The sequence below is a fragment of the Acartia tonsa genome, chromosome 14 (assembly GCF_053477335.1).
Source record: "Acartia tonsa isolate MP-2025a chromosome 14, ASM5347733v1, whole genome shotgun sequence".
Lineage (NCBI taxonomy): Eukaryota > Metazoa > Arthropoda > Copepoda > Calanoida > Acartiidae > Acartia > Acartia tonsa.
In genome coordinates, this window is record NC_137273.1 from 6,166,784 (window position 1) to 6,455,141 (window position 288,358).

At 32.0% G+C, this 288,358-nt stretch overlaps 8 protein-coding genes and 2 long non-coding RNA genes across 19 annotated transcripts; 6 read left to right on the forward strand and 4 right to left on the reverse strand.

Annotated features, from left to right (window-relative positions):
• Window positions 1-4,876: 4,876 nt before the first annotated feature.
• On the forward strand, window positions 4,877-34,227 carry LOC145305617 (uncharacterized). 4 transcript variants are annotated; one of them, XM_080147300.1, is made up of 12 exons: window positions 4,877-4,964; window positions 5,525-5,636; window positions 9,829-9,888; window positions 11,094-11,185; window positions 11,514-11,596; window positions 19,067-19,151; window positions 19,779-19,880; window positions 21,059-21,144; window positions 21,467-21,540; window positions 21,925-21,984; window positions 24,949-25,018; window positions 31,182-34,227. In XM_080147300.1, the coding sequence occupies exons 1-12, from the start codon at window positions 4,880-4,882 to the stop codon at window positions 31,257-31,259; spliced, it is 987 nt and encodes a 328-aa protein (XP_080003426.1). In that variant the 5' UTR covers window positions 4,877-4,879; the 3' UTR covers window positions 31,260-34,227. The 4 variants fall into 4 exon arrangements, with proteins under 4 accessions (XP_080003426.1, XP_080003427.1, XP_080003428.1 ...); XM_080147301.1 differs by having other exon boundaries at window positions 5,534-5,636; XM_080147302.1 differs by lacking the exon at window positions 9,829-9,888.
• An 881-nt stretch (window positions 34,228-35,108) lies between these two features.
• Clbn (Nuclear export mediator factor NEMF homolog Clbn) lies at window positions 35,109-66,212 on the reverse strand. Its single transcript, XM_080148182.1, has 35 exons — window positions 66,149-66,212; window positions 65,150-65,228; window positions 64,494-64,592; window positions 64,036-64,115; window positions 63,315-63,400; window positions 63,087-63,124; window positions 61,981-62,082; window positions 61,634-61,713; window positions 61,104-61,223; window positions 60,469-60,539; window positions 58,805-58,936; window positions 57,622-57,699; window positions 56,963-57,076; window positions 48,454-48,568; window positions 48,032-48,100; window positions 47,485-47,618; window positions 47,004-47,100; window positions 46,177-46,230; window positions 45,738-45,800; window positions 44,420-44,496; window positions 43,621-43,712; window positions 42,984-43,093; window positions 42,476-42,553; window positions 42,205-42,290; window positions 41,762-41,807; window positions 41,340-41,411; window positions 40,744-40,822; window positions 40,156-40,277; window positions 39,653-39,699; window positions 38,583-38,678; window positions 37,943-38,013; window positions 37,434-37,582; window positions 36,631-36,714; window positions 36,119-36,203; window positions 35,109-35,659 (listed from the first exon to the last, which is right to left on the reverse strand). Exons 1-35 carry the CDS (start codon window positions 66,183-66,185, stop codon window positions 35,548-35,550), a joined length of 3,054 nt encoding a protein of 1,017 aa, XP_080004308.1. The 5' UTR covers window positions 66,186-66,212; the 3' UTR covers window positions 35,109-35,547.
• An 8,611-nt stretch (window positions 66,213-74,823) lies between these two features.
• Window positions 74,824-122,206, forward strand: Pi4KIIIalpha (phosphatidylinositol 4-kinase III alpha). Its single transcript, XM_080148485.1, has 69 exons — window positions 74,824-74,950; window positions 75,298-75,431; window positions 75,788-75,876; window positions 76,342-76,457; window positions 76,893-76,969; window positions 77,280-77,382; window positions 77,707-77,771; window positions 78,169-78,298; window positions 78,558-78,671; window positions 79,590-79,682; window positions 80,289-80,399; window positions 80,503-80,608; window positions 80,769-80,843; window positions 82,793-82,913; window positions 83,185-83,276; window positions 84,448-84,545; window positions 84,970-85,043; window positions 85,347-85,438; window positions 85,848-85,963; window positions 86,319-86,431; window positions 87,076-87,130; window positions 87,552-87,661; window positions 88,211-88,298; window positions 89,640-89,738; window positions 94,786-94,903; window positions 95,189-95,285; window positions 95,582-95,774; window positions 96,237-96,311; window positions 97,388-97,461; window positions 98,077-98,201; window positions 98,550-98,664; window positions 99,903-100,050; window positions 100,510-100,588; window positions 100,927-101,040; window positions 101,765-101,852; window positions 102,338-102,410; window positions 102,770-102,849; window positions 103,525-103,684; window positions 104,164-104,248; window positions 104,737-104,795; window positions 104,917-104,986; window positions 105,269-105,357; window positions 106,126-106,209; window positions 106,661-106,719; window positions 107,207-107,333; window positions 107,677-107,779; window positions 108,360-108,460; window positions 109,218-109,278; window positions 110,962-111,068; window positions 111,250-111,351; window positions 111,676-111,813; window positions 111,948-112,105; window positions 112,962-113,027; window positions 113,456-113,535; window positions 113,877-113,951; window positions 114,303-114,379; window positions 114,760-114,844; window positions 114,972-115,101; window positions 115,349-115,406; window positions 115,724-115,876; window positions 116,060-116,116; window positions 116,501-116,623; window positions 117,001-117,077; window positions 118,039-118,154; window positions 118,512-118,629; window positions 119,022-119,094; window positions 119,752-119,827; window positions 120,192-120,264; window positions 120,818-122,206. Exons 1-69 carry the CDS (start codon window positions 74,846-74,848, stop codon window positions 120,861-120,863), a joined length of 6,741 nt encoding a protein of 2,246 aa, XP_080004611.1. The 5' UTR covers window positions 74,824-74,845; the 3' UTR covers window positions 120,864-122,206.
• A 781-nt stretch (window positions 122,207-122,987) lies between these two features.
• On the reverse strand, window positions 122,988-167,832 carry LOC145305521 (tektin-3-like). 7 transcript variants are annotated; one of them, XM_080147156.1, is made up of 17 exons: window positions 167,678-167,832; window positions 166,035-166,097; window positions 165,710-165,819; window positions 164,043-164,150; window positions 163,254-163,325; window positions 161,501-161,572; window positions 159,896-159,959; window positions 156,062-156,136; window positions 153,421-153,549; window positions 150,019-150,109; window positions 149,573-149,669; window positions 149,083-149,158; window positions 131,307-131,363; window positions 130,894-130,941; window positions 124,902-124,955; window positions 124,512-124,580; window positions 122,988-124,008 (listed from the first exon to the last, which is right to left on the reverse strand). In XM_080147156.1, the coding sequence occupies exons 3-17, from the start codon at window positions 165,760-165,762 to the stop codon at window positions 123,874-123,876; spliced, it is 1,200 nt and encodes a 399-aa protein (XP_080003282.1). In that variant the 5' UTR covers window positions 165,763-165,819; window positions 166,035-166,097; window positions 167,678-167,832; the 3' UTR covers window positions 122,988-123,873. The 7 variants fall into 7 exon arrangements, with proteins under 7 accessions (XP_080003282.1, XP_080003280.1, XP_080003281.1 ...); XM_080147154.1 differs by having other exon boundaries at window positions 149,573-149,672; XM_080147155.1 differs by lacking the exons at window positions 122,988-124,008; window positions 124,512-124,580; window positions 124,902-124,955; window positions 130,894-130,941; window positions 131,307-131,363 and adding an exon at window positions 141,920-144,076.
• LOC145306082 (uncharacterized) lies at window positions 134,661-138,551 on the forward strand. Its single transcript, XR_013874883.1, has 4 exons — window positions 134,661-134,790; window positions 137,116-137,146; window positions 137,736-137,817; window positions 138,287-138,551. It is a non-coding gene; the product is annotated as an uncharacterized LOC145306082 (long non-coding RNA).
• Window positions 139,254-141,326, forward strand: LOC145306083 (uncharacterized). Its single transcript, XR_013874884.1, has 2 exons — window positions 139,254-139,307; window positions 141,082-141,326. It is a non-coding gene; the product is annotated as an uncharacterized LOC145306083 (long non-coding RNA).
• An 11,222-nt stretch (window positions 167,833-179,054) lies between the features above and the next one.
• On the reverse strand, window positions 179,055-184,920 carry LOC145305587 (uncharacterized). Its single transcript, XM_080147276.1, has 14 exons — window positions 184,859-184,920; window positions 183,803-183,841; window positions 183,638-183,724; window positions 183,153-183,224; window positions 182,988-183,077; window positions 182,508-182,594; window positions 182,249-182,378; window positions 181,852-181,905; window positions 181,293-181,352; window positions 181,084-181,218; window positions 180,138-180,227; window positions 179,813-179,883; window positions 179,581-179,656; window positions 179,055-179,210 (listed from the first exon to the last, which is right to left on the reverse strand). Exons 1-14 carry the CDS (start codon window positions 184,880-184,882, stop codon window positions 179,188-179,190), a joined length of 1,038 nt encoding a protein of 345 aa, XP_080003402.1. The 5' UTR covers window positions 184,883-184,920; the 3' UTR covers window positions 179,055-179,187.
• A 22,288-nt stretch (window positions 184,921-207,208) lies between these two features.
• Window positions 207,209-209,441, forward strand: LOC145306395 (uncharacterized). Its single transcript, XM_080148486.1, has 4 exons — window positions 207,209-207,859; window positions 208,241-208,423; window positions 208,717-208,866; window positions 209,148-209,441. Exons 1-4 carry the CDS (start codon window positions 207,209-207,211, stop codon window positions 209,439-209,441), a joined length of 1,278 nt encoding a protein of 425 aa, XP_080004612.1.
• A 38,189-nt stretch (window positions 209,442-247,630) lies between these two features.
• LOC145305315 (uncharacterized) lies at window positions 247,631-252,321 on the forward strand. Its single transcript, XM_080146925.1, has 9 exons — window positions 247,631-247,727; window positions 248,851-248,903; window positions 249,180-249,267; window positions 249,745-249,809; window positions 250,237-250,371; window positions 250,696-250,751; window positions 251,351-251,382; window positions 251,534-251,609; window positions 252,139-252,321. The coding sequence occupies exons 1-9, from the start codon at window positions 247,634-247,636 to the stop codon at window positions 252,215-252,217; spliced, it is 678 nt and encodes a 225-aa protein (XP_080003051.1). The 5' UTR covers window positions 247,631-247,633; the 3' UTR covers window positions 252,218-252,321.
• An 18,824-nt stretch (window positions 252,322-271,145) lies between these two features.
• Window positions 271,146-275,011, reverse strand: LOC145306397 (uncharacterized). The gene is made up of 3 exons (XM_080148488.1): window positions 274,944-275,011; window positions 274,310-274,374; window positions 271,146-273,838 (listed from the first exon to the last, which is right to left on the reverse strand). The coding sequence occupies exons 1-3, from the start codon at window positions 275,009-275,011 to the stop codon at window positions 271,146-271,148; spliced, it is 2,826 nt and encodes a 941-aa protein (XP_080004614.1).
• Window positions 275,012-288,358: the final 13,347 nt, after the last annotated feature.

A 288,358-nucleotide genomic window follows, 5' to 3' on the forward strand; every position in this document is an offset into this window, starting at 1 on the left:
AGTTGTTGACTGCAATTTTTTATAAAAAATAAATATTTTGTTCTCAAAAAAAATTTCCAAAGCTTTTTGTCCAAATTAATCATTAGATCTATGTTTATTTAATACAATATAAACATATATTTATTTCATATTTACATCTAAATGCCAAAAATTAACATCCAATTATAAAAAAAAAACTGAAAAGAATCAGTTAATTTAAATATTAAGAGTAAAACAAAATTAATTTCAATATGTAATTTTGTGTACAAAAGTGGTAGTTTGAAATAAAAACTTTTTTAGGCACCCTTAATGTGCTAGAAGCAAAAATGGGGTTTTTGACAACATAACACACACATGCACACACACATACATACACAAAAAAAAAGTAGAATATTTTGCTACTCACATACACATACAAGCATACAAGACAAATGGATATAGAATAACTGGATATTGCGAGATAATTTCGCATACCCTGATAAATTGTGTCTACCAGCTCTTTACTTGACCCCATCCTCTACCCTGACAATGGTGGAACATATTGACCAATATCTTATGACAACATAAATTAGCAACATTAATTGATACAAAAATTCAAAATTCTCCTGTCACAATATCCACTTATTATATCCAATCAAGTAATCATATCGTCAAATAGAAACACAGCCTTCTTAATGACAGACACCCAGTAGACCGAGAATGTAAGAAATGTGTAAAAGTACAATTGGGCAAATAACCACAAATATACTGATTCTCAAAGTTGTATCAATGTTAGGTTGTAAATTTTAGTAATTCTAAAGAATATGTGTAAAACTCGAGAAAATCCAAAGTACAGAATATGTTCTGTACATTAATAATGAACCCTGAATCGCCTGTTATTTTGTATAAAATGTACATTATAGTTCAGTCAATACCTTTATAAAGTCAGGTAAAAATCAGAAAGGCCTTTTGTACTTTCTTCAGATAAAGAAAATATTTATCTTAAAAATAGCTTTCCTTAAGTGCATATTTCAAATAGAACCCTAAAACTAAGGCACATTAGATAACAAAAATCAGGAGGGATAAGACAATGAACTATAAATTGATGTACATCTCCAATCATGATAAATAAAATAATATCTTCTGTATATTAAGATAATTTGTTAAATTATCAGGATTCTTTAAAAGTACCTAAAGTATTCGGATATAGTCCCTTTCGTAACATCGCACCTTATGGGGCGATTCTTCGTATTTTTCACAGTAGCTTTTCTCCAATTTCTAGCCCCAATTACCTAACTCTGTGGGGCAATCACCTAACTTAACCTAAAAAAACTTTAAAAAGCCATTTTAAAAATTAATAATTATTTAAAAATTAATAATATCTACCCTTATGGGGCGATGTTACGAAAGGGACTATTCCCAGGTTTTCAAGTCTATGGATGAGAGGACGTGTTTATATATACTCCAATGTCTCCTCCCTCCCTGTTAGATTAGTAAAATCCCTTCCCAAACTCTATAATATACATTAGAATGACAGCACAATAGAAGTCTTCTTAACTTTATCAATACCGTCTTACTATTGTAATATAAAACTTTAGAAACAGCTGTGGTTTGTTTTTCAGGGTCATTTTAGAAATCCTTAACCTCGAGAAGTGGGGAGAGATATCTTGAAAATAATTTTTTGTTCATTCTAAAAAGTTTTAATAATGTTTATTTTCATATTTATTGAATTTATTTGATAGAAACTGATGTAAATTTACCAAATACTATGTACTTTCGCCTGTATTTCAGTATTTCCCTAAGATAGAACACAGTAATAGTGTCTGACTGATTATGACGTAACAAAAAAATTAGCCAATGAGAGGCCGTTATTGACCACTATTACTGTGTTCCCTAAGATACTCTCAAAATTTGCTTGACTTTCAAACATAGAAATATAAATTGCTTGGATAAATCAAATCAATTTTATATATTTATTGAAAATAAATATTTTTTTTCAAAATTTACTTATTTTTCATTATTGTTGTGCTTCTAAAGGATATTATATAGTCAAGTCTTAGTAAAATCATGAATTACTTATTCCTTTCCCTGTCTTATAATATAGATTATAATAGACAGAATAGCCCTGCAGCTATCAAACCTAATATTAATAATTAATGGTAGGAAAGAGAAACGGGGATATTGCAACTTAGGAAAATTCAAAATGCTTTAAAATTTCAGAAAAATAAATCAAAATATAGATAAAACATATATTGTTTATTTGCCTGCTATAATTGTAATAAAAACAGAAAAGCAAAAATGGATGCAAAAAAAAATTTTTTTTTTTTTAAATCAAATAATATTGGGGGAATAAAAACATTAATTTTGATATAATTCCCTTCCACACAACTTATTTTCTGTTAAACCCAGAAGAAATGTTGACAAACAAATTTTAAAGTTGACTACATGACATACTAAACAAAAGTGGTTATAACTGATATATTATCGACATGACATTATTATTATAATATTCAAAATATCTAATGAATATTTTTTTTATAAAGTCTACATTTCCAATAATTTATCGACATTAAGTTGCATATTAAGTTTTTATCTAATAAAAGTGCCAATAGTTGACATAAAAGGAATAACATTTATGTATGACGTTTTTAAAGGCTTAGCTTATTTCACAGAAATGATTCAAGTAACTTCCTAACTTTGTAAATCTGTTTTCAAGTTGTAAAGGTTTTTATTTTAGTTTTGACATAAGTGCCGGGTTAATAGCTTCTTGATACCATAGTGTCACAACAGAATTTCTACTTGGTTGTAACTGATACTGTTATGTTATCCTACTGTGATTGAATCACTTTTTGGAAGCTGACACGGTGACTAAAAAGCGCAGAAAATTTGGTGCTGCGAAAATAATTGACAAGGATAATATGTGTTTTTTCCAACTTTTGTGTGTCTGTCTGTCTGTCTGTCTGTCTGTCAGTCGCTTTTCTGGATTTTCTTTTAACGGATTGCTCTAAAAAATTAGATATGAAAGAAACTTCATGTAAATTTCAAACCCTTTGTTAAGGTTTCTATGAAAATAAGGAATAAGATTCGTATTCGTAACAACTCTATAATTATTATTACAGGGTCCAAACGTCAATTTAAATACTTGTTTCCTTTTAAATGTGATTAAAAGATTCTATTTATTTTAGATATTAAATTTTTTAATAGACCTTCCTCATAATATTAACTATAATATTAACTATAGATGCCTTCAAGATTAAATTCATGAATATTTGATTTGAAAGATTTGAAGTCGATAGGACGATTCTAAAATGCCTATCCAAAGCTTCACCTAACGGACAGACATACGAAAAAAAACCTAGTGTAGAAATCCTTCATTTTTTTTAAAACCACAAAAGACCATAACTATAATCATTAACAAATTTACAATTTATCTAATGATCTTTAAATTGTTAAAAAATGGGGGGAATTTGTTTTTTTAACAAATTTTTATTATCCGCCGGTTTGCTGGATTATAGGGTTAGGTAATTGAAAGGAATATTTTCTTTGTTAATATAATACATCACTCTCTTGAAATTAGTTTATTATTTTTATTTCTTTAGTAGCGAAGATGCTATATCGATATATATTTATCTTTTTTTCTCTTTCTCTCTATATATCTATATTTCTTTCTTTCTTTTTCTATCTATCCCTCCCTTTCTTCCTCTTTCTAAGTCTTTCTCTCTATCTTTATTATAATTTTATATCTATTTATCTCTCCATACAATACATCTATCTACCTCTCTCTTAATTTTTCCATCTCTATCAATTTCTCTCTAAATCTATCTTTCTGTCTATTTTTTCTCTCTTCCACTCTCTCTCTCTCTCTCTCTCTCTCTCTTTCTCTCTCTCTCTCTACTACTTATGGACGTTATTGTCCTTGTTGGTTCTTTTGTATGAAGTAAATGAAATCCTATTTTTCTCCTCACTAATAACAAGATGAGATCCTTTTAATAGATCAAGGACAAATATTTAATACATTTAACAAAATAACAAGGACATTAATGTTTAGATAAAGCGCAGCAATTTCAAATAAAAATCATATAGTTGTAACTACATGAGCTAACTATATCTTTCACTAGAGGCTGCGCAACTAGCATCTATGGGCTCTTTGTGATACTGGGTAGGAAAGAACTAATAATTATTTGAATTTATGTAACCCCTTGTTTTAGTTTGTTAAATTTAGCCTTTGATAGCTTTTATATGAAGGAAAAAAAGAAATTAAGGTACATTTATTTAACTGACATTATTTTTAGACATGATTTTTTCAAACTCCAAAAACTTTTAAAGCTTCCCTTAAATAGATTTTTATCCCTTTTTAAAGGCAGACAATGTGATGTTCCTAAGATATATTTTTATACTAGTTTAACAGTAGAGTATTAGGGTATTTAAGCTGTAATAGTACAGTCATAATATAGCACTGAATAGCTAAAGAAACCGGAAACATTGTATTTCTATTTTTTGACGTTTATATCTTCATTTTTGACATAAAGTTTGACCTTAGATATCATAGATGTACATCTTTAAATTCATATTTTTAGTAGTGTAGAAACTCTATATAGAATTGGTCTGTCATGAAGAATTCGTAGAAACAGTGAAATGCTTGTATAGGCCTGAAATTATTCCAGAAAAAAATTAACTATAAAGGAGAATCATATTGGTCCAGCGGTTGACAAGATCTTATGTTGCAGATGACACATAGACATCCTACTGTTTACTGTTTAGTATCATTTTGCTTCCTTTAAATTATCAGTTGGAAAATTACCAATATATGTTACCTACATTTCTAATAGTAGCTCTGATATTTTGAAGCTTAGTTATCTGATTAATATGTTTCCCATTGTCCTATCTCTATATATTTTAAATATTCTTTTTCAGATTAAAAATGCGTTCGTGGCAATTATGTGTTTTGTTTTGTGTCATTGGACTGGCAATGGCAGATAAACCTGTTTCATCCTATTCCAATCCAGGTGAGAGAACCGAGTAGAGGACAGCATTTTGGACAGACAGATAGACATAGAAAAGGGACGACAGGCATAATAATTTACAGAGTAGCTTTAACTATTTTTTCTATATCTATTTATCAATTGTAAAGTGCATAATAATGAGTTGCGCCTGTTTTGGCCAAGGCAATTCCCTATCCGAACTATTTTTATAGCGAAAATGACATAGCAGCCGTATGAGTCGTTTTTAAAGTTTTTAGTTATGACGCGGTGTCGGGTCAAAAATCGAATCGATCACCTTCCCAATAACGAGCGGATGCACTACGTGTTGTGCTATCACATAACTTACTTTGTCCATTCTTGTATATTCCATCCGTTTCTTCGGAGAAAATTAGAATTACTCGGCTGCTATCATAGATAGACGACTACATATATGAGAATAGCATTAATAGAGGAAATAATATCTTCAGTTCTATTTACATTGTCTCAAATATTAAACTTCAAAATTTGAGAAAATATTTATTAATCATTCTCTCTCTCTCTCCTTTTCTCTCCCTTTATCTATTTTCTAGAAAATGTAATCTTAGTTGTTTCAGTTGGATCTTCCTACGAGGTGCCCCTCACCCTGGAGGACAGTTATCGAGCCCCGGCCCCTAAAGATTCAGTTTCTTACAGCGTCTCTGCGGACGATCTTGAAAGGTAATAAATTAGATAGATAAATGGTTAGCTTGATAGTTAGTAATTAAAAGATTTAATTATAGAATGCTACATCAAATTTGAAGAAAAATAGATTCATAAATTTATATTGATACTGATAGACTGATATTGATAGATTGCAAGATTAATAGATTTATTGATTGTTTTATTGATAGATTCAGAAAGATAGATTCAGATTTTTAGGTTGATAGATTTGTTAATTCATATATTGATAAATTTATAAATTGAGTGATAACAAATTGAATAGATAGATAGCTTGATAGATTAAAGGATTGCAATTTTTCTAAATTAAAAAATAGATGGATAAATTTTCAGATTGTAAGGTAGAGAAAAAGATAGATAAATAAACAATTATATATTATGAGATAAAAACATCTATAATATTTCAATTAATAAAATAATCTAACTCGACGGAGCGAAAAATAATCAATTTATAATCTAAACTATTTATAAAAGGTTGACCAAAACCATACAATTTTATATGTTTTCATAAAACAGTAAAATATTTTAATTCTCAATAGTGAATTTACTCTATAAGTGTCTCTCCTTTGTAATGGTACTCTCTGTTTGGTTCTCTCTTTTCTCTCCTTCTTTTATCTCCTTATCTCTTCTCGGTCGATGACAAATTAATGCCACGCTGTATCATGGGATGGGGGCGTGATTGAAATGTGTAGTATACTCCTTTGATTAAACTCAATTTACGGGTTTTTATATAATTGCAACGTAGTTATAAGACTTTTGGTAGCAATAAATTGAGACGTTGGGTATCCCTCTAACTGAACCGATTTTTGATTAGTCAACGGTCTAAATTTGTCTCGGCCAGGATATGATTAAAAGCCTAAATCGGCCAAGGAATAGCCGAGAACAATATTTTTAAACTTAAAAAATTAAAAATAAAGAGCTAAATGATTTATTGCGTCTTTCTCTTTTTATCGACAGACGCACTTGGATATATTATTTTCATAATTAATTATATGTATTTCCCATGTTAACGTCACCTTATGTGTAAATTTGGTGAGCTACATTATTGAATAGCGTTGTTAAGTTAGGATGGAAGAATTTTGTAATGAAAGCAAAAGTGGGGTAGAGGATAAGGGATGGGGTAAAACGGGTTATCATAATGTTTTATTTTCTTGACTTTAAGTTAAACTCTATCCCTCCCATACTAGCACTAAAGGGTGGGGGATGGAATTTGGGTCGATGACAAATTAATGCCACGCTGTATCATGGGATGGGGGCGTGATTGAAATGTGTAGTATACTCCTTTGATTAAACTCAATTTACGGGTTTTTATATAATTGCAACGTAGTTATAAGGCTTTTGGTAGCAATAAATTGAGACGTTGGGTATCCCTCTAACTGAACCGATTTTTGATTAGTCAACGGTCTAAATTTGTCTCGGCCAGGATATGATTAAAAGCCTAAATCGGCCAAGGAATAGCCGAGTACAATATTTTTAAACTTAAAAAATTAAAAATAAAGAGCTAAATGATTTATTGCGTCGTTCTCTTTTTATCGACAGACGCACTTGGATATATTATTTTCATAATTAATTATATGTATTTCCCATGTTAACGTCACCTTATGTGTAAATTTGGTGAGCTACATTATTGAATAGCGTTGTTAAGTTAGGATGGAAGAATTTTGTAATGAAAGCAAAAGTGGGGTAGAGGATAAGGGATGGGGTAAAATGGGTTATCATAATGTTTTATTTTCTTGACTTTAAGTTAAACTCTATCCTCTTCTCTCCCTGTAATTTTTTTTACCCTTCGCTTATTTTTCTATCTTTTCCTTCTTTATCTCTTCTCCCCATTTATTCCCCTCCCCTTCTCTTGTTTCCATCTCTTCTTTCCCTTTTTTCTCCTCTTTCTTTTCTTATCTCCCCTTCTTTTTCTTCTCTTCTCTTTTTTCTTTTTCCTTTCTCTACTTCCTTCGCCTTTCCTTTCCTTCTGATATTTGCCTACAAATATCCTCTTTTCATGTCTTTAAATTTAGTCAAAAATTCAAATAATAATGTCTTATATGGTAAAAACATAAGCGCGCCAAATTTTTCAGTGGTCTTTATATAGGTTAATTTGCGGAAAAATAATTGCAATATTTTGGCATGTATTTTAGCATCAGTTTTTGCGATGGAATTTGCATTTGCTATGAAATAAAAGTATACCAAAGACATTAAAAAAAGATATGTACTGGTGCTTTGTCTAGTGCATGACACAACTAATTACTAAGCACAATTAGGACTATCCGACAAGTTTGTTTGAGTTTGTTGTCTGTAGTTTGTAAAATGTAGCGTATCCGTTTGCTAAAAAGCAGCTGTTGTCGGTTGCTGCTACTGAAAACTCGATAATTTCCATTTTTCAGATTGATATCTACCCCTTTTTTCCAATTCTACGAAATCACTTAAATGTACTGTCTTGACTTTGAATTTTTTCGGGGTGTGACCTTTTTCGTAGATTCCTATAGTGATCTAGCAAAATAGGGATAGATGTCACTGCTTTTGGCCTACCTATTCTACCTTTCTAATAGGTTTCTTCCCCTCCCCCCTTCCATTTCTCTTTCCCTCTACTTTGACGTCAATAGAATAGGTAGGCCAAAAGCGGTAACATCTATCCCCATATTCCTAGGACATTAAACACAGTTACCCTTCTCTTTTAACACCCCTCCTCTTGGCTGTGGTAGAGGTATAACAGAGGATATAAATCCTTGTGAAGAGTGGTGTAGATGAGTGGACATTTGAGGAGGTTATCCACCCAATTGATTTTGCCAGGGGACACCAACCTTTCTGCCTCTTAATACAACGTTTGATATTTATTTTAGATTAAATAGAATGGACCTAAAAAAAACAAAAAAAATACCTTGAAAGTTCAGAATAAAGATTTTCCTTTTAATTTGAATTGCAATGAAATATTCAGATTGCATTTGTTGTCGAGGTCAACTAATATATAGATAGATAGTTAAGTATGTACACAGATATAAAGTTAAATAGATAGATAGTTAGACAGATTGATGGGTATATAGATCAATTGATAGAAAGATTAATAGATTACTTAAATAATAGAATGATAAATTGTTAGATAGATAGATAGATAGATAGCTGGCTTGGTCATGCAAATTTAAATTGCAGTTTACAAAGCGTTGTCAAAATTATAAATTATTCAAATTCCAATAAAATAAGACTTACTATTCGATCATAATCCATACTTTCTGAAAAAATCAAAATATAAACATTTAAGGGTTTTCATCCCTGAAATGGAGAACTCAATCGGATCAAAAGTTAGGGAGATCTTAACGGACTGATTATAAAATATGCCCCTTGCATGTAGAAGCTCTGTATTTGAAAATAGTTTAAAACCATCCTAAAACTTTATTTTAAAATAGCCTAAAACCATGTCACGCCTCTATAAATTTTAGAAGTCGATTGGTTCAGTAGTTCTTAAAATCTTAAGCTACAGACATAACAATCTTACTGCTTTATGATATAGGATGATGATTACGACAAAAGGTGTAGTCACTTATGCAACACATACACACCTAAAATTCAAAGTGGTAGCAAATGAAGTAAATCAACTTGTCAACCATGATTGTTCGACCCTGATTTTTTTTGTGAATTGGTTCCTATAAAAAATTAGTTTTACAAGTATAACACATTAGTTACTCGTTATATTAGGCAGATTTTATACAGTTATACTAAATTTTAAATAACTAAGGAAACAATATTTAATTCTGAAAATCATCAAAATTATCAACATATGCATTTTTTCCATTGATAGATGAATAGATAGATACTAGATTGATAGAAAGAAAAATAGATAGCAAGGGCTATAAATAGATATAACCTCTATTGAATAGATAGAATTATTTTGATAGTCAGATAAATTAAAATTAGATTAAACAGAAAACATAAAATCATAAAGAACACAGGAATAGTGTCTGACTGATTATGACGTAACAAAAAAAATAGCCAATGAGAGGCCACTATAAATTTTACCATTGGTCAATAACGGCCTCTCATTGGCTAATAATTTTTTTTGTTACGTCATAATCAGTCAGACACTATTACTGTGTTCATCATAAAGCTCAAAAAATAAAACAATGCCTGTATTTACAAAATATTACCCTATAATTTAACTTGATTATCATATTACAGCCAAATTTAACTTTAAACTTATTTCTAGGGCCGATTCCGAGTCTAATATTTCTCCTGTCTATAGTTCAAGCTACACCTCAAGCTATAGGTATGCATTTTTAAACTCTTTTTCTCTTTTATAGCTTTTTACCATTAAATATTATCATTTTTAACAGTTCCTACTTAACTAAAAGAATTTCTGGGTATAGTCCTTTCCACGACATCCCTCCATAAGGAGCGATTAGTCGTATTTTTAAAATGGCTTTTAATAGGTTATTTTAGGTTAGGTTAGGTTATATTGTGTTAGGTGATTGCCCCACAGGGTTAGGTAATTGGCCCCGCAGGGTTAGAGCCCCCCGCAGGGGCTAGAAATAGGAGAAAAGCTACTGTGAAAAAATACGAAGAATCGCTCCTTATGGAGGGATGTCGTGGAAAGGACTATACCCGAATTTCTTTTTTTGGATGGGAGGATTTCCTTATCAAAATTATGAAAACAATTGGTCCTACAGTCTAAGAGATCTTTTGCAACAGACACAATCACTAATATAACTTATTAATATTTTCGTCTCTTTTTGAAGATCAATAAAAACTACACCACCCAATAAGTAATTATACACTTTTTAAAAAATTATAACTATTTCTAAGTATAATTTCGAGGGTTCACAGTAGATAATCGCTGAAACTCTTTTAACCTAAACCCTAAAATGAAAACTAAGTATACATATTTATTTACAGAATTTTAGATAGAAGATTAGTTTTAAGTATTCAGATACAATACCTAGCATATAAATTTTAAACTAATCTACATGTCTACATGTGAAATATTTCAAATGTTTAAACCTCCCCTCTAAATAAAATTATAAACTAAATTAATATCCTGAGAAATGGATTATTTAAGTGTTTGAATATAAGGTTAACCGAATATTTGTAATATTAAAGAGATGTAAATAATTTGTAATGTTGAAGAACACCACCTAGTGTTTAAACATGAGACTAAAATTTATTTCAGTGCAGCTTATTGGAATGGATTGATACAACTATGTTACAAAGTGTTCTTTCAATATTTTAAACTATTTGAAAACACCACCTAGCAACTAAAATTTCCCCTGAAATCTCATTTCAATGTGAACGGAGGATCTCTCGGAGTGTTTTCAAGATTTTTAAAACTATTTGAAAACGCCACCTAGCGACTAAAATTTCCCCTAAAATCTCATTTCAGTGTGAACAGAGGATCTCTCGGAGTGTTTTCAAGATTTTAAAAATATTTGAAAACACCACCTAGCGACTAAAATTTCAACTAAAATCTAATTTCAGTGTGAATGGAGGATCTCTCGGAGTGAATGGCAACAATGATGCTACAACTGTTGTCAGAGGAGAAACTGTTCCCGCCAATTCTGAAGTTGACAAGGAATGTTTATTTTTAACAAAGAAAAAAAAGCAAAGTATTACAAAGATTTTTTGAAATCTTCATTTGAGACTTCTACACGTAAGCATATTCAAAATCACTATAAAATCCTTTTTTAGACTTATCTATGACCCACTGTTCATTGTTTAGCTAAGCTACTTTATATTTCACTTTGTCAGTATGTCTACTAACCAATCAAAATTCAATTAAATGTCCCATAAGTTGTTAAGCCAACATATAAAAAAACTTTATTATAAAACTTTGGGGACTATCATAATATACAGGCCAATGTCCTATTCCTCCCTGCTTAAAATATAAACACTATAATCAGTTGGAGGAGAGAGACGGAGCCGGAGGACACCATCACGACCACGGACATGATCATGGACATGGACATGATAGCGCCACACAGGTAAAAGTAGTTTTACACCATGTAGTTTTCAAAATATGATTGATTAAACTTTTTTTGGAATAAGGGCAAAAAAAAATTTTAAAAATTCTTTTATAATAAAAATATACTTTAATTCAACTTGATACTATTGTGCTTTTAGTGTTTTTTTTGTTATGATGGTAACTTGAACAGTCACAAACAAGGTGTCTAGTGTATTTTTTCTTGTGAACTTCTTTGACTTTCATTTGTCTATCTAGTTACATTACTGTATGACTCGAAGCTTACTTAAAGGGAGTGTGAACGTAAAAATTTCTCATCTGATTATCAAATCTTAACATTTTCTTAGCACATTTCACTACACTGAATAACCAAAAACGTCCTATTAACAAAAATATCCAGGAATAATGCCTTAATTTTATGGTATTTAGAGAGGGAAAAAGGAAAAAACAGGGAAAATCTGAACGTTTTTGTTTCCTATAATGTTTGTAGGGATATTTAACTTGTCAAATGTCTGTGAGATATTATGAATGAGATAATGTTAATATTTGATATTAAGATGAGAACAATTTACGTTCACAGTCCCTTTAAACATAACCAATTGAACAAATTATAACTGAGATTTTTTGTTACAGAAAAAAATAAACTAGTGAATACGCCCCTACGATAAAATGAAGCATCTCTAAAAAAAACTCAACTCAATCAGTTAAAAAAAATAATTAGTTACAATCTTTTTCAACAAAATGCATTCAATCATTTTAGTCATTTTATTGGTCTTTTAGTAGATACTTAAAACTGAAAATGCAAACTTTATATTAAAGGATATTGTTTACGCTACCTTTCTTTACACTTTGTTTTGTTTGAAGTCAGAGAGAGAGTGGTTTTTACACAAGTCCCCAAAGTTTTATAATAACGTTTTCTTATTCGTTACCTTAATAACTTCGGGAACTTTTAATACATTTTTATTGGTTGGTTTATCAAATTGAGTGTCCATTCGTTTCAACCCCTAATTGTAATCTACAGAAGGGATGATTTGTGTATGAACATTGGGGATGTACATCAATTAGTCGGCTATTGTCTTATCCCTTTAGATCTAGAAGTCCATGATTTTTAAATTTATTGAACACTTGAAACAAATTTCACTTTGAAATAAAAATATTAACAAACCTTTATTTGGTGTCCTCTGGAGACAGCAAAAAAGTATTTCTCCTAAACGCCATAGCACAATTTCTGTTGTCTATATTAATATATTATTTATGTCGGCATTGCATATCAAATGGGCCAAATCTCATACTTTTGAATTAGAAATTAATACCTAACTTGGGTAAAACAGCCATAATTATTTTAAACTGTTTTATGAGTTAACCCCCTCCATTTGTCTTGAAAATTATGAAATAATTTTCATTGTTTTCATACCCTTCAGGCCAAAATTTAACTTAATAGTGTACCATTGTTAGTAGCGCAGCTACTTTATAACTAGGGTATGTTAAATATGTTAGTACGTACGTCCGTACGTTCTATCTCTAATTACTCACTCATTTCAATAAGGTTGAAACTAGCAAGTCAAATTTTTACGTCAGTTGGGACATTTTAACACGTAGCTCCCTAACTATACGTAGCAGAGGAATCGGTCTTATATTTTTAAAAAATAGACTTCTAAGTGGTTCTAACGGTATGCGTAACATTTTTCTACTTTTAACACAAGCCGCGCAATTTGAATTTTAAAAAGGTACGCATTTCTTTTGCACACCCTTTGGGTCCTGTGCTGGTTTTAGACTTTCAAATTTAAGCATTTCAATGGTTTTAAGCTGTTTCTAAGCTATTTTATAGCCTGAGATGCTAGAAAAGTTAGATAAAAAACCATTTTTTGATAGAACAAGAGTTTCCCACCAATGCAAAATAATCCGTTTGTGTATCTTTCTATAATTATGTTACCTCTTTCAAAACATTATAATTCATTCGCTTATCTTACTATCCTAGTTGAATGAAAATTAAAATTTGAAATAAGAGCCCCTTTGTTACAATGTGCCACGACTTATATTATTTACTAAGAGTAAAGGACAAGGATGGTGCACCTCAAAATATTATATTTTGTCTCTACATTTTCAGTCAGTTTATATGTTTTATCATATAAATCACTATCTAATATTATTAATTTCCGTTTAAGTTGGGAAGGTATTGTATATTATTAAGTCAATAATAGTTTTGCAAGAGTGACGGTGTGACTTAATGACGTACAATCATTAAGTAGCTTTGCTACGAAATAAACTTCTATCTATTTCGCAATTCTTATATAATAGTCTCTTTGTAAATAAATATAATAAGAATCATCTATAATACAAAGTAGAATGATGTCTGTCCGTCCGTCTTTCCGTCCGTCCGTCTGAAGCTTAAGATCTCGGTAACCAATGAACCGATCGGATTCTACTCTTCAGGGTATATACCTATTGGTCCTGTGGTGGTTTTAAGCTATTTTCTCGGGGGGTGGGACACCCCCCATCCCCCCATAAAACAAAAAAATCCTCCCCCCCCATTTTTTTTTTTTTTTTTTTTTGTATAAGAATTCTTTTGTAGAAATTTTCTTTTGTAGAAGAATTCTTTTGTAGAAGATTTCTTTTGTAGAAGATTTCTTTTGTAGAAGATTTCTTTAGTTCTTCTTATTTTTTTTTGAATTTTTTTTGTTGTCATCTCTTGGGGCAAAGCCCTCAGAGGCTAGGGGCGAAGCCGCTAGTATTGTATAAAGTAATAAGCTTTTTTTCCTGTCTGTAGAGAAAGGATCTCGCTAACCAACGAACAGATATGGTTCTTCTTTAGGGTGAAGCTTCTTAAAGGTCCTAAGGTGGTTTTAGGCTATTTTTGCCCATCCATACCCCTTTGATTATAGAGCCCTTAGATGCTAGGGGCGCAGCCACTAGTCTTAGATAAAGTAAATAAAGCATTGTTGATTTTTCAAATTTAGCATTACTTACTATCTGTGTGCCTGTTTTTCTGTAACGCTGTCGCTATGGGTATATATTTACTGTATATACTTGTATATCTCTCTATCTATCACCTTTTCATCTATCTATATGTCTTTCTTTTTTTACATCAATCTTCGCTTTTATGTATTTTTTTTTATTCTTGTAATATTGATACATATATTCACACTAGTAGTGCTTGTCATTTAGGTTTAAACAGGGTTACCTTGTTGTAGTGTCTATATAAATGTTGTTTTGATCTAAATGATTTTCTGAGCTGGATCTTTAAATAATTTAGTGCTGCCTTCTGCCACTGTCAATGCCACTGCCAGTGCTGCCAATAAAATATGAATCTTTAAACCAAAATGGCAGTGGTGAGCCGAGAGAAACACATCGGAAACTCCCACTTGATCAGTGGCAGAAATCATTTTGTGAAGACCATGAGCCGGTGGGTGTTTCCAAAGTGTTTCCCGGCTTACCACTGCAATAAATTAAAAGATCACTATTAGGTGAGCCGCTTTCAAAATCGGCCCACTAAGAGGCATCAGCAGTCGGATCGCTGTGATTGAAAGATCCTGTTCTGATGTCGTAGTAATAACGTTATATCGACAAAATATTAACCATAAACATTTTCATTTAACGTCATATTGTCAACATAAACTTAAGATTGCTTGTCCACTGCATAGACGTCCAAAGGGGGGGGGGGTAATGGGGCGATTACCCCCCCCAAATTTTTTTTCATTTTACCCCCCCCCCCCCATTTAAAATTTACCCCTACCCTGGGGGTGCCGTAGGCACCCCCAACCATTTAGGAGGGGGTATTTACCCCCCAAAATAAAAAATCTCTAATAAAAAAAAAATTTTGCGCGCTTTTTTAATACTATGTATTTAATAAAATTTAAATTACCCCCTCAAAAAAATTTTACCCCGGGGGTAAATTTGGGGGGGGGGGATAAACTAAATTTACCCCTGCCAACAGATTTCAGGGGGGGTAATTACCCCCCCCAAGCAAATTTTACCCGCGGGGTAAAATTTTTTTTTGGGGGGGGAAATTTGCGGCGCGCTTCGCGCGCCATTTTACCCCCCCCCCAAAAAACGAATTACCCCCCCCCTTCAAAAATGTTTACCCCCCCCCAAAATAAAAAGCTTGGACGCCCCTGGTCCACGAGATTATACTTTTTTGCAGACTTTGGTAGCCCTGATTTTGACACAAGCACGTTTTCAATGACTTAACGTCTTTCTATACAAGAATAGATCAAGTAGCTTAACTAATTTGTATTTTATATCTTATTTTCTGTATATCTATCTATCTAAATGTCTTATTTGCTTTCCATCAATTTTCTATCTTGTTTTAAATCTAAATTCGTTACCAGAAAGTCCGTACGTCCATTTAAAACAATTTGAGTTTTACTTAAGGCACAATGTTATAAGCAAAGCATCTCTAAAACCAAGTCCTTAGAAATGTAAGTATGTCCTAAAACAGTGTCATATATTTAGGCAGTTTTGGAACATATTTACTTACAACTTTCTATGATATTCTGCTTATTCAGTTGTGACACTCTACAAGTGTTAATGTTCGTTTATCCTTCCATTTCAAATCTTCGCTTTTATGGATGTTGATATTCTTGTTCTTCTTATGAATGACTATGTTGTATCAATATATGAATAGAAGAAATATAACTAATTAAATGCACTTTTAATGCTAAACTTTCTATCTATCTATCTATCTAGTTATTTATCTTTAGCTAGGTACAATTAAAGTACAATAATAAATGATAAAGGTGTCTTTTCTTGCTACGCTACTAACTTGAAAGATAAACACGGGAGTTTCCCCCCTTAAAGCTTATGGACCACAATATTTTAGTTTTAAAAATGTATTTTATGTATGTAAAATAGGTTTAAAAGGGCCTCGCAGAGTTAGACCCCCTGAATTTCATGTAATGGAGATGGGGCTTATTGGTCTAATTAAAGGGAAAGCACAATATATCTCCTATTTATTTTGTTTATTGTTTTATCTTATCGGTACATCATTAAAACAAGAATCATAACATCCATTATAATGATTCGGATATCCCAAAATAATTAATCAATGATGGCCAAACGAACATTTACAGAAATTGCAGACTGTCTACATTATTATAAGTCTTAACAATTATAGTTTTCATTCAAACAACCCTTGATTGCATGACCTTTGTCTGAAAGATCCAACTTAATTGTAATGAATTGGGAATAAGTACTGGTAATTGAATTCCCCCTACTGTTACAACTAATGTTTCAAACCTTTTTTTAACGGCTTTAGAATGCTGCTGTCAACCTACTGTGAATTACTGTCCTTAGAAACTTGGTACACAGTGACATTTAAGATTTGTTCTAGTGTAAATAAGTAAATAAAAATATTTCATTATCTATTTTCCCTTATTTTTAGTATATTTTGAAAACAGCAAAAATTATAAAAGTTTTAGCCATTAATAATTATCATAATGTTTGTAATTTCAATATTACATTAGTTTTATACGGTATGAGAGGAAGGGAGGGATCATTAGACTGTAAATTATACAGGTAACAAAAGTTTTATAAACACATTATCTCATTTGTTGGCTTAAAAACTTTGGGTTCTTTTATTACATATTAATCAGTTGTTTTAAACTAACCTTGTCTAAACTTTTAAAGCAATAATCTAACTAGAGAGGGGTCAATTTTGAGATCTATGAAAAGCAAAACTTACAAAACTTTCTTGGATAAAGCGGTACTGAATACTGATATCTTTTGTTACATAAGGACAGACAAACAAACATTAAATAACTATATTTAGCTATTTGCATATAAATCTATCCTCAGAAAACACTTTTCTTTATTTAGCTCGGTTTACTCCAAAAATTTTGAATTGATAACACGATGATATCGCAGTTTTCATATACGATGCAACTATAAAAGTGTTCGTTTCCTTCAATGCATTTTCAATCATTACAGGGATAAGGCAATAAACAATAAATTGTTTTACACCAGATAATGAAAAACCAAATATCCTAAAATGTAAAGCTTGTACACTGTTAATTTGTACAACACAATCTATATTTGAATTAAAATAGCCTAAAACCATACGCAGACTTATTCATGATAATAAGATAGCCTAAAACCATCCCGGGATCTTTAAGAAGCTTATCTATAATGAGAATCATATCTGTTCAGTGGTTAGCGAGATGCTTTGTACAGCCAAAAAAAGCTTACTACTTTATATAATAGGATACTAGCTGCAATACTGTTAACAAATTTATCCTCGTCTTTTCTTTACTTACAAAAATGTGGGAAAACCACAGCAGGGTTCAATTAAGCAATTTATTTACTTCAACTAAGCAAGGACAATCATTCTTATAGTAAATATCTGGTCCTTGTTGTCCTAGGAATCATTATTCCAAATATCAGATAAATAGGATAATTATATCATACAAAAATTAGTTATATGAACTAAGAACAGATTGTTTAAAATGGACGTACAAACTTTCTGGTAACGATTATAGAGATGCTACGATTTATAAAACGTACCTAATTGTTAATGGAATTTCCATGCAAGGTTTGAAAGCTATAGAACAATTATAACAAGCCTAAAATTAATGATAAGAGCTAACACTTACAGACAAAAACCAATTATAAAACGCTTCACAATGGAATAAAAAAAGTATTTGGATTAGGATTTCAATTTTCATCAAAACTAAGAAGTAATACGATAGCGTTCTATTCGTTAGTTAAGATCAGAGAAACAGTTAAAGTCATAAAGATTCTTTATTAAAGAAAGTCTTAGTCCTAAACTAATATTAGAAACTTTTGGTTCTTTTTTCCCCGTAAAAAAATACATCATATCCGTTTTAGAAATTTTTTTAACTGAGTCATTTTTGTCAATTGTAACTAATATCTTAGTGTTTTATTTTTAAGTAAGGCTTTTCTATATTAAGATAGATCGTTCCATATCAGAAATTCTGATTGCTTATGTAGACATGTTAGAATTGACCAATCGATTTCAAACCTTGAATGATAATTTTTTAATAATTAAGAAAGAGTGGCAATTCTAAAATTATAACCAGAAATGCAGTCCACTAAAAGCATGTCATTTTTTTGCTATAACAATAACATTTCTTGAAATAATTAGTAATTATCCTAATATCTTATTTTTTTTAATAAAGATTCTTAGGACGATCAGACACAATATTATCATAATGATCATATCAAATTTTTTTGCTTCATTTTTCTGGTTGTTTTCAATGGTCATCCTTGTTTATGTTTGTTTTAAAAAAGACTCGCCAAAGTGTCCGAAAAAATGAGCCGTGTAACGTATATAGATCCCTCTCATTTGAAAGGGTTTCCTTTCCCACTTCTCCTTTCATCTCTCCCTCTTTTATGACGTCACACGGCTAATTTTTTCGGACACTTTGTAGAGTTATATTTTTGGCATAACTTGAAAATCCTACTAGGTTTCTATTTAGAAGAATATTTAGTTTTCTGGGCCTAAAAAACATAATCGAATATAAAATTTTAATTTCAGGCTGCTGCTCCTGCCCAATCCTACCAGCCAGTCTCCACCGGTCATCTCTACTACTATTATTATCCTGTGGCCGCCCAACCTATAGGTAGATATAGATAGATAGATAGATAGTATAATGGATAGATAGATATACAGTTACAAAGATACATGTCTTACTAAATAGAAAAACTGCATTAAAAATTATTTTCATTCGTTCTATGCAGTAATTGGATGTCTTTCTGACAAAGTAGTATGATGTACATTTGTTGACTTATTTAAAATTGTGATCATATTTGCCATTTTTTTCCCTGAAAGTATCCAAAAATAATTTCCAGATGTACTGTTCAATTGGGTTTGTATGTCTGTAGAAAAAAGGACAGTAATCTTTACTAAAAATCTATATATTAGACTAGTTGCCTCGCCCCAAGATTCTAGGGGAGTGCAAAGGCGATCAGGAAAATAGCCTAAAACCACCCAAACAAAAATTATTAAGCTTCCCTGAAAATTACAATTAATACGAACTACCAGTTTCCGAGATCTTTAGCTTCAGACAAAAAACTTTACTACTTTATAGTATAAAAGATATCAAGAGTCTATCTTAAAAAGTAACTGAGAAAGCCACAGTTTAGGTTTATGTAAGGATTGTTAAAAAAACGAACTGACGGACAATTTGATTTAAAGAATAGCATTTTAAGTTTAACTGATAAAAATCAATATAATGTAATTATTTTAGTTGAAAAGGCCGATCAATCTACAACTGAAGTTGATCCTTTGGTGGCTGTTCTCTTGCCAATCACCATACTTGTTGGAATTCTGGCTATCATTTCTATTATCAGTAAGTATCTTTTTATCTTTTCTGTCTTTCTTGCTATCTTTCTGGATGTCTAGCTTGTAGTTATTTGTTGGCCGTTCTTTTGCCACTCACCATCCTTGTTGGAATTCTGGCTATCATTTCTATAATCAGTAAGTATCTTTCTATCTTTCTTGCTATCCTTTTGCTATCTTTCTGGCTTTCAATTTTGTATATCTATATATGATTAAAATGTATCTACCATCCGTTTAGCTTTTTTTATAAGATGTAATTTATTGCATTCTTTTTTTCTTGCTCTCTTAAACTTTAGAACAATTTGCTGAACCCCTTTTTTATTCTTATTCTTACTTTTACTCTTTCTTTTTTCTCTTTTCTATATTTCTTTTAATAAACATAATTTTTTTCGTATTATATGAAATGAACTAAAAAGTAGTGTTTCTTAACTTAAAGTAATACAATAAATTATAAAAATAAAGAGTATCTTTATTATGAAATTTAGCCTTAGGGCTCGCTTTAGGTATATAAAGATGTTTTTGGAAAACTGTTTAATAAATAAATGTTAAAAGCATAAAATTTATATTATTGTTATTTGTTAAATATTATTGTATACAAATTTATAAAAAGAATCATCTTTCTGAAACATAGAGTTTTACAAAATAGAACAATATATGTAAGCACAATGTCCACTCTTAAAATTGGCTTTCAAATCTTTGCTAATTTAGAAAATTTATTGTTATGTATAAACACAAGTAGGGCTATGTGGTTTAAAAATAGATATTAAGTACATAGTGATTTATTTTAGCAGAATTTCATATTATTACATACATTCATCTATCTATCTATCTATGTATCTATCTTTCTCTCTCTTTATTTATCTCTATCTATCTCGCTCTCTATTTATCCCTATCAATCTATCTATCTATGCATCTACCTATCTGTCAATTTTTCTATATATCTATCTATCCATCTATTTATGTATCTATCTATCTTTTTAACTATCTAGCTATCTTATTATCTATATATCTATCTATTTATCTATCTATCTATCTTTATATCTATCTATCTATCTATCTTATTATCTATATATCTTTCTATTTAGAATTTAGGTAGGTTTATCATCTATCTATATATTTATGTAAATCTCTCTATTTATGTGTGTCTTACTATGTATCTATCTATAATATATGTCTCTATCTTTTTAGACGGTCTAGCCGGAGCCGGACGGTCACTGTATGCCCGTTCATTTGGCGGTCCCGCCCCTATGGAATCAACATTCGGCACTTTCCAGGTAAAGAATCCCCTCTCCTATATTACACATTCTATTATGTAAAGTAGTAAGATTTTTGTTTATCTATTAAGATCTTGTTAAAACAAAAAAAAATTAATTCTCCACTTTAGAAAAGCATAATATAGGTCCCAGTATAGTTTTAGTCCATTTTTAAAGATTATTTTAAAGTATTGATATGGTTTTAGATTTGTTTCTCTTCATTAAAATACAGAGCCTCTTGATGCTACGGGGCAATCGCTTTTAAATTAATAATGTAAATAAATTTTGACAGGTAAATATTCCCTGGATAATCTAAGAGGTTTTATTTAACTTTTTTTTTCAGGAGCTGCAAGAGGAGATCGACACAATGCTGGTGAAATATTACCAAGTTCTGGAGGATGATAGTTGCATGGACAGGTATAAACACTTCTGTTAGGTGTCTGGCAGGATATTGGTGCAAGGCTTTGTCTAAGCTGTGTCATACCTCAAAGATGTGAAAAATTGTATATTATGTATCAGACACTTGAAATAATCAGTCTTGGCCCATGAATAGGCGTATTCCATTACAATTCACTGGAAAGACTTCTCGACAAAAGTTGATCCATCAAAGGACTTTCTTAGACAAAATTTTTATTTATTGTGTATGTGTACGTACAGAAAACCCCCAAAAAACTCCTAAAAAATATTTATTAGTTTAAGTTGGGTAAGGGTTAGAAGAGCCCCTTTTTTCCTAAATTGAAATAAGGATTTCATTTTTTTGTTGTTATTTACTTTTAAAGTTAATCCTTAATATTTTTTTAGACTGTTATGTGAGCTTGGAGCCAAGGCACAGAATCTTTCTGGAAAGGAGTATTTGGTCACGTAAGTATCTATATATTCACCTATTTGTTTAAATATCTACCTATTTTTTACATTCATATCTATCGATCTAACCAACCATCTATTTTCTATCTATCTATAATCTTTAAAAAAAAGTCTTTCTGGATCAAAGGATTATTGTCTATTTATCTGTCTGTATATCTTTTATCTCTCTTTATATAACAGCTTTTGAGAATAAGAATTATTGGATGTTCTTTTTTCCATTTTAAAATCCTTGATATAAGATAATGACTAAAAAATTCCAAAGACAATTATAATACCTTAATTATCTTCTTTATTTGACCTTTAGATTAACATTTTCATAGATTTTTAAACAAGGATATTGATATCCTAAATTGCACACAGAAAAATGATAAGAAAGACATATAGAAAAGTAAAGTATATATATTGACTATTAATCTTGTCGAAAATGTGGCATTAAATTAACATGGTCATCATTGCTTACAAATTATCATGATGGCGATAATTTTATGAATCAATTGTCAATAAATTAATGTACATCACCCAGGGGCGTCCAAGCTTTTTATTTTGGGGGGGTAAATTTTTTTTAAGGGTAGGGGTAAATTTTAAATGGGGGGGGGGTAAAATGAAAAAAAATTTGGGGGTGTCTACGGCACCCCCAAATTCGTTTGGGGGGGGGTAATCGCCCCATTACCCCCCCCCCCCTTGGACGCCTATGACATCACCAATGATAATAAACAATATAACACCTTCTGTAGATTACAATGAGTGGTCTCCAAAGTTGTTAAGCCAACGAATAAGAAAACCTTATCATAATAAATAGCTTAATGTCCCCTTCCTTCCAACATACAGACAGACAAGAACAGATTAATTGATGAGTAGCTTCGCTACTAAAAAAATGTTAATTTATGACATAAGGCTTGCAGTGGGAACTAGTTGAACTATTTTCTCATTAAAAATTATTAGGACATTAGAACATTTCGGCGATTTACCTCAAAGTCCATAGTCGAGCTCAGAAATCTCCTTATTTTGAAATAAAATTAATATAAAGGAAAAGTCCCTCTATTTTAGTGTTATATTTTAGGGTAGCCTTGCAGGATTAGGAGATAATTATCTCGAACACAGTAATAGTGTCTGACTGATTATGACGTAACAAAAAAAAATTAGCCAATGAGATGCCGTTGTTGACCAATGGTAAAATTTATAGTGGCCTCTCATTGGCTAATTTTTTTGTTACGTCATAATCAGTCAGACACTATTACTGTGTTCGAGATAATTATCTCCTAATCCTGCAAGGCTACCCTAAAATATAACACTAAAATAGAGGGACTTTTCCTTTATATTAATTTTATTTCAAAATAAGGAGATTTCTGAGCTCATTTTCAATTTATGTCTAAAATAATAGGTTGGGGTTTCTGTGCAAGCTAAGCACTTTTAGAGAAAGCAGTATTACATCACTTATTAATTCAAAAGACCTCTAAAATATTTTAATTTGAAAGATCTAGGCATCTAACAATAAAAATAATCTATGAATTTTTTAATCTAGTACTTTAAATTTCTAATATATAGATATTTATTAATCCATTTATTTTTCAATTTGTCTATAAATTTAACTATCTATTTATCGGTTCATCCGTTGAATGTTATTTGTCCATTTGCAATATTCATATGTGACTGACTATCCATCTATTTATGTTAAGCATCTATTTATCAATCAATTTGCTCAGCAAAATGCCTGTCTATCTATCTAAAAAACTTCATAACTGTCTATTTATATATGTATCTTAATTTATAGGGAGGGAGGGGACATTAGGCTGTTTATTTACACTAGTTTCCAAAGTTTTTCTTATTCGTTGACTTAACGGGACTTATTCGGGACTTTTATTGGCTGTTGATTGGTTGATTCATTTAGTTGAGTGCCCCACCGTTTCAACCAATAATTGTAAACATAAGATTAGGTAATTTTGTGTGTAATCATTGGGGATGTACATCAATTGTTTTATCCCTTTAGATCCCTGCTTAGTTCCTAATAACTTTACCGGGCCGGGCTTCCATTTAAAAAACTGTACAACAATCAATATCATATCTATCCATCAATCTATTTAGCTTAATCATCTGTTTATCCATATGTTTGTCAATCCATCCATCAATCTATCTATCTATTTGCGTGTGAAAAATGTTAAGAATATTCCCACAAAGTTATGCAAAGTCGATGGATAGATCCGTTTTTGAATGTCCACGCAAACTCACCAAAAAAATGTTTTCCAATTAAAAAATATATATATTCTCAAATGAAAGTGACATGGTGTCTGTTTTTATGTGTCTGTCTGTCCTAAAATGTCATATTTAGTTCACCTAAAATTGAAACTCTATTGGTTTCTGAAAAGTTTCGATAAAACATAAAAATTTGTGTAAATGTATGCACACTCCGAGGCGTTATAAAAATAGCCCTGAATTTTAATTGGTGGCATATGGAAGGTGTACATTAACTTCCACTTATGTATGACGTTATCAAATTGTCAAAAATGCATATTATTACAATAGCACAAACTGCCTCTTACTCTTTATTTAAATCTTACTACTAAACAAACCCTCTGGTTTATTGTCTATTTTGTCTTTTTGCGAAAAATTAAGAACTATGCGAAAGTGCATGCATACCATTATATTTCGTTTGAACATCGTTTAGGTCTAGTTTAAGTTTTTGGAATTAATGCTTAATATTTATTGTTGAAATAACTTGTATCCATCTATCTATTTTTCCTTAAATCCATTTATTTATTGTTATATCTATTAAAGGTTAACTCACAAACAAAATATGAATTTTACAAATTCATTCAGACATTATAATTGTTTTAAGTATGTTTGCTTCCATTAGATGACAATTTTAAATTAAAGTTTTTAAAGCAAATTTAATTTAGAGGAATTTTTACAACTATTTTGGAAGATTTTTTATGTAAATAATATCTTTATATTAATCTATTTTAGTGCTCTGGATTGGTTAACCCCTAAGACCATGGAGAAGAGAATCTATACATTCAGAACCGCCATTAAAAAGGTATCAATCAATCAATCTTACTATTTCTGTCAGAATCATTGCTTAGGTATAGAATAGGCACATCTTATTGCGATGTAAAGCTAATAAAGGTCATACAATCAAATGGTTACATTTTGCGGGCATCATTAATTATGGTTCCTAAAACTCCTTTTAGGTCTAGGTAAGCTTTACAACACCAAAATTAAAAACAAAACCAAATCGAAAGTGGACTTATCCCCATTTACCTTAGTGCACCTAGAGACCTCTAGTTGCGCAGCCACTAATATTAGTTAAGGTATTAGAAGTTACATATCATTTTTCATATTTACGACATCGATTCATAATCAAATACTTATCTATAATCTAATGGACATACTATAACCTATTAGTTTAATTTAGAGTAGCTGCGCTACTTAAAACAGCTAAATTGACCAAAACCACAAGAAATCTGTTGTTAAAAATATTAAGAAAAACCTTTTAAAGTTATGTTCTTACATTCCAGCTAAAATGATATATTTTCAGCCATTTTGCTTCATGTTTGTCTGTACCGAAAGATCTTGCTAACCGCTAAACTTAACAGTATAGCTTTTTATAGGTCAATGCAATATTTTGTATCTAATACTTGGAGGGTACCTCAAACCTCCCAAGAGAAAATTACCCATTGGAAATAAGCCACCCCCCCCCCCCCCAACACTGATAAGTGAATTAAGTAGCCTCTAGAGATGCTGTTTATAGATTTAAATGGCTTGAGCTTTTAAGATATGTTTTTCATTTATTGGGGAGGTCAAAAGAATATTTCGTATTAAACTTTTTTCTCTTTAATTTTAAAACTGTTTGGGGGCAAACAATTGATTTCGCCTTAAAAATTATTAGTTTTTTCTGTTGTTTTCAATAATTTCCTATAAATTGTCAGTTTTTGTGAACGTTTAAATAAATAATTCACGTTTCAATGCCAATTGGTTTAAAAAAAGGAGGCGGTTCCTTCTATAAACTGCCACGATACTATCACAGCAGATATAGAATCACATAGGCATGTAATTCCACAGTGACAACCCATTCTTGGGACCCTCCTAAAGTTTTTTCATGTGAAGAAACCTTGAATTTTAATGAGAAATTTTGGAAAGAAAAAAATGTGTTTATATATCAGTTGTAATTGCAGTTATTTATTGAACAAGGAAAGTTTTATCCATTAAAAAAGTATTTTATACAGTAAGATTAGTCGAAATGTAATTTAAAAAGTAAAAGCCGTTTTCAAAAGAATATCTATGAAACATTTTCAAGAATGGTTCTCAGCCATACTGAAAAATCATGTATACATTGCATGGTATTACAGACAATTTTTTAAGAATATCGAAATTAAATATTGTAAATAAAAATCCGTTAGTTAGTCTGGCCTTCGGCCCCTCAGGCCTAACAAAACTGGTTTAATAAAATTTTTCAATTTAATATCCGTGGAAAGCTGTCAATACTACGATAACTATTACTGTGCTCAACTTTTATTTGTTAACAGGGCCGGGTTTATATGATTTTAAACATTTTACTAGATTATTTAAATTTTTTTCATGCTTTCCCATTTCTTTTTTAAAAAATAATTTCCTATAAGAAATGCCCTTATCCCTGCGGTATCATGACCCAACCCTGGTTAGGTTAATCTAAGCTTCATGCTAAAGATAAAGGGGTTGGGTTCTATGGTTGTTTAATAATACAGTATAACATCAGAATATAATAAGCTATGCTAGACTGCTACTATGTTGTTATACTACTGTCACTAATTGAGTTTGGAAACAATCAAAGATAAAGTAGGTTTTCTTTTGGGAGCTTTGCAGGGATATTAAGGGATAAGACACTAAAAGATAAATTTGTGTATATTCAAGTTTGACCAGCTTTAACCTTATTTGAGGGGACTAATATCAAAACCAATCAAATTTACTATTTACTCTATAGTTGCGGGTCTTATAACCCCAGTGGCGAGCACAGAAATTTGTTTTAAATGGATTCTGCCATCACTCACACGTCCCTTTATCTCCTGTCCCTAGATCTCTGGCTGGAGATGGATGTTCTCCATGGGGTATCTGGCATACCCAAAGCAACATCAGGTGTCCACACTTTTCAACAAGCTTTGTACATTAGCACACTGGAAATGACATACAACTTTTTTCTTAAAAAATACCCCCAAAATTTCTTTAAATTGTTACAACTAAACGGCTAGGAAATTTTACATAATATCTTAAAAACTTCTTAGAAAAGTAAAGAGATATGTTTGTGTTATTGAGGAAACACTAAATAACAATCCTTTGTTTCATCACAATTCCTGTCAAAATCTCACTTTTGGGGCAACAACCCCCTCCCCCAATTTTTGTATAGCTTTTTAATAATTGGTTTATTAAGGTTTGGTAAAGCTTAAAGCACTGTTAAAACCCAGCAGGGACAAAACTCTATTAATTTTCCAACAAGTTTTAGGCTGAAAATAAGGAAAAGGGGGGGGGGGCAGTGTTGCAGCAAGCTGACCCTTTCTCGAGTTAGGGGATTCTTCCGTATTCTCTTAACAATGGAAAAGGCTTCTAGATGGCCTTTTTTAGGAGCGAAGATACTGGTATAGTAATCTAACAAATGTAGATGTATGACACTTGAACATCTGACTAAAAAACAGTAGATGTTAAAAATAAAATAGTTTTGTCAATTATACTCTACATAAGTTCTAGATTATCAAATATTGCCCTGTAAGAATATTTAATGTAAAATATTTTTATATCATTTTTAAAAGCTATTGATCTATCTCAACCAAAGGCTACTTTATCAAACTAACATCTAAGTTTTATTATTTTTTACTTAGACATAATGCTGAAACAGGACTACGTTTTTTTAATTTATACCAAAGTATATTATTTAGAAGTAAAAGGCTAAATATATAAGAGAGCCTTTGATTAATTCACAGAAATGATATAGGAAGGAGCTTTTTGTATTTAAATTCTTATTAGCTGTTTGCAAACCTAGATCTTCTGTATTAAACATTTAAATAGTATTTCAAGTAGTTCAATCTTATTTTTTTCTTTACATGCCCATGCCCAACAATTCATCAATTGGTGAAAGCATAAATTATCTTTCAGGTGCAATGTCCATGTATCTTTTATGTCTCTTGTTGTATGAAGGTATTCAGTAATAAGGATGTTAATATTTGAATACCACTAGTCATACAGGGATAGGACAATTTTAACAAAAAATAAATCTTCTCCCATAATATTATTTGTGTGTTTCTGGGAGCAAGGGTTGTAAATTATTTATGGCACATTTAATTGGTAATTATGTTGGTGCAAAGCTTCAATCAAAGGTTTTGCAATCGTAACTTAACGCTTTCACGCAAAGAACCTTGTTGAGCATTCCCCCCCCCCCCCCCCTCCAGTCCAACTGGTCATTCCCTTAATTTGAAAATTTGGTCTATTACTTTAGATAAGGTTATGTTATTATATAATTGGTACTTTGTAGTCCCGCAGGGTTGGAGGAGGGGTTAGGAACGGAGAAAACTAACCCCTCTTTATTAATTTTTTTAGAATATGGGGGGGGGGGTATTAATGCTCAACAGGCACTTTGTGTTAAATGACCTTCAACTTAAATGCTTTAATTGTTTGTTTTACAGAATACTTGTGACTGTTGCATTTATCATGTTATGTACTCATAAGTTTTGGGGGGATTTTCTACCCCATCCCAAAACAATAAAAAATTTGGTTAGGGATCTGGAAACGATTTAGGATAAACAAATCTTAACCAACAGATAAAACAAATACACATTTGCAATGTCAATAAAAGTTCTTTCAAACTTCATTACAGTCAACTTTTAATTTCAATTACAATCATTAATTTACAGTCATTTTCTTCCTGTTGTCAAACTGTTCACTGTCAACTGTTGACATTCTATTATTATTTTATAGTAACCAAAGTCATTATTATCATGAAACGTAAGGAAAAAATTGTCTTTTTTGCTGAGTGCCTGGTTTTATAGTTGAAAACATTTTCTTTGATTTATAGGGATAAGCAATTGACGTCTGTTAAATTAATATACTCCAATATGTGATACACAAAATAACCCCTTCTGTAGATTTAAAAGTTTAGACACTTCTAGTTTGCAACTAACCAATCGAAATCAATAAAAGTACCCAAAGTTTTAAACCATTAATAATACAGTTATGTATTGAAACTTAGGGTAACAGATAATTTTAGTCCAAAATCCCCTCTCTTCATGGAAAAATCTAACCTAAACTTAAAATATTTAGATACCCAACTTATTTACCTGTACTGTGTGTGACACATATGTAAAATTTTTGGGCGGTTTCTAAAGTAAATTATTAACAGTAATTTAACAACATAGTACCAGACTAGCCCTGATTGTTATTCTACTGTTATATTGCTATATCAATATTTCTAGAAACCTTATTTTAAACTAACAGGAAATGTAACATCATGTAAAGAGGAGAAAATGTTTCTATATTACAAATGCTTTGCTCCAAACATTTCAGCAAAACCATAATATTGATGTTATAAAATACTTACTTATTCTCAATAAATAGATGGCTTAAATTATTTTCCTTTAAGTGTATATCGAGTACTGAACCCCCCATCCTTAATATTTTTGAAAAATTAGGGGAGTTATAGTTTTTTTCCATATGCCAAACCTAAGCAGTGGGCCCTAACTTTATGGGACCAAACAGTACCCAAAATAACCTTATTTAACCTGCCCTAAAAAAGTAAAAAAAACATAAGAAAAAACTACCCTTCTCATCCTTTTTTTAAAAAAATAAGAGATGGAGAGGGGGGGGGTGGTTGGGTTTGGTCCATAACAATATGAAAAATAGAAACTAGATTTTAATTCTCGTGTGTCCAACAAGATCTTGGTAACAACTGTAAATAGTAATAGTTCAGTCTTGCTTTGGGTAAATTTGCAGGGGATATTTTACCTTTATCTCACAAAATAAAAGAAGCACAAATTTGAACGTGGGTTTTATCCGGTCACCCCTCCAATGAAAAAAAATATTTTAACTGTTTTGTGTGAATGCCATTAAATGGGATGTGACCCCATGGTTAAAACTTCATAAAATATTTTTTGATAAGTTACTACCATACAAATTAACCTTGTCTGTCTGTACATGAGTTAGTCAGTAATGCTTATTAGTTATTCTGTTCTGTAGTACAATCTCCTTAAACCATTACCTTACCCGTTTTTATCATTATTTCTATACCTTACTTTTTTACCCTAATTTTCATATTTTTCCTTTTAAACATGGGAAGAAAAAAGTTTGTAAATCAATAAACTTATCCTTGATTTAATTTTTGATAAAGCTTCGCTTTCTTGCTTGTTTTTTTTTTACTCGTGTAACATATTGAGATTTGAAGTAGGCTGACAGCTTCTATAAAGTTATTCTAGTTGCTTAGCCCCTAGCTTCCAGCAGAAGGTTTGGGAGGTCAGAAAAATAAACTAAAATCGCCCCAAGATATTTATAAGGCTTCCCTGAAAAGAACAACCAAAAAGGCCTAAAACTTTACTTTTAGTTTTAAATCTTACTACTTTATATAATAAAACAGTCTAGTTTTCTTATATTTCATATATATTTAGTCTCTTCAATTAAAGCCTCTCAGTTGTAAAATACAATTTAAATGTATTATTTTTTAATTGAAAGGTTTCGTGGTTTCTCTATTGATGACGATGTATAATGTTTATAATGTGTGAAGTCCTACAGAATTCTTAGGCTAGCTTTCCTAAGTCTTTTGAATTCATTTCTATCTATGTTAGGCTAATGAAACCCTAACTCCTAGACTATCACCCAAAAGATTCTAGGATTTAGCCCAATATGGCGTTAAAGAAAAGTTGTCGTAGCTGATATACTTTCGACATGTTTTTTTTATATGTCTGTATAATCATAATGAAGTTATGATAATAGACAAAGGCTTGATTGAGTGATAAGCTGTTAACTCTCAGACATACTAAAAAACTATGTATAGCATCTTTTTCAACAAATGTTACACAAATATTGAAATGGAAATCAAAAAATTAATACCAGTTATTTATCATATCTTATCTTAGACAGCTTATTGCGGATATCAAAATAAAAAGCTGTCTATTATACGACAAATAACTATCATTGGATTTGGATCCTTTTTTGACAAATCAATAATATATTTCTTTTATTTTCAGAACTTTACCCAGAAGCAGTGTATGAAGAAATACTCTTGCAAGAGTCCTCATGTCATGGATCTGGCCGCTAGAAAGTAAATGCTACGCCACCGTAACCGCCAGAAAAAGCCGCTAATTCATCACCAGCAGCTAATTTTAAATGGCGGATAACATCATATTCAGAACACTTTCAGCTCTCTTGTAAGAAATAAAATAGTTAGAACACTTTACCTACAATAAGCTGCTAAAAAAGGCGGCCCAAAAGTAGTTTAATCCTCATACAAAATGAACAAAAAAGCAGCTAAACGCAATCAGTGACATCAAAATATAAAATAAGCCGCTAATCAAGTTGCTAAAAAAGCAGATAAACAAACAGTCAACAAAATAAATATGACCGCTTTTTAAAAAGTGAAAAACCTCATAAAATAGACTTGATATTACATTTTTAAATTTCCTTAAATATTTTAAGAAATTATGATGAAATTACTGAATATAAGTGTATGTAATAGCCGTACGAACGCCCTCAGGGTGTAGAGTAGCTACGCTCCTACTGAAAATATTAGGACTACTTAAGTGGTTAAGCAATATAGGCCTGATTTCATGCCTATGTGTGTGTGTGTGTGTGTGTGTGTTATAAGTGCTTTAAGGACAAAAATTGCTTAAGCTTAACAATAACTACCATATTGCACACAGACACACTAAATCCCACATACACAAACTCTTTTTCCCACACATAAATATTTGCACATACACACACAAAAACCAGAACATGTATTCCGAAAGATAATAAAAGTGGAAAGGAATTAGGTAAAAAATGTTTCCATCTTATTTTTGTTTTTAGGCAAAATTCTTGTTGGATAAAAAAAAACAGTCTTAGTACTGCTAAAGGTGATCATGACTTACATATTATCGACATGCTATAATATGTCATTAAATAAATATGGTTATGACTGACAAAACATCGCCAAAAAACGACGTTATGACTTCATTCTTATATTGCACTGATAACTACACAATATTATAACACAATTGTCAACTTTTGATTAATTAAATCTTTGTCTGCTTTGTTTTTTTTTGTAAAACTTGTCATTGTTTACATTTCTTTGCACGCATTTAAAGGAATTTGCAAAAAAATCGGGGAAATTTTCTTGGCGGGAACGGGAGAGGTAAGGGGGTGTTTGCCAATCAAATTAGAGCGTGCACAAACATGCGGCGAATTTGCCGCATGCCGCGGGCACTATTGAGACAATGTGGGGCGGTAGGTTACAAAATTTCTTGCGGTGCTCACACCTTCCCGCATTTTTTTGTGTGCAAATAATATCAACATAAGGATGGATTCTTTATGTTATACGAATGTCCTTGTGTCTATAAAGTGACAGCCATGACTTCTTTAATTCATTGCAATAGTACAGCAAAACCAACTCAGGCTAAGTAATAATTTTGCTGACTTGTAAGAACGTTTTTTTTTAAAGAAAAGGTTTCTCGCGAGCTTGCAATACTTATTACATTTTTCTATTGTTCTGTTTCTTCTCATTCAAAACGACTAAAAATTACTAGCCAATGCAATGTCTGAAATTGTAATGGTGTTGATAATCTAACTTAAACTTTTAATCGTAGGATTATAATTTAATTTCTACCATTATACTAATTTTAATTTTTATTTATTTTTCAAACACCATGTAAAAATTGTGCGTTTTTGTGTGTTTATGTTTCAAATGATTAATTAAAAGAATTCAAGTGAGTTAGTGTGTGGGGGGGTGATTGTGTGTGTATACGCGTGTCTTTAAAACAAATGTGAGAATATAAAGAGTGCCCTTGCCACCAACATGTAAGTGTCCACAAGATACTGTTTAAATAGCATTACAGACAAACACACGGACGGTCATACTTGTATGGCCGTGGTGGATTAGAAAATCTAATCTTTATATGACATAAAAGAGTTTCTTTTGTTAAAAAAAAAACAGTGGCGTGCCCAGAAATTTACCTATGGCATGTGAGAAAGGACGTGGTCTCTTAACACCCCCTCCAAATAACAATAAATAAATTTCTGAGCTTGGGACAGATGTGTTTGGTTAGACCCCACAAGTAGGGTTAACATGGACGTGCTAAAATTTTAAAGGTCATAATTTCTTAATTTTTGAAACACACCTCTACACATACAGACGAACATAGTAATACTTTAAACACATTTGTTAATTGAAGCAAACATATTTTTTTCTGAAACTTAATGTGTGGTTCCTACGGTTGGTTTAGCATAGTAATATAACACCACACTAAATTGCTTGCTAAGGCTGTAAATATACTTAAATACTATACAAATTAACAGCTGAAAAAACTTATGGTTATATTTTAAGTGAAACTTTTTCAAAAATTTCACATAAACCAATGCTATATCTATTACTTAATCAACCTTCTTATTACACACACACACAAACACACATTCATGTATTCCCATAAACTTGATCTTGAAATATTTTAATTGGTAAAAATATTTTCTTTAATTTTGTAATTTTCTTCTTAAATTTTCATTTTAAAAATTCTGTTTCTGAATCTCAAACTAACTGTAGAATTACAGTTAAGATCAAAATAAATATCTTATTTAATTTAATTAAATTCTAGCGAGTTTAAACTAGTCAACCATTTTTTTTTCTGTAGAATATATTTTCAATTGACTTTATATTGAGTTGACCGCGGATACAGATTATTCCCTTTTTTGGTTTGTTTATGGTATACATCTTTCTACAAAATTAAACATTTATTTTTAACTTAATCTCATAATCTTGTATTTCTTCTCATTTAATTCAATTATTAACTAAAAAACCTCATTGAAAAATATAATAAATTAATAAGGAATAATTTATTCTTAAAGAACAAGTCTGTTGAACTAAATGCAAAGTTAATTTTAAAATTTTTTCTTTTTCTTTACATAAAAACCTCTTAATACATTTATGTGTTACGAATCTCTTTTGTTTAACTATATATTATTATCTAAATTATCTATAATATTAATTTTTTGTTCTGTATTTATTGTAAATTATTGTACGAAAATAATAAATTATTAAAAATATTTTTTGTTGCTCAGTTTTATTTTTTAACAAACTATTAATATTAAATAATAGAGGTTTATAACCAGTGTAATATTGACGCTTGTTGGTTATACCTTATTCCTGGTGTAGAATTCAAATTTGCTATGGAGATTCCTGTAGTAGTCAGGTTCTATAATCGTTATCAGAATGTCCTTGCATTCATTTAAAACATATAGACAAAATTTTTCGATGTGATATAATTATCCCATTTATCTGAATACTAATTTCTATTACAACAAAGTACAATGTTGTTAGTGAGGCATCTCTAAATCAAGTACTTACAATGTAAGTATGTCCTTTTGCTGCATCATGTATTTATGCAATTTGTTTATTTAGACTTACAAGTAAAATTTTGCTTATTAAGTTCTGACACTCTACAAGAGTTATTGTCCCTCCTTCTGATTTTAGAGCTTCGCTTTTTTAAATGTTCTCATTCTTGTTCAAGAGCACCTAAGCGAGATTGGGTTTAAAATAATGCCACGGTCGTAGCGGTCATGCGTTATATTGTATGGGTGACTCAAATTTCAGATCTCAGTTTTCGCCGTTTGATTTACTATTTTGCCCTTAAAGATAAAAGTGATGCTTGCTAGATTATCTAATTATAATATAAAGATAAATTTTTCTCGCATCGCCAAATCTAGGGTCTGTTTGCGTCACCCTTTCAATCTGAAAGTGGGGAAGAGAATAAGGGATGGGGTAGAACCGGTTATCATAATGTTTTATCTTCTCGACTTTAAGTTAAACTCTAATCCTGAGTGATTATTACGCCAGAACTAATACTCTTTAATTAGGACATAATCTTCTGTTCTTTGTGGGCGACACTAACATAAAATAAATCAATATTGATTTAACAAAAAAGACATTTTGCAATAGTAGTAAGAAAATATATTCTAAGACATCAATTAAATACATAAAAAAATCACAATTTTAAAACTGTTTAAAAGTAAATTACAATATAGTTAACAATAGTATTTTTCACAGAAAACGCATTTATAATCGAGGACATGGTTTAGAAGAAACTATTAAGGGTAACATGATAATGGTTAAGATGGAATAAAAGCTTTCAAAGGATCATAGAATTAGGAGTATTCCCTCGAAGGGCATATCAATCACTAAAACCCATCTCCCGTATTTATAATCCATTGAGGTGAACAAAGCCAGAACTAATCTTTTAATTTTTAATTTTACTATCCTTTCCACGGAAAGCTGCGTATAACGCGATGCAATGATGTGTACAACTTATAGTTTCCAGCTTCTTTATCACTGTTTCCAAGATGTTGAATGTTGATTGCTAGATCTTCTTATTTCTTTCCTTTAATTCTCTGCAGATTGGGAGCAGACAGCTTAACTTTGCCTGGCAGGTTTCTGGCTAGATCCTGGTCTTTCACACTTTTAAATAAATCTTTCTCCCTACAATTATTGATTACAGTTATAGGATTGTTTAACCGCTGGACCAATTGGGTTCTCCTTAAAGTTTAAAATATGCCAATTAAAAGTTTTTGGAAAATTGTGGAAGGGTATGCAAAAGAAATTTCCTTGAAAAAATGATAATTCAATTGAATGCATCGATTTAACCGTTTCAGAGATCTCGAGTTAAAAAACAGACAATCTTAGAATTATAAGATGTAATAGTTATTTCTCGTATCGTATTATAAACGGCTTTCCGCGGATATAGCGACTAAAAAAACTAGTTTTAATCTTATGATTGTACATTAATATATTCGTAGAAAACTGGATATAATACGATGCTAGACATAGTTTTTTCGTATGGATGAGAACCGGTTCCTATCCACCGGATTCGAATGAATACGAGAAAATATTTTATTAAGGGTGGGGAGGGGTGAGGATTTAAGTGGACTGTAACAATTCCTAGAGCTGGCCGACTTGTCTGCAATAAACATTGCCAGTGCTGTCTTGCAGGATTTGCCTCGTTTTCCAGTACCAGGTGTTAGTTTTACTAGAATATCAAAGCAATTAGAAGATTTAAAAACAAGATCAGAGGATTACAAAGAAAGGATAAACACTAGGTATAGATAACAATGTTTGTAAAATTATTAAGAAACAACAAATTAATGATAACCGTAAGTGCCAAAAATACGTTATTTGTTAATTTTGTGTTTGTATCATTGTATAAAAGTAACAGGATGTCTTTCTGCTGTGTTTAGCAAATGATATATCTAACCGCTGAACCTAAAGTGATTATTCTTATCCCGTTCAATTTATTACTATTTAATTTTAGGAGAGTGTTCCTCCTCGTGACTTATAAGAAATTGCCCCCCCCCCCTTCTTTCCTTCCTTTCCTCTCCTACAGGCCTCTACTAGGGGCGTATCCGCTTGTACATAAAAGAACAATAACAAACATATAGAATAGGTATACAGCATACCTTTGAATTTATAATTGGCCATTGTATTATATGGAGCACAAACAGGAACTGCAAACAGTAACTCATCCTCTTGCACCGGAATACCTGGAAAATTATCAGGGATAAGACAATGGGTTATATATATATTAATACCTCCCAAATAATCATAAACAAAATTACCTTCCTCTTCGGAAAATTAATATTGGTAAATTGGTCACTACTAGTTTTTAACCAACAAATCAAATTTCAATAAAAATTACCTAAAGCTTTTAAGCCAACTATAAATACAAAATATAAAATGATCTCCCTTAACATTTTTTAGAAGGTAACCTTAAACATTCAAGTAAAGAATATTGAAATCACACACTTATCACTAGAGTATCTTTGTTTATATACAGATTACAATGCAGAATACTCTTTTATTGAAAATTCCCTTCTAGAACTAAGGTATTATTCGTCATGCTGGTAGGTATAAAAAAAATGATTAATTTGGTTTATTAAGAACACAGCGATAAAATCAGTTAATGGTACCTATGTCATACCTTAACGAAGTGTAAGTTCATGAGAACAAACATACCAGGAAGGAAGGAAGGGGACAATAGGCAATTAATTCAATTTAAGAGTTTTCGCTGAAAGGCCATGAAAGCAAGATTTATCCAGAAAAGTTAAAGAAAATTGTAAAGTTTTAATCACAGCGATGAAACACTATCAGTTAATGGTACATACCTATGTTATTCCTTATAACATTATCGAAGTATAAGTTTACAAAGACAAACAAACTATAGTTGTAGAGTAGATGCTCTGCTATAATAAAAATATCATACCTGTCAGCGAATCAAGCATGTCTGTTTCATCATTGACAACTCTTTCTTCCTCCATATCACCAGCTGCTGCCCCTTCTCCTTGAGGTTTCCCAGATCCCCCTCCGGGACCTGCCGCTTCCCTGGGCTTCCTTGGTTGGGCAGATTTTTTACCCTTCAATTTAGTTTTTATACAAAAATATTGCCAATATTTACCTACCGAAATTGTAAATAAATAGCAGAAACACAGGGGACATGACAATAGATGATAAATTCAAGGTAAAAGGTTTTACTATAGGGATCTTAAGGGATAAGACAATACCTATTCGTTAAATTGGTGTAATTTCTCAATAATTAATAATTATGAAAAAATTACCTACCCTTTCTTAAAATTAAAAATAGAAAAGTTTGGACACTTCTAAAAAATGAATCAATTAATTGAAATATAATAAAAAAACGAGGTTAAGGCAGATTCGAACCCGTCATTTAGCGGACTTATTTTACACTAGTACTACAGTTTTGTATATAGACATCCCTGTTGGGGGGCGAGCGGACTTCCTTTCTGTTTTCCTTTCTTTTTCTTCTCTCTCTCTTTTCCATCACTCTTAAACAGATTTTGTTAAGTTTTATTAAATAAATATACATTCACTCGTTTCGTAGTCAATGCCTCCAGGCCAAAAAGAAATGTAGCAGAATAGGTATTTCGATAAAAAAATATTTCTTAAAAATATTTTTTTATTTCTGTCTTAATTCTCTCTCAAGCATTAATTTTGTTTGTCTATCAATCTACCTGTTGTTAATTAATTTATTTTGTCTATGTATAAAAATACTGCTATTAGTTTGTCAGTCCAACATAAAGTGTATGTTTGCCATTGGTTTTAGTTGATTGTCCTAGATGATTATTTGCAAGTCTGTCTGTCTATTTATCAATCTGTCCGTATATTCATCAATCTGTCTCTAAGTATAAATAAATCTTGAATATACATATAGCATTATGTCTGTCATTTTTTATGTCTAATAGTACCCATCCATCTTTATCTGTCTAACTTCCTTAAAATAATGTATCTTGTATATATATATGTCTTTCAGCTCTCAATCTGTCTGTTTGAATGCAGGTCTGTTTGTTTATCAGTTTAGCTGTCTGTCTGAATGTCTGTAGGTCTTATTATCTACCTGTAGGATTGCCATTGCTAGTTGTCTATCTTCCTCATCTTGATCTTTGTATTTGTCTTTCATCTTTTTCAGTTTTCCCTTCTTTCCTCTCACAGGCTGATAATAGAAAAGCTGTGTTAATGAATCGGAAGAATTTTGTTTTAATCTTAATGAAATAGGGCGACATATATATCACGTTAGGCTACAATTGAATCAAGACAAAAGTAAGTGCCGAGCTCTGGGACCTAAGTTTGGTGAAATTAGACATAAAACCATGATGATTCCAGGTAAAACCAAATATTTCAACGGAGTCTTTTTGAGAAATTAAATTAGATTTAAAAATTTCAAATTCAATTTTCACCCTCTAGGAGTTGCCGCACAATCATGACAAGAAAAGCAAAGATTATTTATTTAAAATTTTGAACAACTTTGCTTTTACAAAGTTCTTCATAAAACCACTCCTGAAGGAATTTAATTAATGGTCATTTTTATCAGTTGCTTTGCTAAGGTCACGGAAATTCAGACTTAAATAAATCATATATAGAGAGGTTTTATGAAGAACTTTATAAAAGCAAAGTTGTTAAAATTTTAAATAAATAATCTCTGTTTTTCTTGTCATGATTATGCGGCAACTCCTAGGGGGTGATAATTGAACTTGAAATTTTTAAATCTAATTTTCTCAAAAAGACCCCGCAGAAATATTTTCGTTTTACCTGGAATCATCATGGTTTTATGTCTAATTTCACCATTAATAGGTCCCAGAGCTCGGCACTTACTTTTGTCATGATTCAATTGTAGCCTGGCGTGATATAATATATTCATGAAAAGCTTTCATTAAAGATTTAAAACATTAATAAAGTCTATTAGACAAATTGAATTTAAGAAAAGCTGCAGCAGCTAAGAATACAACAACGCTAGTTATTACGTTAAAGCTTATTATTAGGAGAATCTTCGCAAAAAACAGCCATCTAAACTATATTGCCTTAAAAAAACTACGGACACTCACACACAAAATGAGTTATGTTGTCTATCTTTACAAATATTTTGAATATAATTTTGTTGTTAATTATAAAAAGAAAAAGAAAAATAACCTGATTCTGTTTTTCTTTCTGGTCCTTTTCAGAAGCTTTGCCTTTTTCTAAAAAAATTATATCATGTTTTAATTAGTTATACAAAAAGGAAATTATAAAGCAAAAGCAGTTTACCCAAAATTGCATCTGGAGTCTGGACCACAAACGCTCTTCATGTAACAAAACTATTTTGTTGTTTAAATAAAGCTTCAAGGTGAGACCGACCTTAACGCATGGACTTGTACATATTTTTCTTCAAAAATAAGTTTAAGGTTCGGCTATTTAATATTAGGTAATATTAGTTATTTGTCATAAACTGCAATCCGTGGATATAAAAATGTACAATTATAAGTTTAAAACCAGTTTTATTAGCCTCGAGATGCCGGAGGAACAAGCTAAAAAAATTGTTTTAATCTTAAGATTATACATTTTTATATTCGTAGAAAACTGGATATAATACGACGCTATACATAATTTTTCAGTTTGACTGAGAACCGGTTCTAATCCACCGGAAATAAATTTACCTTTTTCCTGTGTTGGCGTCTGTTTCTTATTTCCTTTTTTATTTTGTTCTTTATTCTGATTAGCCTGGGGAGTTGGGGCTGATGACGTCAATGTTTTCGTTTTTACTTCAACACTTCCAGATCTATACAAACAAAACATGACCGATTATGTTAATGTTCATAATAGAAAACAGTAGAAAGGAGTTAAATAACTGTATGTCCCCACAACGTGGATCCTGTACCGACTTTCAATTGGGTATTTGTATAATATATCTGCCAATAGCGTCAGAAATATTAACACAGCCAAGTCGCTACTAAAGAGCACAAGGCAATTTGTTAGCAGACAAAATAGGTCCCAAACACTGAAACTATGTAGTTGTCTGGGTTATACAGCTATAACGCAGTCATAACAAGCTATCATCCTTTTGATTGTCAATAAATAATTCTAAATCTTTCCTGGATCTATAAAAAGCCCTACTGCCAAAGAGAGAGTCATATCGGCCCAGCGGTTGACGAGATTTTAAGTTACAGACACACGACCTTATAAAAATAACAGTCTTTATGTGATTACTTTAGTCGTTCTTAAGAAAGCAATGAACAAAATGTAACCTGTTAAATTCAATTTTAACATCAGTATCAGGAAACTCTTCCTCCATCTCTCCTTCACTCTCACACTCTTCTTTCACATCTAGTATTATAAGGAGAGACTATTTTGCTGCTTTATTAGAATTACTAGCAAGAATGTCGCCCCCCCCCCCAAAAAAAAAAAACATGGCAGCTTTATTAACTATTTATATCTACTTATTATGGTGCGCGAAAAGAAAAAAACTATTGCTCTTGGGTAAAAAACTGAACTTATTCTAACTAATAATATGACCGGATTGTTCCTCCAATTAGGTCAATTTCCTAGATTTCTATACGTATCGCTTATTTAAACATGAATTTAACGAACACTCTTATAAGCAAAGAATAAAATTATTTTAACAAATCAAGCGTGATTGTCTTCTATCCGTATATAAAAGTAACAGGATATCTGTCTGTCTATTTGTACTTGAGGATCTCGCTAACTGCTGAACCAATATGGCTTTCCTCTACAATAGTAGCTTTTCATAGTAGCTGGGGATTGGGGGAGGGTACCACCACCCTCCCAAGAGAAGTCACCCCTATAAAAATGACCCTCCTTAAAGTAGTAATATTAGCAATACCTTCTGCTTCCTCCTTTTCATTAGTTTCTTCATTATCTTCTTTGTCCTCTGATTCATTATCAGCAACCTTTTCTACAATTTAAATTAAATTTAAGACCTTGTTTTTTCCAAACTTTTCCTTCCTGCCAACGGCAGTTTTGCCGGGAACGGCGGATTTGCCGCTGTTTCTGTAAAATAACTTCTTTAATAGAGGTAGGTAAATACTATCTCTTCATAAAATATTTGGCTTTGATTTTTTTGGTGGCAGCCGTTTTTAATAAAATAATCGTCTATATGGGGTAATAGCAGACTTATTAAAAAAGCTTTCCCTAAATTATATATAAAACTAAGAGAAAAGCAACAACAACAAAAAACTGCTTATACCTCTGGTATACGGCGAATAATAGAAAATCGTCCCACTCTCCCTATTTAGTAATATTCACCTTCTTTTTCTTCACTTTTTTCTATCACAGTTTGGTTTTCATCGTCCTATGTAAAATAAAGAGTTAAATTTATCAAATCTCTTACCTATTTAATACCTAAGAAAATAGGTGCAGTTTTGAAATAATTACAGACAAGGAATTATTTTGTAAAAAAACAAATAATGTTTTCAATGTTTTCCTTTCATCTTTATGTATAAGCTTGGCCTGGATAATCAAGGTCTCTTTTTTTTGTCAAGAAAACCAGGACTCGGCTGCCGCGCGTCAGCCTGAAAGCTTGAAGTCAAAACAGTATGCTCAAATGAAAAAATCTGAGCACAGTGAGTCAAAATCTGATCCAAAATATGACAATCCGTTTGAAAATAAAATAAAAGCATCTAAACAGGTTTAAATTTGAGGCGTAGTCGCGGCATTCAAGCGGCTGCCAAGCTCTGATGAAAACTTGCCTCTGGAATAATTTGAAGCTTGTTCTCTTTCTCCTCATCTTCAGAACTATCTCCGTCTTCTACATCAATCTCTACTTCTTCAACACCTTCAAATTGACCGACAATTAGAAGACATGTAATATTTCTAACAACTTATATCTAGGTAATTCAATTGTATTTGGATGTGTTTAAGCTTATCTGTGAATGAACAATTTTGCGTTAAAACATTATGTTAATACCTACTCAAAATTCAATAATATTGACAATCATATCTAACAATTTCTTAAATTACCTTCAGTAACACTTTCAAGATCAGCTTCTGTGCCCAGATCTGTTGATTGGCTCAGGTGTGACAAAGTGTCATCAAGACCTTAATTATAAATGTTTGTATGTCTTTTTTCTTACACTTATACCAGTTTATTTTTATCCCATTCCTCTCTATAACTTTAAATATTTGTCTGAAGCGAAGCTACTCTATAATTGTATGGGATTTTTTCAGCTGTTTAATTCTTGTGTATTCGAATCTTCTATCCTCCTTCCTCTTTTCTTTCTTTCTTTTTTTTATGACCATTACACATCTGCTCTATATATTACTTTGTCTGTAAGTCCATGGGGTGTTTTTGTGCTTCACTAGCTATAAATATTGTCAACTATACAAATAATTGAGATCTTCATATCGTCTGTAGCTCATTCACAGAGAAGATATTCAGGTTCGTACCAACCCGAGATTGTATTAAAGGTTTGTTCACAAAATATGAGAAACTTCCCTTTGAAGAGCAGACGCGCCAAAAAAAACCTACCTCTAATCTTTCTTTCATCCTTGTGTCTTTCGATGGAAGAGTCCTCCAATTTGAAAAGGAACCCAAATCCCATGATTAAATGGGATGGGGGCATATAGTTCTTCTTACCCCTAAACAATATAAAATATTAAGTAAACTAAGGGATTCAAGGAGATAAAACAATGGACTATGAATCATAGTGTAGTAGAACCCCAATTGTGAAACCAAACATAAAGCCTAGAAGTTAGAACCCCCAAGTTTTAAGTCAACGAATGTACGAACTTGTTGAACCTTGGCGGTCAGTTAGTATAGTTTACCAGCCGCTGCCACCATATACTGAAACTGAAACTAAATACAGCCGCAAAGATTTTGAAGCGACTACTGCAGCCGTCTTTTAATTTGCGATTCGAAGCTCTTCAATATCCCCCCCCCCCCCGCCCCCAAGGATTCAAATTCAGCAACTATGAAATTAATTAGAGAAAAATCACGAAACCTATAATACGTGATTTTCAGCTGTCGTTGGGGGGCAACACTTGAAGAATTGCCCCACAAATATTATTTTTGATTTATTTCGCTTGTTGGCTATCTTAAAAATCAACATCCGATCCACCATAAAAAAAAGGTGGCTGCCGGCCGAGTCTTGATAAAATAATCCTACCTAATCATAAAGCTACCCAGTGTCAAATATTCACCCGAAGGAGCTGTCTTGCTGACTTGTTCAGGGTTTACCCAGTATGCTGATGTTATGACCTGAATAAATTATATAAATTTAAGAACAAAGGTACCTAGTTTTTGGAGTAGTTCTCATAACAAACCAGAGGTGGATTCTTAAAAAAAATCCATCAAAATCACATTAAAAATCTACAAAAATTAAACAAAATCATAGATGGGTTATAAACATAAAATTTTATTTAATTTTTGTAGATTTTTTATGTGATTTTGGAGGATTTTCCACGAAAACAATTTTGCCCCATTAAGCGATTAGTGGGGCAAATTTTTTTTAAGAATCCACCTCAGTTTTTCGTCTTTGCTCAAAAGAAACCAAGAGACGTTTATTTTCAGTCAATCGTACATGTTTTTCGCTTGCTAAGAACTCTTTTTGGCTTGGAAAAAGAATTGAGACAGAAAAATAAACCCATCCCTAAGGCTAAAAGGCAACCACTATCACAGTATATAAAGTAATAAGGCTTTTACTTTGATCAGTATGATCTTTTTAACCACTATAGGTACTAAATCCGATAAAAGATCTACATTTTAGAATGGCTTCACATCGGTCGTATAAACTAGTTTATTTGTCCCTCCATCCTTACTTTTTTTTGTTTTTAAGCATCTAGATGCAAGGGATACAGCCACTAGTAAGAAGTTCAATAATCCAACAATTAGGGGTTCTGTCTTAACTATTAAAAAGCTTTTGATTTCAAACTACTTGGATGTATAGGATTATATATAAACTTCACCTTACTGTCCCAAGCAGCAGAAAAGCAGACAGAAAATTGAGCAGCTTCATTTAGTGTTTTCGGAGGCACAGGATTCCCTAAAAAATAAATTCTTGAAAATTTGTGTTCCATGCCTTATACCAACCTTCTAAAAAATTGTAACTTCTTATTTTCAGAATTATTATATTCTTCACAAATTCAAAGAGGGGGAGGAGGGGGTGGGGGGAGAGCTGTGTCACTTATAAAAAAAACTCAAAGAAATTCTCCCAAAAATATTTAGGTACCTAATGTACTTTGATTTGGCTAAGCAGCTCATTTAATGACGTTTCGCCTCCGTCCTTCTCTATTTTTATTAAAATTTATGTAAGCCGCTCAGGACTTAGTTACAACACATTTCAAGATATTTTTTGTCCTCATGTCATAGGTTTAAAATTGATGAGCATATTAAGAATCACTTAGAAAAGAAAGAAGATTTTATCAGTGCAGCGTTTCGGAGCCGTTTGATTTTGGTGCAGTTCCGGCTCCGCGGAGCCGTATCTGGAAATACGGCTACGGATCCAGCTCCGGCTCTGACCTAAAATCAAACCTATTTTTTATTTTTGACTTTTGAAGGTTTTAAAAGTTCAATCTTTGATAAAAATGGACTTGAAAAACTTAAAAAGGGCTTTTGCACATGACAAAACAGAGTTACCAAATTAAAATTTGTAAAAAATCTCTTTATTTATCTATTCCGGAGCCGGAGCCGTTTTTAACGAAAATTACAGCTCCGACTCCAGCAAAATATGGCGGCTCCACGGCTCCCAGCTGCCACGGCTCCCACTGGATTTTATACTAGGGAATACAATGGTTTGTAAATGGAAAAAGAAAAAAGAGGCTTCACTACTTTACTTTGAATGTTCGGATCTACTGCAGTTCACGGTGAAATATTGCTGGTGACGAATATTGCCAGAAATCTATGAGTTTTAAATGCTGCTAGCTGCCAAACGGCTGAACCTATAGATCATGCCCGCACACTGTTTTAAGCGGCATAAGAAGGCCTACAAATAATCTGAAATAGCCATAAATCAATAATGCATAATTATCTCGCAGTGCATAGAAATGCGCGAAAAAGACCTATTTTACGCGGATTTTCTTCAGTGAAGCTTACCATGTGCATCATTGGATCTTGGCTATTCCAGATTATTTGTAGGCCTTCTTATGCCGCTAAAAATGGTGTGCGGGTATGATATGTACGTTCACACGTTTGGCAGCCAGCAACCTTTAAAATTCATAGATTTTTGGCAATATTCGTTACCAGCAATATTTTACCGTGAACTGCAGTAGATCCGAATGTTCTTACCTGTAGGATTTTTGATGACACAGCTGGAAGCACCATGAAGATCTGCATGAACATATACGTCAACTATTAACCATATTTATATTTGTTAAAGTATATGAAAATATAATGCATGCAAATTTTATTTTTCTTGCAATAATGCAATGGAAAAGTAGTAATCCTTTTATGTTGAAATATTCAGAGATTCTAAAGGGATAGACAATAGACAACAAATTGATGTATATCCCCTGTATTGGCTTATAATACATAACACTAATGGTTGGTAACTTAAGATTTAATATAAGTCTTATGTTTATAAACTATGGTTACCAGTATAAGGTCCCCTCCCTTCTTGGTAATATATATGTAACAAGTAACCTAAAGATCAGCTTTGCTACTAAAAATATTTTGAAAGGGAAAAAGATATTGAAAATATTTTTTTTAATATCAACTTTAAACAATCCTGATTTCATGTATCTTTTAACAATTAATTCGTTTTGCTGTGCATCTCTACCACCTTTAAACAGAAAATAAAATAGTTAGGTATATTTTTTATATGCTTGAATGTACAATTTTTCTATGCATCCGTCTGTATCAGAAAATGTATATTTTAAGTTTAGCATGGCAAAATCATATTATTCATTTCAAAACTTAACAAAATTTTATTTTTACGAAGGACGATTTATACCTGTAATAACTTATAAGTTTATTTCAAGTAGGGTTGGCAATCCGTATCCGAATCCGGGATCTGGAACCCGCCCAATTTTTGGTCAATTTTGGAATCCGAATCCGTTTTTTAATAGCGGATTCGGATTCTTAATTGGTAGGCTAAAATTAGCGTCTTGAGTTTTTTCTTTCAACTCCCCCTTTTTGAAGGCAAAGATTATCATCATCTATATAAAATCTTTTAAAATCTGGTTCGATTCTCGGAAGTGAATTATAGAGAACACCAAGAACATTATTTTTTAGGACATATGTAACACTCATTTTTTTAAAAAGCCTTTTAAAATATTGCTAGAATCCGGAATCCGCCATTTTTTGAACGGATTCTTGTAAGAATCCGAATCCGGTCCAAAAATTCGACGGATTGCCATTTTGCTATCCCTAATTTCAGGTTTAAAACGTCTATATTTGGTGATTGTTCAAATGGTAATTCCTAAAGCGAGAGTACAGGCATATTTTTCAATTCAGTTCTTTAAAAGATTCAGTGACCGGTAAACTACCTAAGAACTACACTTTTATGGCTGTTGTCATCCTTGTTACAGGTAGTAAATAAGATGCAAAACTTACCTATAACCAGAAAGTTTTCACTTGAAATGAACCAAAAGAATTTTTCAAACCAATAGACCTTCCTTGCTTTGTTTATGTTTGTAATTGTAGCTATTTCCTAAATATAAAAATAACATTTTAAAAAAAATTTCAAAACAATCTGAATAAATCTTTTTTTAAAGACTAAGAAAAAAACGTTTGTGATCTTAATGGATAAGACAATTAAAGGCAAATTGATGTACATCCCAATGATGAATAACAAAATTAACCCTTCTGTAGATTTAAAAATTAGGTTTTTGGATACTGTTTGCTGGAACCGACAAATCCAGATTTATTTAAAGTACCCAAAGTTTTAAAGCCAAAGAATAAGAGATCTAATAAAACTTTAAGAACCAGTGTAATTTACAATCCAATGTCCAACCCCTCCCTTGGTTAGCAACAAAACATACCTACTAAAACTCGCCCAGCGACGCAGCATTAATTCGCATTAATAATGAAATACCTTCAGAGACTGTTTTGTTTTCTTTTCCGCGCTCTTAAGAGCCACAGTGCCGCTCTGAATGGTTTTGATCTCTTTGCTGGCAGCCTGCTTCTTCTGGCTAAAATACTTTCTTGCATTGGCCTGTGCACTGAAATCTGTAAATAATAGTAAATTAACACCAAAATTGCATAACATAACATACAAAACTAAGTAGGCATCTTTATCCTTTAAATCGGAAAATAGATAAAAAAAAAAACACGTAAAGCTTCAGAAATGGTCCAATAGTGATAAGAAATTATTATTAAAAAATGTCTTTTCTACTTTAATTAAAAACTAGGGGCTACGACCTTGGATGCGTCCGGACACACTTGAGGAGTGCAATAAGCTGATTCTTATTTTTTTTCATTTTAGTATTTGAAAAGATAAAGGAAAACAAAATTTGGTGGATTTCTCTTGGTATTGAGGGGGGGATACTCCCTCCTTAAAGGAAGCTTAACTCGCAAGGAGATTTTAAGGTCCTGACCCACACAGAAACAGACACCCTGTTACTTTGATAAGAAATACTTGCCTAAGTCAATTTCTACAAGCATCTCTGAAGGTTCTTTTTCCGTTTCATTTTCCTCGTCAAATGATTCATCTAAATTAGTTTAACGATTAAAGTTGCTATGCTTTCTAAATTGTACATAATGATATGTATTAAAGAAATCATTCTGCCATATTTGAAATCAATAATTGAAAAATTCTGACATGCTTAAATTAACAGTAAAAAAATCAACAACCGACATGTTTTATGTAAATTTACCTACAGACTTAATGGTAAAAATTATAGAGCTGCTTCGCTTTCTAAACTGTTACAGACATCGTCATGCAAAGATAAAAATCGATAAGACAATTCTAATTTAACAATAAGGAGTTACCGTTACAGAAGGAAGTACCCTTCTTTTAAAAATGAAGTAGTAAATCTTTTACACATCAACATATAGATATTACCTAAATTAGCATAAGGATCGGTGAGAAGGAGGACAATATGGTTGACTTCAAACTTGAGTTGTTTAATTCTGGACGCCACAGGGTCCCCATTTTCTGTTGCCTCTTTGATTATCTCCTGAAATATTTTATAATTTAGAAAAGAACTTTTCAACAATTAATTAACATAAATGACAAACCAGTATATAGTACACAGTTTGAACTTAGCAGGGTTCTTAAAAATCAGAGTCGTTTTAAAAACTAAAATTACTTTTATTTTTGTGGGAAGTTGGTTGGTATTTTTCAGGGGAGATTTCTCTTAAGAGGTTAAGGTACCGATCCCAAAATAGTACTAAACCTTTACTTGACCTAAAAAAAAGCTTCACTGCAAAAGGAGAACCATGTCAGTACATCGGGTAGCGAGATCTTTAGGTATAAACACACACAAACATCCTGTTACTTTTACACAAAGTGACGTGAATTGTTGGTAGCTTTTCAATGCTGTGCCAGGTATTAAAATAAATATTCTTGTTTGATGCACTACCATGCAAAAATTGCAACTGTATATATAATAAGCAAATTTCCAGACTGCAAATACTAATGTGAAACTAAGTTCTGATATCCCAGTATTTTGTGTACTTTGCTGATACTATTTTTTTTGTACTTAGATAGAAATATGATTTTTATAAACTACGTATATTATTAAAAGCGAAGCTTTTCTATAATTAGGGTCGGTCCGTCCGTACGTCCGTCCGTCCGAGATAGTTAGCTTTTATTCGTTAATTTAGGCATGTTAGAATTGTCCTATCGATTTCAAATTTTGCATGGTGATTCCTGTAGTAGTTAGGTACGATTTAGAAAGCGTAGCAACTCTATAATCGTTACCAGAATGTCCGTACGTCCATTTTAAACATGTTGATTTTTTTACTTTTTTAATAACAATTTTTTATGTGATAAAATCATCTGATTGATCTGATTTTTTGATTACTGATTCCTATTACAATAAGGTACAATATTATGAGCGAAGCATCTCTATAATCAAGTATTAAAATGTCAGTATGTCCTTAAGCAGAATTCTGCATTTAATAAGTTTTGCAACAAATTTACGTCAAACCTTATATTTTCATATTTTGTATATTCAGTTCTGACACTCAACAATAGTTAATGTTCGTGTGTCATATCGTTTCAGAGCTTCGCTTTTAAGAATGTTGTCATCCTTGTTTTTGTATAAACTACATGAAAACTGTAGGTAATATGCCCTTTAAAGTTTGATGTTAGCTCCTTCCTTAAAAGGGGAACTCAGTTCAGTGGTTAGCGGGATTTTATTGGACACACTAAAACCTTACTACTTTATATAATCGTAGTGACTTTGACCCTAGCCTATCGGGCTTAGACCCGAATGGTGGTAATTCTCCCCTCCAAAACTTGAGTTGTTTGAAAAGAAGGGAGAACAAACATTTTTTTGGAATGTGGGGGCAATCTCCCCCCCCCCCCCACCCTATTAGATTAAAAAAGCTCATGGACAATACTTATTTTTTCTACCAATTGCTTAAAACCGTTTAAGATATCTTAACAAACTCACACACTTATGGGATAGGTACATAAAAAAAAATTGTGAACCCCAAAATATACAGTTTTATACCTTAAGAAATATACCTACTCTTAATAGAAGAAAACTAATCGGTCCAGTGGTTGATTAGATCTTTTGCTACAGATGGAGAGACATACATCATTTTACTTTGTGTGAAAAGAATTACAAACAGTATTATTATCTATCTATCAACTATGTAGAAAAATCCTCCAATAAATATTCTAAGTACATAGAGAATGAATAAGAGTGAGGTGCAACAACAATGTTCTGATATCCCAGCAGCCATTGTATTATGTAGGGAATGATGATGGAAATATGGCAGAAGTAACAGGTACATATGCATCTAACTCCATCAATAAGTGTGTCACTAGTAGAGATATATTAGAGGACTGGTGGACAAATGACATTTTTATGGCATAAACTTCATATTAATCCAACATAGTTTTACTTTCTAAAATGAAAAACGTTGAAAAAGCACACAAAATAATGACACTAAAAAAGATTTTTTTTTTATTTATTTGACACTCTAAATAAATTGAAATAGTGTCAAAAGCACTTGCTGTTGCAATGTGATTTGCTCCCCTCTTTCTCTGCAGCAATATATTGCGAGCATGAGCAGTTTAGTCAATTCTCTCATTTCTGCTTCCCTCCTCTGACTTAATACATTCAAGGAAAATATGTCAAGCACCCTTAGCCTGTTCTGATACCCGACACAAATTAAATTTTATTTCTTGGAATTCGGGTACTAAGGCCTCAGAAAAGGACAACCATGACAAACATTCAAGACACACCTATTTATCAGCGCAACAGGCGGCAATAATAATATATACGTGTTCTTCCTACCAAAGTTCTGACATCCAGACAAAAATCTTTCAAAGACTGACATTTTGAAAATGTTGCAAACCTATCCCAACTATTATTATTTGGAAATATATAATACAAAGAAAGATATCTTGTAACGAACTACATGGCCCCCCTGTTCTGATATCCGAGTCTAAATTGTTCCAGAAATGCTGGCATATTGAAAATAAACACACTCAAAACTTTTAGTGTTTGTTTGTATTGTCTAAGTTGTGTTGTTATTTCTTATGTCTTGGGATATGTTTAACAGTGTTGAAGTTTGTTTATTTGGTTTTACATTGTGTGACTGTGGCTCTTTCTTGTAACAATTGTTGTTGAGTCTTTGTGTGTTGTTTGAGTAACTTTCTGTTTGAGACATGTTGGGTTGTATTGATCTATACATTTAGAGAAACAGTTGTTCTGACGCAAGTTGTATTAGCCTTTTGATTTTACACTTTGTACGATGCTTAATTTGTTTGTCTATCTGTTGTGTGTACTGAAAGATCTCGCTAACCTCTGAACTGGTATAGTTCTCATTGACAATGAAACTTATCATAGGTCAAGGGAAGGTTTATAAATATTTTGGGGGAGGATACCGCCAGCAAAAGAGAAATCAATCCCCAAACAATTTCACTGAAACCCAATCAAATCAACAATTAAAAACTTTTTTAGTTTAGAACAATAATCCTAATCTTAGATCACCCTAAGAATTTTAATTCTAAAAAGTTAGGTATGTGCTTTTTATTTTCCCGTCTGTTTTATGAGCTTTAATTAAATAAGATATGATTTTTAAAAGCGAAGCTTCTACAATTAGGGTCGGTCCGTACGTCCGTCCGTCCGAGATAGATAGCTTTTATTCGTTAATTTAGGCATGTTAGTATTGTCCTATCGATTTCAAACTTTGCATGATGATTCCTGTAGTAGTTAGATACGATTTAGAAAGCGTAGCAATTCTATAATCATTACCAGAATGTCCGTATGTCCATTTTAAACATGTTGATTTTTCTACTTTTTTAACAACAAATTTTTATGTGATCTAATTATCAGTTTGATCTGATTTTTGGTATATTGATTCCTGGGACAACAAAGAACAATAGTATAAGCAAAGCAACTCTATAATCAAGTCCTAAAAATGTAAGTATGTCCAAAACATTATCCTGTATCAAGCAGTTTTTCAACAAATTTACTTACAATTTTGATTCGACCCTTTTCGATACTTTTATATTCTGATTATTCAGTTCAGACACTAGACAAGTGTTAATGTACGTTTGTCCTACCGTTTCAGTGCTTCGCTTTTATGGATGTTGTCATCCTTGTTTAACCCATATTTGCTTAACTATAGTAATGTATTGCTATAAAGAAATGCTCTGTTTGTGTTCAAAATTGTCCAATATTTGCAATTGTCTGTTTGTTATTTTGTGTTATATTTGTCGTATGTTTGATTCTGATTGTTATAACTTTTAGTGTGTGTTTGTTTGATTAAACATGCTCTGCGTTGTGCAATTTTTTTATTACCCTATTTTTCATCTGCCCGTTAAGGCCTTTAGCTAACCACTGAACCGATTGGGATTTAAACTTCTCCATTTTTAAAAGCTCTACAGATAGTTATATAATTAGTCCAGCGGTTACTTTTACAGAATGATAACACTACAAAATAAATTTTAGAGGATTTTTGCTTCAGGAATGAATAAAAAATAGTATAAAACCATCCCTAAACCAAAGTTAAGAAAAACTACTCATAAGAATGTTTTAAAATTGTAATGGCACCATCAGTGTAAGTCCGTCTGTCCGACTAAATTAGAATGTAAGCAAAATTTAGAATTGTTCAGCTGCTATATAAAAATATGTATGTATATTTTTGTAATGATACTTATAACCAGGGATAAGGGATGGGAAACGTAAGAAAATATTATTCCAGGCCTATTTTCCAACTAGGCCTAAAAAACTAGTTTCGGGATGACGCAGTAGTTAGATTTGAAAACTATGAACAATGATGAAATAGCTATTATATGAATGCAAAGAAAAAAAGTATAGAATAGAATTCAGGTAGTTGATTTCACCTATCATAAAATATAATAAAAACTTTTCAAAGAACCAATATGTTAGTGGCTTTAAGTAGAATCCCGTTATTACTTCGCCAAACCCCCCCCCCCCCATTTAAAAAAAAGTTTTTTTTGAGATGGTTAAATCTGATTTATTTTCAAACATTTTAAGGGGGGATCTACTTCACCCCAAAATTTGTATATAGAAATAAACACCGCTTTAGCTCCCCAGCTTTAATAAATAAATTAAGTAGAATTGAATAAGTACATGGGTAACATTCTATCAACTAATTGTTCCATAGCAAACATATAAATTAAGAATTTAAAAAAAAATTATTTTACGTTAAATATTAACAGAAAAGTTAAATTAAGTGTGCAATAATTTTTACCAAAATTAATGAAATTTTTTTTTTAACAAAACACAGTACACTTTTATTTACATATTGAACTAGTTTTGTATTTGTGATCATTTAGATGGGTTATCAATTCCACATGAAATGTAACTTTCAAATTGTCTAAAGACATGAGTTTTTCACATTGTTCTAAAGTATAAAATGTTGAATCCTACTCAGTCTTCATAAAACGATCTCTCAATTTATGTTTTGCTATATGGACATTTATTAATGTGTAAATTTAATAATAAGTTGATGTGATTGAACGTCATATATATTGTTGTCATTCTAATAGCAAAAAGTTTCCATTGTTGTCTTTCTAATAGCAGAAATTTATGTTTGCTTGAATTAATTTAGCCAATAATGAACTGGGGGACGCGTTTGTTATTAATTAATTGGTTAATGCTAAAAGCAAGTTTCAGGCTATTGGATATTGGCCTTCAGCCAATGAGGAACTGGGGGAAATGAGTTGATTTTATAGGCAAAAAAGAAAAGTTGCCCCATCACTTTTAAAAGGAGGCTGAGACCTAATTTTCGGTCAGGTTTCCCATCCCTTATCCCTGCTTATAACTATGCTTAATTAAATTATTTTTCAATGTTGACATTACTTAAGATAATTGCCAGTTTTTAATAGAAATCTAACAAAAGAGAAATTATATAACTATTCAAATCTTTACACCAAACCTCTCATGATTCATGAACTAAAATTCTGTGAAAAACTAATATTGTATAATACAGATTCCTAGTTCACGAAACCTCCGCTAGAGTAAAGAGAAGACCCACAGCAAGTGTTCTGATATCCCAGCTGTGTTTGTACTATACAGAGAATGCGAGAATGGTTGATAAAAGATTATAATATGCCATAAGTGCACAAATAGAGAGTGTGTTTGCACTATCAATGTACTAGAGAGGCGGACAATGTATAAATTCAATAGTATTAACACCGACTGTTATATATGTTTCTGTATTATGCAAAATGCCATGATACATAAGAATCGAGTTTTGTGTGAGTATCTGTCATACGACCCAGGAAAATTTTGTGCGTGTGTGTGTGCTTGTACTAACCTAAGTCTTCACTTTGGTCTAAAACTATAAAGACAAAATTTCCCGTGATAAATCATTCAATTTCACCAGGGGCGTCCAAGCTTTTTTTTTTGGGGGGGGTAAAAATTTTTAGGGGGGGGGGGGTAATTCGTGTTTGGGGGGGGTAAAATGGCGCGCGAAGCGCGCCAAAATTTTTTTTTACCCCCCCCAAAATTTTTACCCCGGGGGTAAAATTTGATTGGGGGGGGTAATTACCCCCCCTAAAGTCTGTTGGGGGGGGTAAATACTCCCCCCAAATCTGTTGGGGGGGGTAATTACCCCCCCCAAACTAATTTACCCCGGGGGTAAAATTTTTGGGGGGGGTAATTTAATTATGTAAAAAAAGCACCTACCTAATCTATTAAGTTAATAAGTACTATCTTATAACATAAAGTAGTAAGTAAGGTTTATTTGACTATAGCTTCAGATTTCATTACTTTTAATACTGAGTTCTCCTTTTTAGGAAAGCTTCACATAGATCCCATGATGGTTCCACACTATTATAGGTCAATCCTTTGAGTGGTTTTAGGAAATTTTTCTCCTCCCTTTTTACCCTTTAGAAAACACGAGTTCTTAGATGCTAAGGGCGCCACTACTATTCAAATATATAGTAGTATCTCATTCTTTAGAACATAAAAATACAATAATTAACTCACTAACCAATGAACCAATATGATTTTACTTTAAAGTGAAGCGTCTTATAGGTCCTGGTAAGTTTTATAACTAGTTTTGAGACACCCTGACATCCTCCCAAAAGAAATCGCCTATAGAAATTCTTTTTCATTATTTAATGAAATATTTAATTTAGTTAGGTATCTATTTTATGGAATCTTCAGTGCTTTACAATTACATCATAGATCCCCGGGATGGTTTTAGCCCTTATAAAGGCCCAAGCAAATAAAACATGATCAAACTATTAAATTTTTTGTTATCATGGTTAAGAACTGTTTTAACTGGTTGGACAGTAAATTTTTTTTTTAAAGAACATTTATTTTGGGGGGGGTAATTACCCCCCCCCAAAATCGTTGGGGGTGCCTACGGCACCCCCAAGGTAGGGGTAATTTTTTTTTGGGGGGGGTATTGTTCACAAAATTTTGGGGGTGCCTACGGCACCCCCAAAATCGTTTGGGGGTGCCAAATGGCCCATTACCCCCCCCCTTGGACGCCTATGAATTTCACGGAGGAAATTGCGAGAAAAGTATTCATAAGACAAAATGAACTGTTGAAATTTAATGTTTAGAATATAAACGGCATTTACTAAGAAATATTAAATTATTATTAAAATTTAATTGACGAACTAAAATTGAATTTTAAACAGGAGAAAAATAGACCTACTGCATGAAGCTCCGTTTGTGTTTTGATATGCTTGCATTAAATGTACTATTGGGAGAATAGCGGGATAATAGTACTTTTATGTTCGGCCACCTTTTGTAAGTAAAGCAATGTACTTTTTTCTAAATCAATGAGGAGACATTATATAAACAAAGATGCTTATATTATTTACATTGTCTTTATGTAAATACACTTACTAGAATAAGTAACTTTGTACATAAAATACTAGGGGAAAATGTTGAGGAAAAATAAATAAATTTTATTTTCCAGGAAAATGGTTCGGACATTTTCCTTAAAACTTTTTCCTTCACAGCCCAATCAATGTAAAATGGAACAAAGTCGCAACGAGAAAATCAATATTATGCAAAGTTGTCCAGTCCACAGACATGAAAATAATAGCCAGGCCCTTAACCATTAGGTGTAGGCAAGAGCAAACAATTTAGATTTAACATAGTTTTAGTTTTTATCTACATATCAGTGGACAACAGTAAATATAACCAATCATAAAATTTATATGTCCAAGATAATTCAAGATAAGCAAAAGTATCTAAAAACTACGAAGGGGGGAGGGTAGGGTAGGGGTGGGGATCGGCTGGAGGGCACAACCCTATTTAAAAAAGTATATAAAAAAACAACGAAAAGGGGGAGAAGGGAGAGGTCACATCAGATGGAGGGCACAACCCTACTTAAAAAAAGATTGATCCCCTCCAACATTGGAAGTTTCCATCTATGGGTTTGTTGGATACAATTCAATTTCTGCACCATTAACATCTCCTTAACAACATAAACACACAAACTTTTTCCTTTGACAATTTTGTGTAAGATATTTGGTGTTTCTGTGTGCTAGTGAACTTATGTGCGTGTGTGTGTGTGTTGGTGTGTGTGAGTGTGTCGTGTGACGACTGATGTGTGTGCTATTAGGCCACGATAGTCTCATGTTGGCACAGATAACACTGGGAGATCAGAACTCAAATAATGCATATTAGTATAACAAATGTATTCATTTGGAGACGTTTCAGCAGAGAGACCGTAAATTACACTAGTGCCTAAAGTTTTATATATTACCACATTGTACTATAATTCGTTGGCTTTAAAAATTTGGAAATTAAAATGGATTTTCGTTGGTTACTTCAAAATTAGAGTTTTTAAACTGGAAGTTTGAAACAAAAAAATCAAGAATTAATAAGAAAAACTTTGGGTACCACAATAATTTACAGTCTATTGTCCCGTCCCTCCTTTAAAAAGCTGCCTACCTTAATCTGGTCCCAGGGGATTTGGTTGGCCAGGGCAGAAACAATAACTTTGATAGCATTGTCCACAAGGTTACTGTTCATCTCTATCAACTCTCCCTTCCTTCTATCCAAAGCCTGAAATGAATACAAATGTTAACAAGATTGAAAACATCCATAACAGCGAAGCTTAACAAATCAAAAAGTCAGATAACGAACATTATCAAATATCAATAGATTCCCAATATATCAGAATAATCTTTGTTAAATGGATGAATAATGCATGGAAATCGTGACAGGGGAATTTTTGTCGTTAATTTAGGTTGCTAATATAATCATCAGCTGTTGGTCAATCCGCTCTTCCAAGGCCAGGGTAGGGGAGGGGAAGGGGGACCAGAGGTATCATTTTATTAGTTAGCTGGAAGTATCATTTTATTAAAGTAGGCGGAAATCTGGTAATAATATAAAAACATTTTGTCCTAGGAAACAATAATTCAATTTGGTGACAAATAGAAGCGATGCATCTCTATAATTACATCTCAGCAAATAGTGATGTAGATTTCTTTAGAATATTCTGTTTTCTAGATATTACAAGCAAAGCTTAAATGAACAATGTTCGTTTATCAAAAAATTAGGTCATAAGTAGCGCAGCATCTCAATACCCATGGTGGTTAGTAAGTTACCTGTAAGTCTTGCAATCCTTTAATCCTAGCCTCGTGATCTTTCTTTACATTCTCCAACTTTTTCATTGCAGATTTTTCCTAGATAGTAGGTAAGTCATATTGAAACAAGGATGACAACATCCATAAGTAGCGCAACTCAAAAACTATAAATAGACAACTGGAAATGATCTATAGAGTATGTAATAAAAAACTTCAAGAACAAAAATCACGAAACCTTTTAAAATGTATATTGTATAATGTTTTTTTTTTGAAGCATTAAGCTAATAAAAAAAAACGTTAAAATCTAAAATTCGAAAAAATAGTAAGTCTTTAAAAAAATTGGTCAAAATATGAAAAATGTTGACTTAATTAATCACTAAAAAATCCAACCCTAACCAATAAAGGTATCTTAATAAAAATAGGTGGAATTATGTATAAAGTAAACTTGTTCAATCCCTGAAAATTTCAACTGTCTATCTTGTATAGGGATTGAAAAAATCATGGAAACTTAAAAATCTAGGAATCGATCTAGCACCCCAACCAATAAAGGCATCTAAATAAAACTTAATCGAAATATGTAAAATCTAAATTTATTCAATCCCGGAAAATTCCAGCCATTTATCTTGAACAGGAATCGATAAATTTACAAAAACGTAAAAATCTAGGAATCGATCTAGCACCCCAATTAACAGACAGACGGACAAAACAATGTATAGATTAGATGGGCATATGTCATAGGAATCTTCACTAAAAATTTCAGCTGTCTATCTTGAATAGGAGCCGAGAAAATCACATTTCCCCCATAGCGTTACGGACTGACTGACTGACTGACTGACGGACGGACATAGTGAATTATAGAGTAGCTTCGCTACTAAAAAAAACATTTGATATGAAGATCTTCATTTTTATAATTGTAAAACTTTTTGAGGGGGGGGGGATTAGTACTAAGGACATTTCACTTAGGTTGGGATCCTGTCTACCCAAAAAATAGACAAAAAATTGTTAATAATGCAAAGATAAACGAGAACTATTTTAGTATAAATATACAGGTGTTAGGCGCTAATTAAAAGTCAAATCGGGTGTGATTGCCGATTAATGAAATGAATTCTTAATAACATACCCAAAAGTGAATCTAAAACAGAAAAATCCGTTACTGCAGTCTAAAAGTGAGCAACTTTACTATGCAACTTTAAAACATATATACCTGTTGTACAGTTTTTAGTTCAATTTTCTGAGCTTCAATTTGTGAGAAGAATGTATCGCAGGCATGGTTGAAACTTGAAAAACTTTTCACCCTGGATTCATCATACTGTTTGTAATGATAAGGATGGAACTCCTAAAAAATTATGATTAAAAACAGGAAGCTTTTCTAAATTAGGGTGGTTCCGTCAGTAAGTCCATACGTAACGGAAAGCTCTTATCGTTAACCAAAGCAAATAGTTGGGTAAAATATAGAAAGCTTAGTCTATAATAATTTTGAACATGTTATTTAAATAATATTTTTACAGAATATAATCATCCTTTAGGGTAAAGCGGGGCGAACTCGGTCTTTTTTTCGGTTTTTTGAACCTGCAAATCGTAAAAATTTTTTTTTTTAAATGGGACCAAGACCAGTAGAAAGATCTCGGAAAAGTCGATCAGGTCCTAAAGGGACGTAAACCTAGGACATTGGGAAGTTTGTCAAAATTGATCTCTAAAACGGCACCGACTTCGCCCCGCCTTAAGGCGAAGTCGGTAGGGCATTTTCAAGCTTCAAAAAATCGATGACGTATTGATTTTATTACAGCATGCCCAAAAGGTAAAAGTTGCTAAATGTAATAAAGAGTATGCACAAAATTTTTTATTAAGATAGGTCAATTTTTTCTACCAAAAAAATAATTTTTCCGAAGTAGGCGAAATTTGACTTTTTTTTCGAAAATTTTTTTGATAAAAAACATAAAAATACTACTAGAAAAAATAACTTTTTATGACTTTAAAGGCCTGATCCTTAAAATTCAGGCAATTTTGAATAGATTTGGCCAAAAAAATTAGTTCTATTAGCAAAATTTCCTAAAAAAATCAAGTTGAAAAAAAGAGAAAAGTTTGGCAAAATCTGTGGTCGATTTTCCAGCTTCAAAAAACCTATGACATAGTGATTTAATTACAGCATGTCCTAAAGGTTAAAGTTGCTAAATGTAATAAAGAGCATTCACAAAAAAATTATGAAGATCGGAAAATTTTTTCTACAAAAAAAAAAAATTTCTAAGTACGAGAAATTTGACTTTTTTTCTCGAAAATTTCACTTTTTTATATAAAATTGAAAAAGTTAGTATAAAAAGTGAAAAAACCGAATTCGCCCCGCTTCACTTTTAGTCGGTTTAAGAAAAAACTATAAAAGCTTTTTTAAAGTTTTAAACGGAAATGGATAGCCTATTAGATTCTTAATAAGTCCCCTGAAGACGTCTAAGCTCTAGCTCTTACCAGTTTTTGTCCAATGTACCGTTTTTCCGACCGAAGCAAAAAAATCGAAAAAAAAATTTTTGTCGTCTGACTTTAAGACCCAAAAAGTACCCTAAAAATTTCATTTTATACTTTTTTGTAGGCAATTTATTAAGGAACAAGTTTGATTTAATGTTTTTTTCTGTCAGTCGATTAGAACATGGAGAAAAATGTCATTTAATGAAGGTGGTCAAAAAAAATACCGACTTCACCTCAAAACCGAGATCGCCCCGCTTTACCCTACACTTTTTGGATTTCGGATATTACTAAAAAAATTAAGTATTATAATATAAGCGTAATCTCCATTATGATCAAGTTAATGGATAGCTATTTCACATTGCTGAGAAAGAAAGGGTTGTAAATTTATTTGATCAGGATGATTTACTATACCTGGAAGGTAAGGAATTCCTCAGTGCCACCGTCTGGTTTTATTCGTGTCTCACTTTTTTCAACAATAATACCTAGGTAAAATAATTATAAGGATGAGCAATAGCATTATATTTGGAACCAAGATTGAACTCTTTGAAAATAAATTAAGAAGCTTAGTACAATTTATGATATAACATAAGCCCTTGTCATAAATAAACAAATACAATAAGGCATAATTAAATTGATTCTCCTACGGTTTTTTGTTAAATTAAGAAGCGCATCGCCGTTGCATACAGCACAAGAGAATGATTTTTAAGTCTTAATATTCCAAAACATCTTGGCAAGAAAAAGAAGTTTTTACAGATGCCTTACCTATTATTATAGGTTGAAATAAATACCTAATAGTACTTACCTACTAACTTTTACTATCCTTTCTCCAAAAACATTTATAATTCCAAATGTTTAGCTACTTCCTTTAATTTCATAAAAACAATAAGATGAAGTCCCCATTTTTCCACTCGCAGTTTGGTCTTTCGTTAATTTTTTTTTTGCAAATATCATCAGCGTTAGTAGTACTACTGACTATTATTACTACTAACTAGACAGACAAGTAATAACATTTAGAGTAGGTTTGCCAAAAAAAATCTATTGTATACCAGATTTGGGTGTGTTGGTGAAGAACTGCTGAACCCCATCAGTCAAAGCTTGAAAGAGGGTGGTAAATGACTCCTCCATATTGAAATCCTTCAACTTTACACTAATCTGTATTCCAGCCACTGAAACAAGATTTAGGTTTAACAGAAATAAATGCATTTACTCGTATTATAACACACATTTATATTTTAAAAGGCTCTCGTTGTTTCTTTTTTGGTCCTAAAGTGTATTTTTTACTTTAAAAACGGTTATTTAATATTAATAAATGGATAAAAAATTGCGATATTTTAACAGTCATTGTTAAAACTTAAATATTCTTAAGTTCAAATTAAGCTTCCTAATACATGGTAATTGGAAGCTTCCTAATACATGGTAATTGGAAGCTTTATTCATAATTTTTTTAGCTCTCTAGGATTTACTAGTCTTGTTTATACAGTATCATGTCATAAATCGTCTTCCAACTTCCCCTTATTAAAGTGCCCCTAGAAGCCTCTGTAGGGGCACAGCTACTAATAATATATTATCATCTTACCTAAACAAACATGCTCTAAAACACTGGGTCCATAGTCGAAGTGTGGCATCAGAATTTTTTTTAATGTATCTGTTGGCTTCCCTGAAAAGTTGGCTATATTTTTTAACAAGGACAATTACGTACATAAAGGAAGAGAAGATGAATACCTATGCATAAAATTTAGTCATTTATTATAACATAGGTACCCTATAGGCTTTAAACTTGGCTCTTTTTCATATCCTTCTGTCCATTTTAATTATATCTTTCATAGGTAACTATGTTGATCAAAAGCCATTACAATTATATTTGTCAAGCTACTATTGGACATAATTGTCTTAGTTTAATTCTTAAATGTGAAAATTGCCATTCCTGATTTGATAAGATTTTTTATGTTATTCTCATCAATAGTTGAATACTCCTGTTTAGCTAGTTCTACTGGATAGGTTTCTCTAACAAGAAACTTTTCTTCGCCTGTCAGTAGAAGACTATTCTTGTTTTTGTTCTTCTAATGGTGCTTTCACCCAAACCTATTTTCACCCCCCCCCCTCCATTTTAGAAAAAAATGAGAATGAGGGGAGGGGAGGAGAATATTACCCTTCTGGGCCATATCCCTACTGGTACTAACTTTGCTGGACTCCTAACTTTACTTAAGACCGTTAAAATACTGCTAGAATCCGCAATCCGCAGAATAATCAGCTTTTTTAAACGGATTTTTGCAAGAATCCGAAACCTTCCCAAAAATTGTGCGGATTGCCGTCCCTTGTTCTTATATTATCAACAGTAAAAGAAAGCTATAGTAATTACTAAGGGGGGGGGGGGGGGGGGTTAATGCAATCATCTCGTAATCAGTGAGCAAATGGCACTTAGAATACGAATTTCGATCTGAACTTTTGCATGAGTAAACCTTGGTAGGTCTATTATCCCTAAATCGAACAAAAAGTTGGAAAAGTAACGGCTGGCGGCTCAGCCGTTTAGCCGTTTTTTTTCCTATTTTCAGGGTAAATCCATCATCAATTACATAGGAATCAACTTTTTAAAACATATTTTTGGTTTAATTCATGTTTTTTGATAGCAATAACCATTTTAAACCTTCTAGTACCAACAGCTACCGTCTAGAACCGTTTGATAGCGTTTTGGAGTGGAAAAGAGTATTATGTGGAGATAGGTTTCGTAACTAATTTGCAATATAAATATCCAAAAAATAGCAAAATGGCAAAACGGCTGTGCCGCCAGCCGTTAGCCGTTACTTTTCCAACTTTTTGTTCGATTTAGGGAAAATAGACCTACCAAGGATTACTTATGCAAAATTTAAGATGGAAATTCGAATTCTAAGTGCCATTTGCTTACTGATTACGATATGGTTGCATTATTCCCCCCCCCCCCCCTTTTACTCTCATTTTTTTACGGTCAGTCTGTGAGCTATACCATTGTTATAGATAAGCTACACTTAAATAAAAACAAGAATAGTTTCAATCCTGCAACTCTTGGCCTCAGAATGTTCAGGATTTTATACTAAACACAAATGTGTACAATTATTTTTAATTTTCATAATCTTCAGTCAAACGTTAATTAGGGTTATAAAAATTAGCAAGAAAAACGCTTTAGGTTCGCTAAATTTTGTACACGTTAAGGTAATAAATATTCGCTATAGCCCTACAAGATACAGCACAATGACACCTCATTCCCAAATAATTGTAAATTCCTCATGGTCTGTAAGAACAAGGTTTCCCCTGTCATACATCTCCAGAATTAGATGGTAAGCTGCCTCATCGCTGCCAAACTGCATATCTAGACAAATTAATAAAAATTAGATTTTTGCAATGAATATTAGTCAGAACTCGGCCTAATTCGAAAAAATGGCAAATAAATATTCTATAATTAATAAAAACTGCAAACTCCCATGGATTTTCTTTTGCTATTTCTCGCCAAATTGGACAATTTTTAATGTTGAAGAAAAACTATTTTTTCTAAATTCTCGGTTTATTTGTATTTGAAAAGTGATTTTTATTTTTTAGTGTACCTAGTGTAAACGTTAGGTATGTTACAAATATATGGGAAATTAAAGAGTTTGATTTACGGAATTTTAGCATTTGGCCGAACGCCATACTCCCTATCTTTATAATTAAGTATCAGGATCTATGTGTCTGTGTACCGAAGGGTCTCGCTAACCACAGAACCGATAAGGTTCTCCTTTACAGGGTAGCTTCTCATTTGGCTTTGAAGGTTTATAACTATTTTGGGGAGGGTCCACATTGAAAAAATGACCCCACCCCCACCAAATCTCTTACTTTCGTATGAAAACTTCAATTGAGAGTGGGGACTGGGTGGGTCGAGTCCCCTCCTCAACTTCAATAGGCCCCAAGCGGCCTCTAGGGGCGTAACCGCTAGTAAACATATAAAGGCAAAGAGAAAGCAAAATATACCAACAACTCTGTCAACTCCCATCTGTTCAATTTTCTCCAATCTCTTATTGTTTATGTGCTTTCTTAGCTTCATTGAAAATCTAAAAACATAGGTATTTAATTTTTTAATCTAAGTAAAAGTTTAATTTTTTAAAGTGTCATTTATGAAAAATTTGGGGATTATCTTGTTCAGAAATACAATAAAAGGAAGTATTATTGCAGTGGAGTCCAAATTTTCAGGGATCCATAGGAAAAAGTCAATGGACGATAAATTGATGTTTATTGCACATCCCCAATGATACAAAATTACCCATTATGTAGATCAAAAATATTGGTGTGTGTGTGTGTATTTTTAAACCAGCTTATCAAGTACAATAAAAGTACCCCATGATTTCGAGCCAACGATCTATAAAATAACAATTAAAAACATTTGGTAGGTACTTGGGTAATGTAAAGTCTTGTGTCATCTGAATTCTTACCCGCTGGGAGCTGCATTCTTCGGCCAGTCAAACTCAGTGAAATGCAGCCGTGTTCCAGATTCTATCATCAGCGTCACCTTGGATTCAGGTTTCTGCAGTCTGCTTGTACAGTTTTAATGTTAAAGTTTCTTTGTCCCAATGAAGAGAATGGGGAAGGGGACTATGCACGAACGAGAGCAAGTGAATTTAAGAACCTTCCAGCAGCGAACCAGAGTATTTTATTGTTAAATATACTAGGTTAATGCTTAATATAGTTATATCAATATTATAAGCATTTTTGGATTAAATGTCATAAAATGTTTTGTTGAGTTCCAAGTGCTGTTTCAACAAAAGTATATATATAAAAAATATATATTTAGAAAAAGAGTTGGTAACTTGTAATATTGTAAACAGTTTAGTTAATGTACTTTTGCAATTTACGGCATTTGATTACGTTGCATCAAAGTATTTTTCATATAAAATTATGGTGAAACCTAATTTCATTACCTAGTCGATATAACTACATAAACATAAACCTAATATATTCACTAAAAAATACTCGGGTTCACTGGTGGAAGGTACTTAGATTCACTTGTTCTTGTTCGTGCATAGTATTCTTTTGTTGTACAAAAATATTTACCCTGTTAGAATAAAATAGTCTGTTAACATTAACAGTCCTGATAAGATATGTTTTGTTGTCGACATCATAGACCTGGTTGACACGGTGCCCAACATAAGCTTGCAGCTCCTCAAGCACTACAGTACAGCAAGAATTGTTTGGCCAATACAAAGTACTTGCAAAGACAATTAAGTAGTTGCAAAAGGAAGTGTTTTATTAAAAAGATTACTTTCTTTGATAAAGTTAAGAAAATTGAATTTACCTTAATCAAGTTTAATCAAATTAAAGCTAGAGGAATATTTGTTAAATATAATATCTTATGGGGTCAAACTGCCTTAGATGTGTACACATGTCAGTTAGTCATAATTGTCTTGATATTTATAAAACTACGTGCTAGAAAATTAAATGCTTTCGCAATTCGCACAAGTGTCAAAATATTGTACTACATATACATTATGTACAGAGGAACACCCATGAGAAGCAAAGTAAGCTTACTTAAATTGTTTTATTCCTAAGCAAATCGTCCCCCCTAAATGTTCTCAATTACTAAAAATCTAGTACTTTAAGATAATAGTATAATAACAGATTCTTAAAGCTCAGGATTGTAACAGTTTTTTTTATATCATTTTCCCCTTGGTCATTTTCTACTACTAATTAAGATAAAAATGAAGTAGTATGTTGCGAAGCTACCTTACAAGAGCTGAAAGACTGTCAGACGATTTCTCTAGCTGTTTAATGAATATTTAAACATGGCAATTTTATGTGATGTATTGTTCAGGATGAACATCAAGTTTAGGTTATAATGCTTTATATTGAACTTATGCTATAAATAGATGAAATTTCTGATTATGATTAAGTAAGTACCTAGTTGATTTTACTTTATAATTATTCCATTTTGTTACAAAAATCCTCACTCGATCAGAGTAAATAAATATGCCTAAATTAAGGGTTAACAATAAGAGTTGCCTTTACCCGTTATGGACGTGATGACAAACCCTAACTGTATATGAGTTTCGCTTGAAAATAATGAAATGGCCACAACAATTCAGTTTTTTCCCTGTGATAATATCTATTGTTGTAAATCTTGTCTTCATTTTTTATATCTACAACATTTAGCTTCTGAAAAAAAATAAAAGTACATATTAAGGGAGAATAATATTTTATACGTAGCTAAAGGGACTTTCCAATTATAGAGTAGCTATCACTACTAAATTACAAGTATCGAAAAACTTAAACAACCCAAGAATAAGGTATAACCAACAAGCGCGAAAAAAATCTAAAAAATATTTGGGGGGCAAATGGAGAGGTCGTCAATTTTACGATGTGTTGCCCCCCAACGACAGCTGAAAAAGACGTATAAGTTTCGTGATTTTTATTGGTATAAGCTGTAAACAACCGTTTTCTTTCTTTCAAATTGAAACCAACCAATCATTTTAAAAATTGTGTAGTGTTGTGTATTTTATATTTTTTGTCTGCTTCTAGTTAAATGTGGAGGTGGGAAAGGAGAATCTAGGGAAAAAGGGAGGAGCAAAATTGGACTAAAGTTATATAGACAAATATTCCTCCATAATATTTGAATATATTTAATCTAATAAATATCTTTGGTCAAATTCTCATGATATGTATTATTTTTATATCTTTATTTAAAAATAATAAATACCCTAGATTTGAAAAGGCTTGTTTTATCGAATACACAAAAAAGAATGAAATAAACAGGGGTAATATTGGTAAAATTTCAAGTATTTGTAACAAATTTTCTCTGCAAAAATTTTCCTTATTGTATCAAATATTTCAACTGTTTTTATAATACTTCTTTTTATACACCCAAACTAAAAAATGTGTAGAATTTTTTGTTGTTGATATGTTACTTTAATGGTTTTACATGTAACCTTTTTTATGTAGAAAGTATCTGTTTACCAAAATAAATATGTGATAAATTTAAGCACTAGAGAAATTGTCCAACAGTTATTTTAGATTAGATTTACTATTTTAGACAGTCAATCAAATACTCGGCAAGTTCCCAGTTGAGGAGTGAGATTCTACCCCATCTGAAAAAATAAACCCCCCCCCCCCGCCATCTATCAAATTAAACCCCCCCCCCCCCCGGCATCATGAAATTTTTACCCCATCTTATGATTTTGTCCCCATCATGTTAATTTATCCTGTTATAAAAATTAATCCACCCCTACCCCACAAAAATTTGCCTCCCCCTATTTGCAGGGCTAAAATGGCAGGTGGGTAACTTAGGGGGGTTTTGTTGGTCCCTAGATAGGGCCTAGCTATAATTCTAATTGCTATAAGGGCTAATTTCTTCTATACAGCCCTCCCTGTACTCTGTACAGGTCAACACAACCAGAAGTCATGGAGGCAACTCTATGTGCAATGAGTTGCTTAGAATTATAGCTAATACTAAATAAAATCTTATGGGGCAATGATATGTCTAAATATAGCAATAATTATCTAATCAACTCTTATGCTGAATAGATGGCAAAGACAATAATGACAGGTAAATATCTAATCAACTCTTTTGTTGAATAGATGGCAATGACAATAATAACAGGTGGATATCTAATCAACTATTTTGTTGAATAGATGGCAATGACAATAATAACAGGTGGATATCTAATCAACTATTTTGTTGAATAGATGGCAATGACAATAATAACAGGTGGATATCTAATCAACTATTTTGTTGAATAGATGGCAATGACAATAATAACAGGTGGATATCTAATCAACTATTTTGTTGAATAGATGGCAATGACAATAATAACAGGTGGATATCTAATCAACTATTTTGTTGAATAGATGGCAATGACAATAATAACAGGTGGATATCTAATCAACTATTTTGTTGAATAGATGGCAATTACAATAATAACAGGTGGATATCTAATCAACTATTTTGTTGAATAGATGGCAATGATAATGTTTAATAAAGTCAACTATTTGTTATCCTATCCACAATGGAAAAACAAGGACCTTATGAATATTATTCTCAATTTTATTTTTATCACTAAGGCAATTTCTTTAGACAGTGTTGTAATCTTGAAAGCTGCTGGCTGACTGTGTAGATTCCATCTAGGCAACCATTGGTGTTTAGTGCCCATTTCTCCCTCTCTCTTAGCCTTGTCTTTACCTTCCATCACACCCTCTCTTTTTGGTCCACCAATGTTTTCCCCAAGTAGAATCTCACAATGTACCACAGCTTGTACAATTTATAAAATTTTATACATATATAAAGGTAATTATAATCATAATAAATTAACAATTACTTTTTTCATACATATATAACATTTCACATATACATATTATATCATATTATTTTAGATGTTAATTTTTTAATAAATGTTTTATACCATGGTGTTTTTTCCATGTCTAAGATGTTCCTAATATGTAGCATATCTTTTCTGTAAAGAATTTATGTGTCTTGGACCATAAAACTTTTTGTTACAATCCCCATCTTCATATTTTGTACCTCTCCAAGAGAAACAAAATAATGTCAGAGAAGGGATAAATTATTGAACAGGGGACAAAAATGAAGGATGGGGTCTAAATAGGAACATGGGGCCAGGATTGAAAGGTGGGGTCTGATTTGACAGATGGGGGAATGATTGGCAGAAGGGGAAATAAAATCTGGGTAGGGGGAGGGGAGAGTCTGGAGGGGTTTGCGAGGTGAGCCTCGCGCGAAAGAATTTATATTAGGGTAGCATAAGCTACCATGCTCCACTGTAGTGAAGCTATGCCTTTCACTCTTCTATATTTTCCTATATTTTGAATAAAATTTGAAAATGCCTCTATTTATTTTTTTTATTTCTATTTTAAGACTTTTTTTATACTAAATCACCAACATAGTCTAATACTTTACTTTACCTAATATTTTAAGATAAAAATTTGGCTCCATTGAAGAAAAAAAACAATAGTTTGTTTGAAATAGGAACATCTAGTGGCAGATTATTGAACTACATAATATACATTTTTCTGGATGTCAACAAACATGATTATTGATTGAAAAAACACAGATGGGGTAGCAAACAATGCTATGATATTAAAATTGAAGCAAGGGGTTAAAACTCACACATAGTGGTCAAAAAATTAATATGGGGTCATTTTTTCATGATGGGGTAGCTTCAAGTGCTTATATCTGGAGAACCATAAGAGATAGAGGCCTAGTTGCTTGACTGTGGTAACTCAGATTTAGACAAGGAAGCCATTTATGCACATGGGGTGTCAAAATTTGATATGGGGTATTTTTTTTCATGATGGGGTGTCAAAACTTGATATGGGGTATTTTTTTTCATGATGGGGTAGGTTTAAGTGCTTATATCTGGTGAACCGTAAGAGATAGAGGCCTGGTTGCTTGACTGTGGTAACTCAGATTTACATAAGGAAGCTATTTATAAACATGGGGGACCAAAATATGATATGGGGTATTTTTTTCATGATGGGGGTAATTTCAAGTGCTTATATCTGGAGAACCGTAAGAGATAGAGGCCTAGTTGCTTGACTGTGGTAACTCAGATTTACATAAGGAAGCTATTTATAAACATGGGGGACCAAAATATGATATGGGGTATTTTTTTCATGATGGGGGTAATTTCAAGTGCTTATATCTGGAGAACCATAAGAGATAGAGGCCTAGTTGCTTGACTGTGGTAACTCAGATTTACACAAGGAAGCTATTTATAAACATGGGGGACCAAAATATGATATGGGGTATTTTTTTCATGATGGGGGTAATTTCAAGTGCTTATATCTGGAGAACCGTAAGAGATAGAGGCCTAGTTGCTTGACTGTGGTAACTCAGATTTACATAAGGAAGCTATTTATAAACATGGGGGACCAAAATATGATATGGGGTATTTTTTTCATGATGGGGGTAATTTCAAGTGCTTATATCTGGAGAACCGTAAGAGATAGAGGCCTAGTTGCTTGACTGTGGTAACTCAGATTTACATAAGGAAGCCATTTATGCACATGGGGGACCAAAATATGGTATGGGGTATTTTTTTCATGATGGGGGTAGTTTCAAGTGCTTATATCTGGAGAACCGTAAGAGATAGAGGCCTAGTTGCTTGACTGTGGTAACTCAGATTTACATAAGGAAGCCATTTATGTACATGGGGGACCAAAATTTGATATAGGGTGTTTTTTCATGATGGGTGTAGTTTCAAGTTCTTATATCTGGAGAACCGTAAGAGATAAAGGCCTAGTTGCTTGACTGTGATAACTCAGATTTAAGCCATTTATGAACATAGGGTACCAAAATTTGATAGGGGGTAATTTTTTCATGATGGTGGGTGCAGGAGACCCTAACTCTGCAAGGCTACTCAATATTTCCTAAAAATTTAATATAGGGGCCATTTGTTATGGTGGAGAGGGAATTAGGTTAAGTTAGGTTAGGTAATATTGAGGAGCCCTGCAAGGTTAGGGCCCCCACGGGGGCCCTAACCTTGCAGGGCTCCTCAATATTACCTAACCTATGCAGGAGACCCTAACTCTGCAAGGCTACTCAATATTTCCTAATCCCTTTAGGGGAGGAACTAGGTTAGGTTAGGTAATATTGAGTAGCCCTGCAGGGCTACTCATCTTAAACTAACCTAACTTAACCTAACCTAACCTAACCCATTTTAAACTAACATGAACCAATTAAACCTAACCTAACCTAACCTAACCCATTTTAATCTAACCTAACCCATCTTAACCTAACCTAACCTAACTTAACCTAACCTAACCCATTTTAACCTAACCTAACCCATCTTAACCTAACCTAACCTAACCTAACCTAAATTTTAACCTTACCTAACTTAACCTAACCTAACCTAACCTAACTTAACCTAACCTAACCTAACTTAACTTAATCTAACTTAACCTAACCTAACTTAACCTTACCTAACCCATCTTAACCTAACCTAACCTAACTTCACCTAACCTAACCTAATTTCAACCCCAACCCCATCATGAAAAATTGGCCCCTATATTCAATTTTTACCCACCATCATAGAAAAATGACCCTCATATTAATTTATGTACCCCCATGTGCATAAATGGCTTCCTTGTGTAAATCTGAGTTACCACAGTCAAGCAACTAGGCCTCTATCTCTTACGGTTCTCCAGATATAAGCACTTGAAACTACCCCCATCATGAAAAAAATACCCCATAGCAAATTTTGGTCCCCCATGTGCATAAATGGCTTCCTTGTGTAAATCTGAGTTACCACAGTCAAGCAACTAGGCCTCTATCTCTTACGGTTCTCCAGATATAAGCACTTGAAACTACCCTATATGAAATTTTGACACACCATCATGAAAAAAATACCCCATATCTAATTTTGGTCCCCCATGTGCATAAATGGCTTCCTTATGTAAATCTGAGTTACCACAGTCAAGCAACTAGGCCTCTATCTCTTACGGTTCTCCAGATATAAGCACTTGAAACTACCCCCATCATGAAAAAAATACCCCATGTCAAATTTTGGTCCCCCATGTGCACAAATGGCTTCCTTGTGTAAATCTGAGTTACCACAGTCAAGCAACTAGGCCTCTATCTCTTACGGTTCTCAAGATATAAGCACTTGAAACTACCCCCATCATGAAAAAAATACCCCATAGCAAATTTTGGTCCCCCATGTGCATAAATGGCTTCCTTGTGTAAATATGAGTTACCACAGTCAAGCAACTAGGCCTCTATCTCTTACGGTTCTCCAGATATAAGCACTTGAAACTACCCCCATCATGAAAAAAATACCCCATAGCAAATTTTGGTCCCCCATGTGCATAAATGGCTTCCTTGTGTAAATCTGAGTTACCACAGTCAAGCAACTAGGCCTCTATCTCTTACGGTTCTCCAGATATAAGCACTTGAAACTACCCCATATGAAATTTTGACACCCCATCATGAAAAAAATACCCCATATCAAATTTTGACACCCCATGTGCATAAATGGCTTCCTTGTGTAAATCTGAGTTACCACAGTCAAGCAACTAGGCCTCTATCTCTTACGGTTCTCCAGATATAAGCACTTGAAGCTACCCCATCATGAAAAAATGACCCCATATTAATTTTTGGACCTCCATGTGTGATTTTTGTTCCCCATATTTTATATACTTACCCCATATGTAATATTTTACCCCTATAACTCATAGTTTATTACCACCAAGCTTTGTTTTATACATTGAAAATTAAAGGGACCAAAATTTAAGATGGGGTACAAATCACATGATGCCGGGGGGGGGGTTTATTTTGACAGATGGCGGGGGGGGGGGGTTTATTTTTTCACATGGGGTAGAATCTCACTCCTCAACTGGGATGGTGCCCAAGAGACTTATTTTTTATTTAAATTAGTACACTTTGTAACCAAGGACGTAATCGTATTGTTCCTAAACAGTGATATAATTGGTCAAAATTACGAGATTGTTTATCTAAACATTCTATATCTATTCCTTTAAAGGGCGAATATAGGTTTGATATAATATGAGCTTATTTCAAAGGTGCAATTATATAGATTATAAATAACTTAAAGATATTGACATATCTAATTGTATAAGTCTGTTTATAGCTTAAAACCTGTCTTACTCAAGATAATATTATGTAATTAGTGTGGTTCTCTAAGAACTCAAACACCCTAGCATCACACAAGGCTTCGTAGCAAGGTTGAATTAAAAAGCTTTCGTTAAAGGATAGTCGTAATAACGTGGAAACCAATTAATCAGGGGTAAATATACCCATCTTCTACCTTCATACAAATTATATAATGTAAAATATTTAAAAGTTTAAAAAAACATCAAATAATGTAAAAAGTAAAAAAAAATAATCGATAAAATTTTCTTGGAGGAAGAATGATTTCAAATCCCTGTTATTTTAAGGTTCGTGTGTGTGTGTGTTAAAATGGCGTACTTGGGGGTTTATATATTTTCCAGAATTAACCAATGATCTTTGTACAGAAAATAAACTTTAAGACGTATTATTTACCCTAGTCAAAACTATTTGCGTACTTTTACGCAAATTAATTTTACTTTTTTAAAAAATTGAATTAAAGAGTATATAATCTAAAATAATAAACATTTAAATTATCATTTAAGATGCGTGCCATTGTAATAGTCAATCAAACTTAAGCAAAATAGTAAAAAAAAAGTCTTGTAAAGGGCTAAAATAAACCGTTTGTCGTCAATCTCATTTATCATATGTTCAATTGAAACAGAAAATTGCAAAATCTACTTAAGGATTTTTTTGAATTTTTAAATTTGGCATAGATATTCTAAAAGTATGAAATGGCACCTTTCATATAAGCTCATATCATATCGAACCTATATTCGCCCTTTAAGAGAAGCTCAGCTGATCAAATTTGACAACAACAACATAACAACTTGTGATGAATAATTTTCAAAGAGGAAATTCTATTCAGTCAAATTTTAACGTTTATTTCAATAGAAAAATTGAAAAAAATCAGAAAATTTCAGTTAATCTAGTATAATTTTATTAGGTAAGTATCAAAATTCATATACCACATAATGAAATCTTTTTAAAGAAGCCTTTGAAGATTTTTCTGTCTGGCTCGATCTCTAATTTTAAAATATTTAAAATCTCTAGCGTTCCTACTAGGTAATACAAAATATTTATAGAAACCTAAGTAATAATAAATATATAATTAAACATATTGGCGGAGCCTTGCCGGGATTCTTCTTGTCAATTAATAGATAATGTTAATAAGTGTTTCACGTATATATATTGCAGTACTCTAGCTATACTTTTGTATAATGTTTAAAACTGTTTGAGTATAGGATCGACATCTACCCTATTATAATTATTGAGCCTATTTGCGGCTCTAACCGTATTAAAAAATCTTTTTCAAATTTTATATTGTCTCGAACGTCATACAAAGTAAAAAGATTTCATTAATTGGAATTATAAAAGAAAACATATCAACAAGAAATTTGTAAAAAGTTTTTAGGACAACCGGGTATAAAACTGATTAAATTGATTATCGATCCGGCTCAGACTAGAGGAGTAAATACGCATAGATCAAATGAAAGAATATGAGACTGATGACACCATGCTTGAAATTTAAAAGATGAAGAAGGAACTTGCCGAACTAGTGCATGACCGACCAATTCAATATAGATATAAATGGACTCATTATTGGAGATGTTATGAGAAAAAATAAAGGTGGCAATCAAGATCGACGGTACATCTTTATTTCCAGCAGTGCATAAAGAATGGTTGTCAATGAATGAAAAAGAATGAAGTGATGTTCATAAAATGTTTGATGAATCACGGCAATATTTGGAAAAATGGAAACAAAAAGTAAATGAAGATGGTAGAGCAAAACGTATTAAAAATCTAGAATCTAGTATAAATAAAAGATTAAAAATATTACAACATGATAAACCTAAATGTATGAGACCTTTTGTTTGTTTTTTGCAACAACATTACAAAAGTGAAAACAGGGAAAAGTGCATGGAGAAATGGAATTCTTTAAGTTCAGCTGCAAAATAACCTTACTATGAACCTACGAATAGATATAAACAGGACATTGTTGTATAGAAGGAGAAAACGAGACTAGATGGAAGAAAGATGGTTATTACAATACTAAAGAAGTTAAGATTACAACTGAAATTGTAATTTTACTTGTATTGAATACTATATTTGTGCATTAAGAAACTTTTTTTATGAGACAAAAAATGTTTATCTGCATTTTAAGTTTGTTGCTCTGAATAATCCTATTCCAATACTTTTCAGATTGATGTGGAATAAATGGTTGTAGAAAGTATGCATTCCTTTAACAAGGTGCAGACCCTGCCTATCAGGCAGAAGGTGGCCAGGAATCTGGCAAAAATACCTGACATTCCTTGGAACAAGGTAAGTTTTTTGAGGTTGTTTGTAGCGAAGCTTCTCTATAATTCATTTAAAAAATTATCTGTTAAAAGTATGTATGCATTAAAATAATATTATATCGATCTATGCTATCTGCCAAGAGTAGTAGGGTGCATGTTGTCTGTCTATATGAAATTTTGCTTAACTTAGCTATTTTATTTATGTCTTTTTCTTGTTAAAACTAAATTTTAATTTGATTGGTTAGCCATTGGCCACCACTCTCCTTCCTCTTTAAAGTGCCTTAAGTGTCCTTCTAGGGGCATATTATCCGCTAGTAATATTTTGTTATTTTATGAACATCATGGAACTAATAGAGAAATGATCTATGACAGGTTGAACACCAGCTCTTATCTGCATGTCCTCAGCCTTCGGAGCAACGGGAGGGCAGCTACACATTGACTTCGGATGGCCAGGCAGCCGTCATTTCTCTTGGCATCTTTTTGCTGGAGTCCAATTTTCAACACAGGTACCTACCTATATTTTTTTAAATGTGGTAAAAGAATATTTCATCATGTATTGTATGATTTTTGAAAAAAAAAGTTATTTTGTTGACTTTATTAAAATATGTCTGCCGTTTTAACTTAAAGTGCCTTGGTGAGAACAGAACCTCCCCTCCTTATTTTTAAAAATGAATTGAAAATAATTGAAGAGTTTATTGCTTAGGCCAGGTTAAGTTAGGTTATATTGGGAACAGAGAAACCCCGCAGGGTTGGGGTTCCTACTGCTTAAATACCTATTCACTTTATTTTCAATTTTTAAAAAATATCGTTGGAATGGTTCATTGCTTTTAGAGAAACTAACAGTAACATATGACTTTTTTAGGGACCGTATTTTGGACTACTTACTGAAGCTAGAACTTGGCCTAGCAACAGCCCTATTTCCTGATGAAAACTCGGTTTTTAAATCACATAGTAAGTACTTCAGTAGCGCAGCTATTCTATAACTATATTGGTATACCTATCTGTTAAATTAATATAAAAATAGAATATTACTTTTAATGGTTAAAGCAGAAATTTTGAAAATATTACAATTCTTAGCCAATCAATAACTACCTATACAAAAAGTATTTCCGTATGGGATCCCGTACAACTTGTTAAATAACATATCCAATTATTTATGCATTTACTGTACGTGCAATAGATTTTCAATTTTTTTTTAATTAGGTCCTTGAGTTGATTTTTCTACATACGACCTTTAGTCACTAGTTCGGGTGTATTTAAACAGACAATTTTACTTTAAATATTAATAAAGTGAATATATTAAAGTGTTTTCTCTTCTTTTACTATGATTAAGTTTACTACACTGTTAAATCCCAAATATTGTTTGTACCTAGCGAATGCTTTAAATTAATCGGAATAAAAATGTCTCTGCTTTAGAATTAAACAGCCAGCTACCACAGGCAGAAACTTTTTCCTTTTGTTTGAATACAATTTTGAATGATGTGGCCGCCTCGTCCACTGACTCCATTGCTGAGAGGATCATTGAAAGCCAGGTATGTCAAAATTATTCGGCAAGGAGATGGGTTCGAATCTCGGCCAACACTGCGTCATAATTAAAGACTTTAAAAATGGTAACATCTGCCGCTATTTCAGATGCGCGACAAAAATTGTAAGAGTAGGGGGGAATGCTTTGATCCAAAATAGGAGCAACTCATTACCATGTGCAGTACAGTTAGGACTTTCAGACAAATCGTGCAATCAAAGGGTTAGCTGACTTAAGAGCGTTTTGCTATATATAATATAAATCATAAAAATCATCAATCAATATTGAGCGGTTACCGTGATTATAAGATTTAGACAGAAAGACAGACATTTTTGTACTGTGTAAAATAGATTAAAGTTTGTTATGTAAAAGCATAAGTTTTAAAAATCTTGTTTATTGTTAATTTAAATTAAAACACTACCTATTTACTTTATACCGTTTTTAGGTTACTCTGCTTAATAACATTGTTGGAATGTTACAAGAAATGAAATCTAGAGATAATCCTTATCCATTCAATACAAGGTAGTTTGTGTTTTTAGAACAAATGTAACAAAAAAAGCTTAATACACCCAAATAACAAATAAACATAAATAACAAAAAAGAGCGACAGCGCTTTTGATTTACTGCACAGGATAAAAGTATAGTTTGGGGGTCCTAAAAGTCCTTGTATTCGTCATTTTAAAAATCAAGGCTTTAGAAATGCTATTTTTGTAGGCACCGAATGATTTTTTCTCGTTTAAAACTTCAACTTTACTAATATCTGAGGACTATGTTAGCGACAAAAATCACAATATTCAAGTATTCAATATCCATTAGATATCCAATTATTTAGACGGTCAACTTGTAAATGTGTGGTTCCAGTATTGATTGGTCTAGTCAGAGCACTGGCTAGGTACGGGCCTCTAGGAGACTTTCTCACTAATAAAATATTTGAGGTATGTAACTAACTAAACAAAGTTTGTAAAAATAATCATGTGCTTTCTCGTAATGTGTCCATTAAGCACCAAAACCTCCAACCCATCCACCATCCCTTTATTTTTAGATTAATCGAATTGGATTTGGAGATTTTTTTTTGTGATTTTAGGTAGCACCGCTACTCTATTATAAGGCAATATTTGTCACTCACTCTCTGTCTACTCTCTGTTTACTTTTATCTCTTTCTCTTAACTTCTAAACCTATGCTAGTTATTATGTATGGTTCTATGTTAAATCAATTTCTCTCTTACAGTAAGGTACCTATGATATTTTTTTCCATTTAGAATCTAAAATTTGAATCAGTGGCTGCCCAAGACAAAAAGCTGAAGAAAACATTTTCAAACTTTAGGTCAGTGTATTATTATTGCATATTTGGGAACTTAACTTTTAATTTCATTGTCTTATCCTTTGTTATCTCTCTGAGATTAATAACCTATTTATGTTCAAGTGATTAAATATTATTACTTCGCTCTCTATTACACCCACTACCCTACCACTGGATCTTAAAACAGAATATCCCATGCTAAAGATTAAAAGCATTTGTTAAAATGTTGAATACTGAAGATTTATAAAACCTAAAAAAACCGCATTCCAAAAACCCTCAATCCGCAAAAAAAAAACAAAGAATTCGCAATTCGCTTTTTTTGGTGGATTTTTGTAAGAATCCGATCCGACCCAAAAATTCGGCGGATTGCCATTGGTAATAACTTAATAGGTATACCTATACTAAATAATTTATTTTTCAGATCAATCATTCCCCGGTCCCTGTCCTCAACTTTCCAGCCGCAGAATGAGTTGATCGAGTCCCACTCCTCAGAATCTGTTGTGGACCTCAGTTTCAGACCCAACCTAAGATCAGATCTAATGTGCTATCAGGTTTCATTATTATTTTTTCCTTTACGCCCCTTACGCATCTTATTGAGTTGCGGCTGTTTTGGGCCAAGGTATTTTCCCTACTCTGACTTTTTATGTCGAGCACCTGGCATAGCAGCAGTACTAACCACTTTTAAAATCTTTGGTTATGAAATTGTGTTGGGTCGAGATTCAAACCTATCACCTTCCTGAAAACGAGCGTATGCGCTACGTGTTACGCCACAGTCTTGTGTCAGCTATTTTGTAACTGATATAATTTCAGACCGAGAAGCAAAGAGAACAGGACAAGATGATCTCATTCCAAAGCCAGGCATCTGTACAGCCATATGATCCTTCCACTTATTTCTTCCATAAAGTTGGATCTTCATTTAATCAGGTAATCTCATCCTAGAAATTTAGTATTTTTTACGTTCATTTACCCAGAGTCTTGGAAATGTGATTCAGTCAAACAATTCTAAGTAAAAATTTCCCTATAACCCTCTTCCCTTATTCCTCCCCTTATTTCCCACTTCACTTTAGCTACATCAAAAAACAAGTTTTACGCCAACACTCCGCCAACAAAATATCTAATTTCAAATAATATCAACTGGAATAAATTGGGTAAATCAAAGCCTCTGCATTTAACCTTTAATTCTTATACCTATAGGTACCTTTTTTAAAAGCGAAGCTTTTCTATAATTAGGATAGGTCCGTACGTCCGTCCGTCACAAACGGATAGCTTTTTAAGTTAATTTAGGCATGTTAGAATTGTCCTATCGATTTTAAACTTTGTATGGTGATTCCTTTAGTAGATAGGTACGATTTAGAAAACATAGCAACTCTATAATCATAACAAGAATGTCCGTACGTCCATTTTAAACATGTTGATTTTTTACTTTTTTAACAACAAATTTTTAAGTGATCTAATCATCCGATTGATCTTATTTTTGGTATGTTGATTCCTGGGACAACAAAGTATAATGTTATAAGCAAAGCCACTCTATAATCAAGTCCTAAAAATGTAAGTATGTCCATAAACATTATCCTGTATCAAGCAGTTTTTCAACAAATTTACTTACAATTTTGCTCCGATTCTTATACATTTATATTCTGATTATTCAGTTCTGACACTATATAAGTGTTAATGTCCGTTTGTCCTACCATTTCAGTGCTTTGTTTTTATGGATGTTGTCATCCTTGTTTACTTTTGTTTAGACCTAATTTTATTTTTGATACTTACCTAATGTAAGTAGATAATATATATAAATTAATACAAAGAGTACCTACCTATGATGATTTATTTTGTATTATTAAGTTACAAGCTCCTTTAACAAGAGTGTACAAGATGCACAGAGACTCGGATGGAATTATCAGATTTAAAGAAGCAACACTGAGAAACATTTTTCAGGTTTGTCTTTTTTTTTCTGTAGCGAAGCCACTCAAATCTATCTTTTAATAAATTGTGTGATTTGACGTGACTGATATATTACAGCCACTTTTCTAAAATTAAAATTGTAATTTTGATGGTCTTATAAAGTGTTTGGTATTAAAGACATATAAAACAGTGTTTTGTCGGTTTCGTGATATCGCCTCTTAAGGGGCGTTTCGTCGTATTTTCACAGTAGCTTTTCATAGGTTGTTTTAGGTCAGGTGAATATTAATGATTGCCCGACAGGGTTAGGCAATTAGCCCCACAGGGTTAGAGCCCCACGCAGTGGCTAGAAATAGGAGAAAGCTACTGTGAAAATACGACGAAACGCCCATTAAGAGGCGATGTCACGAAATTGACAATACCCAAAGATTGTACCTAATTTTTATGTGATTACCGTCCCTTTTGATTTTTAAAACTTATATTTTTGTCATTTTCTATCTGTGTACTTATTACATATTTTATTAGGAGGTATATTTTTTTGCTTTTTAATGTCTAAATTTTCCACAGGCTTTGTTTGTTTATCTTTTTAATAGTTGTTAGTTTACGTAAGCTTTCATAAAAACCGATTTTTTTTCATCTTAGATAATTTTGAAAGTGCTGGCAAAAGATATGTTGGAGTTCCTTGATGGTTTATCCCACGATATTTACAGTTCTGGTTCCATCAAAATATTTCCCTATAAATCACTCAGGAACGTATCTATTTTAACACATAATACCTAGTACCTCGTACGGGCGAGGCTGCAGTCAATGACAATTTAACGTCAGGTCCAACAACCAAGTATAACTAATTTCTTAGTTTCTGTCCAATTACTCGGAGTATTTAGTAAAGTATCAAACAACAGACAAACACCTCTTTGATTGCACGACCCTTGTCTGGAAGTCCTTCAACACAGATAAACAATGTGTGATCGATGTCTTGATACTTAAAATATTTTTAGTTTTAAAATATGGTGAGGTTTTTTTTCACATTTCAAAGTTTTCTTTGTTTCTCGAGATCTTACAGTACACACGCACATCTGGCAGATTTAAAATGTAAGAATGTTTGTTCAAGTATATAATAAGATACGTTATCGGTCAGTGAGACTTTGAGTCTGGTTTTTATTTCACTGCTGAGAGAAATGCTACAGCCGCAGCCAGGTTAGTTTTTTCAAAGATATTGTCTATAATAAATAATGATTAAGTAAATTATACTGGTATCCAAAGTTAAAGTTTCATAACTATATTGGTTGAAAAACTTTGGGTAGGTTGATATTTTTTATTAAAGGGGGGGGGGAAATGTGGTGACTCGTGCCACGACATACCAGCAATTTTATTTTGGGTGCTACTCCCTTAGTTTTAGAGATAATTGGGTGAAATCTTTTGGGCTGGGTCACTAATTACCCCAACTAGAGGTAACTTTCAAAAAAACGGCGGCGGGTCCGCCGCTCCCGCCGTTCGCCGCCATTTTCCGCCGCCGCCAAAAAAAATTTTTTTATTGCATTTCTCGCCGAATTAGGCAATTTGGAATCATTTGAGACCATGTTATTTTTTTCAAAAATTTTTCCCCTTATAACCAACCCTGCAGGGGGACTTAGTCATTTTTTTCAAATTCTCGTTTATTAAGGTATATCTTAAATTCAGTGCCTCTCCTAAGCTTTTAAAGATATTGAGACAAAACTTTTTGAGGTAAATCAGTAAAAAATATTTGAATAAAAAATGGCGGCGGTACCGCCGCTCCCGCCGTTCGCCGCCATTTTCCGCCGCCGCCAAAAAAAAATTTTTTATTGCATTTCTCGCCGAATTAGGCAATTTGGAATCATTTGAGACCATGTTATTTTTTTCAAAAATTTTTCCCCTTATAACCAACCCTGCAGGGGGACAGTCATTTTTTTCAAACTCTCGTTTATTAAGGTATATCTTAAATTCAGTGCCTCTCCTAAGCTTTTAAAGATATTGAAACAAAATCTTTTGAGGTAGATCAGCAAAAAAATATTTGAATAAAAAATGGCGGCGATACCGCCGCTCCCGCCATCCACCGCCATTTTCCGCCGCCCACAGGACGGCTTGTAAGGGGAAAAATTTTTGAAAAAAATAATATGGTCTCAAATGATTCCAAATTGCCTAATTCGGCGAGAAATGCAATAAAAAAAATTTTGGCGGCGGCGGAAAATGGCGGTGGACGGCGGGAGCGGCGGTACCGCCGCCATTTTTTATTCAAATATTTTTTACTGATCTACCTCAAAAGGTTTTGTCTCAATATCTTTAAAAGCTTAGGAGAGGCACTGAATTTAAGATATACCTTGATAAACGAGAATTTGAAAAAAATGACTAAGTCCCCCTGCAGGGTTGGTTATAAGGGGAAAAATTTTTGAAAAAAATAACATGGTCTCAAATGATTCCAAATTGCCTAATTCGGCGAGAAATGCAATAAAAAAATTTTTTTTGGCGGCGGCGGAAAATGGCGGCGAACGGCGGGAGCGGCGGACCCGCCGCCGTTTTTTTTGAAAGTTACCTCTAGTTGGGGTAATTAGTGACCCAGCCCAAAAGATTTCACCCAATTATCTCTAAAACTAAGGGAGTAGCACCCAAAATAAAATTGCTGGTATGTCGTGGCACGAGTCACCACATTTCCCCCCCCCCCCTTTAAAAAAAAACTTTCGAAAATAGTTGTTTCCAAACTTTTTAACTAATAAGATTAATATATAAAAGGAGTAACTTTGCTTTTAACCTCCATTATCTTATCCAGGGTTTCGGATCCGCATTGATTTTTTGCGGATCCGGATCCGGATCCTCCAAATTGGGTCAGTGCGGATCCGGATCCTTGACAATAAAAATAAAATCACCAAATTTTTCAAAAATATTTATTCTTTAATTCGAAGTCAAAATTACTTTTAATTTTCAAGTCTGACCCTAAACCTTAAAGATTGGCTCTCATCAAGAGAATGTCTGAGATTTTATATAAATTTAGGTAGATTTTTCCATTTTTTCCGCATTTTTTTGAGTCCAAGGATCCAAAAATATGCGGATCCTTGCGGATCCGGATCCGGATCCAGATCCGGATCCGAAACCCTGATCTTATCTATACTGTAATTGATTATTTGTATCAGGTTTGGCGACCTGTTTTCTGAAAGACATCCAGGAATATATAAAGCAAGTGTTCCAGTCTGGAACTCTGGACCTCAACACAAAGCAGATGTCAAACCTGGACAGGGAAGATATTGCCAATGGGTAAGGCTATATCCATTCTAAATAAAATCAATGCTACTCTACAATTTCTCTTGTCTGTCTGTCAATCATTCAGTCCGTCAATTAATCCGCTATTATGTAAATTACATAAACTCAGATCCCCATATAACCTAAAATAACCTGACCTACAGAAATAAACAAAAAATGAAAAACTTCCCCCCCCCTTTTTTTCAATTCATTGAAAAATAAGGGGGGATGGGGTTTTTACTGCTCAAGAGTTTACTTTGTGTGAAAGGGAAATTATTTGTTTTAGTGAGAAGCCAAAGATCAACAGATTTAAGCTGAATGTCCAAACCAACGCGGCGTGTGTGGATATCCTTGTTTGGGCGGCTAGAGACGAAAATGGTAAGAATTTTTATATTTACCCCTATCATACTATCAAAGCATTTTTTGGGGACTAGTTATTCTACAATTGCATGTCTTCTTTTGATAAGCGCAGCTACTTAGCAACTGAGTTTGACTGTCCTACTGAGTCATTTACCCTAGAGGGAGAAAGGGCTAAATAACTGTATTTCCCTATAGCCATGACCTTGTGCTGATTCTAAATTGTGTCTTTGAAAATTAACCAATCGAAACAGGAAATTTAAACACAGTCAAGTTTCTGAAAACAATTTGCTAGCAGACGAAAAAGGTCATTGAAAAATGAGGGAAGGTAGTTATCTGTATATACTACTAGCGGCTTCGCCCCTAGCCTCTAGGGGCTTTGCCCCAAGAGGTGATAAAAAAAAAATTTGGCGAAAATCATAAAGGACCATGAAAATCTCCTTCAAAAAAAAAAAAAAAAAAAAAAAAAAATGGGGGGGGATTTTTTGGTTTTTGGGGGGGTTGGTTGGGGGTGTCCCACCCCCCAAGAAAATAGCTTAAAACCACCACAGGACCAATAGGTAGATACCCTGAAGAGTAGAATCCGATCGGTTCAGTGGTTACCGAGATCTTAAGGGACAGACAGACAGACGGACAGACAGACATCGTTCTACTTTGTATTATAGACTAGCGGCTTCGCCCCTAGCCTCTAGGGGCTTACCCCAAGAGGTTTGATCAACCTAATTTTTCGTATTTTAGATTTAAAAAGAAAAAGTATAAAAAAAAAAATTTGGGGGGGGGGTATTTTTAATTTTTTGGGGGGGTTGGGGGTGTCCCACCCCCCAAGAAAATAGCTTAAAACCATCACAGGACCAGTAGGTATATTCCCTGAAGAGAAGAGCCTAATCGGTTCAGTGGTTACTAAGATCTTAAGCTTCAGACGGACAGACAGACATCGTTCTACTTTGTATTATAGATGAATCTGTTCATTACACTAACTAACTCTCACAAAGTTTTGTAACATCCTTTGTAAAATGAGTACATTTCTTTGTGTTCTATTCTATTTCTATATGTTATATTATGCACATGAATTTTCATTGCCTATGTTAAATTAATTGATAATTTTTAAATAGTATTCTTATTATCTACATTAATTCTGTATAACAGTTTATTGTTCCAAATTTTGTTGCCAAAAAATTTAAATTGTTTTTAGTTGCTGATAGTTTGATGAACAAGCTGACAGACAGGATTCTGTATCCAAGACATGGTACTGGAACCAAGGCCATCCTGGCCCATCTACCTTTACTAATGGTAACATTTATACACGCAATATGTGTTCTAATTTTATTTGTAGAACCCATAGCTGGATCTTTATATCATTTAAGTGGTAAGCCAGATCGGGGTGAGCCAACTTTCCACCAATGAGAGCACAGCATTTTATAAAATGCCGCGCTGTGAATGGCTGAAATTCGGCTCACCCCGATCTGGCTCAACACTAAAATGATTTAAAAATCCAGGTCTGATCATATTTAAAAGTGTGTAGTTGTGAGGATTTTCTGTTTGTCTTGATGCTGAATTGAATCGCTAGCCCTCTAGGGGCTATTGACGGAATGGGGTGGGGAATAAGTCGCCTCTCCACAATTCATTTTAATTTTAAAAAGTATATGTTAAGGAAATATTTGATTATTTAACCTGTTTTATGGCTACGTTTCTTAATAACATAATTTTTATTAAGGTCTGTTTGGACGGATTGGGAAACCTGTCCTCAAAACATCCTGTCCTCTCCTCTTCTGCTATAGCTTGTCTTAGGTATATATTTATTTCTTTGAATCTCTGGCTGTTCTGATCTATCTTCTAATTTAATTCTTTTAAAGGGATAGTTACGAGTTGAACTTAATAAGTGCATTACTTTCACCAGTTCAGCAAGACTTCTGTTTTATTAGACCATGGTGCCTATTTTATTCTCATATATTATGTAACTATCCCTTTGCATTGACTTGAGCAATGTATTTGCTAAGAGGAGTTTTTAAAGAATCCATTTATTGCGCTAAAATCAAAAGCTATTAGGTAGTCATTTAAAATGTGGGTAGCAAATACAATTATAAATTTTAGGGATTTTCTGGTGAATCCAAGTGAGCTATTATCACAGCTGAACAGTAGTGCAAGAACAGCCGAGATGTCTAAACCTGCTATCATTTTAACAGGTAATATTAATATGAGGGAACATTGGTCTGTAAATTGTACTGGATCTAAAGTTTTATAAACTTGCTCTTTAATTTGTTGGCCGGAGAGCTTTGGAAACTTTATTTAAGTACCTAGCTAGTTCAAAAAAATCAGGGTTAATTTTGTTAATTATCGTCTATTATCTTATCCCCTAAGATCCCTGGTTACCATGAATAAAAAGAGGAAAAGTCTGTGAGTCTTCTGTCTGTGTTAAAAGATCTCGCCTTTTCAGTAAAGTTATATGTTGGAAAATCAATCCTAATAACTATCAAACTCCGTTAAAAAGTCAAAAACACGCCAAATGCAAGAATTTAAAAATCAAACTTGTCTCTGTTATAAACGTTTTCCGTCTACCTTCTAATATTTTGTTAACAATTTTTCTCTTTTTAGGAACGACCAGTGAAAATGATTTCAATGAGCCTCGTCACCGAGAGATTAGGAGGACAAATGCGCATTCAATCGCATTTCAGAAACTAAGAGATTGCGGCATTGAGAATATTTGCAAGGTAAAGTTTTGTAACATATCATTTAAAGTTGTGTAAATTAATGTAAAACCCCAGTTAGATACAAAACAAAAATACTCCTTCTGTCGATTAAACTAATCAAGATTTTATGAAAATTACCCAAAGATTTAAAAGCTGTGAATGCTAGATGATCGTATTTGTAAAACCTTGGGTACTAGTATAATTTACTGCAGTCAAAATACCTTCTCCCATTTTGAATTAAATGGCTACAAATATAAGTCTTGCTTTAAACAGATTATTTTTTAAAGCTATCTCTTAATAGGAAGACAAAGTCAATTTTCCACCTTTTTGAAAATAGATTTAAATAACTTTGCTTGGTTTTCATGATTTTATTCAGGCTCTGAAAGCTGGAATAAAAACAGACCAGGATTGTGTGAAAGCATTTATAGCCTCTGTGTCCAACAGAATGTACACTGCGGATAAAAGCAAGGATCATACACTCATGTGCAGGTATACTAGAGATCTTAATAGACGATAAATTGGTATACATCCCCAATGATGATAAGCAAAATTTCGTCCTAAAATCCTCAGTTGCAAAATTTGAACACAAATAGGCAGTCTAGCAAAGCTAATCTATGACACCCATTGTCTGTCATAACTACTCTAAAGTTAAAATGGAATTTACTCAACTACTATTTAAGATAGACAGCTGTTTTTTGTTAAGATTCATCTGACCAGAGAAGAGAGGATTTACTCATATACTCATTTGAAGTCCGTTTTTCCTTTATTTAAGAATTAGAGTAAAACACTAGTGGGAGAAAGGGTTAAATAACTGTATCTCCCCATCGCAACCACCTTGCGCAACCTTTCTATTGGGTCATTGAAAATCTGCCAATGGTGTCGCTTATATTAACACAGCCAAGTAGCAGAAAATAATTTAGAAGCAGACGAAAGAGGTCTTTAAGAAATGAAGGGAGGTAGTTGTCTGTATATACATATATACTAGGTATAGATCTGTTATTTAAGATATTTTATTTGATATGAAATCACATTAGTGTAAGGCATCCCAAACATACAAAAGTCCTAATTCAAGGCTGAAGTTTAATAAAAACATACGATTATTTGATCCTACTAATATTAAATTTTAATTTTAGAAATACGATCCTGACCCTTGGACACATCGCTGTTGCATTGAGACACGAAGAAAAGGTAAACTAAGTTATTAATAGGGAAATTGCAGATAATTTGAAAAATATAGATGATCAATCCCTTGATAGGACCAATAGGAACCTAGTGTAGAAACAATCCTACCACAAAGTGTACATTCGATACATAAGGGCAGGTTTTTATTTCTATCATAGAATAAGCCAGCTATACATAGCTTGATTCCTTTGGATAAAGATTTATTTGGAGAATATAAATCGCTTGTGTTATTGGGTTAAATCATAAGTGATGAAATATGAACAAAACCTTGGTCTGCTAAAAATCTCTTTTTTTTAATTGGACGGGTTATTGTGTCTGATTGACCATCCAGGGCAATAAATCTATTGAAGTTATTCTATAATTCACTCCATCTGTCGCAATACAGACATTCTTCCTTTTTTTCATATTATGATCATTTATTTTACAGGTGACCGAATCCATCGTGATATTCTTTCTGCAAAAGTTTTGTGGGTCGCACAGCAATCCTGAGATGGACAAACTAATTGTGGATCAGCTTGGCTGCATTGCTATTGCAAGGTTGGTGTAACTTAGTCTTATCCTATTATATAAAGTAGTAAGGTTTTTTTTGTCTGAAGCGTAAGATGACAATAACTACTGAACCGATTGGTTCTCTGCATTAGGTAAGCTTAACATAGGTCCTGTGATGGTTTTAGGCTATTTTATGAATTTTAGAAGTTAGCCAAAGGGAAAAAGAAGCCAAACAAAAGGGGAGGAAAGACCCGGGACCTTATGACGTCATTTCGAGCGCTTGAATCGTTCATAGATCAAGAATGATTAAAGAGGGATGGAGGAGACAATGGACTGTAAATTACACTTGTACATAAAGTTCTTTAACTATTTTATATTATAAAAAATTTTGGATACTTTTATTGAAATTTGATTGGCTTGTTCTAAACAAGTAGGTAGTGTAGTGTCCAAACTTTACATACAAAAATTTTAATCCGGCCACAGAAGGAGTAATTTTGTAAATCACCATTGTAGAATTTAGATGTATATCAATTTATCGTCCATCGTCTTATCCCTTATTATTCCTGGAACCTACCTAATATATCTATCATGATATAGGACAGAAAACGAAGATAAAGTGTATGAAGATATAATGAAGCTCTTCAGTGACACCACCATCAAGGCATCTCAAGCTGTTTATGGACAGGTGACAATACATATTCTAGGTTTTTTTTATACAGAGTTATCCGCATTTACGGAAAAAAACAGGATTATCCCTTTTTTCATAAGTCATAGGGGCCAGGGACGAAATGACCTAGAAAATACATTAAGGTTATAATTTCTATTTACGTTTAGGTGGGCCGTTTTTCTCACTCACACCAAACATATTTTTTTCTTCAATCAGTTTTGTAAGGTTCATAGATAAGACATAATAATCATAAGGGTAATTTTTCGCGTATTTTCGGTAAAGTTAGATGTTGGGTTGAAGTCAAATACTCTTATTGGGTCATAATTAAGAACAGTTTTACTTAATAACAGCATTTGACTACAGCCCATAACCTAACTTTACAGAATTCAGCGAAAATAACCGTCTGTACACTCTTCCCATTCTTTGCTAGTTTCTCTTTCTCCTGTTTTGTAAAAAAACTTGTTAGTGCTTCTTAACTGTATATTGAATTACATTGTTAAGAATAGCATTGTTTTAGTTGATTCTTATATATTATTCTTGCATCATTTTTTCATTTTGTACAACAAAAAAAAATTGGAAGATATTATATTCAACAGTTAATTTAATGTTTGTTTGTTCGTTAGGCCCAAGTTTACATAATTTAGAACTCGTAGCAACTCCATTTACCAGAAAGTCCGGTTATTTGTAATTTGGTAATTTTTGGAATTTGAATTTCTTTAGCCATTTATTTTTGAAAATATTATAAGCGTAGCATCTCTATAAACAATAAGCTATTTAAGTTGGAAAGAATTTTAATGTATATAATAGTTTAAAATCTGCATAAAATTTTAAGGATTTTTTTTATAAAATTCGTTTTTTGTATAATTCTTTATTTAAAAGCGCAAATACAATTTATGTTAATTAATTTTGACCAATAGGATAAGTGGATTGGAAACTACCTGAGCTCTAATTGGTTGAATGATGTACAACACTTAAGCTTCTCCAATCAGAGCGCAGATTGTTTTCAACCCACCAATCACATATGTCAAAATTAATTAACTTAAATTGTATTTGCGCTTTTAGATAAAGAATTATACCTACATAACACGAATTTTATTTAAAAAATCCTTAAAATTTTATGCAGATTTCAAATCTATTTTATACATTAAAATTCTTTCCAACTTATATAGGTAGCTTAATAAACAAGTCTTTAAATATAAGATTAAGTATGTCCATATTAAGTATCCTGTATTTTAGTGCTTTGTGGATAGATTTGTACGTATTGTTTTCCAACTTGTAATTTTCAATATTAGATACGTCATAACATTAACGTTCGTTTGTCTGACTGTTAAGGATACTTAATCCTTTGTTTTTGTCTAGACTGAAGTAAAAAGAATGGAATACAGTCATGTTTCTGGTTCTATTATCAATGCTCTGGCCAACATTGCTGCTAATATCATTGACAACACGGAGACTGAGGTAATTTTACTTAGTAGTGCTGCTACTCTATAACAATAGTTTTGTTCTAACATTCACCTTTCAGATTGTCCTACTCTGAAACACTTTAACATGAAGATAAAACTTCCCCCAAGTGACTTGTTCATATTAGTTTTAAAACAATATTTTATTTTATACTTACGAAAATAATTGTCCTTTTTTATACAGGGTCTTTTAAATACATTTTACCCCTAAATAAAACATTCGGTGCTTTCTTGCTTCAATAACACAAGGTCTACATATAATTGATGAATTTTTAAACAACTACAAAAATTGGTATTAAATGCTTTTTACGGTGCAAATAAAAAATGAAGCAAATATTTGCTTTTATTAATCATTAATTTTATTTCACTGGAAGGATATTTTTTAGGAATTTCTTTATGTATTGATAGTGGTTTTGACCCTAGCATTAAGGGTCTTTGTATTTGAATGGGGAGGGATTGGGTTGAAAAATAACGGTGGACAAAATAATGTCATTTCTGCTGGTCATACGCCGTGTCATGCTTCATTTTGAAAGAGTAATGCAAATTTCATATCCCAGATTTCGCAATCTGAGAAAAATTTATCTTTATAATATATAGCGAATTGAATGATCTTGCAAGCATCGCTTTTATCTTATAGAGAAAAATAGTAAATCAAATAAAGCGAAAACTGAGATCTGAAATTTGCGATCTTTCCAACTTACGCATGACGGCGTATGACCGGGAGAAATGACATTATTTTGTCCACTATCTGAAAAATAGTCTATAAACTTTAGAACTCAAAATGTGGTTAGCAAGAAGTTGATTGACAGACAAAATCAACACCAGTTTTTTAAATGAAAAAGCAAAAAAAGTTGTTAAGCAATATTTTTTTTTGATACTGTTCCTGCTGTGCTTGCTAATAATGGAATTTATTACCCTTGTTTAAAAGCGATTATGGAAATTACCATCTAATGTTATTATACGTTTGAATATATGTTTACTTATTACCATTTAATATATTTGTGTTCAACAAAGAACCGCTATCCTCATTATTTATATATTATAAATTGACTAGGTAAAATAGGTTAGGTATATGATCAAATTAGTATACCTACTGTAAAAAAGACAATTTTTAGAATATACACAAAATATGACATTTGTATACCTGTAATTCTGAAAAGAATAATTAAAGAGATATGCCAAATTTATTACTTAAAAACTAGGGTTGGGCCGGATACCGGATAACTGGGTATTGAAGTAAAAAAAAATGTCATCATAAAAATCAACTGGCGGCTGGCAGCTGCCAAGTACAGCTGCCGTAAAAAAATTTATGTTTACCTAGAGATTTATAATAAAAAAAATTCATAAAGATAAACATTTTATGAAGAAAAAAAATTTCATCTATCATCAAAAACAAGAAAATTACAGCCATTTAAAATATAAAAGTAGGGATTTTTGTAGTATAATATAAAAGATTACATTGCCAGATACCCAGCCAAATAGTTCACAATCCAGTATCCGGCCAAACCCTATTAAAAACTCTTAACATAAGCTTGAAAAGCTTTCATTATTTATTATTACTAATATAAATTGTGTTTTATGTTGTTTTTATTGTCAGTTTTTGACATGATATCATAAACATTAGGTTGCTGGCGAACTATTCAGTGCTCTATTAAAGAATAATTTGTAAATTATTTGTTTGCTCAACCATAAGTTATTAATCAGAAGAAAGCAGTAACTAAATTAGAAGAAATCCTTATTACATTAGAAAATTACCCAGAAACTACTTTGGGCCTCTAAAGTAAACAAATGCTCACCAAACAATGTAACCTTTCAAATAAAGGAAAATTCTTCGCTTTCTTTTTCAGTTTTAAATAACAAGTCCATGATGCAGCTTCAAAAGTTTGTAGAAATTATGATAAAGACCAAACTATGGCCTGTAAAGTTTGACTCAGATGGTACCTACAAACAAGATCTGATGCATGCAGCAGTGCTGGTACCATTTATCTTGGCACTAGCAGCTGTGTGTGTGGTCTTGTACTTCACCTATCCTGGTCTGATATACAGAGATTGGACTAAAATGTCAATGATTATTGATTTTATCATGGTGTGCACACTAGTGCTAACCATACCTTCAATGGTTACGACATCATCTTCAATACAGACTTTAGGTTCTTTGATTTGTAACACTGATGCAACTCTAACCACAAGATTTTTTGTTAATTTTCTAGCATGGTTTGTTCTGTATGCTGCTCATATTATTTCTATTGAAATCATGGTGTTTCCTCAACCCTTATGTTCAAGTTCTATGGATCATCTCATGTACTGGATATCCTTATTGTACTTAAATTTGTACTTGATCTTGATTGCAATAGGAACAAGTGGTTTAGAACTATCCACCTTATTTTCCTACATGGATGCCATGACAGCTGCAAGCTTAAAGATCCAACCATCAACAGAAGATATTAAATGCATTAAAGATTATGCTCTAAAATTGAGTTTATTTTTTGATTCATTGATGCCCTCTGCTTTTTTGTTTGTTCAGATTTCCTTTATTTTTGCTGGCTACTTGATTGTGATCCAGAAAATGTTTCCTTGGCATGCTTTCATTCAATTTCTGTATAACCTCTATGCAATGGTAACCATGCTAAATCTCATAGAAGAATGTTATTCACTTGCCCATGATCTGGCCTGTAAAACAAGAGAAAATGCAGCTAATAGTAAAACAATTTCTGAAATGACCAGGATTCAGGCAGCTGTAATAGAAATGGAATCATGTTTCCCATTTAAACCTAAGGGCTACTTTACTATGGAAAAAAGTACTCTCACAGCATTGGCAGCCAACACACTGACATACCTCATTGTACTTCTACAATTTAACTGGGGTTAGTCGTGTTCTAGAATTAGTGCTATACTATCATTTCTTATTAGATGTTTATTATTCTCATAATCTTGATGTCTTGTATAATACATGTCTGTAATTTCATTCATATCTTTTATAAAGACTTGATTGTTTATTATTAGCTTTACATTAAATAAAATCAACTAAACATCAGGCTGTATTAATTCTGTTTAACTTTTATTTCAATAATGTTCTGTATCCCTAATGGCTAATAAATGTGTTTGCTTATATCTCTTGATTTATATTCAATATAAGATGGTATGACAACAAAACAAATTTTAAGTTAAATACCTTTATAATAAAAATGCAGTCATTTGACTATCAATGTCAATGTCAACATCAATAGATGAAAAAAATAACACAAACAATAATTTATGGTATACAAATCAAAGTTTCCAAAAGCTCATGTGTTTTATACCTACCACAATATAAAATATGCTAATGTAATCTATAATGCAATAATAGATTGATGTCTGTCCGTCTGTCTTAAGATCTCGGTAACCACTGAACCGATTGGATTCTACTCTTCAGGGAATATTTATACCTACTGGTCCTGTGGTGGTTTTAGGCTATTTTCTTGGGGGGTTGGAGCTGTCCCAAAAAAAACAAAAAAACACCATTTAAAAAAAATATATTTTTCATATATTTTGCGAATTCGCCATTTATTTACAAAAATCGGTGACTTATTCAAAAATTTTTCAGCTGGGTATAATATTTTAAGATGTAATGTATGTATGTATGTAGCCTTGATTCTCTGAAGTTAGGATTCAGATGCACGAGGAGATTGGAGGTGAGAATCCTTTGACCAATTCTAGATTGTTAAGCTTCGCGCACAGCTGAGTGTATTCTATGTTGCATTACATGCTGACCCGCAATTCTCGTGGAAGCTACTCAATTATTACATCACCCTGGCCTAGAGTTTTGGCAGGTGTTCCATATTAAGCCACCCTAATTAATGGCACTCTCATATGAATGAGGAGCATGGACGAGGGAAAGCACGATTACAGTTGCTTGAAAGGTAGGATCCTAACTTCCTACAAATCTACCTCCTTACAACCTAAGGGCATCACAGGGAAGGTTGCGTGATTATATTCTGAAAAATTGCAACAGCATTTGTCATCCAAGTGCAATAGGTATCTATGAGGGGACTTGAACTCGGATTTTCCCAACCACAGCGTAGTGCGCTAACCACTACTCTATGGGACACCCATAGATGTAATTATTCCCATAATCACATCATATTTTTTTTAGGCACGTACCTAATACCTCTTGGGGCAAAACCCCTAGAGGCGAAGCCGCTAGTATAAATATAATGTATTTTTAAAAGATACTGAGGTGGTATTACAAGAATGTAAATATAAAAAGCAGCGTTTCGGAGCAGTTTTAAAAGTTCAATTTTTGATAAAAATGGACTTGAAAAACTTGAAAGGGGCATTTGCTCATGAAAAAACAGAGTAACAGAATTATAATTTATAAAAAATCTCTTTATTTATCTAGTCCGGAGCCGGAGCCGTTTTTTAACGAAAATACGGCTCCGGCTCCAGCAAAATATGGTGGCTCCACGGCTTCCGGCTCCGGCTCCGAAACACTGATAAAAAATGTGATAAGAATGATAACATTTTATAATTGAAACTAATGGTCAAGGGCTTGAAATTTCTAAAACTATACAAGAGTTTAGACTACAATTAAACTTTATTACTTTAGTGACATTTAAGGAATAGCCATGAAAAAAAAACTCTAAAATGAAAGTAAGATTTTACTGTTGTTTCTATTTTATGGGGAGATAATTGGTTCGAATCTTGGCCTAAACCGCGTCATAACATTAGATTATATATTAAAAGTTAACTACTGCTGCCGTCGATCTTAGATTCTTATTTTGATAAATTTTTAGTACTTTAGGTACTGAAAATTGTTAAAAACTAGTAAATAAAAAAATGTTGTTTTTTTATAAGAATATTATTGTTGGTTCTATAAATGTCTTTTTTCATCCTCATAACAGACAAGCTTAGAAACTCTACTGATTAATAAATTGTCTTTAAAATATTAAGCTTATTAAGTACAATTATAGCTGATTTTTTTTTTAATGTACACAAGAATAATTTAACCACTATTCTTGAATTTTGATGAATAAAAAACTTATTTTGTTTATTGTTTTTTGTTTCAGTCACGTAAATCAGATTTGCTGGTGAAACTACTGGAATTGTTTGTAAATCTTGGCCTGGAGGGTAAACGTGGCAGTATGGATACTAATCAGTCAAATATGAGAGATAAAAGCTGCGCAGGTACATCATCCTTAATTTCCTTATATTTAAAGAAACATACTGTAAGTCTATTTTCCTCCTGTTCAGAGCAAAAACTATTGTTTAGAATATAAGAGAAGCTTTCCATTCATTTATTATTTTTTTTAATCGTGCTAATCTTTTCCCCCTCTTGAAAATCACCAATTTGATATATCACAAATTTTATTTATATACTTCACTAACACTTTAAAATCTATAATCCTTTAAAAGGACATAACAAATACTTTAGAAAATGATATACTTTCCCTTATGATCCATGAATTTTAGGAAGCCTTGGTGTTCTGATTCCAGTGATTGCCATCCTTGTCCGAAGAATGAATCCAATGAATGGGGCAGATTTCAAGGAGAAATCTTGCGCTTCAAGGTAATAACATTTGTAGCTAGCTCTTTGTGTACTTTAGGTAAGTCAACCTTTAACATTACACTAATTTATTTTCAAAGGGATAAAAAATTGGTTTGGGATATTTTTCCAAGGGCGAGTTTTCTTGGGAGATTTGAGGTTGCCTTTTCCAAAATAGTTATAAACCTGTCCTTGGCTTATAAGAATCACCACTGAATCATAAAGAAGATCCATATCGTTTTAGTGGTTAAAGAGATCCATCGTTACAGACAGATGGGACAGACATCGTGTTACTTTTATATGAGGATAAAATATTGCAGGTTGAAGAAACTGTTTAGCGACTTCTGGCAGTACAGTGTGGTCATGGGCTTCACGAACGAAGAGAAGGGTGTGTGGCCGCAGGACTGGTACGATGGAGTCAAGGAGATTGCCATCAAGTCACCAAAGTTGACCTTCAACTCGTCACAGCGCAGTGACTTGAGATTGGTCGCGTTTACGTCACCGATTGCCAAGGTATCAGACAGTTTTTTAGTAGCATAGCTACTTCATTATTAGGGTATTTAAATGACCGTTCGACTGTCACTAAAATTTGTTCAAAATTTTAGTAGTTAGGATAAAACAGCTTATACCAACAACAATTTAATTTAGAAAAAAATCACGAAAACTATAACTGATTTTCAGCTGTCGATGGGGGTCACGCATAGTAGAATTGACGACCTTTATATTTGCACACCAAATAATATTTTAGATTTATTTTGCTTGTTGGTTATGCCTTATTTCTGTGTATAAAGCTTAAAATGTGGATATCATACATATCAAAAACTTTCGTTCCTAAATTATTAGGTGATTGAATAATAAGTGACAAAAATCTTCAAATGCAAAAACATTCCTTTAAGATTGACGCATTATTGTGTCTGATTGACCATCTTACTATGGCTAAAAATCTACTTAATATTGACATTTTTTAAAATATAGGATGGAGTTAGCTTGAATGAGTTAGCAGATATGAAGAGTCAGCTGTTGACACAATTAGAAGCCCTGCCAGCTATTCAGGAACATATTATATCCATTTCATTTTACACGTTTATCCTATTATGTAAAGTACCTAGTAAGATTTTTTTCCTGAAGCATCAGATCTCATCAACTACTGAACCGATTGGTTGCTCTACAGTCTACATAGCTTCACATAGGTCAAGTTATGGTTTTAGACTATTACGTCTAGATTTGAGTCTAGGGTTGCTTTTAAGCTTTTTCTATCCCCTTCGAATACAGAGCCCTTAGATCTGGTGGCTAAGCCGCTAGTAGTATAATTAGTCAGGGACACAGGGATAGGACATTGGACAATAAATTATCTTTCCCTTTATTTTAATTATATTGATAGATTACTTTGCATTCAATTGTTTTTTTTTCAATCATCTCACATACAAGTTCAGGCTTCTAAGACAAAAATTTGTTATAAAGGAACTTTCTATTTTTCCCAAATAAGTGCTCAAAGCTTTGCTAATGTCTAAAGTACTCAAATTAAAAAATATTTTGTAAATGTCATCCGACATCAAACATTAACTTAGGTAAAGCCGTTTATGTGTTGATGGGAAAAAGTGGTTGTAGATTAATTTAAGCAGAAGAAGGGTAAAGTAAAATGTATTCACCCTTCTAACATATCTAAGGGAGTCCATCCCCTGATACAACCCCATAAAACAGCCAAAGGGGCAGGGTTTCGGATCCGCATTGATTGTATGCGGATCCGGATCCTCAAAATCTGGTCAGTGCGGACCCGGATCCTACCGGATCCGGTTCCGGATCCTTGACAATAAAAATAAAATCACCAAATTTTATTCTTTAATTCGAAGTCAAAAATACTTTTAATTTTCAAGTCTGAACCTAAACCTTAAAGATTGGCTCTCATCAAGAGAATGTCTGAGATTTTATTTAAATTTAGGTAGATTTTTCCATTTTTTCCGCATTTTTTTGAGTCCTTGGATCCGGATCCTTGGACTCAAAAATATGCGGATCCGGATCCGAAACCCTGCAAAGGGGATGTCAAGTTAAAAGAATTAATACATACCTGTACGTACACCCAACTATTTAAACACAATGAAATCTTTCTGTAATATGTGTAATGGTTGCAGACTTTGATCAAGGGGTATCAGTTTCCTATACTGGTGTATCTCAAGTCTGTCTACTGGCTGGAGTTACTTAGGTTAGTCTCAACAAGGACAATTATGCCCATAAAAAAGCGCAGCAATAACAAACAAAACATTAACTGGGTCTTTTGCCCATCCATATTAGTGAACCACCGAAACAAACCCTTTTTTTTAAATTGATAGAAAATAAATGCTTGCTTCTAGGTGCTGCAAATAGCTCTAACCCAACGTGGTTCCTTTTACCCTTGACAAACTTATCCTAACCTGAAATAAGCATCTAAAGTTCTTTTAGTTCATATATGATTTGAGGTAAACCACCAATTACCAGGGTGGGCATACAAAAAACCCACCCAAAAAAAAACCATCCAGGGTTTTTTTTTAAAAACCCAAAAAAAAAACCTTAAAACCCTGGGTTTTTAAGGGTTTTTGGGTTGGGTTGGGCTTGGCTTTTTAAAAAAACCCTGGGTTTTTCCCCACCCTGCCAATTACCCTTTCATAGATAAAAAAAACACATCTCACACTTGAAGTGCAATTAAAGAACACCTTAGGGCAAACAAGAACAGACGGTTTAGACAGACAAATCCTGAGTTTAGATCTTAGTTAAAGCTCAAATATTAAAAAAAAACTTTATGTCATTGTTAATGGATTTTTTTCCATGAATCTTATTTTAGAATCCAGAGTAGCCCCAAAGCCACGTTCCACATCCTGTTTGATTATCTGGAGGACAAGGCTATTCAGAAGGATAAAACAGGAGTGTATGACTGCATTTGTGCAATTGTGGAAAAACTTTTTAAAGGTATCGTTTGTTTAGTAATTAAATTAATTTGGTTAAAGTTTTTGATCCTCTATCCCTGATTATAGAATATTATTTTTAAAATTAAATCCAGTGGTGAAAGGGACATTTGTGGGAAATTTAAACTTGCCCGGTCCACTAAATTCATAGACACGATCTCCTATTCGCTAGCTTAAAACTTTGTGACTTAATAACATTAAATATTGATTTCGTACACACCTTCAATGTCAAAACTTTACCACCAATAGGTAATATTTAACCTACATAAAGGGCGTAACTGTTGGGGCCGTATATCAATTTATATTCTTTTGTCTTATCCGTTAAGATTTACATATATCTATTTTTGTTCAGAGTTTCTGGCGGTGATAGCAGCCCTGCCAAAGTCCCACCAACGAGAGGTTGACTTAGAGAATCATGCGGAAATTCTACTAATTCACTTCAATAATCCTAATAAATCAATTCAAAGGTATTTAAAATTACATTGATTCATAATGTTAAGAAATTTAAGCTAAGATCTTCTTCTTTTATTGTGCAATATGATAAAAAAAGGTTGGGGTATAGTCCCTTTCAAACAGTGCACCTGATGGGGCGATTCTTTCACAGTAGCTTTTCTCAGGGAGTAAGGGAGGGGACAATGGGCAATTAATTCAATATAAAAGTTATCAAAGAAAGGGCATGAAATCCAGTTAAATCCAATAAATTTGTAGGAAATTATAAAGTGATTGTTAATTGAATAATAGATTTCCATAGCGTCATGTAAAGTGAAATCACAACTTGTTTTTGATGAAATATATTGAGGTTTTTTGTCGTGATTTTTATATTAAAAGATTATTGGACCCGGCCAGCTGCTAGCAAAAATATGACTGCCCCTTTTTATTCTGTTTATTTTCCTTGCCCCTTTCCCCCAACTCCCTTTTCCCTTCTCCCCGTCTGCTACATTCCAAACTAACACAACGAGTGTTTATTTCCCTTCCCCCCACTTCCCTTATCCCTTCTCCCCGTCTGCAATATTCAAAACATACATAACGAGTAGCGGCATTCTATGCGCAAGTCCCCAAACTCAGTCAGAAACTGCTAAATTCTTGCACATTCCCTTTATGCCAGTCCCCAAAGTCTGAGACTCCTAAAAATTGAATATTCGATCCATTGTCCCCTCCCTTACTCCCTGAGCTTTTCTCCTATTTTAATCAACTGCGGGGGGCTCTAACCCTGCGGGGCCAATTACCTAACCCTGTGGGGCAATCACCTAACCCAATATAACCTAACCTAAAATAACCTATAAAAAGCCATTTTAAAATAAGACGAATCGCCCCTTATGGGGCGATGTTACGAAAGGGACTATTCCCATAGGTTGTTTTATTGTTGAACGAACAATGTACAGGACCTTTGAAATAAAAGCGGTGGCAGTATAATTTCTGTGAGAGCTAACATTAATCAGCATAACGGTTTAGGGCGGCAGCGACAGTCACCTCGCCGTATTGCACAGTTCCTCAATATATTAATTTCATACAACACCAAGCAAAGCCTCAACATTGTTGTATCCCTATTTTAGGGTGAGTTTCTATGTGTTGTGTTCAAACTAGGCACATCCACCAAAAAGAGTCAATCACCTTATTTCATTTCTTATTTTTCTCGTGTAAATTATATTGTTCTGTATGTTTAAAAACCCGCGAAATTTTTTGAAAAATCTACGAACTTTTGCAGATTGGCGGATAAATTCCTATCAAGCATGGTGGACCAATTTCCGCACATCCTGTGGTCCAAGCGGGTACTGTACACCATGTTGGATAAAGTATCATTGTTGGCCAACCATCTCAACCTTAATGCCAACATTGAGAGTCCAGCAATTGAGGTAAGATTTTGTTTTTCTTTGTTAATTTGATTATCCTGGAAGGAATACTTTTAAATTAATGTTTGAATGGGCTGTACTTTTAAATTACAATTGTCATGTGGAAGTTTTAGGCTGTTTATTTTTATTTTAAAGTAATGGGATAATTTGGTGCTATTTTTGGCCCTTCCTTAACCCTTAGAATACAGAGCCCCTAGATGTTAGGGGCCTGTCTGCTAACACATGAAATAGCAGCTGAAAAGATCACATGTTTAAATCGACCCTCTCATACTGAAGAAAGTTATATCGGGTACTGTACAGCCCCAGGTTTTGGGCACCGTAGTTCCAACATGATATGGCATCACAAGGGTTAGGCATAGGACCTTATTTTCAATTTATTTTGAAAATAAGGCAGGGGGAGGATATTTCAGTGATCGACAGGCACTTAGAGGGAAAGCACCCTAAACTCTAATATGTGTTCAGGTCGGACATAACACAGGACAGAGTATCATGTTGAAAGATACACAGTCAGAAAGAGAACAGATTGTCAGAGATTTTGCTAACAGGAATTTAAATATCATTGTTTTTAAGATTGATTTAATCAGGGAGGAAGGGACATTAACGGTAGATTTTACTGTTATCTAATTCTAGAGTTATATAAACCCAGTCTCATTTGTTAACTTAAAGAACTTTGTATCTTTTTTTCAAATCTTGATTGGCTGTTTAAACTTTTCAACCAAGAATTTGGTTGATCGTCATTGGGGATTTCTATTGTCTTATCCCTTAAGATCCACCGGTTTAAAAAAAATTTCCAAATACCCAAATAGGATTACCTTTTTTTCCTGATTATTTACCTAGTTATCATGATAAAAGATAAAAATATTGAAATTTATGCTTGCCACAGATGTAAGAACATTATTGAGGTTGCCATGCAGTGGGCCCCTGACACTATGCGCTCTCATCTCAAGGAGTATATCAATAACAAGGGAGAAGAGGGAACCTCTACACATGCAGGTTTGCAGTCAGTGATAGGATAATTGATATTTGATCGTTGTTGTTTACCTTTGATTGGCTGTTCCATAAAGGTTAATGTTATTGAAAAGAACAGCCAACTTGAAACTTCACTTTGTACATGTTGTTCAGTAAATAGCAGACCATCGATCTTTTGATTATGATTACACGACCTTTGTCTTAACCAGTGGTGCGGTTCCACATTGATTGTATGCGGATCCGGATCCTCCAAATTTGGTCAGTGCGGATCCGGATCCGACCAGATCCGGATCCGGATCCTTGACAATAAAAATAAAATCACCAAATTTTTCAAGAAATATTTATTCTTTAATCTCGAAGTCCCGTCCAGGGGTATTCCAAAAGGGAAGGGGAGGTTATATACAATGTGAGAGAGAAGAGTGTGGGAGTGAATCAGCTGATCTTAACAAGTTTACCAGATATTTCAAAATTTGTAAGTGACTATTTTATATAAATTTAGGTAGATTTTCCCATAAATTTATACCCCAGGATCCGGATCCGCAACACTGGTCTTAACATGAATATACAACAACAAAAATAGATTTTTTTCATTCAATTGTCAAAGGATTAATATTATAAGAAATCATTTAGAAATTCCCAACCATGGCTTAAATATCACGCCTAGTAGATAATGATAACATACAATTAGAATAGCTTCACTAAAAGAAAGATGTATTTTGAATGAATAATAATTTTTGTTTAATTTTAGGTCTTTCTTTGGCTACAGAATGTGTCCATACATTTGCTTCTTATAATTCAGTTTCTGATGCTTTACCCAGCAATCTAAGTCAGGGAAGGTAGGTTCATTTTTTATTTTTTTAGTAGCAATGCAACTTTACAAGCTTAATCTACCAAAGAAGGGTGGGATAGGTTAGTCGACCCTGCTCATTACATTAGATTTTTATGAAGAAAAGGTAAAAAACAAGAATGACATCTCTAAGTAGCGAAGCTCAAAAATTATAAATGGATATCGGAAAAAAATTTACTATAGAGCAATGTCATACAATAAACATTAAACTTGATAAAATAGGGAAATCACGGACGAACGGACTAAAGGACAGATAAAGTAAATTATAGAGTAGCCTCGCTACTAAAAATTGGGAGTGGGTTTTTAGATTTTTTTTTCCAGGGACGATTTCTTTTGGTACCCTCTCCTAAAAGAATCCTTCCTAGGACATATTAGAAGCTTCACTTTTACTTTTTTTAAGGGAAAATTTATCAATGTTTACACATTATGGACGTATGTGGCATTGTTTTACATTAATATTACTTACTGTTTTAGGCCAGCCTGTGTGAAATATAACACAAGCAGTTTCTTTGCCTATCTTTCACAACGTAAAGACTTCAGTGGAAGGGTAAGTTCTTTGAAGATTATTTCTTATAGCATAATCTGTTACTAATAGATGATAAAACATTTTCCCACATTTATTACGTGTAAAATTGGGCTTTAGTTGCTTGTATAAGATAGGGGAAGTAATTTAAACACAAAAAGTATCGATTATTGCATCCCTCCTTTGTTATCTTAAATAAAAAAAACATATTTTTAGCCGTTTATTTTGTTCTGAGACAGACAACAGTTATTTTTACCTACTTTTGAATGAAAGAAAGTGATGTCCTTTCTATTTAATCTCTTTTGAACCCTAACTGGTAAAAAGTGCATGTTTTTTTTACAAAAATAAAATACACCAGTTGGATATCTTTTTAACTATTTCAGGTAAAAGGAATGTTGGATCTGGCAGAGGATTCAGAGGACGAACCAGACGGATGGCAGAAACTTATGTCAAAACTTATCAAGTAAGTCATTAGTTGAAACTAGGGTTGGGCCGGATATCCGGTCTGGCCGGATATCCGGTCATTTTCAATATCAGGCCGGATACCGGATATTAAAACTATCCGGTTACATGATATCCGGCTTATTTTTGACGCCGGATATCCGGTAAATTGCCGGATATCGAACGTTTGCCAGATATCCGGCCGGAACCGGATATCCGGTATCCGGCCAAAAAAGTATCCGGCTCAACCCTAGTTGAAACCAAATAAAATTGTTTAAGTTACTAATTTTTACACCGAGTACTAGAAAGATTAGGTAGCGTTAACATTTTTCATTGGAGGATTTAAAAAATATTGAAACGCATTTGATAAAATTCGAAGATGTTTTAAAAACATTAAAATCATAAAACATTTAAAAGCATTGACAACCCATTCATCATAAAAATCTCCTAAATTTTCCAATCGAATAAAAAATCGGCAACTGCTACTCTCCACAGCTGCTAATTTTTAACTGGTTTGTTTGATATTATCAAAGTCTTTTTTATAGAAGTGAAATATTACCTCAATGTCTTACCTAGAGATTTTTTGATTGCTTTAAGGATTAAACTATTACAACATTTTTTCTTCCCAATTTTCATCCGGAACCAATAGTGTATCACCATTTCTTAAATCTGTGTCATTATCGTTCTTGTTTTATAGGAAAGTTGATAAGCTTGCCAAGGACGTGCACATCCAGCTGAACAGCACGGAGATAACCACAGGTCCCAGTCACGACGTCGCCCAGAGACAGGTCATAGACAAGTTTCTAGATGCTATCTGGACAATTGCAGCTCTTATTGTTGTTCTGGAGACTGATAAACAGGAATGGTCAATGTGTTGATATTTCTACATCTTCAATTTGTAGGGATCTTAATAAGACAATTGTCGATAAACTTATGACGTCCAAAAGGATGAGAATCAAATAAAAGGTGCCCCACAGGGTTAGATCCCACCGCATGGGCTAGAAATAGGAGAAAAGCTACTGTGAAAAATACGAAAAATCGCCCCTTAAGATGCGTTGCAACGAAAGGGACTATACCAAAATAAAAATTACCCATTCTCAAGTTTAAAATTATTTGTTGAAAGTTTGAACAATACTAGTTTTTAACCAACCAATCAAAATTCACTAAAAGTACCCAAAGTTTTAAAACTAAAGAGTAATATAACAAGGCAAAAACGTTGGGTATTACCAAGAAAGATAGGTACCTTTATTTCAATTAAAACAAAAGAAATAAGTTAAAATTGTTTAAACGATTGACTAATCAACATAAAAACTTAACAAACATTGAACCATGTTATCAGTCCAAAGCACCAAGAACTCTTTTATTTACTCTGGCCTACGCGCCGGTCAAAGTATTCCGGGCCGATGTTATGGCCAATATAGGTGTCCTGTCCATACAAAATTTATTATATCCTTGTATCTCATTCCTTTACATGAGAATCTCAATGTTTATCAAACTGGAATTGGTTATTCTATGGAAGGTTATCATACGCAATGAATTAAGCTTTAAGAGAAATAATACTACTTTTTGGCCTTATTTGAATATAAAATGTATGAAAATAAAAATAATATTATATCAAACGTCTTTCGTAAGTCTAAAGAATGCAAATGAAATTTCATCATAGAGAATTTACATCTATAACCTAAGACTTTAACATATGTTTTTGCTCTATGAGTAGCAAAATGTACAGTGTGCTAAAATCTGTCAAAGGGCAATGTATTATTTCCCCCCACACAAAGAAAACAAATATTTTCCTTTGCGTCCTTGTAGCGTAAAAACAAAACAGAAAAACCAAAAAGTGGCTGTATTTTTGTTAGTGGTAAAAGTGGCAGCACCCCGTTGGATATTTTGTATGGACTTTCTTGTATAGTCGAATGTTGGCTGTGGGTCCTATCTGCTTGTCCACAACAAGAACTGGTTTTTCTTGAGGTAATAAACCGGTTTTTCTTGTTAAAATCAATTTATTTACCTACAAATGACAATTGAGAAAATTAAAATGAAACTGGGATGCTATTGCTATCAGACGTAATCTTTCTTGTTTTGTTTCTAGGAAATTATATCCGCCTGGCACTACACAAGATCAGCAAAGCTTGGTCTCTTCGAATTAGATGAGGAAGCAGGTAGAATTAGATTAAACTATTTATTAGGGAGCTACTTTAGAGCATTTAATATGACTGGGAACTTCTTGCTTAGGCACTCAGGAGTTCTAGCTTAAGTAACACCCTATAGATAACCAACTATTTGATTGTATTTCCTTTGTTTGGAAGTTCTGAGTGTATAGGAAAACATTTGATAAGTCACGTGCCTGACATAGAAGTAGTATCGAAAACAATGATATGTATTTTTTTAAATTGTCTGAATAGCAACTTCTCTTGTTTTAAATTATTATTATTTTAATTTAGGAAACCCTCTGGCTCCAACAGAGGGTGTAAAATTGGCCCCGAGGCCACCGTGTACAGAACCACATGATATCTGGATCAAGTTTCTTCAGGTTAATTCTATAATACAAAGTAGAACGATGTGTACCTGTACGTCTGTAGCTTAAGAACTTGGTAACCACTGAACCGATAAGGCTGGCTTCTGAGATATTAAACTGACTTGATCTTTGATGATTTAAAGTTATTTGCCCAAGAGTTTGGACAACCCCCGCCAGAAATGAGGAGATTTAGTTAAAAATGCGTTTTCCTTTAGCGAACTTATAGTGTATGACTTACTATGAATTTCAGTGCGGCTTGGGTGTAGTGGTTTACCCTAACCCTGCTTAGCTAAAGCTTTAACGGTTTAAGAGGCTAACTCTATTTAAATTTTATTGTCGGTCGCTATATAGGATTTACACTCGTCTGTACATCTACTGGCAATTAGCTTTTTTATCCTAAGATGTAGGTTACCAAAAAAAAAACAGTGTTTCGGAGCCGGGAGCCGTCATATTTTGCTGGAGCCGGAGCCGTAATTTTCGTTAAAAACGGCTCCGGCTCCGGCTCCGGACTATAGGTATAAATAAAGAGATTTTTTTTACAAATTATAATTTGGTAACTCTGTTTTGTCATGTGCAAATGCCCTTTTTAAGTTTTTCAAGTCCATTTTTATCAAAAATTGAACTTTTAAAACCTTCAAAAGTCAAAAATAAAAAATATTTTTTTTATGGGGAAAAAATATGTCGAGTTTTTCTTGATTTTAGGTCGGAGCCGGATCTGGAGCCGCACCAAAATCAAACGGCTCCGAAACGATGAAAAAAACCTAATCTTGTTATGTTTTTTAGGAAAGGATAGAGATAGCAAAATACTGCAGTCAAGATCAGATTGATATGTACTGTGACCTTCTACAGAGAACTTTTGATATCAAGGTACACAATTGCTTTTTAATGTTTGATTATCTTTTTTGTTGCGCAGCTATTCTATATTGGGGTATGTATGTACGTCATTTCATTATTCAAAGTCATTGTGTGAGTCAGTGAAAGTGGCAATATTTATAAAAAAAATAATATAACGCTTAATTTACCTAACGATCTTTCAAATGAACATAATTTTGTGTTATGTATTTATTTCTTTGAATATTTTGTCATTTTTATATCTTAAAAACTTAAAAATAATTACCTAAATTAATACCTAGAATTTAATCTTACTGACAAACTATACCTACTTCAGTTATAAATTATGTCTATACTGGTAGTTTTTGCTGTATTAACTAGGGATCTTAAAGGGTAAGACAATAAAACAATGTTATTAAGTAAGATTCACAGTACAATGCCCCTTCCTCCCACCCAGGTTACAGGTTAAACTGAAATATACTCTTAGGTTGGAAGCAGGAAGGGTTCCATGTCCAGACACGTTTCTGCTGCAGCCACTAGATTTAGGTACCATAATGCTTTTCTTATTCTTTTACAAGCTTTGGTTTCTAGCTTTTTAAAATTAGTGATTGAAATCCGAGGTATATTTTACAAAAATGTATTGAGATCTAGAAATAGGTGAATCGTCAAAAAAATCGTAAAATTTAAATTTTTACGGATTACAGATTTTAATTAAGATGATCAATAAGACAAAATAATCTTACCAATTTAATAGGGAATTCCTAGTAAAAGACGATTTTTTGTTCAAGAATAGTCGCTTATGATTCAAGTCCACAGTACGAGCAATAATTTTCACAAGCAATGCTATATCCTAAACAAATTCAAATTTTTATAGCTTTGTAATACGGATGAGTTTCCTTGAGGAAGTACCAAAATGTGTACATTTTCTAACCAAAATTGTGGTCAGACTGTTCCTTAACTGTGTTTCTATTGGTCCAATTAAAGTGATTAATCTACTAGACTTTCTATATTCATTCTTATGTGTTGTTTTTAGGTTGTTAAATTGTGGTATGTCTCTGCTGCAAGGGGAGGTGATGTCAGCAACTTTATCTAAACATGTTCTAAGACAGAAGATCTATTCTTGTTCCTTGGACTTTTTCTGCGCAGATAAACAATATCCAGTAAGTTTTTTCCCCGTGGATTTCAGGCGCTTAAACAGAAAGTAACATAATTAAATTAATTTTAAAAATTAAAGGGGGGCTCATACTTTACAAGGTACTTTGTGTGAATTTATTTTCGCTTGTTTGTTTGTTACCTACAGGTAAGGTTATATAAAGTATACTGGGTATCCCAGCATAGTTAGAGCCTCCCGCCGGTGTTTGGCCCCACTTATTTTGTTATTTTTAATTAACCTCCCTAATAAACGTTTCTAGCTATCTAGGACAATACTAAATGTTCCAAGCAGTTAGATTTCCGTGATCTATGAATAATTCTTTGTAGGATTATTATACACTTACTTTTAAGGTAAAGTCTGGATCAGTTCTGAATGAGGATATCCATGTCCTGTTGAAATTCTGGAGTCTAATGCTTTCTGATAAAAAGTACCTCAGAAATCAAGTGGCAGGAGGTAAATTACTATTCAAATAACTATTAACTTTGCTCCTAGAGGCATATAAGGGCAATTGAGTGTAGGGGTGTAGGGGGGAGGGAAGTAAATTGACCTTTACTTTCAATTTTACTCTTGAAAAGGTAAAAAAATTGAGGGGCGGTATTTTTTTCTTCGATTTCTCTTGAGCGGATGGAGGTACCATAAGCCTTCTTTGGGCCTATAACAAGCTTCACTGTAAGGAGAACCATCTATGCCCGGTCCAGTGAATAGTTAGATCTTAAGCTAAAGACAGCCTTAGAGACACTGCTAGACATCCTGTTACTTTTACAATAAAATAAGGTGGGCTTCGTTTGCATTAAGATTCATTAAAACAAAGTAGATTAAAACTATTAGTAGAAAGATTGGACACTACAGGTCTGAAAAACTTTGGTGAAAAGGACAATTTACTATCTTGCACCATGCTTCCTCTATAATCGCAAACAAGTATAAATATAACAAAAGTCATAATAACATTGATATTTTGTTAAGAAAGTTTTAAAAGATTGATCCATCTCAACACAAGACTACTTTTTCAAACTAACATCTTTGTACTGTTTAGAAATAGACAGTATGGTCGGAGTCCAACCTGGTACAGGTGGAACATCTGGGTATAACACTGTGGGTCCTGCAGACTTGAGAAGCATTTCAAGTGAATTCACCAGGAATTTACGCTTAAATATTGTTATTTACTAAGTGTATTTGCGATAACTTTTATTTAATAGATTCTACCAATTTTTAACATTTACAAAACAGCCTACTTTATTACATCAAGATCCATGACAGATCTATATAGGAAATAAATGTCTATATATGAGCTCAAATTTTCCAAGCGATAAATGTGTAAAACTCATAGTGCTCCAATAATCTGTAATAAACTCTCATTGACCAGAACGATAAGACCCATTATTTTACTGTATTAACAATAAATTCATTTTTTTATTTCATGTTGCTATTTGAATTATATTGAAGTATTAAATTTCTATCCAAAAAACAGAAAATTTAAATTTATAATATAGTAAATAAAAGAAAACTTAGTTTTAAAATAATTTGATACTAGCGATACGTGCGTAATGTGGTCAGATATTAAACTAAAATTTAACAGTTAACTAAATATTTTAACCCAAAGAGGACGATAATTTAAAATGAAAAATATTAAGATCCTAAAATAGTTTAAATAAAGAAATCGTCAGGGAGAAGATAATGAAAGAATAGGGTTAATAGTCAGAATTCAGATAACCAAAAGAAAGTAAATAAAACATTGAATATAAACCTAGCCAATAGCGAGATAATTATATCGAGCCCAACTCTAGTTTTAAATATATTGAGGTATTAAGAAGGTGGTATTCTACCTTGTTTGTTTTTACAGGTTTTGTACTTTGAAAATTTTGCTTTTGAAATTATTTAAGCGTTAAATTATAGAGCATCCTACAATCCAAACAATACCTGGGGAACTTCAAGTAATCCATTATATAATTCTGGTAAGTTTTTATTTTTATACTTTTGTATTTTATTAGCGAAGCTACTCTATAATTCACTTTGTCTGTCCGTCAGTCCGTAACTCCTTAAGGTAAACGTGATTTTCTCTGCTCCTATTCAAGATAGAAAGCTGAAATATTTAGTGAAGATTTCTATGATATATGCCCATCTAATCTATAGGTACTTTGTTTTATCCATCTGTCTGTTATTTGTGGTGCTAGATCGATTCCTAGATTTTCAAGTTTTCGTGATTTTCTCAACTTCTTTTCAAGATAGAGGGCTGAAATTTTCAGGGATTAATTAATTTTACAGTCTACATTATATATTTTTAACAAGTTTTATCAAAATTTGTTCATTAATTGGGGTGCTAGATCGATTCCTAGAATTTTAGGTTTGCGTGATTTTCTTCTATTCCTATTTTTTTTGTCAATATTCTCAATTGGAAGATTTATTCTTGGGTTTTGTATTATAATTTTTTTTGGAATCAGTGGAAACATTCCCTCAGTTTTGGCTTTAATGGCTACGGGGGGGGGGGGTCGCAACCGTAATAAGGTTTTCTGCTGTAGATAACAAGTTTTGCTTATTAGTGCTAATATAATAATTAAGATACTCAAAAAACATGCAATGGTTCACAAAAAATAATTTACAAATTAATTCAACAGATTACTGTATCTATACAGTATGACCCTCGAAAAAGTATTTTTTAGCAACTGCAGCCCATATTTCTCAATGGATTATTAAAAAATGTATGTGTCCTTGTTCTCTATAGATTTCAACATAAGTAGATATAAAAATATTTTTTTACCTCCATTAACACTGGAGATTTTTAGAGCTAAAGTTTTGAAAAAGTGACTGAGGAAAAAGTAACTTTTAACATGAAACAACTTTTTTAGCAAAATTAAAGTAGAAGTCCTTTCATTTTTGTTACTAGCAGAAACTTTATACAAAAAATTAAGGTTTTGAGTAAAAAGCATTTTTTCATACATATTTTTTGAGTCTTTTTAGTTTAATGATATTTTGAAAAACTTACTTATTAGGCAAAATTGTTTTAGATTAAAAAACCAAATAAATCTTTATGAATATAGAAGGAAAATTGTTTTTGTTTCATAATCCTAACTTTAATAACAAAAAAGTTATAAAGAAAATAAAATTAAAACATAATGATTTTTTAGTCTAAAAAACTTAATTAACCCCCTATTAAATGATTGAGATGTCAGAAAAGGGGGCGGAGCAACTGTCATAATTAATCCTTTTCATAAATAAGGGTAAATAAATAACCTAAAATTTACAAATAATCAATTCATTCAGTAGTATTTTTTGCCATTAAAAATTGATATTTTTTGGTGGAATAAAAAAGAAATAATTAGTTAACTTGTTTTTCTTTGTGTATCATTATTCAGTTGCCAGAAAAACATAATATAACCATCCAAAAATTATGAGAAACTAAAAAAAATATTTTTCTCAGTCACTTTTTCAAAACTTTAGCTCTAAAAATCTCCGGTGTTAATGGAGGTAAAATAAAAATTTTTATATATGCTTGTGTGGAAATGTACAGAGAACACATTATATACATTTTTTAATAATTCATTGAGAAATAAGGGCTGCAGATGCTAAAAAATACTTTTTCGAGGGTCAATCTGTAGATAATGCATATAAGTTGCAATAAACAGTAAATTTATCTTCAGGTACATTAAACAAGCGGTCAGCCAGTAGAAATCAGAAGGTGACTGGCAACCATGACAACATTGTTAAAGACTACAGCAAGAAAAGATGGCTAATTTTATCCTTATTGGTAAGATTTTTTTTTTAGTAGTACAGCTACTCAATAATTTGCTATAATATCCATTATCCATTTGTCTTGTTAAGACGTGTGTAAAATGAGTTATTTATTTCAAAACAGCATTAAGAAATAACTAAAGTGACAAACGGCTAACAGATATCGTTCTAATTTCTATAGAAAATTAATTTTGTAGGCTGTAGAAATTGACATGATGTTAACCTGGAGTAGTCCTTTGGAACAGTTTGATGCAGTTACAGCCGCCACAACTGCTCATGGCAAAGAGGAACTCAAACAGGTATTCATAATTTGTAAATCTTACCTAAAGGGGAGTATGCACAATTAAAACAGTTAAATCAATATACATACAGCAGTGTTAAAAAGATTAGATAAATTTGTTGATAATAGATGTTTAAAAAACTGATTCTGCAGTATTTTACTGTTGAGAAAACTTTCCTTTTTTATATAAATTAATAAGATTTAAGAGATTTGATGTTAGACATTTAATGACACTTTAATATCAACAAAGCATTTGATTATTTTTTTTGTAACTTGTTAGAGGAGGCTACTAGTGTTGTTTCTTAGTTTGATTATCTTATAGAATATACCTATGCTATATTAGTTGGCGGATGTTGCAAAATGGCGGGAGGATATTCACACTCGGACAGGAGACAAACAGTGGCGGGAAAATGCGAACCATGCCTGGCATATTTCTCCCACGTTGGCTGTGTTCCTACCAATATGGTTGAATAATTCACCGGTAGGTGGCATTACTTTCCTATTATGTATCTTTATTCTATGTAACTTTTAGACAAAAAAAACCAATGCAATTCAAGTAATGAATCCATCAATGTTTCAGTTTTCTATAACTTGATCAACCATTCGTATTTCTAGGTTTTAGTATCAGAGGTTTGTAAGCTGACCAGCTCGCAGCCGACTAAGGTGACCCACATCCCGCAGGCCCTGGACTTCTTCCTGTCAGACGAGATGTTGGAGAAGGATGATGAGAAGTTGCCACATCTGCTCACTTGGGCCCGCTGCTCCCCATTACGGTAGGTTTCTTTCTGTGTTGATTTTTACCATGCGAATGAAAATATCTAGGTAGCAACAGTTTAATTTCTAGTAATCATAAAACATTTTAATTTCATAAAACTTTGCAGTTGTACCTAGTAATTCCAAATATCTTGTGGCTGAGTTGCGGGACCAGGGACCCAAAATAACATAAACTATCCAGACCTAAAAAAATCAAAATAAGTGAAATTTTCATGGTTTCTTAGGGTTACTTGTGAAAAAGTGCCATTTATCTAGTTCTTATTTAACAAAGATAATGAGGAAAAATGTGAAAAATATAAAAATAGCCAACACCTGCAAAAAGGCAGTCTGACCGCCATTGATGTTTTCTTGAAACTACAGGAAATTTAATTTTGATATCTATAACTGAAAAACGTTGGAAATCGGACCATAAACATCAAATGTATGGAGAAAAATGTGAAAAATACAAAAATAGCCTAAAACCTGCTTAAAGGCAGTCTGACCATCATAGTTGTTTTCTTGAAACGGCAGAAAATTTAATTCTGATACTATAACTGAAAAAATTTTGAAAATCGGACCATAAACACCAAAGATATGGAGAAAAATGTGAATAATACAAAAATAGCCTAAAACCTGCTAAAAAGCGGTCCTACCGACATTGATGTTTTATAGTTAATTGTGCTCCTTAATAATGGGAATGTTGTCAAAAAAATTCAGCCTTTTATCGCCGAGAAAATCACGTTTCCCCCAAACTAAGACATACGGACAGACGGACATTTCAAATTATAGAGTAGCTTCGCTACTAAAAACATCTTATGGATTCAAAATTGGACTATACTATCAATAATGTTACTAAATATATATATTTTTTTTCAGGGCCTTATCGTTGTTCTGTAAGAGGACTCTTCCTATCCATCCTTTAACAGCCCAGTATGCTACAAGGTATAACATTTGTAATATTTCTAGCCTTAGAACAGATTTAATACAGGGATCTAAATAATTAACAAAAAATTAACCCTAATGTAGATTACAATGCAGAATTTGGACGTTCAACTTTATGGACCAACCCACCAATATGACTTTGGGGACTAGTGTAATAACCAGCTAAATGTCCTCTCCCTCCCTGTATAACATTTGTCATATTTAAAGCCTTAGAACAGATTTAATATGCTGTAGACGGAATAAGATATCAGTCAATGCCAGTCGGAAACCGGAATCATAAACCTCTTACAGATATAATATTTCATAAAGAAATATATTTTGAAATATTTACAAATATAATTTTTTTAATGTCTTATTTACATACCTTAATACATAGTAAAACTTTTGCTCTGTACATGCTTTGGTTATTAAGATATATTTTATTTCAGGGTGTTGAATTCCTACCCAGAAGACGCAGTTTTGTTTTACATTCCACAGTTGGTTCAGGCCGTCAGATATGATGAATTAGGTGACATTTTATGCCATTTTTTTTATAAAAAAAAAGCATATATTTAGGTAGTTTTCGTGAGTTTTTGAAAAAATATTACCTAAACGCTTTTTTTGCATTCTTTTGTCCCTAAGGACCTATAAAACAATGGTTTCCTATGGTTTATATGCGCTCTTAATATTTGCCTTGGTTCAAAATAATTTTTAAAATCCAGTCTTTTAGTGATGTTATCTAAACATAAATGGTTGTGTTTCTGCCTTATTTTTTTTAAGTGACATTTTTTTACATAGTACCTACTATTTTAAGATTAATTAAAAAAAAAATTTCATGAAAAGATAAGTTTTGTGATCCTTTCTATTTAGGTTATGTGCAAGAGTTTATAAAGTCAATCTCACAGAGATCCAACTTAGTGGCGCATCAAATCATTTGGAATATAGGTTATTTATACAAATACAAAGCTACAGTGGATTTTAATATTTATTTAAAAGTTGGCTAATGAGTATTTTATTTGGGAAGTTATTTTAATTATCTCATCGTATTATAGACAGCTTTCCGCCGAAAGTAGGTCTATACCAGCAAAACTGGTATTAATTTTCTATAATACGATACAACACATGATTTTTCATTAGGGCTGCAAAAGAAGTAGCTTTGTTTATACCATTGGGATGTACAATGGTACACTGTACTATTATTAAATATTCAAATTTCAGTGTCTTTTCCTAAAAATTTCTGCTCTTTCCCTTAATTTTCCTTTTTTTGGCTACTTTGTATAAACCACATGACCTCAGAGGCAAACATGTACTGTGATGAGGAGGGAGAAGAGAGGGATCCTGTCATGTATGATAAACTTCTACCTGTCAGACAGGTACAGTTCACAGATAGATAGATAAATAGGAGTATAGACAGGGAGAGGAGAGAGATCCTGTCATGTATGATAAACTTCTACCTGTCAGACAGGTACAGTACACAGATAGATAGATACATAGGAGTATAGACAGGGAGAGGAGAGAGATCCTGTCATGTATGATAAACTTCTACCTGTCAGACAGGTACAGTACACAGATAGATAGATACATAGGAGTATAGACAGGGAGAGGAGAGAGATCCTGTCTTGTATGATAAACTTCTACCTGTCAGACAGGTACAGTAGATAGATAATAAACAGAATAACAGAGAATTACAAAAAATCCTTACCTAATAGAAAATTTTTCCTTAAACTTAGTATGAACATTGAACAATATTTAGGCAATTGAAGAACTTTTTACACCAGCAGCCAAAAATTTCTACACAAGAGAGTTTAAATTCTTCAAAGAAATTACTGACATTTCAGGTAAAATAAATTCATAGATTGATTTTTAAAAGAGGGTCTATGCTCTTGTGTGCTTTTAAACTAATATGAAACTGTATTTAGGATCAATAAAATGAATATGATAGGTAAAAATTATTCAAATTTTCAGGCATAATAAAACCAGTGGAGAAGGGACCTAAAAGAAAGGAAGCCTGTCTGCAGGCCCTGGCAAAAGTGAAGCTTGAGCATGGGTGTTATCTACCCAGCAATCCAGAGGCTCTGGTTCTGGACATTGACAGGTAAAAAGATTCAATTGTACATGTTCTTTTAATCTATGGAAACAAGTGATCTGATTTTTCTTTACAGTCGTTTAACCCTGATATTTCCTACTTAATTCTTGTTTGTTGGCTTTAGGAGAATTAATAAGCTTTTATTTACTATCTAATATTATTCACTACAACAAGGAAGAAACTTACCCTCGAATTACTACCTAGGTAAGTTCTAAAAATTTTAATAAATAATGTTATTAAGAAATATTTTTTATAGATTTAGTGGAACCCCGTTGCAGAGCGCAGCCAAGGCCCCTTATCTTGCTAGATTTAAGGTAGAACATGTTTTGAATACACTCTAAAGAGAGAAAAATCGTAAAACAAGTATCTCGGACAAATAGAAAAATCACAGATATTATAGAAAATGTTATTACGAAGCACAATCAAATAAATATTCTATAGTCCCTGTCGAGGTTTGGAAAAAAACGCTATTTCTTGTTTTAATCTTTTTTGTTCTATTTAATGTCATTTAATGTATTGCTGCTGATTCCGAAAATGGTCTTATTATCATCTAGGTCCCCATATTAAAAACCTATAGAGTTATATTAAAGTTACAAAATTAAATTATTATAACATTCAAAATATTTTTTAGGTCAAACATTGCGGCATCTCTGATCTCGAGAAGTATGGGCTGAGAAATTCCGGAACCGGTTCTGGAAGCACAGCTGTTTCACCAGTTTCCGCGGGAAATAAGAGCAGTGTGGATGAAGATAACAATACCTACTGGCAAGCCGCCATTTTTAAGGTATTTTAAGCTTATTTTGTGGCAATTACCAAAACACTTTTTCAAACAAATGTTAAATAAGAACAGTAAAGTAATATTATAAATTATGAGATTGAAATGAAGGTTATTAGGTTTGATAGACTTACCCTTATAAAGATTAGCTCAGCTGTGTTTCAAAAGTTGTTTAATGTCTTTTTTTAATAGGTGGGAGATGATTGTAGACAAGATATCCTTGCTCTGCAAGTTATCACACTTTTTAAGGTAACTAATATTCACAATTATTAGGAATGGAGGGTACATTGGACTGTACATTATACTGGTTTACAAAGTTCTATGGATATGTTTTCTTATTCGTTAACTTCAAAACTTGAAAGATTTTTTAAAATCTCTGTACAAAGTAGCAGTGTTTCAACTTTTAACCAAAATTTTTTATTCTACCGTAGTAATTTTGTACATTTATTTATTGTCAATTTTCTTATCCCTTGAGATTCCTGTAACAAAAACGCATTGAAAGTTCTAAGGTTCCTGAAAAACAAGATCCAATCGGTTCAGCGGTAGGACGTAATGACAGACAAACAATTATGGTTTTACTTTATTTTTATAAAATATAGATAAAAATCAAGTTACTATGCTTCAAAATTTCAGCATGTGTTTGAGCAGAACGGCCTGGACCTGTACCTCTTCCCCTACAAGGTGGTGGCCACTAAGTCGGGCTGTGGCGTCATTGAGTGTGTCCCTGATGCTAAGTCACGTGACCAACTTGGCCGCAGGAGAGTGTGCAGTTGACTTCATTTTATGCGAATTTATTGAATTATTACTTACATATTTTTGAACCTTTTTTTTGGTCCTTTAGACCTCCAAAACTGTGGTCTCCAAAAACAACGTCGGTCTGCATTGTCGAGTAGATTTTTTTTTGAGAGGGGGGGGGGTGGGCGGTAATGCAGGTTGGTTTTTATCCAACGACTTTCTCATTTGCGTGATTGGGGAGGGGGTATTACACACCCCTCGCTAAATACCAAATAGAACACGGCCAAAATTATGGAGTGATTGGTTATACTGTTTACGTGATCTTACTGGACTTACAATTACACAATTTACTACTTTTATTTTGTAAAAAGTTTGAGTTAAACTGCCATTCCTCCTTTAGAACCGACACTGATCTTTTTAACTATTTCAAGAAGAAATATGGTGATGAAACAAGCACTACTTTCAAAACAGCAAGGTCAGTTTCAAAGCTTTAACTGATTTTATTTGTGTATTTTAGACTTAATAAAAGCATTTGATGCTATACTTGTCGAATTTCATTATCGCATCAAACCAAAGAATACAGGGATATCCAATATCCATAATAATACAAAATCGACTTATCTCCATTTCTCTTTAATAAGAGCATTAATAGAAGAGTGCACAGAATGGTGACATAATAAAACAAAATCATTTATTGGTTCCTAATTAATTCGACCTTTTCATATTAAGTGTGTTATGAAAAACAAGGATCTATAAAAGCGAAGCACAGAAACGGTAGGACAAACGGACATTAATACTTGTATATTGTCTAAACTGATTAATCAAAATATAAAGTATAAGAGTCGATGCAAAATTGTTAGTAAATTTGTTGAAAAACTGTTTGATACAGGACAATGTTTATGGACATACTTATGTTTTTAGGACTTGATTATAGAGTTGCTTCTCTTCTAATATTGTTCTTTGTTGTCCCAGAAATCAATATACAAAAAATCAGATCAAACGGATAATTATTAGATCACATAAAAATTTGTTGTTAAAAAAGTAGAAAAATCAACATGTTTAAAATGGACGTACGGACATTCTGGCAATGATATAAAGTTGCTACGCTTTCTAAATCGTACCTAACTACTACAGGAATCACCAAGTTTGAAATCGATAGGACAATTCTAACATGCCTAAATTAACGAATAAAAGCTATCTGTCTCGGACGGACCGACCCTAATTATAGAAAAGCTTCGCTTTAAAAAAAAACATACCATTTGTGCATGTCAAGATGCAGTAGTTAGCTAGATTATTATTGATTGACTAAATGAAAGTCAATATTTACGCGGCATAATTATGAATTATTTCTATTTGATTGATTGTTAGGTTTTACAGCACGATTATTATTCATTGGTTTAGCTTTCTCCTCAAAGATTGAAAAAAATCTTTTTCAGGCGAAACTTCATAACCTCAATGGCAGCATACTCTGTGATTGGTTTCCTTCTGCAGATAAAAGACAGGCATAATGGCAACATCATGATTGATGAAGAAGGTCATATTGTACATATAGGTAATATTTCAGTTTATACTCATGATCATTGTAATAATTGGCTGGAAGATCCAAAAGTTAAGAAACTATGGAAAGCTGTACCTAAAATTTCCAAAGAAACTCACTTAATTGTTAGCTTAAAAACTTTTTTACTCATATTAATTCTTGATTTGTAGGTTTAAACTAGCTTTATAAAACTTGTTGACCATTTGATTTATGATACAAGTGGGTTAATTTGTTTATCATCAAGGGGATTGTATACCAAATATCATAGATTACCACCGAAGATATGAAAATATTAAAGCGATTTAATGTTTGTTTGTCTGACCATATTAATCTTCGATTTGAATGTTAATGTTATCACCCTTGTTATTCTAGATTTTGGATTTATGTTTGAGAGTTCTCCTGGAGGCAACATGGCGTTTGAACCTGATATGAAGCTTACCACAGAGTTTGTCGAAATCATGGGTGGCAAGATGGAAGCAGAGCCTTTCAGGTAGATTATTAATGTAATCAAGGATGAATACATCCCTAATTAACGTAGCACATAACAATAAAAACGAAAAATATTTTCATATTATGAACGGAAGGAACTAAAAGTATATGACAAATCCTTTTGTTATTGTTATTCCCAATTGAAATAGCATTTCTCTATAGTGAGATAGAAGAAAAAATAGTCCAAAAGAGTACGGATTTATTGAGTATATTGCTTCTTAGTGCAAGTATCCAAAAGCATTAAGTTTTTTTTCTGTATGCTAATTGGTATAAAGAATTAAATTCATATGTTTATCTTGAATAGCTGCCGAGAAAATCCACCTTCCCTTGACGTTTCTTTGCATTATGTTTTTATATTTCTAAGATTATTTTACCTAAACATTTTAATTTTAGATGGTTTATGGAGCTGTGTGTGAAGGCGTATCTTGCTATCAGACCCTACACCAACTCTCTTATCTATCTTATTCAGGAAAATATTATTCAATAAAAAGCCATAGAAACTAACATTTATTGTGATTACCTATATCAGGGAAGAGAGGGGACTTAGTACATTGGTACTGGTCCCTAAAGTTAATAAATTCAATTATCATTTGTTGGTTAAAAGTCATAGGGGATTTAATCTTGATTTAGTATTATGAACAAACAGTTCACCTTGAACAGATAACACTCCAAGCTTAATGATTGAAAAGGTTGGTTGTCTATAATGCTAAACTTAGATGATGCATTATTGGATCAAGATGTGTTGTATAGTTGCTGGCTTAAAAAAAATATTACTTAAAGAGTTTGACATTCTGCCATTCATGGTAATAAGCAGCATAAATGGACATAGACATTGTAGAATGTAGATGTACAATTCCTTAGTTGCTTACCAATACCAATAGGCCTAGAGTTTAGGAACAATCCAATCACTTTACTAGAAAAGGGCAGTTATTTCTTAAAAGTTGGATCTCTTTGAATTATTTTCTTCAAAAACCTTATTGCTCTTATTATGAATTGTATCAGAAGTGTCAAACATTAACAACAACCTTCGTCTGCTATGAATTCTTTTTTAAGTTTTACAGATTATTGTGTCCGATTGACCATCTAATATTATAAACCTATGTATGTAAATAATATTTTGATGCAGTTAATGTTGGATACTGGTCTGCCATGTTTCCGTGGACAAACTATTGAACTTCTTCGTCAAAGACTTCAACCACAGGGACGTGATGGTCATTTTGGTTCTTTTTTTCTTCATATTTTTTATTAAAATCAATATGGTGACTAATAGACTATTATAGTTGTGCCTACTAGTGGGTATGGAGGGAGGTAGGGGACATTGAACTGTAAATTATACAGGTCACCAAAGTTTCGTTAAAATGATATTTTTTGTTGATTTTGGGTACTACTACTTATATTAGATCTTGATTGGGTAGGTGATGTAAACTTTTTAACCAATAATTTTGTTTATCATAATTGAGGGTGGGTGTAACTATACAGTATATTAATTATCGTCTATCTTCTTATCCCTTGATATCCCTGAAAATATAAAAAAAAATCAAGATCATCAATGTTTGTGACACTAGGCATCAGAAAGAGAGGCAGCCATGTACATGGTCAGTATTATTCAGGGAAGCTTCCTCAACTTTAGAGCCAGGTATAACTATATTTTATATTAACAAATCCGATTAATTTCCGCTGGATCAAAACCGGTTATGACCCAAATTGAAATGTCATTGTTTTAGAAAAAGAAAAAAGTCATATAATCGATTCTCGATTTGGTGGCCCGTGCTATTGGTCCTTTGGGGCCAACAAAACAGTAATTGATCCAATCATTTTACTTTTATCCTTTTGCAGCTTGTCTTAAATAGATAACTAAATCGGTCCTGGCTTGTAATTTTTCAGTACAGACAGACAAACATAGTTGGGATAGTTTCTTAAAAGTTAACTTAAATTTGTTCGTAAGATCTTAAAGGACATATGGACGAATATTGTTCTCCTTTGCGCTATACTAGTTGCTTTGCTCTTAGACTCTAGGGTAGAATATGATAAATAGCATAAAACCAACTTAAGATTTTTATAAAGCTTGCCTGAAAAGAACGACCTATTCGAACAAATTATTTCCGAGATCTTAAGCTCATAACAACAACAAAAAAAACTTATTAATTTAAATTCTAGAATATAATTATAATTATATTTTGTATTTTCAGAGCGTACGATATGATACAGTATGCTCAGAACAAGATACCATACTAGTCATCTATATGAGAAAAAAATCTTCTAAAAGAAATAATTATACTACATCACATAATTCAAGATGAAAGAAAAGAGAAACATTTGATTGATTGATTTATTTATCTACTTAGTAGAATATTTATTGTAGTTCGAAAGTTATCTAAATTTAAACTTTATTGATTAAAAACTGTTTATTAGAATTGTTTATATTTAAACTTATAGATGGGGTTGGGTGGGGGTTTGCATTGGACTGTAAAAGGACTCCATGTATAATCACCATTAAAAACTTTGGGTACTTTTATTAAATTAGTTAGCTCAAATTTGCAGTTTCCAAACTTTCCAACAAATAATTTTAAATCATGTTGTGGGTTATTTTGTTTATCATCAATAGGGTTGTTGATCGTTCATTGTCTTATCCCCTAAGATCCCTGATGTAAACCTAATACATATAATTGTACCATGTTATCTCTACTTACACTTCGTGTTAAACGTTTTAAATCTAATGTTAAAAGGAGAGGTAGGTTTCGGGTAAAATCCGTAAAGGTTATGTGTTTTAAGTTAAAAACAGTAGTAGAACGATAAATATTTATGTTAACTTTTTTAAAAAATTTGTCTAAAGTTCTTTTCAATAAGAAATACACATATTTATTGAATATTATCGTTCTAGTACTATTTTTAAGCCTTAAAACACACACCTTTACGGATTTTACCCGAAACCCACCTCTCTCCCTTGTTAATTATTCTTTATGTATTGTTAGTTGTATTTTAAACTACGTTTTACATTTTAAACTTAGCTTTAATTTTACAGATATGTTTTTATCTTTGAGAAAATGTAATATTTTTGCATTTTTATTTAGCTAAGTATAAAGGGCATTTGGCTATTTATTTATTAATATTTTTGAAAAATCTTTTCTAGGTGTTATATGTTTTATTAATTGCATTTTCTAAAAAAAAAAGATTTTTATGTTTTATTGGATACCAATAGTTTTATTTTAGAGCTTTATTTTTATGTAAAGGGTTAATTTATGTAATCTTTAGTTGTTTAAAGCGCAGCTACTCTATAACTATGGTATATTAATACGTTACTATAACAAATTTAAAAATGTAAAGTTAATTGCTTTGTAGTGAGCTATTTTAGTGATTTATTAACAAAATTTGGTGGTTTTATCGTCTAAACTGATGTTTGTATGTTGTTATTGCTTCGCTACTTATTGATAAAATTGTTCTTGTTTAGTTTAGTTTAATTTAGGTATAGTTTTAGTGATATTTTCAATTTTCTTGTAAGGTACCTTTATAGTAGCTTATTATTCATACATTTATTGTTTAATTATAAAAGTTATATTTGAAATAAATTTAGAATTCTACTCAGAATTTTTATATTTTCTATGTATAGTTATATATGAATGCTTTTCTGTATTAATACATACAGTGTATCTGCTCTATAATAAAGCACTGTCTGGTTTCACGTCCGTCGTCTGTATGACAGATTAACCTAAAAGTGTTTGTCTTCAAGTAAAATTTAGGTCATAGGAGCAGTTGAAAATTTTCTGGAGACCTGGAGGGATAGGATATATGATGTATTATCCCCGAAACACTTCCACTTTAAATTTTACTATTATATAGGATATTGCACATTCGATCGTCGTTGGGGATTTGATGAGTTCCATTCTAAGCCTTAACCATGCCCTAACTAAAGACGTTAAAATTTTATCTGGTGCTGTCAGATGCGCTGCATTTATAGTTAGAGTAGGGGGAATTCCTCAGCCCAAAACTACCACGTCCAGTTAAGACTTCCAGACAAAGGTTTGGAGAACCAGTGCACTGGGACATATTTAAAGATTAGCTTACCCCATGTTTTGATCAGCGTTCCAGTTGTACTAAACAGGTATTGTGGAATATTGTAGTTTTTGTCAGCTTTAATATATTGGAAGGTTTTAATTTTGCTCTGTACCTGAATGTATAACAGGTTAGCAGGCAGCCTGTGACCGCCAGAATGGTGATTTTCTAAACAATAAAATTCCCAGTTTTTAAAAGTCAGTTAGTTAAAGCATCCGTTAATAAAAACATGGGTCGCCAAGACCAATAAGTGTTAACCAACAGGAGTAAAGTTTATAGTAGCTTCTCGGTAAAATAAAAATACAATAAGGTGCATTCTTTATTTTCTAACATAATGTACAATTCTACAGTAAAATGACAAGAATATATGATGGTAAATTTTAAAAGCCTTTGGAGACCAACCAAGTGATTTAAACTATGTATTTTTATTTACGTTTCCATGGACAATGAAGTAGATCAGTATGAAGGAATGAATGTTAGAAATTTATTTTCTACAGTTATTATTTTTGTGCTTTTCGGTGATATGATATCTAAAATAAACTACTTTATCTAAATCTAAAATATATATCTATATGTACAATTTAACTCTATAACTATAACACATTTTTTAATATACTTTACAATTTCTTAAACTATCTAAGAATTACTACTAAGTGTTTAATTTCTAAATTTGCCGCTGAAATAAACCAATCCTGCCGTCCTTGTCGAAATACAAACTTCTAATTGGATATAATTTGACATAGAAGACATCTGAGTGGTTCGTTTAAGCGGCAAATTATAATTTGGAAAATTTAAGTTGTGTTATCTATCTACGGATTAAAGAATAATATGTTAAATAGTTTTCAATGATAGGAAATTGGTAGATAAACTTAACTTCCCTTAAAACTGCGGTTTTGAGAATTTGCCGCTAAAATCATCCAATTGCGGGTCTTCTTGTTAAAATACTGTCCTTTAGCGGCAAATCATAAGAACAAACATTTATTATTAAATTAATTGCAAGTCTTTTGTTTTCATTTTTGATTTTTAATGTTCGTATTCTAAATACAATTTATGATTTTTACTTTAATATACATGGAAAATTGTCTGTAATGCGATGCTTTACATGGTTTTCAGCATGGCTGAGAACCGATTATAATTCAGCGGATATTAATCGGTTTTGAAGCCACACTGGAAAATTTGTCAGTCAATTAAAAGATTAATAGTATCTATTTGGAAGAATGTTATAAGGAAAATTTCTTCTGTTGGAGAGACATTTCTGTTGATCAATTAGCAAGCTGTTTTTCTTTACTTTTATCTCACTCTCAAGCTTCTGTTTTACTCCAACAAGCTCCTGAAAAAAGGATTTACCTGATTACACGAACTTTGTCCTGGAAATTGTTTTAATGAGTAGCGCCTGTTTTGGTCCATGGCATTCCCCTAACTCTTACACTATTAATGCCATAGCAGCAGAATGTTCAACTTTTAACGATTTTAGTTATGACGCAGTTTAGACTGAGATCCGAACCCATCACATGATAACATCTCCGATGACGAGCGGATGCTACAGTCGCTGGTAAAAACAAGTTGTGAAGCCGACATACAGACCCGAACACATATAGAGTAGCTTCTCTACTAAAATATATATTATCATTATCATTCTATTGATTAGGATGAGTAACAAGAGTGAATTATAAAAAGTAAATTACATACTTGACGCTTATTGATATAGTAAATCTTCACAAAAAATTAGCTATCTTGAATAGCAGCTGAGAAAACCACATAGCGTTATGGACGGATAGAATGATAGACAGACAAGGCGAATTAAGAAGTAGCGTTGCTTCTAACAAGTTGAACCTGATGTGCAGTTTCGCTGTCCGACAACTTTTGTTGCAGATTCTTTATACTTTCTTTCAGCTCTCGAACCTTAATGTAACAATATTAGAAGCACAGCAACTTGGCAAAATTCTGATTGATTTGGTTTGTCTGTCTGTTTGTAATGTAAGTATTTATTATGCTTAAAAAAAAAACTCTTTTTAAACTTTTTTGACAGAGTTATGGTCAAATACACAAGTTTTCGTTGTATTATTCAAGTGCAAGAACATGTTATCTGGTAATAATTGTTTCTAAACTTGAACATTACTATTAGAAACCTATACCTACCAAACAATCATAGTAATGATTTTATGACTATACTAATTTTACATATGATAATAGAAGCCTTAAAGGTTAACAGGATGAACTCACCTCTTCGACAAGTTTAGAATGTGGTTGGTCATTGCACGCCTCCACCTCTGGTCTCTATAAAACAAATACAAGTTTGACAACATTCATAAAAGCATAGCATAACAGATGAACAAACGGAAAAATGCGTATGTAAAAGGTAATGCTACTTTTTTGATATTATACCAAATTTATACAGGAATCCAAGTGCTTGGTCTAAAGTCAATAGGCTGTTTTAAGCATGTATGTTCGGTAAGGAGGGGAGATCAAAGTGTAATTTATACTGTCCCAAAGTTTTGTAAATACTATCACTATTTTGGGTACTTATGTTGTCCAGGCAAGAAGTTTCCAAAAAGTCCAACAATAATGTAAATCTACATATCTCTATATACCATCAAGAATAGTCTTTTAGTTAAATTAAAGAATTTATGTGCGCCCTTTTTGTGAAGCGCAATTTCCCGCGTCGCCTATTTTGAGACTATCTAATCAGCTCATACCAATAACGAAATTAATTCGGAAGAAAATCACCAAACCTATACGTCTTTTTCAGCTGTCGTTGGGGGGCAACACATCGTAAAATTGACGACCTCTCCATTTGCCCCCCAGATATTATTTTAGATTTATTTTGCTTGTTGGTTATACCTTATTCCTGCTATCTATTATCTACAAAAGTTTATTATTGTTCAATTTACTATCAATACTGGCCTTGTAAGTAAATAAGGGAATTTTTCTCTCAGTTTCCAATATTCTTCAGCTATACCCGCCTTTAATAAGATTTAGCCTCATACAAATCCAACATCAAAAAAATATTTGCAGAAAGATTTTACCCCCCAATAGCAGATTTACTAGAGTGCAAAGCCCCTAGTTAATAGTACAAATCAGGCGATTTTTAAAAATTTCTATGCCATAATGTGTGGATGAGGACTTACTCTTCCTCCACCCCCCCCCCCTCCCCGCCTCAAACAAAAAAAACATTACCTCCAGTAGATTTGAACAAACCGGTAATTTTTTATTGTGGGTTTTAAAAATTTGGGGGGCTTTAATCACCTTTTTAGTTACTGGACATCATTAAGTTTGTGTGTAGAAATTTTCTTTTTTGTTGACTGTATTTTTGTTACAATCTTTTAATCATAATATGCGCATTTTCGGTTATATAAAAACTGAACTTATCAAGAGATTGGAGGGGGTGGGGGGTCGTGTTAATAATCTCGAGACAAATAACTAGGATATTACTGAACACAGAAAAACCTGTAACCACTAGCACTCTATGCTTGTATCAGATGGTTATATGTAGACTTTACTATTTTTTGATGTTTTTTTTCAAGGGAGAGGATTAAGGGACATTGGACTATTATACACTAGTACCCAAAGTTTTATAACCTCGTCATCTCCAAAACTGTGATTACTTTTGTTGAGTATTGATTAGTTGGTTCAAATCTAGTATTGCCAAAACATTTCAACCAACCTACAAAAAGGATAATTATGTTTGTCATCATCGGGGATGTTTGACAATTAAAAGTCCACTGTCTTAACCCTTAGGATCCCTGCAGTTTTTGGAAACATTTTGCTATCTTCTCATAATACTTCCATTTTAATGAAAGCCTGCGCAAAAATGCCAGATCTTTTGATGGCAGTCTATTCAAAGAAAAACAATTATTCAATATTTGCTGAAGGCTTCCTTTAAGTGATTTGGCCAAATAGTATATAAAAGCAAAGTTGTATTTAGCTGTTGATATTTTATTACATAAAGTAGTTATTTTTTAATGTTTTTCCGTTAAGATTTGATTTGACTAATCTCTGATTTATTTGAGAGTTTTTTTTATGGAAGCTTTACATAGGTCCCATAATTAGTTTAGACAAAATTAGAAAAAATAATTATTGGAATGGCTCTTGGCTAATGTTCTACTCTCTCTCTAGTCACTATAACTAGTCTATTATAGTAAATATTTTGTATGTCAACCATGTTTATAAAAGCAAGGTTGTATGTAATATAAATTAGGCCTGTCCAATACTTGGACTTTAAAAATACTAATACTAAGAACGTCCATATCCTTATGCTATTTAGGGGAGGAAGGAGAGTCGACTCTTTAAGAATCTTTTTCCTTGCTCTAAAATAGATAAATATAAATTGATGCACAACTTCAAACACTACATGGCCCCTTTTATAGTATAGGGACCAATATATTTTAATGATATATTCCAGTGTCCCCTTCCTTTGGTTAGTAAAAAAGAAAAAGTTGAAATAATAAACAGTCCTAATATAGATATATTTATTGTTAGATCAATGAAAATTAATTTATTGTTTGTTGTGTACTTTTACAAACATCCAAGGACATTGATTGGGAAAAATTAAATAATTAATTCCCCCAAAGTTTATTCAGTTTCTTATTCACTATATTTATGTATCGAGAAGATATCTCAAACGGATGGGTAATAATTAATTAGCAGGAAAAATATTTTCCTCAAAATGCCTGAACCCCTGCTTCTTATTTAATCAAATAAAAATTCATAACCCCTGCGGGCCCCTAAGCCTGTGGAGCCTTAATTAATAAAACCTAACCTAATTAATAATCAAACGAAAAACTACCCATTCCTCCATTTTTCGAATTTATTTTTAGAATAAGGGATAAAATGAGGGGGGGTGACGAAGCCCATTTTGTTCCGAATTTGTATCACTTTTGAAAAGTGCGACTCCAGTTACGTCATATTTTTCTTTCCCGAAAAAGGGAAGGGGGGAAGAAAATCTCTTCAAAAGAGATGGGGAAACCCCCTTTTCTCTCATCTCTTTTTTCTTCCCCCCTTCCCTTTTTTTCTTTCCCCCTTCCCTTTTTCGGGAAAGAAAAATATGACGTAACTGGAGTCGCACTTTTCAAAAGTGATACAAATTCGGAACAAAATGGGCTTCGTCAGGGGGGGTCTCTATGCTTAACAAAGCACTTTGAGGGAAGACGCCGCAGGAATATAAATTTTGATTTAATAAAATTTGAAGAATGTTATACTGTATTTGCATTATAAATATCTATAAATATTTATTTAATGTTTTTCTACTGAAATAAATTATTTAAAAATCAATCAATGTGTAACCTTTTATAATAATCAGGGATCTAAAGGGAGTCGATAATGGACAGTATCACCCCTTTTGCAGATTAAGACTGAAAAAAAGATTAAGAATAAAGGACAATTTGACTTTACCAAAAGGGTAAATCACAATTATCAATTTTGAAATTTATTAGGGCATAGTATAGTACCTATAGTTTTTGATTTTACGTTAAGATCTCGCTTGCCGCTTAATCGAATGAGTTTTGGATCACAAAGGCTTCGCATTAAAGTTATGTTTAAGGTTAAGTGTTACATAATAATTAGATACTAGGGGCGCTTCCTCTATTCATCCATTTATTTGCCCCTTCTAATTCCCTCTTGTATAAAAGTAATATTAAGCAATGTAATGTGGTGTCTCTTCATAACTGCTTATAAGTAATTTTTGACTTAGCAAAATTGTGTTTGTTATAAAAGGTGTTTCTTATTGCCAGGAAGGGAGGGTACATTTGCTGTAAATCGTATTGGTACCCATAGTTTTATTAACACGTTATCTAATTCGTTAGATTAAATCTTGATTTGTTGGCACTAACCAACAGTGTTCAAACTTTGCTACCATAAATTTTATTTTTGTTTAGAGATACAGCAGGCTGTATATCTAGGAAATGTTAATTAGGATTACCAGAGCAATTTTCTTCTTTATATAGTTTTATTTAAGTTGAAGGTGGACAAAAAAGGGTTGAAAAGAGGTTTATTGGAACGGAGGGGAAATTAATTATCTGCCCTTTAGACCGCCCTAGCATTACCGACAGAAGAACGTACAAAAGGATAGAAATAAGAAAAGACAGACACACTAAAAAGAACACTAGAGTTGTTTGGCAAAAAGTTTGAACACCTTTCTAATGTCAATTTATTAAGTGCATTCTTTGATTAGTTTTGCTATACTTACAAACTTTAGTTCAGAGGAAACAACGCTTCTCTTTTACTTAGTTGTGAAACTAGTCAAAAACTAGGATACATCCGTCAAAACGAAACCAATTCATGTATCCAAATTTATGTTTCAATTTTATGAGCGCGATTTTCATTGTTAACATTTTTAAAGACTATTTATTTTGATTGATTTAATCGTGCCTTATAATTTTGGCTGGCGTAGTTGTATCCTACAGAATCTTAGTAAAAGGTCACTGCTAACCACTAATCCAACGTGGTTCTCTTTTATTCTGAAGCTTCTTATAGATCCAGGGACGGTTTATACATATTTTTGATAGGGTGTTTTCAACCTCTCAGAAGAAATCGCGCAATAATCCTCTCATTTATTTTACTTTTTATATTCGAAACTAAAAGTGGATGATCAAATCCTCACCCCTCCCCCTCATTCAATTGTCCCTTGAGGTTTTTAGGGGCGTAGCCAAAAGCATACAATAACATGAGTAAAATTGATGACATGACTAAATTGAATTACTTTCAGTCTTTGTGTCTGCTTAAAAATGGGATAGGATAATAGAAAAATAAGCAAACAGTTTCGTAACCTTATATAAAACTAACAGTATCTGTGTCTCTGTGTGTACCAAAAGATCTTGCTAACTGCTCAACAAATCTGATTCTCCTTTGCAGTGTAGCTATTAATATGCTCTGGAAGGGTTTATAACTATTTTAGGATAGGGTACCAACACCATTCGAAGAGAAATCACCTTCCCCCCCCCCCCTCATAAAAAATGGTCTACTTTTTCTTTTGAAAACTAAAATTTGAAGTGGGGTGGTAAATTTTACGTAGTCCATTTTTAAATTTAAATTATTTGTCATATTAATAGTCTTGATTTCTGTATGTTGTCTGGACTGTGAACTGTTAACTAATCAAAAGTTTTATTTAATCAAATCATACTTTTTAGTTGAGTATTGTCTTTTTAAAAATTTTCTACTAGATATAAAAAAATAGAGTCTCAATCTCTTATTTATGTTTTTAAAGACCGTTTTATTGGTCCATATTTATATTGAAAACTAATTAACATGCGCAGGATTAGAACTGGTTCTCAGTCATACTGACAAATCCTGTATCATATCATTTTAAAGATAATTTTCTATGTAGAATGTAGACTTACAAGTGGCTACATTTGTGACAGCTTGCTGATTAATACTTTACTGCTGACTTTACCTAGGGATCTAAAGGGATGAGACAATAGTCAATAAATTGATGTACTGTACATCACCAATGATGATACACAAAATTACCCCTTCTTTAGAATAAACAGCCCATTGTCCCCTCTCTTTCGGAGCTTAACCCTATGTTTCTAGACTAAAATATCTATTGTTTAAATGAATTCTAAAAATAACAATACATAATAAAACTTTTTTCCAACTCATCAGTTACTTTTCTTTCAAGGTTTTTATTGATTACAAGTTTATTTTTGAATAAGTACAGTTTCTAATAGAGGAGCTAAACTTATTTTTTAAAAGCAAAGCTTTCATACTTATTTAGTTTATCTGTAATGTAATATCAAAATAAATATGATTTGATATTCAATCTACTGATTACTATGACAATGTGTCATGATGTTATGTGTTTTAAATCACCATGTCCAACAAACCAAGCATTGAAAGTTTAAGATAATTAATATAGAAATCTTAGCAAACCCCTGTGAACACCAGTGCTAAAATCTTTATCTTCTATCTGGATTCTTATCTATACTTATTTTCTTTGTTAAATATAAGAATAAAATAATTATTAAGATTTCAAGAACTGAGCCTTGAGTGCGGGTCTGACTAAAAAGTTGACGTCTCGACGGCAGTACATTAGAATTATAGAAAGCAACCACAAAAATTTAAAAATAAATAATAACTTTTGTTATAAAATCTGATTGGATATATAACCTTTTTCTAAATTCATAACTCAAACGATCAAATAATGACTAACTAAAGTTAAAAGTTATGGTTCAACTCCCCACTCTCTCTTCCCTGGGTACTTCTAGAGGCTTTTAAATACCTGTGTACGCTTTTTGAGTCTTGTCTCCGCAACTTTTAGTGGCGGCTCCTAAACATAAATAATAAGGGTTTAATAACCATTTATAAATTAGTTTTAATTAATGGCAAATACTTTTTTTCAAATAAAAAATCCTCATCTCAGGGTTTATATATGACTGTCTGTGCCTAAAGACCTTGCTAAACCATTATGATTCTTATTTTCTTTTTTACAGTAAAAGTTCCTGTAGATCCTATAAATTTTTAAAGAATTGAAGAAGGGGCCTGACCCTTTCTAGAGGATTAATTTGTAATCCCAAAAATTAGATAAATGTCGGCTTCCGATAATGGCCTCTATGAGCCAACAATTCAAATAGAGCAACAAACGCATTAGAATTATAGAGTTGATACGCTACAAAATGAGAAAAGTGTTCCTACCTTGTCGCTAAGAGCTTTCTTGAGACGTTCAATATACTTTTCCATGTCATTAATTTCCTGCACAAACAAAATAAATAAAGGGAAAGGTAGGTTGCAGGTAAAAATCCGTAAAGGTTGTGTGTTTTAAGTTAAAACAGTAGTAGAACGATAAAAATTTATGTTAACTTTTAAACAAAATTTGTTGTCTATAGTTCTTTTCAATAAGAAATACATATATTTAGTGAATATTATCGTTATACTACTATTTTTAAGCCTTAAAACACACACGTTTACGGATTTTACCCGCAACCTACCTTTCCCTGTATGCATAATTCGCAAAATTAGAATTTAAAAAAAGCTTACGTTTTTCCAGAATCAATCAAAATATTATTATTTTATGATTTGTTTATTTTAAATTCCAATGTGTACTTATTTTTGTTATGGAATAATTTCATTGGGGTGTAGGTGTACTAATACAATTCCCAAAATTAGTTTGAGGGGTTAGACACGCTTTAACCCACCATGTCTTAGACGTTCCATATTGTCATATCCTTATATCCCTGACATATACTTAAAATTGTCATAGGCTATCAAAACTGAAAAAAATAGAAAGATAGAAAAAAAAAATTTTGCAACAACAAATATAAAGAAATTCTTAAACCAAACAACTTCTTATTAATTGAATCAAGTTTAAACAAGAATATAAGAATAAGATAGTGTATGAAAAACCCGTTTAACCCCAGATAAGTAAAGCCTAATCTGTATTGCAGAAGGTAGGGAGAAACTATCGCATATATTGTTATATTTCAATTTCGACGCCAATACCCTTTCTATCCCTAAATTTAAACGATTTTTCATTTACTACTTTCGCGGATTTTTTCTACATTTCTAAAGTTGCATCAATACACATTCGTTGCGCCCACACCTTTCATAAACAACAATGCAACAATTGATTAATTAACACTTCGATTGACGTCAATTCTAGGAAGACCCCCAATCCTTTTCCAACTCACCAAAAAATAATAAAGAAATGGCCACCTTAAAAACAAGGATAACAACATCCATAAAAAATTATTAATAAAACAAATGTTCCGCAGTCATAAGAAAATTTAAAGAGCGAATAATGTAATTTTTAAACTGTATAAAATCATGAAAATCTCAAAAACAAATATTTACATATTTCTCTTTTGTACCATGATCGACAGACAGACGGACCAAGTGAATTGTATACTAGATGGTCTGTGGTAAGTGGAATCTTCAAATAAACAAATTAGCAGTTACGGACAATCTGACAGCCAGACAAAGTTAATTTTAGATGAGCTTCACTACTAAAAAGTGTACAATAAATGAGAAAGCACCATAAGTTACAAAAGAAATTAAATAAATTTTATGACTAACACCAGGAAGGAAGGGGACACTAGTCCCCAAAGGTGTATAATAACGTTTTCTTAATTGTTGGCTTAATAACTTTGGGGACTTTTAATAGATTTTTATTATTTGGTTCTTAAAGTTGAGTGTCCAATTGTTCAACCACTAATTGTGATCAACAGCAGGGGTAATTTTGTTATTTTTCATTGGGGATGTACAAAAATGTATCAGCCATTGTATTATCCCATTATTTCCCTGCTTTACCACTTTAATATTTTGGATTTATGTCATTAAAGTAAACACTCAGCATATACACTCAGAGAGAAAGGGGACATTAGGTTTATTATTTTGTGTATCATCATTGGAAAATAACATCAAATTATCGGCCAATTTCTTATCCCTTTAGATCCCTGATATACACTATGTTTTCTTAAATGAAAAAAGTTGAATTTAAGCAAAGAATACTTGTTCCGTCTCGTCGGTTTGGCTGTAATGCTATGGAGATTGGAGGCTGGAATTTCGTTAGAAGATTCTTTTGCTCAATTGAACATCTCTTTTAAAGAGAACTTTAACTATTGGTATGTCTGTAAAGCTATGAGGAACATGGATTTATTTTGTAAAAATGTATTTTACTAACCTACAATATAAGATAAATTCTTGATGTTTTAGAATCGAAGGTATTCTATAATTCACCTTGCCTGTCCGTCAGTTCGTAGGACATGTGATTTGCCCAGCTGCTTTAAATTTAAAAAAAGGTATATCCATTTTCTCTCTTCTTTTTATGACAATTGAATTTGAACATCTGATCTGTAACTCACCTTGTCCAATTGTACATCCATGATTTTTTTTGCTTTGCTACTTACGGATGTTGTCATCCTTGTTTTTAGAAAATTTAAATAAATAATGTGTCTTTACACTTTAATACAAGTTATAGTTCTGACTGTTTAGCTGTACTAGATATTTCATTTCATGAGCTCCACCTCTTATGGATTATACCATCCTAGTTAATTTTGGATGACTCTCAACTTTATTTGTTTATGAGATTACAGTGCTTTAAAATTCAACTCTATTTTAATACAGTAATTTGTTCATTAATATCTTAGGTGCAAATGAAAGGTTATCGGTAATTAATTATCAGAGAGTAGCTTCTACAGGTTTTACCTATATGTGTATAGAGTATTACTTTTGTCCCCAAAGTCTTATAATCGTTGGTTTACCAACATTGTGGACTTTTATTGGTGGGTTCATTTATTGAGTGTCCAAACGGTTCAACTACTAATTGTAATCTACAGAAGGAGTTTTATTGTGCATTGTCATTGGGTATGTGCATCAATTTATCGGCCAGTGTCTTATCCCTTTAGATCCCTGAAATGAAACCTTTAAAATAATACTAGTTTCTTCATAAATTTGGAAAATTTTAAAATAAACTAAATGCATTTAGTAGTTTTTATTTCAATATTTATTAGACATGTCCTTTTTTGAGATTTTTTTTGGTAATTCACCAACAAAAAGGCTCTTAACAAAATCCAAACAAAATTTGGTTTAGTCATTTGTGACAACTTCTACAAGATAGAATTTTGGTTAACTTACGGTTACGCGGTTTATAATAGCGAAGCTACTCTAGATTCTAAAATACAGTCTGTCCGAGTCCGTCCGTTAGTCTATCAACTACATTTTATGTGACAGTAATTTTCAGCACTGAGCATCTACTCCATAACTTACTCAAACCGTCCGTCTGTCTGTAATGCTCTCGAGTGTATAAAATTTTAGGGGAAATGATTTTTTTCTCTTCTGCTAATAAAGTTAAATGCCTTATTTTTGTTATTGTTGAAGATTTAAATTGTACATCTACGATTTAAATCCCTTTGTCCGCCGATTTATAGGTTCTGTTTGAGGAAATATGTGTTTTTCCTTGTCGTTATCAAAGAAAAACTGCTGAAATATCATGTGAAGATTATGTAACCACCAATTAGTTATAAACCTGATATTGTTTTAAATAAATGTTCCAGAATTATCCATTCTTAAAAATGTGATTATAACCATGTTGATAATGTTTAGGAACAGGCAAATTTTGCTAATTCTTCTAATTATCATCTGTGGCTGGAATACATCTTCTGGTAGCATGTCTGATCCAAGGGTAAAAAATTGGTCAAAAAATAATGCCAAACAAAATGCATTATTAGATAAAAATTTATATACATAGATATTAGTACTTATCCTTATATAAAAGTAACAGGATGTCAATGTGTATATTTGTCTGTAGCGAAAGATTTCGCTATCTGCTGGACCAATATGGTGCTCCATTTCAGTGAAGCTTTTCAACAATCCAAGGAATGTTTTAAAAATATTTTAGAAGAAGGTACATCTACCTTTCCAAGAGAATTTGTTCGTAAAGTCTAAATTGTTTTTACTTAAGAAGTGAAGGGTTGACTGCCCTCTACCCTATTTTCTCATGAGTTTCCTTAAAAGCCAGTAGGACCATAGCCTCTGAAATTCTAGCGTTATATTAACAAAGAGAAAGGTGCAAAAATTAATTTACGCAGTTGCCATTCTAAAATTTCCTGAGAAGATGACCAAAAAAAATCATATCTCAGTGTCTTTGTAGTAGCGAAGCTACTCTATAATTTGAAATGTCAGTCTGTATGTCTGTCTGTATTTATGTCTGAAACGTTTTGGGGGAAACATAAATTTCCCAGCTCCTACAAAAGATAGAAAGCTGAAATTTTGTTTATAACATTTCCATCATTATGGAGCATAATTAAATATAAAACATCGTTAGCGGTCGGACTGCTTTTAAGCAGCTTTTTAGCCGCTTTTAATTTTTAAAACTGATTTTCTTGGCTCCTGTAAATGAGAGAAGGCTGAAACTTCTAGTCAACATTTCCATCAATATGGAGCATAATTATGTGTAAAACATCAATGGCGGTTGGACTGCTTTTAAGCAGCTTTTTGGCCGCTTTTATTTTTTAAAACTGATTTGGTCGGCACCTGTAAAAGAGAGAATGCTGAAACTTCTTGTCAACAGTCTTATTGATATTTAGCATTATTAAGTATAAAACATCAATAGCAACCAGACTGCTTTTAAGCAGCTTTTTAGCCGCTTTTATTTTTCAAAACTGATTTGCTCGGCTCCTGTAAAAGATATAAGGCTGAAACTTCTTGTCAACGTTCCTATCATTATGGAGCATAATTAAGTATGAAATATTAATAGCGGTCGGGCTGCTTTTAAGCAGCTTTGAGCCGCTTTTATGCTTTAAAACTTATTTTCTCGGCTCCTGTAAAAGATAGAAGGCTGAAACTTGCTGTCAACATTCCCAACAATATGAAGCACTAGAATTGGCTCAATATAACTATCTCGCTATTAACTAGTTTTCTATAAGTACATATAAATTTGTCTATTTCTCAATAAATCAATTCTCCTCCCCCGCCATTACTATCTAAAAGAAAGAAGTAAATATTTATTAATTTAGATGATTTTAAAAAGATTTTTTCAATTATCATTTTTCACATTACCATCACCAAAGGGTTAACATAATTAAAATTTTAGTTTTAATATTTTAACACAAAGGAAGTGTTGCCACATTTAAATTCTTTAAAAATAGAGTTTTCTTAGATTTACTCTATTATGAACGTATATTTTTTATTTATGAAATAAGGATTATATACTTCAATGTAATTCAAATATCAACATGAAGTGAAAAACCTAATTCATTCCATAAACAAATAGAATAAAGGTCTTATCGCTTTGGTCAATGAGAGTTTAATGAAGATTATTGGAGCACTATGAGTTTTAAACACTCTACCATTGGAAGACTCGAGCTCATTTATAGACGTTTATTTCCTATATAGATCTGTCACGGATCTTGATGCAGTAAAGCAGGCCGTTTTGTAAATGTTAAAAATTGGAAGATTTCATTAAATAAAAGTAATCGCAAGTATACTTAGTAAATAATTAAGTATTCATCATAAATAGCGGCCGGACTGCTTCTAAACAGGTCTTTGACCGCTTTTACGTTTTGCAACAGATTTTCTCGGCTCCTACAAAAAATACACTACTGAAACTTGCCAATATTACTGACTTTATGCCCCATACTTAGGTATGAAAAATCTTTGGTAGTCTGATTGCCTTTAAGCTGCTTTTCTTTTTAAAACTTTCAGATATAAACCTTAATTTTTCAAAGTTTCATGATTTAAAGTTTTTGCATATTTATTTGCATATATATTCTTTTCTTTGTTATGAAAACAGTTAATCAGCTCTATAAATTACTTTGTCTGTTTGTCTATTTCATTATAGATTTTGTGCTTCGCTACTTATGGATGTTGTCATCCTTGTTTACCATCCATCTCACTTTTTTGTCTTATATGTATAAATTGTTATTGATTAGCCGTTTACGAAATTTTATTATTTACCTTTTTATTATGGTTGTTTTAATTATTGAAGTAATTTTATCATTTTTTTCAGCACACCGTTGTTACTGGTATGTGCGCTCCAGGTAAAGAGCTTTAGTCAATAGTTAAACTTCATAGGATAAAGATTTGTTGTCCAAAAAAATCGTGGCTCGTATAAGGAGTTGAATCATGTGACTAAATATACACAAAAAGCTTTTCGAATTTTTTTTTTTAATTTGACGGATTAGTCATTCTGATTAACTGTCTAAAGTAATATACTAACTCCTTTTTATCTCCCAATAGTATTGTTATTCTATGAACATGATAAAACTACTTACATTTTTTAACAGCAAAACTTTTATATAATTTGGGTTTGTGAGACGTACGTCCGTATGTAACGGTTAGCTCTTTTCGTTAGTTTAATTTGTAAATTTTCGATAACAAATTTTTGAATGACATAATAAACTCTAATCTGATTTTTTGTAAAAATGTTTCCTAGGACATAAAGTTACAGTTTTTGTAAGTAAAGCACCTCTATAATCAAGTTTATATACAATTTTGATTAGGTATACTTTTGAATTAATATTGTACTTATTAAGTTCAGACACTCTACAAGCGTTCATATGCGTTTGTTCTACCGTTTTATTTAAGAGCTTTGCTTTTATGAATGTTTTCATCCTTGTTTTGTTTAAGGTTCTGTGGTAAGATATGTATGTACCTCGAACATATGCTCCAGAAAATGTGTATTCATCACATATGCACGGTTGTCTCCAAGGTATCCTGTTATCGGACAACGGAAAGTGTCATGTGTGACATCATAAAAATAGTATATTATCCATCTCTATTTTTAGGGGTTTCCTTTCCCACATCTCACCTAATCATTCCATTTTAGACGTATTTTTATGGCGCCACACATGACACTTTTCGCTGTCCCTCTGTTATTGTTTATATTTTTAGACAACATACAACAATTGATTTAATAAAACGTAGAATTGATGTTTGATATATTACTTCAGCATAATTTGTATATTTTAATTTAGTAATTAAAAATTGTAGAGTTTAAATTAAGAATTTGGGAAAGTAAATAAAAACTGAAGAAAATCCTACAATTAAAATTGAATTTAGGCTCCGGCCCTATCAGTACCGACGGCATATAGAGAGAAGGAAATACATACACGAACATTTATAGAGTAGCTTCGCCAATAAAAAAACATTTTGTTGTTGTTAATTTTCTTCTTCTTTAGAATACTGGGCCTATTGCCAAGAGCTTGGAGTTAACAGTTGAGCAGATTATTGTTACAATAGTTATTTCTTTCATCGTATTATAGACCGCTTTCCGCGGATATAGAATGTACAATTATAAGATTAAAACTAGTTTTTTTTAGCCCGTGCCTTCGGCAACTTAATCTTATGATTGTACATTTCTATAATCATAGAAAGCTGGATATAATACGATGATAGACATAGTTTTTTTTCGTATGGATGAGAACCGGTTCCTATCCACCGGATTCGAATGAATACGAGAATAGTTATTTCTCGTATCGTATTATAAACAACTTTCCGCGGATATAGAATGTACAATAATAAGATTAAAACTAGTTTTTTTAGCCCCGTGGTGCCGAAGGCACCGGCTAAAAAAACTAGTTTTAATCTTATGATTGTACATTTCTATATTCGTAGAAAACTGGATATAATACGATGCTAGACATAGTTTTTTCGTAGATTTATTGTTACAATAGTTATTTCTTTCATCGTATTATAGACCGCTTTCCGCGGATATAGAATGTACAATTATAAGATTAAAACTAGTTTTTTTAGCCCCGTGGTGCCGAAGGCACCGGCTAAAAAAACTAGTTTTAATCTTATGATTGTACATTTCTATATTCGTAGAAAACTGGATATAATACGATGCTAGACATAGTTTTTTCGTATTCATGAGAACCGGTTCCTATCCACCGGATTCAAATGAATACGAGAAATATAATTAAATCCTCTAACAATGTTGATTATCTCCAAAGGTATCTTCTCGATATAAGTTAATCCTGACACAAATTTGTTGTATCGCTAATTGCATCTTTTATTACCTACTAGTGGCCACGCCCCCTGGGCCCTAGATGCCACTAGGGGCAATTAAGATTGGGGGGATGGAGTCAACCCTCTCACTTTTCAACTTCAGCTTTAAAAATAAAAGAAAATTCTATGTGGTGGGGGGGGGGGGGGGTTAATTTTTCTAGAGGTGTTTTCTCATTGAAGGATAGTTATACCGTCCACTATGTTCCACGAGTGACAAAAAATCGTTTTTTACATTTTGGAAAATACACTTTTAAACAATTGTTTAGTAATATACACAAGTTTTGGGAAATAAAGCCGAAAGAATTAGCTCTTTACTATGAAAAATAAGAATTTTACGTGTAATTATACCAGAGGTATGGAATTAAGTTCCTTTTCATCATTGTAAACAACTATTTTTAAGGTCAACTAAACTACATTTCAAATCAATGTGGACCCCTTATTTTTAAAGCTATTTTTGAGTATTATATATTTTTGGAATCAGTATGTAATAATTTATACGTTTAGCCTTTAAAAGAAGTCAAATCTCTATTTTTTGTTGTAATTGTAGATGGTTTTCTTAGCATACTCGATTTCTGTAAAATAGAAAATTTTCTTCTAATGAAAATTTTACGTTTGGTTCCAGATCTTTTAAGACCAAAAGAGTCCAAGCAAATCCTCTTACATGGTGATATTAGATGTATGTACAATATCAGAGAACTTTACCCTGTGTATGCGAAGCTATGCGAAGTTTGTTTTTTTAAGCCCTAAAGATACTGGGTTTATACAAAAATAACAATTTTTTAAGATATAAAAGTAATTTATTTTTTTACTTATTTCCAACACATAATCAATTAAACTAAAAGTAAAGAAAAGTTTTAAATAAAGATTATCCCTAAATGTCTAGGCTCTTATTTGAACTATTTTACCTTTTTATTTGGGGGGGGGGGGGGGGGTAATGCCCAACCTATATCCACATCTAAACCCATTAAAGCTAGAAGTTTTAAAAAAATTATGTGGTTTCCTAGTTCAAATATATATTCTTATTTAATTAGCATTATTTACTCCCTTCACACTTATATTAAGCAACCTTTTTCCAAAGGTGCTTTCAAAAAGACAAGTAGAATTTGTATTGTTTAAGATAGAAAATGCTTCCTTTCAAGTAAATTGAAAATAAAATGAAAGGCTTATATCAGAGATTTATAGGGATTATACAATGGCCGAGAAATTAATGTACATTTCCAATGCTAATACACAAAATTGGCCCTTCTTTAAATTACAATTAGTGATTGAAACGTTTGGACACTCAACTAATAAACCAACCAATCAAAATTCAATAAAAGTCCCACAAATTGTTATGCCTACAAATAAGAAAACGCTATTTTGTGAATTTGGGGACTATTATAATAAACAGCCCATTGTCCCCTCCCTCCGTACATTTACACACAGAAAATAAATAAGAAATAGGCTCATCTGTATGTAAACTTGAGATTGGAAATCTCAAAAAATAAATTTCGGCGGCGGCGATCGGCGGTAAAACGGCGGCAGATTTTCATATAGTTTCAGTAGGTCATACATACTTGTTAGAAAAGCTTATGTTTAAAATTTGAAGTCTATAGGTAAAAAAATTGCGGTCTCAAGAGCTGTTTTAAGATTTCTGAGGGATCAGGACCTGCAGGATCATACCTGGACCCTGAAATTGACTTAAACACTTAAATTTCATATTGGTATGTACTAGTATAGGATATTTTAGTATTTGGTAACTTAAAATGCTTAGTTTAAGGCAAACAAAATATTTTTGCTCTTTACCTGTATGACCCTGCCAGGTCTGCTGGCATCCTGTGCCAACCAGGATGGAGATATTCAAAATTTCGTCATTACATTGAAAGATATATGGATACTTATTGCTACTTAAATAAAATTTCGTCAAAATTTTAAAATATACACTCGCTATGATTTTTTGTCATTTTTTGGCTTTTCTGGAACACAGGTCCTCCAAAATAGTTTTAAGACTTTAAAGGACCACTGAGAAATTACATTGTAAAGAACCATATTGGTTTAGGAGTTAGAGAGATCCTTTGGTACACACAGAATACATCCTGTTACTTTATAGAAGGGTTTTCATTTAAATTCCGAACTTAATGTTATTCTGTATTTTATTTTTATCGAATTTAATTGTTTGTACTGTATGTTTAGTTTTATTTTTTTTTTAATAAATGATGTATTTGTTATAGATCAGAGCAGTTTTTTACTTTTATTATTTTGTCATTATTTTCAAAATACTTCATTTTTTTCTTATTTTTTTAGTTTGGAATACGACTTTTACTAACTTATGTGAGAATGTATTTCATGAAATGATTACTCAAATTTGTTTTTTATGTTATTCACAAGATAATATGTTTTAAGACAATTAATTTAAAAGTTAAATAATGACAGACGGACAGATCATATTACTTTAAATTACAGTGTTTTTTTTCCTTATAAAATGATTTTTTTTCTAATTCAACCCATTTAACCTTAACAAGACTCAAAATAAAGAACTAAAAGAAAAGTATTCTATCAATGTTGGGGAATGTAAATACTTAAAAACTTATATAAATTTTAAGTATATTTGATTTAGGGAAATTTACTTCTTAAAGCTTGTTTTGAAAATAACATCATTACCTTTTTACTCATGAAAACCATTAAACAAACAAAGATATTGATTTTAGTTTAATTTAATTTAGCTTAAGTAGCAGATTGAATTATAAAAGACTTCTTTTTACCAAAAAAAACACATTGTACAAAAGTATATAAATATTATCCTAGAACAAAAAAAAGAAAAAAGCTTAAGAAAAAAAGAATTTATTCCCAACACTTGCATCTTACACGGATAACATAATGGTATACATAACTCAGTTATTATCAAAAAAAACTAATTAAATAACAATGTACAATATTAATTACAAATAAACTATAAACAATCATAAACAACAAAATTTTCATTACAAAATTTTTTTCCTAAAAGGAGTACGTGTATTTTAGTGAAATTAATCATTTAATAATATACAATATTAATATGTACACAATAAACAATGAGATTAATGGTATATAATAGTCTTTAAAAAATCTTTTTTTTTAATATCATTCAGTAGACCAAAGACTATGATTTGAAAAACTGTTTTTTTAAAGTTTCAACATAAAAAACCAAAGAAGGATTTGAGAAAATTTAATTAGTATCTGCCAAGCTTTACTACACCATTCCTATTACTTAATTAAACGTAAAAATAAACATATACATAATTTGTTTATATAAGAGCTGTCCTTCTCTGTATAGGGTCAACAATTTGAAGACAACCTTGTAAAAAGTTATGACAGACTAAAAAGTCAATATTCTTGTTTCAAATTCTGCGTATTTTTCAATCTCAAGGATTTTTGTATTTTCAAAACTAAACATTTCACCTTAATTTACTGCAGTTTTATAAGTTAAAATATCAAAATAAAATTCCGCAACTAAAAGGAGTAAATCATTATAAATAGCTTGCACAATAATTTGACAAAAGTAGACAAAATACAATACTATCAAATGCCTTTGTTAAGTTAAAAATACATTAAATTATTTTAAAAATCAGAATGCAGAGTAAAAATCATGTAATCTTAATACTTCTATTTTGTAAAAAAGTTTTATTTTAATAATTTCTTAAAGTAGAGGTAGTTTATTTGAAAGAAGTTTGTAAATGCTAAGTATTATAATATTATTTGCTTTTTGTTCAGCTTATTTACTCAAACATGAAATGTTTGTTACATCCCAAGGGCATACACTCAGGATTCAGAGGGGGGGGGGGAGGGGGAGGTTATTGAAAATATAGAAAAAGCACAATACAAGAAAGAGAAAGAAATGTATAGCTACATAAAAGAAAAGAATCAGAAATAGAAAAATATTCTTGAAATAGAAAAGGGAATATATTTTTAGATCCCCCTGAAGAGAAATTGACCCACCCCTTGAATTCCTATTCTGTGCACGCCTTTCTCATTGCATGACTAGAGAAATCTATTTTCACACACTCACACACACACACACTGAATTCTACACTAAATATAAATTACAACAGGTTATGTTAAGAAAGAATTTAACCTATAAAATAAATCAAATAGTTCAGCTGAAAGCAAACTACTTTATACTTAGCTTTTTTTGTAGGCAGTGTTTTTGAATCATGTTGATAAAATTTATGATGGAAATACAATGGATACAAGAAAAATTAATGATGGTGACTTAATAAACAAGCACAAAGATTAAAGAGAGATTTAAGTAAACAATAATTTTTTAGAAATTTATTTACAAATGGAAAGGACCACATAAAAGTTAGGTATACCTTTCTGCTTAAATATGTCATATGATACACCCAAGTGGTACACCTACACGTTTTATGTGATTTCAGATAATATTCTAAAAAACAAACTGTTAAAAAGAATTGAATTAAAATTATCTAAAGGAGGGTAAAAAAGGTTATTATGAAAATGTTATTACTATTTGTTTTTTAGAATAATAATATTTTCTACAATAACAATAATAACACAATAAATATTACAGCCAACCTTAAAAAGTAGCAAAAATAACTTTTAAAAGTCAGCTTGATTAGAATTTAATAATATCTAGTAGCTACAACATTATAAGGAAAACTTCTTCTCATAGACATACATTTCTGTTGGTCAATAAGCAGAGTGTTCTTTTTAACTTTTATGTCCTTCTCCAGTCTCTGCTTGTTTCTTAGAAGATCTTGGAGAGCATCATTCCCCTCACATAGTTTATCCTCGAGTAGCTTGATACTCTGAGCAATTTCAGCCACCTCCTCAATCAACTTCTGGTGCGGTTGATCATTGCAGGCTTCAACGTCTGGGCGGCGGGTACGTTTTTTGAGGCGGGATTGAGCTACGCGCAACGGTGGGTCCTTGGCGGCAATATTGCTCTTGAGGCGTTCTAAATATTTCTCTTGCTCCGAAATTTCCTACATAAAAATTGGTTTAATCATTATTATTAGTGTTACAAAAATCATTATAAAAGTCCTGAAAATTAGAGAGGCTAACTTTTGAAATGTTTTTTAAAAATATTTTAGAAATAATGTTCTCATTCATGTTTCCATTTAAAAATACAAAAATAAGAAGGGGGGAGGAGAATACCATACAGTGAACAAGTTCTTAAAGTCAATCGTCCTTCCAATCCTGCTTGCCTAACCAAACTTTTATTTGTTATTGATTAAACAAGAATAGATTGTCTCTTTCAGACTTTTGTATTCCAATGGTTTATAGTAATTTCACTATGGAATAGATGAGGATAAAAAAAAATTTCATAAAAAATGCAAAAAAATTCTTCATAATTTTTTGCTAAATTTTGAGTTATGTGAAAAAAGTAATGTTGATTTTATGAGTTCAGGATTTAATTTTTTTATTGAGCTGGACCACTGTAAGAGTATCCCTCAAATCTATTATTACAATAATCTCCCTTTACCATTTGTGTTTTACAAAACAGAATTTAGAAAAAGAATAACAATAATAATACTAAAGCAGGAGGCAGGCAGAACTAGGTCAAATTTACCAAGTGGAATAAAACTTAATATTATCATTAGATTTATATTGTTAATATCATGATATGAATACCAGTATGCTATCAATGTAAGATTAATAAGAGTTGGAGTTTTTACATTATAATAATTATCATTATCATAGGGTTTTGTGTGTTTTTAATATACTAAGTGTAACATTAGATAACAGAGTGCAAAGGAATTTAACATGTTATATAACATTAGGAACTTATTAATTGTACTTTTTAAAAGAGGGGGGAGGGTAGTATCTTAATTCAATAGTTTAGGACACCATATTAAGCTTATTTCAAGGAAAAAAAACAAAGGTTATAATTAAGATAGTTTTAAGACTACATTCAGCCTAATTTGATAGCTTTCTATAAATCATAGAAAACATTATATAATTAATGACTCACCCCCTCTTTTTACAAAAAAAAAAAATAAGTTCCTGTTTTAATAAATTCGCCACCACCATTTTACAAGCAAATTTAGTTTTACTAGACAAAAAATTAAAACAACATTTTCTTTAATTTTCTAAAATTATTTGGTTGAATGAGAATATATGATTTTAAAAATGATAAAATAAATGGGTTTAAAAAAAGGTATAGAAACCAAATAAAATGTTTAAAGAAAATGTTGTTGTAATAAGGTGGAAAAAAATACTTTTTATACAGTTTTTCTTGTAGAGGTATTGTTGAGTAACTTTTAATTTTGATTAATAAAAATATAATTTTAAAGTTGTTAATAGCTTTTGATAGAAGAGATTTTAAAATTTGAAGCTAATTTTTACTAGGATTAATAAAAACATGGTAATTTGAGATTATAATGAATCTAATTTGCTTTGAAAAATCTATGTAAATGAATTAACTAGAAAAAAGGTTCTCTAATAGTTGAAATGACCATAAAAGGAAAATGTCGCCTCATTGTAATACATTTTTGTTGATCAATCAACAGCGAGTTCTTTTTAACTCTAATATTCTGCTCCAGCCGTTCTTTGTTCTTCATAAGATCCGCGAGGGCGTTATTGGACTCTGCCAGCTTATTTTCCAGCAGCCGGATGCTTTCCTGCAGCTCTTTAACCTCCATGGTAAGGTGGCGGTGCGGCTCGTCGTTGCACAGCTCCACGTCGGGACGGCGAAGCCGTTTTTTCAGCCGGGACTGCGCCACTTTCAACGGCGGATGGATGCTGCCAACAGAGATCTTTAACCGATCGATGCACTTTTCCAAGTCGTTGATTTCCTGAAATCGAAATAGACATATGGGTGTCTGACAGTTAGTTAATTTATTAAATTGTCTTTATGTATATTGTATTTCTTTTTTTTGGGACAGGGTTAAACATTATAAAAATAAACAAATAATAGAACTAAACTGATAAGAAATGTTTAAATAAAAAAAAGATTTGTTCTACTTATTGTTTATTAACAGAATATCTATCCCTATCTAATATTTCATAACCTAATCCTTAATATGAATAAATTAAAACTATAAAATTGTAGTTTGGTGCATAAAACACATAAATGTAAATTGAATAGATAAGATATTTCATAATTCATTAATCACAATTAATAACTCTTACTCTTTTTTTGCATTATAAGCTTTATCTAGCAATTGAAAACCAAACAAATATTGACTTATTTAATATTTGAATGTAAAGCATTAATTATTTCTTAAGAACATGATCATGCATTTTGATTTTGTTTAGACAAACCTCTGTTACGTTAAGAGTTTTAAAAAATAGCTTTATAAAGCCTACTAACTTAATATTAACATATTACATAAAGAATAAAATTGACTTAAATTTTAATCTACAAGAAAACTAAATTTACAATTAATTTATGATTTTTGACAATAGGAATGAATGCTGACAATAATTATGTACATTTAAAATATTAAATTATCTTCAAATTAAAATTAATTAAAATTAACTTCAAGGACATGGGATAAGATTTAAAATAAGTTGATCAACTCCTGTTTTAAACTACATTTAATTTAATATAAGTCTTTAAAATGTTTCCTTGTTCATGAAACTCTTCCCTTATATTCAAGTGAAATTAAAGTAACACTGCGTGACTTAATTCAAAACTAACCTAACAAAAACTATATTTTTGTGCTCTTAGAAACTGAATTAAAAAGATTCACTTAAAAATCAGGGATTAAAAATAATGTTTTAAGGTTAGCATTGACACCTTGAAACATGAACATTAAACGGAAAATTTTTGCGCATGGACATATTTTTCTGTCTATCAATAAAAATTGTATTTGTCTTGACTTTTATGTTGGCCTCCAGCCTCTCTTTATTCTTCTTAAGTTCACACAACGAGCAGTTCGCCTCTTGCAGTTTGTCCTCCAAGTGTTTAATACAGTTGTGGAGCTCACTAACTTCAGCGGTTAGCTGAGAGTGGGCAAGGTCGTTGCAGTTCTCAACGTCAGGCCGACGCAACCGTTTCTTGAGGCGGGACTGGGCAACTCTTAGTGGCGGGTCTTTGCTGGCTATGTTTTGCTTTATGCGTTCGATGTACCGTTCCATTTCAGCAATTTCCTGAAAATGTGTGCTTAATTTTTGTGGACCACTAGGAGACATTGGTTATATGTTCATATACATAGTTATACAAATGGATTAGGGATAAGAAGAGAGAGAAATAAACAGTAGAACAGCAAGGACAAATTTAATCAGTAAAACTAAAATCTGAGTAGTAATAATCCAAACCAGCAAGTTATATAAATATAATTTGTACTACTTTTATTACACTAATTTTTGATGATTGCATCATTATTCACCCTAAAATAACAATTTTTATGTCAAAACTATAAATATTGCATTTACTAAGATTTAAATTTTCTGCATGTTCTAACTATTTTTCTCTTAACCCCAAATCCCTTCAGAAAAAATTTCAAAATGATGAAATTGAATATGTTTTTAAGAATGTAAAAATAAATTGATGATAAATTTGTCTATGATAGTTAAAAACTATTTTAAGTCAACTTTTCACAAAAATTAAAAGATGCCATTTTCAATCATTTAAAGTAATTAAAATTACAAACAAAACAAAAACCAAACACACATTTTAATTTTCTAATGTCATTTCTTTTTTATTACAATACATAATGTTGTCACCAAACAAATAACTTTAATCATTAAAAAAACATTAAGGAATTTTTGTAAAATATAATTTTTTTTAATGATTTAAAGTAGTTTCATCATACAATTTTAACTACCTAAATGGGCTTCTTATTAACATTAGATTTTTTGTATTTTTTTAAAGCTAATAGCAGAGCAAGCATGCAATATTCATTTGAGTAAAAATAGTGTAAAAAAGGTTATAATACAGGATTGAAGGAAAATCTTAAATTTATATCTAGAATTTTAATGCAATATCTAACTCAAAATTTAGCAAAATTTTTTTAAGTTGTACCACAATATCTGCTAAAATTCATTTTTTTATTTTATAAACTTCTAATAACCAAGTAAAAATCTAATGTGATAAGAAGATTGAAAACATAATAAATAAGACACATAACAAACCAAACATACAAATCTGAAAATCATATTAAGTTTCAAAAACTAATTTTTCTTTTTGTAATTTTATTCATCTTATATGCCTTCCCCCTAATTTTAAAGTTGGAGCCTTAATAATATTGGCAATTCTATAAAATGTTAAGTAATAAATAAAGATAATAAAAAAGAATTTAATATCTAATTTTAAGTACTATGATGTCCAAGGAGAGGAAAGGGATAATGAAAAGAATACCCTCACAAATTTGGGAAAACATATACAATTTTCCTCCCCATGATAATTTTAAGATGAGTGTCAATGTAAAAATATCTGACCGACCCCACTGAAATGTCATAAAAAATATTTTTACCCGCCCAAAAAATGTATTGCGAAAGAAAATATTATTTACTCTATTGTTCTATTAACTTGTTATGATTTTCATATTTGACTACAGAAAGAAAGGATAGGATAGATGCAAGTGTTAAGAACAAACTTTTTTTTCACAAATTAGATATTTGGTACACAAAATATAAATATAATAATATATAGATATATTTGAATAAAATAAAAATTTATTATTTTTGTCTTGGCGGTTAAAAAGAAAAGTTAAAAAGAATGTACAAATGTAACATCAACAAATAATGTATAATATCCAAGATCATAGTTTTGTAATTTTGTCATTAAATTCGCTAATAATTTTAAAAATCAAACAAACATTTTAATATTGCTTTTGTGAAATACAAATTTCATGCAAATATGAAATAATAAAAACAAAAATACTAGTCAATTAATATTTTTGCTTAAATACATAGTTTTTAAAAGTTAAGCAACTTTCAATGCTCTTTTTATATTAATTTATAAACCACAATAATTGTAGATATAAGAGCAAGAAAATTGCTTTAAACACACTTTGAAAATAAAAAGTGAAATGGTACTTACATTTTTGGTTAGGATGAGGTTAGATTTTAGGTTGCGATGAGCATCCTGGGTTTCAGAAATCCTGTCTGTAAATGCTCTGAAAAATAAAGATGAAAATAAATAATTAATTTTCCATTGTATTTTTACAAAACTTTTTTCTCATTTTTAATTTTTTTACAATGATTTTGTTAAACCTAAGAACTTTTTGACTTAAACAATAGTTATGCCCCAAGATAATTTTAGATTGGCTAAGTTTTTTTTATAATGATTGTTTAGCCTCCTGTATGATATGGGGAATAAAAACAGTTATTGGGTGCATTACCAATAAAACTACACTAGATACAACAACAAGTTTTTAACCAACCCACAATTACCCATTACTTATACAGATCTCCAACTTTACCCAATAAACCAAATAAAAAGATAAATGTAAGTGAAACATATTTAAAAGTCGCGCGCGCACAAGATTATGTGCGCAAACACAACAATTTTGCCGCGTTAAGATTTTTACCTGTTAGTTTTGTTCCAGTGGACACTCATATCACTAGCAGCATTGTTGATGAGATTATTAACGTCATATCTGAGTTGCCGGGTGGCCGCTCTTCCCGCTGCAATAAAAGTTACACCATGATTATATCGTCTAATATCACCCTAATGGAGACTCTACATTTTTATGTCATATGCATAGACATTAAAAATGTTGGAGATATCTTATTTATGCAAAAGCAAAAGGATCCTGGCCCAAAAACGTTACTTGCCAGGGATCTTAATGGATAAGACAATGAAAGACAAAATGATGTACTATACAATGTAATATCACCCATTTAGAAGAGTAGAATTAGAGGTAAAAAAGCTTGAAAATTGCTGGTTTGAACTAATTAATCAAGGTAAACAAAAGCAATCATAAAAAAACATAAATTAAAAAAATTCCACCATAGATATGTACTGATTTTTTACCTTGTGATTCTTCAACATTATTTTTGCTAAACTTGGCCCAAGACTGTGGCACACTGCCACTCACGTCCTCCTCTTCAACTCCATCATGGTGCTAAACAAATAAGATTCATTTTACTAAAAGCCCTATTTTAAATAATTTTCTAATTGCCTTTAGAACTAATTACATACTCACTTCCATAGTCTATTACTCCATTATATCAATGAAATACAGTAAATCAAGTCATATTTTTTTTTCAGTTGATAGAAAGTATTTAATAATCCGCCTATAGTAACTAAACCATTAAACTAATCCAGTACTAGCAAGTATTCTTAAGTTTGTATTTCTATCATTTCAAGGCAAATTTCATGATGTAATAGAAACCCCCCACAATTTTCTTAATATTAACAGAAAACAGAAAACCTATTTAATTAGGTACGAATATTTAATATCACTTAGGGGGGGGGGGGGGAGGGGAGTTCCTCCAGTGCAGTGTTATCTGAAATTTCACCAAGTACTGCAAGTACTTTACTACAAAAACAAACAAACAAATGCAAATATTTTTTTTGCATAAAAATTTTTACGCAAAACGTGCATTCATGGTTTCTAGTTGAAATATAAGTGCAATGAATGACAAGTACTTTTAAACAAAACAAGACACGTATGGGCCCTCAGATGTCAAAACTTTATTTTAGTGTTTGGCCAAAATGACTTAGCAATTGTATCTGTAAGTACGTCTAATAACACCCTTTGCTATTTTTAAAATCCTAGAAAATTTTTTTTGCAAGAAAATTGCATAAATTCGCAACCTTTTTTAGAACCACTACATAACTCGAGTTTTAAAACTTTTTATATAAAATCCTTTTTACAAAAAATATCAATAATTACTTAAAATTAAACCTGAAAGAAAAAAAATCTCATTACACGTGTTAATTTGCATGTTTTAGGTCTTTTTTTGAGGAAAGTATAACTTCCACATTTTTGACAATAATATATTTTTTTAACATTTCAAAGTAAAATATAATAAAACTTAAACGATTTTTCTTGAATTATCAGTTGAAAATTTCATCAAACATGCAATTTAAGTGATGAAAATTTAATAAAATCATTTTTAGAATGTTTAGAATTACCAATTTTCTACATTTAAAACAAAATGTTAACATAATTTAAAAACATTTTAACATATAACTTCAAAAATCATTAACATTTTATAAAAAGATGTTTCAAAAAATAAATCATTAAAAGGTATTAAAATGCATTTGAAATTACTTAAAATTAAAACGAGAACATCTTTTTACACTGTATTCTATGTAATAGAGTTTAAATGACATGATTAGTGAATGAAATATTTCCTAAACTCATTAAGCCTTTTTGTGACTATATTAAAAATAATTTATTTTGTTTTATATTGCTTTTTTATTCAAATATTTGACAAAATTTTCCCTACGTCAATAAAATAAAGTCAGTTTTTTACTGTTTCCAGGTTTTTCTTTATAATTATAACAATTAAATATAATATAAATCTTCATTATCTTTTATTTGAATTATCATACACATTAAAATGTAAAGTATAAGCTAGAATAGCACTTTTTTCAACGAATATTTTAATGACATTATATCAAAATAATTCCTCTTAAATATCACAAAACATATGATTGGGAAGTATAGCCATTTCTTGGAGGTATAATATTTACAAAAATACCATTAATTCTGTTTTTATCAGAAGTTAAAAAAATTTAACAATTCTAAAACAATGGTTGGCTGTCTAGATATTGAGTACACTAAGATTACGTCTCTGTTCTATTAAAATAACGTTGCAAAAAGAGGGGTTCTGAAAGTAATCTACCTAATTTTTTTTAAAGAACCAACAAGTACTGTCAGTATCTTTTTTCTTGTAATCTAGCAGACAATCAAATCATAACACAATTTTCATGATAAAATATTCAGGTTTCTACTTCACATTTTAAAAAATATACTGATCAATAAAATGTTCAAAATTTTACTTTGTACTAATTGACAAAATATGTTGTAATTCTTATTTTAAAGTTACATTTTTATCCCTGACAAAATCATAGACGACTTTTAAAGGCATCTTATCTAAACTTTTTGAAGAAAAACTTAAAAACGTTAATTAAGTATGAAAACTATTTTCTTCGATTTTTCTGAAGTTATTATCGCATTCTATGGGTTTTTTATTATCATTTACTTATATCGAAAGTGCCAAACATTGTACCCTAACTTATTCATTTAATAAAAAACCAGCCGTGAAGATAGAAACAAATTGCATTCTTAACAAGTATGAATAAATTTAGAAGTTGTGAAGATTTTTAACAAATAAGTCAAAGGAAAAAAGGAAAGTTGAACAAAAACTGATTTTTTGTGTTATGTCAGTTTTACTTAACAATGTAGAGTGAATGATTAAAAACACTTAAAGTATAAAAGAAAAGAAGTAGTAAACAGATAGATTATACAGGTGAATTTTACTACAGCTTTGCTATAAAAAAGTTACTAATAGCAAAAGCAAAACAAAGTTACATAAACTTTTTTGTTTTCATTAAGTAAGAATTAAAAGCTATTACAGTTGCATTTTGATTTAAAAATAGACTTCATGTTGTTCATTTGTTCAAGATTTTAAGCAATAATTTTTCCAAGGTACAAAGCTGCTTTTTTATGAATTCATATAGAATAGGGTGTTCTATAAGAAGATTTTTTTGCAGATTTTTGCTATTTTGACAACACTAACAGCAAATATCACTTGGCAAAAAAAGTTTGAAAGCACCGTTTTTTCAAAACTTGAAAACCATACTTTTAATCAATTTAAAAGTAAGAAGTTAATCAAATTTGTAGCTGTATTAGTTGAATATTATTAAACAGAAAAATCTGTCCAAATGTTGTGTGATGTAAAGTTATTTTACTTGTGACTACCTAAAGCTTTTGTAAAGTTAAACAGAAGAAGTATAGTAATCAAGGCTCTATTGACAAGAAAATAAAAGTTGTATGTATGTAATTTATCCCAAATTTGTATCTTTGAAGACATTGTGCTTTGACTTTTTTAACTTCTCATCCAATATTGTGAAGAAAATTTCTTATAAGTATCTTTCTTTTTTTAAATTAAATTCTATCAGAGTAACCTACAATTGAAAATGGTCTTAACTAATACAAATCTTTATGTAAAAGGATAGAACTTTTTATCTTAAATAAGAAGCATACAGCCAAAAGAAGTTCATTTTAGTATTTTACAAGTCATGGTCATAAGTTTTCTCAATTTTGATTCATTAATTAAGCATGAATATTTAATGTACTTTAGTTAGAGTTTAGTTAATTTAGATTGGATTTAGAGGTTATAAATAATGATTATTTCACTAGGAATATCTAAAATCAAATTGTACTTTTTAATTCAACCAATTGTGCAACTATTGACTCACCTTGATATCAATAGCATCGTTGTGCATCTCATGACAGTCCCTGTCAATCTCTAGAGCCATGTCCTTGTGCTCGAGGTCACCATGGAGTTTGTCCTGCATGCTGTGGTTAGTCTCTATTTGCTGGTTGACCTAGGATAAAAATTTCTTCATCTTCTGCCTAGGGATTTTCTCAAATGAATTTAATAGTCATATACATTGCCTGGGGTATGGCACCTCCAAATTGAGAGGGAGTTGTAGTATTGTAATAAAAAGAAAAATTAAAATGTACTAATACATTAAAACAAAGGCATAATTTGCAAGTCAATAAAGTAGGGTTGGGCCGGATATCCGGCCGGATATCTGGCCATTTTCAATATCCAGCAGGATACCGGATATTGAAACTATCCGGCCGGATATCCGACTTATATAATTTTACAACAAAAATCTCTGTTTTTTTTTATCTTAAATGGCTGTAATTTTTTTATTATTGAAGTTAGAAGAACAATTTTTTCTGAATATGTTTATCTTTAAGTAAATTTTATATTAGAAATCTCAAAACAAAATTTTTGGCGGTGGCAGCAGTACTTGGCAGTTGCCAGCCGCAAACCGACGGTTGGTAGGTAAACGGCAACGGATTTTATGAAATTGTAATATGTCCTGAAGATATATAAAAAAGCCTAAGTTAAAAAAAATTTAAACCTTTAAGTAAAAATTTGCGGTCACAGGAACCGTTTAAAGATTTCTGGAGACCTGAAGGTTTAGGACTTGCAGGATTATACCTATAACCTGAAATCGACTTGAACACCTATATTACATATGAGGATGTACGACTATAGGATATTTTAGTATTAGATAACATGAAATGCTTTGTTTAAGTAAAAAAATATTTTTTACCGTTGGGGGTTGCTATTACAGATTGAGGGAAGTAATAGTTAATTAGATTTATTTGCTAAGAAGAAAGATCATTTAATAGTTAGTTCATTTTTAAGTTTTAACCTTATTTTTATCCTATTATATAAAGTTGTAAGCTTTTTTTGTCTGTAGCGAAGGATCTCGCTAGCCGCTGAACCGATACGGTTCTCCTTTAGAGTGAAGCTTCTTATAGGTCCCAGGGTGGTTTTAGGCTGTTTAATTTTTATATAAAAGTCGTTTTAAGGTTTTAAGTTATTTTTCTGCACTTTCATGTCACTTCTAATATCCCTAGATACTAGGGACGCAGCCGCTAGTATAATATATAACACCAGTTTATGAAGAATTTTTTTTGCGGGTATAGTCCCATTCGTGGCAACGCCCCTTATGGAGCGATTATTCGTATTTTCACAGTAGCTTTCTTCCTATTTCTAGCTCCTCGCGGGGGACTCTAACCTTGCGGGGCCAATTGCCTAACCCTGCAGGGCAATTACCTAACCAAATATACCTAACCTAACCTAAAATAACCTATTAAAAGCAATTTTAAAAATACAACGAATCGACTTTAAGGTGCGTTGCCACGAAAGGGACTATATATTTTTTTGATACTTTAATATGTAGTAATTTTGCCGGTTATCCGGCCGGATATCCGGTAATTTGGCCGAATAACCGGATATTTGCCGGATACCGGATATCCGGCATTTAAAATCAGCCGGATATCCGGTATCCTGCCAAAAAATATCCGGCCCAACCCTACAATAAAGGTAAAATGCTCACAGAAATGTTTCATGACTTATTGGGTGAGAAAATTGATAGGTAGTAATGATTGGGAAATAGGTAATTGATGATTATTTTTCTGCAATCACCAATTACCTATTTTTTGATATTTAAACTATATTATTCATGTTACAAGTGATTTGGAAGTGTTTTAAAAGTTAAAATTGTCTACCTATGTAAATTAAGTAATCTGATTGTATCCTTTGTTTAATGGCAAGTTTAAAAGTTAAAGAAATTAACTGGTAAAGGTAAAAAAGGCTTTATATTAAAATTGACAATACATTTCTTAAGGCTTAATGAGGTGTTGTATTAACCCCTTACTCCCTCTTTCTCTTCTCATCCCCCTGGCAAAATTAAAAGGGTGGATACACCCCCCCAGACACTAAAAATACACCCTTCCTATTGTCTAAAATACAACACCCTAAACTTCAAACCCCTGTACACGCCATAAATTTTGGTTTAAGGGGATTGTCAAAAATTGTAAAGGGTGGCAAAACCCTCTGAATGCCAATGATTTTATTGTTCATGGACATAATTGTTCTAGTTTATAAATATATTTATTATTAGGAAAAAACATTTGAAGACCATAAAAACGATTATGAACTCCTTTGACCTTAATTCATAAAGATTACTGTGCAAAAAAGTAGAATAATTTTCCAGAATCTGCAAATCATTGTTTTTGCCTTATTTCTGGAATTGGTTTTAATGGTTAAATAATAATATTGGAGGGGGAAGTATTACTTATTGTCAACTTTATTTCAAAGAAATATCAAATTTTCCCTGTTTTCATAAATTGTTATTTTTTCATTTACAAACAATTTGGAGTTACAAAATCTATTAATGTATATTAAAGCATTTATAAATGTTGAATAGAAATAAACATTAGGCCTTTACAATAAGAAATGTTCTTTTTGGACTCATTTAAAACTACCAAGATGCTTGATAGGCACAAATTCCTCAAAAGTATAAATATTACCTTTGCTAACATCTTCTGCATTCTCTGTTGATATGTCTTGATATTCTCTACCTCTCTTTCCAAGCTATTCTCAACCTTAAATATAAAAATTACCTAAAAGCCTTCCACAAAAGATTAATATGGGGGACTATATTTAAGAATAAGAATATTTTAAGAGCAGAGAGAAAAAATATAAATATGTTTCATTCCAATATTTAATTTTAAGAATTATAATTGAATATCAAAAATAAGAGTTTAAATTTTACAGCCATTAATTTTAAACAGTTGCCACCAAATTGTTTCAGTAAAGTAAGCTTGAATGATTGCTAAAATGAATTGAAGCACCAAATAAAAATAAACAAAATAACAACCATTACAGACTAACATACAGGCCTAGACAGACATAGATATAGAAGCTAAACATCGAATACTCAATTTAACCTTAGTTTAGAACACTTGCATAGAATTTTTGGCTATTTTGATATTTTATATATCTAAATAATTCAAAAAAATATAGCTAAAAAATGAATCTAATGACAGCTAAAAAGGAAGGGTGATAAGTACTCTACCTTAAGCTTCAGTTTACAAAGTTTTTGATTGTAATGATAGAGCAGGTTTATTGTCATTTTCTAATTTGATCAAATCAGAGCATTCATAACCCCCCCCCCCCTTCCAAATATAAGTTTTGAAAATGGATGAAGGGCAAAATGGTTCATTAAACTTTACTTATGATCTATTCAAAAATCAATACAGTAATAACTCTCTTTGATTTGAAGAAAAAAGGGAGACAAAATAGGATGAAACAATTCTACTTATAAACTGGCAATTTTGAGTGGATTTTTAACCGTCAAGAATCGTAGAGTCCTACTTTAAAATTTATTCAGACTTGACTTGTTTGTAAAAAATACACAGTAAAACTTATAGACCAGAAAAAAATATCTTTAAGGTAAAATAATAGTAAAGATTAAAGTTATGTGTAAAGTTCAATTAATACATTTGTTTCAAAGTACGTTACGTTAATAAAATAATTATTGTAAGTTAGACTTAAAATAGCATTTGACGACACTTGTGGTATTGTTAATTTTTGTGTAAAGAGAAAATTTTCTTTAAAATTGACATATTACAGATATTTTTTAGTACAGAATAATTAAATAAATGATAGAGTGGCTTCGCTCCCAAAATTAAGTTTTAAAGAAAAGTTGAAATCATAGTATTAATTAAGTATGCAACATAAAAAGTTTAAGGATATCAGAACTATAAAATTTAGGACTATAGGGAATATCATTTGAAATAGGAAAATTTGGAGGTAGAACACTTTTTATTCAGCTAAAACAATTCTACCTATAAAGTGATAATAGTGAATGGAATTTTCACAATAGAGGTTAATTAAAATGAAAAGGAAATTTGAATAACTTTAATTTAACCGTCAATACCTATAGAGTCCTACTTTTTAAATTTGTTCAGACTCGACTTGTTAGGCAAAAATACGCAGTAAAACTTATTGTACAGAAAAAATATCTCAAAATTTAAATAACAGTACAGATTATAGTTATGTGTAAAGTTAAAGTAATACATTCATTTCAAAGTACGTTACGTTAATAAGATAATTAGTTAGACTTAAAATAGCATTTGACGACACTTTAATGTTTTTTTTTATGCTTTTAAGGTATTGTTAATTTTTATGTAAAGAGATGATTTTTTTTTTCAAAGTACAGACTTATATTATGATAAAAATGATAGTGTGGCCAGGCTCTTAAAATTAAGTTTCAAAGAAAAGATGAAATCATAGAATCAATTAAGTATGCAACATAAAAAGTTTTAAGGATATCAGAACTATAAAATTCAGAACTAAAGGGAATATTATTTGAATTACACACGTTCACATTTCTCAAAAACTTTACAAGGGGGTGAGGACTTCAAGGATGTTTAAAAAGGGAAGACAACACCTTCCTACAAAGCAGAGTGCTTATAAAGTATTTTTTTTCTGTGCTTATGTTGAGTTTTTTTATTAAATACAAGAGTAGGAGATAATAAGAAAATAACACAAAATAAAATATATAAGCCTAAACAAAAACACAGGCTGTTTTTAAGATTTTCAACATTTAGTACCAAATGAGTATTATTTTAGGTTGCACAATGTTTCCTAAATCCCCCCAAATATATTTGCATAAAATTAGTTGAGCTAATCTTTGAATTTAATTGAACATATAAAAATGTTACTTGGTAAAATCAAGGATGTAGATTTATATTAGAAAATATAAAAACAAAATCTAAAATTGCTGAACAATAAGGTAGATAACAGAAAGATAAATATAGATCCAATTTAAGACAATCTTAATCTTACAAGAGCTCAATAGAAAAATAGGTTAAACATAAAGTCTTTATCTTTCGTATCTTAAATATTTTAAGAGGGACTTTCGAACAATAATTTACAATGAAATATTTTTTTGGGGAATACATTTACATATGCTCTAAAAAATTGGAACCAAAGTGATTCAAATGTATTATTCAAAATATTTCCTCATTTACACTGAATGTAGGTAATCTCTGTAAATACACCTGACCAATATGTCCAGAGTTTTAAGGCGACCTTAGTTTCAATTATAGTCAGTTTTGAAGTTGTTAAGTGGGTTAGAAAAAAATATAATTCGAGAGAAAAAAAGGAAAAAATAAAATAATAAGTACTAAGAAAAGAGATAAACAAAAGTAAAAGAAAAAATTTTGCTGTAATGATATGATCAATGAAAAATCAATGAAAAATTTTTTAAAACAAAAGTTTAGCTAAAAAACTGGGAAACATAAAAAATTTTACAAGTAAGATTTACAGACAAAATGATAAAATTAGGAAATTGAACACAGAATTCAGAGAAAAAAAAGAAGAAATAGATAAGATGTAAAATTCCAATTTATTCTATCTTTTGATTTCTATTCCTCCAATCAAAATGGTATTGTGACATGTGGATTTTTATGGTGTAAAAGCTACTCTATAAGCTGTTTGTTAATCTGTTAATTGGTCACATTTGTCCCATTCATCATTATTGAGGCAAATTGTATTGTTTTTTTTTTCATGCTATTGTAAAGTTCAATCTTTTCAGCTAATTTACTAGGCTTACACAAAAATAAAGTTGTACTTTGATTTCTCATTTAAAAATTCTTAATATTTGATACCTATGTATGTAATTGTTCTTGTCTCTTTATAATAAATACAAGTTAATTTTAAAGTTTAAAACTAAATTCTTTACAAATTGATTTATCTTGAAACCTAAACCAATGTGATCCAAATAATTGCTAGAATTGAGATAAAAATTTAAGGTTTAGTTTCTAACCTATATATGCTTTACAATATCTTTACTTGGATTTCTCATGTAAAAATTCTTATTATTTAATACCTAAGTATGTAATTTATCTTGCTTCTTTATATTGGATACAAATTAATGTTAAAGTTTAAAACTAAATTCTTTACAAATTGATTTTTCTTGAAACCTAAACCAATGTGATACAAATAGATTTCTAGAATTGAGATATAAATTTAAGGTTTAGTTTTTAACCTATATATGCTTTACAATATCTGTTACAAACTGAAAGACAAACAAACAGACAGACAAATTTAGGAATACTAAATTTACTACATCTTAAACTATATATATATTATTATATTAATTGAGATTCTCATATATCAATTCTTTACTGACTGCGTTATAAACTGATAGACAAATAGACTAAGAGATGCTAAGCTATATTCATTTCATATAAATAAATCAAATGAGTTTGCGTCCTAAAGACAGTAAAACATAAAATAAGACAGATAGACAAACAAACAGAGAGTGAGGGATGCTAAGCTATACAAACTCTTACCTCATCTTTAACTAAATCAATTGAGATTCTCGCCTCTCTGTTCTTTATACATTCCATATTTATCCTAAATTAATAAAAGTTAAAAAAAAAGAATATAAAAGTTGTCAGCTTTTAGATAAATTGTTTAAAGGACTGCAAATTGTCACATTTGCCATAAAGAACATTGTACATTATGATGCAATAAAACCCCATAATTTTGGTATTAGTTCAAAAAATACGGTTGAGATACAATAATTTCCCTTTTTACATCTAAATATGTTTTCCATTTAAATTAATCTATTTTAAATTGAAGAATTATGTAAAAATCTATTAGTTTTCCATCCACAATGATAAAATTAATTTATCTTTAAGCCAAATCCTTGGAAAATCCCTTATCCACCCACTGGGCCAACAAAATACCCCATGCACAACCCAAAATAACAAATTTGAGATTAAATGAACCATATTTTATCAAGGTAAAGTTTAGTAAGATTTAGATTTAAACTTGAAAGGGGGGGTGGGGTAGGGATGGGCTACTGGTAGATTGTGGTCATTTGTCGCCAAACAATCGTATACGAAATATGGATAAGTATTATTTGAAAAACATTCAAACAAAGAATAAAATAATAGGTTATAAAGTATGGACAGCTATTTTAAACCAACTAATCAATTAATTAAAGTTCCCAAGGTTTTTTTGAGCTTTTTATTTTCAGAACTAAATTCCCTTCCTCGATTAATCCAATTTCCAATTACAGTTTTATGGATTCGCCTATTCAATTATTTGTTACAGAATTAGTTTATTTTTTTTTGCATCATATCTACTCTATAAGTTTTGATTGATGGTATGTTAAGGAGGAAGAGAAAATTAGAATAAAATATGTACAGGTACTATAAGTTTCATAAAAAAAACTTTATACTAATTACTGGGCTTAAAATCTTTCAGTACTCATGTGTCTAACCTTTTCTACCAATAATTTTAATCTACAACATTTATATTTTGGTATTTCTTAGAAATTTTAAAAAATCCATTTTCTTCTGTTAATTATGTTTTGCATTAGTGTGTTATTGAATAATATTCCATACTTTTAAAGAAAGCTTTGCTACTAAAAGAAGTAATTGTTCTTGAAAAGAAATCTTCTAAAACTAATGATAATAGATTTCATAAAGCGTAATATTTCTTTTTCATAAAATATAACTAATTAGAAACCTTAGAATACTTCTAATTTAAATCAATTTAAAACGATTATAGAAATTTAATTTTACTTGGCTATTATTAAACATAAACCCTAGTATATTTTACATTTCCCCCCCAAAAAGGGGCGGGGGATATTTGTGATATTTTTGTCGTAAAGTTATGTGTTCTAAAACCTTAAAACAGGAGCAGAACAATAAATTTTGACTGGGCAGTTGCGTTAATGGGGTAAAATTTGAAACTGTAAACAAACGGCGGTCAAACCAAAGAAAACCGCCGAAATTTTGTGTTTTTTTCCCGCCAAATTAGACAATTTCGAGTCATTTGAGACAAACTTTTTTTTCCAAAAAAATTTCCTTTATTTTTACTTGACACTATCGTTTAACCCTTAACAAATCTCATGGTTTTACTAGCCATGAGCTATAATATCTTACCTAAGAGGTCGTTCTGTTTCGGCGATGGCATGTTCAAGCTCAGATTTTGTCTCTTTTAACAGTCCATTCTCCCTGAACAATTATAGAATGGTTATTTCAGTCCTTGTTAAAAGCGAAGTTTTTTTTGTATAACAAGAGTCTGTACAGTCGTCTATCCGTAAGTAACCAGCAGTTTTTTTCGTTAGTTTAGGCATGTTAGAATTGTCCTATCAATTTCTAACTTTTGATGATAATTCCTGATGATAAGAACATTGTATCCCTATAATCGTTTATGAAAACATGTCGGAACAATGAGTTCTAGGACAACAAGGTACAATATTTTAAGCAAAGCATCTCTAAAATGAAGTCCTAAAAATTAAAGTTTTTTTAAAAATTAATTATCTGTTTATCAAGTTTTGACACTCTACAAGTGTTTGATTTCAGTGCTTCGCTTGTATGGATGTTTTTCATCCTTGTTTTATTATAATTATGTATAACAACTTTAGTATAATAAAAATTATTATAAAAATGATTTTATATTATGTATTCATAATGAGAGACTATATATCAAAGATAATGGGGAATAAATAATGGAAAAAAGCAGACTATATAATACAATGACAATTACTCAAATGTATTCATTCTTCTTTTCCTAAAATGTATATTCGGTCAAACGGTAAACTTTGACCATACGGACGGACGGACAGACATCTTTTATTTTGTAATCCTTCTATAATAGTTACAGGATGTCTGTTTGTAGCTTAATATCCCGCTAATCGCTGCACCTATATGGTTTTCATTTACAGATAAACTTTTAAAAAGTTTAGGGAAGGTTTATAACTATTTTGGGGTAGGATGTCTTCACCCTCCCAAATGAAATCATCTTTTCCAAAAATTTCCAAGACCAATTTTAATTGAAAGTTAAGGATCGACATACTCCACCCCCCCCCCCTCCTTCATGTGCCCCTAGAGGACTCTAGGGACGTTGCCACTAGTATATATTCAAAGTAATGCAAACCCATATTACACGTGATTCTAACAAAAGGTTATGGAAGGAAGTCAGGTCTTTTACACGGGGGAATAGCTATGAATAAAAGGCCTAAACACACAGCAATGGATTTATCATCTAAAGAAAACTATTCTGCCCCTAGAATTTGCTTTAAAAACCAATTAGTTCTATCGTAATATTCTACATAAAGAAAAATAGTACAATTTGTCTATATTATAAATATTTTTTTTTTACAGGCGGGAAATTACAGGTAAGATAGTTTTTCATAGAATGAAACAAATGTAAAATAATATAGTGCCTATAAAAAATGACGTCATACAATACAAAAAAATACCAATATTAGGCCAGTATGACGTCATTTTTATAGGCACTATAAAAAGCTTATATACGATAGACCAATGGATGATTGTATTTTTTTTACTAAAATAGCTTTGTGACAAGTTATACAATTATTTTTTAGATTACTAATCACTGACTATTATAAAGCATTACATAGGTATAAGGTAAATATATGGACACATATGGAATTTAGACCTTCTAGATAGGTATATGAATAGACAGGTACGTATAGATTATATACGACACAATAATTAGGTAAATTAATGGATAGTTATAGGATCAAAACACTCTAGTGTGGATATCAAAATTGAATTGTAATTTTCAAAACAATTTAATTTCAAATTTAGTATATGGACAGTTCTTAATGGTCTTCGCTATTCGGTCGGACGTACAGACGGCCAATGTTTAAAATTATATTAATGTTACCTTATGTTGTTATCAAGTTCTGTTTGTAAATCTGCCCTCCAGGAGTTGCAGTCTTCAATTCTCGAACCAAGCCTAAAAAATTCACGGATTTCTAACAAATAAATTCGAAGATTTTTTCTTTTAGTAATTTATGGAATTTTGTTAACATTAAGAACCTATGATTAATTTAGTATTATTTTTCTACCATTATGACAAGGTTGATAGAATCATTTATTATTAAAATGGTAAAATTTCAAAAAGAAATGAATTTCTTTTTATTGCACATCTTAATTAGTTCGTCATTTAATGGCCTTAATTTAATCAGCAAACGACAATATTAGGAAATCAATGCCTTTTTACAAACATTAAATTTAAAATTTTGTTATAAAATCGAAGGACAAAAATCTATATTTTATGCAAGGCGACAGAAATCATTTTGATTATTTTGCAATAAAACTTTGCAGAACTTCGCGGATTTTCATTAACAAATCGTGGAAAAAACATGATGAGTATTGAATTTATTTTACTCAAAATCACTGCACATTTTTGACAATTATTGAAATTAGAAATCATCGGACTTATTTTCATTTTGTTTTAGTACAAAATTAACCAAAGTTTTAGATTCTGAAAATCATCAATCATGCTTTTTACAAAAATTGGGCTTTTGGCAGTGGAAAAATAAAATCAATTTAGAAATGTTAGGTAACAATCGAAAGGCATAGGATTGTACTTTTGACATTGGTTTTTAAAAAAGTGTTCTTTTTGAATATCTAAGAAGATGGTTGTACTTTTGCCGATGCAATGAATTACCTGTTATTTGCCTCTTGTTGACTGCGCTGGGTCTTTGAGGAGCAGTTGGCCATAAGCGTGTCCGCCTCATTTCTGATTCTTTCTGATTTTGTCCGCGACGAATGAGCACTGAAATAAATTATTAGTTTATAATTTAGCCACTAGGTGTATTATTTGTGTTCTTAATTTTATCCTAATCAAGGATGATAACATCCATAAATTCAAAAGCACATAAAAATTATCAATGGACAAACAGATAAAGTGAGTTATAGTGCAGATTTTCAATTGTCTTTAAAAAACAAAGAGAGATGATATGCAATAAATAATAGAAATAAATTCACGAAACCTTTGTTAGAAATAAGTATTTCTTTTGACGAAGGACAGATTAAATTAGCACTGAAAATTTATTGGTACAAGTAATCTTAACCAAACTTGATCAGTCTTTTTCATTTTATCTGTCCGAGGAAATCACATTTCCCCATTGACGTTGAGGACTACTAACAGACAGGGAATAATAGAGTATCTTTACTACTGAGGACTACTAACAGACAGGGAATATAATAGAGTATCTTTACTTCTGAGGACTACTAACAGACAGAGAATAATAGAGTATCTTTACTACTGAGGACTACTAACAGACAGGGAATATAATAGAGTATCTTTACTACTGAGGACTACTAACAGACAGGGAATAATAGAGTATCTTTACTACTGAGGACTACTAACAGACAGGGAATAATAGAGTATCTTTACTACTGAGGACTACTAACAGACAGGGAATAATAGAGTATCTTTACTACTGAGGACTACTAACAGACAGGGAATATAATAGAGTATCTTTACTACTGAGGACTACTAACAGACAGTGAATAATAGAGTATCTTTACTACTGAGGACTACTAACAGACAGGGAATAATAAAGTATCTTTACTACTGAGGACTACTAACAGTCAGGGAATATAATAGAGTATCTTTACTACTGAGGACTACTAACAGACAGGAAATATAATAGAGTATCTTTACTACTGAGGACTACTAACAGACAGGGAATAATAGAGTATCTTTACTACTGAGGACTACTAACAGACAGGGAATATGATAGAGTATCTTTACTACTGAGGACTACTAACAGACAGGGAATAATAGAGTATCTTTACTACTGAGGACTACTAACAGACAGGGAATAATAGAGTATCTTTACTACTGAGGACTACTAACAGACAGGGAATATGATAGAGTATCTTTACTACTGAGGACTACTAACAGACAGGGAATAATAGAGTATCGACAACTAACAGACAGGGAATAATAGAGTATCTTTACTACTGAGGACTACTAACAGACAGGGAATATAATAGAGTATCTTTACTACTGAGGACTACTAACAGACAGGGAATATAATAGAGTATCTTTACTACTGAGGACTACTAACAGACAGGAAATAATAGAGTATCTTTACTACTGAGGACTAATAACAGACAGGAAATAATAGAGTATCTTTACTACTGAGGACTTCTAACAGACAGTGAATAATAGAGTATCTTTACTACTGAGGACTACTAACAGACAGGGAATAATAGAGTATCTTTACTACTAAAAAGTATAGAAAATGAAAGAATTAATGGAATTATATTCTATTGAAACTGCATTGGACAAATATTTTTACAAAATTCTACCCAAAATATTACCTTTGATAGTGGTTTATGTTTGACTCCGACCACTCTTCGTGTGTGTGAGACATTTTGGAGAGATTTAGTTAGTCTTCTTCAGTAATCACTCAATAACCTTATTTATATTCCTAAATAAATAAGAAAAAATTAAGGGTAGTTCTCAAAAAAATCTATGCCTTTCAATTGAAAAAAGGTTTGCAGTTCAAAAGAACTTCTGCAAATTCAATTTGGTCCTTATCCAAGCCATCATTTCTTTTAAATTAGATTAAAACGGCTAAGATACGCTGAATATGTTCAAACTGGCTAAGAAATGTAGTAAATATTAGAAAAATTAATAAATTACCTAATTTTTGTACCCTGATAATTTGTTGAAACTGATTATGAAAGCTTCTTCATACTGAACACTCTAAAATAAAAGATTTTATGACTTAACAAAGGGGTTTGATACTATACGAACCATAAGATTGAATTAATACTACTTGTAAATCTAACAAGGAATTGATATATCAATTAAAGCAATGCTCCTTAATCCTAAAAAAAGGATATTATGATTAAAACATTTAAAAGATAAGGCTTAAAATTCTACTTATGAATATGCTTATCTTCCTAATCATAGACAAATGTTTTTCTTTTGTAGACTCATCTTTAGGCTGAAAAGCTATTAATCATTATACATCCAAGAAACATCCAAAAACAGTGATAATGTATTTTACAATTGATAGCCTTTGACTGTAAAAATAGTATATAAACTTGTATGCCTCCAATTTTAAAGATAAGAAATATTTTTTTCAAAGAAAGAGTTTAAAATATAGGTTTAATTTTACTCAGTCAAATGCCTTGTTGAAATCAGAAAAAATACTTATTTCATGATTTTTTTATTTCTTACAGTGTATTTTCCCTTAAAGCTTGAAGTTGAAAAAATATTTAGCAGAGAGGAGAAAGAAACTAATCTAACCATGGGGAAACAAGGATTGCAATATCCATAAAATGAGCCCTATGAAACCTCTATCTAAATTTATGTTCAAATACTTTTTTACTTGTAAAAATTAGCATGTCTGCTAATTCATATAATGCTTTTAACTTTTCATTTTTAATATTAAACTTGTGTTTTGAGAAAAAATCAAAATCATCAAAAATATTTGATGAGTTTATCATTATTTTTTAATGGCAGACTTGAAATAATACATTGTTTTATGGAAGCATTGCTGATAAAAAAGGTTGGCTGAATATAGATGGCTCCCATGAGCACAATTTTAATATGGAAAATATTAGGAATTATGTTCTAACAAGAAATTCTCAGACACAGTCATATTATTTTGAAAAATAATAATTTTTGTGCATTTATTATCAAGATTAAAAAATCAACTTGTTTGACCCTTAATTTTTTCTGGTCATAAATCCTTTTTACACAGCAACACAAAAAACAAGTTTCAGGATCACTAAAATCTAGATGAATTTTGATGTTGTTAAGTTAATGTTTATGTTATTTATATACTTAATTTTATTTAATAGAATAAGACAGACAAAGATTTAAAGTACTGAAGAATTCCTTATAATTCTTTTTTTATTCAACCCATATAAAAGTTCTTTATTTATAGTGTAAAATAAATGTCTCTATTCCAAGAAAAGTAGAATGAGATAGTTTGAGAGATGGGAAAAAGAAATAAAATATATTTAATTGGAATATTCTCAATTTTCATATTTTTATTCAGATCATAAAACTGCAATATAAATTATCATAACTGGATATCCAATAGAAATTCATAATGAGGAACAATAAAAATTTCAATTCTTAAAAATCTTTTGAAGCTCAAGAAAACCTGCAAAGATCATTTATTATTTTTGAAAATAATAAAGAAAGTTTATCTAAAAAAAGATTTTTATTCATGATATGTTAGATTTTATCAAATACAAGAATATTACTCATATAAAAATGTTTATAAAAGCATCAAAATTAAAATTTCTAAGAAAGGTGCAAAACAATACCTGAATAGAACAAGACACAAAGCAGAATTGGCGGGAAATCACAAGCTAGCAAGGTACGACTGGTGGGCACAGATGTGATCTGCACAAGCATACACACACACACTGCGGGCGGTGAGTGTACACTGGACGAAGGCAAAGGACCAACAGGCGCAAACAAACTAAAAGTCAGGATCACAACAAAAGTGAACAAGTGAAAAAGTATCCTCTTTGATTTGGTGGTTAAAAAAAAAAATTTTTCCACAAGAAAATAATTTTCTAAGCTACAAATGTTTTATATAAAACAAATATTAAATAATATTTCTAAAAAGAATTTATTACTTGAATAAATTTTTTTAAAGATAATATTTTTAACCACCCTAAAGTCCTTATTGTAATTTGAGTAAGGCCGTTGTCCATGGTTACTTTGGATAAACAAGTGGCATGGAAATACACAGCCACAAGGACAGGTATTCTCATATACAATTTTTGATAGAAAGGTTGCTGGTTCGAATCCTGCGTGCTTGATGTAACATAGACTTTTCTGCTGCTGTTTTCATGTGCATGACGTTTTAGTATAAGAATGTATTGACTAAAAAAATAGTTGTGCAAACTAAGGGTCGATGTTCTATGGTGAATTTTTTTTCTGTTCTGTTCCATTATTTAAATTTGTCTACAAAATGTACTGTAAACAAAATTTGATTATCATATTCTCTTATTCGTTAGTTTAAAAAATAATTGCTGCTTTTCTTAAACCTTGATTGTTTAGTTGAAACGAACAGTTTCAAAACTTTAAAAGGAGTTATTTTGTTTACCATAATGTATGGTTTTATATTAAATTATCGTTTATTGTCTTATCCCTTAAGTTTCCTGGTTGTTATATTTGTTTATTATTATACCTGTCCTATCTACTGGACATAACTGTGAGGGGATATGAAGGGAAAGATGTGTCCCATTTTCATGCTTACAAATGTTTCAGGGGGGATTTTTACAAGGGCGTGCCCAGCATTTTCTTGGGGTGGTGGTCAAATAATTAACCCCACCCCCCTCACCTAACAGCATATTAACATAAATGTAATTGTTTTTTAATTTTCGTTAAATTCCTTATTCTTCAGAAAACATAATATTGGTCCTGATTAAGTTTTTGTAAGTGATAATAGGTCAAAGGGAAGAGGGTTATATACCCCCAAAGAGACGTTTACTTCCTTTTAATTAACAGGTAATACAAATCATGTAAGCATTACCGACAAAAATACATTAATTATAGAGTAGCTTCTCGTCTAATCTTTTTAATGGCATTAGAAATCATGTTCAAGAGCTATTGGAGAAAGCTTCAATAACTTTATTATAAAGCTTCCCTGATAAATTTTGTCAAGAATTAATTGTAAAGTAATGTCCCTGCATTATAAACTTTATCATATTGAAAAAGTTTTTTGATAATCACTGATTTACTCAATCAAAGTGGAGGGGGAATCTTTTTTCAAAGCATAGATATTCTACATTTTAGGATTGGCCCGTCCGTTAGTCCATAAGTAAAAGGTTGCTTTGATTGATAACTTGACATGTTAGAATTGTCCTAACTTTGAATGGCGATTCCTAAAATAGAAAGGTACAATTTTAAAAGCAAAGCAACTCTACAATCGTTACCAGAAAGTCAAGAAGTATTTTATTCTTAAGATAAAAATGTTCCTTGTGGTTGAAATAGGAATATAAAGACTACTTGTTTTACACATGTACAATTACTTGCTATATTTGGCTTTGCTTTTTCTTACATAATTATCCTTGTTGTATATTGAACCACTTAACTTTATATAACTTTATATCCTTTTACCCTATCTTTACTTGTTGATAAAAGCAAAGCTTTTCTTCATTTAGGGTGTGTGCGTCAACGAGCAACCGACGATTCTACGAGAACGCCATATTATACGAAGCTTTTGTAAAGGTAATAATAATAAAATTATCTGAGAGAGAGATTGAGTATTTTATCATTATAAAACTAGAATTAAAGGGGGGGGGGGAGGTGGTCGCCTCGCCTCTCTACCCCTAAAGTGCCACTATATAGGGGCGTTGCTGCTATGAAGCAATATAATGAAATAACAAGATAGAAAGAGAAATTTAGCTCAACATATGGACATACATATATATTATTTTATATAGAGGATTTGCTACTATAAAGGAGGATTCACATACAAATTAGGTATAAATATCTCATAAGATAAAGTATATACTATGAATTGGTACACTTTGAAAAACACCTTTGCAACCATAATTAAGAAAAATCTATTTAATTTTATTTAAACATAATTTTTTTTTCATCCTTGTTTTTCTTGTTTCACTTTATAGAAATTTCTAGAAATATTGATACTATTTATGTACTATCCATTCAAGGGATCTGAAGGGATCAGACAATCGATGATAAATTAATGTACACACCCTATTATTATAAACAAAATTACCACTCTGTAGATTAAAATCATTGATTGACACTGCTGTCTTGAAAAAACAATCAATATGTAATGAAAGTTATCTTAGTTTTTTTTTCAACGAATGAATAATTATGGTTATAAAATAGTAAAATTTAGAGTCCAATGTCCCCTCTCTCCCTTCTTAATACAGGTTAAGCAAAATGACGGGACCGTCCTTGGATATTGACGGATTTTTAAATTTTCTACACTACGCTACATTAATTATCTCAGTAAAACAAAGCGAAACCAAAAGTTAAGTGGTTTGCGAGCTCTTAAGGGGCATACTATAACTATCAGATAGATATCAAATATTTTAGTATTAGAATATTAAAAATTAATTAAAATATCTATATCTGAAAATTTAGATATGTTCATTAGAGCTTAATGACTATAATAAAGGATTTCCGAACCAACATAAAAGTCGGGTTTTGTAGTCTTTGTACATTAAGTATTACACAATTACTTTTGGTCAGAGTATTTTTAGAAATCTAATATCCTACAAATCATCACCAAGAGACTTATGGATAAAGTAAATCATTGTATGGTTGCTCTTTGGAGATTAATAAGGGGGGGGGGGGATTAGTCATTTTTTTCATATTCCTAATCACCGTGGTACCTTTACCTGCCTTGACATAACCCTGCAGTATAACCATTACTTTATATAACCTAATCTAACCAAGTTTTTTGTCACAGCCAGTTTTTTGCTTAATTTAAGTAGTTTAATCTTACAACCATGCTAAGGACAGGACGTCATTAAGGAATAGAGTAGCCGTATTCTCTGGACTGCAGAGTCAATTAGAGAGACGCACTTGATGTTGATGATGATATTAATCACCAATTGTGGACGTTGGAACCAGACTTTTAAAACACATCACGCGAATTTTAATCGCTATTATGAGTTCACGATACTTTTATGGGGGGTTTCAAAGAGTAACTTTTTAGATATACAATGGTATTTTTTTTGTTCATTCTAATTACAATTAGAATCATCTATCTTTTATGTAAGCCGAGAAAAAATACAAACTTGGTTCAAAATATATCACACCTATTTACCTTCAATAGCAGCTTAAGAAAAATACATTTTGCTGAAAAAGTTTGATTTCTTAAAAGCATTATAGAGGACCATCGGATAATGTGAAATATGAAAAAGATGCTAATCTTTCAGGAGAATTATTAGCCTATCTCAATTTACCCTTTGGACGGACGAATAAAGTAATTCATAGAGTAGCACCACTACAAAGAACCTAATCCATTTTAATGCTGTATTAATAGTTTAAAGTTGGTCTTTGGCCAAAATTAACCCATCCAAAGCAGGGTTCTAGAGAATTTGTTTTTATTGTATCACATCACTAGCATAGGTCCTTCCCTCTGATGTTATATTCTGTGACGCCATAGATGAAACATAACTTTAGAACTTACTGCTGTGCGTGTGGTCCATTGGTTTAACGTTATGATCTGTACAAATATATATTACCCTATTCATAGCCTATATGCAATAGATATAGTGTAGTAACTAGGACTTTTTTTTGTGCTAAGCAACTCTAAAATCGTTACCAATAAGTCCGTAGGTCCCTTTATAACATATTGAATTATTTTTCTATCTTAAAACACTATTTTATATGGTATAATTAATTATCCTATTTAAGTTACTACATTTCTAAAATGAATCCTTAACATGTAAGTATCTCCTTAATAGGTCACCTATACTTGCAAATTTGCAACAAGTTTACATACAATTTTGCTTAGACTTCTACTATAAATCTATAATCTGACACTGCTATCTGATTTAAATGTATTAATGTTATAGATGTTGTAAACCTTGCTTGAAAGGGCATATATAGAATTACTTTCAGATTTGGTTGTGACTTTTAGGAAAGCTTCATATATGTGTTTCGCTTTAGGGTATTTTCCTAAATATAAACTTGGTAACCAAAAGTTCATTTTTGTAGAGAATCTTCATAAAAATGATAAAATAGCCAATGGAAATTTCATTAACCTCAACTTTATTGATGGGGAGAAGGAGGTCATTTTTTTAAGGGTATATTTCTCTTGGAAGGTCGGAGGTACTTCCACCAAAATAGTTATAAATCTACCTTTAACCTAGTATATTAACTGTAAATGAGAGCCATATTTTTTTAGCAGTTAATGATATTTTTCCTACACACACACATGGATATCCTGTAACTTTAATAATATGAGGATTGTATGTCTCTCTCAGTTAGTTTGTTCGCTTAATTCTCCTAAACGTCTCCAGAAGAGTTTTACAATGGTCAATGGAAGATTTTCGGTGCTTCTTTTCTAAAAAAGTACCCTAATTCAAAATCATACATCTAAAAGTCCATTTTTATCTGTCTAGTCTATTATAGAAAGCTTAGCATAGGAATATAAACTCATTTGTTAAACAGTTTCTTAACATTCAAACATTTGTTAGTAGATCACCCACATACACACACACACACACGCACATACATGCCATCTCAAGAGATAAGACAATTGATGATAAATTGATGTTCATCCCCAATTATCAGAAACAAAGTTACCCATTTTCTGGATTTCTGGACTACAATTATTGTTTGAATAGTTTGTACAACCAAAATATAATTTTATAAAAGTCCTCAAAGTTTTTATGCTACCAAATGTGAGAAAGTGTTTATATTGCGGACTAGTATTTTTTATGATCAATTGTCCTTTCCCTGCATTTTTCCAACAGTAAAAGGGATAAACGAGAATGTCAGGAAATAAAGTTATTTTCGTTCTTAGATCAAAGAATGCCAAAAAAACGTTAATTAATGTTTGTCTATTAAACTGAATATATCGAAAATCTAGGATCTTAAGGGATAAGAGAATGGATGATAAATTGATTTAACCCTTCTATAGATTAAAAAAGTTGCTTGAAATGTTTGGACATTATTGTTTTAGAAACAACAAACCAAAATTCCTTAAAAGTACCTTCAGTTTTTAAGCCAACGAATAAGATAACTGGGTTATAAAACGTTTTGTACCATTGTCCCCTAACTCCATAATCGAAACCATACATAAATGTAAAATAAGTATAAAACCAATATAAGTTTGACATTTTTTTTGTGATAGTTTTTTCTCCCTGTATTACAAAGAAGTATTATTGTGATTGTGTAATTCATAATCAGGGTATATCCGTTCGTCCGCCTGTATATTACAACAAAAATACACTTTTAAAACAAGCAGTTGCTTTTAATTTTAATTTTTAAAAGTAAAAAGAAAAATGAAAAGCTTCATTGTATTCGAGAACCATATCGGTTGAGATAGATAGATAGGTTAGACTTTAAGCTACAGACACACAGAGAGATATCCTGTTACTTTTATACAAGGATCTATATCTTTAACCCCCTGGTGAATCTTGCGGATTTTATATTGAGACATTACTAAGATCTTTGATGGTCTAATATTCTACTAGCCTCAGGAATACAGGGGGATGTTACGGGTTTTAAAATTATATTTGTTTTCTTACGCTTTGGAGGGGACTTTGGATGTAAATTATTCTGGTACCCAAAGTTTAAGCTCCCATTGTTTGACTTAACAACTTTGAGGACTTTTACTAACTCTTCATTGGATTGAACATACTGCCATTGTTCAAACCTTTCCACCAATAAATAAATAAAAACAGGTTTGGTTTGCTCCCATTAAGTTTGTTATACTTTACTTGTCAGTAGCTTATATATTTACAAATGTAAAGCATGACTGATTTCCAAGTTTTTAGGGGGTCTTTCAGCGCACAAACTTTGCTTGGAAGTTTAATTGTGCATGGCAGCAAGATGTGCCTTTTTACGAGTAAAAGCATTCCACCTACCCTCATATAAGTGTTTTATGCTAGTTATAGCAAAAGAATGTATAATTTTTAATCTCTCATCGAACCTGCGGGTTCCTCAACGAACTTCGACTACAAGTACTAACTTTAAAATGCATTTCGGTAAATTGAAGCTTTTTATATTGCCTATAAAAATGACATCATACAATACAAATTACCAATGATGGGTCAATACACAGACTAAATTACCAATGGCAAGACAGTATACATTTTAATTGACCAAGGGAAAGCCAGTATGAGGTAATTTTGTACAGGCACTATAAAAAAAACTTCCAGTAAATTGTACCTCTTAATATAAGAGACAAAATGCCACGCGCCAGACAATGCAGAAGTAGGAATTAATATTAACAACAATAGATCTAGTTTATTCCCATTTACATATCCCCCCACTCCTGATTTTTATGATGTATGTCAGGTTTTCTAAATTGGCACCAATACCTCCACATTTACCCAATATTACTTTTTTAGTAGCGTAGCTATATAGAATAAAAGTCTGTTCGTTTGTTTGTTCTTCGGTAATATCAGGCAGGATAGATACATTTGGCTGTTTATTACACTAGTCCCAAAAGTCTTATGATGACGATTTGTTATTTGTTGGCATGATAACTTTGTGGACTTCTATTGATTTTTGATTGGTTGATTCATTAGGTTGAGTTTCCAAACGGTTCAACCACTAATTGTAATCTACAGAAGGGGTAATTTTGTGTATCATTATTGGGGATGTACAGTACATCAGTTTATCGGCCAGTGTCTTAACCCAAATTTTTTTTAATCTAAAGAGAATATTCATGTTTGGAAAAATAAAAAATGGTCTAACTGATTTATTTTTGATTTACGACTTCTTAATCCAATCCAACTTTTTTTAGTTGCTTATTTTTTTTCTTTGTTTTTTTTCTTCAAGGTTCCAATCAGGTAATGGGATAGTATTTAAATGAATAAATGATATTATATTAAGTAATAAGGTCTTTTTAGTTTGATTGTCAATATATTTTTTTATTTCTTTTCTTTTTTTTCTTTTATTCCTCTTTCTCTCATTTTCATTTATTTCTTTCTGCTTTTTTCCTTAATAATTCATTTTTTCTTCTGATTTTCTGTTTTCTACTTTTTAAAATTATTTTTCTTTTTTTTCTTTTCTAATATTTCTTTTCTTTTTTCTCTATTTTTTCCCCTTTTATTTCTTTTCTTTCTAATTTCCATTATCTTTTTCTACTTTTTTCCTTAATAATTCATTTTTTCTTCTGATTTTCTGTTTTCTACTTTTTAAAATTATTTTTCTTTTTTTTCTTTTCTAATATTTCTTTTCTTTTTTCTCTATTTTTTCCCCTTTTATTTCTTTTCTTTCTAATTTCCATTATCTTTTTCTACTTTTTTCCTTAATAATTCATTTTTTCTTCTGATTTTCTGTTTTCTACTTTTTAAAATTATTTTTATCTTTTTTTCTTTCCTAATATTTCTTTTCTTTTCTCTCTCTTTTTTTCCCTTTTATTTCTTTTCTTTCTAATTTCCATTTTTTTTCTGCCTTTTTTCCTTAATAATTCATTTTTTCTTCTGATTCTCTTTTTTTTCTACCTTTAAAAAATATTTTTCTTTTCTAATATTTCTTTTCTTTTGTTTACTTTTCCTGTCTTAGAAATTAGAATCTAATAATAAAAAAAAACAATCATGGAGAATCAAGGACAAGGTTAACCAAAGCTCCCTGCGGGAATAGTCGTAAATTAGAAATATATTTTTAGTGGCGTATCTAATCTATAATTCATTTTGTCTGTCCGTCCACCTGTATGTAACGCTATGGAGGGAATGTGACTTTTCTCAGCTGTTATTCATGATTGATGACTAAATTTTTTGTGTGAAGATTTTGTGTTTCTTGATTTTAACAAAACTCTCTCAACCGTATTCAAATTCATGATTTTTCCTACTTCGCTACTTAATGATGATGTCATCCTTGTTAATCAATGCTGCACAAAAATTAGTTATTATAAACCAATATTTCCATTAGGTACATTTTATAAAAATCAGTTAGTTGGCGAGTTTTGAAGATAATCCAAATAACTAATTCTAGAAATTTTGGGTATAGTCCCTTTCGTGGAAACGCCTCTAAATTGGCGATTTTTTGTATTTTCGCAGTAGCTTTTCTCCTATTTCTAGCCCCAGCGGGGGGCTCTAACCCTGCAGAGCCAATTGCCTAACCCTGTGGGGCAATTACCTAACCCAATATAAACTAACCTAACCTAAAATAACCTATAAAAGCCAATTTAAAAATACGATGCATCACCCCTTAAATGGCGCTGGCACGAAAGGGACTATTCCCTAATATTATACTATGTCAATGTAAATAGGGTAAAAAAAAGTGTTGTAGATTAGTTCATTCTTCCCCCTGTTTCTCAATTCTTGTATCTAAAAGTTATTGTATATCATATTAAAGTTTAGCGCCTATATTGTATTTAATTGCAAATTTTGTTTCATTTAATTTAATCTAATTGTAATAAGACATCTAGTTTCTAAGTAAGAAAGGACATTTTATAATTGTTAAAAATTATCATTTCAAAATGCCTTTCCTACAGGATTTATTTTTGTTTTTATAAAAAAAAATTTTTGGGGGGATGATTATCATTTTTTCTTTCGTTGGGGGTGGTAATGTTCCACTAGAAAGAAAATTGCTAAAATTCACAACAAGACCAGTATGTATATTCCCTGAATAGCAAAGCCTCGCCAATTCAGCGAAAACCGATATTTTAAGCTTCAGACGGACATACATTGTTCTACTTTACATTATAGATGTTACAGCTAAAAATGGATTAGTTGAATTCTTTTGTGTAATTACTCTATGAGAAGTGCAAGTTTAGTTTTTGGTTGACTAATTGATTTTCTTCAGCATTACAAACTTTGCAAACCATACTTTATTCACTGATAGGGAAAAATATTCACAAATTTAAACCCTAGGCCCTAGAGGTTATCATTCAGAGGGATAACATCTCCTCCCTAATGTGCAATTAGTTAATACTATTGCTATAAGGTAAAAAAAAAGGGGCCTGGCCATTCTAATATCATTCTTGATATAAAACTATCTTTTAAACAAATAAGCTACTATTTGTGTGATCTACGTATATCTTTCTAATTAGTGATTTAGTGTTTTATAATTTCTGATTATCTTCAACAACCCAGGATAACTAAGGGGATCAATGTCATCTTTTCTGTATACCTGGGGTATTAGGCAAGCATAAACTAACAGATAACTAACTCTTTGATTGCACTACCTTGGTATGAAATACTAAATATGCATAATATACAATCAAAGGTTTGGTGTTTGTTTGCATATTAGTTGGCTTTTCATCATTAAGTAATGAAGAAACTTTTGTAGTTGGTAGATAATGACAAACAATAAGGTACAGAAGCAATGCAGAAAACATGAAAAAAATATTCTTTTTTTAAAAGAGTTTCATTCCATGGCCATTGCTCCATCTTATGTTTAGTTGGTATTCTATTGGACTTTTGTCAAAACAACACACAAATCAACATCATTTGTAGAAGCAGGAATTCAATAGAATGATTATGGGACAGCTACGCATTTTTCAAGTTTTTATAAATCTTTATTTTATCATATAAACATGATAGATTTGAATACAAGTCATAGTGGCATTTTTAATCTCTTTGCAATCTTTGAACTGCCGAATTTTTGTAGATTTAAGAAAACGGCGCACTGAATGTTATGGCAAGGGGAATCATAACATATTGTATCAAATGCTGTTTTATATCACAAAATACTTTACACAGGGACTTCATCCCAGGTCATTGGGGGTGATACCCAAATAAAATTTCTTCATTTCTTCCTGGGGGGTCTGCAATGAGGATTCCCGCCAAATAGCCTAAAACCTTTTAAGGAAAAAGAGAAGAGAAAGCAGAACCGAACAAGGATGACAACATCCAAAAGTAGCGTTTCACTAGAATTATGGATATAAGACATAAATAAAAAAATAAAGAAATTGAAAATCACCAAAACTTTCTGTCTATCTGGAAAAGCGTAGCTTACTTACAAACAGGTATGACTTTTCAAATTATAGAGTAGCTCAGACAAAAAGTATTGGTAATAAAAAGAAAAAAAACCCAATGAATTAACAGTTGAATAAATGAGCATTACTGAGATCGTATTATGATTGAAAGTATCCTTGAGATTAGCTTTAGCAGTAAACATAACACCTTAAACTGCATTTGATCCATTTTAATAATGTAAGATATGGCTTTTAATATACATTGTAGTGTGTATGTACACATATAAAGTAAAGTAACTTTGTTCTACTTAAACACTAGACAGGGTATAGTATATAAAAAATATCATTCTTTAAATCTTATGTGAAATTTATATTTATTTTAGCCATGCTTTTCTCTGCTTCCCTGCAATAAATGTACGCAAACTGAAGTTAAAATTGCTCATATTAGTAAAGAACATAAGAATCCTAAATTTGACCGCCATGCATTACTCATGGCTCAACACGAAGCGACCTCGCTCGTCGTCGGGGAGGTTCGAATCTCGGCTTATACTATGACAGGTGCTCGACATTAATAGTTAAAGAAGGGGTAATGCCTTGGCTCAAAACAGTCGCAACTCATTACCATGCACACTTAGGACTTCTCAGACAAAGGTCGTGCAATCAAATGGTTGGTTTTTACCTAATTTCATACCCCGGTTGTTTGGACGGAAAAGGAGATATTTGGCTCCCCTAGGTTATCCTGGGTTGTTGTACCATGGGGTTTAAATTTCATTGGACATCATCTCCGCCCGCATGAGGTCATTGACGAGGTAATCATGACATTTAATAACAGAACTTTAGAAAATCTGATGTATCTGGTGAAATCAAGTTACAGAATTCCTGCCCCTCATATATTAACTCTGCCATTAAGTTTTATTCACATTTCTTTCGATTTAAATTCATGCATGATATGATTAAAACTAACATTTGCAGGCGTTAGATCTCATTTTTGTGGATCTACGAACCAAATCTTGATAAATAAGTGCATCCAACAATTTGATTGCACTTTTAATGATCACATAATAAGATAGAAAATTAAATAGAACAATATATAAATAATTTACTAGTTTTAAATTAGTAATCTTATATTTAAATTAAAAAGAGCAAATAGTCTAAAAAACAAAATTATATTTAAGCATTACTATTTGGAAATAATAAGCATGTTTTAAAGCAACAATCTCATATAATTTCTTGTTCTGTCTACTTGGTCTTGTAGTCAATTTCTAAGATAAATAGAAATAAGAAAGAATAAATAGAATTTGAAAGAGTGATAATATTATATAATTAAAAATTAGTTTTCTTTAAAAATTATTCTCAATTTGGTAAGGGGGAGGGTAGGGGGGATGCCTATTTGATCCATAAGACTTTTTTTTTAACAGAAGAATGTTGAGATGTTTGTATGTAGTTAGTATTGAAATCTTGTTGTTAATCATTGTCCAAGGAACATAATCACATGATCAATACATCTTGTACTTTGTTATTTTTGTATTTACAGATAAATAGATAAAACAACAAATTATAATGCAAGTAATTTTTGTTCTGTAAGTGAATATCATTAAAAATACAATCATGAAAACATACTAAAGTATATACCTGTCTTTTTACATACAAAATACTCAGAAATTGTACAAACATTGTCATTCCATTCAAAGTCATAGCCATAAGGCATCTATAAATAAAGATGCTTTATGAAGCTCTCTTATGGTTATTAGTCTGCGGTATATTTTTTGTTGGTTGTAAAAATGGTAACAATATCAGTGTGCTCATTATATGATTTGACAAAAAATATTTAGATCTTAATGAGAAAATCTTATTGTAATCTTACCTCAATGCAATCCTCTTCCTTTCCTCCATTGTCATTGTTTGGTTCCCCATAATGCCAATCAGTATATGTAACTTAAATTTATTACAGTTTATGAAACATTAAACTATTAAAACTGAAACTTCACATAAATTTGACCAAAAAACTTTTTTTTATAATGATTTACAATGTTTCTTAAAAAATATCTTTAAACTGCATTTTTTAAATACCTAATTTTGTCTTATTCTAATTTTTTTATTCAATGATTCATCAATGACAGATTTTTTGACAAAATTGTTCTACTTACAAAGTCATGAAGCTATTTAGATGAAAAATCAAATGAAAAAACCTGATGATCCATCTGTCCAAATATAGGAACCTTCTTTTTGGATATCATTTAATCCTGCCCAAAAATGCTTATTAACGCTAGGAAGCAAATCTAAAAACAAATATATATTATGTGATGTTAATCCTCTAAACACATTTGGAGGCAGTAGAGGTAACCCTAAATTTTACCCACCCGGCCCTCAAACAATTTATGCACTTTATGTCATTGTTCAAAGCCCTTTTTTATTTATGTGGGTAAATATTTCAAATTTCACACAAAATGTAGGTGTGTACAATGAAAACTTTGAAAGAATTACAATGCTAATGTTAGAAATTTTGAAATTAAACTACGTGGCCTAGAAACAAAATAATAAGCTTATTTTTGTCATAAATTTAGATTGCCAGTAACTAATTATATTTTTACAATAAAAATACGCATTTTTATAGTCAAAATCATTAAAAAATTAAGTTTAACTTGCATTGTACTGAGTGTACTGTAGCCAATCAGAAGGCTGAATCAGCTAAGCAACCAATCACAGCTGAGCTTTCATTAGTTTCCCCCTTTGTTTCTGATATGATTTTCATTTACAAATGCAATTTAAATTGATTCTTTTCATAGATTTTAACTATGAAATGTGGTGTTTTTTATTGTAAAAATGTAATCAGTTACCGGCAATCTAAATTTCTGACAAAGATAAGGTTATAATTTTGTGTCTAGGTGATATAATTTAATATTGTTTTTTCTTTTATGAGCATTGCAAATCTTTCAAAATTTCCATTGTACATAAAATGTTATTTTGAAATGCCTAGAACTTTTTTGTTATTGAAGCTGAAGGCTTCAAATTTTGGGTATTGGGTCTACTTGTGGCAGTCTTTCAGCAGTTAAAATGTGGTATTTCTTGCAGGCGTCCTTTAAGTTACTTATTTAGTATTGAGATTATAAAACCCCCTACTTTTATAAAACTTACTTTTAATAAATTCCATTTCAGTTGCTGAATGAATAGAAGCAAGGTCAGAATTGTAGTAACTGTCACTCATAGAAAGACACGCTGCATGTGCATCACTCCAGGATCGTACCTCACTACTAATATGATAACATAATCCTAAATTAATTTTATTGTAATTAAAAACTAGACTCTAATAAAATTCCATTTTAGGGTTTTCTATTTTTAGAAACCTGATGAGGGATCTTCTGTCCATTCTTCATTAGCACATGATACCTTGTTCTCAGGATTACCTGAAACACATACATAATCATTAAAATATTTAGTATTTTTCTGATAACTTAAATTAAAAATTGCAAGTTAACAAATATTTTTTTCATTTGATTGAATGTTATGGCTATATATTCATCAACAATATGAATAAAGTCTGTTAGTATATGTTTTATCAGTATAAGGCTAAAACCCTGTCAAAAGTACTTAAAAATAGACCTTTTCTGACTTTAATAAAAATACTTAAATAGTTCCTTCACAAGCCCAATCAATCAGTTTTGAAAAGGAAATTGGGTAGAGATTATTGATCTAAAAATTTCTTTCTATGAAAATAAGAAATTTAACCCCACATTGCTATAGAGAGGGTGATGGCCTTAAAGATGCTCTTACTGGTCGTGATGGTGATCCAGATTTGTCAAATTAAATGTCCTTACTGACAATTCATCTATTAAACTACTATCATTTTTTTTGTATTTGGGTAATCATTTATTAATGCACTAATTGTCTAAAAAATTAACTTACAAACATTGATGTCAGTTCCATATTGAACAACTTGTTTTTTGCATACACGTTTATCTAAAAAATGATATATTAAAAAAAAAATTTCATATTTATAGAGAATAATTCAACTTTCTTCACACTAACACAGTTAAACAAAATATATATCTTCTTATAATATAAAGTAGTAAGTTTTGTTTGTCGTAATCTTAAGATTTTGATGACTGGAATTGATGAAGTGATTGAGTTCTCTATTTCAGGGAAGCTTCACATAGGTCCCAGAGTGGTATTAGGCTATTTTATTTTGAAATTTAAGTCTTGGGGTGGTTTTAAGCAATTTTTGTTCAATCTTTGAATACATTGCCTCTAGATGCTAGGGGTGCAGCCACTAATATTCTATAATGATATAACTATGCCATACCTGTTGCCATGCAGTGGCAATCATTAGATTCTCTATAATAATTAATGTAAGCAGCCTTTTCTATTCTACAAAGAAGTTGGCAGGTATCAAATGTTACACCAGGATGTCTTTCCATTATTTCACCTTGAAACTAAAAAGTTTATAAACTAGAATACTGAAATGAAAAAAAATATTTTTTAGCATTTTAAAATTCTTATGTATCATTAATCCATATATTAATGAAAAAGATGCTTAATGCATCTTTGAACAATCTAATAACCTCACAATCCATTTGCATGTAGCCACCACATGTGCCAGTTCCACAGGATATGCAGGTAGGACAAAGATTGGTTACTGTACATTCATCCTTAAAATACCATATAAATATAAATTAAGTGATTATGCATTAGTTTCAGATTAACACTATATCCTCTCAAATAAGCTAAATATTTTTATAGTATCCTTATATAAAAGTAACACGCTGTCTGTGTGTCTATACACAAGTATCTCGCTAACCACTTAGTTATTATGGTTCTCTTTAACAATTTAGGTTCTGAGAAGGTTTATAGTAATTTCAAAAGAGGGTATCACGAGAAATTACCCCTCGTAAAAAATTCCCCCAACTAAATTTTCATTTTAATTTAAAACTAAATTGAAACGGGGGGCCCTATTCAAATCTTTTCCCCACCCCAACCTAAAATGGCCTTAAGGCCTATAGGGGTGTAGCCACAGGTTTTGAATAAAAGGCTATAAATCTCACATCATAGAAAACACATTCATCATTCACTGGTACTCCAACCTCATTGCAAGCAGCTTGAAAGTCTGGTATGGTGGTTTGCATATCATAGATCTATAATTATGAATCATTATTAATTAAATGTTATAATTTTTGTTGGTTTTACAAAAAAGAAAGAAAATGAAATACCTTACAATTTTCACCAATTAATTCCTCTGCTTCAAATGTATACATAGAACAGGTTCCTGATACAGCATATACCTATAATCAAAAACATATCATCTAGGATGTCTGTTTATCTGTGAGTATCAAAGGATCTTGCTAACCACTGAACCGATCAGGCTCTCCTTAATAGGGTAGCTTCTCATAGGTCCCGGGAAGGTTTATAATTATTTTGGGAATGGGGGGAACCACCACTCTCCCAAGAGAAATTACAAAAAAATCAAAAAAATTTTAATATTCGTAGACTTGAACTCAACATAGTTAGATATCGTAGAGACTTGAATGCAACATAACTAGGTATCGTAGATACTTGAATAAACCCCCCCCCCCAAAAAAAAAAAAAAAAATTAAAGTGCCACTAGAGGCCTCTAGGGGTGTAGCCGCTAGTTTTAAAATAAAATAATAAGTTAATCTACCACGTCATAATACATATGGTATAGTAATAAACTTACATCACATATAGCTGCACATGTATCAATATCATCTGCATGGATAGCGGTGTAAACTGCTGGAAATTTACAATCATTGAACACTGCATTCTAAATTTAATAATTATTTGATAAACAATTCACATTTCTCTTTTTTTTTTAGCAAAAAAGTAATTTCCGACAAGTTACCTTGCAGTCTTGCTGTCCAGTGACAATTGTTAACCCTACCTAAACAAGAATATATAATGAATCAGCAGATTATAAAAAAAAGATACTTATTTAGGATACTAGAGTTGGCTCGCTAGATCATAGATTATATTTCTGCTTCTATAAAAATGGATTCAACTCCCTAACTGTATAACTATCTCGCTATTGGTTAGTTTTCTATAAGTACATATCTATTTATCTATTTTTCAATAAATCAATTTTCCTCCCCCGCTATTACTAATAAAATGAAAAGTAATAAATATTTTTAAAACCATGCCAATATCTAATATCTTTTAACTTTAGATATTCCAATTTTATTATCAAACTAATTAAGACCACTATAATGTAACTATGTTCAGAGTTAACTAGAAATTTTTAAAAGCGAAGCTTTTCTATAATTAGGGTCGGTCCGTCCGTCCGTAACGGATAGCTTTTTCCGTTCATTTAGGCATGTTAGAATTGTCCTATCGATTTCAAATTTTGCATGGGGATTCCTTTAATAGTTAGGTACGATTTAGAAAGCGTAGCAACTCTATAATCATCACCAAAATGTCCGTACGTCCATTTTAAACATGTTGATTTTTTTACTTTTTTAACAACAAATTTTTATTTGATCTAATCATCCGATTGATCTGATTTTTTGTATATTGATTCCTGGGACAACAAAGTATAATGTAATAAGCGAAGCAACTCTATAGTCAAGTCCTAAAAATGTAAGTATGTCCATAAACATTATCCTGAATCAAGCAGTTTTTCAACAAATTTACTTACAATTTTGCTTTGACTCTTATACATTGACAATACGTTTGTCCTACCGTTTCAGTGCTTCGCTTTTATGGATGTTGTCATCCTTGTTTTGTTTTAGATAAGCAATGGACAAATAATGGAAAATGTTAAGATTTACTAAATTAATTTCTTTTAAATTTAGAGTTTTATAAACAGCCCTTGATATTTTGTATCTTAACTACTTTTTAAAAAATTTTTAAACTAACTTTTCAACATTAATTTATCTAAGATAATTAATTGAACAAAACTTACTATAAAATTAAAAACCCAATACATGATGTTGACTCTTTCAAGTTTCTTGATTTATTAACTCATAATTGTAATTTATTTAATAACAATATTTATCTCTTTTAAGAATTTGTGCAATTGTTTATTTTGTAAGTTTACAAAAACAAAAAAACGCATCACTTCTTTAACTACAAAAAAATAAAAATTTATTATTTTCATTTTTTTCTGGTTCATAGAAAATTACTGTCTAGATTCTGATTTTTAGAAAAGGTACACTGGCTGGTCTTATGATTTCTTCTTAGTCTGTATCATCAGATTCAATATCTGACACATTTACGATGTTTTAACCATAAATCTTGTGGCGAGGCTCGACAACTAAATGTTTTCATATTGACATATTAAAATTTGATGAACATCCGCCGCTGTTTTCTAGCAGACCACTGACTGCGGCGGCTGTCAGATGCCAAGTATATTTTGAGATATATAATATAAAATTTACATAAAGATAAAAAGTTTATTTAAAAAATTATATTTCTAGCATCAAAAGTAAATAAATTTCAGCCGTTTAAAACTTTTTAGTTAAAAAAAAACTTTAAAAAAGGGCGAAGGAAGCAATAAATTAACAGGGGATTTTAAGGGAAATTTTAAGGGATAAGAAAAACATTCTTAATCTTTACAGGCAAGACCAGGGAGAGAGAGGACATTAGACATTAAATTTATTATATCCCCTATTTCTTCATGTATAAATGACTGCTTCCCTTCCTGTTTAAAGTCAAGATTAAAGTATAAAGTAAATATTTGTTAATTACATAAATCTTAACGTCAATTAACGTGATGTTTTGTAAAATCCTGGTAAAATGTTATCTTTTGTTATTTTTTGCTTAAAATATATTTGCAAAAATAAAAACAAACATTAAGTTTTAATCAGAGGCGTGTTATCCACCCTACCCGGCAAAATTGATAAAAATTAAATTAAACATTAAAGATTGCTCGACAAAAGTAGCTTTTGGTACTTTTTAGAATACTAGCGGCTCTGAATTTAAAGAGGGTTGAAGTAGGCAGAAAAATAGCCAAAAACCATCAATGTACGTATGTGAAGCTTCCCTACAATGAAGAAATTATTCGTTTCAGTGGTAAGAAAGACCTTAGCGGACAGAACAAAAACCTTACTACTTTTTATAGAACCATTGAATATGTACAGGATTGATAATTATGGGGGTAGATAATGATATCCCCCGACAATAAATTAAAACCCCCCATGTGATCAAAAGTTGTAAGGTGGTGCAAAAAATCCTCAGCACGTCATTTTTTTTTTCATTTCATTTCAGATATGAGTTCAGCCTGATATGTGGAAATTGTGACAGGGGACTTATAGTCATCAGTCATTGGTCAATGCATAACTCCATGGTCGTGGTAGGGGATGAATAAAGTCATTAGGTGAAAGGGGGCCCGGGGGGGGGGGGGGTATGGGCGGTTATTGTTAAATTAGCCATATTGGAGAAACTTTTTTTCACAAAGGGTTTAATAAATTTATCTTTCTGTGGATTATAATTATTTGTGGATTAATTAGGACACTGTACCTAGTCAAGATTTTTTTATGATATCTCTCTGTGATTTTCATGTTACCGAATGAGGGATTGTGTTCAGAAAACGTTGGGTACCTGTATAAATTACAGTCCAGTATCCTTTCCTTCATTCTACTTCCAAACATTCGTCAGCTAAGATGATAACTGTTTGAATTTCATAAGAAGAAAATGATAATTTTTTGATAGAAGGGGACATTTTTATCAGGGCTCGGCAGCCGCGCATCAGGGAAATCAACTTTTTACAATTTTATCAGCTATTAGTATAAACCTGACCCAAATATGGCAAGGCCTCTTTTAAATTTTTTTTTCAAAGCATCCAAACGAGTTTAAATTTGGTGCTTAGTCGCCGCTGAAGCGCGGCTGCCGAGCCCTGATTTCTATCCACCCTTCCAACCTTAAATATGTGTGATTCTGATTGATAAAGAGTTAAATAGTGACAAGATTTAATCCTAGCAAAAACTATAGATCAATACAAGATAGTTTTATAGTCAGTTTTCCAGCTGTATTACATGTAAGCACCAGTCTGAACAGATTGAAATCATACTGTCACTGTCTTAAATTAAAGGTCCATGAAACCTATTTTAATCAAAGAGATATAAAGGGGGAAAATTAAAGGTTAAGGCTAAATTAAAATGCTCAGCTACTCTTTGATTTTATCAAAGAGTCCATAAGTAAAGGGGTAGTGGTAAAGGGGTGAATACCTCCCCCCCCCAAAAAAAAAATTGAATTTGGGGTTACATACGTATGCAAATTTTTAAAATTTTGTCTCTCCCCCCCCCCCCCAAAAAAAAAAAGCCTGGACGTTCTTGCATCTATGATATAAAGATTATCCCCCCACCCCCCCTTTTTATATTTTCAAGATTTTACCCCAACCGCCCCAAAAAAGATAAAGCTGGGACGTCCTTGTCTTAAATCTTAAAATTTTAGACTTGTTTCAAATATGTTAATGAACCTACATCACTGTTCCTAATTCCTTAGTAGATTTGATTGTGCTCGTTCTCGTTGTGTGTGTGTATTTGTTTGGGTAATGAGTCATTTATGTCCAGTAAATTATTGTCCAATCTTCAGTTATGTGTTTGTGATTCAATTTGGCAGATCTGGTCAAATAATAAGGGATCTTTTTCTTACATGATGAAATCTGAAGGGTGAAAAAGGGGTGTAAAACCGTGATAAAAGAGGCATAGGCCTATAGGGAAAACATTTTTAAGAAAGGTGAGGGGGATGTTTTTTCCATGGGCCTATGCCTCTTTTATCACAGTTTTACACCCCTTTTTCACCCTTCAGATTTCATCATGTAAGAAAAAGATCCCTTATTGTTTGACCAGATCTGCCAAATTGAATCACAAACACATAACTGAAGATTGGACAATAATTTACTCGAGGTAGGGTAAAATAGTTATCGAAACCTTAAAATAGACAAACAGATAGTCCGACTGACAGACCGTCATCCTGTTTTTTAGTTTTTGGATAATTGTCCATGATCCTAATGTTATGTTGGCGTTGAATGTCCAGGATTGTTTTTGCCAGGATTAAGATGGTCTTTGTGTTTAGGGGGATTAAAACGCCTTTGCTAATTTCAGTTTATGCAGGGATCTTAAGGAATAAGACAATGGAACATAACTTGATGTTTATCTCCAATGATGATAAAAATATCTTTTATAGATTAAAGTTAAGGGTGGAAAAGTTTAGACACTGACAGTTGGAATCAAACAATGAAGGTTTAGTTAGTATAGTTAAGTAACAAAGTTCTTTAAACCAATGAATAAGAGAACGTGTTTATAAAACTATGTGTATCAGGAACATTTCAGTCCAGTGTTCCCTCCATCCCTAAATTTGTTACAGGATCATGTGATTTCTATGAGAAGCGCAGCAAGAATAATGTTACTAACCATGCATCCTCTTATATAAAAGTAAGAAGATGTCTGTCTGTCTTTGTGTGTGTGTTGTGTCTGTCAGAATTTATGCTCTGGGGGATCTCACTAAGCGCTTTACTGATATGGTTTTACTTTTCCCTAACAGTGTAACTTCTTATAGGTCCTGTGAAGGTTTATCATTATTTTAGGGGAAGATATCTCCACCCTCCATAGATAAATCCCTCCTGGTAAAAATAAAACCCCCTACATGATTTTGTTTCTTTTTCTTTTTAAAACTAAAATGTAAAGTGAATGCAGTCCACTTCCATCAACCCCTAGAGGCCTCTTAACGACTCTAGGGGTTAACAAAAAATAAATTTCAATGATAACAAGAAGAAATGTATAATATAATACCTATTAAATTAATTTTTAAGAAAAATCTACAGTAAATTGTTTTTACTTAATTGAGAATTTAGTTAAGTCAATTCATAACAGTCTCTATAATGGATTATAACTATCATTTGACAAACAACATTACTTCTATGTCGTCTGATAACCAACTAGATTTTGCACAAAAATTTGCCGTTTTCTGAAATTCTGATTATTATAACTTGTATGAATTGATTGTGTATCTGATGTCAAAATTAAATAATCTAAAGTTTGTCTCTTTGAAGAATTCCATCTTTGGGTTTTAACTTTGCCTTTAGTCAATGGCGTATATTAGGGGGGGGGGGGGCGGGAGGGGGTAGGCGGAACTATTACCATCATTTAAGTTAAAGCATCTGCATCACTAGTTTGAAGAGCCACAGCATTTGCGTAGCTGCATGCTGTTGCGGAGGTGTTTTAATCTTAAAAACACTGCGGCATAACAAATACGTTAAAAACGGTACCTTATGCTGTTATGTCTTGCGCTTGACACTAACAGATAGAGTTGGTGAAATGCCTTGTTCAAAAAACATTCACAACTTATTAAAGTGCACATTTCCGTACTTTCAGATAAAGTTAGTGCTAAAGGATTGGTTTTCTGCAATTGTTATCAACCGTTCCCAGGGGTAGTAATCAGGTATTAAAGTTTTATTATACGAAAAGGAGATTTATAAAGCCAATTGATTCTACAGTATCTTAAATGTTTGCCTTTTTACTTTCAATTAAAACTATCAACATTTTACAACTACTCAATGAATAGAGTATGCCTATACGTCAGTCAGATTGTTTTTTAAATTAAGCCTATTGAAAGTCCCTTATCCCCCCAAAATTAATTTTAATATAAAAGCTCTGAAGATGCCCTGACTTTAGAGATATTTCTCTCTAATCTTCCAAGTTTATTTATTTGATTTGAATATAGAAATACAAATATAACATTAGGGTTAGTTGGGAAAATGTTATTGAATAAAAACTTTCCAATTATTTGGTTCCAAAGGTTTTTATCCAATTAGAAGCTAGAAAAGAATCAAAATAACAGCTTTATACAGTAAAACCCGGAACTCTATAGATAAGAAGTAACAAATAAAAAAAAACATTAAAATAACTTTGGTTACATTATGAAATTTAAGATTTTAAAAATTGGCATCAACTTGCATTTTTTATTGTCTTCTAGTGTTTATGTTCATTTTTTACAATGAGCTTGGTCTGCTGGGAGAATAATAACCTTTTAGTGACATTCTGTGGCCAAAATGGAATGCTTTTCCCAAAAGATTATTCGACACAACTCTAAGAATTAATCTATCCATATATAATATATTTAGGGCAACAGATTTCTTCAAACCATAAACATGGAATAATATTAGAAAATATAATTTTGTCGATTACCTCAGGGATCGAAGGGATAAGACATTAGACGGATAAGTTAATTTATACTCTCAAATACAACAAACAAATTCCCCCCAAAATGTTTTTTTATGTAAAAGTCCAAACAATGAAGGTTTGAACAACCAAATAAAGATTTGACCAAAGTCCCAAAATTTTAAATCTTGTTCATTGGGGACCAGTATAATCTAAAGTTTACTTTTCCTAATGCATATCCTTATCGCTGGGGATACAGATATCCAAACTTGGAATAGCTATCTACACATCATTTTTCTTTTTCGCAAATTTGAATGGAAATTTTAGCAAAGATGTTTTTGAATGTGTTTGGTACGTGTTTTTGCAAGTTTTATATTGTCAGGGATCTTAAGGGATAAGATTATCTTTATTACGATGGATAATATAACCCTTTACGTAGATTAAAATTATTGAAGGAAGGAAATGGAAAGTTTGAACAACCTCATCAAGCTTTAATAAAAGTCCCAAACTTTTTAAGGCAACGAAAATGAGGTCGTGTTTATAAAACTTTGGGGATTAGTTTAATTTACAATCAAATGTCCCCTCCCTCCCAGAATAAATTTCACATTATATAATATGGGTAAAACTTTGGTACAGAGAAATACCAAACAAACTAAAACAGCAGTTTTAAAGATCTTATATAGCACACACAAAATTGACAATCATAGGCTAGATTAGGGTTCAATTATGTACAGTAAATACAAATATTTTATTATGGTTTTTGACATACATATTCTTCAATTGTCCAAACGTTTCAACCACTAATTGTAATCTACAGAAGGAGTGGTTTTGTGTATTAACATTGTCGGAGTACATAAATTTTCCAGCCATTGTCTTTTCCCTTTAGATCCCTGTGAAATAATTGATTCTAGATCTTAAATTCCTGAGACTTCTAAAATAACAGATACATAGAATTGTAGAGTTGTTTCTCTACTAATTTTGAAATAAAAAGTTTAATCATACATCCATCAATTTATTCTTTAGGCTAAAAATCTATCAGTTTTCAGACCAAAATTATATGGTGGTCGTTTACCTCCGCATAGTATTATTCCACCAATAAGTTTACATTTTTTATTGAAAAAGTCTATTGCCAAAAAGTCATATTATATAGACTAGCAAGCTACTGAGTTATAACGGTTTCAAGCTATTAAAAAAACACATACCATGGATTAGTTTGGACTATTTTACGGCCATAGAATCTAGTATCGAAGCCATTATAGATAAAGTAGGACTCAGCAAAGTGTAATAGGTAGTTTGTAATGTTGTTATGAATTGCATATTTGATAAAGTTATTTATGTGGGGGAAGTGAATCCACATCAAATTATCTTCGCTGATATGTGTTTGCATAGTTAAGCCAATTTTATATTGGCTTAAAAACAACAAAAGTCACAATGTATGAAGTATGCTTTAAAAAATAACTTACAAAAAGTACTTGGATAGAACTTATATTGAATAAATTTAAATTCAAACAAGCTTAAGATATTGTATTATTTTCTAACAATGATTTAGATATAAATAAAATATTTTAGCTGTTTTGATTAAATAATAAGGTTGATCTAATATATAACCTAATATTATTTCTGTCAAGAGTGGACAATACATAAATCGAAATTAAAATAGTTCTGAAATTTTGAAAAGTTCAACTTCATTACCTTCAAGGTCTATTAAGCGGAAATAAAGAATGTATTATTCTATTCATTAGTATACACTGAAAGACAGATAGATACACAATCTGTTACTTTTATTGATTCTAAACATCCAAATTCTGTTTAAAAAATATTTATCACTCGTATTAATTTGTCCTTTTAACAAGGATGACAACATCAACAAAAGCGAAGCTCTAAAATTAGTCGGTAGGACAAACGTTGGCGTAAGAACAAATTGAGAAGAATATTTATTGTCAAATTGAACCTAGTAAAAGTGTCTGACTGTGATTATGACGTAAAAAATAGCCAATGAGAGGCCACTATAAATTTTACCATTGGTCAATTACAGTGTATACTGGCTAATTTTTTTTACGTCATAATCAGACACTTTTACTAGGTTCAATTTTATTATACTCTCTACCTAGTTACTCTATGGTGCTGCATCTTTTTCTCTAATTCCATATAAATCAAACAGATGTCGCACTCTTTACTTATTTACTCTATGGAGCTGCATCTTTTTCTCTAATTCCAATTCAATCAAATATATGTCGCACTCTCTATCTAGTTACTCTATGGAGCTGCATCTTTTTCTCTAATTCCAAATCAATCAAATAGATGTCGCACGGAATATAAAATTATGCAGCTTATATGGAAATTTTTTGAACACAAATTGCAAGTTAGCTTTAGATATTTTTTTAAACTAAAATTTAAAGCAAATTTTTATTTCAGTATTTATAAATAGCAAATTCTGCTTCTATGTTTGATAACAATATGCTCTCATAGAACTTACAGATAATGGTTGTTTTAAAAAAAATGTTTTTACTTACTTTGTAGGTGCATGAACACATAAAAGATACAGCTCTTTTTAGGTATTACTAGCGGCTACGCCCCTAAAGGGTTCTAGGGACACGTAAAATTGTTCCTTTTCAATCTATTTTAAAATCAGCTTTTTACCAAAAACATTTTTTTTCGACGATAGATGGTGTTAGTTATGTTTTTAGCTAATTGCAAATTTGTCCTCAGAGCGGCATTTTTTATTTTTGTCGATTTTTCTGGGGAGGGTAGTTGTACCTTCCCCCAAAATAGTTATAAACCTTCCCGGGACCTATGAGAAGCTAGCCAGTTAGGGAGAACCCGATAGGTTCAGCGGCCAGCGAGATCCTTAGGTACAAACAGACATCCTGTTACTTTATTATAAGGATTGCAGTTGGTTTTAATGCTAAACTGTCTAACCGAAGACTTTCCCTAAAGAAATAATTTTAAGGCACTAATTTAACAAAGCTAGCTATTTCAAGTGACTGCAAAATAATCCCAAAAATTGATTTGATTGGTGCAAAAAGGTCTTCTGGCCTAAGGGGCACAAATACATCTTTGGTGGACGTATTGAAAGGGTATTATTTTAATAAACGATCAAAACTTTTTGTCAGTACCCTGCAAGTCCTTGTGGTAAAGTATTGACTTTGCAATTTCATCGGATTGTGTCGACAACTAAAGGTTTATTTAAAAAAGTAATTTAAGATAAGCATAGAAAATTATATATGAAATTTATCTAGTTTTATGCATTGTTTGGTGTTTTCATATAAATACCAATAATATTTCTGTAATTTAAATAGTGACCAAATGCATAAAATAAAGGGCTTTAAAAACCATCCGTTAAGTATAAAATAAAATAATATCTTTATTTTTGATCTTATCTAATGACAATAAGACAACCTGTTAAATAGTAAATCTGCTCATCCATTGTCCTATCCCTGACTTTATATTGTTTTTTTTTGTAGATTCTTATTATTTTTTTGTACCCAACAGGAATCATCATGTCAAGTCTAAAATCTATGGGATAACTCTAACATGCATATATTAACAATAAGAGTCATCTGTTGCGTAAGGATTGGCCAACCTACCCTAAAAGTAGGAAAGCTCCGCGTTTTTAAATATATACATACATAAATGTAATAAGTAATATTAGGTGCCGAATATTATAAAATTGATAACACTAAATGAATTAGTTTGTGACATTATTGATTGATTGTAATTACCCCCCCCCCACCCTCCCCACCTTTTACTTATTTTCCCCCATTCATGCATTTAGGGATAAGTAATAAAAAAATTTGCTATTCATTTTTTTAATGTTGTTGAATTTTCATGTCATTTTGATTTTTTTGAAATTGCCTGTGCCCCTAGCATAAGGTGGCTCATATTTAAAACATATAGATAGGACACAGAATGATAGCCTAAAACTATCCCTTGATTAATTTTTAAAATTTAAATAGACGTAAACTTTCCCGTGACCTATGTGAAGCTTCCCTATAAAAGAGAACTTAGATCAGTTTAGTAGTTTTGAAATGAACGGATGAACAAAAATAACATGCAATATAAGTACATATGAAATATGAATAAATCTAGGATCAGAATTATTTAGTCTTCTTATTTTTTTCAATATTTTGTATATTTACATACTCTTTTTCTTTAATTTATTAAGGGTAGAAGTGTGAATAGATGGATTTCAGTACTCGGGTTGATTAAATTAGTGTGGCACTTTTATAGCGATTTTGTAAGAATTCTTTTTGGAATCCAGGTATTCTATAGAAAACATAATAGATAATTTGATGTATATGCTCAATGATGATAAACAAAATTTTCTCTTCTACAGACTAAATTATTATTGATGGTTAGTTTTGGCTTAGCTAGTTTGAACCATCCATCAAGATTTAATAGAAGTACCCTAAGTTTCTCGCCAATAAAGGAGAGAACGTGTTTACAAAACGTTGGAAAACTGTATAATTCAGAGTCCAATATCTCCTCCCCCCCCCCCCCTGGTAAAATCAAATGATTTTCTTCTTTAAATTCTACATAAAAGACATAAAAGTAAAACAATTTATAAAAACTACAAGACAATTTTTTGCCAAGGGTAAATAAAACTTGTCATAAAAAAGCCACACTTTCTCCAAAATTTGCATGTGTGTCCAACATTAGTTTGGTCATCCATGTTTAGCTGGAAGGGAGGGAGGGGATATTAGAATTTTAATAATTCCAAAACCATAAGTTTTTATAAACACTTTTAACAGTTATAAATCTATCTCAACCATAACATTTAATAATTAGTTACTACTGCTGCTTCATAACGAAATATATTTCAAAGAAAAAAAATCTTCATTATCAATCGCATCTCTTGTAGAAGTGAATCAAGCAATAATAGCTTGGTCGTTTTATAATCACATTATCTCATTCGTTAGCTTACAGGTTTAAGGCTGTGACGTATTCAGTGTTTTTGCCAGGGGGCTAAAAATTATGACATCCCATTAACACTAAATCGAGAAGCGTGTACTAGAGGGTGTAATATCGGGTGTTATCTTATTGTCAGGGGGGAGGATAAACCCATCCTAGGAGTACACTCTTCTATATCATCAACATATTCAAAAGTTTAACATGTAGGTGTATCATAGGGGGGGGGGGTGTTGACCCTTGTCAAATGGGGGGGTAGATAGGGTAGACACCAAACTATTTTTTTCCAAAGCGTTTGGTGTTAATAATGTAAGAAATTGCAATCAATTTCGGTGTTTTTATATTTATTTCTGTAAAACCCTCCATATTGTCTATTTTGAAGCTAAACCTGAATTTTAATCCTTCTATCTCCTTCTTATGAAATATATACTAAGAATTAAAATTGGAGCAGCTCTGTCTGACTGTTTGTCTGTCATAGATCTTTTAGTGCTATGTAAGAGATGGGCATGTAGTGGGACAAAGTGACTCAAAAATTGGCCATGTGACGAAATAAAATAAGGGAGATGAGAGTAGAAGTAAGAAAGAAAACCCATAAGAAAGAGATGAATAATCACTCATTTTTATGACGTCACATGGCTGATTTTTGATCACTTTGTCCCACTACGATTGGGATAAATATTTAATGCTTATTTGTTAGTAATAATCTTTATAAAATATCATCTCATTTAGTAACCCTAGAAAATATGAACGAACGGACGGACAAAATTATAAAGTAAAGCAGCTTCGCTACTAATGACAGGGATAAATCTAAAAGGGGAAATCATTTAGAGGGGAAACGAAAAGTGGTTTGGGGAAATCTGGGGGAAAGATGGTGGTAGGGGGGAATTTGAAGTTAAAATTTGCATACCTAATTTCAATACATGTTTAGCAACTATACCATCAAAATTTTGGTGGATTTATTGATTTTGAAAAATATTCTATTTTATTTCTATGTGTTTAACTTATATTGATTACTAGGGATTTTAAATCTAAGATAAATGGAGTGACCCTACCCTCACCCCCCCCAAAAAAATTATTTTTACCCAGGATAAAAATTATATTACCCCTTCCCCTTACTTCCCCCCAAAAACTTTGAACCTTTTATAAAAGCGAAGCTTTTCTATATTTAGGGTCGTCCCGTTCGTATGTACGTACATAACAAATAGTTTTTCCCCTTAATTTAGGCATGTTAAAATTGTCCTATCGATTACAAACTTTGTATGGTGATTACATCCATTTTAAACATGTTGATCTTTTTAACAACAACTTTGTATGTGATCTTATTATCCGATTGATCTGATTTTTGGTATACTGATTCCTGGGACAACAAAGTACAATATTATAAGCGAAGCAACTCTATATTCAAGTCCTAAAAATGTAAGTATTTCCATAAACATTATTCTATATCAAGCAGTTTTAACAAATTTACCTACAATTTTGCTTCGACTCTTAACGAGTCATTTTTAGAAGATTTTTAATTTTTTTGGGAAGATTTTTGAATTTTTATTAATTATCAAAAGAAACTTGATATCAGGGATATAAATGATCATAGCCGGGAAATAAATGGAAATTAAAAACCAAAATTAAACCACATTTTAGCATAAAAAGATGAGTTTTTTGTTTAGATGAGAATGATATTCCTGTCCAGTTTTTTTGTTTAGGAATACCCCATTTCTGACACTATACTAAGTGTTAATGTCCGTTTGTCCTACCATTTCAGTGATTTGCTTTTATGGATGTTGTCATCCTTGTTTTTTTTCATTTAGATTTGATAAACTTATAAATTGTGTTTATGTCCTTGCTAAAATATGGCATATAGATTGGATAACTCTCCCGGTTGCATTTTTTTTATGAATGATCAATCTCAGCCAATAAAATTTCTAGTTTTTTTTTCTGTTGTGATGAGAAATGAAAATGTTTAAGTTTGTTGCAGATCATTACACCTCACTCCCAACATTATCTATCTATCTATCTATATATCTATCTTTCTATCTTTTCATCTTTAAACTTATCTATTTGTTTGTTCTTTTCATATCTATCCATCCAACCATACATCTATACTTTCCATTTTCTATTTATCTAACCATCTATCTATCTGTTTGATTGCTCTATGAAACCATGCATTTATCCATTTATCTTTTTGTCTATCTCTCTGTCCTTCCAACTATCCATCTATTTTTTCATTTATCTAAAAATCCTTTCTACAGTGTTTTTTTTATGAGAACTTTTTTGAAAATAATATTTCAGTTTTTATCAAAAAAGGATAGTAAAATAAAAAATTCAAAACCTAGGTGTCAACATCTAAAAATGGTTTTAGTGCATTTTTCTCATGCTCAAATCTTTTACCCTTTGCAAGAATGGCTGCAAAACACTTCAGATAAGTTGAGATACAGAGTTAAAAGTTGATACAGATACTTTTGGGGACATGTACTAGAACATATCAAAGTTTAAAGGCCATATCTCAACCAGAGAGGGAGTACTGGCCCCCAAAGTGGACTACTGAAAATCCAATTTTTTTCTTGCAAATGGTAGAAGATTTGAGCTAAAGAAAAATGCGGTAAATGTTTTTTTTAGATGTTGACACCTTTTGTGTTTAGAATTTTTTATTTTACTGTACTTTTTAAATAAAAACTGAAATATTTTTTTGATGTTCTATAAATGGTTATAAAAAACGAAGAAAATGAGCTATTAATCATTAAATTCTGATATCAATAAGTGAATAAGTGGGGTAAAATTGCTTTCAAAAAAGTTCTCATAAAAAAACACACTGTGTTTGGACGTCACCGAAACTGTCCCAATTTTGTATAACTTTTGCGGAACAAGTTCCAATTACGTCATATTTTTCTTTCCTGAAAAAGGGAGGGGGGGAAGAAAATCTCTTCAAAAGAGATGGGGAAAACCCCCTTTTCTCCCATCTCTTTTTTCTTCCCCCCTTCCCTTTTTTTCTTTCCCCCTTCTCTTTTTCGGGAAAGAAAAATATGACGTAATTGGAACTTGTTCCGCAAAAGTTATACAAAATTGGGACAGTTTCGGTGACGTCTGTGTTTGTAATTTCAAAAAAGTTCACACCCCGGGTAAAGGGGCCTTTTCCAACAAAGTGTCTTATTGAGCTCTGAATTATTTTATAAATGAAAATAAGGTCAGATTAGGTTGGGTTGAATTGGTTACTGGGTTATATTAGGACACTCGAAGTAGTTGGGAACTCCCTTCCTTCTTTTTAAAATTGATTTAGTAAATAAGGAGGGGGTGTGTCAGTCATCAACAGGCCCTGTGAAAAAAGCACCAAAAGATGATAATTATATTTTGAAAGTTAATTTTGCATCCCTCTTTCCCTGGCCATTTTTGTTTAATCAATAAAAAATACCAATAAAAAATCATAAGTCGTCTTAAATGATTTGTTAAAAAAATATTTACTATTATTTTTTAAACATAAGGATTTTTTTATTAATTATGTCTTTCACTTGAAAAAAAAACACACAATTTTTAAAAGCGAAGCTTTTCTATAATTAGGGTCGGTCCGTCCGTCCGTACGTCCGTCCGTCCGTCCGTCCGTCCGAGATAGATAGCTTTTATTCGTTAATTTAGGCATGTTAGAATTGTCCTATCGATTTCAAACTTTGCATGATGATTCCTGTAGTAGTTGGGTACGATTTAGAAAGCGTAGCAACTCTATAATCATTACCAGAATGTCCGTACGTCTATTTTAAACATGTTGATTTTTCTACTTTCAAGTGTTTTAATTATCCGTTTGATCTGATTTTTGGTATATTGATTCCTGGGACTACAAAGAACAATATCATAAGCGAAGCAACTCTATAATCAAGTCCAAAAATGTAAGTATGTCCATAAACATTATCCTGTTTTTAAGCAGTTTTTCAACAAATTTACCTACAATTTTGATTCGACATTTATACATTTATGTTCCGATTTTTCAGTTCAGATACTATACAAGTGTTAATGTCCGTTTGTCCTACCGTTTCAGTGCTTCGCTTTTATGGATGTTGTCATCCTTGTTTTTTTTTTATAAATTTGAAGTAACTTTTTTGACTGAATATTATTTATAGCAATTATAAACAAAGTATTAGGTATTAGGGACAATAAGGTGTAAAACAATAAATACGATAATATGAAGTATAGTACACCTCCAATTACAATTGACTAAATTACCCCTTCTGTAGATTTATTCGGCCCTTTTTTTCTTTATTTTATGTCAAATTTTATTATGTGTTTCTTTTTTCTGTCATTCTATCTTTTCTTACTATGACATTGTAAATTCTTGTTTTACAGGGAAGGATGAAACAATGGGCTGTTTATTACACTAGTTCTAAAAGTTTTATAATGACGTTTTCTTATTTATTGGCTTTATAACTTTAAGGACTTTAAATGAATTTGGATTAGTTGGTTCATTAGGTTGAGTGTCCAAACGTTTAAAAGCTAACTGTTATCTACAAAAGTGGTAATTTCATAATCATTGGGGATGTACATCAATTTGTTGGCCATTTAGATCCCTGCTTGTTTTAAGATTATTTTCCCTTCTGATTAATACCAGCTAGCCTTTAATGAGGATTTCTTATATTCCATTTATTCCTCGCTTTATATGTTTTAGTGTTCATGCCGTGTGTCTAAAACTTGCTTTAGTGAAGCTACTTTAAAAGTGTTTTTCTGGTCGTTTTACTGTTTGTTTTCTTAAATTTTCAATAACAAAACTATTCTGCAATTAAAGTCTTCCGTACTATCGATATTTAACTATAAATGATGATTTCTGTAATAATAAAGCATAGAAAGCTTATCAACTATAAAAGCATAATCACAAAGTATTTATGAAGGTTGTTTTGATATAAATGTTTGACAAATGTAATCATCTTATTATCTTTATTTTTGGAAAGGTGATTACTGGATCGCAGCATCTTTAAAATCAGGTCGAAAATTCTCATGGCCGTCTGATTTGCTGAACTTCACTTTTGTGGATGTTGTCATCCTTTGTATTTCTTTTATTTTCCTTTATTTAAAAGTAAAAAAATCATAATCCCCTTTCCCGCATTTTTTTAAGAGAAAAAATATTTAGAAATAGTCCTTGTTTGATAGTGTAATTTCTTCGTAAAAATATGAAAACCCCAAAATTTCCCATTAAGAATAATTTTTGTCTATTAAAATACGACAATATTAAAACACTAGGATATATATAGATTGCAGGGATCTTAAGGGATATGACAATGGACGATAAATTAATGTACATCCCCAATGATTTTGTCATTTGTACCCTCCTTTCCTGATTATTAGTTGTATCTATCAATCTATTAAATACCATGTTATCAAAAGAAAATTGTGCACAAATCATAATATGTATTTCTAGCATCGTATTATAAACAGCTTTTCGATTAAAACCAGAATTTTTTCCCCCGATGTGCCGACTGCACGGGCTAAAAAATTTTATCTTATGGTTGTACATTTCTATATTCGTAGAAAACTGGATATAATACGATGCTAGACATAGTTTTTTCGTATGGATGAAAACCGGTTCCTATCCACCGGATTCGAATAAATACGAGAATAGTTATTTCTCGCATCGTATTATAAACGGCATTCCGCGGATATAAAATGTACAATTATAAGATTTAAACCAGTTTTTTAGCCCCGAGATGCCGAAGGCAGGGGTAAAAAAAACTGGTTTTAATCTTATGATTGTACATTTTTTTATTTGTAGAAAACTTTTTATATACAATTCTAGACATAATTGTTTCATATGGATGAGAACCGGTTCTAATCTTATATTAATCGGTCTCGAATAAATCCTAGAAAAACTGTCCTAGAAATCATCTTAAACACGTTCAAACTATAACATCAAAGTATTTGGATGTATGATATCTGTATGATATTGTAAACCAATAAATGAATAATTTGTAGACACAAGCTAGCTTTCAGCAGGTTTTAGGCTATTATGCTAAGAAAGATGCCGCTAGTTTACAATAATTAATCAATCCAACGTTTATTTATCTTCTCAATTTATCTTTCTCTCTCTCAAAATTTTACATGAAAAGATTTGTGGAAAAAATTGATGTGTAGTTAGGCTAAAAATTTGCAAGGAAAAAGTAATCATTTAAAGGCTACCTCTACCTAAAATATAGTTTTTAGGGAAGATCGAACCTCCCAGAAAAAAAGTTAAAGCCCTTTTTGGGAGTGTTTGCCCTTTGATGCCTACATATGACCATAAGGAAAATGCTGATTGTTTCAAACTGATCTTCTTTTTTTTTACACCATGTAAAACAGTATAAAATTCTATTGACTGGCAGAAATGTTAAAGACCAAAAAGTTATTTTTTTTTAGTAACGAAGCTATTTTATAAATAACTTTGTCTGTCCTACGCGTTGTGGAAACTTTTATCGGCTTCTATTGAAGATAGACAGCTCACGGATACAGTGTTTTAACCATCTGTCTCTTGGTCATGCTTCAAAACACCTTATTTTTTTAAGGTTTCGTGATTTTACTTGATTTTTTCATATTATCGCTCTTTCTTTTTTTGTTATGACAACTGAACATATGCTGTATAAGTCACTTTGATCGTTTGTCCATTGTTATTGGACTTCGCTACTTATGGATTTATGGAGGTTGTCATCCTTGTTTTAGATAACACATCCCTTCCCTTGATTTTGCACAGTTTTACAAACAATTAACTCAAATAAATCGTTTTGATATTCTTTTTAAAATCAAACACAGAGAAACATTGAAATAAATGAGGGAAAGAAAGAGTGACAGAGAGAGAGAGAGAGAGAGAGAGAGAGAGAGAGAGAGAGAGAGAGAGAGAGAGAGAGAGAGAGAGAGAACAATAATGACAACATCCATATGTAGCGAAGTTTAAAATTATGAATGGACATCGGGAATATATTTACTATAGAGCAGTGTTATACAACTAGGAATCGATCTAGCACCGCAATGAATAGACAAATCTTAATGAAACTTGATGGAAATTTGTAGAATGTTAGCATATTCAATCCCTGATAATTTCAGCCGTCAATTCTGAATAGGAATCGAGAAAATCGCGAAAACCTAAAAATCTAGGAATCGATCTAGCACCCCAATTAATCTCGATAGAACTTGGAGAAAATATGTAAAATGTAAAATTAATTAATCACTTAAATTTTCAGTCCTCTATCTTGAAAAGGAGTTGAGAAAATCACGAAAACTTGAAAAGCAAGGAATTGATCTAGCACCCCAAATAACAGCAGATGGACAAAACAAAGCATAGATCAGATGGGCATATGTAATGGGAATCTTCACTACAAATTTCATCTATCTTGAATAAGAGACGAGAAAATCACATTTCCCTTACAGCGTTACGGACAGACTGTCGGACAGACAAAGAAAATTATAGAGTAGCTTCGCTACGAAAAAGAGAGAAAGAGATTAGAGATGAATAGATAAAGAAAGCAATATTTTGGGGAATAAAAAATTGAAATAGTTGTTTGAATGAAGTTGACTGTTTATAACAATACTAGTGGCTTTGCCCCTTACCTCGCTACCAAGGAAGGGGGAGTATACCTATAAATACCTCAAGGCATACATAAAGCTTACCTATTAAGCAAATCCAATTGCTTAGTGCTTTATTTTGCCTTAGACAAACAACTCTTTATATTATATAGAAAAACAGCGAAGTTTAAATCAATTTTTAAAATCCGTTTAATGACAAGGAAGAAGAAAAAAGTCATATTTCGACAGATATACATACCATAATTCTATTACATAAAGTAATATGCTTTGTTTGTCTGTAGCGAAGGATCTCGCTAATCTCTAAACTGTGCCTTCTTTACAGTGAAGATTCCTATAGGTCTCGGATTGGTTTTATCATATTTTATTTTATTATCAAAGTCTGGTATGCTTTTATGCTATTTTTCTGCCTTTTCATTACGAATATAGAGCACCTATATGCTAGAGGTGCAGCCGCTAGTTATAGAGAAGCTGTGGAAGTACAATGTTGATATGGAAAAAAGTTCATTTGGAATTATACTTCATTTAAAATTCCCATTTTGTAATAATGAATCTTTATTTTAAACCATCTCCCCACCCCCCTCCTTTTTTCTTTTCCTTCCCAATTTCTATGTCTCTCTGACATTAGAAAGAGACAAGTAATGACAATAATAATGATGTTTAGAAGTAGTGGTGCAGTAACAAACCAACTAAGGAGACAATCTAATTAGAAAATATCCCTAATCCCTAATCCTTGTCCTTTTTCTCTCAGAGGTAGAAAGGGAGGGTTGGAGCGGGAGGGGATGAGAATGGGAGAAAAACATAGAGGGGTGCATTCACTAACCCATATTATCACAACATCAAATGTTTTATAATTGCAAACTAAGACTTATAAACAGAAAGGTTGTGCAAAAGGAAAAAGTTAAAAAATATTGAGTGTCATTTTTCCTAGGGGTGATTTCTTTGAAGTGGGTGGTGCAACCCTCTCCCAAAAAGTTATGAAACTTCCCAGGACCTTTGAGAAGATACAAAAAAGGAGAAATATATCGGTTCATCGTTTAGAGATGTGGGTGCGAATGGGGCGTTTGTCCATATTTAGGTATGGAGACCGCTCTTCTATGAGTACTACTAAAACCTAATTTTAATGCAATACACATAGACATTCTCATCGTCGGTTCGCTTGTTTAGAATGCTTAACCCTCTATTCCCACAAGTATAATACGAATTTGGTTGAGCTGGTGGAAGCTCAACAAAAGACCCACGCGAGGTATTATGTTGCTTTAACCTAAGAATAAATGGTTGGTTTTGATATTCGATCAGAATCATATAAGTATATTAAGTATTAAGGAAGGAAAATGTTTTTATAAAGTGTATTTATATCACAAGTGCATAAGTTAAGTATGGAAATATTTACAGGATAAGTGTTAAAATTATAAGTAGAGTAGGACAGAAATGTGCCCTAAGTCCCAAGCAGTGAATTGTGCTAAGTGTTAGAGTTCTAACATAAGGCCTGAGCTCAATTCATGCTAAGTACTAAGGGGCCTAAATTTAAACTACAATGCATGCCAAACAACTAAGTCATTACCTTTTAAAGCCAGAAAGAGAAGTTGATGGTAGGAGAGTTAGTAAATAACTGAATAAATTCAAGAGGTACATGCTATAACATTAGCTCTGGACCAGGATTTTAGTGTTTGTCTGTGCAATTAAATATCTGTGTGTTAATATGTGACGTAAATCAGGCATGGTTGTAGGCATACATATATGTACTGGTTGTTTATATGATTACATTAACTATAAACATAATATCTTTAATAAACATATACTGTTAGCAAATCACATACAGATTACCATGAATAGGCTTTCGTTACCCATATATGGTGTCATATAGGTAGAGACAGGCCTATGAATGCATAAATTGATACAAATAATGCCTTGGGCCTAGCTAAAGTAATTGTGTCTTGCCCCTGAGTGCTACTAGTTAATTGCAGGGCACGTGTCAATCAAAGGTTCATAATATGATCTATATAGTGTTGATTTTATATCAAGCATAGATAGATAGTTGTGGATGCGAAGCATTTCTGTAAAAGTCTCATATGTACGTTCAAAGAATTTGAAAATTGAGGATCGCATCTCCAATGGGGGTAAGTTGTTAAAAAAGAAAAAAGAGAAAAAGAAAAAGTTTAGTAGTCCCAGTATATAGGCATATATAATAAACTATAAATGTATTCCAAGCTAAGTTAAATACGCTTTCCATTAAGAAAGTATGATTTGCGTATTTTCATAGCTGGGTATACAAGATGATAAACCTCCCAAATAGAATACATTCTTTTCTTGAGGGGTTTAGTTTTATCTAACATTGTCACATCAATAAATGTTTTTGCGTTGGTTGTTCTGGATAGTTCAGCTTCTTCTGATGATGAACTAGGTGGTGAAGTGCTCTCGTTCGAAGTGTAGGTTGAGGTTGGGGGTGAGGTAGATATGTAGCCAAGGGCGTCCACTTGTGCTACCTCGTTTCCATTCTCGTCCAAGGTGATTGAGTGATTTTCCAGGTCATAGTAGAGTTGGTTGAGGTCATCGGTAGAGAGGGATAGTGTGCTGCTGGAGCTGGTGTCACTATCGGTCTCCACTCTACTATCTTCTCTGGTATTCAGGGCTGAATTTAACAAGAAATTCCTGATGGTGATGGACAGGTTCTCTGAGAATCCATCGTACTCAGGTGTGGTGATGATGTTGTTGTTCTCGTCTATTGTGTCAAGGTGTTGACAGGAACACAACCGCAATCCGTCCAAGGTAGGGTGGTGGTAGGGCTCCAATACTCCATGGTCATCTAGGTTATCTCCAGGCTGGTCCATGGTAGATCCTAAAAAGAGTTAGTGCACGTGCTCCAACCGGTTCCTTGGGGTATCCTGGCTATGGTAATCTAAACAAAAGAAGTTTTAATAATCTTTTATTAATCCTTTTATCCCTGGGATATTCTAGAAATTCTTTCGTTACAGATAGACCTATAATGGATTGGTTAGTTATCTCTATTTCTGTTAAATATAACTGTTTCCTGAATATAAACAATATTTTATATAAAAATGTATAAGTACAATTAGTATTTACATATCGTATTATTTTCTTTGGTTACATTACTCGTATGTATGTAAAAATATAAGATTTTACTAACAATAGTTGGTAACCCTTTGTTTGTATATTTTGTATATGTACATATGGTTTATACCATCGTTGGTATTAGCTGTATTTATGTTATTTTTATCATGAATAAATTTTAATCATTTTAAAGACTAATATCTTACATTACGTCGCTATCAAGTGTACCTTTTAAACTTAATATCTATAAAATATATCGTTCGACGTCCGTAATTAAATTTTACGTAACAATAAGTTGTCAACCCTTTGTTTATGTTTGGGCGGTCAAAAGTGATAGGGGTTGGATTTGAGCGAGGTTATAAAAAGCTGGCGGCCCAGTAATTATGCTCATTTATATAATAATTGTCTTTGCGAGCGGAGCTTGCGTTCGAGTGTTTAATTTTACCGCTAAATTCCAAGAGAATTTATATAAAAGTGATAAAATATAGTAACCCGTTTGTTTTATATGAATGTTTTTATGTTATAGAATGTTGATATGCCCATTATTGCATTCGTTAGCCACTATTTAAGTCTCAAGAATCTTATTTTCTTCGTCGATAAGACCTTTATCACTGTATTTTTAAACGAAAGTGGGTTAGAAGCAATATGGGTACATCTTCAATATATGACAATTTTATTCTATATAATATTTGTAGTTTTGATAGGACATATCTGAGTCAGCAGGCAACTTGACGTACCTTGTTTTGTTTACGTTTTCCGTCTGCAAAAGTTAAATTCGTTCATCGTAAACAAAACTTATAATGACACAGATATATTCCATCATTCTACTCGTTTTAACTTTTGATTACAGCGTTCCCTTTGTATAATCAAAACTTATTTGAGTCCCGATTCAAATCTTCTAAAACAATTTTACTATAGGTTTTAAAATAAGATTTTCTTTTTACTTAATTCAATTATAATGACGTTAATTGATAGATTATTTACGTTACGAGTAACTCAACCATATTATAAAAAAAAATGGTCACTTACAGAAATTATATTTAGCTAGCTTTATCTAAAGTGTTTTTTTAAAAACATCATTGAAGATATTCAGATTTAGCTAGTACATAAGTTTTTTAATTGCTTGATACATCATAATGAATATGTTTTTTTTGATAGCTCAGCGATAGCTATTTTTAAGCGTTGAACCATGTAAAATTAATTACATATTCTTTAACTTAATTGAATCTAATAAAACAAAGTTTTAATGTTTAAATAGCTTAACGATAGCTATTTTCAAGCGTTGAATCATGTAAAATTAATTACATATTCTTTAACTTAATTGAATCTAATAAAACAAAGTTTTAATGTTTGAATAGCTTAACGATAGCTATTTTCAAGCGTTGAATCATGTAAAATTAATTACATATTCTTTAACTTAAAGAATTTTACTTTTAGATGATAAATCAAAGTTTAATGGTTAGGAGGTTCAACCATAGTTGCTTAAAATACAAAAAAAATATTCGTGTGTACAGTCTTTTTCATAAAATCAACTTTACTATATTGCCTTTCAGAATCACTAGTCCTCTATTTTAAATTTACATTCGCTCATAATGTATGTGCCTGACAGCCTGGACGCGCATCAGAATATTAAGGAAAGATTCGAGGAATCAATGAGGGCGGCTGCGGCCACTCTTGCCAATTCCTCGTTTCTTGAAAACTCCTTAGACGACTCGAGTTCAGTGTACAGCGACCAGTCTGGGATGCCAAGCCTTGCTGATGTCGATGACTATGGGGGTACAAGTACTGTAGAGTCCGAAAGGGATCAAGGGGAGATGTTCGGCAACGAGCATCTCTCACTGATGCTTAGTAGAACGATACAAATCATCTGGTCTCTCCTCAATTCGGTGATGCAGAATTCCTGCGGTGACATTGGTGACGATGTTGCCGGAGGTGATTCTGGGTCTGCCGAGTTGGGGAGAGACCAGAAGACGAGTCTGGACACCTTCAACATGGATGGCTTAATTAACATGTTGTTGGGTTTTGGCTTGTTTTCATGTGCTCTTATAGTGGTCTTCTTCGGCGCTGTAGGGCTTGAGACTCTCACACGTATTGACAACACCTCAGACAGGTCGCTGGCTCGCTGGATAAGAGATGTATGTACGCGCCTCCGAAACATAGGCGTCAGGACCATTGAGCTTCTCCACTGCAGTAACAGGACCAACAGGACTAGAGCTGGGGCTATGTCGCCAACTGCGGAGCCGTCGGACACCATGTATGAAGCCGCGTCCTCTGAGATTGATGATATTCTGTCGGATACACAGGTGAGTTTTCTTCTGTTGTATATTTCTTCTTTTTTTTTTTTTGTTTTTTTTTTTTTTTGTATAAAATTTTTTCTAGCCACCCGATTTGTCTAATAAAGCATCATGTTGGGGCAGGGTTGTTCTGTCCTATTCTCACTTCCTCAACGTTGACTTTCGGCTCTTCCATATATATCGCTCACCGTTTGTCGTCGTTTTATGTCGCCAGAGAAATCCGCTCGGTTACCGCAATTAAGTTGAGATACCAGTTAACATTTACTAAAATCTTAAGTAGCAACCTAATATTATTTCCCTCTGGGAAAGTTAAGAGTTTGCTCGTGCCGTACGTTTCTCATTGGGGTTTAAATGTTAGATCAAGACTTTAATGTTTTCCTTTTGTTTTAGGCTCCCTCTGCTAGTCCATCGACTCCAGCAGAAGTAAGGTCCAGAATTGGCCTGTTTGCCGTACACTGTTTGTCTGCCACTGAGGATCGGATTACTGGAAGAAATGTGCCTGTGGGCTTGGAAACCTCGACGGGAAGTCCTGGCTTCCGTCCGTTGATTGTTGATCAAACAGAGCGTTTACATGTAAGTATCCATGCTTTCGTTTTCTATTAATTTTCAGAAAGAGGCTGTATATTTGTACACGTATCTAGAGGTATTTGCAACTAAAATTCTTTTATTGGTAGAATATTAATCTTAAAATGTATGGTTGCATAAGCATTTTTGAACCGATCTAAGATTTTAATTCTAGTATAAAGTGGGTTGAATTGCTACCTAATCATATAGCTTTACAGGATTTTAGGCATTCTCATTTCCTGATTTTCCTAGATTCTTTTGTTGGCATTGCGATTAAACTAATAAGATTTATTATATTTTAGGCGACCAACTCAGTCAATCTGGAGGAACACTATACAAACATGCTAAGGTTTAGCCCACCCAATTCTGGAGGGTCTGCAGAAGGATCCAGCTATAGTTCATCCCTATGCTTGAGTCGAATTGATTCCCCATCTGCAGCGGACCTTTCAGCGGTAAGTTTGCTACATTCGTTTAATATTATTAGTCGCCAAAACTACGTGTCGTGAGGTAAAGAAGTTGGTGACTTTAGCTATGCGTATTTACAATAAGTTATTTTAATCATGGTGCTATTTCCGTTCCATTGGTTAGCATCATGACTTTAGCGGCATTAATAAAAATTTTCTAAAAGTATCAAGGCTGCTCAATTATCTATATGGGTAGACATTATTATATTTCTTCCCTGATTATTTGTTAAGATTTTCTATTTTCACTAATATTTACTTCCCTATTTTAGGAAGCGGAAAATACCCTTCCTCTGGTGAACGTGTTCGAGATCGATATACCATCCAGCCAGTTCGGTTCCATGGGTAGTGAGATTCGGTTCCCATTGCCAGAGAGAATGGTTGGAGGTTTAGAGCGGCTGCGTCTTACAGTCGAGACTCCCACCCCATCTCTTCCACCAGAGACTGCCTCAGAGACTGCTAGCCTGACCTCAGTTGCGCGTTCGTCGGATAACAGCAGAGAGGAGTCCGATGCTGAAGGTGTCCCTCGGCGACGGGGTTCTGCTGGCCCTAAGCGTACGCGTTGAAGTGGCGAATGTTAGCTTGGTCATAGACATTGTAAATTTTTATTAGACAAAGACTGCTCAGACACCTGTGACAAAATTCTTAATCTATGTAACTAGTCAAAATAGTGATTACTATTCAGTAAAATATTAGACGTTATGACTTTCATACTGTACAAGACCAAATAATTTACACCATTGTTATTTTGTTATATCATTACATGTTAGCTTGTAAGGAACTTAGTATGTAAGGAAATAATGGTATAAGGTTGTATTTTCTTTCCCCTAATTTAAAACTTCATTCAATGCTTAATTACTTTCTTCGTAAGTTGAACTAAATTTCTTTTCTCAATATTATACTAACAATTTTAATTTCAGCCTTATATCACAATTTATTCATTCTTGTTAGCTTTAAGGGTTATGTATATAGATATTTAATCGAACTTGCGCCTCAGTACCTTTTCTCTGATCTTTCATTTATATCCATCCCTGTGCATTAATCGTGAATTTTAATTGTGCTGTGATATATATAGAGGACCTGTAAATAGCGTATATTTTTTGTAACCAATATCTAAGTAGACTGAAGGACTGACGTTAGACAAAGCTATTCAAATATGCTTATTCAAGTACTTATAAAAGAGATATGTAAAGACTGTTTGCGAATTTTAATATTTGAGCAATTAGAGTAGTTTCATTGATCGGGTAATTGTATTAAGGAAGATTATTTAACTTATTAAGGTTTAGAATATATATCATTCCTCTTCAAAACTATGGAACTTTACATCCCTTTAATTCTTACTACAATAGCCGTAAAACTTAAGTTTCGGGGTAAAATTTTCTTAGGCCTGTCATTAAAGTTAAATCTAAATTTTTATTTCCATCAAATAGAATTTTCCTAATTCAAGTAGAGTTGTTGATAGGCTGTGTGCCTATATATATATAAGTTTTTGCATTTATTGCTCAAGTATTTTTAATGATCTCGGAATTTTTCTTATGTGCCAATATACAGCTTAAGTCCAAAAAAAAATATTAACTAAATTTGTTAAAACTTGTCAGAAATCTTTCTTATTATCACAATTTTGTTTTCCAAAGATTTTTGTTAAATGAAAGTTTATATTCTGTTTTCGAAATTGTCTTAACTTTATAATTTTCACCAAAGAGAAATATTTGTCAAATTTTTATACCTTTTCTAAAGATTATCTACTTTTGTTAAAATAAATATAGAGATTATTAAGTAACATACATAATTTGTTAATTACTGGTTTAACATATGTTGTATAAAATTACGTAGCTTACTCTATAAGCGTTACTTGTTTGTTTGTCACGTTAGTAGTGATAATAATTAAATTAAATTGTTACCTTTGTGAAGCGTCTAGCCTAGTTTTAAAGTTCGCTTATTTTATAACAATTAAAATGAGTACTAACATTACCTACTATGTTCTTTTGGTATTATAGTTATTATATATGTGGTCTATTTTCTTACCGTTTCTATCATTACCCTTTTAGATAACTCATATAATAATAACGTGGAGATTTTTATAAGAAACGTACAAGAATACAAGTACAATATTGTATAGGTAACTACGAGAGTATTATATTTTCCGTTTGGCAAGATCTTTTATATCATTGGGAATGTCCGTTAGTCTTTCCATCTGGATGCATTAGAAGTTAAGTCATAGGAATCATGTTAACTTATATATTTATCTAACTATTCTGTTTGAGTTTCTAGGTCGATAACTAGCGGTAGTCGCGGCGGGGTGACCTCTCCTGCCGTAGATTACCGTTAGGTTATGATGATGTGCATCTGGTCGTTGAGGGACAAGCGTTCTACCGCGTATACGCAAACTCCTCTGAAATACTCTTAATATTCTTTTCAAGAGTCTGACTAGGAATGTAGTGATCCTGTCTAATATTATAACCATGATGATTGTTATTGACACGTATATAGCTATTTCTTCTATATGAGCGAAGATAGTTCTAATTGTCAATGGTTCTTTAGGTTTTGGTGGGCACAGTGCTTCTGACGCAAATGGTAAAGTTCGTGCCGTGGTCTGTCGGTCATATCCTAATGTGAACTGTGCGATCGTATCTCCCAATGTGAGATTATATGATCCTCCTGTTATAATAAAAGGAGTGGATGTAATAGTTATTGATGCATTCTCTAAACTGCGGTTAGTATTCTCGCTCAAGCTAGTAAAGACAATTCCATCTTGCACATGAGCGTAGGGATAAGTCTGTTTTGCCAAAGGACAGTGTTTGGTTATCAATGTTTCATTAACGCTAAGTAGTCCCTTAAGGCACTGGTCAGCTTCAACCGGTAGATAAGCGTTATAATAAGATTGTCTGTAAACTCTTTTGGTTTTATCCAAGTAATAAATGGAATCGATATAGCACTCATCAAAAGGAATTGGTGCGTATCTGTAGATTTTTATTGGCTCAGAACTTAATTCCATGGATAGGATAGTGGTGAATGATGTGGTACCACCACTTAAACGACTTTGGACTTCCAATCCAAGATTATGAGTATAGTCCAAGTTAAGTTCTTGCCTTACAAAAGTTTTAATAGAGTCTGTGATGTCTGTCTTTGCAAGATCTTGAATTAGAGTAAGTCTGAAGTTCAAGTCTGCTTTAAGATCTTCTAAGTTCGTGATGGCTAAGTTGCTCAAGCTATCAACATACGAGTATTCTGCTGTTTGCACAAAGTTAGCTGCTTTGGCATGAAGGATTATACCACTTACAATTTGTGGTACTATCTCCGCAAGCAATAACTGTGTAAAGTCAAACTTATCATGATCTAGCTTATAAGAAAGTTTATTTACGTTATTAGTCACTTCAATGCGGTTAGAACTTATTAAAGGAGTTACTGTCTCAATAGCTTCCTTGATGTTGCGAATAAGTTTTATTACTTCATTAAGCAAGTCCTTAATCTTTTTGGTATATAACTTGCCTATAAGTTTAGTTTGTGCTGAAGTGAATGTGCGTCCATCGTAGCTAATGTCTAATTGAGTCTTCAGGCCATCATAGATTGCTATTTCAGGCGCTGTATTGTCTACAGATATATCAACTTGAATGGATCGAATTGCTACAGCCGTGTAGCCTATATATTCTCCACTTTGATAGTGAGTGGGTATCAAGTCTGTCATTGTGTCTGCTGTTGTACTATAGTAGTACATACTTAGTATTATTAATATTATCTTAGAATACATTGTTAAACAGTTAAGTTTATTTAATAGATGCTTATATCCACAATCAAAAGTTACTTTTCTGACTGGTACACTTACACTAATAGTTAAGGTCTTCACTGCTTGGAGTTCTATGATAAACTGACTTATTTTTCCAAAATCTATTTATTATCCCACTTTCGCTACTGCTAGATCCTGAGTGGGCGTTTCCGGTTTCTAACTATAATTAAAGTTTTTGACATATTTTTTTTGTATGTAGATTGGTTATAAGCTTAATAACTAATCAAATTCATCTCAATTCAAGGCATTTATATATAGGTTGTCTAATAATGTTTTTATGCTTGCGTGATTTACATAGAAGTATTAGATATTTTAACTTTTAACTCAATTTTGTATATATTGGGTTACGCAATGACATGCGTGTATTTGTACAGTTTGTATTACTCGTTTGACTCTGTTTAGATTATACAGATTCAAAACTTATACATATACAATTTTCCTTTTAATTTTTGTGTATAAATATTTTTGAAGGGATCGACTTATTTAGTCGACATGTATTGTATATGGTTGGTCTCCCCCTGTCAAGAGAGAAGACGTAAATTTTACCACTGGATATATAACCTTGAGTGGGAAAATTCTGCATAAATTATGATATCTCTGTTATCAGATTAGAATAACATACTATTACATGTTCCCGAGTTTACAGGGTAAACGGAAATGCAAGTGATTGTTGTTGGATTTGATTTATATCTCTCGAAATCTGATATTATAATTTATGTTCAATGTTTTACAGATATGAATTCTGTACGTGTGCAGAATTATAGGTTTTGTATTAATTAAATTTGCATTTTGTTATGATGATAGTCATTATGTTGCTTATTTGTGCATAAAGGAATGACTGTGCACATATTTTATTTTTAGTCGCAGATTTTGCTTTGGCCAAACTTATAAGCGGAAGCGTCTCGCTTAGTTAATTATCTTTTAGTCCATGACTTTATTGTAAGACTTTATAATTACTCTTTTGTATTCTATATGAAAGCGTCAAAATATTAGCCAATTGGTTCGAAACTCTTTGATTTTGAAAGGGTATTTAACTTGTCTGTATTTATATCAGATCTCCTTTCAACCATGTTTATTTTGAACACTTGCAATTTATTAATACTGTGAGAGGGTATGTGTGATATTAGGATTGGTCTCACGTGGAAAGTATTTAGTTAATATCATGAATTTTCTGTAAGTTTACCTTTATATATTTTTTTTGTGATTTTTAGTTGTAATCTTATCTTTAATTAGCAATTAAAACAGGTTTGGCATTTTTTTTTTAAAATAGATATAGGGGAGTTTTATTATTTAAACTTTTAAATATCCCTGTTTCATCAAAAATTGCGTACAGCATATAATATTGCGTAAGGAAAGAAGAGCGATAGTGTTCCCTTCTTATAGTATGAGCTATAATTAGTTCATATGGTTTATAACTTAAATATTTTATTGCATTATTATTAGTTGTGTTGTTGTTAGAGCAGTTCAAATCTAATTTGGTTAGCATTGTAATATATCTGTTAATCATTTGTTAACAAGATGCATTGGTATTTGGGTTATATTATAGTTCTGAAGTTTAAAGAGTTCTGAAGTTTAAAGTTTTAAGGAAGTCTGAGTACAATATGCAAGAAAGAAAGCTTAAGCTTGTTTGATTGAAATTTTCTTTGAGGATAGGCAATGGTTTTTTGCTTAATTACTAGATTTTTAAATAAAATCATTGATGGGTGAAATTGTGGCATATCACAATGTATACTGTTGTTGTGTTCTTAAATAAGAGCATTAAAGATATAGTTTTGTTCGTACAGATCCTAATCGATAGTTTTTTTTTTGTATCACAATTATATACAAATTAGATGCACTTTTGCCACAGCATGGTTTTGGGTACATGTTTCAGGCATTATTAAAGGCTGATGGGTTAAGTATCCGAGATGTGTTTCTTAGACTTAATGTTAACTGCAAGGTTACTTGGGAATTATAATTCATAGGGTTTCTGAGATAATCAAAATTTAAATTCAAGCGATTCAATACTGTTTTCCCTTGCTTGCAAAGGCAACGAAAAGCTTGGTATCTTATCACCAGGCGTGATATAGTATTGTATGCTTATATAAAGATTAGATCAGGTGGTAAAAGTGGTTTGTGAGTTCTAATAATGCAGTTTATAATAAGACTATTACATAAAAGCTAGAGGTGGTACTAGCTTTATTTGACAGGGTTATTTTACATGTCAATGCGCTAGTTAATTTTACCAAAATTGGTCCAATTGCCAAACTTTCATAGTGTCCTCTAAGTTTCACCGTTGTGCTAGGATTGAGACAAAAGTTCATCCAACCCGAAGGTATAAGTGAGTTCGAATGTGCTATTGGTTCATTTATGCCTATTGTTGTGAATATGCGCATAAAAAGTTTTTTTTGTAAAATCTGTAAGTCTATATATCTTTTGAAAACTGCTATGTTTGTTTCAATTTATACTGCAATAGACCTGTAATTCTAGAGCCAAGGAAAAATTACAACTTTTCAAGGTAAGTGAAATTCTCTCAAACTAAATTTTCTGTCTTTTATGTGCGTATTCTCCACAACTTTCTTCAGAATATTCAAAATATATGTTCAGTAATTTTGACTTCGTTTTTAGATAGTTCAATCAATTTAATGATACTCCCTAAGTATACTGGGCTCCTGGGGTGGAGTGTACTATCTAGGTCATGTCCTTAATATATATTTTTGTTTTACAATTTTGTCTTGTCTGTCTTAGGGTGAGTCTTAGTGTAAGGTTTGCTTCACAAGTAATGATAGTTTTTTAGACAAAGTCCCAGTGGTATTTTGGCACTGTTGATTGTTCAGGACCTTTTCTTTTGTCTACACGTGAATGTATGAAGATGTTAGAATTATGCCATAAAATATTAGCTATATTATTATTCAAGTTTTTCTCTCTTTTTTTTTTTTTGAAATAGTATTGTGTGAAATTTTCAATTTTGACTATACACCTTAACCTAATTTCTACATCATCATCTATATGTTCAATGAATTTACTGTATTCAGGAGTAGATGAGACTGGAGTTTTTATTTAGCATTAAGATGATAATCAGATTAAGATCACTCATGATATGTGAGTGCCCTGTTTGATAGCTGTATGAATTAAAGTGTATCTATCAGCTTAATAAGTTAATCAATGTAATAATTGATTTTGTGTTTCAGATTGGTATAAGAGTATTATTGGGTTGGCTACTAGTAACTAGAGTGATCTAATTAATAGCTGGTGTGTTTCGTGCTATGGCAAGTTGATCCAATTCGTCATCAGATTCGTCTACTTCTGGTAGCATAGGTAGTCCATATATGAATGATCCTGAGAAGTCAAAATCAACGACTACCTCTCTGACAATAGATTGGTCGCTGGACTCTATGTAACCAGTGATAACCGTGTTGGTGATAGTGTGATCGGAGTTGTTGATTATTAAAGCTCTGCCACTGAGTTGTCCATCATCATTGATAATGAGTTGTGTTTGTCCAGGTAAGATTTTGATGCCTGCATTTTCGTTTGAAATATGATCGTCGCTGAGGATTACTTGTGTTCCAGGTGCTAGGTTGAAAAAGTGGTTGATATTCATTACTATCACTTGGGTTTCTTTAGCTTTGATCTTTTTAACTACTCCTGTACAGAGCTGGAGCTCAAGTTCAGAACAGAAGATACTGCTCAGCGGTCCTTCAGGGTGAAGAATGGAATACAAACACGGTGCTAACCGGTATTTGTCTGTGACAGGCGTCCATGTTAGCTGTAGGCTTCTAATACCATTTAGTCCAATTATCATAGGTGCGACATCCTCATGGTTTTCAGCTACAACTGAGAAGGGAATTGGGTAGTGACGGCTTGAGAATGATGTGGGGCGAATCATGAGAGTTACTTCTCTGGGTTCGGGGATCTTGTGATCTGCACGTGTAACTGGTAGATCATGACTTTCTTCCAGCTGATTTTCATCATCGTTCATTACTATGCCGAACAACTTGCTATAGTACCTGGCTGATATGATGTTTTTATCTGTTGCTGAGTCAAGTAAAGCTGTCATGCGTACATCATAGTCATATTTACAATCTATTTCTTCTGGCATACAACCAGAGCAATGAAGGTACAATTTTCTTTCTTCCTCTTTTGCTGGTGTAATGTTATCTCCTACTTGATCTTTAGGCTCATTGGGAACTATTTCTGCTGTGGCAGCTGTGATTCCACTGAGGTTACAATCTCTAGATGATTCCTCAGCATTGGCTTTAGCCCAGTCTTCATATGTTTGCCTGAAGACACCACTAGGTCTCACCTTACCACTATGGTATAATTCCATCATGGCTGGCCTTCCAGGACATAAGTGTCGAGAATGGTATAACTCTTTACCATATGTCTTATAACAGTTTGTACAGAAAGCTGATGTCAATACAGTTGGGTATAATCGCCCTGTATCATCACATAATAATCTACATCCATCAGATATGTCGTGAGAATATTGTCCACATGCTACACAGTAGCGTCCAGGAGATAACCTATAAGAAGCCTGATAATCCCGTTTGGTATTCCTCTGAGAATGCCTGTCCCTGTTATCCCTGTGATGAGGTTTGGTATTGGGAGACTTTGTAGCCATTTCTTTAACGGTGGATTTTCGTCTATGATAATTTGAGATGGCCTCTATTTTGGCAATTTGTCTGTCTCTGTAGTTAGCTCTTCTCTCTTTAGATTTCGAAGTGTTGGTGGTGTGGATTCTCTTGTGTTCTATACTCGTTGTACAGTTTGTGCAGAGATGCCTTCCAACTTCGAGTGAACCACTCGTGTTAGGTCTACCAAGTTGTATTGTGTTCAGTTTCTGTGAGAGTAGAAGTTCTTCTGCTGGTTCTGCTACTTTTGTCCGCCTGTGGGAAACAGTTTTCCATGAGTCTGATAAGTTAGCTTGTGTTGATAGTGAGGCCAGAGATATCGCATTCACCTCAGGGCTCATATTCCTCTTGTCAATTTGTTCTGATTCTTCTAAATTGGATATTTGTATTTCCTCATAAGCATCGGAGTCTCTAATGTCTGTATTAGCTGAAGGGGTGTTCATACCAGGTGTTGTCGAGCGTCCCCGACAAGGAGTGGTTTCCTTACCAGCTTCATCATCCTGCTGGCCTTGCTTGCGGGCAGATGACATGATAATAGTTGTAAAGTCTTAGAACTAATTATAAGTTCTTTTTAGATGCCAGTGGAATGTTGTACTATTTTTATGATAAAAATAGCGGAAGTTCGAGAGGATTACAAATAATGGGTATAGTTTAAAACAATCAAGAATCTGTTTAAGTTAACAATTCTTTGCTTTAACTTGTGTTTAGCTATAGATGGGTATGATATATGCTTCACCTATAGTTGTTTCTACGTCGTATATACGTACGTGTGAGCTTTTGATTGATATTCTAAAGATGTGCGCTAATGCACCCTTATCCTTAATTAGGCTCAACTGTAGAAACACTCCTACTTAACTTTTATATAGTTTTATTTATGGAGTCAATTTGAGCTAGTTAGCTATTCAAATTGGTTATTAAGTTAAGAAATGTTTGCAGCGGAGTTAATTTGGGTATGCTTATATACTATCACAAATTAACTTTTAGTTTGCTCAGGAGTCGACTTTCCTAGCAAATTATGGTTGTCGAGAAAAGAAACAGCAATTTATAATCCTTGTTGAACTCTTACTTCACTCTAAGGATATGTGTTTATAGCCTACGATCTACTTATTCCTGTAAGGCTATTATGAATATAACTTACTAAGGTTCACTCCCAAAGGATCGTCTATATTCTAATAATATTGCAACAATTTTGCCTGAATGTCAAAGATCTCGCCACCTCTTACTTATAGTTGTATTAGGGGTTTCCTTCCAATCCTATAACGTAATTTGCGCAAAATTGGGGCTTCACTTATGACTTCAATTCTTATAACTGTAGTGGGATATACAATTTAGATATACCTGTATTTATATATGTAAAGATTGTTTTCAAAATTATCTGACCGGATGTAATCTAATTATAATTAGTAGTATTACAATATTCAAGTGCAAGTTTACTCTGAGGAAGTGTGAGATCCTACACTAGGTGGCCAACCTATAATGTGGAGGTTGTCAATCAAACTTCAAAGGAGCCTATCAACTTTGAATTAAGCAATACTTATACTTTTTTTTCTGAAAACTAATCTGACTGATCTTAGTGCACTTTTTTTAACTTATCTAAAAGTAATTTGTTAGGTTATAAAAATTCTGGGCTATATGTAGACACACTTTTATGTTACTTGGTTATAGTCTATGTGCTAGTAAGCCTAAGTAAACATACGTTTCTCGATATAAAATTTTATGATTCCGGATATTTAAAGACAGTAGGGTACTTTTCCGTAGTACTTCTGCTACTTCTTTTAGAGACGTCCTACTCTCCCAAGGTAGGCTGCTGCAACCTCCTGCTGCGTTTGGTGTATAGAACTTTGTCTCTTAAAGTGTGCTATTCAGTACATATAGGGCCTATATTGTTGACTATACTTTTATATCACTAATGGTCACTATCACTAGTAATTAACTTGTCTTCACTTTCACTGCTGAATCCTGGTGGTACATGAAATAGAAATGTTAGCATTAGCAAAGCAAGTAAAAATTTAGTTTTCATGTCCTACTTATTGTTGAGTGAACTGTTTATTGTATTTATGTACGTGTTTGTAAGGAATCATACAAAAAAAAATTTTCTAAGTTAAGATTGAATTAAAACTTTCTAAGTCAAAATAAAATAGAATCACTCTAAGTCCAAAGTTGGAAAATTTTGACTAAGTCCAAAAAGTTTCTAGTGAAATTATTCTAAGTACAAAATCAATAAATTTTGGCTTGGAAAAAAAATCTAAGAGTATCTTTAAGTACAAAAATTAGCAAATTTTGACTCAAGTCAAAAAAAAATTTTTTTCTTATTGAAATTATACTAAGTACAAAATTAGTGAATTTTGACTAAGTCCATAACCTTTCAATGAAATTATGCTAAGTACAAAATTAGTGAATTTTGACTAAGTCCATAACCTTTCAATGAAATTATGCCAAGTACAAAATTAGTGAATTTTGACCAAGTCCATAACCTTTCAATGAAATTATGCTAAGTACAAAATTGGTGAATTTTTCTTGAGACAAAAGAAATAGAATTACTCTAAGTCCAGACGTGGAATATTTTGTCCAAGATGAAATTTCCTAACAGTTCATTCACAATGCTACTTTAGAGATTGCCTATAAGTCAAAAGAAATAGAATCACTCTAAGTCCACTGTTGGAATATTTCGACTAAATGCAAATCTCACTAAGTTAAGGATTTTAAAATTATAAAGTATTAGAGTGTTAGAATTATCCTTCACCAAAAGAAGTAGAATCTCTCTAAGTCCATAATTGGAATATTTTGGCTAAGACAAAAATACTCTAAGACAAAATTTTCTTTTAAGTGTGGAAAGTGAAATTTGTTAATCTAGTTGAAAAAAAAAATCGTAATTATTACAAGTCCGAATTTTGGTAAATTTCCAACCAAGTTCCCAATTTCATAAAAATTACTATAAGTCCAGAAATTCGAGATTCCCTCTGTAACAAAAGAAATAGAAACGGTGCTAAGTCCAAAAGTGGAATATTTTGCTCAGAGTCTCAGGAAGTCTCTGGAGTTATTTCTCTGATTGCATACAGCAATTTGTCTACACTTATATCATTCCAACCGATCGATGTTGAGAATATCTTTGAGACTTTGAAATATTTTGTTTAACTCAAAAATTTTTAGAGGCAATAGTTATTTTGATACATCCGCGTATAAATCAGAATTGCATTAAGAATATAAGTCCTAGGCATGTATAAGTAAGTGCAAATCTCAGAAAATCGGTTCTAACGGCACCAAAGTATTAGTACAGTTTAACTTGAGTATAAATGCTACAAGTTTGTAATAATCTTTTGGCCCTTTACTACGACTCAAGAGTACTAACTGCTTTCGGCATATTGTTTCAGAAACATGGCTCCAAAGACAACATGTATCCCAACTAACAGCGTTTCCCGTGTTCTATAGGATTTGCTCCTAAGTTTTCATTTAATAAGGCAGTTCAAAATGGTCCTTTACAAATAATATTTTGATAGCTTATAAATGAAAAGTTACTCCATGCTTGATTCTTAATAAGTTCTGGTTTAAGTATCAAAGATTCAAGTATTTCAACACTTAGAGAATTTCCGAATAAGTAAAAATCATACTAAGTCCGAAGATTTATATATATACTCCGCCACCTAGCACAACTCCTAAATTTCAAAATTCTGACTAAGTCCAGAAATCAAAATTTTGCGCATAGCTCAATCATAGATTATTCCAAATCAAGTGTTTTACTAAAGAGAGGCAGACATGGAGGTGCCGGTGTGCTGGTATTCTCTAGGGCCTCTAGAGTGTCAACCAGTGCGAGTGTCCTTATAGGGCGGCGACCAATGGCCACAAATATGCTAGCATTCTCTAGGGCCTCTAGAGTGTCAGCTAGTGCAACTGCTCGTACACGAGGCTCTCAATTGCATTTGTGTCGTGCCTTTCAGTCCCTATCTCTTCAAACGCCTCATAGTCCTAACCTTGCTCTCAAATAGTATCACAGGTTTTGGTAAATCCGATTTTGCCATAGCTACAATTATTCGATTTTGGTAAAAATACCTGCCTTAGGCGGTTCGGGTACGGTAAGGAAAAAAAAGAAAAAAAATTTATGAAGTAAAATTTTTCTAAGATACAACCGGTAAGTTGCACCATTGTGGGTGCGAATGGGGCGTTTGTCCATATTTAGGTATGGAGACCGCTCTTCTATGAGTACTACTAAAACCTAATTTTAATGCAATACACATAGACATTCTCATCGTCGGTTCGCTTGTTTAGAATGCTTAACCCTCTATTCCCACAAGTATAATACGAATTTGGTTGAGCTGGTGGAAGCTCAACAAAAGACCCACGCGAGGTATTATGTTGCTTTAACCTAAGAATAAATGGTTGGTTTTGATATTCGATCAGAATCATATAAGTATATTAAGTATTAAGGAAGGAAAATGTTTTTATAAAGTGTATTTATATCACAAGTGCATAAGTTAAGTATGGAAATATTTACAGGATAAGTGTTAAAATTATAAGTAGAGTAGGACAGAAATGTGCCCTAAGTCCCAAGCAGTGAATTGTGCTAAGTGTTAGAGTTCTAACATAAGGCCTGAGCTCAATTCATGCTAAGTACTAAGGGGCCTAAATTTAAACTACAATGCATGCCAAACAACTAAGTCATTACCTTTTAAAGCCAGAAAGAGAAGTTGATGGTAGGAGAGTTAGTAAATAACTGAATAAATTCAAGAGGTACATGCTATAACATTAGCTCTGGACCAGGATTTTAGTGTTTGTCTGTGCAATTAAATATCTGTGTGTTAATATGTGACGTAAATCAGGCATGGTTGTAGGCATACATATATGTACTGGTTGTTTATATGATTACATTAACTATAAACATAATATCTTTAATAAACATATACTGTTAGCAAATCACATACAGATTACCATGAATAGGCTTTCGTTACCCATATATGGTGTCATATAGGTAGAGACAGGCCTATGAATGCATAAATTGATACAAATAATGCCTTGGGCCTAGCTAAAGTAATTGTGTCTTGCCCCTGAGTGCTACTAGTTAATTGCAGGGCACGTGTCAATCAAAGGTTCATAATATGATCTATATAGTGTTGATTTTATATCAAGCATAGATAGATAGTTGTGGATGCGAAGCATTTCTGTAAAAGTCTCATATGTACGTTCAAAGAATTTGAAAATTGAGGATCGCATCTCCAGAGAGATCCTTCGGTACACACAGACAGACATTCAGTTACTGTTACATTATGATATGCGGAAGTGAACATACACCCGCTACGTAGGGAGACTAATCATAAAAGACATTTATTCAGATGAAGCTTCATACTGATTCACATTAAATAGCAATCAACAATGAAAAATGAACTTTACATACAAAAAGATAGGAATAACAAGTATGATAATATCCCTATAAGCTAAGCTCAACAAATCCGATGGAAAAACGAACATAGACAAAAGTGTTTTTAGTTTTAATATTGAGATACTTTGATTATTGCATAGTGACTAATCTTCCTATTAATCGTGGTAATACAACACAAATATGACGTAAAAATATATGTCAAATATCTTAAAAATCAACATTTAAAATGGAATTATAGCCATTTTGGTAAAGATTATAAATTTTAGATCTATCTTAGATGTATTTAACTGTTTTAGGAATCAAAATTCAACACTTTAAAAGTCTATTCTACGACTCCAACATGCTGGCCTTATTAACGATGAGAGCTTTTCGTTACAGACGTCGCGAATATACGGACAGACGGACCCTAATTTAGAAAAGCTTAAAAAGGAACAAACACAGAGTTTGTCGATTCAGTGACAGAGATTTAAAATAGGAAAATCTTTCATTTTAAACATTTTTCTAAGAAAAATGGCAGAAAAATATTATGAGAAAGAAAGAACTACGAAAATACCACGGAGGAAGGGACATTGGACAGAAAATTATTTTAGTCTCGAAAGTTTTATAAACCCTTTTACTTAATTGTTGTACAAACTACGAATTTTCAAACATTTCCACAATTTTAATCCACAAAAATGGTAATTCTGTTTATTGTAATTGTTGTTGTACATCATTTAGTAGTTTATTGTTTTTTATCCTCTAAGATCCCTAAACCAACACAGAAAATGTAAATCCCTATAATAAAGATATTTTTTTCCGATAGCTGCATTTATATTGAAATGTTCTGACAGATATACAGACAGACGGACGTGAGCTATAGTCCTGAAGAGCCCCGCACGAAATCTTTTTTTAGAACCTTTTTTCTATCCTTGGTTTTAACAGGGGGAATGTTGGTAAATTTTAAGGGAGAGGGGGGGGGGGGAGAAACAACAAAAGATACATATTAACTAAAATATGAAAAAAATTTTAAAATATTAATTGGCCGTAATGTATTTTTTGCTTTATTGTATATTAAGATCTTGAAACGGCTAAAAGTCAGGAACAACCAGGGCTCGGCAGCCACAGCTTACACAAGCCATCTAATAAGCCACATCCTCAGACAGCACATTTTAATTAAGCTTCACTCAGCCTAAGCCAAACTCGGTTGTAGCCCCTCGAAGCTATACTCAGACACAGCCGCTAAATTTATATTCAGCCGGGATTAAATACTATTTTGATATATTAAAATGAAAATACTTATGGAATTAATATAACTTAAAGAAAAGCTTCAATTTTGCACAAAAATTACAAATGAAAAAAAAAACTAAAATGTCTGAGTAGTTTCTTGTAGAGAAATTAAATTCTTTAATTAGCCTCACATTTTACATTTTCAATGACGTTTAATTCTAATTATTTGCGATAAAATCACAAAATTTTAATTATATTTTTATCATTACAATCTAGAATCATAAAATTCCATTGTGAAACTAATTACGACGCTAAAATAGAATTTTTCAAAGGTTTGTGCGGAAATTTTACAATTGAGTTACAATCCTAGTTCCATTTTTTCGCGATATTTTATTTAACCCTTTCAGATGCGGGGGGGGGGGGCTAAAATATTTATCACCTAAGGAGTGGTCTGACCACTATGACTAGAAAAAGAAATTTTCTCAGTGTATGTCTTATATATGCCTTATTTAGATTACTTACTATTCTGATTACTTATAATAATATGTTAATATCACTTCATCAATGAGCATCTACTCCACAATTTTTAATTGGTAACAAATTGAAGATGGTTTCCCTCAAACCTATTTCTTGACCACCAAAACCCCTCCCACTCATTTTAATTTTAAAACCTAATTCCTAGACCTTTGAAGGGGCTCTAACCCTGCAGGGACCTATTCCTACGTAGGACTATGACTGCAGGGCTCTTCTAACCTTTACTTTAACTAATCTTATTTAAACACAAAATTCACGCAAAAAATATTTTTTGGTTCTAAAACAATATGGGGAAAACTGCCGAATTTGTGTAAAAAAAGTTTTTTTCTCCATAGGTGGAATGACTAAACTGTCAGTTAAAAAATCCTAGATTCAATTTTTCCTACGAAATAATTTTCCTTGGTTTAAGGAAATAGAGTCAATACTTGAAATTCATGCACCATGATTTACACCTTCACCTCCCTGCTGGACTTGGAGACAAGGTGTTGACATACATAATTCATGCACCATGATTTACACCTTTACCTCCCTGTTTAACTTGGAGACATTGTGTTGACATACATAATTCATGCACCATGATTTACACCTTCACCTCCCTGTTTAACTTGGAGACATTGTGTTGACATACATAATTCATGCTCCATGATTTTCACCTTCACCTCCCTGTTTAACTTGGAGACATTGTGTTGACATAAATAATTTAAGAAATTAGTGCTTAGTGCTTAGGGTAATTATAAGGAATATTATAACCAGTGGTTAGTTCAATATTTGTTAATCACTTCATCGCTAGAACCGTTATACATTCTTATAGACGCTATTTAGACGATATTATGACTATAGCCTTTTGTTGATACAATAACAACACTAATGGTCAACAGTTCTGCCTTAGAGTAGGATAAGGGATAGCTATACAAAATGCAAATCGATTTTTAAACATTATTAAAATAAAAGTAGGTAGCTCTTAAATATAGAATGTTTAAAACGAAATTAAGATTATTGTTGTACTATCGGAAAATATTTTCGTGACACTTTTGGTAGCGAGGCTACTCTTTATAAATCACAATCCAACCGTCCGTCAGTCAGTCCAAAGTCTATCTATGATTTTTTGTTCATTTGTTTCTTTGGGTGTTGTCATCTTTGTTTAATTTGCACTTTAACTTTACACGATAGATAAATATCTGAATTTTGGTTATGCTTTTCTCTTTCACTGCTTAATTTAGCCCTAGCCTTGTGACAAATTCGCAGGGAAAATGGATATAAAACTTCTATGTTTAATGGGAATATCTGCAGTTCCCAGCAAGCAAAAAACTTGCAGAAAATCGTTTTGGGGTTTGAAAAGACTTGATTTGGTCGCCTATTCATTCTCACAAAAAAAGACAAACCTTAAATGCTTAAAAGATAGGTTAGGTTAACTTAAGGTAAGGTAAGATTAGCCTAAGTCAGGTTTGAAAAAAAAGTCAGATAAGCCTTCCTTAGGTGCTTGGGTCGTTGGATCAGATAGAAGATTCAATCCAGTGGGGATTGAGTCCATTATTTACATACTTTCATAGGACATGCTTCATCAATTTATTTGATACACAAAAAAAATATTTTATCGTTTAATTGTTCATTTATTCATGCTGTTAGTGCTAAAATAAAATAAAATCGTTCATAATGAAAATAATAAACTTTTTATATTATAATCTTTCTTTTCATTGAATTGGAACTTTTTGTTGCAAAATCAAGCAGTTTTGAACTAATTAAGCTAAGGATTTGTTGCTAGGTTTTTCGTTAATTGATATTTTACCAAAGAGAGAGGGGACAATGGACTGTTTATCACACTAGTCCCCAAAGTTTTATAATAACGTTTTCTTAATCGTTGTCTTAACAACTATGGGGGACATTAACTTTGGATTTTAATTTGTACGCTTATCAAGTTGAGTGTCTAAACGTTCTAACCACAAATTGCAATCTATTAAGGGGTAATTTTGTGTATTAACATTGGGGATGTACATCAATTCATCGGCCACTGTCTTGTCCCTTTAGATCCTTGTATTTTACCAAGCTTTTCTATACTTCGTTATAAAAGAAGATGATTACATCCATTTCAGCAAAAATTAACAAACAGCCGGACAAGCAACCATTGACAAGTATTGACAAATATTTTTTCTATGCCTGAAAATTGTTTAGATTACAGTCGGCTTTATGTAAAATTGTGCCTAATAGTTCTAGGAATCTTTAATTTGCCGAATTCTTATAGAAATATCTTGTAAGGAAATCAAAAGGACTATACTTATAACCCATATTAATCTACTCAAGACAATTTTTCTTAGTGAAATCGTGAATAAGAATTTGAGATATACTTTAGCCGACATAGTTCATTCCCTCACTTCTGTACATATTATGCACTTTTTTAATGGACATTGAACACTCCCTCCCTGCTAAATAGTACAATTATTTTTTGTGATTCTTTCCTTTAAGGGCCATAACATAATTATTTTATTTTTTTTCCTTTACATACCCTAATCGTGTTTATTTTTACACTCCTTTTTTACAACTACCAGAAATAAAGAAATAAAAATTAATCATAATTATCATGTTTTAAAAAAATTATCTTAAATCATAAACTTATGGGCTGTATATATTAGTTATCTGTTCACTTTAATCTTATTATTGCTGTGCTACACAAGGATCTACTTTAACTTGTTTAACTATTCCTTTTACCCCACAAAATTACATATTAATTTAGCATAAAAAGAAATAATGATCAAGGACGATGTAATCCTTGATATCAAAGCTGTTAAAATTTAACATAAATTTAGCATAAAAAACATTTAGGTATAAAAAGCTTTGCTTTTAACATTGAAAAAGATGTCTTTACAAATCTAAAAGAAACATCGCATTAATGTCAAAAAAGCTACAAGATAAAAAAATTAACATTTACCTAGAGACTTTGTGATATTTGTTGATACGCATTACAGTTTATATCTTATTGTCTTTAAATCTTCAAGCGTGGTTTAAAAAATATAGAACAAAAATCTAACATGCAAAAGTTAAACCTCCACACCCAACATGCACAACATGCACAGAAAAGCTTCGCTTTCAATAAAAATGGATTGGATAGAATCAGGGAAAGAGGGAACATTGGACTGATAATGATTCTGTTAAGTATGTTTTATATACACGATCTCTAATTCGTTTGCTCTTTAGATTTGGTGACGTTTGTTATTTTTTGATTGGTTAGTACAAACTACAAACAAGCAGATTTGGTGACTTTTGTTGTATTTTGATTGATTATTAAGAACTAGCAGTGTCTAAACTTTTCCACCAATAATTTAAATTTACAAAAGGGTAACATAATTTGGTGTGCACATCAGTTTTTCAATCATTGTCTTATCCCTTAAGATCTCTGAATAGGATAGATAGATATTAATAGATAGAGGGAGTGTAATAAAAATTGATCAATCACAGCGGGGGGGCATTTTACGCCCCACAATTTGATTATTTAAAAAGAGCCCGCAATCAAACATGTTTCTGTAAAACCACCAGATTATGAAGCAAAGTAGCGCTGCAATAACAAGACCAAATACTAATTATCAATACTTGTGACACTTTTTGTGAATATTTTATAAACTTAAAAGTTTTTTTTAAATTTTTTTATAAGCAAAAATGATCTAGGTAAAAATTCTGGGATTTTAGACTTTATAGATTAAAATTAGTGGTTGAAACGTTTGTTCACTGAACTTAAGCCAACGAAAAAGAAATTGGTGCTAGAAAACTTTTGGGACTATTGTAATGAACAGTCCAATATCCCCTCCCATCCTAGTGAAAATACATCAAAAACAGCTAAATAACAGTCGCTAAAAGAAGCTAAAACTTATTTTACCATTTTGTCACAACGTCAGACTGTTATATAGTTTCTCCATGGTCTTTATAGGTTTTACTCATGGTATGATATATAATTAATACACAAGTAATAAGTGAAACCATATCATAAAACAAGGATGAAAAAGTCCACAAGTAACCTTTTACCAGCAAGGACAATTATGTGTTTGGGTAGCAAAGAATTAGAAGTCAATGATATACTATAAACTATAAAAAAAATATTTAGAAGTTTTGTTTTTAATTTTGAAAAATGTAATTAGGAAAAAGGAAAAAGCTTGAAACTTTGGTATAACTGGTAGGTATAATCTCAGAAAAGCAGAGTCCAAAGAGTTCAAAGATTACCGAGATCTTAAGGTTCAGTAGGAAGGACTAACATACGGTAAGAATTAAAATGGAATAAACGTACAAGCACTAGTTATTGAGAAGCTGCGTTACCTAAATTAGCTTTCGTAAACATTAATCTTTGCAGATGAAATGACTTTTCTGTAATTTAAGGACTGACACATGAACTCTACTTATAGAGCAAACTTATGTGTATCATCATTATAATGTACATGAATATATTATTGTCCATTGTCTTATCCCTTAAAATCCTTAAGATATTAAAGAATTTAAATTCTTTCCCTTTTCTCCCATTACCCTATTTTGATGCATACTATCTATACGAGGAATTTAAAGTTATTATACACTAATGTGTCACAGTTCGAGTTTGTCTTTGCTAGCCTGCAACTGTACTCATATACTACTGTAACGAAATATTGCATCATGGGGTATCCATATATTTAAATGAGGAACCATTTTGGCCAGAGCTCTCAGGGGGATTTAAAAAGCCAACACCCCCTCCCACATATAATAACACCCCTTCCCCATTTGTCCCCTCCCTTAAAGCTGGGCAGAGGGCTCTTGGGAGTTGATTTAAATATTGCCGACTATTTATCAAATGCAAAATATTGCTACAATCCTTCAAAAACACAGAATATTATTGTGAAAAAAAAATATTAGAACAATTAATCATAAAATTTTCTTTATCAGAATATTTTTTTTATCGTATTTCGTAATAATGATTATGCTGGAATGAGTAGTCTATCATTGTTTGATCACAGGGCAAAATTTAAAATTGAAAATGTATGACACAGAACCTTCTAGGACGTACACGTATATCCAAATGAAATACAACCTTTTATTTCAGCATAATAAACTATTCACTATTTAATTGCTAGATGGATGGTTCAAGTCTGAAAGTTATACACCCTATAAAACTAAAGATGGTAAATAGAATACCTACTAATACTCTTTCTATTGACAGTAGATAAAATGTCGTTGCCTATAAACTAGCAAAACTAAATGTCATGCACATATATGGCCTAAATCAAAAGATGGGTATAGTCCCTGTCTTAACCTCTTTTCGAGGAAGCCTTGTGTTTATCAAGATCGAAATTAATTCCTTATCATTATCCCAAATTAAGCGCAAATGTCGTCTTGTTTGACTTTCCTTTTCTAAAGAGACGCGGCATGGATTGTTTATATTTTGATGCGTCCACGTTTGTTACTTTTGAATGATATGTGAGTGTGTGAAGATTTCGGAGAACAAAATTGGGCCTATCATTGGTCTCATAGTGCGTGAACGACCCTAGTATACCAGGGGCTTGAAACCATAAGAACTTCAGGTAGAATTTGTTAATTTTATTGAAATGGAATGGTGTATAGGACGATTATATTTAGTTTAAAAGGCTTTATCCAGCTAAGCATGAAACTTTATTATGATTAATTATTATGTTTTAGTAATTTTTTATGTGCTTTTATTTTTGCATTTAACAATGATTTATTAAACCAAATAATTTTCCTTTAAAGCCAAAGTTTCCAAAGATTCTTAACCGTAGAGAAAAATGATTTTAAAAAGCAATTAAGATTACGTGGTTATAAAAACTGGAATTTTGTATTAATTGATTTTGTAATTTCAGGACTTTGAAATAGTTCCCTCAATAAATCTATAATCAAACCTGCTGTTGAAACTTGATGGTTCCTGGTATTGGGGGTTTGTGTGTACGTCAACAAGATCTCTAGAACTTCCCGCTAATTCGGAAGTCACACTCAACCAAAGTGTCATGGTTGAGACAGTCCCTTTCGTAACATCGCACCTTATGGGGCGATTCTTCGTATTTTCACAGTAGCTTTTCTCCTATTTCTAGCTCCTTGCGGGGGCTCTAACCCTGCGGGGCCAATTACCTAACCCAATATAACCTAACCTAACCTAAACAACCTATAAAAAGCCATTTTAAAATACGACGAATCGCCCCTTATGGGCAATGTTACGAAAGGGACTATTCCCCAAAAGATTAAATACCTGTTAGTTTATATAAAACACTTAGTGTAAGAATTTGTAAATAACCTGTATAACAACAGTTAGAAAATAGGATAAATTATTAGGTCTTATTTTTGTATTTTCTCTATACCATCTTTCTAGTTAAGTGCATGATAATGCTCATTACGTCCCTAAAAAACAACTATTCGATTGTATGAATTCCTAACGGTAAAATTTTTGCCTGTTTTGCATCTAGGCATTCCACCTAACTCTAGCTTTCATGTATAAACCTTACAACAGGAATAATTTTAACGTCTTTAGTTATGATTCAGTGCTGTGCGAGATCCTAATACTTACTTACTCTATCTAACCCATTTGGAAAAAAATGATGTTAAGAATAAATCTCCCTTTCGGATAATACTTATGGTTCTCTCTTCATCTGTTCTAAAGTTTAAAGCATTATCATGCAGCTAAGAATATCATAAAATAGATATGGCAGAGGATTAGATTTATTTGGTGTTTTCACTCAAACCCATTGTTTGACCAATTTTGAAGAAAAAGCATATTTACAGGCACTTTGGGAGGCTCCTGTATATTCAGTGGGTCAACTTTTTGTTTCTATTTTGAAATCACATTCTTTAATTAATTCAAATTTCTTGCATTTAAAGCAAGGTATACTAACTTTCTATTTTAGTTTTAAAAAGAAAACAAATTTGGGGGAGGTCTAATTTTTTGCAGGGGCGATTTTTCTTGTGATAATGATGATACCTTTCCCCAAAATAGTTATAAACCTTTATTTAAACCATATTTGTTCAGCGGTTAGCCAAACAAACAAACACTCTGTTACTTTTATTTAAGGATTGTTCATAAAATGCATAAAGAGAATCTATATAATAATAGTCTATGAAAAAATATCTAAATAGCAGGTACAGGGATCCAAAGGGATAAGACAATTAAATTGATGTACTTCCCCGTCGAAGATGAATAAATTTACTTATTCATCCTGTAGATTAAAATAATTGTTTAAAAGATTTGAACATTGGCAGTTTGAGCAACCAAACAAGATTTTTAAAAACTACCTAAAATTTTAAAGCCAACAATTGCGAGAGTGGTTTTATAATATTTTGGGTAGCAATACAAATTACAATCCAATATACCCTCCCTCCCTGGGCGAGGTACCATATGGGCAGTGAGTTTCATCTTCGTATTGAACATTTGAAATATTGTATTCAAATTTTGATATGTCAAATTTACATTTAAGTATATTATATATTTGACTATATATGCTGCTATCATAAGATTAGTCCATTTATGTGGATTTTATTTTTACAAGGATAAGTTTGTCTATAAGTAGCGACGTGCATCAATAACAATCTGTAAAAGAACTATGTTTACTTAAATAATGTATTTTCAGTCTTTCAGAAAATATAAAGTAGTAAGATTTTTTGTTGTTTTTAGTTTATGATTTCCATAACTACTGAACCAAATAATTTCTTCATTTTGAGCGATATAATTTTAGACTATTTTATTATTAGATTCAGTTTCAGATTGGTTTTTGGCTATTTTTCTACCCACTTCCTAACTCTTCCCATAAAGAGCCTCTAGATACAGTTAATTAAAAAACAATTAATAAGATTTTTTAAATTCTAGGGTGTCCATTATGGCCTAATGGCCAGTGAAAACTACAAAAAAATGTCTTTATTACATAAAAGTTAAAAAAAAATTTAATTTTAAAATTTTGTGTTCTTTGACTTTTACAAATCATTTGATACTTTTTATGAAACTTTGATTTTATAAAAGCATTTGATTCTTTTGATTATATCTTTTAATAGCGAAGCTTTTCTATTAAGGTCGGTCCGTCCGTCCGGAACAGTTAGCTCTTTCCATTAATTTAGTCATGTTAGAATTATCCTATCGATTTCAAACTTTGCATGGTGATTCCTATAATAGTTTGGCAAGATTTAGGAAGTGTAACAACTCTATATTCGTTACCAGAAAGTCAATATGTCCATTTAGAACTTGCTTATTTTAACTTTATGAAAACAAAACTTTGTATGATATAATTATGCTATTCATATGATTTTTGCAATGATGATTTCTAAAAAATAAGGTACAATATTATTATTCTTGTTTCAATTTGGAGATTAAAATACACTTATAACAAATCCTAGAAAATAAAGTAGAAAAGTTTCTAGGTTTGTTTGTCCGTTGAGATCTCGCTTACCACTGAATTTACTGAGTTCTCCATTTTAGAAAAATACTATTTGGATGGTTTTAGACTATTTCACAACCGTCCATCCCATCCCTAGCTAATAAATTGGTTTCATGTTAAAGAGAATTAAATTCCAATGAATTGATTATTATCAAAAAGATTAATATTGTATTGTATGATAAAATATAATAATAAAATGTAATATGATTTGATATGATACTGACCATCCATTTGAAGCCTAATAAGCTCTATAAAGAATATAATAGCCACCAATATCAAATATGAATCCTTATTTATGTTTTTTATTCCAAAGAGTAACTCATTCAAGAGCTTATTTATAATATTCTTAAGAGAATTTTTGTGATAATTATAATGCCATTTTTGATTATAAGGAGTTGTCCAAAATGCAGATATCTTTTTGAAATGTTTTATTAGAATCATTTCAACTTTGCATTTTTGGGAGTTGAATTCTATAATTTTTTTTGAAGGGGGGGGGGATATTTTTTTCTGTGGGTGATTTCTCTTGGGAGGGTCGTGATAACCTCTCCCAAAATAGTTATTAACCTCCCCAAGACCTATGAGACGCTACTCTGTAAAGGAGAACCATATTGGTCCAGCGGTTAGCGAGATCATTTGATACAAATAGACAGACAAATATCCTGTTACTTTATTATAAGGATAAGGAACTACTAGGCCCAGGACATTCTTATAGAATATGACCAATATTTGATTCTAATTGGCAAATAAATCTTTTTGTAAAGTTACTCTTTGTCTAGAATTCAATATAGTTTACAAATTTTCTCGTCCAGGTGTGGTCAAAGTTATTTATGGCTATCATAGAATACTATAGAATAACAGGCAGTCACAGAATACTATTTATGGATATCATAGAATATATAGAATATCAGGCCATCATAGAGTAATATAGAATTTCTCATCCAGATGTGGTCAACGTTATTTATGGCTATCATAGAATAATAAAGAATAACAGGTAGTCACAGAATACTAGTTATGGATATCATAGAATGTTTGTGAGTAAATAGCCATCTATCATAGAGTAATATAGAATATCTCATCCAGGTGTGGTCAAAAGTAAATAGGGTTATCATAAAATAATATAGAAGAATAACATACATGTATAGAATAATATAGAAAAACAGACAATTATTGAATAATATGTAGAATATCTCCTCTAGTTGTTATCAAAGTTATTTATAGCATTGCTAACATAGAATAATATAGAATAACGGGCAGTCTTAGAAATAGTAGAAATAAAAACAAAATGTATATATTTTAATGCCCAATTGTAGCAACACATCTTGATCATTTTGAAAAATCTTAAATTGAAGAAGGGTATACCAAAGTTTCAGGGGTGTGTGTGGTGGTTAGTAAAAGTACCCTTAAGAATTGAGAGATACTTGCGGCTTTAGCTTACAATATAAAGAGACTTCTTTTGGTTGAAGTATCCCTTAAAGCGGTTTTGTAACTTTTATGAGTTCCCAAATGCTAGAGCCGCTGTCCTGTCCCTATTTTTTTTAAATATAAATACAATCTGGTCCCTACAAAAGAACAAAAAGCAATCTGCTAGCAGACAAAAATGATCTCTGCCACTTGGGGTAGGTAGTTGTCTGAATTATACATCTAAACTTATTCATTAAATGGTTTTAGTTTGTGCGTTAACCATTGAACCGATTGGGTACTCCTTTTAAAGAAAAACTTAGGATTGGTCCCTGGATTGTTTTAGGCTATTTTACTTCCCTCCCTTACTTAGTTGTAAGGGACGCAGTCGCTAGTCCTACTTGAAAATTAATAGGGAATATTACAAAATAAAAGATCTACATAAAAAGAATATCCTGTAAAAGAATTCAATAATATAAATGGACGTATATCTCTCTTGATATTACAGATATGGAATAATATATGAAATATACAGGGGACATATAAACATCATATATTTATATTCAAACAGGGGGAAATATAGAAAGCAAAAAAAATATTTAATATTATAAATTATACCCATTACCATAAATGCAAGGAAGGGAGGGTATAATGAAATGTATATTAGTCCCCAAAATTTTATACATAATTTCTTTTATTCAAAAAACTTTGGGTCCTGCTTATAAATACTGATTGGTTGGTACTAACTAGCATTCCTCCCTTTCCCCCTATTATTACAATCTAAAAAAGAGGTAATTTTGTTAATTATAATTGGGGAAGTAGAATTAACCCTGATACTTTTCAGGACTATTTGTCTTTATGTAGAATTTATATGCAAAATATAGAAAATGACACAATAGGCAGGGAATATGCACAAAAAATACCATAATAACAGTACATTTTTGAGTACTTCTAAGTAGAAAAAATGCTGTGATTATGGAATGATGGATATTTTTAGAAATCAAGTAATATATAGATGGAAGAGATTGTCAATTTTTATTTCTGGTTTTTGTACAGGTTTTTAAACATTTAATTTATTTTCAATAATTTTACTGGTAAATATTCTTTATTTCGTGATTTTAAAAACTTTGGGTACTAGTACTTGATTGGTCAGAGCAAACTAGGAGGGTCCAAAAGTTTCAATTAATGTCTCTGAAAATAATGAAGATTCTCTTACCCAGATATCTTATTTTTGATTTGTGTATTTATTTGTCTATCCATAATGTCATGTAGAAATTAATATTACTATATATGTTATGCGGTTTACTCAGCTTCTATACGATGTAGTCTTTTAAAATTTCCTGTGAAAAATAAGCTTGTATTTTCTCTCTAACTAATTTTGTTATATCATTATCAATCACGCAACCTAATATTTTTAAAAAGAAGTTTCACTGCTCGCATTTTAGGTAGTTCTGTACGTCTGTAACAGTAACTCTCATGCTTAATTTAGTTATTTTGGAATAGTCATATTGTATTAAAACTTGGCATGATGATTCCTGTAACAGATACAAGTTTTAAAGCAAAGCAACTCTTTCTTGATTCTTTAAACATTAAATATTAATTTCTATGACTAAACAGGTTACAAGCTAAGCAAAGGCAAAGTTATATTCATTAAACTTTTATCCCCAATATATTTTACCAAATGAACTATTATTTCTCATAATTGGGAGTGAAAATAAATTATTGTCCATTGTCCAATCCCTGTACTTCTCTAGCATTATGATAAATGAATCTGACTCTCAAAATACCAAATAACTATTATCTTCTTTATAAAACTTTTTCAATGTTTGATACAGAATATTTTGGGTGAGGGGTGGAAAGGGGGGTGAGTTTTTGATCTATTGTAAACTTAAATGGAAACAGTGATAGGACAGTGGACGAAAAGTAGATAATCCTCGAAAATATGTAAAATTCTGACCAAGTCAGATAGACCAAGTGACTTAAAACTCAGGGAAGGAGGGGACATTAGACTGTAAATTATACTGGTACCCTAAACCTTATAACAACAATCTTGTACAGGGGTTAGATCTCAATTAGTTAGTATAAACAAACATTGTCCACACTTTTCCAATGATAATGTTATTCTACTTTTGTTTATCTTAATTCGCGTTTTTCATCAATTAATCGTCTTTTGTCTTATATCTTAAGATCCCGGACAGCTACGAGACCCAAGTCACTTTTTCATTTCACTTTGTCCGTGGTTTGAAAAAGTTTAAAACAGCTTTTTTTGGTCGATTAATTTCAATAGAAAAATATTCCATGTTTACCATTAAAGGATCATTTTTCAATGAGGACTAACACAAGGCATTGAGGATTTGTATAATTGTGCATTTTTTAAATAGAACCAAATACCTTGGTAAGATTTTTATACAAAGAATTGTTCATTTTGTACAGTTAAAGATATTTATTTTTCTGTATTAAGGCCTATTTGTAATTTAGGATTGTAAAGGTATCAAAATAAGTACAAAATATTATTTCTATGACTTGGTCATCAATGCAAATAATAAAATATACAACAATCTTTAAACTTTAAGTTTTGAGGATTACATATGTTTCTTTTAAATCTGGTATGTACTCAAATAAACCCGAATTTTGATGATAGTCTATCTTAATATTGCTTAAAATTATATAGACTTAATTTCTTGCATTATACTATTCTTTTTTTCGTATAAATCTTATGATTTCAACAATTACTGAATTGATCAGGTTCTCCACTTTAGGAAAGCTTAATATAGGTTCCGGTATCGTTTAATTCTATTTATTTGCCGCCTTTTTTAAATGCAGAGCCCATAGCAGCAAGGGGCGCAATCTCAAGTATCAATGCATATACCTGTCATAGCAATCAACATTAAACAATTAAGTTAGGGGGTTTAAGGCAAAAGAAAGGCGGATAGTAAAATAACTTTCACTCTGATAGGACTTGGAATCCTCTACCTATTAATCCATCTACTAGCCTATGCGCAATGTTGTAGAGCAGCTTTGTTCTAGGAAAAGCACCTGTTTTTAGAAATCAAACAAATCTTATAAAATATTATTTATTACATTTAGAACCCATAAAATCGATAAAAATATGTTTATGGGGACTAAACACGGTTTCCCTCAAAAACTGATACCCCCCCCCCCCACCTCCCAGGCCTTCTTATTTTGAGTTAAATAAAAATAAGGTTAGAAGGTAGTAGAAGCTTTCCGGTTATTTTTTTCTACCTTGGGTCAAGTTAGGTTCGGTTATGTTGGATACTGGTTAGCCCCGCAGTGGTAGGACAGATCACGCATAAAAAAATCTCCCCCAACCTTCATTCTTTAAATTTATCTTAGAAATAAGAGGAGGGTGGGCGGAGTTTAGTGCCTAATAGTGCTTTAAGGGAAAGCACCTGCCTAAAAAGTAAAATTTTTAAAAGAGTATTTTTTCTATACAACAAGTACAATTATTTCCATAAATATGACATTCGTCTAATATTCAAGACTTTGCATAACTTTAAGAAATACAAAATACACTTATCAAGCTGGAATATTAAGCATTTGAACAGAAAAAAATCTTGATTTTTTATCAGAGCTAATTGTAGAGTAAGATTCTACTCAAAAATGGAGAAATATGGATTTTTTTATTCTAAGAAATCTCATATGGGAAGTTTTATCAAGGGGGCGTTTTTAGGGGGGAGGCGGCGTTTAGAGGAAACATAAAATTTTTCACACCTTTTCCTATAAAGTAGTTTGTTTCAATTTTTTTATTCAACCCTCAATAGACGAACCACTATATTAGATTTTGTGTTCAAAAAGATGGAAAAAGAGTAAATAATTCTTTCCCCCTAAATCCCAAAACTAAATTCAGCGTTTGGTAGCTGTCTCACTTTGGGGGAAAGGAAAGATTTATATTATTAAATTTGTGATTGGTCCCTCCCTACCTGTACATATATTTTTTTGTACATATAAGAATGTAAGTTTAAAACATTTGTATGTTTGTCCCTTCTATCTAAATAGTAAATAAAAATAGTAATTAAAGGGTTAAGATGTTTAGAATATTCAATAACTTGAATCGTCTGGAAGGGGTTAAATGTTTGAAAAGGGTAGTGAACGATGAAATATGTGTTTTGTGAAAGAATTTATAAATTTATAATCAAGCAGTCACAAGATACAAGGACGATAATATACAGAGGTACAAAACTCAAACAAATAGAATGACTTCAAGGCTTCTATAATCTATAAAAAAAAGATATAGGCATAATCCTCTGAGATAAGAATTTTGGGTGCCTAGCGAGCTCAGAAATCCCCCACCTCCTTTTTTTTTAAATAAAAAGGGTCCCCAACACTGAGGTGCCTAAACTCTGTGAGACTACCGTGTACCCAAAATAACCTAAACTAGCCTAAGGTTTAACAAAAACACACTGCTTGTAGAAAAGCTTTCATTTTAAAGGCAGTTAAATTTTGACATGACAAAATTAACCCTTTTTTACTCTTTCTTTCTTCCTCTCTCTCTCTTTATTTTTCCATGTTTCTCTCTCCTTATCCCTCTCTAAATCTCTCTCTATATATATCTATCACTCTTTCTATCTCTGTATCTTTCTCTCTCTCCCTCATTTATTTATTTCAATCAAGCCCAAACTCCTCTTTAGTTTTGATGGGTGCTATTATAAAAAGGACAATTTTGTCTATCCGTTGCGAGACAAATCAAGACAATATATTTACACAAGTATGCTAAAACTTATTTTCAAATTTTTAATTCCAAACTGGTGGATTTTCAATTTCAGTGGGAGTTAATTTAAATGCGTAATTACCTCTGCTAGATATATGTTCTTATATTGCGCTTTTAATTTAACTTGAAATCACTAGGGCAAATTGTATTCCACCCCCTTATGCTCTTCAAAAATGACATTCTCAAACTTCATCCCTTTCAATGAAAAATGCCCCACCCCAAAAATCAACCGATGGGGACTTGCATTCTAAATAAATGCGGGACATTTTTTTTTAGTTAGGTGGGGTGGAGTTATCTTTTTAAAAGGACTTTTTCTCTTAAAGGGATGGGCTACCCTTCAAAAATGTATTTTATCAATTAGAGGCATATCTGTGAGGGAGAATCTAATCGGTCCAGCGATTAGCGAGATCTTACAGATTGGGGCAGACAAACAAACACACGACACGGACAGACCATGTGATATTCTGTTACTAAAGGCTATGTTTAAGATATTTTTTAGAATTCCTGTCCCCTAGGGTTGAAGACGCCCCCTTAAAAAAATAACATTCTTTATCATAAATTGGGGTCTATGCTTTGGTGGGAAAAAAGTGAATTTTATTATTATTGTATCAGAGACACCGTGGATATGGCAACTGCAATTATTTCATCTCTCAATTATGTCCATTTGTAGCTAAAATATGACAAATATGGCAGGTAATGTATACAAATCACATCACTAAATATAACTTTACTTACAGTCGGTTGCTTTATAAAATTTCTATCAATTTTCATAAAATTTTTTTTGTCAATATCATATAAGTTATCAAGGATTTTTTTGAATCTTACTTTCAAAAGATGTTAAATGAAAATGTTATAGTTTATTTTACAGTAGATATAGGACACTAGTAGTAATCTTTAATATTGATCATAATGATGGTTATATCTTTAAATCATATACAAACAAGGATGATAACATCCATAAAAGCGAAGCTCTGAAAGAGTAGGACAAACGGACATTAACACTTGTATAATGTCAGAACTGAATAATCAGAATACGAATGTATAAGCAAAATTGTAAGTAAATTTGTTAAAAAACTGCTTGATACAGGATAATGATTATGGACATACTTACATTTTTAGTACTTGATTATAGAGTTGCTTCGCTTATAATGTTGTACTTTGTTGTCCCAGGAATCAGTATACCAAAAATCTGACCAATCGGATAATTAGGTCACATACAAATTTGTTGTTAAAATGTAAAAAAAAATCAACATGTTTAAAATGGACGTACGGACATTCTGGTAATGATTATAGAGTTGCTACGCTTTCTAACTCGTACTTAACTATCACAGGAATCACCATGCAAAATTTTAAATCGATAGGACAATTCTAACATGCCTAAATTAACGAAAAAAGCTATTTAAAAAAGTAAAAAAATCAACATGTTTAAAATGGACGCACGGACATTTTGGTAGTGATTATAGAGTTGCTACGCTTTCTAAATTGTACCTAACTACTAAAGGAATCACCATGCAAAATTTGAAATCGATAGGACAATTCTAACATGTCTAAATTAACGAAAATAGCTATCCGTTACGGACGGACGGACGGACGGACGTACGGACGGACCGACCCTAATTATAAAAAAGCTTCGCTTTTAAAAATGCTCTCAGATGCTAAATATCTCCTATCCTATATTTCACGGATTTTAATCAGGGAGGGAGGGGACATAGGATTGTAAATTACACTGGTACCCAAAGTTTTATTACAATGTTTATAATTCGTTAGCTTTTAAGGTACTTTATCGCATTGTGATTGGTTGGTTAACCCAATAGTTACCTTCATGTCTTATTCCTTAAGATCCCTGACTATAATCGATTTTAGTATCTATTTAGTTCTGTGATTTATTAATACTTCTGTTTAAGTTATCAAAACACATTATTGATAAAAGCTGACATGATAGCATCTACAAAATATCTTTTATTTTGAGCAAAACCTAAAGAATGCAGTGTTTTGGTATTCATTTATCTGTCTATCTGCAACATAAGACATATAAAACGTCCTTATAGAATAAGTTGTGCTTTTCAGGAAAGATCTTAATTGAATTTTCTGTCAAATTAAAAGAAAGTTATCTGTCTTTTTGCATATGTCTACATAAGATATCTAAAACGGCCTTACAGAATTTATTGTACTTCTCATGAAAGCTTTAGGTCAGTGATTATTTCTTTTTCTGGTTTACTGATACTTGTGTTTAAGTTCTCAAAACACATTATTGATAAAAGCTTACATATAACAACATACTAACATTTTAAAGCCAAATTCATTTAATATATTTTAAATATGGGTATGACACATGACATAACTTAGGGTTGAATTTTTTTCTGTATCTCCTTCATGGCGGGCATAGGATGCTAGCAAACCTTCCAGTATAAAAAAAAACGCAGTAAAAATTCAAAATTATTTAGAATTTGATCAAAAAATAGACTCACAAATCAAGATACATTTTAGACTGCCGGAAGAGCATTAAAAATTTAGCAAATGCTCTTTGATCATAACATTTTTTTTCTCAAGAAATGCTCAACATTCTTATATGGTTGAAATATTTTTTGAAATACTTGGTGTCTCAACCAATCGCTAATTTATAACCAAAGATTAAAACATAAAACTAAATTTTGTGGAAAATTAATGGCTTTTTAAAACCTTTAAAAGAATAGGTATTATGAATTGTAAGATAATTAAGATTTTAAAAACCTTCCCTGTTTGAGGGTGTGTCTATCTCTGGACTAATTGATGCAATGTATAATGAATAGTCTAATCATACAGATTCCACAATAGCTAAGGTTTGAGTTCTGTACAGTTTACTATATGCTTTAATTTCAATATTTAGTCTAAATGCAATAATAATTTTTTTTTTGTTTTGTAGGGGGGGATGGATGTCCTAAGAAAATAGCTTAAAATCACCTCAAGACCAGTAGCTTTCTTCCCTAAAAAAAGTAGAACCAAATTGGGTCAGCGGTTATCGAGAACTTAAGCTTCAGACAGACATACTTTGTATTATAGATAATATTTTACTTTGATGTAAAAATTACTGTAGACAGTAACGTAGATCAGAAAGTACAAAATTTAGCTATTTTATATACGACCTCTAATCAATATGCTTTTTAAGAACTTGGGGGGTCTTTTTAACAATATGCTATACGTGGTTTTACCCTTTTCTCAACGTTCCTATAAAACTGCTAATCATTTGGGTAGCAAACTTTTTTTAGAATGAAAAATATGTGTTTAAATTATGTCAAAGAAAGACAAATTGATATCATAGAGTCAAAAAACCTTATAAGCCAATAAAGTATTATCTAGTAGTTCTAGAAATCTGTCCTTTAAAGATCAAGTTAATAGGATAATTATATTATACAAAAAAATATTATCTTTAAATATACGGTTACAAACACATTCTGTTTATGATTTTAGAGTTGCTATGCTTTATAAATGTTACAGGAGGAGTCATTAAAATTTTGAAATCGACAGGACTATTCTAACTTATCTAAATTAACAATCGAGAAATTCTATACTAGTGTATAGTATATCCCATTCTGTTTTGTTATAATTTTTGGCTACATTACACACACACCTATATCTAAAAGAAAAAGGGTCTTCATTATAAAAATATGCCAATATTACTGACATTTATTGGCTAATATCCAGGATGGAGAACCTTTTTTTTATAGTAAAACATATATCAAAAATGGTTGGCTGTTTATTTTTTTAAACAGCTGATTGGTAAAACAACGGCTGTAAATTATGTGTCTCTATTTGCAGTAGTAAAATGTCCAATAATAGGAAGCTTTACAAAGTAACTCAAAATTTATTAATGTGACGTCATAAAAATGGTGGATGAAAGGAGATGTGGGAAAGAAAACCCCTAAAAAAGAGATGGATAATCCCTAATTTTCATGAAGTCACATGGCTGATTTTTGGGACATTTTGTAAAGCTTCAATAATAGTTATGGAGGTAGAACGTAGGACTGTATGTCTTACAGGTTTCCAAATTTTAGTTTTATCATTCGTTGGCTTAAAAAGATTTAATACTTTAACTTTGTCAGTTTAAAGTTTTAGTTAGTTTGTTAAACAATAATATGTAAAAGGGGTAATATAATTTATTCTCAATGTTTATGTATATCATTTAATAATCATTAGTTTATTATCCATTAAGATTCCTGGGTAATAGTGTTAATTGGCTTACTTGTAGCTTAGGTATTACATCAGCATATAAAACGCATGGATGCGGCTGTAGTTAAATTAAAAGTTGATATTCAATTAATGAACATTGCTGTATCTGTAGCTGCATAGCACTGATAATTATTTTTACCTAATTCTCCTACGATTTCAAGTGATCATCTAGAGAACCCAAGGGCATCATCTGCTTGTAATGGGGTGCAATACTCTAACGCCTAACGTTGGATATTAATTCAAATAACATTCAACAGACATGAGACAACCAACCCTTTTATTGCACGACATCTGAGAAGTCCTAACTATGGTTGGTAATGAGTTGCGCATGTTTATGGGCCAAGGCATTCCCCATAATCTGTCTATTTATGAGCGCACCAAAACAGTAGGAACCATTTTTAATGACGCAAACATTTTACCTCCCCGACGACGAGCGGATATGTGCTGCGTGTTGAGCCACGGTCGCGGGTTAGAGCGCAAATAAAGAACAATTTCATTATCTCTCTCTATATATATATTTCAATTTTAACTTTTATCTATAGCTTTGCTATTGAACATAATCATTCTTGCTTAATAATAATTATTTCTTATTATGTAATACATCCAGCTTTCAATGATATGTCCTATTTATATATATCATATAATACTTTTCATTCATTTACCAGGGAACTCAAGGGATAAAACAATAACAAATAATTAAATGTATTTCCCCAACGATGATCAGGGGCGTCCAAGCTTTTTTTTTTGGGGGGGGGGGGGTAAAATGGCGCGCGAAGCGCGCCGCCAATTTTTTTTACTTCCCCCAAAATTTTTACCCCGGGGTAAAATTTGCTTGGGGGGGTTATTACCTTCCTGAAATCTGTTGGCAGGGGTAAATTTAGTTTACCCCCCCCCAAAATTTACCCCCGGGGTAGAATTTTTTTGGGGGGGTAATTTAAATTTTATTAAATATATAGTATTAAAAATGCGCGCGAAAAATTTTGTGGGGGGTAATCGCCCCATTTCCCCCCCCCCCCCTTGGACGTCTATGACGATGATATATAAATTTAGTGCTTGAAAATTTTTGACACTTCTTATTTTAACTTACCAATCAAGAATGAATACTCAAATAAAGAATAAAGTACTAAAGTACCCAAAGAATTTAGCCATTGAATGAGAAACGTGTTTATTAGATTTTGTGTACCATAACAATTTATGGTCCATTGTACTCTCCTTCCCTGCAAATTCTTAGAGAGAACGAGGTCAAAAGTTTTTGGGTACTAGAATTATTTATAGTCCAATGTACTCTCCCTGCAAATTCCCCAAATTATAAATATTTATTACGATTACCCATTATAGAATTAATAAAAATATTGTCACACATAGGATTGATTGGCTGTATTATCAATACCACAAATCAAAAACCACCTTGAAGAGCATACTAACCTATCAAAATGAAAATACCTCAACTCTTACTAGTTATTTTTACATTACCTAAATGAAATCAAAAGAATTGGTTGTCTGCAATAGCTTTGATTTATGTTTATAGTATATGATTTATAACAATCTTTGAGAACCATTTTAAGTTATGCAGCTACTTTTAACTAGTGCGTTTCCTTATGTAAATTTACAAATTTACTGTTCTTTTTCCAATCTAATTTAAGACAAAATTGTCCATTTGAGAAAACAAAACATTTCTCTTTACAAAAATAATTATTTTCTCCAAACAAAACTTTTTGCTCATAAGAATGTATCTTTTTTAGTCAGCATCCCTGCCCCGACCAGCCGAAGGCATTATAATTTGATCAATTTTTTATAAAGCTGTTTCCATAGTTATTTGTTTTCTAGTATTATAGTAGAATTACAGTATGGGATACCCTACAGCTGAGCTGCAATATTGGTTTGATTGATTAGACTCTATGGAATATTTAGATGATTTCATAGTTTGGAGGATAGATATAGTTATTCTATCGTAAGCTTACTATTTCTTCGGCTTAACCATAATTAAGATTACATTTTTGGTATCTCAGTGAAAAAAGGGGCCATAAAAGTTATTCAAAGATTTATGGTAACATGGAGGCTCAGGACCAGCAGAATCATACCTGGATCAAAGAATTATCTTGAAACCTTTACTTTACAATGAATATCTCAGCCATAACCCTACGGGACCTATACCTGCTGTGCCCTAACCCTGAGGGGCTTAACAATACCCAATACAACCAATCATAACCTGACCTAAAGTAATAAACAAACAAAACATAAAGCAACCCCAACCCCCTTTTTAAAAATTTATTTTAAAAATATGAAGGGAGAATGTTATGTGATTTAAGAAAGTAAAAATGTTTCCATTCACCTGACTAAACATGTTTTATATATAAAATACAAACAATGATTGAACGGGTGATAGCTTTGAATACATTTTCCACATAAATATGAAAATGAACCATTTAAAAACCACTTTTATATTTCAGTGGATTTTAGGAAAGCTTACACAAAATTTTTCTCCTTTTGAAATTAACTTTTTGAATGTCTACAGAGAGCTCCGATAAGGTCTTAAAATAATAAGAGTAAGACTTTATCTATATGTTGGCTTTCCAAATATTATGTTAACCCTACAATCTTGAAATTGAAAGGTTAAAATTCAAAATTTGGTATCTACCTTGCTCCACTGATTTTCTTAATAATATACATATATTTTTTTTGAATTTGAGAATATACTTTATTTTAGTCTTGGGCAGGATCTAAGCTATTTAATAGAGGAAAAAGACGGGGGAGGGGTAACAGCCACGATTCAAATTAAAAGGAAATTTATGAAAATGATGGAACTCCCACATTCAGATTACTAGATAACAAGAAAAACTTTAATATTTCTTTTTATCTATCATATAATAGCATAGTTTCTCTTTAACTGGGGTTTGTTTATGTAGTCAAACGTTCACAAGTCTGTTTGTGTTTCTGTTATAACCGTATCCTGCGATTGTTTTCTGGCCTTAGCTTATCCTAATCTTACATAAAAGAATAATAAAATATAAGTTTTCTTTATAAAATTTCAGAATAATTGAGAGGGGACAGGAGAGTGGGGGTCAGGGATTATGAGATTTACAATTCAGTATTTTAGTTTTCCTAAAAAATACTCCTTTTATCCGTGAGAAACTAAGATTTGAACCAGACCGTAGATAATACATTATTGGTGCAAAAAAGTGTTCAAAGTCATCCATAAAGGAATATAGGAAAATTGGTTTAGAAATTTGTCTCCCATTTTTAGCAATTTAATGCTCTGAAAAGCCTTGTTTTTATCTACTCTTTTTACATCATTACCCATTTCATCAAGTTTTTGTTTCTTTAAAAAGATGCGAATTTTAATGCTTGTACTATTTATGCATAAAAATAAGTTTTATTTTTGGCTTCTAAGTTTAACATTTCTGTAATCTAGTAGATTGTTTACTTATCCCTTTTTTATTTGGATATTCAAATCAATCAAAAATAGATTTATTAGGTAAGGCCGAACAGAAACCCTGAAAATCAAATTCTTTAAATCATGTATACAGATTTAGGTCAATGGAATATAAATGATATTTTGCGCTTTTTTTGGGTGGGGGGGTGGGGTGAGGTGGTTCAATGTTATAATTAGTATATGAGCTATGAAGGGCCTAAAATTCACCTGTTTTTGTAATATAAAAAACTTTTAACAATAGTGGAAATATTGAGTTCTATAATTTTGAAAATTACAATAAAGTTTAAGTTTGGGGTATTCCCTCTCCCCCCTCGATGAATGTTCTTTAAGACTTGATTTAAAGCAAGTGATACACAGCCTACCCACGTAGAAAAAATGACAGATACAAATATTAGAAAAGCTTTACTTCTAAAAACGGGTAGCTTTATTTTTTTAATATATATATTAAATAACATTTTAGGGCGGAAATGGCCTATTTGGGAAGTCTTTTAATTACAAAATTATGAAATAATTAGTAACCTTTTTACTTTTACTATATAATAATAGGTTATTAAATGTAAGGATTTTCTATATCTTAGGCCAATGCGTAAGTTTAGTAACTATGATACTCAGCCTGCGACTGTACGCAATTCTGTCCTAATGTAGTGCCATGGCCCGATAATTACACAGTTTAGGATGGGTTAAGTAGGGTAAATTCAGATTGCTTTTATTTTGTATTTTCGAAAGAAATCCTAGCTTCCAATTTACACAATAAAAGAATAACCAACATTTGCAGATATCACACATTGTCAACAAGGAATAGAACAATAAGAGGGAGTGCAGCAAACCTATTTATAGGGTCTGGCCCCTACACTAACGCAAGTGTCATCATTGTTCATAAAATGTTTTGATATTTTCAGAGAGGAAAGGGACAATGGACTGTAAATTATCAATGTTTTACAGTATTTTGTGTAATTTTGTCCATCAGCAGCAATGTTCATCAATTTAACATCAATTGTCTTATCCCCTAAGATCCAAGAAAAATTTATGTTATCTTTAATTGTTTACAATGAAAAAATGTTAATTTTTATCTTTTTGTTTACAAACAACTTTTATAAAACAGTTAAAAAATGTATCTGTTACTGTTAAGTGTAATATGCCTGTTTGTGCATAGTTCTGCTAAAAATCATAGCCAGTTTATTTATCTGTATGATGATTTGGATCAAGGAATAAACTTATTTGGAATTTATACATGACGGAAGAAAGGGTGTTGCTTTCCCTCCAAGTGTTTAGAAAGCACAGAAGCAACTCCTCCCTATTTTTGAAATATTTTTCAACAATTTTTTTGGGAGGGGTATTTTTTTTCTTTCTAGGAGCGATTCCTCTTGGGAGGGTGGCGATATCCTCCCCCAAAATAGTTATAAACCTTACCGGGACCTATGAGAAGCTACCCTGTTAAGGAGAACCCGAAAAGTTTAGCGGTCAGCAATATCCTTTGCTACAAACAAAAAATCAGACAGACAGACAGACATCGTTCTACTTTGTATTATAGATAACCTAACCTAACCTGACCTAAAGTAATAAACAAACAAATGAAAAACTACCCAAATGTGAACACAGAAAGTACCAAAAAGTGATCGGATTGTTCCAACAGAGTATTCCAATAAATGGATTGATCTTCTTGACCATTGAAACAAATAGTTAAGGGTCATTTTGTATTAATAGTTTGCAATTCTTACTATTCTTAAAAGCGAAGCTTTTCTATATTTAGGGTCGGTCCGTCCGTCCGTCCGTCACGGATAGCTTTTTTCGTTAATATAGGCATGTTATAATTGTCCTATCGATTTCAAATTTTGCATGGTGATTCCTTTAGTAGTTAGGTACGAAGCTTTTCTATAATTAGGGTCGGTCCATCCGTACGTCCGTCCGAGATAGATAGCTTTTTTTCGTTAATTTAGGTATGTTAGAATTGTCCCATCGATTTCAAACTTTGCATGGTGATTCCTGTAGTAGTTAGGTACTCTATAATCATTACCAAAATGTCCGTACGTCCATTTTAAACATGTTGATTTTTTTTAAAAAGTCCTAAAAATGTAAGTATGTCCATAAACATTATTCTGTATAAAGCAGTTTTTCAACAAATTTACTTACAATTTTGCTTCGACTCTTATACATTTATATTCTGATTATTCAGTTCTGACACTATATAGGTGTTAATGTCCGTTTGTCCTACCGTTTCAGTGCTTTGCTTTTATGGATGTTGTCATCCTTGTTTGTTTTTATATCTAGAAGACGTAACAGCCCACAATCTAAATTATAGAAATCTTCCAAAATAAGTTTAATTTTGAAGTTGGTGAAATGCTCACATTGTCAGAATGTACCTCCTCTTTAGAATCAAAGGTATGCGTATTATTATAAAGAGAGTGAGATGACATTGGACTAAATTATACTGGTGTATCCAAAGTTTATAAAGCACATTCTCACATTTGTTGATATAACAAATTTTTGTTCTGTCGGTCATGCTACAAAAGACAAAAATGAATTTTTAAAAAAGAGTTTTGTGTTTTTCTATTGTTTATTAATCAAATATTTTCTCTCTTTATTTTTATGACCAATGAACATCGTCTCTCATGAATATTGTCATCCTTCTTTTTACAATAATTGTTATCTATTTAGGGATTTGATAACCGTGCCCGTTCTATGTGTATCAATGGTCTCTGGCTGTTCTATCCAGATGAAGGATTTAACATCAATGATATTGAAGGTATTTCTATGGTGGGTGGGCATTCACTTTTGCATATTTGCACATCTACTAGTGTTTTATTGGAATGATTATTGAACCCAATGGTCGGCATTTGCGTAAATGATAGCTTGCCTGCTTCTATATAAGAGTCATGCAATCAAATGGTTTGTTGTCTGTTGGATGTTACTTAACTTGATAGCCTATAGTTGGCATTAGAGTATTGCATCACATTACAAGTGGTTTAAATCAAAGTTAAATCTTTTATTCCTGCTCCAATAAATTAGATATTTCATATTAGTAGGAAGCTGTAAGACACAATAGCATATAAATACAAAAGCAAATAATGCAGATATAAAGTTGCGTGTTTCTGATGATTTTATAATGTGAAAAAGGTAAGAAAGTGAATGCTATTGGCGAAAACAATACACTTTTCTTTATAATGATTATTTGTTACAGAAAAGTAGTTCAGAGAAGAATCTTTTCAAAATTATTTTAAAGGTCCTACCTATTGGGTATATGGAGACAATCATTGTGAAAATATGCCCTCACCATTAGATCAACAGGTTATGCTTGTATAAAAGCTACGCTACTAGTTGTTGTATGGTTAGTTTGTATGTAATTCAAGGGAGGTAGGGGACATTAGTCTGTTACTCATAATCGTCCTTTTTATGCTTATATTCACACATAGTGGCTCAGAAACTTAGAGAACTTCATCAAATATTGATTTGCCAGTAAAAACTATCATAGTCCAAACTTTTCAACTGCTCTTTTTTATCTACTTATGGGGTAATTTGGATTGTCATGATTGAGGTTGTACTGTCAAGATGTCCAAAATTGAGTTTTTATAGGTACAGAATAAATTGTAAATCAATTTGTAATGTAGGTCTATAATGAAGGTGTCATGCTTGAGATTTCACGGATACTAGAATAACTAAAAAGTTCTTCCTAATAGCAACATATACTAATATTATAAAAACTGTAACATGACAGGTGTCGAGCTTGAGATTCCATGGATATCAGAACAACTGGAGAGTACCCCTGTTGACAACCTATACTGGGGAGTTCTTTACTGGTGATGAAGAGAGTGCTCTGTTTGACAGATTTGAATATACCAATGATGATTCTGTAAGTAATGCAATTTATTATTTTGAGAAACAATAATGAGGGAGAGAATAAGCAATGGATGATAAATTAATTCATATGATATTTACAATCTATCCTTGAATTTGGAGAAAGTTTAAATTATCTTGGGTTTTTTTTTGTTTAAGATTTTGAGTTTGTGTCCTAGACTACAAGTAGACTTTAAAAAATAGTTTCTACTATTGCCATAGTGGGCAAATGACAAAAAGAGTAAATTGGCCAAAAACTGATAGCTAAAGTCGTTATATTAAAAATTTTTTCTATTTTGTGGAATAAGGTTATTCTTTTCTTTCAAATAATGATTTGTAGGCTATGTCACTGATTGTAACAGGTTGCTACCCATGGACTATCTATGAACATTCAAGGTAAAATTTTTAATTATTTTTCTCGTATTCATTTGAATCCGGTGGATAGGAACCGGTTCTCATGAATACGAAAAAACTATGTCTAGCATCGTATTATATCCAGTTTTCTACGAATATAGAAATGTACAATCATAAGATTAAAACTAGTTTTTTTAGCCAGTGCCTTCGGCACCACGGGGCTAAAAAAACTAGTTTTAATCTTATAATTGTACATTCTATATCCGCGGAAAGCCGTTTATAATACGATACGAGAAATAACTATTCTCGTATTCATTCGAATCTGGTGGATAGGAACCGGTTCTCATCCATACGAAAAAACTATATCTAGCATCGTATTATATCCAGCTTTCTACGAATATAAAAATGTACAATCATAAGATTAAAACCAGTTTTTTATAATCTTATAATTGTACATTCTATTTCAGCGGAAAGCCGTTTATAATACGATAAAAGAAATAACTATTATCACATTTTAATTATTAAACTGCTTCAAGGTGGGAGGATTTCATTTTATATTTTGGATCCATTAGAGGTTCCTGATATTTAAATATATATGTAGAATATTGGAATTTCTGTTTAAAAAATATTTATTTTAATAGGTATAATGGAAGATGTCTTTGTGTGTACCCAGGTAAATTATAAATTCATTTGTGTTATAGAAACAAGAACAACTACATCTGTAACAATAAATCTAACATTATGACAAATGAACATTACCAGTGCGTGTAATGCTTTTAGTATTGTAGAAACAGAATATCAATTTTGACTAAATATTATTTTAGATGAAGACTGCAACCCTGGATTCTATAGTCAATCCACATCACTAGGTGTCTTGGCTGGAGAGGCTAGCAGTTGCAGGTAACAATGGGTTCTACAGTCAAACCATCTTAATTGTTATTTTGGATGGAAAGGCTAGCAGTTGCAGGTAATCCTAGATTATACATATAATCATTACATCTCTATGAATTAGTACCCTTGATTAAATCTAAACCTCTGAATACACCTCTACAGGAGTTGTTGATGGTCAGACTAGCAGCTGCAGGTTTTCAGGTATTCTATGTCAATCCACATATCTAAGTGTCTTGGCTTCTACAGTTGATCAACATCTTAGGGTGTTTTGACAGGTAATCCTGGGTTCTATAGTTAATTTATATTTCTGGGTATCTTTGCTTCAGAGGCTAACAGTTGCAGGTAATCCTGGGTTCTATAGTCAATCCACATCTCTGGGTGTCTTTGCTGGACTAGGAATTAAAGTTTTGTATTCCCTTCCTAAATATAGAGTACTATTTAAGGCTTAGGAAACCATATCGAGAATGTCCCAAGAAAATTTCCATTTAACACACCCTGATATAATTTTGTACAGCTTAAGCAATTTTTATTTATTTAGACAAGGATGCTTATGTGAGGAGAAGTTAATGCCAGATAACTACAAGTCCAAAAGCAACTTTGGAAAGATCAACAATTAAACGCTACATTTGAACATGATTATCCTTGTTTTCATTTCATTTATTTATTTTTATGTATTATACCAAAACATAAAAGTTAAGTTGAAATAAATATACACTTCAAAGTTTTGTTTGTAACACAAGAATAAATTTGTGTAAAAGAAGATGTTAGGTGTCAAAAAAGAAACACAAAAATTTTATCATTGAAAATTAGAAATGCTTATCACATGTCTTAATCAACAAATGCTATTTCGGACTTATCGATAAAAAAGCTTTGCTTTTAAAACGATTACTATCCAAAAATAAAACCGTTTTTCTTCTTTCAATGATAAATCAAAGCAATTTTTTCACCCACGCTTTGAGATTAAAAAACAAAAGAAGAAAGATTTAAGAAAGAAAGAATATTGACTATTGATCTAAAAAGATTTAATTTTTTTTCCAAATTTCGCAGCAATAAAAATCAAACTGAAATATTGTTAGTTTAGTGAAAGTTCTCTATAAACATTCGTGTCTGTCTTTCTGTTCTTCTGTATTACTAGTATTAATTTTATTAAACAGCCAGAACTACAATGACACTATTTATCACTTACTAGATGTTATTAGATTTTACTCTTGGAATAAACGTCTCTGGCTTTAAAACATTTTAAAAGTTTCTCACATGAAGGTAGAGTGGTGTGGATTCATTTCCGCAAATGTTACACAGCATATTACTAAAACAGAACTAAAAAGGTGCAACTCATTACCATGCACAGTTAGCACTTCTCAGAAAAAGGTCATGCAATCAAAGGGTTGGTTGTCTGTTGGATGTTACTTAACCTAATATCCATGGTTGTTAGAGTATTGCATCCTATTACAAGCGGATGATGCCCTTGGATTCTCTAGATGATCACTTGAAATCGAAGAAGAATCCTGGACCAATTAGGTAATAAAATAATTTTGTAAATGTCGGAACACCCCTGCTTTGGCAGATATTTATTGATATCCACAATAAAACCCTTTTCCTTCCTTCAGTCAGGATGTATGCACAGGGTGTCAGAGGTTAAAAAATCCACAAGTTCTTAAAATTTATATAATTTTAACAAAGAGAAAGAGATATAAAGGTAGAGAGATAGAGAAAGAGAGAGATAGAGGTATTGATAAGAAGAGAGAGAGAGAGAGATATCTCTAATATAAAGTAAGAAGTTTTTTTTTTGTTTAAAGCTAAAGATATCGGATATTGTTTGTCAGAATCTGTTGTTCTTTTTAAGGAAGCTTAATAAATACCTTTTGGTGGTTTTAGGCTATTTTACTTACACTATCCAAAAGGCTAGTATAGATCTAACCGCTTATGATCTGATCAGGGTCTCCGTAACAGGGTAGCTTCTCATAGGTCCCTGGAAGGTTTATAACTATTTAAGAGTGCGGGTACCACCACCCTTCCAAAAGAAATCGCCTCTAGAAAAAAATTAAGTTTAAAAAAAAGGAAATAAAAATGAGGTTGGGTGGAGGGGTTTGGGATTCAACTCCCCTTCCTCAAGTGCCACTAGAGGCCTCTATTGGCGTAGCCGCTAGTGAAGAAAAAAAACAACAGAAAAAAATATGGCACCCTAATTTTAAAACGACAGTCATTTTCTGAAACATCATTCATCAAGAAATGCTTAGCCTATCTGATATCAAATAATATCTGTCTTTATGTGTGTATGTGTGTGTGTGTGTGTGTGTGTGGGTCTGTGTATGTCCCTGTGTGTGTGTGTGAGTGTGGGTGTGTGTGTGTGTGTGTGTGTGTGCGTGTTTCCGTCTTTAACTTTTTCCCAAGATATATCTTTCACGTTTGTTTCTTTTTAGCGAAGCTACTCCATAGCTTATGTAGAATACTAGCAGCTGAGACCCACCCACCCAATATCAATTTAAAAAAGAAAAAGCAAAATAATTTTTGACTGGACTTTTTTCTCTTGGGAGGTAGGATTTACTCTCCTCCATAATAGTTATAAACCTTTCCAGGATCTATGAGAAGCTAAAATGTTAAGGAGAACCATATCGATTAAGCGGTTAGCGAGATTCTTTAGTACTGAAAAACAAACAGACATAACGACACAGATCCTGTTTATATATTGGTGTTTGTCTGTACAAATCCCTATAATTTTTTACTTAATGGATATCATATCATCTTAATTTTTAGATGGTGATTCCTATGGTGATTATGTCAGATTTATATTTGTTCAGACTTTTGTTTCTTCAAGTGCTGTCACTTTATAATTCTTAATTTTCATTTGTCTAATTTGTTGATCTTCGCTTTTATTAAATGATGCCATCCTTGTTAAAAGATATATAAGACATATACGTATAAGCTTTTTTTCCTTTCGATAAGCATGTCATATTTATACTTCTGTATTTTCAAGGGATCATAAGGGGTAATGCAATGGATGATAAATTGATGCACATTACCTAATATGTATAATATAACTAATTCAAATTAACCCTTTACAGTCGGGCCCCTTGCCGCACCTTAATCAGTCGAGGGGGGGGGGGCGTTCAACGCCCCCCTTATTATCTCAGTTCCTATCAGAGCTAAAAGGCAAAATTTTTTTTGTACAAGTCCCCTGTTTGATAATGAATTTCCGACCTTTCATAAGTCTAATTAAATTTTCGCTTCCTTCACCCTTTTATTTAACAACCTTTGTTTTTAAGTCTTTTTTACTTTAAAATTTCAAACGGCTGTATTTTTTTATTTTGAAGCTAGAAGACCAATTTTTTCCAGAAAATGTTTATCTTTATGTAAAGTTTACATTAGAAATATCAAAATATAAATTTCAGCGGATGCAGCTGTACTTGGAAATATAAATACGTTATGTAGACATGTCAGAAAAGCTTAAGTTTAAAATTTGAAGTCTCTAAGTCAAAAGTTGCGTTTTAAAGATTTCTGGAGACCTTGAGGATCAGGACCTGCAGGATCATACATGGAACCTGAAAGTGACTTGAACACCTGTATTTCATATAAGGATGTACTACTCAAGAATATTTTATTATTTTGGTATGATAAAATGCTTTGTTTTAGTCAAAAAAATGTTTTTGCTCTTTACCTGGATGACCCTGCCAGGTTTGCTGGCATCCTGTGCCCGCCAGGATGGAGATATTAAAAAAATTCCAAATCTCAGTTATGTGTCATACCCATACTTAAAAAGTCACGCAGTTTGGGCTCTTTATCTTTCACACGCAGAAAATGAGATAGAAAAAAACGGAGGGTTAAGGGTTAATAATCCCACTGATGGTTTTAACCAATAAAAAATTTCCTAAAATTAACCAAAGTTTTTAAGCTAACAAATGAGAGGGCATGTTAAAAAATCTGTGGGTACTAATATAATTTGCAATTCAATGTCCCCTCCCTCCCTGCATATTTATGGTTCCTAAGAAAATCTCTACAATTTCTTTAACATACTCTAGCAGTTTAGTATATGTAGAAATTTTGTAACTGTGATTTAAAACATTATTGTAATAAACGTAAAAAGGTAGCTTATAAGATATTATAGAAATATTGTAAGCGGTAGTTCATTTGTTTGTTATTTAATTTAGGTCAGGTTTGGTTTGGTTATGCAATTGTAATCAGGGAGTAAGTGAGGGGACAATGGATCGAATATTCAATTTTTAGGAGTCTCAGACTTTGGGCATTGGCTTAAAGGGAATGCGCAAGAATTTAGCAGTTTCTGACTGACTTTGGGTACTAGTGCACAGAATGACGCTAACTCGTTTGTTAATTTTGAATATTGCAGACAAGTATCAATAAACTTAATTTTTTATGATGTGGCTGGTTTTTTCTCCAGAAAATATCATTTCATAGATAAAAACAATATTGTGATATTTGTTTAATAAACAATCTAAGAATCCAATTAAATTTTGGGTTATGGGGCTATGGGTTGAATGGGTTCTAAGGAGATTTTTCTAGTTATTAATTACATAATGGTTACGTCAGTCTGATGGGCTCGTAATATAATCTTCATGAATGCTTTTTTCTTGGAACTTTCTTCTTATTTCATTGTTTTCTGTATTGTATTAACTCTCCCTTTAAAATTTTCTCCATATTTTCTGGATTAATCTGGATTTCTAGGTCTTTCAGCAAATACTCTTAAATTGAATAAATTGCCCATTGTCCCCTCCCTTACTCCTTGAATTGTAATATTCATTCAAATTAGATTATTTTTTATACAAGCTTTATTAAATCTTATGATTACAATATTCTTGAAAATCTTTACAAATACAATCTATGTTAAACTTCCCTTTTATAGCATTAAACATCTATAATGTAGGTGCACTCTTTTATAGGGACCCTTTTACTTTACCTAACCTGACATTGCTAAAGTTGCCTTTAAAAGTCGAAGTTTTTAGAAGGGGGTTGTACCGCCTCTAATTCAGCCCCTAAAACAGTTGAGGGGGAGTTGAACGTAAAAAAGTCACAACCCACTTCAAATAAGGGTGGGGTTAAAATGATTTGGACTCTTCTTATTGTCTGTATTACACCCTCTTCGAAAGGGTGCAGAAATTTTCGACGCAACCCCCTGTCAAAACCCTAAGCACACCACTTCTTAAAACATTCCAAGACAATTTGCTAGGGACCCTTTTTTCCAATCCTTTCATTTTTTTAATATCTTGAAGCCCCCATAAGTCACAAATCATTTCTTTTCATTATTTGACACAATTTCAAGAGTTTTTACAGGGATACAGGGATAAGACAATGGACAAGAAAATAATCTTTCCCAAATTCTAATTTAAATTTTCTGCCTGTAAAAAAATAGGGGGAAGAAAAAGGTGCAGATTATTGTATTGAACATTATCCTTTACATTCCTGAGAGTTTGATCAATTGAAACCTCTTTTGTGAGAAAGAATTAGAAAAATAGAAAGAAAACCCTTTGGAGATGAACAGGATTTATAATTTATAATCAAATGTATCGCAGCTGAAATAAGAAAGAGGATTATACATTACAAATATCAATTTAAAGAAAAATCTTGATATATATTTGTCTTGCAGTGAATTTATACCGAAAGAATAAATAACCACTGAAACGATATGGCTGGTTTGCAATAAGTTAATATAGACTCCAGAAAGTCAAGAGCTAAAAGAAATCATTATATTTCTATACTTTTGTATTTAAAGTTGTTATTTTTATTAATAATATTCCTTTGTTACACACAGAGGGTTAAATAAATAATGAGGCTTTTGAAATTTGATTAATTTTCATGTTTCCTTATTCTCAAACATTTTTGATCAAAGAAAGAAAGAAATATTTGAAAAATAAGGACAATTTTGCCTATATGTAGCGCAAGAACAATAATCTAACAACATTTTAGAATAAAAAAGCTTTTTAAATTTATTTCCCTTCTCCCCCCCCAAAAGTTTTTTAAAAAGTTTTAGTTTGTGGCATACAAATTTTTTTTTTTATATTTAAAACCCTATCCTAATTAGCTTATATGTATTTGATGTGCCTTGATTTGAAATCTTTACTGCCATGTTTTAGAAATAACTTTTCAGAAAAGAATTCCGGATCCCTAATTGAAGCCAATTATGATTTTAAAGCTTGTCTTCAAATTGATTACTAAGCGCAGTTATTCTGCAACACATTTGGACGTCACATTAGTATACAAAATATTTCTTGTTAGAAAAGTTCTGATTGCTTCACAATCTGACGGTAGTGCACTACCGTTGCACAAGGAAGGGGGGAGGGAAGGTATATTTTACTTTAAATTGAATTGGTTACATATACAGCCTTTTTATGCTAGGGACACAGCCGCTAGTAATTTATAAATAAATATTGAGAAATTCTTGGGTGGTTCTCAAATATTTATTTATCTTAATCGGTTAACAATCAAGAATACAAATATTTTAAGCTTGGAGAATGGTAAATTTATGAATTGGTAATTCAGAATGGTCAAACTTACACTTGACACGGTCCATTTGATTGTCCTTAACATATAAATAGATTTTAACGTTATTTAGCAATGCAAGAAGCGTCATTTCAATTTTAAACTTTGCTTTGTGATTCCTAAATTTTTAGAATAAAGATTCCTTCGGCGATTTGGCACAATGTTATAGGGAGCAATTGAAACTTATTATAAAGCGATGGTAAATAAAAGTTATAGAGTAGCTAAGCTTCAAATAAAACCTTTTTATTATCAATCAATCTTTCCAACTGTCAAACCAAAAAATTCCAAAACATTCATTTCAAAATATTATTGACTCTAGAATTTATAATCTTTTAAGATCCCAAGAAATTTATTTAGTCTTTAGCAGCGAATCTACTCTAGGATTCAAAATGCCACTCATTGTGTAACCAGAGGCGTCCAAGCTTTTTTATTTGGGGGGGGGGGGGGTAATCTTTATTTCATAGAGGCATTTTGTTTTATTTAGGGGGGGTAATCTTTATTTCATAGAGGCATTTTTTTTTTATTTTGGGGGGGGGGATAATCTTTATTTCAAAGAGGCATTTTTTTATTTTTTGGGGGGGGGGGTTAATCACCCATTTACCCCCCCCCCCCACCCCCCTTGGACGTCTATGTGTGTAACACCGTGATAAATTTGCTGTTTTATTTCTCAAAATTTATATAGAATGTACACTAGACTGGCCCAAAAAAACATGAATTTTTAAATCTTTACCATATCAATTTGCAGTTACCTCGAAGTTGTTACCGGCTCAAATGTAGACCTTTTAGTGAAAACTAGACCTCTCTACAATGAAAATTGATCTCGAAATTTCAATCTTAAGCTTTTTATCAAAATCTTCATATTTTCATGATTTTAACAAGAAATAATTAAAGAACTGCCAACCTAAAATAATGTAACAAGAGTTCAAATATGAAGCAATTATAAAAAGTAGGCAGAACCGCCATTCCTGCCGAATAATTCCAAAAAACGTCTAAAAACATTGTTTTATTTAAATTGATAATTTGTGTAAGAAATTGAACTAAAACAGTAGCTATTAGTCTTATGAGAAGAGAGATGATGAAAAACTCTAAAAAATATACATTTTAAAGACATAAATAGGAAAAAGTGTTTTTAATAAATTTCATGGCTCAACAGACATTGTCGCCAATAAAGAGACAATTTACTAAAATAAAAAATTAAATGAAGGTAAAAAAATATGTAATATACCTATTCTCATATTCAACTTTAAAAAAAAGCAAACTAATAAAAAAATTAATATTGCAAAAAATAATTTGATTATGGTTTGATTGAATAAAGAGTAAGGCTTATCTTTAATTATTTTTCTTCAATAATTTTGCAGTATGAATTAGCTTTCCCAAATTATTGTAATTGTACAAAAATAAATTTTTATACTTTCTTTCTTCATATGTTTATTCCTGGTGATTTTAATATTTTATTTCAATGTTTGTAAACAAACAGACAGAAAATTTGATGTTTTGCTTTATATCTGATGTTAGGCATTCTTAATTTGGGGAAGTAAAGGTGAAAATAAATATGCATTGGACGAGATAGCGATAGATTTTTTCTTAAAATCAATTGTAGGGCTAAAATCTACAAACAATACATAACCTATTTTTACATACCGCACATTGAAAAGCGATTTAGACCTTCATTTGGGCCACACTAATGTACACAGCCTTAATTAGAAATAAAAATATCCATTCTATAATACTAAGATCAATGGTATTTGGTTAAAAAGTTTTGGCACTACTAGATTCAACCAACCAAACAAAATTCAATAAAAGTTCCCAAACTTATTAGACTATTGAATGGGGGAACGTGTCTTTGAAATATTGGGGACCATTATAACTTACAAGATTGTCCTTTTTCTTAATGCATATATAGAAAGATTTAACTTTTACTTTCTTTATAAATATAACAAGGGTGACATTTATCTAATAGCGAAGCTATTATTGATTAAAGATATAATGTAGTGCATTTCCCTTTTAAAGTACTGAAGCATTTGTACAAGTGATTGTGTCTGTCTTACCTTCTGTCAGTAATGCTGTATGCTCTCTATTAAGTTCTTTATCTCTTGTAGATACACAATTTTTTTTTTATACTTTTTCTTCATTTCTTTCTATCTATTGCCCCCCTTTCTCTCTCTCTCTCTCTCTATTTATGTCTCTCTCATTTCTTATCGTCTATATCTCTTTCTCTCTCTCTCTATCTATCTATCTCTTTCTCTCTTGTGTATAGCTTTACGTTTGAAAATTACAATACTTTTGGTTGTAATCGTCCTTGTAAATGGCGATGCGACGTACAGACGAACTTTCCAAAACTTATAGAGAAGCTCACTATTTCTTTACAGATATATTTTGTGTCATTAGAAAGGGTTGTCGAAAAAGTTTCTAAATTTTGATCCTTTTATACAGTAAAATGTCACATTTATAGCTAGATTATAGGAAAAAAGTTTAGAATCTGTTAATACAGAAAATGGACCCCCCGAAATATCCAAGAAAACGGCTTCCCCCCTAGAAACCTCCAGAAGCAATTATAATAGTTATAAAAAGAAAAATAATATTTTAATGGAGATTTTTTAGGGGGGGGGGGTAATTGTTTTCTAGGGGTGATTTCTCTTGGGAGAGGGGCGTTGAATAGTTATAAACCCTCCCAGGACCTATTATAAGCTACATTAAAAAGAAGACCATAGCAGTTTAGCGGTTACAGAGATATATTTATTAGATTACCTTCAAAGGGGGGTTTAAATAACAATAATGGAAAACTATAAGAAAATTTTCTAATCCTTTGAAAATATCTTAAAAGCTGTCAAAAATATTTGGAGAAATTTTTTACCCTTAAATTTATGAAATCAATACCAATAATAAAGCGGATAGGGGTTTACATTCTTATATCAAGGCCATAAGTAGCGCAGCAACATTCTAGATTCAAGCTAGGTAATCCTTATATAAAAGTAACATGATGTCTTCCTGTGTATATATTGTTGTTAGTTTGTAGGTAGAGAATGATCTCGCCAGCCTCTGAACCGATATAGATATCCTTTACATTACATTTTATGTACGAAGCAGGTATTTATGAGGGAGGGTACCTTTACACCCCCAAGTTAATTGCCCTTCGAAAAATAAAAAATCAGAGTCAACTTCCCCCCCCCTTCCCCCTCCCCTCACTTAAGTACCTCTAGAGGATAAGCCGCTAGTAAAAGTAGGGTAGCATGTAAGAATATCTCTGCTGCAAGCATTAATCTTTTTGTATCAATCATAAAAAATACTCGATAATTTTTTTCTAAAGCTTTTTCCAAATAATACATTAACTTCAATATTTTAGTTTTAAAGTGCAGTGGCTTCGCTCCTTGAGAAATATTTATAAAAAATACTAAAAGTGAAATCAATACTTTTTCAAAATCCATTGAAAAATGTTTTAAGATTAAGATATATCCTGCTTTGTCAATCGGTAAATAAGCCTAAAAACTACCTAAAAAACATTATAGCTTTATACAATTGGAAATAAATTATTCGTTCCCTAAATTGTATTCTCAACAAAAATCCGCTTGGTAGATAAAAATTATTAGACTGACTGTATTCTTAATAGTTAAAGAACTTATCATAAAAAATCGTGGCTTTCCCCAAAAGTGGCTATCAAGCACTGAAACTCCCCTCCTTATTTTTTAAATAAATTGAAATAAAGAGGATGACTTTTTGTTTTTTCGTGTTTTACTTTAGGTCAGGTTTGGTTAGGTTATATTGGGTAGTCCCGCAGATATTGGCCCTGCCATGGTCAGGCATAGAGAAAAACCACTTTAAGGGAAAACTATTTGATAGTTCTTTTATTGAGCTATTTTTTTTAAAAAAGCTTTAAAAATTTCCTTACACATATATGTACTTCCTCCAACAAATGAGAAAAAGGATTATCAAACAAAGAAAGAAATATAATATGATCATAAAAATATTTTATTTGATTATCAAATATTTTATTGAAGCCCATAATATTTTATAATCGGCAAAAGAATGTATGCTTATATTATTGTAGGGGCTCTGTATTGAAAAAGGGGAGTTATAGAAATAGCCTTAAACCATCTCCAGTTTTTAATTTAATAAAATTAAAGCCTGAAACCTCTTCAGGAACTGTATGAAGCTTCCCAAAAATGGAGAACTTAATCGGTTCAGTGGTTAGAAAAATCAATAAATGCTATTAAAACTTTTACACGTTGTATATCCTAAAAACTTATTTTTTTTCAAGACATTACTATACAATAATTTTAACTAGTGCCCTTGATTAAAAGAGGTGATCAATTAATCTTCAATTATTTTATATCGTATAAAATGCTTTAAAAAAAGACCTCTATAGAATCGGAGAAAATTACTCAGTTGAGTTACGCAGAAATACTTACAAACAGACCTTACTTATTATAGAGTAGCAACGCTACAAAAAGGGTGTTATGCTAAATAATAAACCGATTAAATATAATACATCGATTAAAAGATTAATTAAAGAAAAGCTTTACTTCTTTATACACCATTTTTAACTAAATTTCTAAGGGACCGTGAAGGATAAGACAATGGATGATAATATGAATTTTATGTGCATCCCCTATAATATTAAACAAAATTATCTCTATAGGTACTTATATTCTACACAGTCCAATGTCCCCTTTCTCCCTGTTTTTATAATGTAAGATATTACATGGGCTCAATCTAAATTGCAATTCTAAGAGGCATATAGTATCTTGAGGAACCTAGTATTAGTGTCTAACTTTTTATCTTTGTGACGTAACAAAAATCGAAGGATGAGAGGGGAGGTGGGAAAGGAAACCCCTAAAAAAGAGATGAATTTTTGTTACGTCACGAAGATAAAAAATTAGACACTATTACTAGGTTCATACCTTGTCCTGTAACGGATTTCAAACTTTTTTCTAATTATAATTCAAAGTAAATTTTAGTAAAGTTAATTTGTAGCAATCGATTAAAATGGTTTCGTGATATAGGTATTGATTGGGGCCGTCATAGATAAGATAGTTTTAAACAGATCGGATATTATACAAATAATAAAAGGGCAGTATGTTTATCTGTCATTCCTTCTGTCTGTCTTTCTGTATGTTTGTCCGTTAGTCTGTCTTTCTACCTATCTTTCTGTATGACCTACTATCTATCTATATGTCTGTCTGTTTGCCTGTATGTCTGTTTTCACGTCTGTCTGTTTGTTTTCAAAGAACATTGAAGCTTTATATAGGTCCATTTTTCTCTCCATTTTTTCTGGAATGTATTTAAAAATGATTATTTTATAGAAAAATACACCTCCGCCAGTTTTTCTTCCTAAAACATTAAAACTAAATTTAAGGATGACAGAATGTTAGGATGACCAACCCATTTCCTTTACAGTTCGCTTAAAGACTCTACGTCTACAGTTTATGTCCTCAAAGATCTCTTAAAAATCAAAATTTTCCTAGTTCAGAAGTAGATTCTATATTCTGACTATAACCAACCATTACAAATATGCCTTTCTTTCTTTTTTTCTATGTTGTTAATTTATATTTAGTCTATGTAGTAATCAATGGGTGGCCGACTTTTTAAATATTAGCTCAGTTTTTAATTATTCAAATTTTTCTAACATTAGGGTGTGTCCTCCAAACTGCCGTATGACATAAATTAAATTTAGAATAGTTCTTTCATTTTCAAACCATGCAGATGAATTCTTCATTAAAATTGAACAAATAGCGTAACAACTAATGACTCTTGGTTAAATGTCGATAGGTATGTTTTAAAATATGTCAATTAAAGTAGTTATTCAACGATAAATATCATTTTTTATTAAGGCAAAGCCAAGAAATATATATTAATCTACGTGTTAGAACGTTATATTACAAATAAAGATTATAATTAGTTTTCAAAAATATATTTTAAAAACTGAACAATATAAGGCTCTAAAAAGGGTTAAAGGAATTAAAAGTTTTTAGTTATCAGATTTTTAACGTTCCATGGTCTATAAGCCTTTAATAATGGACAAGGGTGTATATAGATGGTATCGAAAAGGTGTCCCCCCCCCCATTAAACCTCTAGAGTTAAAAGATTTTTTTTTGTAGCAAAGCTACTATAAATGTCAGTCATTTACATATGTTAGTTTGTCTCCCTATCCGCCTGTCTGCTATTCACTTTTTTTTCTAATTACCATATTACTCTTCGACCTTTATTTTTAAAAATTTTCTATAACCCACGCCCTTCACCTTAAAAATTGTCTAACTACGCCCTGGTATTGGATTGATCTCTAATTTCATAATTTGATAGGATTTCTAGGATTAGATTATTTGGGACATTTTCTGTATTTTATCATTGGAGCACAAATACCCTTTCTCAGTCTTTGCCTATTCACCCCGTTAAAGCTATTGGTATTCTGTTACTGTATATAATAAAAGTGGTCAAAGCTGACATATTATCGACATTTCATTATTGAAATACTCAAATTTGACATGCCTACATTATGACTATGAAAATTTGACATGTAAGGCAATCATTAGAAGGTAGATATATTGGAGTTATCCCATTAAAGTACCTTGCTGCCCTTACCCTTATTTCTTAAAAATAGGGTGGGGGGGGGGGGAGATTGTTATTTCTATAATATAAATCCCCTACCCCAATCATGTTGTAGAGCCATGTTGTAAAAATAATGAGGGGTTATTTGTTCTTTTATTGCAAAATACAGGATTTTACCCATAATAATTTTAACTGAACACCTTTTCTATTCGAATATAAAGATACATTTACATTTTTATTTAGATTAATATTAGAGAGAGGGGTAAATATTAGCGAAAATATGATGTACAGCCCCATTGATATTAAACAAAATTTACCCTTCGGTAGATCAAAATTTCCGTTGAAAAATTTTAAAATACCCAATCAAATTCAATTAGAAGTATACCCATAATGTTTAAGCTAAGGACTAAGAGAAGTTTATCTTAAACTTTTGGTAACATAACTTACTATTTTATAAAGAAGTTTTTTAGTTTGTCCATGTAGATCTTTCATACTTCTGAACTAATTTATTTCTTAGATTTTAGTCTATGGATGTTTTTATGCTATTTTATGCCCCTCTCTCCCCCTTCACATACAGAGCAACTAGAAGCTATGAGCGAAGCCACAACTGATAAACTAAACCAGCTATGAGCTTTTACGGAATAATTAGGACATACAGACAGATTGAGTTAAAGATAAGTTATGCCACAAACAAATAAAAAAGCATATTATATCTTTATAGAAATCTTTTCTCTAATAAAAAGCATTGAAAGGAACCTTTAATTATACGTACGTCACTAATGAATCGTCCACGATAAATTTTACAGTTTTTTAGTGGCGAAGCTACTTACAAGATTTGTTAGTATGTTAGTTTGTCTGTAATACATGCTTGACCTACAGACAGATATATTTTCAATGCAAGCTAACATTTAGTAATATTTTTCTCGTATTCATTCGAATCCGGTGGATAGGAACCGGTTCTCATCCAAACGAAAAAACAATGTCTAGCATAGTATTATATCCAGCTTTCTAAGAATACAAAAATGTACAATCATAAGATTAAAACCAGTTTTTTGGCCGGTGCCTTCGGCACCTCCGGGCTAAAAAACTAGTTTTAATCTTATAATTGTACATTCTATATCCGCGGAAAGCCGTTTATAATACGATGCGAGAAATCCCAAATTTAAATAGTTTTAGTTTAAAAAGTAAATTATTGATGTACTATCTTTAAGTTTCAGACTGTCGGACGGAAAAATCTACGTACAGAGACAATTGCTGCGCTATTAAAAAAAAGTGAATATTTGCTTGGGACACTAATTTTGAATACCTTATGATTTTGTGGATAGTTATTTTTTATAACAACTTCCGTTCATTTGCAGCGGTTAATGGGCAGTTAAAATGACAATTACAAAAATGTGATGATAAGTAACAGGATGTCTGTCTGGATGTGTAAACCGAAGGATCTAGCTAAACACTGAAATGATATGAATCTTCTATTCAAAGTACCAACACCCTCCTAAAAGACATAGCCACTAAAAGTGCCCCCGCCCCATCTGTGTCTTTTACTTTCTCTTTTTAAAACTAAAATAAAAAGTGGAGGGTCGACCCAACCCACACATCCACATCCCTATAAAATGCCCCTAGAGACCTCTAACGGTGAAGCCGCCGATTGAGTTCCCCATTCTTATAGGTTCCAGGCCTTCAAGAAGCCAAATTACTGTAAAACAGGTAGAAAACTTACATTACTAAAATACATAGATTGCTTATACCTTTATCCCCTAATCATAGCATACTAGAACATGCCAAATATATTTCTCTACCCCTTTCCAGAAAACAAGCATGACAACATCCAAAACAAGCCATTATTTTCATTTCTCAGTGATAAGACAAGAGACAAAATTACCACCTCTGTGTAATAAAACTATTGGTTAAAAAGTTTGGACACCGAAGGTTTGTATAACTTAATCAAGAAGTAATAAATGTCCTCAAAGTTTTTGAGCTATTGAATAAGAGATCTTGTTTATAAAACTTTGGGTACCAGTTTAATCTATGGTATGTATGCACGTATAATATAGTAAGGTTTAATTCTTTCCTTATAATCTATAAGTAAATGGTTTACCTCTCTCTATCTCTTTTTTCTTTGTCTCTCTCTGTCTCTCTTTCTATCTATCAAAAGGTGTTGTTTACTCAATGCATGGGATCTCTAAAATACATTTGGTAATTGACATTCAAACGTACGTACGAACATACCCAATTATAGAGTAACCACGCCATTAAAATCTGTTAGCGTCTTTATAAAAAATGCGCTAGACTGAAGGTTCCTAAAACTGTATAGATTCTTTAGGATCACAGTAAAGTTTTAGCTTAATTAAATCTAAACTCTAATATCATTTTGAAACTATAATATTAGGCAGTTTCCATAAAAGTGCCTAGTCGTGGAAAAGAAACCCCTAATTTTAAAATTGATTAAAAAAAGGTTGGTGGGGGTATTTTTTCGTTTGTGTGCTTACTAAGTTATTACTTTGATTCAGTTAAGGTTAGGTTATATTTGGTAATGGGTGCTTGCCCCTTAATGTTAGGACTACCCCCTCGGGTAAAGCATAGGAAAAAACAACGCCCCCCCCCCTCCCTCCATTTTCAGTTTGTTTAAAAATAAGGAGGATGGGTGGTTCAGAGCTCAACAGACACTTTCATGAGAAGCACATACTTGTAGACTTGTTATTGTGGGGAAAGTTAGATGAAACAAGGATGACAACATCCATAAAAGCGAAGCACTGAAACGGTAGGACAAACGGACATTAACACTTGTATAGTGTCAGAACTGAATAATCATAATATAAATGTATAAGAGTCAAAGCAAAATTGTAAGAAAATTTGTTGAAAAACTGCTTGATTCAGGATAATGTTTATGGACATACTTACATTTTTAGGACTTGATTATAGAGTTGCTTCGCTTGTTACATTATACTTTGTTGTCCCAGGAATCAATATACCAAAAATCAGATCAATCGGATGATTAGATCACATTAAAATTTGTTGTTAAAAAAGTAAAAAAATCAACATGTTTAAAATGGACGTACGGACACTTTGGTGATGATTATAGGGTTGCTACGCTTTCTAAATCGTACCTAACTATTAAAGGAATCACCATGCAAAATTTGAAATCGATAGGACAATTCTAACATGCCTAAATTAACGAAAAAAGCTATCCGTTACGGACGTACGGACGGACGGACGTACGGACGGACCAACCCTAATGATAGAAAAGCTTCGCTTTTAAAAAGGGAAAAGGAACCAGATAAAATTTAGTGTGTGATTCATGGAAAGGTTCATGGAAGATAAATATATCCTTCAACCCTCCAAATTTTAAGAATTCTACATTTTAAGTCAGTGGCGTGCGCAAGGTTTTGCTATAGGTGTATTTCCCACCTTTTTAGAAGGTGTAAGGAGTGAAAATTTTTGAAGTTGTATCAACTTCTCTTCTTCTTTCTTCTGAAGTTCTGGCTAAAATCCATATTTAATTTTTCTTTCATTTATTTATCCCTACATCTCTTGGTTTTGCTAATTAATAGTAAGACTATCAGTAAATCAAGAATATACCATTTCTATGTTATATTATATGGGTGAGTTATAAAAAGTTTTTTTTTGGTGTAAAATAACTTTAGTATAATCATTATTAAATATCTAAGGAGAAGATTTAATACGTTAAATTTTTTTATGAAAAATTTACTTTTATAACGGTGCAGTATAAAGAAAAAGTGAACAAGAACTATTAATATTTGAAATTAAGGCTTTTTTTCTAACCTTCCAATACCAGACCTTGTAATAAACATGTTTCGAAGAAATCCATGGATTTCAATGGATGCTAGTTAGAACCAACCAATCAGAATTTGATTTGAAATACCCAAAGTTTTAAATCCAGGTAAGTAAGAAAGTTTTAAAAATGGTTACCAGCAAAATTTACAGTCCAATGTCTCCTCCCTGCCTCACTGAAGAAACTTTATATTGATTTATATAGGAGAGTGGTTACCCGGTTACCCCTAAAGTAACCAAAAATTGCAGGCTTCACTAATTAAATTATCTTCACTGACTTTTCACTATGTTTTTAAATTTGTTGGCAATTACCCTGGAAATGCTTGTTGAGTACTGAAACCCCACCCCCTGTTATTAATTGAAAATAAGGTAAAGGGGGGGGATTGGTTACTTCAGTCCCGCAGGGTTAGATCACCCGATAGGCCTCTTAGGGTTAGGTTCCATTAATTCAAATTTTATCAAAAATATGAGGTGGAGTGTTTAGCTTCAGTGTTCAGAAGGGGAGCTCTTATTTTTATCACCTTTTTTCAACTTCTATTCGTGTATTTTTTCTCTCTTTTGATTTTTTATCAGTTTTTTTTCTTTCCTATAATATGCTTTTTTTGTCTGTAGCTAAGGATCTCGCTAACCGCTAAACTGATATGGTTCTCCTTTTCTATGTAGTTTAGCATAGGTCCATAGCATACTTTTCTAATCCCTAGATGCTAGAGCGTGGCAAAACTACTCAATAATTCATTGTGAATTTATTCTTTGAAAAAATATTACAATTTTTATTTAATAAGTTTAAAAATTTCCACAAGTCAAAGCAACTTTACAAGCTCCTCTGCCTGTTATTATAATCATTCTTTTTTTGTTATTACCCCATCCCCCCTCTTCCCCCATCAAACCCTTTGATGGTTTAAAAATATAAATAACCAGGGATAATAGGGATAGGACTCTGGATGATACAATATTCGTAAGTGTTGAAACATGCTTTTAAGTATATTTTAGAAATGGTTGGTTGGGGAGGAGGTGGGGCGGCCCAGTAGGCAATTACTTACCCCCTAGTAATATATTTTTATCTCTAAAGAAACAAAATATCCATCTGTCAGTTTTCGAGATTTATTTACATTTAGCTATTAATAGTAAGTACCTTGAAATAATATTTGCCATCAAATAGCTTTTCTTTAGACGCTAAATCTCTTAAATTCGTGATTAAACGGTTTTAAATGTCGCGTTTAATTAACAAATGCTCAGATGCACATTATAACGAGTTCTTCAAATAGATAGAGGGATAGATTAATGTAAAACATTTTTTATGCCGTTCGTAGCATGACTCTTTTGGCGGAGGGATAGGGGTAGTTTGAGAAGTTTTATATAGCATAAAAAATCTTAGACCTTGGAATGGTGTTTATAAAAATTTAGAAGGAAAAAAATCGTCCATTGATATATCTGTAAAATACCTCTTATGGGCGAGGCTGACAGCCCGAGACCAAAACCAGTCCGAGTCCACCAGCCCAGGAAAACTAAGGGGAGCAGTAGTGTCCCCTTTTCTGTCCATTCACCCTAAATAATTTCAGTTTAGTCTTGATAATCTTTTTAGGTTTACCATTAACGTCACCCTTATATCCCCGCTAGGGCCGCAGCCCTTAGAGGGATTTTTATGGGGTGAGTTAAAGTTTCCCCTTCTCTTCATTCCTAAAATAATTATGGTTAGTATCGCTGTGTGCAGTCTTCCTAAAACTAGTTTCTTAATGTTAGTAGGGAAAGATTTGGTGAAAGCGTACAAATACAGGAGAAGTCATGTGCGCGCTTAGTTTATCAGGGGAAAGTTTTCAGTTGGAGGTAAGCATCAGACTGTGGTTTTAAAATGTCTTTTAGTGCAAATATGGAACTTTGGACTGAAATGAGTAACCGTTTACAAGGCCTACGAGCGGCTCTGATAGATAAGGCTCGAACTGACGATAATGATGTAAAGAGAGAAGTTGCGAAGAGTCTGTACAATAATGGGTATCTGACCACCCAGCTTGAGTACAGCCGCCCAACCCCTGAGCAGCCTGTGGATGCCCAGGCTGATGAGCTGGCAGCACTCCAGCATGAGGTTGATATGCACGAAGCTACCAGCATTGCTATTTAAGGCTTTCAGTCTTAAGTACCTAGTTAAAACTGATTAATTTTTAAGATTCAGATTAACTATCTAATTTTATCATGAAAGTGTTGGAGTCCTATCTATAATTTTGGAAATCTACTCTAATAAATCTGATAAAACCTAATGTTATAGTTTTTAATACTTTACCACGACCTGTTAAGCAGTTGGATGTTTGTCTGTCAGTTTCACCTTAAATGTTTTAATCTTTCAAGTCAGATATTTATAGTTAAATAACTATAAATTAGGTGTAATTTTATTAGAATATCCTTAATGTATTCGGCTAGGTTTTAGCCGCTTTAAGCTTGCAAGGTTTTTGCAAGTGTAAACCAGCTAGTTTTCCTAGCTTATATCTAATATTATTGCAAGGTTTTTGCAATGCCTTTTGTATATGAGACGTAGTTTTCCGTGATTGTTGAATTTTCACCTGAAGATATTTGGCTAGGTTTTAGCCATTCCGGACTTGCAAGGTTTTTGCAAGTATAATCTTAGCTAGGTATTCTAGCTTACGTTACCTAGGTATTTTTGCAAGGTTTTTGCAAATTATGGTCGACTAGTTTTTCTAGTCTTACAATGTTATGGTTTTCACGCTATTTTTATTCTAAATAATCGAATCTACGCGTCGCTTTAATAAATTTAAGTACGTTATCAAGGTTAAGGGTGGGGAGATCTATAACTCGCAAGAAAATATGTCCTAGATGTTGTTGTCTTGCATGGCTGAAGGCTGGGCATTCTGTTAGGTAGTGTTCTACTGTTTCAGCATCATCAAATTCTTCACACTGTTTGCAGGTAGGTGCGGCCTCTATTTTCATGTTATTTAGGTGATAGCCAAGTGTTGCATGGCCAGTATAAATTTGTGTGATCATGTTCATCATCCTTCTTGGTTTAGTTATCAGTTTTCTCCACATACCGTTCCTGACACTGGGTAGCATCATTTTTGTTTGTCTACATGTTGTGATCTTCTCCCATTCTTTCTGCCAGTTTTTGAGGGTGAAGTTCTTAATTTCAGCTTTTATATTTGCGTCTGAAACAGGGATACATTCTCCAGGTGTGTGTATTTTCATCATTGCTCCCATTTTCGCTTTTCTATCGGCCACCTCGTTTCCAAGGTGGCCTTCGTGTCCAGGTACCCAGGCTACTAGCACTCTGTTGTCTTCTCCAAGTTTGTTTAGCAGTCTTTTAGTTTCGAAGATGACTTTGCTTCTTATTTGATAATTTTGAATTGCTGTTATAGCAGAAGTGTTATCTAGGTAGAAATTTACCGTCCTATCCTTTATGTTGTTTGATATGAGTGTGAAGGCAGCTTCTGCCAGCGCTAACAATTCAGCCTGATAGACCGTCGTATGACCTCCCAGGTGTTGTGCTCCACTGATCTTCAATCCTCCTCCAGTTATAATGTAGCCAAATCCTGCTCTTCCTGCCATCTTACTACCGTCTGTGAAGCATGTGATTATCTCCTGGTCCTTCCTACCTGGTTTCAGATTGCTTTCTCTAGCCTCTTGTCTGGTGCCGATTTTTGTTTTAAATTGTGTTGGTACAAATTGTGTGTGTACCATTCTGTCTCTTGGTAAAAATATTGTTTTAATGTTCTTTGCAAGTTTGCGGATAATAACTGCATGTGATTTTTCACTGACTATTTCAGCCTGCTGCACTGTCCAACCATTGTTCCATATCAGTCTCTTGTAGGTGTTGATACTTTGCCCCTGTAGGTGAAAGACTATAGGTTCTAGTCCCAGCATCACTTCCATCCCCGCCGTGGGGGTGGACTTCATACTGTTGAGTATGGCCAGACATCCTTTCCTTTGCACTCTCTCCAGTCTTTTCCTATTCTTCCCATTCAGTTTACCTGTGATGCCTTCAATCCAAATCATGGCTGCATACGTCAAAACCGGCCTCACTACCGCTGTGTATAACCATCTGCATATCCTTGGGTTCAGTCCCCAATTTTTTGATACCATCCTTCTGCAGTACATCATGGACATGGTTGCCTTGTCTGTGATATTTCTTATATGAAGATCCCATTTAAGATCACTTCTGAATGTAACTCCAAGGTATTTCATACTGGATACATACTCCAGCTCAGTTCCATACATGTAGATTTTTGGTAGTACAGGATTTTTCTTGTTGGTGAACAACATCAGTTTTGTTTTGCTCGCTGAAAAGCTAAGTCTGTGGTCTTCAGCCCATTTCTCCAGTATGTGAATGTCTCTTTGTATGTTTTGTGCACAGGATATTTCATCCCAGCCGATTGAGATGTCCAGTATGTCATCTGCAAATATGTAGAGATCTGTTGGATTTCTCTCTGTCATTCTATCACTCAGGTTCTGCTGATTATTATTCCATAGGTGAACGCTTGCTACGGAGCCTTGTGGTGTGCCTCTAGTTGTTTGCTTTGAAACCATGACGTCATCATGCATGGCTGTTACTTTTCTATTTTTAAGCATTGCCTCGGTCCACATAACTGTTTGTCTTGATGCCCCCATCCTTTCCAGGTTATGTATCATCATATTTATGGAGGCGTTGTTGAAGGCGGCGTCGATGTCTGCGAACAGAACAATCGCACACTCGCCATTCAACTTTGCCTTCTCAATTTTCGCCACTACAGCATGGAGACAGTCCTCTGTGTTGGTGCTTTCCTTGTATGAGAATATTTTCTTGCTAGTTTTAGATCTAAGATGATTTTCACTAACTTCCCAGTAAAGTGTTCTTTCCAAACCCTTTAATAGGAAGCTAGAAAGGCTAATGGGTCTTTTAGATTTGGGATCAAGACTGTCTTTTTTACCAGGTTTATCAATAAACGCTACCCTGGTATCTAGCCAGGTTCTTGGGCACTTACTTTCCCTCACACTTCTACGCCACATCTTCACAATGTCCCCCCCAATGATTTCAATGCCTTTCTGTAGATGACATGGAAAAATGCCATCCATGCCAGGAGATTTAAACGGTTTAAATGATTTCAATGAATTAATAACTGTTTCAATATTAATAACCTTTTCAATATCGATAAAATTATTGTTATTACTATGGTCATAAGGCTCCGTATGTCTGTCATCTTGTTCGTCAGGAAAATGTGTATTTAATAATACATTTAAGGTGTCCTTGATGTTTTTTGTGTACTCCCCATTAGGTTTTCTCACAGTACCCAGCTCTCTATTGTTGTTCATCTTCATCAGTTTCTGTATCCTGGCTGCTGCGTCAAGCTTATCCATTTCCTGGCACATATTGTACCAGGCTTTCTTCTTGGCTGATTTAACTAATGTATCATGCCTATTTCTAACCGCCCTATATTCTGAAAGGAAAATTATTTGGTTTAATAAATCATTGTTAAATGCAAAATAAAGGCACATAAAAAATACTAAAACATATATTAATCATTATTAAGTTTCATGTTTAGCTGGCTAAAGCCTTTTTAAAACTACATATAATCGTCCTATACACCATTCTTCTTAATAAAATTAACAAATTCTACCTGAAGTTCTTATGGTTTCAAATCCCTGGTATACTAGGGTCGTTCACGCACTATGAGACCAATGATAGGCCCAATTTTGTTCTCCGAAATCTTCACACACTCATGTCTCATTCTCTACCCTTCTCCTATGAAGGTTAACTAATTTTTTACTAGCCTCAAGGTTCGAACTCCACCATTGTGGACGATTTTTTGTTCTTTTTTTAACACTAGGACAACTATCATTGTAAGCATCTATAATATCATCCCTAAGCTGGTCTGCAGCTATATCTAAGTCTACCAAATCTACATTACCTCTTTTATTCCGTTTTTCTTGTAGAATCTCCTTGTATTTCCTGCAGTTGGTTTTCTTTATACATCTAAAATTATCAGAGTTATTTATGTTAACATTTTCAGTTAGTTCGAAATCTAAGTACGCATGATCGGAAAAGGATTCAATGTCGCTGACCCTCCATCCAACGACCCTATTAATCAGAACGTCCGAGACAAAAGTAATGTCTAAAACCTCGCCTCTCAAGATGTTAGAAAAAGTTGGTTTGTTACCTTCATTTAAAACTATAAGGTTTTTTGAAATTATGAATTCAAGTAAGTCTTCTCCCCGCTTTTGGGACTCTGACGAGCCCCAACTCAGATGTCTTGAGTTTACATCTCCCCCAATGATAAGTGGTAAGCTATTAACTCTGGCATATTCAACCAGTTCTATTAATTTTTTGGCGGGCGGCGATTTTTTCTCCGCCTCTGGTTCACCTGGACAATAAATAGAGCAAAAGATTATTTGTTTATTATTAAACCTGAAAAGAACAGCCGTATGATCTCTGTCCGTGAATTGGTTAAGTTGGCAACCCCTAACCTCCTTGCTGGTAGCTATGCAAGCCCTATTATCATTATCTTTACTACAATAAATATTAACATTGTGAAAGAATTTTACCTTATTATTTGAAATATACGGTTCTTGTACAAGGATAATTTGTCGTCCAAATCCTGTCCGTTGAGCATGTGTTGTCGTCATCGTTGTATCCGTCCGGTCATGGCTCCCAGTTAGCCTGGCACCACATTGAACTGTAGCAGAGACAGCTGGTGGAGATTGGCCTGGGAGATTGGTGTGTAGTTATTTGTCAGCACTGGGTTGAGCATTTGTCTCAGAGAGTATGCTCTCGTACTTCTTATATGCCTTGTCTCTCAAGTCCTCCTTCACTGCGGTGATCATTCCACCGTCGGATAGGAAGACATATGACATACCGAGCTTCAAGCGGCCTTTTAGCCTGATGAGTTCCTTGAACAGCTTCTCATCCACCTGCAATCCGACTGTGAAGAAGCCATTCTCCGTGTCTGACAGCTTGTTCTTGGTGATCTCTGTCACCTTGAAATGATAGTCCCTTGACTCTCCGGTCTCAGGGTTGACATACTTGTCCTTTATGATCTTGTTCCACAGTTTTATCTTGATCTCCATTGTTGTCAGATCCTCGCAGAAGAACTTTGTGTGGATCTTGCCCTTCATACTGCGGTATTGTCTCTCCTGTGGCTTGTAGATTATAAACCTTATGCCCATATCTTTGATCTCCTCTGTGTGAGGGTCCATCCTTCTTATCTCATTCTGGACAAACTTGGCCGTATTGCTGTTGTTACACGCAATCCAGCCAGTGCGGTTGTTGATTCCGCCAAAGATTGAAAGATCAAAGTCTTCATTTCCATTTGTCAGAAATTCACAATACTTGTTGACCATGGTAGTGTCCACATGGTCAAAAGCTGCCTGATCTATCGCTATGCTATCATCATCGTAGCGGAATTCATAGATGATATTATCAGCTGCCAGGGTTGCATAGCTAGGTCTGCTATGAACTTCATCCATCACTTCTTCTTCTATGAGCTTTGTGATAGATGGTCCACCAGTAGATTCTTCTTTTGCTCTCTTGAGCTTGTTGAATTCAAAATCCCGCTGTTTTTTTGCGGCACGCTTATCAGCACCAGTTCTCCTCCTTTTTTCCTGAATATCAGAGATATTATTAGGGTTTACATTTTTCTCTTTCTCTTTATTCTGTCTTTCAGTCTTTCTTTTATTTTCTCTACTTTTGACTACAATGAAAGGTTCATTGTCATCTTCATCCTCATCGTCCATGTCGAGTATAGCTGGGTCTACGTAAGTAATGTCCTTGGTGTTTCCTTCCATGTCTAACTTACTGTCATTTGCGGTCCAATTAAGCTCTGTTATCTCTTTAGTTATCTGTAAGTGTCCAACAGTCTTTCTTATTTCCTCTTTCTGATTGTCTTCCAAGCTCATGGCACTGAGCTCAAGACTATCATCCTTGATCGATTGTGCGTCGTTGTTAAAAGAATCATCATCAATATCGACATAATCATCATTAGTAGCATTGGTTCTCGTAGACGAGTCCCTATGTACATTCTGACTTTTTAAGTTCTCAAAGTTCTTGCCTTGGGTCCTTTCGTTTCCGAAACCCCCTGGCATTACCTGTACAGTAGCCCTTTCAACGCCTTCCGCCTGCTCAGGATCACTTCCGGCGTGGGTATCGGTAGCCATCGGGGATGTTCCGCCCCTAGAGACCGCGCCGCCGCTACCACCGACGCGCCCTCCATCTCTGCTTGTTTTCTTGGCCTGATTCATTTTTGAGGAAATTCTGCAAGATTAATTTATTTTTAACCATAGGCAGTTAATTTAATTAATCTTGGTGAAGAAAGGAAAAGAAAGTAGAGGGATAGATGGAGGAAATGACAAGAGTCTGAGATCTTATGCTACATGACAAAAACATTCTACTTGAGTCCATGAACTTAAGTTAGGTGAAGTAAGTAAGCTATGGAATAAGAAAAGAAGTTAAGTTTTGTCCTAATAAAAATATTAAAAACTGAACCCTGACTCACTTTTTAAGAATAGTCGCTACTAATTAAAAAGTTTAACAATATATTTACTATTTTTCACCATTGTTTAATAAAATTTGAACTTGAACTTGAAAATTTGCCGTAACGCTTAATCTAAGTGTACACAATGGTGACCCTAGCGACTCCTTACGGCAGTATGTGTAACTACTTGAGACAGGGTTGCCGTCAATCATCAGCGTTGGTTGTACTTTTTATTTTTATTTGTTTAGCCGACTTAATTTTGCTGTTGTTTGGGAGGGTAGAAAGTAAAAATTTTAAATAGAAATGTTAACATCTCTTTTTGTGGGACTATTTGCATGAGTACCATTTTTGGGGAAAAATGTGAAAAATTTTCTAAGTAGACAACCAGTGGTACTCAGATATGGCGACCGTGGTATGACAGTAATTTTCTCAGAAATCACGCAACCTCGTTCCTTATAATTAGATCTCTCAATTATTAAGATAATCTAATTATAAGTTTGGCCCTAGTTCTTCTTAATCTAAATTGAGAGATGTTAACCCCTAGCTTAATTTGACTAATTTATACTTGTAAGGTTTGTTGAGCAGCATCTACACACCTTTTAGTTGGGTCCCCTGGACCGTAAGCCCCCGTGCCTCGACAAGGCTTGGTGTATCTACGACCCTCTCTTAACCCACCTAGACTGATGCTCCCTCTCGAGCGGCTAGGCAAGGGAGGGCACACGGGAGATTGATATATCTATGAATCCTTTGGAAAGTCAAAAGAGATAAAATTTTTATCTTCATTTTTCAATCTGTTCCAACCGTAAATCAGCATAGATATGTTATAGCCGTTTGAGAGCTCTTAAAGGACAAACAAGCATCAACTAATATTTGGATTGAAGTAGAGGTAAAATAAGTATGAATGTAATTGATATTAAAAACTCGAACAATTTTATCCAGTATAAGAAAGCAATATTTTTGTGTTTGTTTAAAAATACCTGTATATTATTGCCACTTTTGTTTTCTCTTCATGTGAAGTGATAAGACATTAGACGATAAACTGATGTTACAAAATTACGAATTGATTGTACTTCTCAGGTAAGCTTTATACATGTCTTTGGTTAGTTTAAGACTATTTTTATCACGTCCTTCAGTAGTGGGTATGGGTGAATCAACGTGTGAATAACTAGCGGTTGGGCATAAAACTATAAATAAAATAACCTAAATAACTCCTTGCACATAAGTGTTAGGAAAGTTCCTTAAAATGGAGAACTTAATCGGTTCAGAAGTTTAAAGCTACTGTGGAAAAATGTTATAATATAGGAAAACTTTTTAAAGTTCTAAAGACAACGATAAAGAAACCGTCTTTATAACGTTTGTTATGGTCATTGACCAAAAACCTATCATAGAGCAGCTTCGATGCAAAAAAATTCATCTCGACATAAAAAAGGATAAAATATTACCCAATTTTTGTGTCACAATAGATTTGTATTAGATCTTGGTTTTAACAAGGAATATTTACCGAAATGTACTTTACAAGCGACCGCGTACATTTATGGCTCTAAGAGAAGAGGGAAATTTTATTGGATGCTTCTTCTGTTGGTAGAATTACTCTCCACCATCCTCCAAAAAAATGATGTTTTAATAAATCAATGAAAACCTAAAAACCGAATAGGTTCAGCGGTTAGAGAGATATTTTGGTCCAAATAGACATATTGACGCAAAACACATCCTGTTTCTCTTAATTTTAAACTGTTTTTAAAAACCAGCGGCAACCCCACCTAGAAGCCCCTAAGGTCATTTGAGGTTAGTATAGGGGGGAGGGGAAAGTCAACCCTCATCTTTTTATTTTTTTGGGGTGGGAGGTTGATAATTTCTTTTTCTCTTTGGATGATACTCTCCCCTAAAAACCTTCCTGGACCTAGCATATCAGTTAAGTATTTGTATGATCATCTATATTTACTAAGCAGCAGGGGCTTACGGACAATAAGTAACCAATTTAATCAAACAGGGCAGGCAATTAATTTTAATAAAACAAATACTAAAAAATGGTCAAGTATTTATATTTGTAAGAAGCTTTGCTACTCTTCAAGTCATAACTGTATGTCTGTGACACTAGTATAGCATTTTTAGTAGCGAAGCTACTCTATAATTCACAATGTCCGTCCGTCCGTCCGTCTGTCTGTCCGTCCGTCTGTAATTAATGAATTGGGGAAAACGTGATTTTCTCGGCTCCTATAAAAGATAGAGATCTGAAATTTTTTGACAACATTCCCATCATTAAGGAGCACAATTAACTATAAAACATCAAGGGCGGTCGTACTGCTTTTTAGCAGGTTTTAGGCTAGTTTTTATATTTTCCAAATTTTCCCCATATCTTTGGTGTTTATGGTCCGATTTTCAAAATTTTTTCAGTTAAAGATATCAAAATTAAATTTCATGTCATTTGAAGAAAACAACAATGGCGGTCAGACTGCCTTTTTGCAGGTTTTTGGCTATTTTTATATTTTTCACATTTTTCCCCATATCTTTGGTGTTTATGGTCTGATTTTCGAAATTTTTTCAATTAAAGATATCAAAATTAAATTTCCTGTCGTTTGAAGAAAACAACAATGCCTTTTTGCAGGTTTTTGGCTATTTTTATATTTTTCACATTTTTCTCCATATCTTCAGTGTTTATCGTCCAATTTTCAAACATTTTTCAGTTAAAGATATTAAAATTAAATTTCTGGTGTTTTTAGAAAAGAAACAATGGCGGCCAAACTGCTTTTTAGCAGGTTTTTGGCTATTTTTATATGTTTGACATAATTCCCCATATCTTTGGTATTTTTGGTCCAATTTTAAAACTTTTTTGCATTAACAGTTTCAAAATACTTTTCACAGTGTTATGTGCATCTAGTATGTAATTTACTTTAACGTCTTCATCATACAAAATAAAACAAGGTTTTGTGTTTATTTTCTCCAATAAATATATTCTTGATTTTAATAAATACACTTTAAATCTACTTCTACGTATTCCCATCCACAATATTTTGTCCTCGGTACTTATGGATGTTGTCATCCTTGTTTCTTTCTGTTTATGTAGAAAGTAAGGGATAAAGACTTACATACCATCTAATAATCTATAATTCAACTTCATATTCATCAATAAACCATTCTTCAAACACAAATAACCAGGAAATGAGCTACTTTGCATTAAGGGAACAGAACATTTATAGAAATGTTACACATCTAAAAAACTATTATTTTTATGGAATGCCTGTAAACAATGAAAAAATTACATAGAAATACACAAACTTAGGCCCTACAAAAATCTGAGGGAGTGATTGGATTAATTAAGCAGTCTTTAAGTGAGGGAAAACAATTCTTATAGAGTCTCTACACATCTAAAAAAAAATAATATTTTATGGAGTGCAGGTAAACAAAGAAAAATTTAAGTAGAAATACACTAACTTAGGGCCTACAATATATCTGAGGGAGTGAGTGAATCAATTAAACAGTCAGTGAGTGAGGGAAGAACATTTACTGAGATACTAAAATTTACTGGATCTACAAATACAAATAACCAGGGAATGAGTTACTTTGCATAAAGGGAACAGCACATTTATTGAGATGTAACACATCTAGAAAACTAATATTTCATGGAGTGCATGTAAACAATGAAAAAATTACATATAAATACACAAACTTATATATACAAAATATATTCGAGGGAGTGATTGGATTATTTAAATAGTCTTTAACTGAGGGAAAACAATTCTTTTAGAGCTCCTAAACATCTAAAAAACTAATTTTTATGGAGTGCATGTAAACAATGAAAAAATCATAGAAAACTTAGGGTCTACAATATATCCGAGGGAGTGATTTGATTAATTAAGCAGTCTTTAAGTGAGGGAAAACAATTCTTTTAAAGCCTCTACACATCTAAAAAACTAATATTTTATGGAGTGCATGTAAACAATGAAAAATTTCTTCAGAAATGCATAAAGTGTGGAAGGAAGTCAATAGTTTCACTATAAAACTATACATCCACGGATAAATGGATAAATAACGGGAATGATTTAACTTGTGGCGTGCACAGTGTTATGCTGAGGGGGTAATGAAAAGGAAGTTAGACTTAGGCATTCCATTTTTCGAGTTTTAGGGGGGTTTACGCTTGTGGTTTCAAGTCATTCATAAGCGGCGGTATATTTAGGGCTTAAAAGCCTTTTAGATACTTTTAACAGAAAATATATTCAAAAGTTAAAACATAAATCATAATTTTTGTATTCATAGCCAAATATAACACTTTTATTTAATCAAATCTTCAAAAAAATCTATTCATTTCAAATGCTTAGTCTTTTTTCCTGAAGCAAAAAATATTTCTTTGGAAAGCATAAGCATATAAAATGATTTAATGGAAATAAGAATTAACCTAAATTCAACGTATTACCACTTTTAGGTAGCTCAGCTTCTCTATAACTGTCTGGCGGAAGTCTGTCACTAAATTTTCTACTTAATAAGACTAAAGTCTATAAACACTCTTAATTTTTAAGGCATATACAAACTAGTCATATTACGTTGTGATATATTACATGGTATCTATTAATTTTTAAAAATTAGTTATCGTTTATCATCATGATTAGTTGAAATATCAAGATAAGCAATAATAGACAACAAAGTAATTTTTTAGCTAATATCAAAAAGAGGGGGGAGGGTTGGGGGTTAAACATACTGTCGGAAATTGCCCAGACAAAATTAGCAAACAAAATTCAGGGAAATTAAAGGATACTTTCAAATAAAGAAAATTGTTTATTAATATTGTTGTGCAGATTTGGGGGCTCTGCAGCCACTAATTCAACACAAGATTGGGATTTAAAAAAAAATGATATTTGTTGGGCGAGTTGATTTTTAAAAAAAGAATTAACATTGTGATTTTAAGACCTTTGCATGTAAGTTTAAAATTAGTGGTACAAACTTTACCACCAATATTTTCAATATCCTACTGAGTAATTTGTGTGTATTGTAATTTAAGGTGTATATTAATTAATGTCCATTGTCTTATCCCTTAATATCCCTGATATAACCCAGCCCTGGCCTAGTGTTAGTGAAAGGAATATTCTTAAACAAACATTTTACGATATTAATTTTCAATAAATAAAAAGCCCATATACATATATATTGTGTGTTTGGAGGTGTGTGTGTAAAAATGAAGAAGGGGTTACAAAAAAACTAACAATAACATAAACAGGGTTACCAAAACTGGTTTTAATTTCACAATTTTTTTTATTTTGATATCCGCGGAAGACTGTCTATAATACGATATAAAAATATAATATAAAAAGCACTTTTTGTAAATTAATGGATTAGCCTTAAGCCTCTAATTGGCCCCGTATTCCGAAGCCCCTCTGTAATTCACTTTAAATCCAATTTTTTTTCAGCTGCTCTATTTTAACTTTGTAGGTTCGTATCTCAATGACGTTGTTGAATTGTGGAATGATAATCATGTGCTAGTAATGTGATTTACTCAGCTGCTACATGCGAAAGGCTGCCGAAATATCTCTTGACCCATAAGTACTTTTAAGTAAAGAGATTATTATTTTGTATTTCGCTACTTATTGATGTTATCATTTTTTAATTGTAAATTTGTGGGACCATTTATTTTAAGTTTCATGCTAACAAGACATATTCTACATACGTTCTTTACAAAGTAACACAGATAGATATTAAACAAACTAAAAATTCTCTTTTAAAAGGTTGTTGAGTGACTACTTATAGTATTCCTTCTAGCTACTTCGCCCCTAGTTTTTAGGACACCAGGTAAAAGTGTCAGAAAACTAGCCTAAAACCCTCCCAAGTATTTAAAAAGGTTCAAACAAAAGCACAAACCTAAGATCTGTAGACTTAGACAGAAAAACCTTACCACTTTACATAAAAGGGTTTTCACCATCCTTTCCCCCTCCCCACATGCACGGATTTCCCTAGGGAGGGTACTACAACCCTTTCATGACAATGCCTGCTGCTTCCTATTCAACACTACGCCCTCATGTTCATGTCTTTGAACATTTTGTTTTAAGAAAACGAATTCCCTTTTCTGATATTCTAAAGACTATACAAATTTACACTCTATACCTATAAATAATATTTTGTGGAGGTTCGAAAAATTTCTGACAAAACAAAGTTACCAAATTATAATTTATAAAAAAAATCTCTTTGTTTTTTAACGAAAATTACGGCTCCGGCTCCAGCAAAATATGGCGGCTCCACGGCTCCCGGCTCCGGCTCCGCAACACTGCCTGTAAGAGATATAAAAACAAACTTAAAAGCAAAGTTGTTCAAAATATAAAATCAAGGAGGTAAAAATTATTTTTTTTATCACAAAAAATCTTTTCAAGCTCACCCATTTATTATTTTCTATTATGTAAACTTATGAATGGCCATTTCATAAAAAAATATATATAACCAAAGTCTCGGAGTTTAAGGCACTTTAACTGCCCTCCCCTAGATGTCAAGGGCGCGGCGTAGCTACTGACAGTTGAAATAGAAGTATTGTATTCCCCTAATACATACACAATTGGGTCTTCCAAAAAGGTCCTTCATCAAAGCGTTGGCTATATATGTAAGCAGCAATAGATGTTAGCATGATATTATCATCATCATGGCCTTTCAGTTCTAGATAGAACATATAGGCCACGCACAATGGTTCTTCAATCTTCCTTGGATTGGGCACGAATTAAAGCATTGCTGAAAGATGAGAGTTGCCCCAATTAGAAGTTCCTTCCTCCAGGTTGTTTTTGGTCTACCTCGTTTTCTCTTTCCACGTCAAGGCTTAATTGATTAGATCACCATGTCCTTTTCTTAGAGTGTGTTCCAGCCATATCCATTTTCTCTGTTTTATTGTCAATTTAATGTCTAACATATCACTGCGCTCTAAGATCTCAGCATTTGTGATCTTATTTGGCGAACATGATGCATATCAGAACTGTTACACAATTCTTATACATGAACACTCAAAGGCTTTAAAACCTAAATTGTTTGAAGAGGTATTAGACTTTTGGCCGTAATAATTTACATTGTATTCGTAGCAGGACGAAGTGTCTCAAAAATCAGCCATGGGACGTCATAAAAATAAGGCATCATCTATATCTGTTTTAGGGGTTTTCTTTCCCACTTCTACTCTCATTTTTATGCCGTCACATTGCTGATTTTGAGACACTTTGTCCCGCTACTTGTATTCAGCTATAGTTTGTGTCCCTTTAATGGAATTAATAGTCCTTGTTTTCTTTTAGAATTGAAATTTGAATTGTATATTTTTTCAACATTAAAAACTGATGAATTCGTTGACAGAAATTATAATGGAACATTTTTTATTTATCCACTAGGTAAAGGGATAATTAAACGTTATTTTAAACATGGAACAAGAAAAGCAAAGTTGACAAGTAGCATATTGAATTTTTATGTATTTTTTAGACTCTAATTAAAGAGTAGTTTCACCCTTTACATGTTACTTAATCAATAATCATCTTATGAATCATCATTTAAGAAATTGTGGCAAAAGATTATAGCAGTTTGCCCAAAAAATCAACATGTTAAAAATGAACTTTCTGGTGGTAATTTTAGAAATGCTATGCTCTTTAAATAATACCTCATTTTTACAAAAATCATCTTGTCAAGTTTAGAATTAACAAGACAATTTTAAAATGACTAAATTAACGCTTGGAGTTATCTATATTACTGATAAACGAAAAATAAAGTTAATTTGAAATCATTTTTCTATCCCATTTTCCTGATATATTTCCTATAAAAATAATTCTTTTCAACGCTTCTTTAGTTATTTCAATAATGAAAATAAAATTATTAAATAGATATATCTAATACAAAAAATACGGGGATATTTACAAGCTTTCATACTCTACTGTATTACACATTTTTGTTCTTTTTACGCTCTCTAAAAATTGTACTTTATAGCTTGATACGTATTATCAAATGGTTTTCTGATTCAAAAAATGTATTATTAAAGCTAAACCAATTTCTAAAAAATGGCTAAAGGATGTGTAATATTAAAATACACTTTATATCAAACTATAAAAACATGCTTTGAATTAATTTAATTTTAAAAATCAATTCATTTTTTGTCGAGTTTCCGGTATGAAAAAATGAACCATAGGGTTTGATTAGGGTGGGTCAAAATTTTATATAAAAAAAAAGAATAAGCGAAGCTTTTTTACTTGTAAGGTTTGTGTGTCAAATGACAAACTCAGTTCACAGTGGGATCTTCCCTACTCATTTGAATTTATAAATTTAGTACAATACTTTAACAATAATCTTTTAAAATGAATATAGTCAACAAGTTTCAGAAATTTACCACTCATATTTTATAATATTACCCCGATGTAGTATAAGACGCTTTATTCAGAGTATCAGCATGGTGCCAAGGTTCCCCAATGTCTTCTATTAAAGGGAATATCATTGCATTTCATTATAAACATAGTGTTCTCAAATTTCTGTTTACTTTCTTTATGCCAAATTTTGACAATAGTAATGGCATATCCCCTAAAACAAGTTGACCCCTATATTTCAGGGTAAATATACTTAACATAAAAAAGTTTTTAAAATCATTGCACTTGAAGAAGTTTTTTTTCAATATAATCTTTTAAATTATTTTTGTACAAAAATGAAACAAATATATGCAGCCCTGTTTAACCCTCTCCCAATCTTTTCTACTTTACTTCTCATTCTGGAGTCCCCACCCAATTTCTACCTCCTTTTTTGAAATACTATCCATAGTCCCCCCTCCATTTTCGAACCCTCCTTATAAGAAAGACCCCTCCTAACCCCTTCCTTTTAGAAGCCTCCTTCCCCCTTCCTTTTAAGAAGCCTCCATCCCCCTTCCTTATCCCCCTCCAATTCCCGCCCCCCCCCTTTGTAGGCCTAGGCAACCCCCTTTTTAAATTAACCCCCCCTTCGTAGGCATTACCCCCTTTTTAAATCCCCCCCTTCGAAAGTAAGGATAAAGAGATGTAAACTTAATTTTGAAAATACTGTATTCATAAATAAAATCTTCAATATTATATTTTTTAATACTAAACATTACATAGACACAAAAAAAAACAATATGTATTCATAGATAAAAGAAAACAAACAAAAATTTTATTAAGGTTTTATACAGAAGCTTGGCAATCCATCTGCAAATAGTTTTGTTTCTTTCATGTTTAATAATTAGTTTACCAATTATGAAGATACGATACAGATACTTATTATAAAACTTCAATTTAGTTGAATAATAAGGAAATGATCATTATTTTAATTGGATTTATTAACTATTCATAACTATCCTCCTCATTTGTATATCACATACACGCCAAAAAAAGTAGCAATTTAGAAGTATAAAACAAAAATAACTTTCATCTTAATTAGTATTTTATTATTAAGAAGAAACCTATTTTGAGTTTCATACCCCTGGATAAATTTAATGATTAACTTTAATGCTGTCAGTCTGCTCTGGGACGCGGTGGGAGTAACACACAACATGTGTGCTTCTCTGACCGCTGCACACATTATTTGTGTCAATATTATTTGTTATTTGTGTGATAACAAAATCTTCGTGGATTCCTGATACAGGTGCTTTGAAGATAGTGTTGGTAATCGGACACAGATGAATTCTGCCACCAAAAGAAGAAACAGTTTTCTGACTGCCTGCTTTTTTTCCTGCTACATCATCTCAAGCTTTTATTCAAATCTTTAGATTTCCTTTGTTTCCTTTCTTGGAAAAATTGTTTGGTAATTTAACCCCATGACGCTTAACTTAGACGCCCGCTAGATGACCTACCTCCCCCCCCCCCCCTCCTCCTCACCAACAGTCTCACCACCTCTCTCCCCTCCAAACTTCTGTCAACAACCCCTCCTCATAACTTCAACTACACCTACGTGCCTACAACAGCTATAAACCCGCTAGAAATCCTTTGTGTGCTTTTATTATCTATTTTAGTGTGTGTGAAAGGGAAAATATTTTTCCTTTATTCTTGTGCAGATTCCCCCATATTTTATGGGGTATTTTCACCCGCAAAAGCCTAGGGGCGGGTTCGCTTATTACAGTGATACTTTCAAATCCTGGCAAGAACTCTTGTAGTCTTTTTATTATAAGACTACCTTACAATTTTGACTTTTCCTCAATTTTGTAAGTCCCCAAAAGAGCCCAGTAAACTTAAACTGGGACCCTCCACCTCCATAATCTACTCCTGCCCAAAATGCTTGCTATCAACAAACCAACCAACTCTAACAAACTAAACTCAAACACCAAACCAATTCAAACATTATCAATTTAATTGTGTATTTAGTTTATTATGCTAGTTATTAATATTTTATATGTATAACAGCTAACCCTTAACCTACTAACACATATCTAATTTATTAATTTTTTTAGTTCATATTTTACTTATTTTATCATGTATGATTTTTTTCTGTAAGAATAAATCATTTTAACAACAACTTTAATGCTGTTTGTTGTTAATTTCTTTGTTTGTTTCTAGTTCATTTTGTCAATGTGCACATGTCTTAATGCCTTGAATATCTATAACTAACTGAACGCCAACGGTCAACTAACAGACTCAGTGTAAAGCGTTTTTACAAGGCAACAAATGTTTGAATAGCAAAAACAAGACTGAACTAATATTATATGAATGAAGGGTTCTATCTTTGATAGCTGATGAGAAAATCTATTTTTTCTCACTCTATAATACAGACTGACAAGCAATCAAACCGACCATAGCTATAAAGTGGCTGTGCTACATTTTTTATAAAAATTGATCATCATATATGTTAGACTTAGCTTTTTTTCTGTTAACAGCTGAGGCAAATGAGCTTTCCATATTAGAGAAGCATAATTTAGTGGTTTTTGACCTTTTTTATTATCAAATTTAACTTTTTGCGTGGAATTGGGTTTAGGACTTATTAGTATTAGGCCTCCCCTAGATGCTTTGGCGAATCCACAGGTCCATAATTTGAATTAGTAATTATTGATTGTATTAAAGAAATACCTTTCATTAGTAATAAATGAGAAGGGGTAAAAAGAGGGGTTGGGGGAGTTATAATGTTCTTTCTTTCCCCATTCTGTATGAAACTTTAAACATACTAGAAGATAGTTTTCAAGACTATAAATAAAATATGTAAACACATTTCAATCCATAAAGCGAAGCATTTCTTTAATTAGGGTAGGGCTGTCCGTAATGTATAGCTTTCTTCGATCGTTAATCTTAATATGTTGGAATTGTCCTCTTGATTTAAACATGCGATTCCTGAAACATTACATATTTTTTAAATGTAGGTACAAATTTTAAAAATGTACCTAACAATTTATAAACTTTACTAATAATTCAATTTGTACATATTAAACTTAGATGCTTTAGATATTAGGAATATAAATGTTTAGATTATGTAGATAGATGATTTAATAACAGGAATCTGCAATGTTTATTCCTATGGCTGTTAGGCACCCTATAATAATAATTTTCTCTTTAACTCATTCAAAAAAAC

Bases quoted from the DNA above. Each gene is read 5' to 3' on its own strand.
- Clbn (XM_080148182.1), bottom strand. From the start codon at position 66,185: ATGAAGACAAGATTTACAACAATAGATATTATCACAG. The intron at 63,401-64,035 runs GTATATTTTGCT...TAATTTGTCTAG, and splicing joins GGGAGTTGACAGAGTTGTTG to ATATGCAGTTTGGCAGCGAT. The intron at 41,412-41,761 runs GTGAATATTACT...TTTAAATTGTAG, and splicing joins AAAAAGTGAAGAAAAAGAAG to AAAAGGTTGCTGATAATGAA.
- LOC145306397 (XM_080148488.1), bottom strand. From the start codon at position 275,011: ATGCTCAACGGACAGGATTTGGACGACAAATTATCCTTGTACAAGAAC. The intron at 274,375-274,943 runs GTAAAATTCTTT...TGATAATTTTAG, and splicing joins CGTATATTTCAAATAATAAG to ATGTATAAAGAAAACCAACT. The intron at 273,839-274,309 runs GTAATGTAGATT...TTTTCCTTTCAG, and splicing joins AGAAAAACGGAATAAAAGAG to AATATAGGGCGGTTAGAAAT.
- LOC145305315 (XM_080146925.1), top strand. From the start codon at position 247,634: ATGTATCTGTTACTGTTAAGTGTAATATGCCTGTTTGTGCATAGTTCT. The intron at 249,810-250,236 runs GTTATGCTTGTA...GTAACATGACAG, and splicing joins CCTCACCATTAGATCAACAG to GTGTCGAGCTTGAGATTCCA. The intron at 251,610-252,138 runs GTAACAATGGGT...TTATTTATTTAG, and splicing joins GGAGAGGCTAGCAGTTGCAG to ACAAGGATGCTTATGTGAGG.
- Pi4KIIIalpha (XM_080148485.1), top strand. From the start codon at position 74,846: ATGGTTGTAGAAAGTATGCATTCCTTTAACAAGGTGCAGACCCTGCCT. The intron at 88,299-89,639 runs GTGACAATACAT...GTTTTTGTCTAG, and splicing joins CTCAAGCTGTTTATGGACAG to ACTGAAGTAAAAAGAATGGA. The intron at 106,720-107,206 runs GTACCATAATGC...TGTTGTTTTTAG, and splicing joins GCTGCAGCCACTAGATTTAG to GTTGTTAAATTGTGGTATGT.
- LOC145305617 (XM_080147300.1), top strand. From the start codon at position 4,880: ATGCGTTCGTGGCAATTATGTGTTTTGTTTTGTGTCATTGGACTGGCA. The intron at 5,637-9,828 runs GTAATAAATTAG...ACTTATTTCTAG, and splicing joins TCTGCGGACGATCTTGAAAG to GGCCGATTCCGAGTCTAATA. The intron at 25,019-31,181 runs GTATCAATCAAT...TTTTATTTTCAG, and splicing joins TCAGAACCGCCATTAAAAAG to AACTTTACCCAGAAGCAGTG.
- LOC145305587 (XM_080147276.1), bottom strand. From the start codon at position 184,882: ATGTATTGGGTTTTTAATTTTATA. The intron at 182,595-182,987 runs GTGAGATTTATA...TGGTATTTTAAG, and splicing joins ATGAATGTGTTTTCTATGAT to GATGAATGTACAGTAACCAA. The intron at 180,228-181,083 runs GTAAGTTTTATA...ATTTGTTTTTAG, and splicing joins TGAAATGGAATTTATTAAAA to ATTTGCTTCCTAGCGTTAAT.
- LOC145305521 (XM_080147150.1), bottom strand. From the start codon at position 165,762: ATGTCTCACACACACGAAGAGTGGTCGGAGTCAAACATAAACCACTAT. The intron at 156,137-159,895 runs GTAAGAGTTTGT...TTTATATTTAAG, and splicing joins TTGATTTAGTTAAAGATGAG to GTTGAGAATAGCTTGGAAAG. The intron at 153,550-156,061 runs GTAATATTTATA...TTTTTATCCTAG, and splicing joins TGCAGAAGATGTTAGCAAAG to GTCAACCAGCAAATAGAGAC.
- LOC145306395 (XM_080148486.1), top strand. From the start codon at position 207,209: ATGAGGGCGGCTGCGGCCACTCTTGCCAATTCCTCGTTTCTTGAAAAC. The intron at 207,860-208,240 runs GTGAGTTTTCTT...CTTTTGTTTTAG, and splicing joins ATATTCTGTCGGATACACAG to GCTCCCTCTGCTAGTCCATC. The intron at 208,424-208,716 runs GTAAGTATCCAT...ATTATATTTTAG, and splicing joins ATCAAACAGAGCGTTTACAT to GCGACCAACTCAGTCAATCT.